This window comes from Leptidea sinapis, chromosome 6 (genome assembly GCF_905404315.1).
Source record: "Leptidea sinapis chromosome 6, ilLepSina1.1, whole genome shotgun sequence".
Lineage (NCBI taxonomy): Eukaryota > Metazoa > Arthropoda > Insecta > Lepidoptera > Pieridae > Leptidea > Leptidea sinapis.
This window is the reverse complement of record NC_066270.1, coordinates 7625800-7914157: the sequence shown is the minus strand read 5'-3', so window position 1 is coordinate 7914157 and position 288358 is coordinate 7625800. Positions and strand designations below refer to the sequence as shown.

General features: G+C 35.1%; 5 protein-coding genes across 7 annotated transcripts in view; 2 read left to right on the top strand and 3 right to left on the bottom strand.

Annotated features, from left to right (window-relative positions):
- Window positions 1–99976: 99976 nt before the first annotated feature.
- Window positions 99977–226931, bottom strand: LOC126965005 (uncharacterized). Of its 2 annotated transcripts, XM_050808402.1 has the most exons (12): window positions 226747–226930; window positions 217311–217523; window positions 179716–179892; window positions 164100–164266; window positions 158489–158629; window positions 153380–153557; window positions 113449–113604; window positions 111215–111361; window positions 106283–106348; window positions 103543–103698; window positions 100873–101047; window positions 99977–100490 (listed from the first exon to the last, which is right to left on the bottom strand). In XM_050808402.1, exons 1-12 carry the CDS (start codon window positions 226837–226839, stop codon window positions 100402–100404), a joined length of 1758 nt encoding a protein of 585 aa, XP_050664359.1. In that variant the 5' UTR covers window positions 226840–226930; the 3' UTR covers window positions 99977–100401. The 2 variants fall into 2 exon arrangements, with proteins under 2 accessions (XP_050664359.1, XP_050664360.1); XM_050808403.1 differs by lacking the exon at window positions 113449–113604 and having other exon boundaries at window positions 226747–226931.
- Window positions 226932–234756: 7825 nt separating this feature from the next.
- On the top strand, window positions 234757–237823 carry LOC126965132 (probable prefoldin subunit 4). Its single transcript, XM_050808600.1, has 3 exons — window positions 234757–234959; window positions 235058–235279; window positions 235916–237823. Exons 1-3 carry the CDS (start codon window positions 234927–234929, stop codon window positions 236066–236068), a joined length of 408 nt encoding a protein of 135 aa, XP_050664557.1. The 5' UTR covers window positions 234757–234926; the 3' UTR covers window positions 236069–237823.
- LOC126964994 (sodium/hydrogen exchanger 8) lies at window positions 237655–266620 on the bottom strand. The gene is made up of 7 exons (XM_050808386.1): window positions 265207–266620; window positions 264321–264477; window positions 263816–263970; window positions 246086–246237; window positions 244143–244271; window positions 241967–242059; window positions 237655–241430 (listed from the first exon to the last, which is right to left on the bottom strand). Exons 1-7 carry the CDS (start codon window positions 266372–266374, stop codon window positions 241278–241280), a joined length of 2007 nt encoding a protein of 668 aa, XP_050664343.1. The 5' UTR covers window positions 266375–266620; the 3' UTR covers window positions 237655–241277.
- A 1302-nt stretch (window positions 266621–267922) lies between these two features.
- On the bottom strand, window positions 267923–276572 carry LOC126965105 (acyl-protein thioesterase 1). Its single transcript, XM_050808568.1, has 5 exons — window positions 276368–276572; window positions 276221–276252; window positions 275930–276143; window positions 273548–273721; window positions 267923–270747 (listed from the first exon to the last, which is right to left on the bottom strand). The coding sequence occupies exons 1-5, from the start codon at window positions 276416–276418 to the stop codon at window positions 270559–270561; spliced, it is 660 nt and encodes a 219-aa protein (XP_050664525.1). The 5' UTR covers window positions 276419–276572; the 3' UTR covers window positions 267923–270558.
- Window positions 276573–286383: 9811 nt separating this feature from the next.
- Window positions 286384–288358, top strand: part of LOC126965111 (uncharacterized) — a 3577-nt gene continuing 1602 nt past the window's right edge. Inside the window, exons 1-2 of one of the 2 annotated variants that reach the window (XM_050808576.1) lie at window positions 286384–286549; window positions 287438–288358. The exon at window positions 287438–288358 is cut by the window's right edge and continues 1602 nt beyond it. In XM_050808576.1, coding sequence (XP_050664533.1) covers window positions 287445–288056 — 612 coding nt within the window. In that variant the 5' untranslated portion in view covers window positions 286384–286549; window positions 287438–287444 and the 3' untranslated portion in view covers window positions 288057–288358. Of the gene's footprint in view, window positions 286550–286657; window positions 286801–287437 lie in introns of those variants that run through there. The other variant, XM_050808577.1, reaches the window with a different exon arrangement.

Below are 288358 nucleotides of genomic sequence, written 5' to 3'. Positions count from 1 at the left end.
GTGTGAACTCATTAAGCAACTTTTCAGTACCCAAAAACACAGCCAGATTTGTTTTCTGTGTCAGAGAAATTTTTTAAAACTTAATAATCTTATTGTTATGTTATAATTAGTAAAATTACTGTCTGTTACTGTGAGAGTTGAACAAAGCATACAAGATTATATCAACGATACGTCACTCAAACGGTTGGCACAGTTGGAAGAGTGCTCGCACGGAATGCTAGCGGGCGCGGGGTCGTGTCCCGCATCAAAGTCAGTCAAAGTCAAAAAAATCTTTATTCACTGTAAAACTTTATAAGTTATTTAGTGCAAGCCAGGATGAAGTATAAAAGTTACAATAGCATTCAAATGAGTATAACAATATTCATTAACAAAATTTAGAACATTAATTCCAAGTATCTTTATCATTCAAATAATCTTTCACGCTATAATAGGCCTTAGATGTTAATTTATTTTTTACGATACATTAAATTTTTTAATAGGTAACATTTTAATTTCATTTGGGAGTTTATTATAAAATACAACACAATCCACTTTAAAAGATTTAGCAATTTTACGGAGCCTAGTAGATGGAATTGCGAGTTTATGTTTGTTTCGAGTATTGACACTGTGTACATCACTATTCTTTTTAAATTGGCTAATATTTTTATGGGCGTATAGGAGGTTCTCGTATATGTACTGGCAGTGTACTGTCATAATATTTATTTCACTAAACTTTTCTCTCAATGAATCCCTTAAACGCATTATATAGACTGCTCGAATTGCTCTTTTCTGCAGCACAAATATTTTTTCAATATCTGCAGCCGTACCCCACGATATAATTCCGTAAAACATGACACTATGAAAGTTGCTGAAATATACAAGTCTAGCAATTCAACATCTGTCAGCTGCCTTATTTTTTTATCGTAAATACTGCAGAGCTAAGTCGATTACATAAGTTTTTATGTGAGCACCTCATTGTAGCTTAAAGTCTAATGTAATGGGAATGTTGTCGTTTCTACTACATCAAGTTTTTCATTATTGATTTTTATAGGTGTTGGTTGGTGCTTTATATTTGGAAGTGTAAACCTTACACATTTTGTTTTCCTTTCGTTTAAAATTAAGTTATTAACATTAAACCAATTTACTACTTCAGCAATGTCGTCGTCAACCTGACAGAAAGTTTTTTGCTGGCGTTTTATTTTAAATAACAAAGATGTATAGTCAGCAAACAGTATAATATCATGTTTATTTTGAATAAGGTAAATCATTGACGTAAACCAGGAACAAAAAAGGACCCAAGATTCAGCCCTGCGGTACACCCATCGATATGATAGATCAAGTTGATCTTTTTCCATTAACGTCTACTCTTTGTATCCTATTACACAAGTATGATTTTATTAAATCTAGTGAAACATCCCTAACACCATAGTGGTGAAATTTTTGAAGTAAGGTTTCATGATGAACGCAGTCGAATGCCTTGGATAAATCACAAAACACTCCTAACGCATCACATGAATTCTCCCAAGCATCCAAGAAAGCAAGCAAGAGTTCGTTGCGCCCATTCTACTCAGGTCTGAGGTATTCATTTTGGAATGGGTGGTACTTTTTGACTTTCAATAAGTGATGTCACATCCCATTTTGGATAAAAATATTTGAATCCAAAATATTTCTTATTAACTCGATACTAGCATCTGTGGTTGAAAGACCTTGAGTAAAACCATATTGTTTATTATGCATGAAGTTATTATTGTAAAAATGGTTAATTAATTGCGTTAACATAATTTTTTCGAAAATCTTGCTAAAGATTCGTAGTACTGATATGGGTCTAAAATTGATGGGGTCAGCTTTATCTCCCGACTTAAATAGAGGAGTGATCTTGCTCTGTTTCATTTGGTTTGGAAATATACCGCAATCTACACACTTATTAAAAATAAAAGCTAAGTCTTTGGCTACAATTTCTATTACAGATTTCACTATGTTAACAGAGATTCCCCAGAGATCTTTAGTTTTCTGAACGCTAATTAGTCTTAACGTTTTAATAATCTCTATGCGATCAACATTAACATCGTTCATAAAATTTTGTTTTCAAATTTTATTTGTGTGATTAATCCCAGAGGTGAGGGTTATCACTTTAAAACACAACAAATTGTTAATCTCAAGTGAATTTCCTAATATTATGCAAATTTTGGGGTTGAGCAGGTTATCAACTGTAAAGTAGATCCTGTAAATGAAGCCACAACCTGAGAGTTGAACAAAGCATACAAGATTTTATCAACGATACGTCACTCAAACGGTTGGCTCGTTGGCGCGGGTTCGTGTCCCGCATCGTTCATAAAATTTTGTTTTAAAATATTATTTGTGTAAAATTACTTTCATCACTTCTTGCATGAGAAAGAAGATGCTCAATATATGTGTTCGTACTGGGAGACTTTCTATCTTCTTACGTGTCTAAAGAAGGGTCACGTATTTTCCGTTGAATGAATGAATGAAAACTTTATTAATCACAAACACAAAGTACACAGTATAATTCAAGTAAAAAACATATAGACGAAAAAAAAAGTATAAATAACATAAAAAAAATACAAAAAGCAAAAAATTTCCTTTGATGTCATAATTTCAATGAGAGAATTTATTAATTTATATTTATAAAAATAAAATAAAAATAAAATAAAAAAGCCTTTTATTTCAATACTAAATTACATAATTAAGTTAAACTATATATAAAAATTAAAACAAACTTATAATTATTGTTATTAAACTTAACTTAACTTAACTTAAGTCTAATATTATAAGAACTTAAAAAGAGAATAGTTTTATGTTAGTAAATTGTTTCTTCTATTTCTTAATAATTAATGTTTAATTAGTAGTATGGGCCCCTCTTTGGGTGAAGGCCTCCTCCATTTTTTTTTAAATATAATAGTTAATATAATTAACTAGAATTGTTAAATAATATTATTTGTTTCATTAAAGGTTCGATTAATATTTTTTTTAAAGATGATAATTTGAAATTTGGTACTACTGATCAGAATATAGGTACATAAATATAGTTGCTTATTGTAATAAAATATCTCTTATCAAATTAAAAATTAGCTAATATGGCAACCGTGCATTTCTCAATAAATCTTTTACCTCACACAGCTACTGTACCTAACCGTTACGACTCAGCGAAATCCTGCAGGGTAACGGCCGTTCCCAATATACTAACTACAGATAGTGATAAATTACTACCTTCTACTGTCAGTAATTCGCTGTCAATAATCTGAAGCTGTCCCAATATACCCAATAAGTCATTCTTATCGCCTTATATTGGGACGCGTGAATTGAAATTTCCATAAAAATTTCTATCGCTGGTAAGCTATACGTCGTCCCATTGACACACAACGTGTACGGATAAGGTGAGTTACCGTTGATAAGTTTATTGGCACAGAAAAGTCAACGATAGTTACGATTTTTTATCTCAAGTAAGAGATATATGCATAGCGGATGTCAATAAGCGGCTCGCTTTTACTTTCCATCAGATAGGTATCGAATATGATAAAATGTTATTATGAAATCACTGATAATTAGATAATAATCCTTATTAAGTCTTTGTTTGTTTACTAAGTCGAAGAGCAAATAAAAAAAAACATGTGAGCAGTTCACACGTGGTAGAAGTGAAACCTTCAAAGATTTTGGCTTCAAGATAATGAGACGAATCTAAAATTTCGGGAAGAGGATAATAAGTGTGATTACAACCATCAACAACAATCATCGCTACCATACTTATATTCTCCTGGTGTAGTAATTGATCGTACGCATGACGTCAGAATATATTAAGGTATAATCGTGTCATACATAAAACAATCTCTTGGGCAACTATGATCGCCTGGTACCAAAACACCGTATAATGTTTTTTATAATAATAATAATACTTTATTTCACACCCTTGATCCATAGTACAGACACAGTATAAAATATGTAATTAAAATAAAGTCAAAAATATAAATTACAAATAGAAACTAGGTTGCAATATCTACCCAGCGTCGATACATTGTTGAAAGCATCAGCCTGTCAGACAGACTTCTGATAATGCCGTTATTAGACGTCTCAACCCTGGACATAAACGATGCAATTCTTTTACGCTGGATAGAATTAAACGAATCAATCCTAGCCTTCGCGTACATTTCTGAAGCGCTACAGCAACGTTTCAGGCCCATAAGGAATCTAAAAACGTTATTGTAGGCGACTCGTATGCCATCATGCAACTTCTTAGAATATTTAGTCCAAAGCTGACAGGTGTAAAACGACTGGCAGAATGACTTAAAGAGAGTAATTCTCACGTCAGGCGCTGAACGGTTAAACTTTATCACAATCATATTGCCCACCACACAAAGAGCCCTACTTTGGCGCTCGATATCTGCGTCATCCTTGAGACAGGACGAAACAATGTGGCCAAGGTACTTGAAGCTGTCCACTATCTTGACAGGTTGTCCGTTAATGCAAACTACGGGGATATTCTGAGGCACCTCTCCCGATCTAAATATTATCATTTCTGTTTTATTTACATTACATAAATATATAAGATTATGCTTTTTCGCATAACCCTCACATATTTGATGAGTATCACATTTTCTCCCAAGAAATCTTATGAATTTATGTGTCTTTCTCTTTTTACTGTCTCGCTTTTTTAATTCATCGACTTTCAAATCACAACGATGCTAAAGAAGATTTCACTTCAAAAATGATCATTGAATTGAATTCAACAAATTATGTTATATTAATTGTTTCTGTAGAAGATTTAATACTAATTCATGTTGCAAAACAATTTCCTGTTATGCTACAGAAACGGAAACTTCCATTTCAGTTTTGAGCTTGTTGGAGCTCCGAATTAAAACGAAGTCCGTTTACAATGTAAATTTAGTTTATTATTGTTGGAAGGTAAAAACTGCAAGCTTCATTTTACAAATATTAATGGATTGTTTGAACATAGGTATTGTTAACGAGACAATTTAAAAACATTAGCGGTGTGAAAGATGAAATCACTGATTAATTGATAATTTATAATTAATTGATGTGTTTATAATTATTAGCAAATATATTTCATGATAACCTTTGATAAAATATTATTTTTAATATTTATATCATTATTGAGATTTGAAAATACTGACGTCACATGTATATATACAGGTTGGACTTTGAGAAGGGCGGTGATGGCCAAGTCCGAAACTACGAGACTTAGAGGAAAGTCGTGATAGGAGTGATAAGAAACCATTAACTGCATATTTAGTTTTTTTTTAATTTCTTGAACTTTTGACGGAAAACAGCCCGAATGATTTAAAAAAAAATACAGCCTGTATTATTGAACTAATGGACTCTGTTGCTGATAAGGATCAATCTTTGTATAGAAATATATTACTAAAAATGAAAGGAAATAATACCATTTTATTATAAGTATGACTCACTGAAAATAACTTAATTTGCTATGTTTATTAAAATACTCGTATGAAGAGTTTGTAAAACGTAAGATATTAAAAAGAAAAGCACACAAAAACAAAAATCCAGACAAATTCAAAATAAGGACCGCCGTTCCTTGCCTAAAACCCTGTTTTTAATGATTTAATTACAATTGTATTTAGTTGTCAGTCTTTTTCCTATACTTATAGTATAAGACGGTATTACTTGCCAATTTCCATAGTTTTAGGTCAACGAAAAATACCTTAAAAGGTTTGATTCCCTTGAGAGTGTCGAAAATAAGGTTTCTTGCGGCATAAACAGCAGTATCTTTTTTTCGTGTTAACTTAAAAGTCTGATTATTTCATAGCTTCAAGAAATTAAATTAAATTTTATCCTCAATACCTCCACGCATTTCCGAGATAAAAGGTCTTGACAGACAGAGTCGTGGTGCCTAGTACCATTTTGTTGTGAATATAAACTCACTGCAAATAACTTAAATTACATAACTTGCTATGTTAATTAAAATAGTACCTACTAGTTAATTATTTACATGGTTTTATTGTTAATTATAATAAAATTCAAAATCGGTTATGCAGCGATATCAAAAGGGGTGTACATCTGACCCCGAATTTAGGTTAATCTGTATCATCAGGGTCAGTGATTCCTCGACAAATAACAATGACAAACGCAACATACTTAAAATAGACGCTATTACATATGTTTGACAGCTAATTTTTTGTGCCTATTTGAAGCGCCACTCGCGAGCGTCCAGAGAACTAATTGTGACGTATAATACAAATGGCTGCGAAAGAACGTACAAAACTCTGAAGTGTTTTTGTATTTTGAATTACTTTCATTCGTTTTCCGTGTTAGTTATACTTCAAGAATCAACGTAATAAAGTACACAATTTTTTTCTTGTAAATAGTTTCCCACCATCTGTCGATGTTTGCTGAGGTTGTCATCACTAGTTTTAGTACCAAAGACTCTCGCTGCATGGCCAACAGTGCCAAAATGGCGAATATCAAACAGGCACAAAAGCACTTTGACAGCCGCCAGTCTTGTGATATAAAGTAAAGGTCAGTGTTATATTAAATAAAAATTAAATGTGTGTTTAATTCTTAGTAAGTAGGTTACATTAGACATTCCGTTTCTGAATATGATAATTAATTAAGATAGGCGGTGGTTTTCTTTTTTACCTCAAAATTGCTTATTATGTAGATAAAAGTCATCTCATGAATCTTATTGTAAAGCTTAGAGAAGAGAGCTGGCAGGAATTAGAAAATATTTTGGTAAAGAGATTGGAGGACAAAAGGGGCATATGAGTAGTGAGTTTCCCACCAAGTAGGTAATTTGAATTTGAATGTAGACGAGACGAGCAGGAAGTTCAGCTGATGGTTATTAATATATCCTGCCCATAACATTGCAGTGCCGCTCAGGATTCTTGGAAAACGCAAAATTCTGAGCGGCACTACAATTGCGGTCGTCACCTTGAGACATAAGATTTTAAGTCTCATTTGCACAGTAATTTCACTAGCTACGACGCCCTTCAGACCGAAACACACCACAGCAAAAGGCGCCGTTGTGGTACCCATAATCTAGACGGCAACCTGTCCAAAGAATCCTCCCACTAGTCGCTCCCCTTAGTCGCCTCTTACAATCACCCTTGGGCCAGGGACTTCCCAATCTTTTTATGTGCCGGGGAAGCACAGGGCAATCGTAATAAGCATACTAAGAAATAATGTAAGCTAAATCGCGACTAGAGCTATTGAAAAACTAAAAAATAAATTGATTTAGAAATAGCCTAATAAACTAGTACTATGCCTATGTTTTAAATTTTGTTGCAATTCACTAATGGGAACCGAACTCTTAACTATGATCACAAATAGAATAATAAACCTTCTTCCTACCAACCACATTTAAAATGTTCCAATTAAAATCTGATTTGATGATGAGATCGAAATATAGGCATAGGCATCGGCTCCTAAATTACATAATTTTGGAAAATCGGTCTTTCTCCTATATTTCTTGGCATTACTCTAGATTCCAAATTGTAATTGGGCCCCCATGTTGTAATATTGGCTAATAGAGTTAGTTAAAAGATGAGGCACTTATCTCGGTTATTTTATAAAAGGTATTTTGTGCTACGGTGTAGTATTATGGGGCACTGTAGCCGATATAAATACCATCTTGGTGCTGCTACAGATTTACGGCATTTATAGCTAAAATTTTAAGGAAATTAACATACTAACAGTTACATCTCAATATATTTATGATAATGTTATTTATGTGCATAGACACTTAGATCATTTTCAAAAATTTGAAAAATTTTAATATGGTTGCCAGCTTTCAATAAGTCGCAACAATAGGGTTGCCACGTGTACATTGTATTGTAAGTATTTACATTCACCTATTTTTTTATTTTAATACAATAATGAAGGTTTGTATTTAACTGGTGAACTTGATGATAGTAGTGTACTCGTATTTATAGTTTATTTTACGAAACAATAACATAAGCCCACGCTTAAAACAGATTCATTATTGAAATAATAAACTATATATATATCCTAGATAACTACAGATTGTTTGGCCAAAATAGAGACTTCTTTTCACAAATGATTTTAATGATAAAATTAGTTTTCATTAAGTTACATTCGTCATAACATCATAATATATATTATATGGACTTGACAATCAAGTCCATATGAGCATCTTAAGTAATTCTTGTATACCTCTGTATAAAGATGTTCATGTTCTTTATGGGACAGCTGAGCAGATACACTGGGCAGCCCTAGGTCGTGAGCCGCTGGAGGGGGGCGTTCCGCCCGGACCTCAGCCAGCCGAAGAGCCGCCAGCCTTCTGTTCTCCTGCCTCCACGACAAGGCCGTGAAACTCTCGAAGTACGAGCCATCCGTATCTTGAACCCTGCGCACAACAATTACATTATATACTTTGCCCCTGGCTTATGCCCGCGAAATCGTCTGCGTGGTATTTTGTACTCGTAAATCGTACTCGTACATACAAAAGTACTGGTAATGCAGAAAAATAAAATTTTCACATTTTAAATTTTTATTATAAATTTATGCTTACATTTGCTATGTAATTCTAACCAAAATTGTAAGGTTAATAACTCAAAATAACCATCACATTTTTTTCGATAGCTTGATTTTAAAAATATAGCCTTTATTGATCCCAATTTAACAGATGTGAAAATTTGACCTGCTAAGCAGTGTTGACGATTACATCAATGTGAAGATTTAAACGTAATTTAAGGTAATATTATCCAAAATAGAGGGTGGACCAAAAGTCCGTTTACATTTGAATCGGTTGCCACGTCTAGCAACGGCGGCGGAGGGGGGTGGAGGGGTTACGCATTGCAAGAGCGGCCAATGGGAATTTAGTACCATGGCGTCGTTTAGCGGTAGTCAACGTGCATTTTGTGTACGCGAGTACTATCGAAACAACGATTCTGCGACCTTAGCTCAACGAAAGTATTGCAATCATTACAAGATACGACACAACAATCAAGCTCCATCAGGTGTGTTAATTAAATAATGGGTGCTCAAGTTTGAGAAGACGGGTTCAACAATGGATTTACCTCGATCTGGCCGGCCTAGAACGTCGAGGGACCCCGAAAACGTGGAGCGAGTAAAATCGTCTGTTCGTGACCAACCTGGACTATCAACTCGAAAGCGGTCTGCTGTCCTTAACGTGCCAAGATAATGATGTATTAAGCCGCATTCTCAAGAAAGATTTAAGTCTACATTCCTATAAAATCCAAATGGTGCAGGAATTAAGGCCTCAGGACCATGCCACTAGGTTGCAGTTTGCGAACGAAATGGTAGAGCGATTCACCAGTTTTACAAACATTTTTTTCTCAACTAGGCACACTTCCACCTAAATGGGCATGTTAATAGACAAAATTGTCGTTATTAGAGTGACACTATGTCATGGTGTTCAAAAACCCCTGCATTCCAGCCAACCAACCCAGTAACTCTTGACGAATTAAAGGATCGTATTCGCACAGAAATCCAAAACATCTTAACAGAAACATGTAAAGCTATCATCGAAAATTTCCGCTCTAGATTGCAGCAATGCCAGAATAATGAAGGATTACATATGGATGATGTAATTTTTAATAAATAAATTCCCCTTTTGTTTACTATCGAAAACAATAAACAGTTTTGATCTACTGTAATTAGTTTTTTTTAATCATCATTCCAATTATAAACGGACTTTTGGTCCACCTTGTATCTTCTAGGTCCCTAACAGATAAGACTAGTAAATAGAAAATTAAAACGAAAGTTGTTCTAATTTATATTATATTTGTTTTTCTAAATGTTGATAAAATTATGTAAGCTTAATTGTAACTAATTATAGCTGCAGTAATCTGATAATCTATTTAAATAGAATCACAATCTGTGTCGTTTGTAATCGACTCAAACATTTTCATGTCATTGGCATATAATAAAATATCCACATGGTGATAACACTGCTTTGCGTCATTAATATACATATTAAACAGAAGAGGTCCGAGTATTGAGCCTTGGGGTACGCCTGAATTTACCTGGAATCTAAATCTTCAACGGAACCCATTAACTACTATTTGAGTTGTTTATGTAATATAAGAACAAAACAAATAACCTCATTTATAACAGAAGAAATTTTATGGTCCACCATGTCGAATGCCTTCATAAAATCTGTGTAAAATATCATGTCTGTTTGAGCGTTATTGTCCATATTATAGAACAGAATAGAAGTAAAATTATTAATGATATTGATTGATGAATGTTCTTGTGAATGTTTCATTAAATGGCAGGATAAAGTTAATTATTAAAAAATCGTTCGAAAACGTTTGCCAGTTGACATAAAATAGAAACGGGACTATAGTTGTCTACAAAATACTTAGAGTTGATCTTATATACTGGTATTATTACATTAACACCATTGAGGATACATTTATTAAAAATTTTAAGTGTATAGGTTTGTAAGTGGCATTAGCCGTTCCAGCATGGAAAAATCAGGCAACCCAGTGGTGAGAGTGACCACGTACCAATAATATCTAGTATCGTAATCTACACAGAGGAAGTCTTGTATACAGAGTGAAAAAAAGGGAACATTCTAGTAAATCCGTCACGCTCAATCGATTGATAAGATATTTCTATTGTAACACTGTTGTATTGTATAGGAAGGAATGCTGCATTTTGCTTTTTTCTTAGATATAAATAACCAAAAGTGTTTAACATTCTTTGTTGTATTGTCTTCAACATAACCATTATACTAACCTACATCTGAACACAGAATATATGAATATCTAGTAAGTGCTTACTAGGCTTCAAAGAGCTATTTGGTTTTCAAATAAAATACTTTTCGTTGGTGCAAAAGTAAATCACTAAGTGTGAGCGTTGTGACGTGTAATTGATCGACCTCCTCCAAAGTTCTCAAGCCCACAGCTGTGTTCTATATTGTACAATTTACTTGTAAGACTGTATAATATTAACATAATGTTTGTTCATTTTTACATAGTTATTGAACAGCAATACCGTTTATCCGATTGCAATTAAAGTTTTTCAAATTATTGTTTGCAATTCAGTACACAGTCATAGAGAAAACACATATTATATTCTTCTTCTTTTCCTTCGTTACACTCTTGGCAGAGCGGTCGTGGTCATCACGAAGTGACATCTTTTGGGGCATTGCTTCGATCTTTTTTTATGAAAATAAAGGACGAGACGAGCAGGACGTTCAGCTGATGGTAATTGATAAGCACAGCCCATTACAATGCAGTGCAGCTCAGGATTCTTAAAAAAAAATGAGTGGCACTACAATAATTGCTCTGCTTCACGGCAGAAATAGGCGCCGTCGTGGTACCCATAATCTAGCTGGCCTCCTGTGCAAAGGAGCCTTCCCCTTCTTTAATCTATTTCAAATGTATACTTTTAAAGCTAAAATGTTGTGTTGTATGTCAAACCTTTGTTATACTAAGCATTTGTATAACGCAGAGTAAAAGGAGAAATTGTGGAGATATCCTCCAACACAGGTTTTCATACGAACTCATAAGAGCGAACATAATGGGGATACGTGCATGACACGAACTTCATAAAATAACGGACATTTTCGAGATTCCTCTTATGTAAGGGAGTCGTTATTATTTTCCAACGTATCCTGCTTGAGGCGTCCGCGTCATATCGTACACCTCATAATATTTGTTTAGCATTTTATTTTCAATTCTGATATTACTTGTCTCAATAGCTCTTGACTAGCATCTTTCATTCGGTTACTTAAAATCTCTTTTGTTTAGATAGAAAATTGTATAACGGTCAACATCGACATTATCTTATATATAAAATTCTCGTGTCCCGGTGTTTGTTACCAAACTCCTCCGAAACGGCCAAACCGATATGTAGGAAATTTTGTGTGCATATCGGGTATATCTGAGTATCGACCAACATCTATTTTTGATACCCTTAATGATAAGGGGTTTTATATTTTTATTTTAGAATGATTCGGCATTAAAAAATATATGCAACTTCAAATTTTCACCCGTCTACGATCAACACCTATTTTTGTATCGCTATTCGAATATTATTCTATTCCATCCATAGATACGCAATAGAGTTGCAAGATGGCAATTGAATATTATGATTATTGTAGTACGATAAATTTCATGTACGATAAATTTGGTAGGTTTGAGAATCGGTCGTCATCTATTTTTTATACCCCAAAAATGTATTTTTTTTTTTATTACTGTAATTTGCAATACAACATTTGCTAGGTCAGCTTGTAACCTTGTATTGAAAGCAAGGGCGAAGCCCTGGCAGTTAGCCTGCATATAGTGAAGGCCTTTGATCGTGTATGGCACAAGGCGCTCCTCTCAAAACTTCCATCATTTGGGGTTCCCGAGAGCTTATGCAAGTGGACCTCCAGCTTCCTCACTAGGCGTAGCATACAAGTCGTTTTCTATGGTTTTTGCTCGAATCCCAAGCCCGTGAACGCTGGAGTGCCACAAAGCTGTGTGCTATCTCTCACGCTGTTTCTTCTCATCAATCAATCATCAATGATATGTTGGACACCTCCAACATACATTGCTATGCAGACGACAGCACTGGTGATGCCGTATACACGGGTCATGCAAGTCTCTCTCGGGGAAACGTCGACCAGTGCCGGGAGAAACTTGTGTCTTCTATCGAGTCCTCTCTCGAGAAGGTCGCGGAATGGGGTAAATTGAACCTTGTCCAATTCAACCCCCAGAAGACTCAAGTTTACGCGTTTACCACTAAAAAATCCCCCTTTTGCCGTATCATCGCTCTTCGACAACACTTTCCTAAAATCCTCGTCTAGTATCGGAATACTGGGTCTCGAAATCTTGAGCGATTGCCAATTCCGTGGCCATCTGGAGGGCAAAGCCAAATTGGCTTCGAAGAAGCTGGGCGTCATCAATAGAGCACGGCAATACTTCAAGCCGGCCCACATTCTAGCGCTCTACAAAGCGAAGGTCCGGCCACACATGGAGTATTGCTGTCATCTCTGGTTTGGCGCACCCCAGTATCAGCTCGATCCATTTGACCGCGTGCAACGCAGAGCAGCTTGAATTGCCTCGCCTAGTATCGGAATACTGGGTCTCGAAATCTCGAGCGATTTCCAATTCCGTGGCCATCTGGAGGGCAAAGCCAAATTGGCTAATAATAATAAAGTATTCCCAATGCAACAAATTCACTCAAACAACTGAGGTGAGACCTTCCGAAAAATAAATGGATAATCACGTTTTCTTTTAAACCGACTTCAAAAAGGAGGAGGTTCTCAATTCAATTGGCAATATAAAACTAGATCTGCCTCGCAGATATTAGCAGTGCCCTGGCTTCACTCAACAGCGTTCAGGGGTAGTATTCGATACAGTGCTACTAAGTGTTGGAACAATTTATCGCCACCAATACGACACTTGAAAAATATTCCAAATTTTACATTAAAATATAAATGTATTTTTTTTTATTTTTTATTATAATGTATATCTCATTTACATACAATAGTACCTAATGCCACCTAAAATGTAGATATTTTATACATTTTGTTCAAATTATGATATAATTTTATATTTATTACAATTATTTATTTAGCATTATATCAACTCATACATTTTCAACATAAGACAAAATTAACATTAATTCATTCCCTTTGACAACAAAAAATTAATTACAATGACTACAGCAACTGTCTACTCCAAACGTCACGAGCGGCTGCTAAAAACCAGTGTTTTGTTGGTGTCTTCTGCACTGACCAACAATGTACTGAGTCAGCTCCATTTACCAGGGCATCACGCGCCGCACAGTTCTTTATAATTTTTTATTTTATTATTGATAATGTTTATTACCTATTTTATTAAATTTAGTATTTTAAGATTGTAATTAATACTGTGACTACATAAAATTAAAACTAACATTACGTGGAAGTGTACCAAGAATACTGGCAGCATTACCGTGTTGGATAGCAAGGCTGATCCGTTGCCAGATACAGCTGCCAGTGCTTTGGTTTCCAGTAGCCTTATTGAAGCGCGAAGATAGTATTTTGAACATTCTCCGCGCCTCTGGGCCCCACGTACCAAGTGTCTCGACACCAAACGGCAAAAATATGTATAACTCACTGAGACCAACATATTTGCAACGCTATTTTATTTTATTTGCTTAGTTTTAATTTTATGTAGTCATAGTATTGTAAATACAGTTATAAGATTTGTTTTGTTTCAAAAAAATACTGTAAATTGTCAAATCTATTCTATTCTAAATATCCTTGGCAGCCATTTTGAAGTTAGTAATACGTACAGGCTGCGAAATTATCAGGAGTCAAACTGTCGCAGTTCACGAGATATAGAAACAGAATCTCATTATATGAACACAGAATAAGTAAATAATGTGTAAAGGGAGGATATACGAGTACAATAGTGAAGGTAGACACAGATCCGGAGAGTGGGGCTCAACAGGTTGTTCCCTGACCTACAAACGGAGACCTCGGGAACCGTCCTATATTGTTACTGTATTCTGCGTTTATTTATTAATGTTTCTCTCGATGATTGCTGATTTTCACGCACAAACTTGCTAATGTTAATCGCTAATCGTTAGTTAATTTATATTAATTTATTTTTGGGTATAGAACCCATGATTTAAATTCTGTATATTACAGAATAGCTGACCCGGCAAACGTTGTTGCAAAGTATAATTCACGCGATAGTTTTATAAGTAATAAAATATTGCCTATATTATAGCCTGTACATCATTTTGTTCTATTGTCAATAGTTTTTGCAGCGCACGCAAAAATAGGTTTTCGATTTTACACCTTGTGTTACAAAATAGCAATTTTATTACGGATCCCTAATTTTGAAAAAAAAAACATAGCCTATAGCCTTTCTCGATAAATGGACTACCCAACACTGAAAGAATCATTCAAATCGGAAAAGTAGTACCAGAGATTAGCGCGTTCAAACAAACAAACAAACAAACACTGCAGCTTTATATATTATATATAAAATTATATATAATATATATAGTATAGGTTAGTATAGATTCTAAAACAGTAAGCTTATTGCCAACATTAAAACACCCAATGTCCTAAAACCATTATACATCATCCAAACGAGTGTTTTGATAAAATTCAGTACAACATTATATCATACGTTTTCATACTAACACTCCTTTATATATAATATCATATAAATAAAGGATTTTTTAATGTTAGCAGTAAGCTAACTGTTTCAGAATCTTTTATAGAGAATTCATATTCTGGGTAAATCAAACACTCATGTGAAACTATTGTCACATTCGTATTTTAATACCCCTTATTACATAACAGCTGTATAAATAACTAATAACCTACGATTAGTTTCGGGCACGCTCCTATTAGTTAATATACTGCTTGTTTAATATAACAAGAGACTGTGAGAAACGCAACTCGCTCAAATACAAGTGGAACACCAAACAGAACCAGTTGCGATTTCTAAAGATTCAGTTTAACAATTTTATTGTATGTTTTTTTTACCTTCCCAAATCGGCAGTTGGGCAAGGGCACTTGATTTTTCAGATACATCAAAACTGAAAGTGCCGTACGGCACCCTACTCTCTCACCAGGGTAAGGATTTTGTTTATATTGCGTAGTCTTATAGCTTGTTTTAATAGCTTTCATATACATTCACTCAAATCATCCTAATTATAAGCAATCTATTGATACACGTAAAGTAATACGTATTGACAGAACGCTACGCGAGGGCCAAAATTGCGCCTATCTGAGGCATTCCGCGAAAGTTGTATACAGAATGTCTCGTCTCCGAAATAAGCCATTTTGATTTTTATCTGACCCATGCAGAGGATTGTACGCACCCAAAAAGTTAAACCTCTTTGGCGTAATAAAACAAAAATCCTTAACGCTGGGGACCGAGCTAACGGCCTTGAGGATTCGAACGGAGCTATGTTACCTCTCTCGCACAAGATCGCCTGAGATACGGCCTGGCCACGGGAATGTGCGGTGTGAAAGACGAAGCAGTAGGATAGGTGAACATCCGCGCGGCATAGTTTAAGGGCCACAGGAGCGTTCGCTGCCATGACCAGATAGGCCGAGAGTTTTGTATGGACACATTATTTTCTATGAGGGAATTTATTGACGCACGGTTAGACAGTTCTGCTGCGAAACAATTTCATTGTAACAACAGGGAGCATACTTTACGAAATAATTCTTATTGTTATGCAAATATTGTTGACAAATTCATAAAAAAACAGTATTTTGTTTTTTATGATAATATTCTTGATAATGTAATGTGTTCATAGGCACATAAGTGAATTTGCTAGAAACTGTTATAACCATAATGTTAACACCAGGATCAGACATAAGTTTATAATACCTAGTACTACTCAGCTAAATCGAGTTAACAAGTCTTTTGTGGGGCGATGTATATGCTTTTACAACAAAATCCCAGAAAATGTTCAAAACAAAAGTATTACGTTATACAAAAGTATTGTTAAAAATCGTTTGTGTGGTAAAGGTTGCTATAACATAAATGACTTTCTTAATGATACCACAGGTTGAGAATGGAGCGACCGCCCTCAGGCTATTAAATAATAAGTTTAATTGTACAATATTACTTTGTAAACATATTTTTTGATGAAACAAAATAACCGCTGAGTTTGTTGCGCCCGTTCTTCTCAGGCCTGAGGTATTTATTCATTTTGGAATGGGTGGTAGTTTTTTTTTACTTTAAATAAGTGATGTCACATCCTATTTTGAATAAAAATATTTGAAATTTGAATTTGGTAAATAATATGTACAGAACAACGTCTGTCGGGTCAGCCAGTTGTTAGTACAAAGAGAGCAATTAATACGTCGACGAGTATACGGCAGCTCATGAGAAATTCAATTACAGCCCTCTTGATACACTTTATCTATTGCCCGAGGTACCCAAGCCAACATTCTATTAGTCAATATGTTGATAATAATAATTACACTGCCTATGAACCTTTATATATACCTATTGTTACAGAGGATGGTCTGTTTGCGCGTTCATTTACGCATGGCTTAACATTGTTAATTAATTTCGTAGCTGCTGTAACAAAACATTTATAAGCGTAATATAGCTATACAAGTATAAAATTGACGTTTTGGAGGACTGACTATTTTGTATTAAATTAGAATCTCCCTTTTCATGTGAATCTTTGAAACATGACAGCTGGGATGTTCAAGATTTAAAAAATTGCATCAGATACAATAAAATAAACATAGGTAAAGATAGGTATGGTAGGTATGCTTATATAAAATAAAGATAGGTATGCTTCAAAGTTAGATAAATATTGTTTAAGTGTCAGTCTTAGTTCTATTTCATTAATTACTAACATTAAATAAAATTACAAAGCAGACGGTAATCACTGGTTGGCTCTGCACAGGGTTTCCTATTGAGCCATCCAGAGGAATTTAATTTAAAGGTGCCTCTTTGTTTCTGTTTTTGAGACTGAGACTGTAAATTTATATTAGGCATGAAGAACAATGTATTTAATTATAATTAATAAATGAAATGAAAATAAAATGAAATAGGTACGTACACGGAAAATTGGAGTGTTTTTTGTATAAAAGTTCTGGTGTGAAAAAATCGCCACAGAAACAGTTTCCAATAGCAATGCTGTGCTTGGAGAGGAAACAGATAATAATCATACCGTGCGTTTTCGTCGTTCGTTATTGTCTAAATCGCTTCCGAAGAGGAAACTACGACTTTAGGAATGAATCTAGACGAAGTCACTAATGAAAATAATGACGAACTGAATGCTATAGTCAAAGCCAATTTGCAACAAATTATCAACGAACTAGCAGCTGGATTTGATATTAGCATAGCCACAATATTGACAGATTTGTATATCAATACGATAAAATAAAAATCTTGAAAAATGTGTGGCCCATGATATAACTGACCTACAGAGAGAAGTACACGTTGAAGATTGTTATGTTGAACTGACACAGAAACGTGGCGACTTCGGGGCGAGCCCAAACGCCACAACAATTCCCTAAAGCGGTGCTTTAAACAATGAAGTCAAAGATTGTGATGGTGAGCAAGCCCCGACGCATCAACAGATTTTCATCACTATTGCTTCATCATAACGTTGCAAGATCTCACACGCCTCCAGAAACCGTTTTAACACTACAGGACCTATATTAAGAAAACCTGCTACAACCGCCCCTTAGCGACTACCCTTTTCTTTTTTATTTGGACATTTTTTTCCGACCCTAGGCTTCTAACGTAGAGGCACAAATAATTTTCCCGTGAGATGACAGAAATGTATAAAAACTTCGATATAGAAATTATCTGGTACAAAACGGCAATTTCATACACCCTTAATAATTGTAATAAGAATAATATACAATCGCTTCTCTTAAGAATGGAAAACACCGAACCTTGTTCAGTATTACTGAGAGAAACAAGTTTACACCTTAACTAAACTTCTTAAATAAAATTTAAATTCAATATTTTGTTCCAAATATATTTTTTAAATCACATATTGAACATCAAAATCTACCTACCCAATGGTTTTCCAATGAAAAGGTATTCTCAGGCTTCAAAAAAATGGTCGTGAGAAACTCAGGGGCCCCTTTCTTTTAGATTGTTTGTCTGTTTGTGGATGTGTCTCTGTATTTGTGCTCGCCCACCTCCGATTTCTAACATTTGGTGATTTTTTCATTCGAATTAAAAGTCCAGCTTGCTACCAGCATTGTCGTGGTGAATGAACCCACGAGGGCGTGTCTGCCGCCCCATCAATGAGCTAAATCTGTGCTGAAATAAATAAAGCTAACCAACAACTCAATTCGAATGATACTAGTGGAAATAAATTCCATTCAGCGACGCCGGGCAAATAAACAGGCGATAGCATTCGGAATTTTAATCAAATATCCCATTGGATTGGCTGAAGCCCCTGTTGATAAATGAAGTCATCTAGCGCTTGGAGACTGTTCAGTATTACTGCTACGTTGTATATTGGAACTCATTAAACAAATTGAGTGAATCGGTACTGGTTATTTTCGAGAAAAGAACCAAAATACCTGTCTGTCTTAATGTTAAATATTTTAAGCAAAAAGGATGTAAATACTACGTAATAAGAGGCGGGACTACATATGTAAAAATTGAAATTTAATTTAGTATGAATTTGACATAAGTTTGAAATACTAGTAATTACAGTATGGCGATTGGCGACCAATTAATAATCCGGCTAAGTTTGAAAGCGAGCAGTTGCTTAAAAAGTAGTGGATTTCGGCTATCTCCGTTTTTTACAAGATTATAGCCGTCATCTGTCAATATATCAATGACTGCAAGTTTCATACAATCGAGTGAATCGGTTTTTTCTTAGAGAGTTTCACTAGGCTGCGTTTAAGTATTTTTTTCATTTTGCTAAGATGTTCTCAACTATTATAACAATAGTTATGAGTATTGTTTTGCTTTGAATGTAACAAGTATACATTGTAAATGTCTTTATATGTAAGTAAGTTGCCGATTTGTACTGAAAAATTGAATTTCCTTTTTTTTTTATTTAATTTATTTATTTAATCTTACTAATTTCCATTATTATCTATACATTGCCGTTCCTGTAGAGTTAAATCTGTTTCACGTGCTGTATGAAGAATCGTGTTATCAATGGAGCAATAATGGTGAAGATCGTTTCATGAGTCGGGACTGCTTTATTGGTAGTTTTGCTATCATTGTTGCACATCCGTAGTAGTAGATATCCGCCGTTATTGCTTGACCAGATCGGAGAAAGCTATAGTGACACCATGCTGAGACCACCAAATTACCATTACCTTATCATTGGTAAGATTTGCTTTAGGATACTGTTGCAGCGTTTGACCTGGGGTCAGCCATTGCATTTTTCGCTTACGGTTATCGTTAAGAATCCACTTTTCATCGCATGTCACAATTCGATCCAATATTCCTTCATTTATGTTTCAATTCAAAAAGGCAACACAAGTTTCAACACGCGCTTCTTTCTGCAGATCAGTGAAATTATGAGACACCCATTTTTCATATGTTTTTATTTGATTAATTTGACGCAAATGAGTCAATATTGTTGGTAAGGTAACGTGAAACCATACCGCTAATTCCTGTAGTTTGGCTCGGATCGGCTTCCACAATCTCTTTCAATTCATTGTTATTCACTTGAGTGGGCGGTCTTCCACGTGGTTCATTCTTCAAATCAAAGTTTCAACCGCAACATTGATATTGCAAGTTGTTTCTGCCTTGTTAGTTCCGCGTCGGAACTCGTATTAAAAATCACAATTTTTTTTAAAGTATCCATCTTTCTAAGCTGAATAAATAAAACTGTAAGGCGATAATCGCATGTTGCACATTTTTTTAAAGTAGAACCACATTAAAAAGATTCGCTGGAAAATCTTAAACCATGAAGGTTTTATGTTAATTCAAGTACCTATAAAGATAAAATGCAAAGTGACGAGGCGAAAGGCGAGAGCGGGGCCGCGGCGGAAGGATACCGATTCTATGAATAACTATAATCGTAACTAGAATTAGACTAATTAATTAGATTATATAAAAATACGCAATGATTTTGATATCTCTTTGTCATATTTTATATATTTTGTTTTGGAATTGTTAAAATTTTTAATTTTCATAAATGGCCAGTACATAAACTTTCATAATGTATCGTCCACGTAAATATTCGGGTACAAAACCCGCGGTTAGCTATTGCGGCTCTACTTGACTAGTTTAATGCAATAATGTGTTTCGTACTCTCAATCATAAAAGGTTTGGAACATCAAAGATTATATTTTCCCTACAAAGTATTTTTCCATTTTTGTACAACACAAAAGCTTTGACGAAAAAAGTTTTTACTCGGATTAAATTAAAATATAATATATGGCTCTAAAGCTTTTTATGTTTAATAGATAGCTATATAAATATAGAAAGGAGATGTTATGAAAAATATGTACAAAGTTACACTTGCTATCTCATACTGCAAATTAACTCTTAAAAAGTAGGGGTTGTTGTACCTAGCATTATTATTCTAAGCTTGGCACTATGTGCACTTGTGCCGTATCGTGCCGTATCGTGCTTAGAACGTGTGCCCTTGAGTTGACATGAGTCAGGGACTACGCCTTTTGTATATGAGGGCTGGAATAATCGCGTTAGCACCGGCGTCAACTCAGGAGCACACGTTCTAAGCACGAATGCAGAAATGCCATCCGGCCCACTCGCCTTGCTGACGTCTAATGAAAACAGAGCTCGTCTAACAGTTTTCTTTCTGAACTGTACTTCAGGCATACATCTCTGACACCGAGGGATGGTTAGCGGTGTTTTTCCGTTGCGTTAAGAGTCGAGTTGGGGGCAAAATGAGTGCACTGGGGATCAGCTTTCTCTTATGCCGTATGGTCCAGGGTGTCATTCCTCATTAAGTTACTAAGAGCAGCTTTCGTCAACGTCCATAACTTACGTGTTCCGGTCGGGTAACTGGAAAGCTGCTCGCCGATTTTGACGACGTGCTTCGATTTCTCACGGGCAATTTGTCGCTTAAAAGATCTGGGGGCACGGTTATATTTCCTCTTTAGAACTTTGCAGTTCAGATCCTTTGAGCCCAGCGCCGCAACCCAAGTTCGATACGCCTGTTTTTTGCGGTCAGATGCTGCTTTAACTGACGCATCGAACCAGGGCTGTGATCTGCAACCGATCGGTACCACAGAACTTGGTATACAAATATCCATGCCCTGTAGTATCACATCAGCTACTGCAACGGTGCAGGCACTAGGATCATCCGAAGGGAAACAAATCTTGCCCCAAGCGTAGGATGCAAAAAGGAACGCATTCTATCCCAATCTGCTGATTTTTAGTGCCATACAAAGCGGTTCGCTGGTGGTCTGTGGCGTCGGATAGGCACTACACTCCTGACCAGGCAATGGTCGGACGTTCCAAGAGGGGCGTCGTCAGAGACCTGGTAACTATCGGGATGTGTCGTCAGCAGAAGATCTAATAAGGACGGCATGTGGCTATCCACATCCGGGAGCCGCGTTGGCGACTCAACCAATTGGGACAGACCATACGCCAATGCAAAATTATACACAGATCTCCCTGCGTAGTATATGGTACGTAATCCAAGCCATTCGGCATTGTACACGTTGAAATCACCCAAGACTACGATTTCAGCGGAGGGGATTTGTGCAAGCACTTCGTCAATTGCCGCTTGAACGCAGCTCATGAGATGATCCGTTTCTAGGTTACCACTATGGGACCTGTGGATACACGCATAGATACGGACGCGGTCCGCAAAATCTATACAGAGCCAGAGAGTAGAGAGGTCCTTACCCTCAAAATTGCCGAGACGGCGTTTTATTTTCGCAAATAGCCGACCTTATCATCTCCTAACGGGAAATCGATCGAAATACAACTTACACAATAATACGAATGCACTCATTTTATCAGACACTTCTGACAATAAGAAATGTAACGATAAATAAAATGAGTGCATTCGTATTATTGTGTAAGTTGTATTTCGATCGAGTGCGTCGCCCGTGGCGCCATAAAATATCGACAGGGTTTGTCCCGACGCGGGTGGCGTATTACTTATTATCGATAAGCGCAGAGTATTTTTCATTCTCCTGATATAAACATGTTGCCCATGATTGAAACTAAAATAATGGCTTTAGGGCACCGCAGGCAGTAAATGTCCACATATCTGGAAGACTGAACTTAATTTTTATCGCGAATATTCTACATAATAAAGATCTGAGTATGAAATCCAATAGCATAAGTTGTTTAATGATTTTAGTTGATGTAATATTTGCTTAAAAAGTATTTAGTAGTGAATTCTTTACTGTGTGTCATGTAATGCTCATTCGGATAAAGTTGATTCTACTGACAAGATTAATTGAGCAAAATTTACTTGAGTAAAATAATATATTTAACAGGAAAAATACATATATTTCGAATAATTTTGCATTGATGCTGTGTTTATTTCTGTAGTGTGGTCAAAAGTACACTGATTGTCAGATAGCTACTTACTCATAAGACATAGACGATTAAAAGATATTAATGTTTTTTTTTGTACATTTCTATCACCAAAATCGACGCATTAGTGGCAATTGTCATCGATATTTCTAGCAGCAGTACGACAAAACTCACCACGTGATGAATATCAGGTGCCGATATGACCGTTGGTAAATACATTTTCTTTTCTTCTTTTGTTATAATATATCACCTCAACTAGCCCTACGATAGGTACAGTTTTTTAGTAACTACAGTTTCTTTTACATTTTCCACCAACCTACGGTAAATTAATAAATTTATGCCTACGATCATTTTAAGAGTGAGTAAAAGAGACCGTACTTTTAGATTTTCCAAGTTTTTTTATTCCATTATGTTTTCAAACACACCAATAAATGTAGATAAATAAATAAAGCAAATAAGCCTACCTATTACTTTTAGATACAAATCTGTGGTGCCCTTTTATACATACATATCTCAATATATAATATCTGGACGACCGAGCCTTGCTCGGTTTTTTGAGAATGTACAAAACTCGAAAAAAAAAATTATCGGACATCTGGATTCGAGCCGGTGTCTTCTGCTTTTCGGATCACCCAATGTCTCTGAGCTGTCATATTCTTGTATATAGTGGCGAATTTTACTTTTGTATTCTAATGTTATCGTAGTTGTTTCTCATTAAAACACGGATAAAACTACATTTAAAAAAAAAAACCTAGCTGGATCGATTTCTCGCCCCCGCAACTACCAATATACTAAATTTTATGAAAATCGTTGGAGCCGTTTCCGAGATTCAGATTATATATATACAAGAATTGCTCGTTTAAAGATATAAGATAAATCTCGTGTCACAATGTTTGTCCTCAATGGACTCCTAAACTAATGAACGGATTTAAATGGGAATTACTTCATGGAGTGCAGTTTGCCCCAACTTGAGAGATAGGATAGTTTTTATTTCGATTTGGGACTCATAATTATTTTTATTTTCAATATTTGTTTTGTATGGACATATTTTCTTTGAGAGAATTTATTGACGCACGGTTTGACAGTTCTGCTGTGAAACAATTTCATTATAACAACAGGCCGGAGCATATTTTACGAAATAATTCTTGATGTTATGAAATATTATTGACAAATTCATAAAAAATAGTAATTTACTTATTATGTACAGAACAACGTCTGTCGGGTCAGCTAGTTAGTATATATACTAGTGGACCCGACAGACGTTATCCTGTACGCACGTCTTAAATTCGAAAAATCCGTCCAGCCGTTAGGAGGAGTTCACTAACATACACATGAGCAGCAGAATTATATTATACGAACGGAATTGAGAATCTAAACCAATCTCAAATTCACTGGAACGCACAAAAAAATCATCAAAATCGGTCCAGCCGTTTAGGAGGTAGTTCAATTGTGAATTTAAACCATTCTCGAATCCACCTGAAGACACAAAGAAAGTTTCATTCAAATCGGTCCAGCCGCTTAGAAGGACTTCAGTTACAACAGACGCACAAAAGAAATATATATATTAAGATATTTATTATGTTTTTTTTTTACAATAATCAAAAAATAATAATGTTAGTTACTTGCGTACATAAAATTATTGAGAATCTTTTAAGAATATCAAAAATATTATTTTAAATGGCATACAAAGACTGTATGAAATGGCAAAAAATGTTTTAAAATAATTTATTCAGTATCACGTATTTCTTGCCCGAACTCTAATGACTGCTTCCATGAGTTTTCTCATGAGTCTGACTCGTCTCTTCAACTCATCCTATAGGTGTTCTACGGACTTTATATCCGGGCTTCTTACGGCCAGCCTATAACCGTAATTCCGCCTTCATTCAGACATTCATTTACAATGCCTGCGGAATGAGTCGTCGCACTGTCGTATTTAAATGTATGTTTCGTGATTTGAACCGTATAATATATTCTTTTAATTTTTATTCATTATCTTTTAAATTTATATTTCTTTGCTTAAATTTCTTCTGTTCTTTTCACAACACAAAACTTCTAAAATTGCGATAGCTTTGCACAGAATTCGGTCGTTAAAATATGACCTGACATGACCATCACACAAAACCACGACTACACAAAACTTACCCCGAGTTTACAGAGTTGTCGACTTCAGGCCAGGAAAGCCGACGTTTGCAGAATACCAAGCTGGGCTTCTCTGGGGGCTGTTGATTCCGTGGCACGCGCAGGGAACCTCCGCGTCTTGCCGGAGCAGTTGGTGCCAGGCAGTCCAACGTCCGTCGCCTGGCATTCAGAGCTGATGCACCTTCCGTTGGCAGTACGCGTGGAAAGCCTAACGGTAAATACGATTTTATTACACACCACTTGAAAATATCTCTTAAATATTTTTAGGCGTTATAAATATCCCGTTTTTTCAATCTCTCTATATTTGGTGGCGCAACCAATTGGACGCCACATGACTCTGGTGTCTGTATGGTGCCTAGTTTGGTAGATTACGGACAACACAACCAGTCACGGTGAAATATAGCCCTAAATGTGTCTTTTTATCAATATTCAAGTAACAGTTTCTAACAATTGTAATTACAGAGAGTGCTGTGGAGTAAACGAAGAGATGGGTAGTTATTGAGAAGAAAATGTCGACCATGTGTAGGGAATGGAAGAGACCAAGTATGAGAGAAAGTGTTGGGTAAGGTCGACCCGGACGTACCTGTGGGAAGCTTACAAGATGGCTTCCGTCTCACTCACATGAGATAAAGAAAAACTTATGCGAGTCTTATGTAAACAAAAGAGATAGAGTGATTAGATTTTTTGTTGCGCCATGCGTGCTGGTTTTTTCAAGGTCAGCACACCCGGCGTGCTAAACAAACTTGACAGCGCTGCACAGAAAACTTGTGAAACGTGTGAAATATCCACTATTTTTCTACATCAGTGACAATTTTAAGTAGAATCGAAGGAAATATGGTGCAATGTTGTGTTTTTCGATGTAAAAGTGATAGTGAAAGAACACTTGTGTTATATTATGTACCTATGTATATATATATATATATATATATATATGTGTGTAGGATATTATCGGTCTCATGTTATATATATGTGTGTCATTATCTGCCACGCCCAACCGATTTCTAGTTACTTTACTTGGTCTATGCTTACAAGCTTCTGCAATACTTTTGGCTGCTGTGAAGTAGTAATGTGCAAACATTGTTGTATTCATTCATTCAAGGTTCAACGAAGAATCCTGAGCAGCCATGCATTACTTTTGTAATAATTGAAAATTTTATTTAAATAAAACGCATAACAAAAGCAATGCTGGGAGCTCTCTCTCAGAGCGCCATTTGTTTCCGAAGCGGTGGTAGTGTTTGAAGTGACATCAAATATAATTCTAAAATAAATGCCTTTTGTGCTTTTTATTATTTACCATTTACTTATCGTCTTACTCTTTACTTCGATTATCGAGCTTTGATTTAAAGTTCCTGGAAACTCCTCGCAAAGTGGTAAATATTGAATTCCAAAGCTTGGCTCTACGTGGTGGCCATACATCACATGGTGATGATAATGAAGTTAGTATTTTCTTTGATTACTGAGTGTTACGAAATTTAAAAGAATTGTTAAAAAACGTTTATGTGGAAAAGGTTATTAAAGCATTAACGATTTTGTTAATGACACCACGGACTGGGAATAAAGCGAACACCCTCAGGCTCTTTAATTGTAAATGTTTATTGTACGATATCACATTGTAATCCATATTTTATATAAAAAAAAAGCCCGCTGAGTTTCTTGCGCCCATTCTTCTGAGGCAGTCTCTTTTGAATGGGTGGTAGTTTTTGACGTTCAATAAGTGATTTTAAATCCTATTTTGAATAAAGATATTTGAATTTGATTAACGCAAGTGTTACACATTTAAATAAAAGACTTTTTAAGGACTAAAACGCGTGTTATTAGAACTGTGTTTTTACATTAGATTTTTGTGTAAAAATTACATTTTTATTTTAGTTAACCTAACGTTTCAAGACCTTCCCCGATCTCGTTTTTGGGGGACTGGACGATCCTTTAAAAGTGTTTAAGTTAATTTTTTTATGAAAATAAGGGAAGGGACGAGCAGGACGTTCAGTTGATGGTAACTGATACGCCTTGCCCATTACAATGCAGTGCCGCACAGGATTCTTGAAAATCACAAATATTATGAGCGGGTTGTCACCTTGAGACAAGATGTTAAGTCTCATTTGCCCAGTAATGAAATTGTTGGCGTGTGATGGAAGGAATCAGGTCAGGCACCTCTGAATAATAAACATATTGATTATAACAAATTTCCAAAAATCTTGTCTGTATGTACCATGGTAAAGACTAACCCCCTTATTCATATTAGTCTGCTAACTTAAAGCATTGCTAATTCTCACTCTGTCTTCTTCTATTGACCTAAGTCAGAATGAGAAAAAACACTCCTTAACGGCTGTTTAAAGTTAGCGGACCATTATGAATAAGGGGGTAAGCTTATGAGTTTTTGAGATAAAGGCGGTCGTGAATGAGTGTGACGTAGGTAAGAGCATTCTTCTTCTGAATTTACTTTGAGTTCGTAGATGCTCAGACTGAAGTTATACTTCTTAAGGCGCGTTATGAAAAAATGATGAGAATGAAATTTAAAGATGCGCGCGCATCACTGTAACACAAAAGTAACAGGTTGAAGATGGTTCCTTAAATTTTCCGATGTTTGCGACTTTCGTTATTATTTTTGGTTTCTTCGTCTATTATTAGGACAGGCAAAGGGTTTCAGCCCATACAGCCGTATTCATTATTTAATAATTTATTGTAAAAGCCATCTTTGCAAGATTTTTACAAAATTGTTCTTTTTAAACGTAGAATAGCACGAGTAATAAATCATTTTAATGATTTTTGCTTCGTTTGGCCAAAGAAGTACAGTGCTCCCAAAATCCAAATTAATAATGCGCATACAGATCTTCGCTAATGGGCGTATTCCCGGAAACACCCGAATCATTCAATCGTAAGAGCCCTAAACAATGCACTTGCATTTTGCACCTTGTACGAAAGAAATAGGAAGTCGGCTGTGGTAGCCGGTCAGTCAGTCGTCTTTAAGTATTGGTGCCGACTGTACGTGTTCAGTCTATGTGGAATTATATAGAGCTCCTATTACACACCCCTCTTGTTATTATTATTGCAATATAATTCTACTAAATTATGCAAAAGTAATGCATTTTACCACTCTATGTAGATATCGTCTCCCGACGGTCGGGAAATACGACCGTTGCCGAAAAGTGGCGAAGATCTGTATGCAAATTATTAATTTGGGAGCACTGTATATTTTCTTGCTTGCATACAGCTTTCTTTGTAGAAACTAATGGAGGATAGAAATTTATATGAAATCTCTTTTTCACAGCAAGGTATTACAAACTAGAGACTTGAAATTTAGGTAGGAATATTCCGTTCGTCGAGTAGAGGACAGCTAAGAACGGATTTTATATAATTTCACCTGAAATGGGTTTGCGGGGGCGTGAATTAAAAAAAAACAATTAAAATTATGTGGGGTCGGGACAACTCAGAGCTTCCACGTGGATGACGTCGCGTGCAGCACCTAGTATTAGCATAATAGATATTGGATTCCATCTAGATACCGCAGGTGAAGTCGCAAAATGCGGCAACTAATACTACGCCCAAGTGAGCGTACTCGAGCCACTCTCGAGCAATGTGTGACGTTGACGTGCCACATGTTCTGTTAAACTTTGTTAGGTAGTACAATACTTAATCTAAGATCACATCTGTAACACCTTCTAAATTCAAAAAAGTTATAAAGAATCGCCTTATTCAAAAAACCGCCTATACGATTAAAGAATATATAGAGGATAAAAAAGTATGGAAAATAGATGCTCCTGGTACGCCTAATAATAAAGAATTATTAAAGAATATAATGATATAATCACGGACGAGAAAAAAAGAAGGACTCCGCGCCGTGATATTAGCAAGTGAAGCACCGTTATGCTAGTGTGTGTGCGGTTACGGGGGATACCAGTTACACAATTTTTTTTGCCTTAATTGATCATATATGGCCACAAATACTTGTAAAGTATCGTTTTTACATGTTTTCACAACGCACAACGTTATTTTTAAAGTATTTCATTGGGACGCAGACTGATCTGTCTCAGACGATGACAATTCACATAATGGCCGCCTATCGGCCTGTAGTAGTGTAAGTGTGTTCGTGGGGCTATCTACTTACACGTTAATCGGCTTGTTTTGTTGCTACACTGTTATGTAAGGTGACACGGAGTCCCTATTTTTTTACTAGTCCGTGGATATAATAAAGATTCTTCATATTATAATTGCATTATATGTAATCAATTGTGGGCTTCGTTTGTGAGCATTCATTTTGTAATTTTGTAGCTATCATGCGAACGTATAATGGATCGTCATGCTCACTGAATGGCATTGCTTGCGGCGGCGTCGTGTGCCGAGGTCGTCTCCTTGTGCGAAGAAAACAATGACTGGTCCATGCGTCAACTCGTGAACGGGTGCTACTTGTGGTGCCAGGTTATAGTTAATAAATAATTGTATTTGTTGGATGCAATTCCTAATTGTGACAGTAATCACGACCATCATGTTCACGAAGCATCCTTACACAAACAATAGATACAAGCTTTAAAGGTTGATGCATTCAATATATGATAATTTATATTTATAAGGTTAACTCTTTATTACTTTTTATGAAATAATTTATATTATTTAAACACGATTCATATATTGGATGCAGCACCTTACAAACTAATTTGTTATGCATAATACAGCCATTGTAAAATACTCTATTTGATTGAAAATAGTGGCCGTTGAGTTTCTTTTATGTTCTTCTCACGAGCTCAACTTTTTAGGAACTGGTAAATTCAGTAATTTAAAAGAAGTATAACTCATAAAGTAAACTATTTACAAAATTCTTATTATGAATAGTTGATTTAATTTTATTTTATTCATGAGAAGCTGTTAAGATGCCCCATGTGCCTGAACTAGATTGTTATCTGACAACCGGTACGTACCTAACCTTGGATCAAATCAAATCGAAATCACTTTATTCATGTAGCTCACGGAAACGAATAAATGTCAAAAAAATATTTTTCTTATTGAATTTACCGCGACTTCGTAAAGGGTTGAGCTAATGAGAAGAAGTAGCAAGAAACTCATTGCCACTCTTTAAATCAACATTTACACTTTCATCGTTTTACCAATCATTTCAATATAATATGTGAAGTGATGTAACAAAAATACTCAAATGTCAAATAGTCAAACAGTCAGATTATCCGTCTAATCTTTAATTTTTATAGCACAAGATTAAGTTGTAAATATCACTAAGAACTTATATTTAATAATTTAAGTAATTATATTTGTGTATATCCATACTAGTCTAACAGCATGTATATTTGTTTCAGGTATAAAATAAGAAAATAAAACTTTTTTCAATCTTTAGCACCGATCACTACCAATAATATTTGAAAACAATTACAACAAGCTTGGTGGTGGTATACTTATGGTATACCTTCCACAGAAGCCACATTAGTAAGAATAAAATGGATTCACTAATAATGACATGCTTCTTATTTATTCAAAAATTATGTGTGTTAAGTTTTTATACGGAAGTCAAACCAAATTAAATTATAGCAACATACAGCAAATTCTTCTTAGTTTTTTTTAAGAGAATAACTAAATTATATTAAGCGTTCAAATAAGAACTAATTAAACTTGTAAAAACGTTTCAACTTGAACTTGAAACTGAGAAAGAAAATAAGTTACGGCTTGCTCTGTCTCGGTCTTTGAAAATGAGGTTTATTATCGGCCGTTCCCAATATACTATCTACAGATAGAGATAAAGTAATACCACGTGAATCTACGTGCTTCTACTGTCTAAATCTAAGCAATTTGTTACGTTTTATATATATATAGTGATAACCCTGACTTCTAGGATTAATACACAAATAAAATTGAAAACAAATTTTTTTATGACGATATCTCACTCGAACGGTTAATCTATTAAGTGATGTTCTCGTATGTCACAAAACACATTTAGTATTTAAATAGTTTATTTGAAAAAAAAAACAAATCTTAAGACTACATTAACAATATTATGATTACATAAAATTAAAACTGTCGTTACGAGGAAGTGTACCAAGAGTACAGGCAGCATTTCCGCGTTGGATAGCTAGGCTGATCCGTTGACCGAAATAGCTGCCAGCGCTTTGGTTTCCAGTAGCCTTATTGAGGCGAGAAGATATAATACTTAATTTAATGCCGACCGATATAGCCGAATGGTTAGTGACCCTCACTACGAAAGTAGAGGTCCCGGGTTCGAATCCCGGTATGTGCAATCATTTATATGATCAATATGGATGTTTGTTTCCGAGTCATGTTTATACGTATCTATGTATGCTTATGTAAGTATCTTGCATTAAATATATCGTTGTCTTGTACCCATAGTACAGGCTATGCCTCGTTTGGGGCAAGATAATTTGTTTAAGAGTTTGTCAATATTATTTTTTCCTAATTTATTAAAAGTTGGCCTTGGGTCACACAACGTAGGTGACACCGGGTAGCATTACCTCCCTAATTTTTTCAATCATGTATTCCACACACGTATAACATACATACAACTGCCGCCCTGTACTGAACAAAGTATTTGATAGTGCGCTAATTTTTGCTAGGACAAATAAGGCAGATTTTTATTCTTAGCGCTTAAGCATTCAAACTGTCGTTGGAAGTAAAATATTTTTACTTTGATTGATAGTTTAAAGACAACCGTGCTATCATTGACATGAATAAAAAAAAACGTGAAATAATCACCTTAGTCTGGCGATAAATACTGTTACAATATTAAAAATAAACAAAATATTACATTTGAATTTGGAATTTGTCATTTTTATATGATTGTTCATTGAGGTTTTATATTTTGGCGCGAATACATTGTCCAATATTTTGCGATATTAAAATATTAAGTATTAAACTAACATACATTAAAAATAATAAATGTGTTTTTTCATTGTTTGAGTATTTGTGGCAAGACTGTGATATTAAAAAATATAAGCTCAAGATTCTATTAAGTTATTGTTTTTACAAAATTAGAAGAATAAGATTTATTTACCAGAAAAACTGAGTAAATATTTGTACAATTTATTTTACAGTTTTTAGCTGATAAGCTGCACGAAAATAATCTTTATATATATATTTCTTGTGTGCGTGTGTATGTCACTGAACTCCTCCTAGACGGCTGGACCGATTTTGATGAAATTTTTTGTGTGAGTTCAAGGGGATTCGAGGATGGTTTAGATTCACAATTGAACTACCTCCTAAGCGGCTGGACCGATTTTGATGATATTTTTGTGTGTTCCAGTGAATTTGAGATTGGTGTGTGTCTTCAGGTGGATTCGAAAATGGTTTAGATTCACAATTAAACTACCTCCTAAACGGCTGGACTGATTTTGACGACTTTTTTGTTTGTTTCAGTGAATTTGAGATTGGTTTAGATTCTCAATTCTGTCCATATAATATAATTCTCCTGCTCATGTGTATTTTAGTGAACTCCTCCTAACGGCTGGGCCGATTTTTCAAATTTAAGACGTGTGTACATGACAACGTCTGTCGGGTCCACTAGTAAAAATATATATATTAAGACTTATAAAATGAGACGAATTGTAAAGAGAATGTGATTATTATTGACTATCAATATGTAGAATATTTTATTTATACATTAGAAGTGATGATTATCACTTTAAAAAATAATAAAAATTGTTTAGATTTGCAAGAGCGACATCTCTAGTCAATTTCCTAATATGCAAATATTGGGGTTGAGCAGGTTATCAACTGTAAAGTATATCCTATAGCGACAACCTGAGAGTTGACCAAGACATACAAGATTTATCACAACACATCATCTCAGTGGAAAGAACGCTCGCACGGAACGCGAGAGGTCGCGGGTTCGAGTCCCGCATCGTTCATAATCGTTTTGTTTTCACATTTATTTTGTGTTTATACATTATAATAATACACTTCCAAAAACATTAACTAACAGGATGCCACTCGAGTCTAACATATTTATATTATACTAGCTGACCCAGCAAACGTTGTATTGCCGATATTAAAATCGCGATACAATAGTAACTGTTGATCGTAGATGGGTGGAAATTTGAAGTTGTATGTATTTTTTAATGCTGACTCATAATCAAACAAATTTTTAAAAAAATGTCAAAAAAATTTAAAAAAAGATCGTGTGGACCATCCTTAACATTTAGGGGGATGAAAAATAGATGTTGTCCGATCAGGAGTTCAATGTTTAACACCATGACACGAGAATTTTATATATTAGATTAATTCATTTATTCATTTACATTTACTACACAAACGGATCATTAATTGAAAGAATGGTGTTCGCTCACTAAATAACAGTTGTTACTTTAGTTACTATGGAATCTGAGAACTGTTTTCAACAACTTTTATAACGAAATATTTCAATTTCAACTTTCCTTAAAATGCGAAATGCCGGGTGCATTGCCGCAACTCACGCGTTCCAATATAACGGCTGTTCCCAATATACTATCTACAGATTCAGATAAATTACTACCTTTAACTGTCAGTAATTAATAATCAATAATCTGACGCTGTCCCAATATACCCGATAAGTCATTCTTATCGCCTTATATTGGGACGCGTGAATTGCAATTTCCATACAAACTTCTTTCGCTGGTATGCTATACGACGTCCCATTGACAGACAGCATGTACGGATAAGGTGAGTTACCGTCGGTAAGTTTATAAAAGTCAATGATAGTTACGATCTTTATCTCAAGTAGGCGATAGACTGAATATTGGGAATGGCCGTAAGGCGATAAGAATGTCTTATAGAGTATTTTGGGACAGCTTCAGATTATTGACAGCTAATTACTAACAGCAGAAGGTAGTTATTTATCTCTATCTGTAGACCGTATATTGGGAACGGCTGTTAGAGAAAAAAGTCCCGCAAAAGTAGTTATTCGATGTTAATTTGTAAATGTCACAATTAATAACTGTTTGCTAGCGCTGACAATAAAGTTAAACCCGGAAACAGTAAAAGCAATACAAGCTATATTTAACGCGAGCAATCAAAGCGTCGTTATCTTTGATGAACAACTTGGTGACCTTATCATTTGCAAATACCAGCTCCTTTCTACACCGGTTTGTAAAACAAATAGCATACAACTTATTATTTTTAAATTTGTATAAATACTAATGCAGGGCGACACTGGGCATCAATAAGTAATTGTTCCTTCAATACGTCAACATGTTCAAGTTAGTCGCTCTGTGTGCTCTCGTGGCTGTGGCTGCGGCGTCTCCGGACACCATCATCAGCTCGCCGTTGGCGTATTCTTACTCAGCTGGTGTCGTTCCTGCAGTGACCTACTCCAGCCCACTGTACCGCTCGGCCACGCCGTTGCTGTACTCATCTCCCGCTATCTACCCCGGCGGCATCGCTCACCTCATCAAGAAGCGCTCTGCTCCTGTCATCACCACGTACGGCGCCCCCTGGTCCTACTCCGCCTCCGTGCCTTTCGGCTACGCTAGCTCCTACTCCGCATACAGCACTCCTTATGCCACCACCTACAGCACACCACTCGTGCACTCCTCTCCTCTCTTCACAGCCGCTCACCTCATCAAGAAACGCTCTGTTGGTCTGGTCGTTCCCTCCACCTATTCCTACAACACCTCCCCATTGACCTACTCGTACGGCGCTCCTGGAGGCTTCATCTCATCCCCCTACTACTCTGCGGGACCTCTCACCTACGCTCAGTGGATCAAAAAGTAACTTGCAACAGAATATGATACCACAGACGTAACGCATCACTGTCACCAACGCAAATAAGATCTCCGGTACTGTGGATATTGTGAATAAAAAGTTTTAACACAACCTTCATTTTATTTTATTTATTAATTAATATTATAAATGTGAATGTAAGTTTATTTGTAACGATTTTACGCTGGAGCTACTGAACCGATTTATTTGGTACAGCGATAGACTAGACCTTGGGAATAGGGTCATAGGCTACATTTTATTCCTAGGATTTGTGGGAAATTGAAATTCACGTCGATGAGCTATAACTTAACCAATAGTAGGTTTAGTTTGCCATAGCAATCTTCCTCGACATAAGATTTTTTTTTTTTTTTTATGGAATAGGAGGACAAACGAGCGTACGGGTCACCTGGTGTTAAGTGATCACCGCCGCCCACATTCTCTTGCAACACCAGAGGAATCACAAGAGCGTTGCCGACCTTTAAGGAAGGTGTACGCGCTTTTTTTGAAGGTACCCATGTCGTATCGTCCCCGAAACACCGCACAAGGAAGCTCATTCCACAGCTTTGTAGTACGAGGGAGAAAGCTTCTTGAAAACCGCACTGTGGAGGACCGCCACACATCCAGATGGTGGGGATGATATCCTAACTTGTGGCGTGTCGTGCGATGGTGAAATTCGGCGGCAGGAATCAGGTTAAACAGCTCTTCGGAACACTCCCCGTGATAAATGCGGTAGAAGACACACAATGAAGCGACGTCTCTACGCAACGCCAAGTGATCCAGCCGTTCACAGAGCACTGAGTCCCCGACAATTCAAGCTGCTCTACGTTGCACGCGGTCAAATGGATCGAGCTGATACTGGGGTGCACCAGACCAGAGATGACAGCAATACTCCATGTGTGGCCGGACCTGCGCCTTGTAGAGCGCTAGAATGTGGGCCGGCTTGAAGTATTGCCGTGCTCTATTGATGACACCCAGCTTCTTCGAAGCCAATTTGGCTTTGCCCTCCAGATGGCCACGGAATTGGCAATCGCTCGAGATTTCGAGACCCAGTATTCCGATACTAGGCGCGGCTTTAAGAGAAGTGTTCTCGAAGAGCGGTGATACGACAAATGGGGTTTTTGTAGTGGTAAACGCGCAAACTTGAGTCTTCTGGGGGTTAAATTGGACAAGGTTCAATTTACCCCATTCCGCGACCTTCTCGAGAGTATCACCAGTGCTGTCATCTGCATAGCAATGCATGTTGGAGGTGTCCAACATATCATTGATATGCAGAAGAAACAGCGTAGGAGATAGCACACAGCCTTGGGGCACTCCAGCATTCACGGGCTTCGGGTTCGAGCAATATCCGTCGACAACGACCTGTATGCTACGCCCAGTGAGGAAGCTGGAGGTCCACTTGCACAAGCTCTCGGGAAGCCCAAATGATGGAAGTTTTGAGAGGAGCGCCTTGTGCCATACACGATCAAAGGCCTTCGCTATATCCAGGCTAACTGCCAGGCCTTCCCCCTTGCTTTCAATAGCCGCCGCCCATCTATGTGTTAGGTATACCAGAAGATCACCTGCCGACCGTCCATGGCGAAACCCGTTCTGTCGGTCGTTGATCAACTGGTGACCCTCTAGGTATACTAAAAGCTGGTGGCTAATTATGCTCTCCATGATTTTGGAGAGCAGGGAGGTGATAGCAATAGGCCTGTAGTTCGCCGGATCCGAACTGTCTCCTTTTTTTTGGATCGGATGGACAAGGGCTGACTTCCATGAGTCAGGGACTACGCCTTTGGAATAAGAGTGCCGGAATAAACGCGTTAGCACCTGCGTCAACTCAGGGGCACACGTTCTAAGCACGATTGGAGAAATGCCATCCGGCCCGCTCGACTTCCTGACGTCCAACGAAAACAGAGCTCGCCTAACAGTTTTCTGTCTGAACTGTACTTCAGGCATAGAGCTCTGACACCGCGGGATGGTCGGCGGTGTTTTTCCGTTGTCGTCAAGAGTCGAGTTGGAGGCGAAAAGAGCGCACAGGAGCTCGGCTTTCTCTTTTGCCGTATGGGCCAGGGTGTCATTCCTCATGTGCAACGGCGGCATGGACGGCTGGTTGAAGTTACCAAGAGCAGCTTTCGACAACGACCAGAACTTGCGTGTTCCGGTCGGGTAACTGGAAAGCTGCTCGCCGATTTTGACGACGTGCTTAGACTTCGCACGGGCGATTTGCCGCTTAAAAAATCTGGAGGCACGGTTATATTTCCTCTTAAGAACTTTGCAGTTCAGATCCTTTGTGCCCAGCGCCGCAACCCAAGTTCGATACGCCTGTTTTTTGCAGTCAGATGCTGCTTTAACTGACGCATCGAACCAGGGCTGTGATCTGCCACCGATCGGTACTACAGAGCTTGGTATAAAAATATCCATGCCCTGCAGTATCACATCGCCTACTGCAATGGCGCAGGCACTAGGATCATCCGAAGAGAAACAAACCTTGCCCCAAGGGTAGGATGCAAAAAAGGAACGCATCCTATCCCAATCTGCTGACTTGTAGTGCCAAACGCGGCGGGTCGCTGGTGGTCTGCGACGTTGGCGTCGGATAGGCACTACACTCCTGACCAGGCAATGGTCGGACGTTCCAAGAGGGGCGTCGACAACGACCTGGTAACCATCGGGATGTGTAGTCAGCAGAAGATCTAATAAGGACGGCATGTGGCTATCCACATCCGGGAGCCGCGTTGGCGACTCAACCAATTGGGACAGACCATACGCCAATGCAAAATTATGCACAGATCGCCCTGCGTAGTCTGTGGTACGTGATCCAAGCCATTCGGCATTGTGCCCGTTGAAATCACCCAAGACCACGATTTCAGCGGAGGGGATCTGTGCAAGCACGACGTCAATTGCAGCTTGAACGCAGCCCATGAGATGATCGGTTTCTGCGTTACCACTATGGGACCTGTAGACACACGCATAGATACGGACGCGGTCGTCTAAATCTACGCGGAGCCAGAGAGTAGACAGGTCCCTACCCTCAAAATTGCCGAGACGGCGACAGCAGATATCCTCCCTAACGTACACACATACCCCGGCATGAGGCAAAAAGTTGTGCTCAATTTTGTACCCGGGGTACGTTAAATATGACGTATCGCTAGGTCGAGATATCTGCGTCTCCGTAAGGAAACACAAGGCCGGCTGCGCCGTCTCAAGGTGGTGGTGGACGGCGATTAAATTGGAGTGAATTCCCCTGATATTGCAAAAGTCCACGTTGAGCGTGGAGCGGGGTGCCGTGGTGTTACTGCCTCGTTTGTCCTCGGTCATGCGCGGTTCTGTGCCCACCTCAGAATACGAAGGGCGGCCCGAGCGAGAGTGCTCGGGGAGGGATTCTCCGGCTCTGGTAGAGCTGGTACCCTCCTGGGGTAATATCTTTTTACGGACCGCTCTCATAATTTGTGTGGGGGGGGGGGGGGAAGGGATGGCCTCCGGTCCTCGACACTAACCTATGCGAAACATAGCGGCACTAGGCCGCTACTTCACGCCGGTATTCTGTGCCAGTGTGGTAATTAACCCGGACGAGTCTGGCCCGATTGTGCTGACGTCATAAGACGGCAGCGTGACTCTCCCACTTCTAAAAAGCCCTTAGTCGCCTCTTACGACACCCATGGGCCTGGGACTCCCCTATTCTTTTTACGCCCCGGAGAAAGTACAGGGCAGATTCATATAATATGTTGGGAACGGGAGCGAAAACGGCAAACCAGCAAAAGCAACGCAACCCAGCCTTAGAGGACGAGCATGTTGTATAACGTTTTGTGATACTTGTAAGCATGCACTTACACTAAAGGCATAAAAGGCATTTATTTTCTCAAAATTTATTCCTTTAGAAATGTTTTTGATGTAATTTCTAATATACTATATACTGCTACCGCTTCGGAAACAAATGGCGCTCTGAGAGACAAGAAATGGCGCAAGAAACTCTCCCAGCATTCTTTTTTTGCGCTCTTTTTAATGAAGTATACAATATTGTACTATCTTGCTATTGCTATAAAATAATCGTAATCTAGTCCCAGGCTATCCGATCACTTAGATATCAGCTGTGGAGTAGTAGGATTTACGACACAGACATTTTTTAATAAAAAATTAAAATTTATTTATTGATAATGCCTGAACAGTGGCTGGGACTTAATAAAAAACTGTACATAATACATAATACCTGTTATGTTGTTACCTTAAGGCTATTTATGTATCTTATGAAGCCTACTAGAATTAGTTACAAGCAATCTCTTATTTCTAGTGTTGTAGTGTGTAGTCAATGACGTTCTATACATATAGACAATGCACCTCATACAAAATCAAAGCCGAAATATGGCACATGCCACAAATGACTCCATAATAATCTTAGACTGCTGTCTATACATTTATGCGTTTACTCCAGTTGTTTAAAATGTTATTAGCCAATAGTATTTTGGATTTAGAACCCGATTTGGACAGTGACATCAGTGAAGTAGCTAATTAGGTATTTTTTTAAGCCCAGACGAAAAATAGGGTTGGTATAAGTTTAACGTTCGTCAGTCTGTCCCTGTTTTCCGATCAAGATCTGTTCAGTTGGAGGGTTTTTACGTTTTTAATCAAAAATTGGTTTCATATTATAAAGGGGAAAGGTTGTATGTTTATTTATTGGTTTGTTTTTATATTTGTTACTTCTTTGCGTTCTAAAGGGATTGGGATTTCATAAGGTAAGGAACCTTTAATGAGAGAAACTAATACTCAAATATAAAAAATATTATTCACATAAAACAGTTCGTTCGAATTAAACTGGTTATTTAAATATTACGTTCCTTGAATTAAATTAAATTTGTCTTTTAGACTTAGATATCTTTTCCAAGGTACTTAAGTTTTTGGGATATGTAGTGTAAGCGGATATCAACATATATTTGTATGACAGGTATTGTCAAATTTTAAATGTGGTCAAATCTAAAGAAAATAAATACTTTAGTGGTTAAATATAAATATGCTTATTTGGTTTGTAAATTTCTTCACATCTCTCTCTTGCAATCAACTGGCGCCAATTCTCTTTCATTATCTCGTGTACGGGAAAGCTGAAAATTATTAGCTTTTTCATAATATTATTAGCGATGTAAATAAGTAACGATTATCACGAGGTAACGATACTTCCGTGGTAACGTGTAAATAGCACTAGTACCTATGTAATTGTCCACGTTCTTGTAAGCCGTTTACACTACACACAATATTGCTAATCATTGTTCACTAGGCCTTTTTAGATTTTTTGTGAATTTGAACTACACTAACTAATAATTTGTCTAAATTTGTGTAGATCTACTAAATTTTCAGCAATGAACGTAAGCGCATTGCAATATTATTAGAGACTGTTAGAAATTCTGCCACAGATCGCACCCTTACTGTAAGTCGTTAAGGAGTTCCATTGATCATTGTCTTCTAGCACAACTGTCGCGAAAAGACCTTTCCGACTAAAGAATGAGGCAATCATCTTTTTTCCTTGAATTCTTCCTTTCTTTACTTTAGTTGGCCGATCCTCGAATGGAAACACCCACTGAGCTGATTGTCTTTTGGTTTCGGGTTTGTAGCAATATATCCAGATTTCATAACCTGTGACGAAGTCTTTGAGTCACCGCTGTTGAACTTATCTAACATTTGGCGACACCAGTCATGCGAAGGTGTTTCTGGTCGTCGGTTAAAGTATGCGGAATCCATCTGGTACAAAGCTTCCTGACGCCTAAATGTTCGTGTTATATTTTTTTAACTTGACTCATACCAATGCCTAGGCATGCCCGTATCTGCTGATAGATGACTCTCTTATCTTCCTCTATCATGCGTCGCACAGGACTGATGTTATCTTCAGTAGTCGCTGTTAAAGGACGTCCTTCAGGCGGATTATCATTGAGATTGCTACGTCCACACTTAAACTCGTTAAACCAATTGTAAATAGTGGCACGAGATGTGGCTTCTTTAAGAAATGGTAATCACACCCTATCATAGCTGTGTTGTTGAGTAAGCCCACAACGAAAGTCATAATAAATCATTGACCGAAATTTTTCTCGCGTTAGGTTCATTTTCACGTGTAACAAGAGTTTTGGATTTGCCGCCAATTCACAAAAACAAATGACAAATGAATGCAACATAAGATTACCAAAGAGTTCTAAAATTGAAATTCAAAAAAAGTTTTCATTAGCAATGTTTCTAACTGGCCAGTTCTAAACATTTTCAGTGTAACCCACGTACCAGTTATGTATACCGTTTTTAAAACTTCGCTTCTTTCGGGCGTCCCGAGGCGGCACTGGAGCCCTATTACCAAAATCAAAATACGAAGTTTCACTTGACATTCACTTTTTCGTTGTTTGAGATTAATAAGCTCGTAACTAAAACCTCACTTTGTATGGTTATGTCAATGGTTCCGAAACGAAACGAAATAAGTCCGCACTATTCGGATCCGAAGTACTTTGGTAATAGGATTTAATTTGAATTTCGTCCTTCTTTCGTTTCCGACGAAACTTCGGCTTTCGATTTTGATAATAGACCTCCTGTTTTTTTACCATATCTAAAATGCTAAGTAAAATCTAGATTATATCTAGATCACCTCTCATAGTCGCCGCTGAAGACTGTGGCTGCCTCTGCGACTCTTCAGCAGACCGGTGACGTGATGGTGGAGCACGTCTCGGCGACAGGGCCAGTCCGGCCACACTGTCCGCCACTCCGGCCACATATTGGCTCAACGAAGAAAGAAAACTCATGTTCGCGCTTACACAAAACTCATGTGTACTTAAAGTTCAACTAATACCCGCGTATCACTGCTGAGCATTGACGAAGCATCTTCCGAGTCCAAAATAACCTGAAACAATATATGGTATCAGTGAAATTAATTCCATCTACGTTAAAGTTTACTTTTTAACACGTTGGCGGTATTTTTAAGCTATTGCATAGCTTCTATCGCGGGCCTTTAGCGTGGGGACCGAATTCAGAAAAAAAAATCAACGAAAATAACCTAACACTTAATTACTAGATGTATATAGATACTAGCTGACCCGGCAAACGTTGTTTTGCCATATAAAGTATAATTCTCGCGATAGTTTTATAAGTAATAAAATATTGCCTATATTATAGCCTGTACATCATTTTGTTCTATTGTCAATAGTTTTTGCAGCGCACGCAAAAATAGGTTTTCGATTTTACAACTTGTGTTACAAAATAGCAATTTTATTACGGATCCCTAATTTTGAAAAAAAAATACATACATACAACATAGCCTATAGCCTTCCTCGATAAATGGTATATAGATATTTCGCCACGCTTCTTACAGTTGCCGTGGAACAGCGGTTATCACATATGCTCGTTGTGAAGAAAACGTGCATTTTCTTAATTTTTCATAATAATATGACAAGCATTTTTATTTAGTTTCACCTGTACCGTTGTGTGTCTGTAATCAAATCTTGCAAGTTAAATTTTACTCAGTTCCCGTTTGCTTTTTTTAAAATTAATTTTATTAAATAAAATACTGCATAAATAAAATAAATAAATAATTATAATTGCATAAGTTGATAAAAAATGCTATGCAATATCTTCACCGCGGCAGTCCCCGAGTGCCACACGTCTTTTTACATATATTTTGACATGACAGTAATTTTTATATGGATATTCCGACACCATCTATACCTACTCAAGTCAGTAATTCAGTAGTAATTCACAATAGGATAATTGTCGTTTTTAATACTAAAATCAGTATGTAAATATCTTTAAAAGATTCGATACCTGCTTGAAATAATAATGAATTGTGAATCCTCAATTATGAGCGGCTGGCCAACCTTCCACACATATAATATACTATCTTTTAGCAGGTACTAATTAGGCGTAGATATAAGATACTAATTATTGATTTAACAATAGATATTGATTAATAATTTAAGGTTATATTTATCTTTTAGGTATATCATTTTTCTCCCACTTTTTTAGACTTACTTACGATATGCTTTTTTCTTAGTTTTGTTACGTTCTACAATTATTAATAAGATTCCATGATGTACGCCATTTCTTTCAGTGGGTACCAAAATACATGCAATCTCGCCCTCCTCCAAATTATTGATTTTTTTTATTACTTTACTAGTTGACCCGACAGACGTTCTGTATATAATAAATAATTTTTTTTTTTTATGAATTTGTCAATAATATATCATAACATCAAGAATTATCTCGTAAAATATGCTCCCTATTGTTGTATTGAAATTGTTTTACAGCAGAACTGTCAAACCGTGCGTCAATAAATTCTTTAATAGAAAATATGTCCATACAAAACAAATATCGGACGACGGGGGACACATCAAAGGAAAAACAAAGCTGTTGTTTTTTTTTTAATTCTGAACACTTTCTTATTTCTTCACCTTTTAAACCTTCCCTGGACTTCCATAAATAATTCAAGACCAATATTAGCCAAATCGGTCCAGCCGTTCTCGAGTTTTAGCGAGACTAACGAACAGAAATTCATTTTTATATATATACTAGTGGACCCAACAGACGTTGTCCTGTATACACGTCTAAAATCGGTCCAGCCGTTAGGAGGAGTTCACTAACATACACATGAGCAGGAGAATAATATTATATGGACGGAATTGAGAATCTAAACCAATCTCAATTCACTGAATCAAACAAAAAAATCATCAAAATCGGTCCAGCCGTTTAGTAGTTTAATTGTGAATCTAAACAATTATTGAATCCACCTGAAGACACACCAATCTCAAATTCACTGGAACACACAAAAATATCATCAAAATCGGTCGAGCCGTCTAGGAGGAGTTCAGTGACATACACACGCACACAAGAAATATATATATGGCAATACAACGTTTGCTGTCAGCTAGTAATATTATAAATATCCTGTTAAAATGTTCATGCCAAAAAATCTTTGAATTTGACATTAAGTCAAAAGCTGTTCCAAAAACGGAGCTGAACTCAACAAAGCATATGAGAACGTTCTCGAATGAATAGAGTTGCAATTCTGTGGGAGCGTGAGATTAACTGACACAAGGCTGGCTCAGGGACTAATGGATTTAGTGCTGGGTATCTGGCGGCAAATTGAAGTGCTTTTGTTTACATATTCAACCCGCATAGATTATAGTGAACTGCGTCTTTATCACGTTCGTTACCGGGGTATAAAATTAGAATTAAGTCCTTTTAGTGCCGAGATAACATTTCAAGGCTTAAGTTTCAAGTTTTCTTCTTCTATTTAATGAATATTTTCTTTATAAAGTGAAACTTTTACATCGTCTCAAACTTTTTCGTCTGTGTGTTGCATGTCGCGTGACGGTCGGGCAGCGCCTATAGTTCGCATATTGGATGCAATTGCGTACGGGTGGAAGAGTAGGTTCGAACCCCACACACTGAATTAAGGTTTTTTTTATATTATGAAAATGTAAAGCATAATATATAAATTTATTTTTTTTCTATGCTGATATGTTATATTGTGAAAAAAAGTTTCACTTGCATCGTGGTTTCATAAAACCACACAATTGCTTTTTTATAAAAAAATTCCGTACTTTAAAGAGAAAAACATGTCTTAATGTTTGTAATCTCTAACCCCTTTACTCTCGCCTAATCTTAGTGGCTTCAACTACCCATTAGACCAGCTATTTGATATGAGAGTCTTCTCTACACCTTGTAGCCTCTAAAAACGACCTAAGTTTTTTTCAATGTGATATTTGGTATTTAGCATTTTGACGTCCGTTGGTGGAATTTGGCTGCTGGTATCAACCCTATCAGCTCCTTTGAGCACTCCCCGTGATAAACGCGGTAGAAAATGCAGAGAGAACCCAGACTTACCTACTCTGGACAATTTTTTTATATTTTAAAAGTGATAACCCTCATGTCTGGGATTAATTACACAAATAAAATTTATGAACGATGCGGGACTCTAACCTGCGACCTCTAGCACGGTTGGCTCAGTGGAAACAGCGCTTACACAGAACGCGAGAGGTCCCAGGTTCGAGTCCCGCAACGTTCATAAATTTTGTTTTAAAATATTACCTATTCTGCTTTTAATTATATTTAAATATTTTTTCTCCCAACTTTTATTATAAATGATGAAATCTGTTTGTTTGTTTGTTACGCTTTTCTACTCAATTTATCATCACGCAATTTTGCAGACACGTTGTCAAGGGCTCCTAACAAGACACAAGCTAGGTATTTTATTCAAATTTTTTTAGTGTCCGAAGGAGCGTTTACACATTTAGGACGGCTTTATTTTTAGTACAAAATTTTTGACAAATATTTATCTACCTTAATTTTCCGTCCAGGGCCGGATTGTGGGGAAGGCTACCGGTGCAACAGCCCCGGGACCCACAATAGAGGCTTCGGAAAAAATTATCAAATACAGACTAGTAAACAACTTTTCTTTGATATTCTGTTTTGTTTGATGAAATATAATTTAAAATAATTCTTGTTTCTGATTATGTTTATTTATTATTATTAGATACTAAAATAAACTATATTTGACTTCAAATTATTTATTGGAAAACTCGTCAAAAAAAAGGTGTTTATTTGGAATTATCTTATCCCAAATTAGGCATATATTATAGCCTGTGTTATGGGTTGCAAGACAACGATATATTTAATACAATATACTTACTTAAACATACATAAATACATACAAAGATACACATAAACATACATAAACACATATAAACATCCATGACTCGGAAACAAACATCCATATTCATCATATAAATGCTTGCACCTACCGGGATTAAATATAAAATAATGTAATAATGTCTTCAAAAGCGTTGCGCTTAGTTTTATTAGAACCAAGATCAATTAATAAATAAACTATATATATGTATATATATATAAAATAAACAAGTCATAAATGTGGCAAACATGTACTTTATAATATTTATGTAACATCAATCTAACATGTTTATGTAAATAAAAACTTTGACTTTGACTTTAATAATACACTCGGTAGAAAAAATTATCTGGTGTTTTTGGCTACGGATAAGTAGATTATGGCAGTTTTTTGACGGCTCTCTTTCTACGTGGACACGGTGGCATAGGAACATAAAAACGCTTGCCGTGTTCACTTGTACACAGGAGCACATGGGAGGGTAATTTGATGTTACTAATAAATGTAATAGACCTTAACTAAGATTTTTGTCCTTTTGCCGTTGGTTGACCACCCCTGCACGTGAAAACATGAGTGACCGTTTGGTCCTCGGCCAAACAGCCTCTGAACGTAGGAGTGTCCGTTACGCCAATTGTGAAAAGGTGATTATTAAGTGATGTGTGACCCGTTATGGTGCCCAACATGATTCTGTCTGTTTAGAGACCCTGCTAACTGCATCAAAAGTCTGCAGTTTGGGGGGTCTCTAAAGGCTGATAAGTCGACGTGTCAGTCAACCAATTACACTACCAGAGGGAGGCTCCTTTGCACAGATGCCGGCTAGATTAGGGGTACCACAACGGCGCTTATTTCTGCCGTGAAGCAGTGTGTAAGCATTACTGTGTTTCGGTCTGAAGGGCGCCGTAGCCAGTAAATTTACTGACCAAATGAGACTTGACATGTATGTACGTATGTCTCAAGGTGACGAGCGCAGTTGTACTGTTGCTCAGAATTTTTGGGTTTTTTCAATAATCTTGATCAGTTTGAATCAGCTGAACGTCGTCGAACGCTCGTCTCGTCCCTTATTTTTATAAAAAAAAATCGTATCTGAGACAGCTTAATGTCAATTATTATAAGATATTCATTCTAATTCCAGTTCAAAGACTATTATGAAAACAGATTGAATTTGCATTGAAATAAATACTTCTCGCGCGACAAAGCAGTCGTAGACGAACTGATTCGAATATCCATGCCGATATCCCGCCACGCCACTTGCAACCTTATTGACCGATTCAAAGAAGGAGTATGATCACAATTTGTTTGTACGTATTGTTGTTTTTGTTTCTTGTCTGCATATTACTGATAACTGCGTCGGTTGTGTACACATTAACGGCCGTTCCCAATATTCAGTCTATCTCTTACTTGAGATAAAAATATTAACTATCGTTGACTTTTCTGTCCCAATAATTTTATCGACGGTAACTCACCTTAGCCGTGCACGCTGTCTGTCAATGGGACGACGTATAAGCTTACCAGCGATATAAAGTTTGTATGGAAATTGCAATTCACGCGTCCCAATATAAGGCGATAAGAATGACTTATCGGGTAGGTATATTGGGATAGCTTCAGATTACTTTCAGATAATTACTGACAGTAGAAGGTAGTAATTTATCTCTATCTGTAGATAGTATTTGGGAACGGCGGTAAATCAGAAAGGAGATCCTTTAGTAAATTTTACATTATAGAATTTATATGACTATGACCCGGCAAACGTTGTTTTGCCATATAAAGTATAATTTACGCGATAGTTTTATAAGTAATAAAATATTGCCTATATTATAGCCTGTACATCATTTTGTTCTGTTGTCAATAGTTTTTGCAGCGCACGCAAAAATAGGTTTTCGATTTTACACCTTGTGTTACAAAATAGCAATTTTATTACGGATCCCTAATTTTGAAAAAAAAACATAGCCTATAGCCTTCCTCGATAAATGGACTACCCGACACTGAAAGAATCATTCAAATCGGACCAGTAGTACCAGAGATTAGCGCGTTCAAACAAACAAACAAACACTGCAGCTTTATATATTATAGTATAGATATCGATATATTTTAAATAAAGTTTTAGAAAAAATAAAGATAACGGTAGATAATAGTTTGTATTAGATTGTTAATGACTTATTAATTCTTACTTTTATTTTTTGTAATTTTACACTTACCATTCTATAATTATTTACATTGTATAGTTTATAGAATTAAGATTTATTACTAAATTACTTAATTTTTTCATAATTAAAATGTAGAATGTACCTAATTAGAATAACCAACCTTGTCAACCATCAATTGTTAATGTTAAGTTGAGTTATTGTTGGTACATCTTAAATAAATAAATAAATAAAAAAATTCCATCTATAGACGCTCCTTAAAATATAACATAACAACCTGATCCGACAGTCGCTTTTCTTTCAATGGAAAAACTGATGTACGTATTCGGAAATCGAAATTTATGATGAGGGTTAATATCGTATTTGTGTAAACAGCTTTTACATAACCGCTTTATAATTGAGAATTTTTTAAAGTATTTAATTGGATATAGTATGTTATCCTTAATAGATAGACATATGCATAGCGGACTTTTCTGTAGAACTATATAAGATACACAATTCCACCGTACATTGTTTTGTTATATCTCAAAGGGTTTCGACAGCGTTTTCGTTGAAAGCTCCCAGACGGCTCATTTTTTTCCGACAACTCCAACAAATATATAAACAAAAGCTTAACAAATTATATACTAAAACCTTCTTGAAAAATCACGCTATCCATTGGTGAAAGTCAGCATGAAATTTTGTGCAGTAGTTTATGAGTTTGGCATGTTAACAACAAACTGATGTACGCAGACATAAAACTGGAAACCATTAGGCAAGAAATAGAAAAGTACAGTAAGAGCTACCAGTTTAGACTTAACATAATATAGTCATAGAAACAAACTTGCTTTTCAACTTCAGGTTCCCGGCAGCCTTAAATTCACAACAAGCAGCAAGATTTGTGGACAAGAATTGAGAGACTTCTCACCGGAAAAGCCTCTCCTAAACACACGCCACAAGTTAGGATATCATCCTCACCATCTGGATGTGGGGCGGTCCTCCACAGTGCGGTTTTCAAGGAGCTTTCTTCCACGTACTACAAAACTGTGGAATGAGCTTCCTTGTGCGGTGTTTCAGGGACGATACGACATGGGTACCTTCAAAAAAAGCGCGTACACCTTCCTTAAAGGCCGGCAACGCAAAGAAAAACACAACTCCAAAATACAATCATTTTCAGACAGCTTAATGGATCATTGTTGAATGACAGATTGAAAAAAAACAGTTTACGAGTTTGTCGCGAACAGACAGGCAGACAGACGCGGAGGACTTTGTTTTATATTTTTTTTTTATCATATTACATATACCGATATAAAACTAGGTCAAATTAGCATCTAAAAAAAACCACAAAGGTTAACAACTAATGCTAATAACACTTAATAATACGTCACAACTCAACAACAACTTATGCTATAAATTAAATGAACAATTAATTAATTAATAATTATGTGGTACATTTAATATTTGAGGCAATGTATTAAGTGTAAGTACACAAATTATCTTGCCCCAAACTATACAATGCCTTGTACTATAGGTACAAGACAACGATATATTATTTAATACTTTACATACTTACTTAAACATACAAAAATACATATTATATAAGCATCTGTGACTCGGAAACAAATATTCACATTCATCATAAAAATGTTCGCAGCTACCGTGATTCGAACCCGGGACCTCTAGCTCAGTAGACAGGGTCACTATTCACTGGGCTATATGGGTTGTAGTATTATGTACTTATTTTTCTAAATAAAGTTATATCGACTGTTGAATTTTTTTTAACGAAAATTAAAATTAAATTCTTCCTCCTTGATAAGCACTGATGTAACTATTCATTTGTTCCTTCTTTCTGTATAGAGAAACCAGGATCTTGCAGAAATGGTGAATACCGGCTATTCCCTTTATTTCAATTATTTCTGTTCTGTTCCCCCAAGTTCCCCCTTTCAAATCAAATCAAATCAAATCAAAATCACTTTGTTCACGTAGGTCACGGAAATGACACTTATGAATGTCATTAAAAATTTTTCTTATTGAATCTACCGCTACTTCGTAGAGGGTTGAGCTAATGAGAAGAAGTAGCAAGAATCTCATTGCCACTCTTTTATATCAAGATTTACATTTCCAATACAATATTTACCAGTGGGAGGCTCCTACCAGTGGGAGGCTCCTTTGCACCGGATGCCGGCTAGATTATGGGTACCACAACGGCGCCTATTTCTGCCGTGAAGCAGTAATGTGTAAGCATTACTGTGTTTCGGTCTGAAGGGCACCGTAGCTAGTGAAATTACTGGGCAAATGAGACTTAACATCTTAGTCTCAAGCTGACGGGCGCAATTGTGATGCCGCTAAGAATTTTTGAGTTTTTCAAGAATCCTGAGCGGCACTGCATTGTAATGGACAGGGCGTACCAATTACCATCAGCTGGACGTCCTGCTCGTGTCGTCCCTTATTAAAATAAAAAAAAAAACAATATAATATAATATGTAAAATGGTGCAACAAACAAACTCAAACGTCAAATAGTCAATGCCTTACACGAGTAAGACAAAAAAGTAAGTGTAAATTAATACAAAAGTTATTGACTACAGTAGCTGCATCATCCACATACACCATAAATAAATAAATTCTCTGGCACAACCAAGCCCCATTTATTTCTGATGCGGTGGTAGTGACACAGAATAAAGAGGCAAATAACAGAAGTTTCACATAGTCAACATCTTTTAAAGAATTAGCTACTTTAACACTCCGCTGATAAGATTCATTATTGGTCGTTGTCAGTTTACAGCTACAGTGGACTCACAATACATTGACAAATTAGTTTACTCACTCTACTCGTACTATTGGACGGATACCTAGTGCCCTATTTTCTAGCTACCTAGTTTTAATGACTTTTTATTTTATTTATTTATTATTGTCAATAATTTACATGTAAATATCAAGATTTTGGTACATACGTAAAGTGATTCGAGTTTTACCGTGTACAAAATTTCGTCGGAATGGATAATATTATTTTAATTTAAAGTAAAATAATAATAATAAATAAAAGAAAAAGGCAACAACTTAAAACTACATACATATATTAATTATTATGTATAAAAAAAACAAAAGCATAGGCATTTAGGTGCTAAAACATAATAGGAAAAACATTACAAACAAAAGAATTTAACAATAAAAGTTTTATTGATTTTTATACAAAATGAATATTTTATTAATAAAAGTGAAAAATAAATATTTTATATCTATATGAATTAATTAAAACATTAATTGAGACAGAAAAACTTTTTAATTTAAATTTCAGATTTTTCACGATCAGGGCCTGTTTTACGAATTTGGGCAGTTCATTTAAAAAGGTAAGTAATATAATTTTCTTATTCTAATTCTACTAATATGATAAATGTGAATATAAGTTTGTTTTGATTTTGATGAAATTTAGTACAGAGATAGACAAGAGCTTAAGCTAACTTTTATCGCGAATTAATAGCTTGGCGGGGTTGAAACAGGGGGAGGAATTTTGTATGAAAGTTGGTCAATATCGAACACCATGAAAATTTGTAATAAGGCACTTGATAAGAAATAGATAAATATTTGATCTAGCGTTTTTATAGTCTAGACCGGTGTGGGGTGAAAAAGGGAGATAAAAGTTCTATAGTTGGAAGCTTATAAAAATTTATTAACCACAGCAGTCTGTTGTATTATTTGCAAAGTGAGTATATTACAAAATGCTGCCCAAAGTAATTATTGGACGCGCAGGAAGTAAAAGTTAGTTAGATTATGAATAACTACAGATGATGACATTCCAATAAGAGATGTTCGCTTCACCACATTTTCCATAATAGTCTAAGATCCCGGTATAGAATGACCTTCACCGAGCTTGTTACTGGATGAAACCTATTTTCTTATGAAATTTAATATGTCAATAAATATTAATAAATAAATAAAATAAGAAATAATTTTAAAATTCTGCAACCGGTATTTGATTTTTCGCAGGCAACCCTATATCACCGTGTTTGTAATGAAATAGACTTTATTTTTATTTAAGTTTCATTCAATAACCAGACCGGTTTAAGAATTTGGTATCGATTAACCTGTTCATACCTGGCAACCCATGAGTTGAGACAGGAAAAAAATAGGCAACCTAACTTTTGTATATACTATACGAGTGGTTAGCGATCCTGTCTACTAAGCTTTCGTTTGTTTCCGAGTCATGGATGTTTATATGTATTTATGTATGTTTATGTGTATGTTTATATGTATTTATATATGTTTCAGTAAATATATTGTATTAAATATATCGTTGTCTTGCAACCCATAACACAGGCTATATATGCCTAATTTGGGGCAAGATAATTTGTGTAAAAAGTGTGTCAATATTATTATTATTGTTATACTATGGACTGCATACTTTCGATTGGTATAGAATTTGTCAGTAAACAAATCGGTGAAATATTTTTTTTTAATTGATAATTAATCATATCCGGGAACCTTTGCTTTTTTTCATCCAATAACCAGCTTGGTGAAGGTGGTGAAGAAAATACCTCACGATCGTTTTGAATCAAATACAACCCACCGGCTATAAAACAAACGAATTACTATCGAAGCCCTTATCCACTACTTTTAAAATGTCCCAAATGAAATATTTATTGTAGTTTAAGTTAGGGGTGCCAACTTTTATTAGAACATTACGAAACTTTATCTGATTTCAAAGGAAATAAAAGAAGAGTACGGACTTCCAAAATACGAATAAAGGCATAAAAGGCATTTATTTTCTCAAAATTCCTTTACAATTATTTTTGATGTCATTTCATTAGAAATCTAGTATATTAATACTAGACACTACTACCGCTTCGGAAACAAATGGCGCTCTGCGAGACAAGAAGCGGCGCAAGAAACTCTCCCAGCATTCTTTTTTTGTGTGCTATTTTTAATGAAATATACAATATTGTACTGTCATTGCTATTGCTATAAAAGAATCATAATAATCTAGTCCCAGACTGTCGGATCACTTAGACATTCTGCTGTGGAGTAATGGGATCTACGACAGAGCCATTTTTTAATAAAACATTTAAATTTATTTATAGATAATGCCTGAACAGTAGCTGGGACTTTATTATAAAAGTGTATACATTTACCCCAAAAGTTTTTATATGCTATAATAAAGCTATTATTATGAAGCCTACTAGAACTAGTTACAAGTTCATCTCGGTTTTTATAAAAATTGTGTTTAAAAGAGTATTTTATCATACTCTATCAGTGTTATAGATTATAGAGTACGCCTACATGATACCTCCTTTGCACAGGTTGCCGGCTAGATTATGGGTACCACAACGGCGCCTATTACTGTCGTGAAGCAGTAATGTGTAAGCATTACTGTGTTTCGGTCTGAAGGGCGCCGTAGCTAGTGAAATTACTGGGCAAATGAGACTTACCACCTTATATCTCAAGGTGACGAACGTAGTTGTAGTGCCATTCAGAATTTTGCACTGCATTGTAATGGGTACGGCGTATCAAGTACCATCAACTGAACGTCCTGCTCGTCTTGTCCCTTATTTTCATTAAAAAAAACTCTATTTTAGAGTACGGTTGGCAACCCTAGCTTCAGTAAACAACTACCTAGCGAGTCAAACGGCAGCCGGGCGCGCGTGGGTGACTGGGCTTCTGATCAGATAAACATGAATGATGATACGGGAAATATCCAAGGCTGAGTCAGCTGGGGTCGCCCTATGTCCAGTACTCACGGCCAAAGACACAACACAATTAAACAGTAGGCTGGGGACCGAGCCAAAGGCCTTCAGCAATCGAGCGAAGCCAGGTTACCTCTCTTACGTACAAGATTGCCATAGTTTTAAATCGGAATTAGAAGCATTTTTAACCGACTTCAAAAAAGGAGGAGGTTCTCATTTCGTCGGTATGCTTTTTTTAAATTCATTACAAACAACCAGTGAAGTGGCAGTGGGCAGGGCACATAGTTCGACGGACAGATGGCCGTTGGGGCAGTTAAGTCCTCAAATGGCGACCACGTACCGGAAGACGCAGTGTTGGTAGGCCAAAAGATGGATCGATAATCTAAGATCGCCGGAATGCGTTGGATGAGGGCAGCGCAGGACCGATTGTCGTGGCAATTTTTGGGGGAGGCCTTTGTCCAGCAGTGGACGTCTTCCGGCTTATGATAATTTAAATTAAATCATTGTTTCGTACATTTACTGGAAGGCATGTTGTAAAAACATCGCCCAACAAATTTAAAAATATGTCAGAGGAAATTCACTAGAATAATTTGTACACAACCATTTTACATATAATATTTATTTAGTTTTCTTTTAGTGAAATGAATTCTCTTATCATTATAAAAATAAACGATCCTTATAAGAGGACTATACATCAACAAGACGTCGTAACCTTCGCTTCTCCCGTATGGCGTCATAATCTTGCATTCGCGGGAATGATAGAGCTTGTCCCGCTAACTCACAGCTATTTCAATTTCTCTTTTGTCACGTCAGCTCTGTCACGCCTTTATTATGATTCCTTCTCTATAACATTTGTAACTATGTAATAATAAATAACATTGTCCCCTTAGATTAAGGATTGGTCTCCGCTGCTCTCTAACTAGATACCGCAGACGTAGTCGCAAAGTGCGGCAACTAATACTACGCCCAACTGGGCTTACTCGAGCCAGACTCGAACAATGTGTGACGTTGACGTGCCACATATTCTGTTATGCATTGCTAATAATTGAATATAAAATACCACTTCAAAGAATATGAAAGACACTGGGATCACATATCATCAGTAAGTATTTTGTATTTTATTAATTTTAATGTAAGGTAACACGAAGCGTATGTTACAAAATGAAAGATGCCATTGAGTGTCAAGATGCCACGCACACAAGCATCTAATAGTTGCCGTAATAAAAATTGTTCGTAGGTAGTGCGATATCTAGTTGTAGCGCAGCGGAGACCAATTCTTAATCTAAGGCATAATCATATGGATTTATTTATCTTGGATGTTATCTATAGTATTATTTACTAGTTGTTTAGATTACTAATATTTTTGATCACCCATTTACATATGATATTCAAATTCGGTAAACGAAGCAGTTTGAATTAATATTATTACTATAATGTTAGTAGGTAGGTAAGTAAGCTTCATGTACCAAATATATCTAGATACAACATTTGTACATATATGAAGACAAGCACAAGTCGCAAACCATTGAAAATTTAGGTAAAGGAACATGCCCATTATTGTATGGAACTCTGTATAATGTTGCTTCAAATTCAAACATTTCTTTTTAGAGACAACATATATTATATAACACCTACAGAAGTTTATTTTGTAAAAAAAACCCGGGCTTCGGAGATATTTTATTAAATCGAACATAACCTCAAAACTAGGCAAGTAGATATATTTTGTTCAATGATACCAATAACGTATTTTTGAAGTGAAACTTTTTTATCGACGCATGAGAGAAATTTTATATCAAATCGTCATCGATTTTCGGTTACGCGCCATTTTGTTTATGTTGTCAATATGACAGTGTTGATAGCTGTCAGGTGAAGTTGGCAGATACAATACCCACGTTTGTCGTATCTTTTCATTTCGTTAATTTAAAAGTACTAAAAATGATTTATTTATTGACACGTAATACAAGAACTAAGATTATTACTCTAAATACGATATCATACCGCTTAAATTGCTAATAATTACGAGACATACTAAGCTTCCGGGAGTTCCCCACATTTAGATACCTACCTATATTGCTAATACTGTGAGCGGATTAAGTAAGGGGTAGGTACATAGTAAGGGTATCTAATATTTGGCGCTACCATGATCATACTACCACACAAATTCAAATTTAAGTATTTTTATTCGAAATAGGATGTGTCGTCACTTATTGAAAGTCAAAAACTACCACCCATTCCAAAACGAATGCCTCAGACCTGAGAAGAATGGGCGCAACAAACTCATTGGGCTTTTTTTTCAACAAAAAAATATGTTTACAAAGTAATATTGTACAATTAATCGTATTATTTGATAGCCTGAGGGCGATCGCTCTATTACTAATCTGTGGCACCATTAAGAAAGTCATTTATGGTATAGAGTAACCTTTACCACACAAACGTTTTTTTAACAATTCTTTTGAATAACGTAATACTTTTGTTTTGAAAATTTTCAGGGATCTTGTTGTAAAAGCATATACATCACCCCTCAAAAGACTTACTAACTCGACCTAGCCGAGTAGTAGGCATTATAAGTTTATATAGTACAGTTATATAGGCTAAAATAAAGGCTCATTTAGTCTAGCTTTAGCATGTTGAACAACAGTAACCCTTTAGTACTTAATCTTATAATAAATAGATATTTACTTTTGAAAACCTTTTACGTACTATAAGACAATAAGACTATCAATCGACTATTAAAAGGTCTTCAAAAATGTCCGAGCGACGTTGTATTTTTTAACTTGTACCGATACCATTAAGTTCATTCAAATTAACACTTTATTTCGTGGCTAATTGATTATGGTGAGAAATAATTTTGTGTTAGCAATTGAAATGAAATGATTTAGCAAAATCAATGAAAACTTCAAGTAAGTTAAATTATTTTGTTAATTAACAGGCTTACCTAAATCTTAAATACGATACTCCGTCATTTTTAAGTGTTTACCAGTGGGAGGTTCCTTTGCACAGGATGCCGGCTAGATTATGGGTACCACAACGGCACCTATTTCTGCCGTGAAGCAGTAATGTGTAAACATTATTGTATTTTGGTCTGAAGAGCGCCGTAGCTAGTGAAATTACTTGGCAAATTAGACTTAATATTTTATGTATCAAGGTGACGAGCGCAATTGTAGAGCTCTCAGAATAATTGGGCTTTTCAAGAATCTTGAACGGCACTGCATTGTAGTGGGCAGGGTGTATCAATTACCATCAGCTGAACGTCCTGCATGTCTGGTCCCGTATTTTCATAAAAGAAGTGTGGATATGCTGTTAATCGGACAGTATTACACTTATAACTTTGTCATTGCGTGGCGTTGTATTCAAAGCGCGGTCTAAACACAACTGGATGAAAACTTTGCCTCATATACACGTAGGCAGAGATTTGCTTCATACAATATTTGGGCGTGATTGTGAGTCTAGCTGTTTATTGTAAGACAATGTTAAGAACTCATTAGAACTTCATCTTCACCCATAATGAAAGTAAAAACAAATAAAACAATAAAACAAACACCTAAGTTGAAGGCACGTATCGCGAAGTTACAACGAAACCTAAATCAATAAGGACCGGCAGAGAGTGTCTACGAAGTACATCCTACACGAGTCCCTTCAGTATTGTGTTGCCAAAGTAAACATCGGCGGGGATTCATTAAGAGTTATCACCTCATAATCGTGTTTACACGCAAATATCGCGACTGTTATCACGAACGGCTCAATAATGAATATTACTTTATTACAACCATATTATATATTGATTTATTGAAGAATTTATTTTGGCGCGTAAGGGAAATATTATCAGGTTGAATTTTAATGATGCACATGCACACCGTCACGCAAATGCGACACCGTCGTTAGCTGGTCAACCATAGGTAGACCATTTGTATCTTTTCTGTTCCGGGAAACGCTGATCGCGCGGTATGCTTCAAATCGGTGCTATTTTGGCGCTCGCGCAGCGTTCTGTCAACGCGTATTATTTTACATGTAGCAATAGATTGCTTAAAATTAGGATGATTTAATTGAATGTATTTAAAAGCTATTGATACAGGCTATGAGACCATCTAAAATAAACCACTCTTGGGAAGCCCAAAGCTTCCCAAGAGCTTATGCAAGTGGACCTCCAGCTTCCTCACTGGGCGCAGCATACAGGTCGTTGTCGACGGTTATTGTTCGAACTCGAAGCCCGTGAACGCTGGAGTGCCCCAAGGCTGTGTGCTATCTTCCACGCTCTTTCTTCTGCATATCAATGATATGTTGGACACCTCCAACATACATTGCTATGCAGACGACAGCACTGGTGATGCCGTATACACGGGTCATGCAGGTCTCTCTCGGGAAATTGTTGACCAGTGCCGGGAGAAACTTGTGTCTTCTATCGAGTCTTTTCTTGAGAAGATCGCGGATTGGGGTAAATTGAGCCTTGTCCAATTTAAACCCCAGAAAACTCAAGTTTGCGCGTTTACCACTAAAAAAGACCCCATTTGTCTTATCAACGCTCTTCGACAACACTTCCCTTAAAGCCTCGCCTAGTACCCTCACTTCTGGGATTAATTACACAAATTAAATTTGAAAACAAAATTTATCAACAATACGGGACTCGAACCCGCGACCTCTAGCGTTCCGTGCAAGCGTTCTTCCACTGAGCCAACCGTTTGAGTATCGACTTGAGATTTATCAACCATAAGTCATGGTTCATAAATCTTATATATTTAATTTAAAAAGATAACAAATTGGTTTGATTTGAAAGAGCGAAATCTCAAGTCCATTTCCTAATAGTCAAATATTGGGGTTGAGCAGGTTATCAACTGTAAAGTAGATCCTGTAGATGAAGCCACATCCTGAGAGTTGAACAAGACAAGATTATTATTGATTATTGAGTTATAAGATTTGTGTGAATATAAGTTTTCCAAAATATTTTTTTAGCTTGAAACTTCTGGAATCCAGGTATTTTTGAACGGGTAATTGAAAATTTAAGCTTTGAAATACACGAAATGTAATAATGAAATACACGGATATTGTATTGTTTGCAAAACAAATGATATATCAAAATAATCTTATTTCTATATTATATGTTTATTTGTAACCATTATATACAGTCATATATAATTTTCATTATCTTTAAAAATATATAAAACCTCTTAAATTATAAGAAAAATTGAAAAATTTGAAGACATTATATTTATGTTACTTAAATAACGCCACAACACATGTCATACTTAATTACACACGAAATTTCATTGTTTCGTTCATATTTTTGACCTCTATCTGCCTAACATTAAGGATTGGTCTCCCCTGTGCTAGATATCGCACTACCTAAGAACAATAGCTTTTTTATTAAGGCAACTATTAGATGCTTGTGTGCGTGGCATCTTGACACTCAATGGCATCTTTCAATTTTTGTAACATACGCTTCGTGTTATTTTACATTGAAATTAATAAACTACAAAATACTTACTGTTGATATGTGATCCCAGTGTCTTTCTTATTTCTTGTAGTATTATTTTTACATAGTTTTACAACGTAACCCGGCATTTGAGTTCAATTATTAGCAATGTTAAACAGAACATATTGTGGCACGTCATCGTCACACATCGTTCGAGACTGGCTCAATTAATTGGGCGTAGTACTAGTTGCCGCACTTTGCGACTACGCCTGCGGTATCTAGTTGGAGCTTAGAGGAGAACAATTCTTAACCTAAGGGGACAATGTTATTTATTATTAAAAGGTTACAAATGTAACAGAGAAAGAATCATAATAAAGGCGTGACAGAGCTGACGTGACAAGAGAGAGATTGAAATAGCTGTGAGTTAGCGGGACAAGCTCTATCATTTCCGAGTAGTCGAGATTATGACGTCACACGGGAGAAGCGAAGGTTACGACTTGTGGATGAATAGTCCTCTTAACAATAAGGATCGTTTATTTTTATAATGATAAGAAAATTCACTTCACTAAAACAAAATTATAAATATAATATTACTATTGGACACGACAGACGTTGTCCTGTACACACGTCTTAAATTTGAAAAATCGGTCCAGCCGTTAGGAGGAGTTCACTAACATACACATGAGCAGGAGAATTATATTATATGGAGGGAATTGAGAATGTAAACCAATCTCAAATTCACTGGAACTCGGTCGTGAAAATCGGTCGGTCCAACCGTTTAGGAGGTAGTTCAATTGTGAATCTAAACCATTCTCGAATCCACCTGAAGACACACAGAAAGTTTCATTAAAATCGGTCCAGCCGTTTAGGAGGAGTTCAGTTACAACCGACGCACAAAAGAAATAAATATTTTAAGGTGTAATATGGTGAGTGTAATTATACATGTTATTGTGTTTAAATTATTCTAGTTGATTTGGTCTGACCTGTTTTTTTTTAATTATTGTTTCAAGTAGCCATTACAAATTTCAAATGTACAATTTGCAAAACTACGTAAGTAGTTTCGGCAGAGCTATCTGCATTAATTTGCAATATTCTTTTTTTTTTAATGAAAATAAGGGATGAGACGAGCAGGACGTTCGACTGATGGTAATTGGGGCGTATCCCTGCCCATTACAATGCAGTGCCGCTCAGGATTCTAGAAAATCCCCAAAAATTCTGAGCGGCACTACAGCTGCGCTCGTCACCTGTCTTAACATAAGATGTTAAGTCTCATTTGCCCAGTAATTTCACTAGCTACGGCGCCCTTCAGACCGAAACACAGTAATTCATACACATTTGACATTACTGCTTCACGGCAGAAATAGGTGCCCTTGTGGTACCCATAATCTAGCCGGCATCCTGTGCGAAGGAGCCTTCCATTGGTATTGGTTGTTTTAAAACTATAGATATATCCAATTCATCAATAAATGTAAACCGCGTTTACAAGTTAATTTCATAGTCAAATATTTCTTAATCCTCAACACTCGAAGCGGCAAAATTGAGAAAATAAAGAAAGCCGTATCGTATTAAAAAATTCCGCTTGAAAAATCACGTACAGATTCATTATATTTTTCCTTATTTTGTGCGTGGGACTTTGTTTTTCTAACCATCCCACGTTTTCTCCTACAAATGCAAAATAAAACGGCAATAATTCCCTACTAATATTATAAATGTGAAAGGTTGTATGTTTGAACTTCTTTAACGCAAAATCTACTGAATAGATTTTGATGAAACTTTACAATAATATAGCTTACACACCAGAATAACAAATAGGCTATAATTTACAAAACTATAGTGTGAATTATACAAAATACAAAAAGAAGTGTGATTGTTACTAATGAATACAACTAGCGCCATCTCTTATCAACTAGCAAGCAAAAGATCAATACAATTTATATGGCAAAACAACGTTTGCCGGGTCAGCTAGTTATGTATATTTACATGCTATTGTCATCCCTATTAATATTATAAATGTGAATACTTACAGTATGTTTGTTACGTTTTCACGCCTAAACCACCAAACCGACTTTGATAAAATTTAGTACAGAGATAGAGCTTGAAAAAGGACATATGCTACCTTTTATCGCAACAAAATTGCTGGAGGGGTTGAAATAGTGGATGGCGGTTTGTATGGAAATTCGTCATAATCTAAGATAAAACCATGGAACTTTGTAAGCACTTGATAAGAAATAATTTATACACATTTGTGAGAGAATTTTTGAATCTTTGACCCACATGGGGATGAAACAGAAGATTAAAGTTCACAGGGAAATACTATTAAAGAGACTGTCCACATTGACAAGGCATATGCGCTGTATTGTAAAAGAGCGCTGCCATCTCCGGAAAGAGCAGTTTGTATGTGTATTATTTGAATAGTATTCTAAAAAATAAATAGAAATTGGCCAAAGTAAAAGCCGCGGGTAAAAGCTAGTAATATATTTATATAATTTCTTCTACCGACTCTATTTGATTGCATTAGGTGTGACGGTAGCAGTAGGTAATGTATGTAGATACCACGCCTTCGCTTTATACCCTTATATGAATGAAGTGAATGAATGAATGAAGTGAACGAATGAATGAAGTGAACGAATGAATGTAGTGAATGAATGAAAGAAGTGAATGAAAGAATGAATGGATGTATGAATGTATGAATGAATGAATGAATGAAACCTTAATTACAAAAACAAACAACACAGAATAATACAAGTAAAATATACTTAAAGTGGTTAGAGAAAAAATAATTGTTTATACCAAGTATTAGCGCGTACTTATTCCATCTGTATATTATTATAATGGAGTGGCAATCTACCAATGAATTCAAATTAAATCAAATTGATTTGATTGATCAATCAAAAAAAACATGTGCGTACCGGACAGAAGTGATAACTTATACAAATCTAAGTTGAACTATTTAATATTGAAATTGTTTAACTTGAGAAAAGCTTATGTTATTTCTTTATGTTATGTATAATATGATGATATGATAATATGATAATTTTAGGAATGGTTATTTATTATTAAAATATCTTGTAAAATATAAAATATTTGATAGCACTCACTTCTATGATTAATACACAAATAAAATTTGAAAAACAAAAACCCAAACGGATAGCTCAGTTGGTTAGAGCACTGACACGGAACGCCAGAGGTCGTGGGTTCAATTCCGCCCATATTTCATAAAATTTTGGAGAAGTCACTATTATCACTTTAAAAACTTAACAAATTGCATAAAATATAATATTATTCTTAGTTACAATTCTTATTTAATCCTAAATCCCGCATCGTTCATAAATATTAAAAATAAAGCCATTAAATTATAACGGTCAAAAATTGTGATTTTTTTTCTGACGGAAGTATAAAAAGTTATTACTTTAAAACCTGTTATTTTGATATAGCAAAGCGTGAAAGTAGTTCAACTTATTTCATGCTAAGAATAAAATTTAGGATTTAATAATACGTTTCACGTGATAAAAGCTACAATTTAACATCTTAAAGGAGAGCTCTTAGATATAGGTTAGATAGTACAAAATAAGAGCCTAATGCATTGGCGGTAACAGCCTTAATTTCACTTTTATTAAAAATAAAACATGTACTAATATATAAATCAAGTGGGAGTCTGGCTAATATCAAAATAACATATTATATTTAACTGAAACATTGGTCAGATTGTTACGAAAGCGAAATCTATGCGGTCAAATTCGCGGGTGGCAGCCATTTTGAATAAAACAAATAACATGTACGTACTACTGTTAGCAATATTCATGATATCTTCAACACGTAGTTCCACATTAATTTCGTAACAAGTTACGTTATTTGCCGCTAGATGGCGCTGTTTCAAGCTGCTGTATAAAATTAGTACGCGCTTTATATATTCATTAATAATTGCTCTAGTGAAAATTTCGTTCTTTATATTAGTGTATTACTTTACGTAAAAGTAGCTATAGATTGCTGTGATCAATCAGGATCACTTACTTTTTGAATGGTGAAACTTCCAGTCATGGAAGAACCTTATTTATATCATAAAATATAAATATAATTTTACAATGTACAATGTAAATTATCTTAATATATTATAATTCGTAAGCTTTGATGTTAAAAGTATGATTAATATTAGAATTTAAAAATAATATAATGTCTTTCGTTTAATGTTTCAAGTTTCAAGTTTCAACACCTAAGGAATAATTATACGCTATTAATTTCGTTGGATAGATACTACATAAGTACATAGATTAGATTCACGTGATATAAAGTGAACGGAATCAAAGTATAACTGTGTATGAAGTGTTATGTTAGTGTTTTGCAAGAGATTATAGTGATCACTTACCATCAAATACTTTATTGCTGGGTGAACTTCTATCATAGTTATGATAGATGTACTCTTATTAAATATTTAAAAGTAAGAGCTGCGGTGGGCGATTAATTGATTATGATTGATTTCTATAATTGAATTATTTTGTATTACTAATATTTAAAATCGATTGTTAAAATAAGTAACAAACTTATTATCATAATCGAATGACGTAACTAATTAGTATTACTAATCCTGTTGCAATAACTTTTTTGACTTAAAAACAGAAACTAGATTTGTGACTTTTAGTAAATACTTGAAATGATAAGTGTTATTAAATATAACCTTTATGGTATTTTGAATAATAAAGACAATTTGTACTTATTAAATTATTTAGTTGTGTACTTGGATTTAGATCATTGACCCGACCAACCACTGTGTTTGCTTGCTTTGATCTGCGTCGACTCCCAGACACAATAATTAATTAATCAGTACCTACTAATTTTTATAATCGAGATATCTCGCGACATTTTTATAATCGAATGATGTCATTAGTATATCCCATAAGCGCCCAACGCTATTTAAAATCGAACTTTAAAGTTTCAGAAGGATAATGGATATCAGGCTAGACTATAGAGTTATAGACACAGTCACAGAGCATGTTTAGATTTTAGACGTACTAGGCAAAATATAATACTAGGTACGTAGATTATTAATACATCTAGATAGAGTCTCTTGCTGTTAGACAACCGATAAAAACAGGCCAGGAATATTAGTTTAGTGTGCGTGACAAGCTACGTCTTAGACTCGCGATTTGTATGACACTTTGTGTCAGTGTGCGTGCATTTCTCAAAATAGAGGTTAGTTCTAAACACAATTTTTTTTGACGTTTTCACAGCTGTCATAGTGTAGGTATCTAGACGTATAAATGATCTTAGACTAGGTAATAGCCCGGTAGTTTTTAGTAGGTGTGGAACAGTGAAGAAATTGTATTGAACATGGCGTATTTTCTGGACTTCTTCGGGCCGTTCAACAACGGATTCAGGTGTCGAGCTAATCAAGAATATTTTTGATGCCTGGGAGTAATCGCAGAATGCACTTGGCATCTTCTGTAATTTATCTAAGGCTTTTGATTGTGTTCAACAGTCAACGCTGGTCAGGAAGCTGTCTCTACGGCATCTAAGGAACAGCTCTTGAACTTGTGATTTCATATCTAGATAGATAAAATTCAGAAGGTTGCCGTGAATGATAGGAGATTCCCCGGGACTGCTCTTAGTATGTGGGTACCACAAGGGTCTATTCTTAGACCGTTCCTCTTCCTTATCTATATAATGTATTGTAGTATTGTTTGCGGACGACACTTCACTGATATTTAAAGTGGAAAGAAACCAAGTTATGGATGAAACGAAGTAAACGATATTCTATCCGACATGGTGTACTGGTTTAGCGCTAATAACCAAATGTTATATATATATTTAGTTATTTCCATAGTATTATGTCCTATGGTGTATTGCTATGGGGCAACGCTGCCGATATCAATACAATATTTGAGCTGTAGAGAGGGCTATTCGCGCTATTTAAAACCTAGGTCCTAAAGAATCCTCAAGAATATATTGATTTTTTAGTTTATTTATTAATTAAGTGAATTTGCTAGAAACTGTCATAACCATAATATTAACACCAGGAACAGACATAAACATATAAGTCGAGTTAGTAAATCTTTTGTGGGGCGATGTATATTCTTTTACAACAAGATACCAGAAAATGTTCAAAACAAATGTATTACGATACTCAAATAAATTGTTAAAAAATGTTTGTGTGGTAAAAGTACTATAACATAAATGACTTTCTTTAATTTTTAATTTCCAATTCCAAAAAGTATGTCTCAGTCCTGAACGAGCGCAACAAACTCAGCCGGTTCCTTTTTTTCATAAAAAATATGATTGCAAAGTAATATCGTAACACCTCCCCCCCCACACCCCACCCCTGAAAACGTGCTCTGAAAAGGTCACAAAACGACCGTTACAATTAAACGTGTTTTAATCCTTTAAAAAGTGTTTTATTTAAATGTGTAACACTCGCGTTAATTAAAGAATATGGATACTATGCTTACGTTTATATTTTAATACACCCACTGTCAAAAGCAGGTGTCTAGCTATTGTGGTTTATGACAGAACGACTGACAGCGGATTCTTAGTATTTCATTTCAATAAAACACTTTTTAAAGGATTAAAATGCGTATAATTGTAACTGCTACGTTAGGTTTTGCGTAAAGGTTACAGCGGGACAGACGGTCAGAAAACGAGATCTAGAAAGTTCTTGAAACTTCGGGTTAACTAAAATATTAATAAAATACAACTTTCACGTAAAATTTAATGTAAAAACAGTTACAATTACACGCGTTTTAATCCTTTAAAGAGTGTTTTATTTAAATGTGTAACACTCACTTTAATCAAAGAAAACACTAATCTTAGTAATTTAGTTACCGTTCGGAACCCAATAAATAATTGTACCTTCGTTAAATTTAAACATGATAACTATAACCTTTCCCGCAGGACACTCCTAAATAACAAACGTAATCATTCGTCGCCTTGAGATCAAGTATACACTCACAACAAAGCTAATTTATCCAATACGAATAACGTATAATGAAACAGACAAGGTAGCAATACTGTGCTTGACAGAAAATAATAATTTACGATGCTATGAGTATTGTCGAGTTTTCTCAGCTTCTAAATATTTAAATTAATAATTATTATTATATTTTAATAATTATCAAATCATAAGGTACTATTCAACAAGACTTAATGTTACAGGTCCAATCTAAGTGATTGCAATACATCACAAATCAAGCTTAAAGGTATAAATTGAACGCAAAACGATAAAAAACAAACTCACCTCGTTAGCGCAAGGCTAGACACACAGATGAACAACAAAACTTAGCTGTGAACTGTAAGTTTGTCAAGTAAAGCCTGTTATTTTAAATTTAATGAATGAATCTCGCTGTCGCGAGCCAGGGCGGGCGCGGGACTCGACTCTAGGGCGGCTAGGCGGCGACTGCCTTCCCCGCAGCCTTCGCACTCCCGCGAGCCTTCCCAGATAAGCTTCCTGTTGATCGTATATGCGACAGGTGATCCTCGACCGATCTCAACCGTGATTGTAATTATTGGCTTCGATATTGTGTGCTGTAACTACATTATAGTTAGGTATATATTGATTCGGATTGTTGATAAATAGAGGGATATACATATATACGTATTTACTGTCACAGTTCGACTATTATTTATATAATTAAGAACAGAATTTCCTCTGTAACGTTTAAGGAAGATGAAAAACACTTATAGCGTGTTTTAGTTATCAAAACGTGAATAGATTCATAATTTCTTCTTCATGAATAGATCCAAAATATTGGAATAGATGAGTCTGAAATTAATTGACATAGAAATGTAATTTTATGTTAAAATTTTGGAGTACGTTTTAAACCGGCTTGATAGCTACTGCTTAATTCGAGTTATAAAGGAATTAGATTTTAAGTAGCGGAGATTTTCAGGCTTAAAGGGAGGGAACGAAATATTTGTTCAAGTTTAAATGGTTTTTGAATTATTGAGGTCATACGTAGAGTAGGTACTTAGATATATAACATACAACGTTGTATAAAGATTGAACGGAGTATATAGGTTTATTGTTATAGAATACAATCGTATTGAATATTGTCAACTGACTTTTACAGTATACTAGCTGACCCGACAGACACTGTTCTGAGAACAGAAAAACAATGTAAGAATTCGGGAATAATGAAGACTAAAGCCATCGAAAATGTGCAATCAAAGTTAATGAGTTAAAAATGAAATAAAAACGTATTTTTTAATGATTTTATAATAATATATAGTTATAAAATGAGAAGGATTAATATCGTACATATTTGTGTAAACAGCTTTTGTATTACCGCTTTATAATTGCCAATTTTTTAAAGTATTAAAATGGATATAGTATGTTATCCTTAAAAGATAGACATATGCCATTGTGGACTTTTCTGTAGAACATTTTAAGATACACAATTCCACCATACATTGTTTTGTTTTATCTCAAAGGGCTTAGACAGTGTATTCGTTGAAAGCTCCCAGACGGCTCTTTTTTTCCGACACATCGTTAATGTACACAAAAATTTATTCCAAACTTGACATATTATATATTAAAACCTTCCTCGAGAACCACTCTATCCATTGGTGGATATATATATATATATATATATATATATATAAACGTAATGAAAATCGGTTTAGTACCTACTTTTTGAGTTTATCGAACAGACAAACAGACGCGGCGGATAACTTTGTTTTATAATATGTAGTTGATACTAGTGAGAAGAATTGATAAATCAAAACTGGGTTGTACCAACTAAATAACATAAACTAAAATAACAAATATGTTAAAGGACCGTGCCGGTTAAGGCGAAGAGTAAGCAGAAAACACGCAAACATAGTGTTTTTAGACAAGATTTGTGGTGAATGTATTTCGAGCTATGAACACTACTTAATCCTGTTACACATATCCTTAAGTCTTATTTGTAGGTTGCTAATGCTTGCTGTTGGTTATAGTTAACACTGCCGAGCCTTTTTGAACTACCTATCATCTAACTATCTTTGAAGTTAAATAAGTTTTTATGGCATGGCGTGACGCATTTTTTTGGTACTTCTCTCAGAAAAGTTATTCTTATAGCTTGTACTTTTTTGTATAGGTTAATTTATTCAGATTAGTAGTGAATAACGAGGATTGTAAGCATATAAACTGTTTTCCACGCAAGAATTTTGAAAATATTGGCTTTGTTACATAGATGGCGGGCCGGCAGCCGTGAACTCATATCGCTCAAGGTCGCTGGCATTTAGTGTCGCCTTAAGCAAAAAATGAGTCACACCATTTGATAATTCTTAGATGACGTCATAACTTTAACTGTTGACCGTAATTGTCCAATCTGTTTTCAATAATGTAACTATATCTAGTTACGGATACCGTGCTGTCACCGTTGAATGACAAGATCTTATCTATCCATAGCTATGTCCAATATAGTTATAGTCCAATGCTTTATGTCGATAGGTTATTGAAACGTAAGTAAGCGTAAAAGGATAGATTTGTCTACGTCTAGTAAGTTAAACTAAGAATAAATAGGTTATTTAAAACGGCCGTTAAGCTAAACATTGCCAAAAAATACGATCCGCAGTCTATGTTAAAGTGAGCGGTACTGTTAACGTTAAATTTGACCTAAACCTTAACTATAACTGATAATATAATTCAACCCAGCCTTAGTTATTTAATTTAGTTTTTTTAAATGTAAATAAGGCATATATATTACTAGCTGACCCAGCAAATTGTATTGCCGATATTAAAATCCCGATACAAAAGTTACTGTTGATCGTAGATGGGTGAAAATTTGAAGTTGTATGTATTTTTTAATGCCGACTCATAATCAAAATACACATTTAAAAACAAACACATTTAAAAAAAATGTCAAAAATATTTAAAAAAAATATCGTGTGACCACCCTTAACATTTAGGGGGATGAAAAATAGATGTTGTCCGATAGGTCTGAGAGACCTACCCAATATGCACTCAAAATTTCATGAGAATCGATCAAGCCGTTTCGGAGGAGTTCAAAGTTTAACACCATGACACGAGAATTTTATATATTAGATGTAATATTATTTCGCACTTATATATAGAAAATAAGAAACTGTAAAAGAAACATGTGACAAAACAAGTCTCAAAAAATATTATAAAATTTCTAATGTTAACAAACAAACATAACTATGACAGATTTTTTCACACCTTGAGTTATATATAAATGACTTTCTTAATGATACCACAGATTGGGAATGGAGCGACCACCCTCAGGCTATTAAATAATAAGTTTAATTGTACAATATTCGTTTGTAAACAGATTTATTCGATGAAAAAAAAAAGCCCGCTGAGTTTGTTGCGCCCATCCTTCTCAGGTCTTAGGCATTAATTTTGGAATGGGTGGTAGTTTTTTTGACTTTCAATAAGTGATGTCACATCCTATTTTGAATAAAAATATTTGAATTTGAATTATTGAATTTTTAGTAGGGATCCCAACTTTTTTTTTTGAAAATGTTATATAGCCTTTGTCAGTGAAAATGCAGCTTTCAAATGGTAAAAGAATTTGTGAAATTTGTCCAGTACTTTTTGTGCGAAAACATTACAAACATACATACAAAAACACAAATCCTCTTTATAATATTACTTTAGATATATATGATATGTTTGTGCCTTAATAAAAGAGAATGTTATGTAAAACAATCATACGAAAGCTTCACTAGCGCTATGAGCAATCAGTTATTGACAAACTTATAATATCATGATGAGAGTGGAGATCAGAGTGGAATCAATATGGCTTAAGCCGTTCAACCGTCGAATCGACGTATTTAATATCGGTTTGTTTGTTGTTTTAATAAACATGAGCTTTATTAATGATATAGACAATCTGTATACACTATATTTTTATTGTATATCTTAATCTATATAAATTACGTGACACGTTGTTTGTCCGCGATGCACTCCTAAACTAATGAACGGATTTAAATGGGGATTACTTTATGCAGTGCAGTTTAGTCCAACAACAGAGAGATAGGATAGTTTTTATTTCGATTTGGGACCCATTATTATTTTTATTTCCAATATTTGTTTTGTATGGACATATTTTCTGTGAGAGAATTTTTGACGCATGGTTTGACAGTTCTGCTGTGAAACAATTTCATTACAACAACAGGGTGCATATTGTACGAAATAATTCTTGACGTTATGAAATATTATTGACAAATTCATAAAAAAAACAGTATTTTATTTATTATATACAGAACAACGTCTGTCGGGTCAGCTAGTCTAAATATAAAAATGAATTGCTGTTCGTTAGTCTCGCTCAAACTCGAGAACAGCTAGACCGATTTGGCTAATTTTGGTCTTGAATTATTTGTGGAAGTCCAGAGAAGGTTTAAAAGGTGAATAAATATGAAAATGCTCGGAATTAAATAAAAAACAACGATTTTTCTTTGATGTGTCCCCCGTCGTTCAGAAATAGTAGGTAGATTAACTACAGTTGTAATTATCTATAAGACTATTTTTATGTAGATTGATAAATCTTAAGTTTTGTCAAAAAAAATCTGAACCTAACCGCACCACAAAACAAAACATAAAATATAATTTATCAGAAAGCTTTAAATTGATTAACAGACTGTATCATAACCATGTGTGTCTGTCAATATCAAATTGAAACCCTAAAAATAGCCAGTATTTCATGTAAACTCTGTTTTGTGCAATTGCATATGCAATTAATCGTTCATCATGTGTAATTAATCGAAAATAATAATAAAATTTCATTCATATCGAGCATTTTTTTTATTTGTTTTAATAAAAAAAGGATTCCTTTTGTTTGTTATAAGTTTATTTTATATAAAAGTTTAGTTCTTATTTATCGATTGAGGCAGTACGAAGTCTACCGGGTCAGCTAGTAATAAATAGATTTCCCGAATTGGCACATAAAAGATTTTAACAAAAGAATAGCTAATGGAACCAAAAAAAAATTATTATGTAACTGAAGATTGCTGACATGACGCATATTTATTTAATACGCAATTTTGTCTGTCAAAGTGCTTTTGTGCCTGTTTGATATTCGCCATTTTGGCGCTGTTGGCCAAAGCGAGAGTCTGCGGTACTAAAACTATTGATAACAACCTCAGCAAATATCGATAGATGGTGGGAAACTATTTACAAAATTAAAATTGTGTACTTAATTACGTTGATTCTTGAAGTATAAATAACACAGAAAACGAATGATATTACTTCAAACTGCAAAAATACTTCAGAGTATTGCAAATTCCTTCGCAGCCATTTGTTATACGTCAAAATAAGTTCTCTGGACGCTCGCGAGTGGTGCTTCAAATAGGCACAAAAAATTTGACGTCAAGCATATGGAACAACCTGTCTAGCGGTAACTATCCAGTGCCAGTAGACCTAATTTTAAACTCCACGCAAACAAATCATAGGCTTGTATTCTGATATAACAAAGGGGTTATAAAAAAAGGATAATTTTGGCAAAGCTCTTATGGTTCCTCTAGTGTAACAAAAGAGTGTGGTCTTCTTTTATGACAAGGCTACGCCCTCGCTAATGGTAATTGATACGCCCTGTCCATTACAGTAAAATTCCGTTCAGAATTCTAGAAAAACCCAAAAATTCTAGGCAGCACCACAATTGCGCTCTTCACCTTGAGACATAAGATGTTAAGTCTCATTTGCCCAGTAAACACAAAATGCTTACACATTACTACTTCACGGCGGGAATAGGAGCCATTGTGGTACCCAGAATCTAGACGGAATCCTGTGCAAAGGAGCCTCCCACTGATGGTGTCTGTGCATGTATATATAATATGTCTGATAGACTCACCAGTTGATCACATACCATCATGTGCCCCGAATGCTCGTTTGCCCTCTTATTCCATATAAAAAATTGTATCACCGTGGATCCCATGTTTTTTTTATGGAATAGGAAGACAAACCAGCATACGGGTCATCTGGTGTTAAGTGATCACTGCCGCCCACATTCTCTTGCAACACCAGAGGAACGAAGGAGCGTTGCCGGCCTTTAAGGAAGGTTTACGCGCTTTTTTTGAAGGTACTCATGTCGTATCGTCCCGGAAACACCGCACAAGGAAGCTCATTCCACAGCTGAGTAGTACGTGGAAGAAAACTCCTTGAAAACCGCACTTTGGAGGACCGCCACACATCCAGATGGTGGGGATGATATCCTAACTTGTTAAACTAATAACTTGTAAAACTAGTCAATTGTAATTTTAAAGTCTATGCAGACAAAGTACGAGTATAAGCTTGTATGTATTTTATTCCAGTTGTCTTGTAACAAGACAACAATGGACGGACAGGTTATTATTATTCAAACCCAGTTCCCATCAGGGGCATCCCCATTTAGTTGTTCTCGGCATGCTTGGGCGAAGCGACGTTTTGACTAAAACCTTAATTACTTCCTCAACTTTGACTGGCAATTTATTCTGAAATTGCCAATCTTGGCAGTGATTTTACAAAATGTTACGGAACTCAACTTTCGCTTGACAGTATCCTTAAAAACTTTCTTTCTTGAGTTATAATCCAGGTAACTTGTAGCATAGTGTTGTATTTTCACGCGGTATTCAGTTAAAAAGCGGCCAAGAGCGAGTCGGACTCGCCCATGAAGGGTTCCGTAGCAGCATGTTAGCTATAAAAGTTATATAGAAAGGAAATATAATTATTTAAATGGAAAGGCAAAATATCTTTGCTCAAAATCATACAGTGCAAATGAGCTCATTTATACGTGGTCAAAAAAAGCTACTTACTTGATCGGTAGAAGTTTGCATAGTAATGTACGTACATCATATATTTTTTTTAGTTTTATCATTCTCCTATTTTAGAAGTTACAGGGGGGGGGGGGGGGGGGACACGTTTTACCACTTTGGAAATGTCTCTCGCGCAAACTATTCAGTTTAAAAAAGGGAAATTATATGCCTCAATATAATTTTTGAAGACCTATCCATAAATACACCACACGTATGGGTTTGATGAAAAGATCGGTCCCAGTAAAGAGCTTGGTAAATCTGTTTTCCACAACTGGCTCCGGAGTATACTTGTCATATGGGTCTTCAAAATACATACGATAGTATCGAAGAGCAAGTTGCTAACGGATAACCCTGTCTACTTGAACGTTTCTGCAAATACTCTTCGGAAACCGGAAATAACCGGACATAATAATATAACCGATGTAACCCGCCAGTAGCCCGGCACGTCCGACATATATCTACTATGCCTTCCTTCATGATGTATTTCCAGTAGTTATTCATCTTGATAACTTCATCAGCAATTGCACAGACAAATTCTTATATTTACAAAAGTGCTTTAATATTGACACACTTTTACACAAATTATCTTGCCCCAAACTTAGGCATAGCCAGTGCTATGGGTACAAGACAACGATACTTTTAATACGGTGTATATATTTATTAATTATCGTCCCCTTATTCATAATAGTCTGCTAACTTAAAGCATTGCTAATTCTCACTCTGTCTTCTTCTATTGAATGAGAAAAAACACTCCTAAGCGGCTGCTTAAAGTTAGCGGAGCATTATGAATATTCCTATACACATCTTTTTACATACAACAAAACAACTAGAAATACATTTTTTAAATATATTTTAATTAAAATATTAAAAGTACCTATAAAAAGTTAGGTGTGAGGACTGCTTATGGTGGTAAAAGCTTCTTCCAAGTTTCACCAATGGTATTTATCCCTGGCTTCTCTATGCCAATGTCTCCCGGCAACGTTTATTACGTCGTTTTTCCATCTCTTAAATGGCCTCCCCTTCCCTTACTTTGTATCTCGAGGAACCCAAATCCGTGAATGCTAGAAACCACCCACTGCTTATGGTAGTAAAAGCTGCCTCCAAGTTTCACCAATGGTATCTATCCCTGGCTTCTCTCTGCCAATGTCTCCCGGCAATGTTTACCACGTCGTTTTCCCATCTCTTAAATGGCCTCGTCTTCCTTTGTTTTGTATCTCGAGGAGCCTAATTTGTGACTGCTAGAGACCACCGATTTATATTAAGTCTTTGCAGGTGGCCAGCCCATCTCCACTTCAGTCTACCTATTCGGTCTATTATCACATCTTTGCCTTTTCTTTTGCTATGAATAGTTCTTCATATATATAGTTATAAACATCCATGACTTCGGAAACAAACATGCGTATTCATCATATAAATATATGCACTATCCAGGATTTGAACCCGGGACCTCTAGCTCAGTAGGCAGGGTCGCTAACCACTGCCCTATATCATTCGTCAGTTTAATATAACATAAATAAATCACCAGCGGAGTGTTATTGGCCTTTTTGTATTCCGTCAGGCACACAGTCGCACCGAATATTCCAATTTCGATAACAACTCGAGTTTTTCATAAGATTTGTACAGACTCTTATATATTTTATGTAATCGTTTATAATATACAGGCCGCACACTCACGATTTTATAACATTTATGACGACCCATATAGGCGAATGGTTAGTGACCCTGACTACTAAGCTAGAGGTCCCGGGTTCGAAGCCCGTAGGTGCAATTATTTATATGATGAATATATGCATGTTTGTTTCCGAGTCATGGATGTTTTTATGTATTTATGTATGTTTAAGTAAGTATATTGTATTAAATATATCGTTATCTTGCACCCATAAAAACCCGTAAAAGTGTGTCAATGTATATAACTGTCAATGGTTTTCCTAAGTCGTTGTTAAGTTAAAAGTCGCTTGGTAAGTTTGAGCAAAGTCACAGTTCGATCTTACCCTTAGAGATGTGTTCAGTGAATTATTACAAATGGCGGAACAATATTTGTTGACGTCATCAGGGCGTCACCTCAAACAATAAACATTGTATTTTATCTCGTTACTGTTTATTACAGTTTGACTGTGAACGGCTCGGGCGTACTCGTTAAACATTAACTTTGATCAGACGCACAGTCGGATACCGCTGTTCCGATAAATATACTCTTTACATTTATCTCACAATGTTATTAATAGCAATACTTGGGTGTATGGGAATCATTTATTCAAACAAAACAAATAACTATTTTACAATATTATAATGACATAAAATAAAAAAGCTATCTATCTATAGCTATGCTAATCCATTGACCGAAACAGCTGCCAGCGCTTTGGTTTTCAGAAGCCTTATTGAGGCGCGAAGACAGTATTTATCCGCGCCTCTGGGCCCCACGGGCCAAGTGTCTAGACACCAAACGGCACAAAGATGTAAGACTCACTGAGACTGATATATTTGCGACGCTTGCTGTCTTCGGCAGTCGAAGCAGCAGCCCCAGTACCTACTGATGTAAATTGGACATGAGAAGGAGCCAGAGTGTCGACGCAAGTCGCTTCCCACACCAGCGCCCTATCCCGTGCCCAAGCAACCAGCGTCATTCCATAAGGACGCTTGCAATCGCGGCTGGTAATACCGTTTGCTTCTAAAACAGCTGGTATATTTGGAGCGGCAAATGCCCTGCGGATGACTTACTTGTATTGTTTTAAAAGGTTCGTACAGTAATATTATACCACTAAAATAGTGTTCATTACCCTAACACTTTGAAATGGTATAAAAAGGTTTCCGTGATTACTGCTAGAAGAAAAAAACACATGTTACGTTACTTACTTGACTTCGCTAAGTTTCTGTCATACTCTTTGTAAACAAATGTTAGTGTCAAAATTATTCCCAATTAGGACACTTTCAGGTCACGCAATATGCAAACTAATGCCATTATTTCTAATCAATCAATCTATCAAATTCTATATTTGCGTATAAACATGGTATGTTACGATGGTACAATTTTACAGTTTCGTTTAGGCATGCAAATTAATTTAACATAATAAATGGTATAAGTTATTATACACATAACAAAGTTAGATGATGAAATATGTCTGCATGTCAGTAGTAATAAAATATTAATTAATACAATAATAATAAAAAAAATAATTACAGACTCACATAATAATAAAATAATTAATAAATTACTTATAAAAATATATTGGGGCTTGAGTCTTTTTTCACGGTCTGTGAGAGTTCTGTACATAAATGTGGTAAAATTTTCTTAAAGGCCGGCAACGATCCTGTAATTCCTCTGGTGATGCAAGAAAATGTGGGCGGCGGTGATCACTTTACATCAGATGTTCCGTACGCTTGTTTGTCCTCCTCTTCCATAAAAAAATAAGCGGCAAGAATATTTTTTATATTAGTTATTATATTGGGTTCATGCAAAAGGAACCGCGACACACGGTCAAGTAAAAAAATAAGGACTACGTGTCACCTTATATAACAGTGTAGCACCAAAACAAGACGCACACACATACACTACTACAGGCCCATAGGCGGCCGGCCATCGTCTGTGACAGATCAGTTTAGTTTCAGTCAATAAAACAATTTAAAAATGCCGTCGTGCCTTGTGAAAAAGTGTAAAAACGATACTATATAAGTATTTGTGGCCATACATGATTATTTAAGGGACAAAAAATTGTGTAACTAGTATCCCCGTAACCGCACACACACTAGCATAACGGTGCTTCACTTGACAGTATCACGGCCCGGAGTCCTTCTTTTTTTACTCGTCCGCGACATACAATTATGACTATTACTCGACAGCTCGTCCTTGTATAGGTAATTATTTATTTCTTAATCTAAAAGCGTTGTATTTTAGTTATTTATGCAACTGTTGTGTAATAAAGGCTGAAGAACAAGTCATATCTTACTAGAATCACCCACTAAACCCACTGGTAACCCACATTCGTGTTTTAATACCTAATTATCAACAGTTGCATACAAGACTTTATCTACACCCAGAATATGAATCCTTTAAAAGATTCTGAAACAGGTTGCTTACTGCTAACATCCAGCCGTCCTAGTAGTAACCTAATATCATCCATTACTGATTATATACAAATAAACTCAAGAATTATTTATTTTAGTAGTAATTTACATTTTGTATAGTGCAATTATTAAAATTCAAAACATGAATCGCTCATTTTTTCAATAAAAATGGCGGGGTTTCGTATAACCTAACTTTTCATACATATACCACGCATCGAGCAAAAAGAATGTGGCTGTATGTTGAAACTCTTTGCCTATGAAGGGATCGAAAAAAAAACAAGGAGTGTTGTTATGAAATTCAGTACAACATTACAACACTCGTTTGGATGATGTAATGGTTATTACGACATTGAGTGTTTTAATGTTGGTAATAAGCTAACTGTTTCAGAATCTTTAATAGAGAATTTAAAGCATATAGATAATAGTTATTTGTACAACTGTAGTGTAATAGGGGCTGAAGACGACTCATATGATACTATTATCACCCACTAAAATTAACCCACATTCGTGTTTTGCATAGGTACAAGATTTATCTACACCCATAATATGAATCCTCTAAAGTCTAAATGATTCTGAAACAGTGCTAACATCAAAACAGCCAGTCCCAGTAGTAACCTAATATTATCCATTACTGATTATATACAAAAAAATAAATATACTTATATAAGTAGTAATTTACATTTTTTATAGTGCAATTATTAAAATACACTTGAATATTATGTTCTTTTGCAGCGCTTAAAATATCTAGCGGTGTGCTATCAACACTTGAATCGCTCATTTTTTGTAAATAAAACAATAAAAATATCGAAAAAAAATGGCCGGGATTCGAATCACCTAATTTATTTTACGGCGCGCAACGTTCTGGTACGAAAATGTTCTTTTTTTGAAATTAATACAGATACCACGCATCGAGTAATAAGGATGTGGCCGTGTGTCAAACTCTTTGCGCATGAAGGGATCGAAAAAAAATTTTTGTTATGAAATTCAGTACAACATTACAACACTCACTTGGATGATGTAATGGTTATTAGAACATTGGGTGTTTTAATGTTGGCAATACACTAACTGCTTCAGAATCTGTAATAGAGGGTTTAATGCGTGGTTGTAGATAAAATATAAGAACATAGTTTATTTTCACATACTCGTTATCCATTACTTTTCAAATAAATCTTCTTTAATCTATATATCCAGTACAATTTGATAGAAATTCAATAGGATCTTGTTAAATCTATTAAAATTTCAATATTGGTTTGGCCAAGTGTGTATTGTTCCCCCTGTCTCGAAAGATTAAACTTTTGATGGTAAAGACGCGAGTCTCAGTAAACTTGACGAGCTCTGCCAAGTGCGGAAACCGAATATTTGAGATAAATAAATTCCCCAATCTCAGGACTTCTTTTCAGTCGATAGATAGATTCATTTCTTACTTCGACTTGCTCTAAGTTTAAAGTATTATTTCTGTCTATAATTATTGCTTGATATAATTGAAAAAGCATTACTTCGTTTCGGTCTAAAGCGGCGCCTCGTGGCTACTGAAATTACTGGGCAAATGAGACTTAACATCTATTCCCAAGCGCAGTTGTAGTGCCGCTCAAAATTATTGTTTTTTTCAAGTGGCACTGCATTGTAATGGGCAGGACGTATCAATTACCATCAGCTGAACGTCCTGCTCGTCTCGTCCCTTATTTTCATTAAAAAAAAATTGAAACTTCGTCACAGAGAGTACTCGTGACCATTTTTGTATTCTCTCCCATGCAACTCACGAGATACATACTATACTAGCTTTTACTCGCGACTTCGTCCGCGTGGAATACTTACTTTAGGCAAAATTATCATTTTTTAGGATACTTTGCAAATATACTCACATACAAACTGCTCTTTCCACTGCTGGAGGCGCTCTTCTACGATACAGTGCATATCCCTTGTCATTGTGGACAGTATCTTTAATAATATTTCCCCGTGAACTTTAATCTCCCTGTTATCCCCTGGGAATGACCCCATGAAGATCAAAGTTTCAAAAATGCTCGAACAAATGTTCATAAATTACTACCAAGTTTCATGGTTTTATCACCGAAAATGACGAATTTCCATACAAAATAAAATTCAAATATTTTTATTCAAAATAGGATTCAAAATCACTTATTGAACGTCAAAATCTACCACCCATTCAAAAAGCCTCAGAATTAAGACGAATAGGCGTAAGAAACTAAGCGACCTTTTTTATATTAAAATATGGATTACAATGTGATATCGTACAATAAGCATTTATAATTAGAGAGCCTGAGGGTGTTCGCTTTATTCCCGGTCTGTGGTGTCATTAAGAAAATCGTTTATGCTATAGTAACCTTTCCCATACAACCCTTTTTTAACAATTCTTTTAAATTTCGTAACACATTTGTTTTGTACATTTTCTGGGTTTTATAATGTGTATATAGGCAATGTATTATAGGCAGTGATCTCTACTATGTACCACTGGACTGGCGGCTGTCAAAGTGCTTTTTGTGCCTGTTTGATATTCGCCATTTTGGCGCTGTTGGCTATGTAGCGAGAGTCTGCGGTACTAAAACTACTGATGACAACCTCAGCAAATATCGATAGATGGTGGGAAACCATTTAAAACAAAAATTGTGTACTTTATAACATTGATTCCTGAATTATAAATAACATGGAAAATGAACGAAATTAATTCAAAATGCATAATTACTTCAAAGTATTGTACGTTCCTTTGCAGCCATTTGCATTATACGTCAAAAATTAGTTCTCTGTACACTCGTGAGGGGCGCTTCAAATAGGCATAAAAAATTTATTCTCAAAGTTTTGGAACAGCCTGTCCAGTGGTATTTATATAGGTCAGTGATTATAGGTAGATCTAGTTTGTAAAAATCTCATTCTTTCCTTCCTTTATTCAATATTTTGTTGACAAAACAACCGTAAACAAAATGGGAATTGAAACGAGAACGGGACTCTAGACTCTAATAGACATAATATTATGTAAATCCTCTGAGGTTCCTGGAGAGACTGAACATCGGTAATTACTTTCCATAAGGTCCAAAGCTCGTTTTAACTACTATGCCATACGATACAGATATCATAGGACTATTTTCTACGCAACAAGGGTTGTATAACCATATTATGTAGTACGACTGAATTTGCTCGAAACTGTCATAACCATAATGTTAACACCAGGAACAGACATAAGCTTATACTGTCTACTACTCGGCTAAGTCGAGTTAGTAAGTCTTTTGTGGAGCTATATGCTTTTACAACAGGATCTCAGAATATGTTCAAAACAAAAGTATTAAGTTATTCAAAAGAATTGTTAAAAAACTTTTGTGTGGAAAATGTTACTATAACATAAATGACTTTCTTAATGATACCACAAATTGGGAATGGAGCGACCGCCCTCAGGCTATTAAATTATAAAGAAAATTGTACAATGTTACTTTGTAAACATATTTTTTTATGAAAAAATAAAAAGCCCGCTGAGTTTGTTGCGCCCGTTCTTCTCAGGTCTGAGGCATTCATTTTGGAATGGGTGGTATTTTTTTTACTTTCAATAAGTGATGTCACATCCTGTTTTGAATAAAAATTAGAGTATAAACAATTTATGCACAATTATTTTCAAGTATAAAATTAACGTTATTAAATATGAATATATTATCAATAATTATTATGAAAATATAATAAATACAATTAAGTACACCTTCCTTAAAGGCCGGCAACGCTCCTGTGATTCCTCTGGTGTTGCAAGAGAATGTGGGCGTCGGTGATCACTTAACAACAGGTACTCTCGTTTGTCCTCCTATTCCATAAAAAAAAATATAATTATTATGAACATTAAAAATATCAATATTACAGTTTCGTCTTGAAAATAGAGTGTAGGTTATATTTTAATTTGTGTGATTGGTTGTTTTTACTCTGTGGCATCGTTTTGAAAATTATCTGCCGGAAGTGCAATGAATTTAACTCGAGAAAATAGTTCTGTCATGATGATTGTTGTTACTTACGCCAACAAGAATATTGCTGGAGACTTTAATCGGCATTTCGTTATGAATCTTCATCTTGTCCGTCATCTACTCGTATCTCTTTTAAAGGTCGCCATACGAAAACTGATTGAAACTGTTACAAAAATACATGTCAGGAGCACGGACTAGAGAAAAAACAAGGACTCCGCGTCGTGATATTAGCAAGTGAAGCATCTTTATGCCAGTGTGTGTGCAGTTACGGGGTATACCAGTTACATATTTTATTTCTCCCTTAAATAATCATATATGGGTAGGTGCAAGCATTTATATGATGAATATGGATGTTTGTTTCCGAGTCATAGATGTTTAAATGTATTTATGTATGTTTATATGAATTTATGTATATTTAAGTAAGTATATTGTATTAAATATATCATTGTCTTGTAACCCATAACACAGGCTATATATGCTTAACTTGGAGCAAGATAATTTGTGTTAAAAGTGTGTCAATATTATATTATTATATTATATATCCACAAATACTTTTATATTATTGTTTTTACACTTTTTCACAACGCACGACGGCATTTTTAAAATATTTTATTGCGACGCAAATTGATCTGTCATAGACGATGGCAAATCTCATAATGGCGGCCGATTGGCTTGTATTAGTCTAAGTGTATGCATGGGGCTATGTATTTACACGTTTACCGGCTTGTTTTGGTACCTCACTGTTATGTAAGGTGACACGAAGTCCTTCTTTTTTTACTCGTCCGTGGTCAGGAGTAGTATTTGTAGTTGCGCCAGGGAATTTTAAGTGGACTGTATTTTATAAAGAACTACTAACTATTATACAGGTTCTGGGATCTTCTATGTTCGCCTGAGGGTGCTGGCAAGCCACATTGTGTAGTCGCGGCTACGATCTCATGAAATGAAATTTTATTTGCAAGAAACATTGTACATAAGATGTTAACATAATATTATTGATAATCCAATATGTTTTGTCAATTGACATGCTTATATGTATAAAATTCTCGTGTCACAATGTTAGTTACCTTACTCCTCCGAAACGGCTTTACTGATTTAGTCTACTCTTTTGTAGGTCTGAGAATCGGTTACTATCTATTTTTCATTCCCTTAATTGTTAAGGGTAGTCCACCCAGTTTTTTTTTTTGACATTTTTTTTTTATTATTATGATTCAGCATTAAAAAATACATACAAGTTTAAATTTTCGCTCTTCTATGATCTACAACTATTTTTGTATTATTCTGTTCCATCCACCAAACCGATATAGGGTTGCAAGATGGCAATCGAATACAATAATTATTGTAGTACGATATATTTGGTAGGTCTGAGAATCGGTTGCCTCAAATTTCTAATATTTGATTTTTTTAAATATGTTATATGGCAATACAAGAGCGCTAAAAATGAATGCTGGGAGAGTTTCTTGTGCCGCTTCCTCTCTCTCAGAGCGCCATTTGTTTCCGAAGCGGTAGTAGTATCTAGTATATTAGAAATGACATCAAAAAGAACTCTAAAGGAATCAATTTTGAGAGAAATAAATGCCTTTTATGCCTTTTACAACGTCTGCTGGGTCAGCTAGTATGTTATAAAATTGTCTAAATACCAACACACTACTGTTATATTGAAACATGTCACAATGCAATCATTTATATTTATAAAATTAAAATTCAAAGATATATTCATATTTTATGACGTAAGTAATTTGATAATCCATTTAGTGCCTATGTATAATGTTAATCATTTCAATGTCATAAAGTTACATAATTTACGTTTATTATTATCAAATATACTAATTCATAATACCAAATAATTCATTTTGTATTGAAAATTTCATTTAAACTATAGTAGCACTTATTTATTAACCTCTGATGCAGTCTTCTTTTAAAAACTTTGAAATAAAAATGGTAAATCAACAGGAATACGAAAATTTCCTAGATTGATGATAAAATGTTGCGGTGCTCAACTTTCGCATAAGGTAACCACGGACGTGTAAAATAAGAAGGACTCCGCGCCGTGATATAAGCAAGTGAAGCACCGTAATGCTAGTGTGTGTGCGGTTACGGGGGATACTAGTTACATAATTTTTTCTCCCTTAAATAATCATTGTATATGGCCACAAATACTTATAAAGTATCGTTATTACACATTTTCACAACGCACGACGGGTTTTTTTTAAATATTTTATTGAAACGCAAACTGATCTGCCACAGACGATGACAACTTATAATGGCCGCCTATCGGCCTGTAGTAGTGTAAGTGTGTGCGTGGGGCTATGTATTTACACGTTTATCAGCTTGTTTTGGTGCTACACTGTTATGTAAGGTGACACGGAGTCCTTATTTTTTTACTAGTCCGTGGAGGTAACTTGACAGAATGTGTTGTGCATCATGAGACCAAGGATGTTGCAGCTCGGGGCTTTTTCTTCCTAAGTTGCTAGAAAAAATGTGTTTTGGGTTAGGGAAAAGGTTGTCTTATTAAAAAAAGGCATAAAAAGGCATTTATTTTCTCAAAATTGATTCCTTTAGAATTCTTTTTGATGTCATTTCTTATACTACTAGATACTACTACCGCTTCGGAAACAAATGGCGCTCTCAGAGAGAAGAAGCGGCGCAAGAAACTCTCCCAGCATTCTTTTTTTTTTGCGCTCTTTTCAATAAAAATATACAATGTTGTACAGTCATTTCATCACAATCTAGTCCCAGGCTGTCCGATCATTTAGATATTCAGCAGTGGAGTAATAGGATTTACGACAGAGCAATTTTTATAAAATATTTACATATCAATTGTACAAGAAATTAATTAATTCAGTAACTGCTAGACAAGCTCCAACCATTTTTTTATAAAACATTTAAATTTATTTATAGACAATGCCTGAACAGTGGCTGGGACTTTATTGTAGAAGTGTATACATTTACCCTTAAAGCTATTATGTATCTTATGAAGCCTACTAGAATGAGTTACAAGCAATCCCTTATTTCTAGTGATATAATAATGAAAATCACTTTGTGGACCTGGCGCTACTAATTAGGTATCAGAAAAAGAAGAAAATTTTCAATGTACATTACTCGAAAACTTTGCACTGACTTATGATTTAACGGATGACGATAAACAAAGATTTGCATAGGAAAGTTTCGAATAATAATACTATCTTTAATTCAATATCTTTCACTATCTGTTTGTCTATTAACAAAGGCCTCTTCCAACTTCTTCCACTCTTTTGTATCTTCAGCTATTCTAGACCATGTCTTGCCTGCTATCGCCTTTAGTTCGTCTGACTTTCTCCTATATTGTAGTCCTCGTTTCCTTTTAAGGTTACAGTTAATTCACTTCTCATTAAGCCTCCCTGAATATTAATTTATACACATTTATTAATCTTCATTGGGTGAAAGAACGCATGAAAGAAGGAATCAATTAGCTAATTGTGTTATTACAGATGAAAAATAGCTCATTACTTACAATAGTAACAACAAGCCGGTCCACAAAATGGCGTCCTCGAACATATTAAATATTCACAAACCACTCCACTCCGCTTCGCAAGTCCTAACGCAATTAAAAAGAAATCTTGCTAATGTATTTAAAAAGTTAAAGTTATAAGCTAAGCTAATCTTGCGATTCATCCATTATATTTTTCTTAACTTATTGTAAAACCTTATAGCATACAGCTACGTGAACGACTTAATATTATTTTTCTAGAATATATACATACTTTAATCACTTAGAAGAGAGCGCCCATAGATCATCAAGTTAGGGGTAAAAGTTCTTCGAATTTTATATTTTTTTTATGACAATAAGGGACAAGACAAGCAAGACGTTCAGTCGATGGTAATTGATACGATCTGCCCATTACAATGCAGTGCCGCTCAGGATTCTTGAAAAAATCTAAAAATTCTGAGTGGCACGACAGTTGAGCTTGTCTCCTTGAGACATAAGATGCTACGTCTCATTTGCATAATAATTTCACTAGCTACGGCGCCCTTCCCAAAACACAGTTATGTTTACACATTAGGTACTCTTTTACGGCGGAAATAGGCACCGTTGTGGTATGCATAATCTAGCCGGCAGTCTGTGCAAAAGAGCCTCCCACTGGTATGAAAAGAAACATAAAAAAGATATGAAAACCCAAGACATTTTCTTTGCATATAATCGCATTATATATGTGCTATCTTGTAAGTAGAGTAAAATGATCGCGTTGCTGTAGAAGTTTTGGAACTTCTGTTAAAAATTCTTTCTTGATTTTAACCTGCCACTACCTGAAGCATTCTGAAGACCGAAACTCGTGGAAATCTGACGGTACATGGTGAGGTCTGTATGAAGGAAGCATTAGCCCTTCCCAGCTGAACTATAATTTTTTGGTGAGTGGCTAAAGATGTGTGTGGTCCAGTGTTATTGTTTTTTCTTATTTAGTCATCAATTCTAGCCTCATTCTTTTATTTTACTTTAAATGCGTCGGTTGTGCACGTCTTAGTTTTATGCACTTCATCTTTATTTAAACTATTATTATTAATAATGTATTCAAAGTTGTCGCATCACGTATTTCTTATACTTTTAATTAGATACCAATATGGTTGTGAATGTTTGGTGGGACTGCATCAGGGAAATTAAGTTGGACTGTAATGAATAAAAGTTACTCAGGTGAACAGAAAAGAAATCGTAGAAATAGAAGGAGAAAGCCGGTACTCACCTCTTCTCCAAGATTCTTGGCTCATCTATATTCGCCTGAGCGTGCTGGCAAACCACATTATATGACTGTGGGACGATTAACGAAGTAGTCACTATTACGGCGTCAGACGAACAGGAATACGATGATTTGCTACAATTATTGTCTAAAATTGTACCGGCTAGGGTACTAGGATATTGGTGTTAGGGGCTAGGGAAAAGAATGTGTCTATGTGCACAGTTAGCATTAAATAATTTAGCATTCTTTTTATTAAATTCATTGACAATCGTATTAGTTAGACCTTTTAAAATATTAATAATTAAGCATTTTAACCGTGACGCTAAGTTACTATAATTTATGTAACTATGTTTGGAAATATAAATATTGTCTATCACAAAACAGTTATACTAGTTGTTCTTGTATACAAAGAAATCAAATTACCAATTCGGTCCCTAAACGACGAAGATGAGGTAACAAAAATTGGAATATAGCCACACAAGACTTGATAATCTAAAATCCTAACCTTCTTTTTTTGAAGACTGGGTATGAGTATTTGTATACCCATAAAAGTAATCGATAACTGTCATTATTGTTGACTTAAACTTATTATGAAGTGTTCCCAAAATTCAGTCTATCTCCTACTTGAGATAAAATCGTAACTATCGTTGGCTTTTCTGTCCCAATAAACTTAACGACGGTAACTCACCTTATCCGTACACGCTGTCTGTCAATGCAACGAGGTAAAGCTGATAGAAGTTTGTATGGAAATTGCAAATGACTTACCGGGTATATTGGGACAGCTTCAGATAATTGACAGCTGACAGTAGAAAGTAGTAATTTATGTCTATCTGTAGATAGTATATTGGGAACGGCCGTGAGTCTTATGAAGTCCACAGTTTCAGTCAAAAGCACTTCTGTATCTAACTAAAGTCTGCCACATGTACATATAAAGCTATCTCAGATAACATAATTAATATTATATGAAGTATCTGCAATTTCAGTCCAAATTACATTTATGTTATTGAGTATGACTCTATACTTAGTAACGTGTTAATTAACGCAAAACCCTTTGAATTAAATTTAATAAGTAAGGCTTTGTAATTTGATTATGTAACTGAATGGCCCGGTAGCTTAAAATAGCTCCTGGCCGGTAATATTATGTAATTACTAGCTGACCCAGCAAACGTTGTATTGCCGATATTAAAATCGCGATAGAAAAGTAACTGTTGACCGTAGATGGGTGAAAATTTGAAGTTGTATGTATTTTTCAATGCTGACTCATAATCAAAGAAATTTAAAAAAATGTCATAAAATTAAAAAAAAATTGTGTGGACCACCCTTAACATTTAGGGGGATGAAAAATAGATGTTGTCCGATTCTCAGACCTACCCAATATGCACTCAAAATTTCATGAGAATCCGTCAAGCCGTTTCGGAGGAGTTCAATGTTTATCACCATGACACGAGAATTTTTTATATTAGATATAAGTTTGATTATAGCTTAGAGATATTAAAACATAATAGACGGAGCACTGACACATGCCTCAGTGACGATTGCCGGCAGTTGGAAGCGAAGGAAAACTTATCCGTCGAAGACATTGTGCTGTTCTAATGTGCCTAATGCCTGGAGCACTATTACCAAAATCAAAATACGGAGTTTCGGTTGACGGATCATACATTTTTTTATTACGAAAGTGTTTCGGATCCGAACATCGATACGAAGTTCGCGATTAGACATTTTGTCTTTCGTTTACCTTTTTCCCAAATTCACTTGACATTTACTTTATCGTTGTTTGACATTATTATTTGTTTCCGAAGCGGTTGTAGTATCTAGTAGTTATTAGAAATGACACCAAAAAGAATTCTAAAGGAATCAATTTTGAGAAAATAAATGCCTTTTTATGCCTTTTTATTATGATCGTAACTACAACTTCACTTTTTATGGTTATGTATATTTAGTTCTAGTCTTTTACTTTGGTAAACGGAAATTCGAATAACGTCGTTCTTTCGTTCCGGACCGAAACTTTGGCTTACGATTTTGGTAAGAGACCTAACTAATAGTAATATTAAGTCGGTGTTGTATTCGCAATGATGATAAGTCTGAGTCTCGCGTGGATACGAAACAGTAATATTTAAGTCATACAAAATACTACACTATTTCTCAAGCAAACAACAAAACCAAGCTATTTATTTCTGCCACTTTGGTCCATCTTCTCTCCGCTCTCACTATCGCCCAGCTGGCGCGAATTTCAAGCCACCAAACTAACCTTCCATCTTATATTAATAATTCTATGCAGCGGGAGGCTCCTTTTCACAGGATGCCGGCTAGATTATAAGTTCCACAACGGCGCTTATTCCTGCCGTAAAGCAGTTATTGTGTTTCGGTCTGAAGGACGCCGTAGCTAGTGAAATTACTGGGCAAATGAGACTTAATATCTTATGTCTCAAACTGACGGCTTGTGTAGTTCATTGAGTTTAAAATTATATTCGTTTCCAATTTCCCACTTGTCCTCCATTTGATTTATTTATAACTAGCTGACCTGACAGACGTTGTTCTGTATATAATAAATAAAATAATGTTTTTATATGAATTTGTCGATAATATATCATAACATCAAAAATTACTTCGTAAAATATGCGCCCTGCTGTCGTAATGAAATTGTTTCACAGCAGAACTGTCAAACCGTGCGTCAATAAATTCTCTCATAGAAATTATGTATGGACACATCAAAGGAAAAACAAATTTGTTGTTTTTATTTAATTTAGCAGCATTTTCTTATTTATTCACCTTTTAAACCCTGGACTTCCACAAATAGCGAGAACTATTTAGCGAGACTAACGAACAGCAATTCATTTTTATGTAGATAATGCAAAATGTTTGGATAATTGGGGAAACTAAGCGACCTACGAAAATATGATTCAAAGTCTTTGAGATTCAAATTGGGTATGATTCAAAGTTATACTTAAACAAATTCTGAGAGATAATCGGAGTATAATTTTTATTATCTATTTTTGAAGTGAAAACTTCTGTAGCGGCGTTTTCTTGGGATGGGTATTAAATGTTATACTAGCGTCAGGACACGTGACCTGATCGAAAATTCGTAAGACTTTAAACGAAATTTGTTTGTATCTATTGTTTATGTTATCTAACAAAGCGCTAGCTTGTTTAATAACAAAAGCATTGACGTTCGTTTTTATAAACAAGCTGAAACACTTCAAAAGCAATAAATTTTATTGTGTAACCCGAGCCCGTTGAACTTGGCGTCGGTAACGCCCGGCGGCTTAAGACTGGCCATGGCGCCATGCGCTTTCTGGGCATAGGCCGCCCAACGGACGGGATAACTATATTTACAATACTATGATAACATTCAATTAAAACTATCATTACGTGGAAGCGTACCAAGAATACTGGCAGCATTTCCACGTTGGATAGCTAGGCTGATCCGTTGACTGAAATAGCTGCCAGCGCTTGGGTTGCCAGTAGCTGCTAGTTACTGAGGCGAGAATATAGTACTTTGTACATTATCTGCACCTCTGGGCCCTACGGGCGTAATGTCTCGAAACCAAATGGCACAAAGATTTACGAGACTTACTGAGATCGACATATTTGCGACGTTTGCTGTCTTCGGTAGTCGAAGCAGCAGTCCCAGCGCCAAGTGACGTAAATTGGACATGAGAAACAGCCAGAGTGTCGACACAAGTCGCGTCCCACACCAGCGCCCTTTCCCGTGCCCAAGCCACCAGCGTCATTCCATGACGCTTGCCATCGCGGCGGGTAATACCATTTGGCTCTAAAACAGCTGGTTTATTAAGAGCGGCAAATGCCCTGCGGATGACTTCATTATTGCTGGCGTGACGACTGATACGGCCTGCCGGTTTTAGACAGGATAGCCCAAGAGCATCTACTAAGTTGGTACGGAACCCTTAGTGCGAGTTTAATTTCGTTATCATCACTAAAAATATTGCTGCCGTCTTTCATATAGACAATAGAGCATAATGCATACTTTGAAAGTTATCTCAATCCGGTGCTGAGTTTCAAAATTTAATTTAGCTCCACACCTCTGTATATAAGTGCTGTCATTGCAATTTACTTCTCTTTATCACCTCGCTCAATTTTAATAGCACAAGAATATTTAACGCACATTGGCGCGAAAATGAGAAAACACAATGAATATTCATGTAACGGTAAGAAACAAGTCCAATGAAAAATTATTTGAATTTCGAATTTAGAACTCTCTTGTAGCCATCATGTATGTTGAACTACGACGATTTATGATGAATTTAACGCGAGGAAATTTTCCCTTTATGATTTGTTACGATCTTCGTTGTAGTCTTAGAGAAGAGAATAGAATAGAAATATATTTATGTACCAAAGGGAGTGACAATAATATAACAAATTTGAATCTAAGTTACAGAAGGGAGAAGAAATGATAAGAAACTCCCAGCCCATCTTATAATCATATTTACAAACTGGTTAAACATGTAACTTAGGCTTAAATAACTTTATTCTCATTACGACCTAAAAGTGTCACTTAAATGACAAATTAACATTTTAACAATAAAAGTAAGTATTTACACACAATGATTTTGGTAGGTATACAATTGAATACATTGCTAGAAAAATTATATATTTATTTTTCAAACAAAACAATTAATCTTATAGCTATATTTACAATAGTGTGACTACATAAAATTAAACTACCATAACTTGGAAGCGTACCAAGAATACTGGCAGCATTACCGCGTTGGATAGCAAGGCTGATCCGTTGACCGAAATAGCTGCCAGCGCTTGGGTTTCCAGTAGCCTTATTGAGGCGCGAAGATAGTATTTTGAACATTCCCCGCGCCTCTGGACCCCACGGGCCAAGTGTCTCGACACCAAATAGATAAGATAAAAGAAAAATAGATAAAACATAAAACAACCCACATATGTTATTGAAACGTTTCATCATTATTACGTAATATGCCTTTGAAGACTCGCCTTAAAAGAATGCTTTGATATTTCTTATTTCTGTAACAGTTCTGGTTAAATCCTTTTTTTAAATAAGCACCCTGTGTTAGTGTGATTTTTTTATTTATTTAAAACCTTGTAAATAAGTAAGCATGTAGTGTGTTTGTATAACTTTATATGCCCTATATTTAACCTTTTATACTAATAAGCCTTATTTGTCAAAGAAATTTTTATAAATTTCTTGAATTTTAGCTCAGTGTTTGAGTCTTAGTATAATATCTGGTATCTATACTAATATTATAAAGCTGCAATGTTTGTTTGTTTGTTTGTTTGTTTGAACGCGCTAATCTCTGGTACTACTGGTCCGATTTGAATGATTCTTTCAGTGTTGGGTAGTCCATTTATCGAGGAAGGCAATAGGCTATGTTTTTTTTTTAATAAAATAAGGGATCCGTAATAAAGTTGCTATTTTGTAACACAAGGTGTAAAATCGAAAACGTATTTTTGCATGCGCTGCAAAAACTATTGACCATAGAACAAAATGATGTACAGGCTATAATATAGGCAATATTTTATTACTTATAAAACTATCGCGTGATTTATATATATATATATATATATTTATTTATATGGGAAAACAACGTTTGCCGGGTCAGCTAGTATTATTATAAAATTGAATACCAAGACCCATGAAGAAGCCCTTGACCGTAGCTAACTAACAGCAGATAAAAATTATTCTTTCTTCATGAATTGAATGAATTCAAATCAAATTTATTTTTTGAATTCAGTAATGTTTTTATAATACATTATCTAATATATCAATTCTCGTGTCGCGGTGTTTGTAGTTAAACTCCTCCGAAACGGCGTGACCGATTCTCATGTAAAAGTTAATTAATAAAAATATAACTTTAACCTTTATTTAATACACGCAGAATTACACAATTTTTTGTGTGTAATCCAGAAGTTGCCCAGTTATTGAATTTTTTGTATTTGGTAAATTTTATTGGTTTTACGGGGAAGGTTCCCTCGTACCGTTTCGAATATCGGATATCTTTCACTGATGATAACAAATCGCGGAACATCTGATTGAGGTCTCCGTTCGGGAAATAAAGCTTGTTAAAACTAAAAGAACACTTTTGATAGAACTTTAATGTTATCTTTGTAATCGGCCTTACTATAGGTAGACAAATCTGTCCTTTTACGCTTACTTACACTTCAATAACCTATTGACAGGTAGCATTGGACCATAACTATATTGGACATAACTATAGATAGATAAGATCTTGCCATTAAACGGTGACAGCAATGCATCCGTAAGTAAAACTAAGGATAGATAGGTTATTGAAAACGGCCGTTAATCGATAAAATGTAGATTTTCAATTGAAATGACTAGTTCTTGTGCACAATGTTTCGATTCTAGACAGTTATTAATTTTCATTGATTTATATCTTTGACTGTAATATTATCTATGCAGATAGCTGTTATTCCAGGGATTCTAGTTGTTTCTATTGAAAACCTGCTCCTTTGCACAGGGTACCGGCTAGATTATGGGTACTACAACGGCGCCTATTTCTGCCGTGAAGCAGTAATGTGTAAACATGTCTGTGTTTCGGTCTGAAGGGCGCCGTAGCTAGTGAAATTATTGGGCAAACGAGACTTAACATCTTATGTCTCAAGGTGACGAGCGCAATTGTAGTGCCGCTCAGATTATTTGGGTTTTTCAAGAATCCTGAGCGGCACTGCATTGTAATGGGTAGGGCGTATCAATTACCATCAGCTGAACGTCCTGCTAATCTCGTCCCTTATTTTCATATTAAAAAAAAAGTACTTGGTATCTCCTCATATGATTATTTGGTTTTTACTATTACATACAAACTTAACAGAATGGAAATTACTGATTCAATAACGGAAAGAGGATCCGATGGTCTATATAATATATCTATCTGCACTTACACTTTATGTTCTTTCTTACCAAAATGATGCTTCCGCCCCTTTGGAACACAGTAACACAAGAATAATACGTGAATTAAAAAAAATGGTGTTAAAGAAAGGATGCCTACTTTATACTTTTCGAAAACCTTTCTGAGAAAATTCTGATGTACCAGTGTGAGGCTCCTTTGCACCGGATGCCTGCTAGATTATGGGTACCACAACGACGCCTATTTCTGCCGTGGAGCAGTTCTGTGGAAACATTATTGTATTACGGTCTGAAGGGCGTCGTAGCTAGTGAAATTTCTAGGCAAATGAGACTTAACATCTTATGTCTCAAGGTGACGAGCGGAACTGTAGTGCCACTGAGAATTATTGGGTTTTTCAGGAATCCAAAGGGGCACTGCATTGTAATCGGCAGGGCGTATTAATTACCATCAGCTGAACGTTCTGTTCGTCTCATCCCTTATTATCATAAAAATAAACAATAACACAAGAATAATACGTTAATTTAAAAACCTGGTGTTAATTTTCCATCCAGTGTTCAATTACAGAAAGGATGTCTACTTTATACTTTCCTAAAAAGTTCTATTGCTAACGTTTTTCTGAGAAAACTCTAAAAATTCTGATGTGCTATTTTCATAGATGTCGGATTTCTGATTGTCTTTCATTTTTGTTCAAATTATGCACATTTTATTTAACAAGAGCTAAAGCGAACGTTTATATAATATAATACATATAAACTTTAATTAGAGTTTCATTACTATTGCTACTTGGCTCTGTAAATTAAACAATTCTTTTTCATGTGATGGTATTAAATTTTACAATGAATTACCAAAAAGTGTATCAGAATTATCAATAAATAAATTTAAATCTTTTATAAAACGCAGACTTATGTCGAAGGCTTTTTACAGTATTGAAGATCACGTGAACGATATTACAATATGGAATTGAATAGTATTATAGTTGTTTTTTTAAGGATTTTATAGTTCAGCCTTGGATTGCATTATTTTAAAAATATGTTTATGTTTAAACTTTTGTGTAATTAATATGTATGTATCTGAATTGTATTTTTTGTGATTGACGTTGACGAGCAATCTTTTGATTTTACGTCAATATAATATTTTTGACTTTGACTTTGACAATATGAAGACCTACCTCGAGCCACTGTTTACAACTAGTTCAATGAGTTTAAACGTGGTATTGTGGCAAGCTGCCCGTAACATGTTTATTGCTTCGTTGATTCCATTCGGTTCAATAACAAAATAGTTAAGTTGGGTAATTTAACGTACGTTCAAAACAATATTTTTATGTAGGTCCTATTTTAAGAAAAAAGTATTATCAAAAACAATATTCGAAAATTCTTATTAAATACTCCAACACATTGTTGCTGCTCACGATAACTTACGTGAAGATTATTCTCACTATTGTTAGTATATACGAAATAAATTATGTATACGAAATATACGAAAATTCTTGTTAAATTCTCAAACACGTAAAAAGTACTATCAATAACAATATATGAAAATTCTCTAAAGCATTTTTTCTGCTCATGATAACTTACGTAAAACGTATTCTGAATTGGAATAACATTATACGAAAATTCTTGTTAAATTCTCAAACACGTAAAAAGAACTGTCAATAACAATATACGAAAATTCTCTAACACACTGTTTCTGCTCAAGATAACTTACGCATAAATTTACTAACTAATCTCATGATGACTAACTGCTTACGTAAAAAGTTTTCTCAATAACATTATACGAAAATTCTTGTTAACTTGTCTCCAACACATTATTTTTGCTCATGATAACTTACGCATACATTTACAAATAGCAATTACCTAAGTAAGTACGTAGATCAAAGGAGCAGGAGGATTCACCTGAGTGCGTCATCCTCAATTGACCTACATTTCATGCTCAACTATCGATCTCTCGCAAACCATGTCATTGGCTAAATTTTATTTTAAAATATTTTATGTATATTATGCCAATAAATTTATTATTAGTTTTCATCCTCAATAAAAAGTTATTGGATTAGGCGTTATTTTGCGTAATATACCTTATTCTTCTAATATATAAAATTCTCGTGTGTTAAACTTTGAACTCCTCCGAAACGGCTTGACCGATTCTCATGAAATTTTGAGTGCATATTGGGTAGGTCTGAGAATCGGACGACACCTATTTTTCATCCCCCTAAATGTTAAGGGTGATACACACGATTTTTTATTATATTTTTTTTTTAAATTTGTTTGATTATGAGTCAGCATTAAAAAATACATACAACTTAAAATTTTCACCCATCTACGATTAACAGTTACTTTTGTATCGCGATTTTAATATCGGCAATACAACGTTTGCAGGGTCAGCTAGTTTATATATATGTATTTACACTCCAGAATACTTATAACATTTCGATGTTCAATCTCAATTTTTTTGTTGGTAATATGTAGCAGAGTTGTTCATACTAAAATCTTCAAAGTTTTGTACCATAAATCTCCCTTTAGTAAAAAACTCTCTAACCGAATAATCTCCCAATATGGTTTTTCACAGATATAAAGTTGAACTTGACATCAACTCTTTTTTACTACTGTTTGATGATGTAAATTTAGAAAAAAACATATCTTATAAGTATATTAACAATACTACGATTATATAAAATTAAGGCTACCATTTCTTGAAAGCGTCCCAAGAATACTGGCAGCATGTCTGCCTTGGATAGCTAAGCTGATCCGTTGGCCGAAATAGCATCCAACGCTTGGTATTCCAGTAGCTTTATTGAGACACGATGATAGTACTTTGTACATTCTCTGCGCCTCTCGGCCCCACGGGCAAAGTGTCTCGACACCAAACGGCACAAAGATGACTCACTGAGTCCGACATAATATTTGCATCGCTTGCTATCTTCGGCACTCGAAGCAGCAGCCCCAGCACCAACTGACGTAACTCGATCATGATCCAATTTTTTACTATATATTTCTAATACTGTTTGTGAAAATATATTTTATCAGGTATTACCTACTCATTTGCTCTTTGGCGTAGGCCTCCGCTAACCCTTTCCGCAATAATCTGTCCATCGTCTTTCTTCTCCAACCTATTTCATTCATAATACATATCACATTATAAAACTGTGAAATAAAAATGTTCTTTGTCTTATCTAATCTAATTTCTATTTTATAATAATTCTTGCATTTAATAAAGTCTGTGGGTATATGTTTAGTTTTGCGTTGGTTGCATTATATATTTGGTTACTGTAAATCTAGAAATGTCGTCTGTCGAAATGTAGGCAGATATGTTTTATGTGGGGGAATTTTACATACTTCACTTTTATTTTGTTTCAGAATAGGTCCAAACGTTAAATGTTTATGCTTCTCTGAGATAGTCGTTTGCAGATAAAGTTGGCGGGCCGTATGTACACCTAATTCTGAATAGTCGCTAGTATATGGTGCTATGGTGATGAAAGATGGTTTTGATCATTTAACATCTGCTGATCGTTACGCTCTTTTTGCCTTCTCATCCATAAAAAATAAGTAAAGACAGTAATGTTAGTGGTGATAATTAAATCACTCTAAAAATGTGAATTTTCTAAATTTTTTAAATTTCACTTTATAATAACAATGAGTAATTTCCTCAGAAACATGATGATAAATGACATTTAATCTTATCATATCCAGGTACCCGATTGAGTCTTCCGTTTACAATTTTAATATGTCATCCAAAAATATAAATTAACTAAAACCGCATTGAGGTTACTACCTTACCTACAAGGAAATCACAAATTCCATTGACAGTAATCATTAAATATTGATGAATAATATATATTAAAACTTCCTGTTTCCTATTATTTCACATTATAATATGCAAAGTCCTGGTAGTGCGAACGTATCGAAACATTCCAGTAAACAGTTCGTGGTAAAGCATGTGTTATTACGTAAATAGTGCATTGAAATAATACTTTAAATAATATATTTAAGTAAACCTAACAAAACTACGATATGGAAGATGTAGCTACAGCTAAAGACATGACTAATGGTGTAAATGAAAGTGAAAATCAACTTGATGGTGCCACATTAACTGAGAAACTAGAGGAAGTTACAGATCACTACAATAACTCTGTAACTATATCTGTTGATACGACACCTACAGAGACAGCTTTTATATTTCCTTCATTCGGAATCACTATCGTCATTCACCTTGTACTGATGATACTTATAGTAATAATCGGCGTCATCGCATCTTTGAAGAAAAAGTGCTGGCGAAGAAACTACAGAAATCAAATGCTAATGCAAATAAGTGGCGCTCAGTTATTAAAAACCACAACTGTTCTGATAGAATTCCTGAACCAAAAAAAATTCGCTTCACTCCCAATACACTCAAATTATGTGATAATCTTTTTCGAAATCTACTTAGACCTTGTTAGTACAACATTGGTATTGTTACTAACAAAACACATGTATGATAGTTTGATTATATTTGTAGTCAAATTCAAGAGAAATAATTTCTACAAAGTTGTATTGATGTCGTGGTTAGTTCCAATACCGATCAGTGTGATATATGTAGCATTGATTATAACTAAACGCGTCGATGATTGGACTGCATATTTAATAATTACCTGCACTTACAGGTGGCCAGCAATATTTCTTGGAACAGGCGTATATTTAACGATTTTGTATCAAGTATTGACAGATAGTATTAGAAGATTCACTAGAACTTTGACAGTGTTAATATTTCTATTGTGTTTAGTGATTAATTTGTATATTTTCTCACGAGATGTCATAAAATTGTGGTGTATAAAATCGTTTATAACTAAGCTTATCCGTGATGTGCTAGGCATTACTGCCAACTTTCTAGTTCTTTGCATGTTTGTGTGTTTAGTGTTACCTCATTTTAAACCGACTGTTGTACCAGAACGAAGTATTGAATTTAAGAATATCTATTACGAATAATTTTATTCCTATTTTAGCATTGTACGAAGTTTTTGTAAAACAATTTTGATTTTCTTTAGTGAGTCTCTTGTAGACATCTGTTCAGAGAACTAATAATCATGCCTCTACCTTGCGAGCTTATTTGTCAAATAGCGCTGTAAATTTTTCACACTTCAAAAAGGCGTTGTTAATACATCCAGATCTCTACGAAGCAACAATCTCGAACTGCAATGCTGCAAAAATCGTAGAGATCAGTTTATATAATGGATCCACCTGTCTAAAACAAGCTACCGGAAAAAAGATGCAATTTCCACAATGGTATTTAAGACAACTTCAAAAGTGGCTTCTCGGGCATACTTTTTACTAAATGGAGGAGTTTTACAAGATGCCAGTTATTTGACTAGATAATACTTATATACGTAACAATACGTAAAATTATAATTTTTTTATAACATAATATATCAATTACATAATATTGTATTGTTGAGAGTTAGGTACTTCCATACCTATTTAAACTGATACCTAATTAGAATTATTAATTTACTTATTTTTTTGACGGTTTTATTAATAAATAATTTTGATTTGAATTATAGTTTTTGGACAAAATAATTTGCTTACATTTTGATTGTTTGTATGTTGATTGCTTAACTCAGTAATTCAAATACAATCCAATGTTAATCTTACTTAAGTCTGTTATATAACGAATGTGAATTAATCAACCTAATAAATATTAACGTTTCTAAGTATCACTTACGACTGAGCATATTGACTGTTGAAATTCCCTTGAGTACCAGGAAAATAAAAAATATACACACATTTTAGCTCTCAGCTTTCGTGTTCTCTTGATTCTGATGTTATGGCTCACGGTGTATAACTTCATATTATAGAACAAAGTCCTCCGCCGTGTCTGCCTGTCTGTTCGTGATATAGTCAAAAACTCTTAGACTGATTTTGATCATGTTTTCACAAGCTAGCGTGATTCTCGAGGAAGGATTTAGTTTATAATTTTGTAAGTTTTTGTATACCTTTTGTATACAATAACGATATTTGTTGGAGGTGTCGGAAAAAAATTTGCCGAATGGAACTTTCAACGAAAACGCGAGATTTGAGATATTACAAAATAATGTAGGGTGGAATTGTGTATCTTACTTAGGTCTACAGGAAAGTCCGTAATGGCATATGTTTATCTCTTAAGGATAACATACTATATCTGTTTTAATATTCTAAAATTGACATTAATTATAAAGCGGTAATGTAGAAGCTGTTAACACAAAAACGATATTAATCCTTATCATTTTATTACTCCATAATTTATTATAAAATCACAAAATACGCTTTTCTTTCATTTTAATCTCACTTCGAGATTTATCGAGGACCGACGACAAAACATTAATTTCATAAAATTAATTAATTTTTCAATTTGCAAAATAAGATTTTTGTTCATATATAAATTTCATCTATCGTTAAACCGATTTAAATAATGTTAATAAATTTTCGAATACCATAAAGAATTTTTAATTAAATAAAATAAGCAAGTATTAAATGTGTTTTTATTTGGTTTTCTTTTTTTTTTTTTACTATAATATCTTGCGATCTGCCTAATCACTTGGCATTTAGCTAGAGGTTACACAGTTCTAATTTGTCTTGAAATGGTAGTAGTCCAGTGACCCATCCATATTTTGTCTTTAAATGCGTGTTTTTTAGTTTTTTAAAGCTAAATCTATTTTTCTAGTAACAGAACAGCGTATGTCGGATCTGAACGCAATAAAATAACACAATAATATATGCACAATTAATAAAAAGCTTGAAGTAAGTAACACGTCACATTCTAATTCTAATTTTTTTTTTTATGATAATAAGGGACGAGACGAGCAGGCCGTTCAGCTGATGGTAATTGATACGCCATGCCTATAACAATGCAATGCCGCTCAGGATTCTTGAAAAACCCAAAAATTTTGAACGGCACCACAATTGCGCTCGTCACCTTGAGACATAAGATGTTAAGTCTCATTTACCCAGTAATTTCTTATAACATAATTTTAGTTACGGCGCCCTTCAGAACGAATCACAGTAATGTTTACACATTACTGCTTCACGGCAGAAATACGAGCCTTATTTTTGTGAACTCTTTGATGATTAATTTCTTTGGAAGCGTTTATTTGATGTTGAGTCTCCAGTTGATGGGAATTTGGTGCATATTTAAATGAAGACATCAACGGTAGAGTTGTACTCTACGTCCTGTTTTTCATGTCCTGTGTTATAATTATATGTATCGGCGCAAATACTACAACACACCTATTATAATAACAAGAATTATTCAGCTTACCCATTTGAGTTATAATTAGTTCATAAATTATCATTTTTGTGATGTGAAATTATTGTTAAAAAACGCTGGTGACACTAGGAATTCGTGCTCGGGCTGTCGTACGGTATGGACCTATTTGGGACGTCATAACGCTGCCCGTGGAATATACGAAGGTGATTAAAAAATATTCGAGCAGTTTTTTTTCGACGATACAATTATGAATGATCACCAGCAAATCAACAATTGCTGACGTCACACATTTTAAAAATGACTCTGATCGGGGAACAGGCGTGAAAGCGCGTGAACACCGTGAAAACCGTCAAAAATCGAACATTCACGTTCACGCCTGTTCACAGATATTCACGGCACTAATGTGGAGTCGCAGTGAAGGATTGTCAAGTTCAGCACAGCACTACACTGCAGGCGCGAGAGGTGAGGCGTGCGGAGGAGGGTGAGGTAAAGCAGGGGGAGATGCTCCTGCTTTACCTCATTAATTAAGTATCTTATTATGACTGATCTTAATGTATATAATATGGGTTATTATTTGGGTACCTATACCTCGACAATTTAAAAATAATATTTTTAGATCTAAACTGTCTGTGTAAGAAGTGTAGCGGTGACGAAGAAGCTGTTAGACTCACTAAAACAAAGTGACTGGCGTATCACGGGTGTAAGATGTAGCTGTCATGCACACTAAAGTAACAAACCTGGCCTGTTTTCATGCGTTGTCTAACAGCAAGAGGCTCTTTCAAGACGTATAAATTATCTAAGGATGTAGGCATCAAAAACTTTGTGGCCGACAGCTCAGGTCCTATGAGATTCCCAGTTTTATTTGCACTAATATTTTTATTATTATACTTAATGATAATTTAAAAAAGGAATTAATTGCGGCTAAACACCAATTGAAACTCAACAATAAAACTTACATAAATTTATTTGAGGATCACAATAATTATTCAAAGTTTTGAATGTAACATACAGATATCCAGACTTGAATGCCGGTGATTTAAATCATAACTCGTTATAACAAACTTTAGACTGTAACATTAATAAAAAATATTTATACAATAACGTTCGATATTTAAAAACTACATCTAAATTCAATTCTAAAAAATACTGGAATCAAAGAATGCACAACGATAACATCTAACGTGACAAATTAAATACCACCGGTCTTATGACAATATATTTATTTACAAACAGTTACCGAAACCATTAAAAAGTATAACAAATGTGTTTGTAAATGTTGGGACGGAAGTGACGTCACTACGGTTAGGTTAGAATGAGTCGCGTGAGGTGATAGCGACGCGTGGCGCGAGCCTTGCGGGGGACGGGGGGCCCTTACTCGCCGCATGCGCAGGAGCAACGTTTGACGCGCTTCTCACGTTGCAGAATGGAGTCCACGCTGCGGACAGACCGTGGCTGCATGTCTGGAAATAATATTCAAATTAATTGACAAGTCACACGTGTAAACTTCGTTACGGACGTTTGACTTTTTTTAGAATTACTGGATGGTAATTTATACGCCTTGCTCATTACAATGCAGTGCCGCTCAGAATGATTGAAAAACCCCAAAAATTCTGAGCGGCACTACAACTGCGCGTCACCTTGAGACATAAGATGTTAAGTCTCATTTTCCAGTAATTTCAGTAGCTACGGCACCCTACAGACCGAAACACAGTAATGCTTACACATAACTGCTTCACGGCAGAAATAGGCGCCGTTGTGGTACCCATAATTTAGCCGCCATCCTGGGCTAAGGAGCTTCCCACTGGTAATTAATGGAACGAATACAAAGTAGAAGCTACTCACAGTGTGGCCTGCCGTCCATGTCCTGAGGCAAGAGCAGGGTGCGAGCGGCGCGCGGTGCTGGGGCGTCGTTCTCCTGGGGTTCTTCTTCGGGCTGGGATTGCTCGTCACCACGTGACTGCTGCTCCTGGGCTTCAGCCTCGGCAGCCGCAGCGAGGGTGTTCATTATCGTTTTAACCTGTATCAAGCGCTACAATATAAATGTTTGAAGCGAGTATTTCTTAAGCTTTATTAAAGACATTTGCGGCAGATGGCCCCGCTACACGCATGACCTCCGGATTAAGAGGATAAACGAAGAAAGCTTATTCTAGAGACTACACAAATGAAGAGAAGGGCAACAATCCTACAAGAGGCCGAAAACGAATAAGGACTGACTGACTGCCAAAGCTAATTGCAAGGACACAACGCAAAAAATATTTAAAAATAACGTTGTCATCCAAAGTATAGCGAAGACTCGTTTTAATTAAAAGACTCTCCCAATGTCTTGGGAGAAGAAGTGCCAGTTATAGGGCTCGGCCCTGACACTCTGCTTCCGCCCCCACACAGGGGATGAAGAGAAAACTAATCGTCGCTTACCTTTTAAGCATTGAAATACAATATTCTGCAATCCAATAATTTCTACCAATTGTTTACTTCACAACGAAAAAATAAAAAAACATGAATAAATTGTAACCGAGATATTGAGCGACATTGAAGGTAAATCTTACCCCTAATACTATTCAACCCTTAACGTCGGGCTAAATATAAATAAATTATTATATCCCGCACGACCCCACTTACGACGGATTTATTTAATGGCATACATGGATCTACTCTGAAGAGGAAAATATGAAATATTACGAATTCTTCAATTGAAGGGTAACGCCATCTTTAAGATTACCGAATAGCCCGACCCTGTACTAATGTTAAGCTAAAACGAGTTCTGCTCAACAAACAAAAGTGCAGTGAAAACTTCTTTTTTCGCGGGTATATGTTACGTAAATACGCTGCGAATACAGAAACCGTAAATATGGAATGGTAATTTATATGGGATTATAGGATACATTCCTAGGTGTCGAAATAAAGAACGAATCTTAATATACATAAATCCAATGTCCTGATGTTTGTTTCCAGTGAACTCCTAAACTAATGAACGGGTTTTAATGAGGCCTACTTCATGGAGCGCAGTTTAGTCCAACTTGAAAGATAGGATAGTTTTTAGTTGTATTGTATGAGATAAATTCTCTCATACAACTTATCCTTGGTGCACGGTTTGACAGTTCTTTTGTAAAACAATTTTATTATAACAATAGGGATCATATTTTACGCAATAATTCTTGATGTTATGAAATTTGACAAATTATGGACAAATTCATCAAAACAGTATTTTAATTATGATCTACAGAACATCTGTCGGGTCAGCTAGTATTGTATTAAAAAAGAACTATTTTATTGAAGTTTTTGACCAAATTGATTAATTATTTTCTTCGGGCTCAGGTAATGGCTTAAAGAATTTAGTATTTTTTTTTTGCTGGGCAGTTTTTAAGGCTCATTCAATTAGTTGTAATAAGGTACTTATACTTTTACTTTTTTAGTAGTGGGTTGGATACCTATTGGAATCCTTTTTATTAATAATTTTGAACCAATGTAAGCACCAATTAGAATTTATTTTTTGAGCGCCTGATAGATGATAACTATTACGGCCGTTCCCAATATACTATCTATAGATAGAGATACATTACTACCTTCTACTGTCAGTAATTAGCTGTCAATAATCTGAAGCTGTCCCAATATAGCCGATAAGTCGTTCTTATCGCCAGTTCACTGTTGTAATTTCCATACAAACTTTTATCCCTGGTAACGGTATACGTCGTCCCATTGACAGACAGCGTATACGGGTAAGATAGGTTATCGTCGATAAGTTTATTGGAACAGAAAAGTTAACGATAGTTACGATTTTTTATCTCAAATAGGCCACAACCGGAGAAGGACTGAATATTGGGAATGGCCGTTAGGTGCTTCAGTATTATCCATTCTTTCTGGAACAAACTGTATATAATATTTACACCTTATGACTCATCACGATGTCTCTGGAACCATACGGCGCGGCGTAGAGACTTGAAATTTGGGAGGAATATTCCTTTCGCCGAGTAGATTTTTTTATGGAATAGGAAGACAAACAAGCGTACGGGTCATCTGGTATTAAGTGATCACCGCCGCCCACAATCTCTTGAAACACCAGAAGAATCACAGGAGCGTTGCCGGCCTTTAAGGAAGGTGTACGCGCTTTTTTGAAGGTACCCATGTCGTATCGTCCCGGAAACACCGCACAAGGAAGGTCATTCCACAGCTTTGTAGTACGTGGAAGAAAGCTCCTTGAAAACCGCACTGTGGAAGACCGCCTCACATCCAAATCGTGAGGATGATATCCTCACTTGAGACGTGTCGTCATCGAAGGTGGAATTCAGCGGCAGGAATCAGGTTAAACAGCTCTTCGGAACACTCCCCGTGATAAATGCGATAAATGCCACACAATGAAGCGACATCTCTACGCAACGCCAAGTGATCCAAGATTTGACGAAATTTCACCCGGTAGAGTTTTTTTTTAAATATGAACAGAACAGCGTCTGAACGGGTCAGCTAGTTTTCTCTTAAAATAATTCGGAAGTATAATGTGGTGAATGAGTAATGTACCTCTTGCATGTCATTGTCAATCTGTTGTTCGCGTCTCTGGTTGGCGATGGCTTCCTGCACGGGCCGGTGTAACATTCTGATCTCCTCTTGAGACAAGCCCCACGGCATGATTTCCATGTTCTGAACCGAAAAAGGACTGCCTTCTTGTGGTACGCGCTGGCAAATAATTCAAAAAATGTTAAACTTACAATATGATAAAAAAAATGTGTGTGTGTACTTATGTATGCACGCAAGAAGTTATACTTCTTTGGCCTAACGAAGCAAAAATCATTAAAATGATTTATTCCTCGTGCAAAGATGGCTTTGACAATTGAAATTATTAAGTAATGAATACGGCAGTATGGGCTTGAACCCTTTGCCTATCCTAATAATGGACGAACTATTATTAAATTATATTATTAAACTATTTTACAACATCGTTGGTGCCACGACAAATGATAAAATTACATCATAAAATACCTATAGAAAGAACAACCCGGTATCATGATTTCTCGTAGCTTTCTTGTTATGATTACTTTGGTTCGATATATTTTCCTCTTTACAAATTCATCTTCGATCGTTTATTCAAAACAGTGGTGATCCTTCATCATCATACTTCCTCAATGACTTTGGCCATCTAAATTAAATGATGATGAAGTTAAATCATTAAATTCAGCTATTTATTTCAAGTCAGGTTATGTCATGAGAGCGTGGATTCGCACCCCTCATCCAACAAAGATTTTTTTTAATATTATACTTTTATTTTATGAACAAGTAAAATTAGTTTTACTTTTCTTCTTTTTCAAAGTCAAATAAACTCTATTAAATTTGACTGAATTAACCATTATATGTTCGTAAATAGTTGAACTCGTGAGAAGAACATTTAAGAAACTCAACGGCCACTCTTTTCAATCAAATAGAGTATTTTACAATGGCTGTAATATACATAACAATTTAGTTGGTAAGGTGCTGCATCCAATATATGAATCGTGTTTAAATAATATAAACGATTTCATAAAAAGTAATAAAGAATTTACTGTATAAATATATAAATATCATTCGATTATTATGCTGAAAATAATATATGATTTTGTGAAGAAAAGTTTAATTTGCATCATCACATCATAAAAACACAAAATTTCTTTTTTACCATCGCGGCACGTTCAGCAAAACTCCTCTCTAAGTACCCTTTTAGATGTAACACAGAACGCCTTTTTGCCAGTCATAATAAGATGTTCGTGAAAGGCGACCATGTCGGAATAAAATATGAGGAGATAAATAATTACTACTACAAACGAATATATTAAATGTTCATAAAATGAACTATTTAAATAAAACACTTTTATAGGATTAAAACGCGTGTAATTGTAAGGGTTTTACATTCGTTTTCTGTAGTCGTTTTCAGGGGGACTGACGAGATCTGGAAAGGTCTTGAAACGTCGGGTTAGCTAAAATAAAAATGTAACTTTTACGCAAAAATTTAATGTAAGACCGTTATAACAACACTCGTTTTAATCATTTTAAAGTGTTTTATTTAAATGTGTAACACTCGCGGTTATCAAAAAAAAAACACTGAACTATGTAAAATTTTTATGGTATCAAATGGCATCTATTCCGTATCGAACTAAAGAAGAATTACGTAAATCGGATCATATATCTCATCGTAAACGGTGTACATACATAAAAAAATACCGATCGAATTGAGACCTCCTTCTTTTGAATTCGGTTAAAAATATAGGTAGGTAGTTGGTGAAGTTAGGTACGGTTTTTGTAACTATTATCTACAATTAGTCCCGCATTGATAAATTTAAACGGCCTTACAATTAATAAACTTGGTATAAAGTTATACCTGAGAATAAATCAAGAATATGTAAAATGCTTACAAATAGACCTTTTACTTATGATTGGTTTATTCGGACGTATAATGTTTCCCGCGTTTATTTGCAAAATTGCCTGACATTCGGTAAACATCAGAACCATCATTGTATTGACAGTGTTGTCAGCGATATAGATAACATTTTGCATATTCTTGGTTTATTCTCAGGTATAACTCTATACCAAGCTTATTTGTAATGCCGAAAATTAGTTAGTTCTGCATATTAAGTTTCAGCCAATACAAAAAAATATAAAAAGTGTTTTAGGTGTATTTAAAAACATAACGGATTCTTTTAAACAACAAACTAGTGTAACATATAGTTAATAAGGAAACTGTTTGTGACTAAAATAACTACAGGCAATTTTTTTTTCATAACAGTTATCGATAGATTTTTTATGATAATAAGGGACGAGACGAGCAGGACGTTCAGCTGATAGTAACTGATGCGCCCTGCCCATTACAATGCAGTGCCGCTCAGGATTCTTCAAAAAATCAAAAATTCTGAGCGGCACTACATCTGAACTCGTCAATTTGAGACATAAGATGTTAAGTCTCATTTGCCAAGTAATTTCACTGGCTACGGCGCCCTTCAGACCGAAACACAGTAATGCATACAGATTACTGCTTCACGGCAGAAATAGGCGCCGTTGTGGTACCCATAATCTAGCCGGCATCCTGTGCAAAGGAGCCTCCAACTGGTTACAGACAGAGGTCCTTACGATGCGATATTATTATAAGAAATTACATGATTTTAATGCGTTTGCTAATTAAATATTCATACCTTTTAAGGATTCAATTTAAAACAAGATTTACTCGCAATATAGCTAAATTTAACTTGAAAATACTTAAATCACTTGAATTATAAATTATGCATTGTAAACTTACCTCGGGCTGTTCTGACTGTTGAGTGGGAGCGGTCTGCGGAACGAACTGGTGTAAAACAGCGGGTTGCTGGAATTTAAACAATTTAAATCAGATTTAAATTCAAATATTAAATGTTAACACTTATTACAATTCATTATTAACCCATATGCAAGAGAAATTCCTCGGGCAAAAAGAACGATTGCCAGATAAACAGCGGGAGCCATTTTATAGCCGAATAAAATGTATTTTATGAAAGAGCCATGCCGTAAAGCCCAAAACTGGAGGTGTCGTATCATTTAAACATTCAAGTAAATATTTATTTCAATAGCTATATTATTATCATGTAGATGCTTTTGTTAAAGCGTATACATAAATCAAGATAATAAATAGCTTCACATACGAGTGAATTCAAATTCTACTCTTTGAATCCCAGATAAGGTGGTGCAGCAGTGGAGCTATATGGTGCGACAGTGTGATGTGAACATCATCATCAGCCGGAAGACGTCCACCACTGGACAAAAGCCTACCCCAAAGATCGCCATGACGATCGGTCTTGCGCTGCCCTCATCCAACGTATTCCGGCGATCTTAACCTCCAGTCTGCTGCCGTTGCCATATGGCAAAGGCATGAGGCCACCGTGTAGTAAGATGTTAAAAAGCTAGCACACAAGACATTAATCTGATCGTCGGCCTGCGTCTTCGTCATTCGAGGACTTTACTGTCCCAACGGCCATCTGTCCGTCGAACTATGTGCTATGTCAGTGACTTTGGTTCTCCTACGGATCTCCTCATATCTAATTCGATCTCGCAGGAAAACTCCGAGCACAGCCCTCTGCATTGCTCTCTGAGTGATCATGAGCTTTCTCATAAAGCCCATAGTTAGCGACCATGTCTGCGTACCGTAAGTCATCACTGGCAACAACAATGGTTGAAAATCTTCGTCTTCAGACACTGCGGTATTTGGGACGAGAAGATGGATTCGACAATTGATGTTTTAATAACTAATTACAATATTTAATTACTGGACGATCCCGATAGGTGAATGGTATAATTAAGCACCTATCGAGGAATGGTGTGGGTTTATGGGAGGGAGGCATCTTAGCACAGGACTCCATTTAGATGCGCAACCCAGCAGCACTTTTTTTTTCGCCAAACAGTATATAGAATAACTGGCGTACTGGTTCGTTACGCCTCAATACGTTCGCCATGTCTCAAGGGGTCGAGTGCAACCAAAATATGTATCTAAACAATTATTTAATTTGTTTATGTCATTCCATATAGCTAGTGTAAGCCAAGGTGTAAAAAAATACCTCAAATATTCTTTATATCGCGTGCGCTGCGAAAAGTATTGATAGAATAATATACTGTACTACGACATTGCAGAACACATCATTATTAACAAAAGTATTGCGACAGCATCTGTTATAAGTGTTATTTAATTTAAAAGTTTAATTGAAATATCGCTACTACGTGCTCAGTCCTGTGTATATGCGGACGAATTCGCGGGGTATCAACTAGTGGTAAATAAATATATATTTCTATTTCATCGATGTCAAAACTAACACTGCCAGTGCCCGATAACATTATCATAAAGATATTTAAAAGGAGCCATTTCCGAGATTCAGATTATATACAAGAATTGCTCGTTTAAAGATATAAGATATCAACTCTGTCGAGTGCTCTCAGTACTAAGAGATATAAGGCCCGGTATCCACCAAAGCGGAGAGGAGATGTGAGCTGTGTTTCTAGCAATGCTTTCGAGTGTGCGAGGTGCGGGGAGAAGACAGCGGGGAAGAGGACACGAAAAGTCGAAGGCCGAAGCCTACACGCATCTCCGCTCCGCCGCGCCGCTTGGTCGCTCCACGCAGCTCAAAATTCTCTAGACAAATGAGACATCTCCTCTCCTCTCCGCTTGATCTATTTCCACTGAAGCTTAGCAGAAAGGAGATATGGAAATAACGAAATCAGATTGGCTATCAAAATCTCCCCTACTCTCCGCTTCGGTGGATACCGAGCCTAACTGATATGTATGTCAAGAGCAGTTTAACAGTTCGTTGTCAGCTGGGGTCTCGAACTATCACTAATAACATATAATTTATACTTAGCACAGCTGCAGAAAAATATTCTATTGAACTCCACACAACATAATTTTTATAAATATTTAATTACAGTTGTAAAGGAAATCACTTGAAAAAATATCAAGTTTCCAAGATCAAATCTACGTCTCAATTAAATTTCCTAATATACAATCATTGTGGTTGAATAGGCTATGTGTTTTATCCCGAAAATTTTAAGATGTTCATTCGATTTAGCTAAATTCCATGCACACAAAGTGTTGGACAGTCACGTTGGTTTTAAGAAAATTTATTGAGGTAGGCGTTACTTTGCGGAATTCCATAATTATCCAAATCTATTGAGTTTTCTTTAGCGTTAATTAACTCTGGCACGAGAGTGCAAAGATTTAGATAACGTTGGTTTTAATAAAAGGATAATTCGATTCTGCGCTAAAGCCGTTAACCAACCTACAAAAAGAGAATAAATAAACACACACATACATACACCGCAAACGTTTCGTTTACGGCTTTAAGAATAAATATTGGCCCGTAGGTGGAGATATGCTAACAAGCTGAGTTCCTTAACCTCGGTGCGAAAACGCTTTGGCGAATCGGAGCGACATCGGCTGTATCGTTGAATATCTTGATCAAACTCACTCGCTGTGTCAATATTACACATCGTATCTTATTGAGCCTGTGTATACGATATAATCCCTTCTAATATTATAAATGTGAATGTAAGTTTGTGCGTTACGCTTTCACGCTTACTCAAATCTACCAATTTTGATGAAATTCAATACAAAGATAGTCTAGAGCTTGGGAAAGGATATGAGCTACGTTTTATCGCGAAAAAGGCTTGGAGGGGTTGAAATATGGGATGGAAGTTCGATATTATTCGATTGTGATCATATTTGGATCAAAAATAGACACATAAGCTACCCTATGTTGTTAAAAAGGGCATGAAGGGGTTGAAATAAGGGATGAAAGATTTCGTCATTTTTGGAGATAAACCATGAAACTTTGCTTAAGGTACTTGATAAGACGCAAACAATCATCTATTTGGAGATGAAATAAGAGATGGAAGTCCACGCGGGCGAAGACGCGGGTACAAGCTTGTATTATAATAAAACACTAGGATTAGGTGTCTGTGTACAACGAAACAAAAGTTATAAATACTAAACAAGTTTTAACTCAATGATTTCAAAAGTGCTTTCTGTCTTTTTTTATTATTATTATTTTTATCAAAATAAAGGACGAGATGAGCAGGACCTTCAGCTGATGGTAATTGATACGCCCTACCCATTACAATGCAGTGCCGCTCAGGATTCTTGAAAAACCCAAAAATTCTGAGCGGCACTACAATTGCGCTCGTCACCTTGAGACATAAGATGTTCAGTCTCATTTGCCCAGTACTATATCGCCCTTTAAACTGAAACACAGTAATGTTTACATATACTGCTTCACGGCAGAAATAGGCGCCGTTGTGGTACCCATAATCTAGCCGGCTTCCTGTGCAAAGGAGCCTCCCATTGGTTTTTTGTTTTTGTTTGTATGTGAGCGCACATCTCCGAATTTAGTGAAAACTTCATATAGGTTCAAAATATAGGCATCATTATACATTATTTACTGCTTAAAATTTGATATCAGAGAAAAACGTAATTGGACCTAATGTAGATTATACCAGTGGATACTCCATAGGGAGTGCCGATTGCGAAACTCTCTCGCCAAGAGAAGGTCGCCTTTGATGAAGACTTAGAGGGCTCTTGCCCAAAGCCAACCTCAGGTGGTGTTTAGTGGGTAGGCACTTAGATTTTACGTGAGTCCCACATAACCAACGCAGACTATCCCGGAGGGTAGCCCTTTCCCATTGTCTGGGCGCAAAAAATACTAATGCGGAATTCCACGTAATAGAAGTTACGTAATACGCACACAAGCTCGTATTTAATACACGAACTGTAGTTTATAGATTTTATATACAACCGTTTAATTAATATACCGTAATAGACCAAGAAACATCATTATAAATGAACATTTGCAATTATTTGTAACATCAATGCATTCGCTTCATTATTTTATAATAATTATGTGTAATTTCTATCGTGCTATTGCGTTTTAAAATTGAATATTCAAATATTTCGATCCATTTGTTCCTCGCACAAATTGACAGAAAATAGATCCGATTTTAAGAGTAGTGGTTTGGTCTGTAGATAACTTGGATGATATGAGATTGTCCGCACATACAGCGCGTGTTTGTAAGGAATTTTGACCATTGATTGTCATATTGCCATTATGGCAGTCAATGGAGGTAACTTTCAATCATATCCTTCGCTTCCTTTCGGGATACAGTCGCGATTTTGTAAATGTAAAGCTGCTTATCCCGATACACTGCGCAGTCTAACAACAGGGGACATAGCTTTATTTTATTATGTAAAATACACTAAAATAAAGGGATCCGGCTCGAAGGACCATTTTGACTATGCACGAGCTATTGCTGCAATACGATAGTCAAATAAAAAATGTTGTTCAGGAATTACGTATAATAAATAAATTAAAAAGATTTTCTTGTTAATGTTAACGAGCACAGGCGATAAGAGTTCGTTGCGAATTCATACTGATGTTAATACCACGCGTGTAGCGAAAAGTGCTAAGTGACGAAGGTGTACGGTTGCACCGTAGAGGAGTAGTAATATCAAACTACTTTGAAGAATATACCTATTTGGATAATTTCTAATGCTAACTTTTATATTTTTTTTACTTTTATTTTCTATTCTCTATGTCTTGTCCCGTAGTCTAATGTGTGTACATAGGAGACGCTTAAACGTTCAGAATGACTATAGCCATTTTAAGTATCAAATATCTGTTTCCAAAGCCCAGTGTGGATGTTTTGTTGATTATTTTACCTCATCTTGGTCCTGTTGCTGTGGAGTATGTTGTGGTGCTGCAAAATGTGCCATGTTCTCTGGTGCTGGTGGCATCTCGTGGGGCGCTGGGACTGCGATCACGCGCATACCGCGGGGGGCACCCATTGGCTCCTCGGCGAACATTCGCTGTGGAAACAAGAAGATTGTAAAGATATCAATAAATACTTAAATAATATGTCTAGATAAAACCTCTTACTGCTAGACAACTGACGAAAACAGGCCAGGTTTATTACTTTAGTGTGCATGACAAGCTACATATCACATTCGCGATTTAAATGTCACTTTGTCTTAGTGTGCGTTGCTCAAATTAGAGATTAACAGTTAAACATAATTTTTTTCGACGTTTTCACAGCTGTCCCATTTCATCTAGAAATTTTATGCTGAACCTTCTCAATAAGTGCCTTCGAGACTACTGGGCCGAAAATGCTTCTTTTATTACGGAACATACAGTCAACAGAAAAGTTGTAAGTAGATTGATTTCGAACGTGTTCGTCTTTTGTTTTGTGATTGGATAATGAATATTTTTACGTGCAACGATACTACTGGCTCCTTACTTACAAATAGCTCTTGGGTATTCTTAAAATTAGTATTTGTAGTTTTTTTCTCGTTTCCTTTCCTCGGATTTCTTGGAGCCACACCCCTTGTAGTAATCACTTTCTAAATTTGGTGAAAATTGGATGCAAGAATCTGCTCAGAGATGTTATCGCCCGCATCATATCACCAACTTCCTAACTGCTTCTTAACATGATTTATAGAGTTATTGCTGTACTTTGTCATGTATATGATGATGATGATGAAGATGAATCCCATGGCGTTAATAATATCATGGTAATTTGCAATCGAAAAAAGAAACCGCTAAGGAGGATGAAATTAGTGATAATGTGAGATCAATTATTTACAAATTGTCATCATAACTTACGGCCGTTCTCAATATTCAGTCTATCTGTTACTTGAGATAAAAATCTTAACTATCGTTGCCTATTCTCTCCCATTACACTTATCGACGGTAACTCACCTTATCCGTGCACGCTTGCTGTCAATGGGAGGACCATACTTACCAGCGATATAAAGTTTATATGGAAATTGCAATTCACGCGTGCCAATATTAGGCGATAAGAATGACTTATCGGGTATATAGGGACAGCTTCAGATTATTGACAGCTAATTACTGACATTAGAAGGTAGTAATTTATCTCTATCTATAGATAGTATATTGGGAACGGCCGTTATAGTGTTATTCACTTAAATTTCCAAAATGGCCGTACTGATTTTGATGAAGTATGAAATTAGAAGAAGGAAGATTGAATATAATAAAGAATGGGTAGGATTTTCTATTGAATTCTAGGAGCGTTTCTTACTTTTTTTATGAAAATAAGGGACGAGACGAGCAGGACGTTCAGCTGATGGTAATTGATACGCCCTGCCCATTACAATGCAGTGCCGCTCAGGATTCTTGAAAAACCCCAATAATTCTGAGCGGCCCTACAACTGCGTTCGTCACCTTGAGACATAAGATGTTAAGTCTAATTTGCCCAGTAGCTTCACGGCAGAAATAGGCGCCGTTGTGGTACCCATAATCTAGCCGGCATCCTGTGCAAAGGAGCCTCCCACTGGTATACTATTTTATTAAAAATTCTAATTGCCTCGAAATCACAAATTAGCGACAGTTTTGTCTTTTAGTTTTATTTAAGCATCCTAACAGGCTAAACATTGTCATAAGATGTATGACGCAGTAGTATGATCTAGTAGCCAGTCAAAGAGTTACAAGTTACAAATAGTTCTAAATTATATTATTAATTATTTACATACAAAGACAGCTAAACTAGTATGAACTGTGTTTCAGCTGTCAGAGACTTCTCGGTACAAGATATCATTACCTATATTGTCAATCAAATTATCAAAATCAGATAAAATAAAAATATAACTTCTAAGAATGTGTGTGTGTGAGTGTGTGTGTGTGTGTATGGATATGTTATTATGATTTGTTTATATTTATTAAGTTGTTTTATTGTGTAAAATTCTCGGTCTCATGGAAATTCAGCCCATGGAGCCAACATTTGGTTGTTTTTTTGCATTGTAATAAAGTCTGTGGATATATGTTTAGTCTTGCGTTGGCTGCATTATATATCTGGTTACTGTAAATATAGAATTGTCCAGCTCGATCGTTAAATGAAATATACATTAATTGATCATAAAACATATCGATCGCTTACGTCTTGCTGTTCCTGTTGTTGTGGTGGCGGCGGTGGTGGGAAGGGGCCCATGGTTTCCTGATGGGGCATGCTGGCGGGGATGGCCATCACACGCTGAACGTGGATCCTCATCTCGCGGGGAGCACCCACCTGCTCCTCAGATGAATCCCATGGCATCTACGATAAACAAATAAGACTTAACGGTAATCTTACGTATTCTGTCTACAATACGCACACAAATGAGGAAGGAGGTTTTATTCACATAGACATTCACCAGTGGGAGGCTCCTTTACACAGGATGCCGGCTAGATTATGGGTACCACAACGGCACCTATTTCTGCCGAGAAGCAGCAATGTGTAAACTTTTATGTTTTTCGGTATGAAGAGTGCTAGCTAATGAAATTACTGGGCAAATGAGATTTAACATATTATGACTCAAGGTAACGAGCGCAATTGTAGTGTCGCTCAGAATATTTGGGTTTTTCAAGAATCCTGATTGGCAGTAATAGGCAGGGCGTATCAATTACCATTAACTGAACTTATTTTCATTAAAAAAAGACATAATACACTACAAATTTAAGTCTCAGGGCTTTTATCTCTAATTAATATTGTACACAAGTAATAGGGGTTTAGATATACCCAAGTACAAAGTAATACTGTTATAATACATTCTCTAAAGAGCGTCTCCTTAAATAAAGGCAAAATACGTAAAGACTCGGATCTTAATTCGTAACGTCACTAATTCCAATACATAATATATAGCCTGGGCGAAGGGGGGGTGTACAATAAAGCAAACCATTATTGTATAGATGTATTAGCTGTTCCCGCCCGCTTCGCTGGGAGAATTTTGAAAGGAAAATAATTAATCAAGGAATTTGAAAAGTAAGCATTAACCATCTTGGATAAATTTCGCATCGAATGGTGATAGTTTCATGTCGATACGATCAGTGGTTTAGGCGTGATTGAGCCTCAAACAAAGACAATTTTCATATATTTTTTGTGGAATAGGAGGACAAATGAGCGTACGGTTCACCTGGTGTTAAGTGATCACCGCCGCCCGCAATCTCTTGCAACACCAGAGGAATCACAGGAGCGTTTAACTTATCAGCATTACGTTATCTCAGTACATTTAAATTACGTGACACGTTGTTTGTCCGCGATGGACTCCTAAACCAATGAACGGATTTTAATGGGGATTACTCCACGGAGTGCAGTTTGGTCCAACTTGAGAGATAGGATAGTTTTTATTTCGATTTGGGACCCATAATTATTTTTATTTTCAATATTTGTTTTGTATGGACATATTTTCTATGAGAGAATTTAGTAACGCACGGTTTGACAGTTCCGCTGTGGAAAAATTTCATTATAACAACAGGGAGCATTTCTTATGAAATAATTGATGTTTTGAAATATTATTGGCCAGTAAAACATATGTGAAGGCGGAATATAGTAATAATAGCAATCCGAACGGTCGTACATTTTCTTCCGAAGTTTTCGATAAGTTTGCCCGCTTCCGGTCTCCGAAGGATCAACGGGACTTTGTTATTAAGCCATCGATTCTCGAGTTTCTGTTCGAGAGTTTCATTTACGTAAGTACAATAGACAATAATATAGTTTTAAAATTCTATTGAGATACAATTTTATACAGAAATTATTTGATATAATTGTTACATTGGCAATAGCATCTGTTCGTTCTAATTAAACAAAAGCCTCTTCCGGCTTTTTCCATTTGGTTCTCTCGTGTTCTCTGGTTTCTTTTTTATTGTTTTCCTAAATTTTTTTTTTCATTATCTTCTTTAAATGTTAAGTTCCTCGCCCACGCGATCACTAACCTGTTTTTTATCTACGACTTTGTGTATCGCAACAAATAAAAGCTTTGATCAACATAAGTTTTCTTCTTAGTGTTATGAGAGACTCGTAAATATTATTGATTTTGTGATTTTCAGTAAAAAAATATATTTTATTTGTGTAATTAATCCCAGAATTGAAGGTTAATAAATAAATCAAAATTTTTAAAGATTTGAATGAGCGACATCTTAAGTCAATTTCCTAATATGTAAAACTTGGGTTTGAGCAGGTTATCAACTGTAAAGTATATCCTGTAGACGAAGCCACAACCTGAGAGTTGAACAAGACATACAAGTTGTATCAACGATACGTCACGCGAACGGTTAGCTCAGTGGAAGAGCGCTCGCACGGAAGGAGATAGTTCATAAATTTAGTTTTGGATTTATTTGAGTACACTTTCTGTTGAATGATGTTTATGAAATATTTTCTATTTCCATTAAATATTTGCCTGAATAGAGACCTTTTCAAAAAACACGAAAGTATGCAAATGGTTGAAGCAGGAAGGGAAAATTAACAGGTTTAAATGTATGTTTTAATAAAAATGTAGTACGTCTACTTACTTAATGCCTATATAAAGATTACTTTAGTCTTTTTCTTTTTATATTTTTTATACATCAGTGGTTATGGCTGCTTTAACATTTATAAAATATTATATTTCATTATGACAGGATCATGGGTGAATTGTTAAATATATATTAGGGAAAATAATGATTTCTTTACGATACTCACGCATAACGTCACTTTTTTCTCTAGTATTGTGTGAACATATAGATGTTCATCAAGGGATAGGGATAGCCCTATCCCTACTTAACATTATAAATGTGAATGTAAGTTTGTTTGTTAAGCTTTTATGCTGGAGCTACTGAACCGATTAGTGAAGAAATCTGGTACAGCGATAGACTACAGTTTAGGAAAGGACATAGGCTACATTTCATGCAAGAAAAATCCATGGTAACCGCGGGATTTATGAAAAATATATATTATAACTATACCAATAGTAGGTTTAGTTTGTCATAGCAATCTTCCTCGAAATAAGATTCATATTATGATATGTTGGGAACGGGAGCGAAAACGGGAACCGGAACTGTAATAGGACATGAGATAATCTTCAATTCTAAACTTACTTATTATTTTTAAAAACCCTTTATCTACGTGGACGAAGTCGCGGGCATCAGCTAGTAATATAATATTTTGGGTTATTTGACAGGGGTTTAAGTATGTAATTGCCGTTTTGGCGTAATTTGGGATAAAACTTTGTTATGAAATTTTTTAGTGAAACTTCATTGATATGGCAGCTAGAATATTCTAGACTAGCTGACCTGGCAAACATTGTTTTGCCATATAAATTATATATGTAAACCTTCCTTGAGCTTCAACGAATCTATTACAAAAGATTTCATTGTGATCGGTCGAATAGCTTAGGAGTTATTAGGGAACATACAAACATACATTCTCTTTTATATATATAGATTTAATAACATTTCAACATTGGATTGTTTTTTTTTTATGGAATAGGAGGACAACCGAGCGTACGGGTCACCTGGTGTTAAGTGATCACCGCCGCCCACATTCTCTTGGAACACCAGAGAAATCTCAAGAGCGTTGCCGGCCTTTAAGGAAGGTGTACGCGCTTTTTTTGAAGGTACCCGTGTCGTATCGTCCCGGAAACACCGCACAAGGAAGCTCATTCCACAGCGTTGTAGTACGAGGAAGAAAGCTCGTTGAAAACCGCACTGTGGAGGACCGCCACACATCCAGATGGTGTTTGTTGGGATGATATTGTATGACTTTCAATCGTTTTTAAATTTGGCTTTGTATGTAAAGATAGGTAGATACATTGAAAAATTAAACTACTTTATACAATGAGTTCCGGTGCGGAACTAACACAGTAGAAATAGCTTGCTATCGATGCTGTGTTTGAAGAGGTAACCGTAATGATCGCACTGTGTGTTTTTGATTTAAACGCATCCGTAGAGGAACCTTCGACTTGAAGTAACAACCCAACGAGATCAGCAACTAAAGTAATTAAAGTAAAGCTTATTAATATAAAAGTACTGAGTAATTAGCGATATGGTATGATGTGAGCATACCCACAATATTGACGCATTTGCCTCAAATCGGTAAAATAAATGTGTTTGAATGGGCAACTCCCATAATGGTAACTGATAAACCAGTTTTTTGATGTAAAATAGCTTTTTATGTGGCCTACGTATTCATCTCCCAAGAACAACCCGAGCTCAACTTTTTCGGGATATTAAAAACAATTACCAATTCATATATTTCTCAAAAATACATAAATTTTATAGCTCTTCCAGTGAAAACGACGAAAGCCATCATAAGACTAATTCAAACTCCGTATATGAAAAGGTACAAGAGAATTATTCCAAAAAGATTCAATTAATTGATAAAAAATATTGCGAGGCGACAATCATACCCAATTATTATTCAGGTGTGAGATATTTTCTTGGCTTGAGTTACCATTTTAATACACATTCGACTGAGAATAAGTTAATGTGAATTGAGGCACACAGTGATTGATAGTGTGGGTACTCGCCCACGTCAAGCTATAACGGGAAACTGTTTCTCGCAAATATAAAGCAACACCACTCACATCTTGGAATATTTAACTAATAGAAGACGGCATCTGTAGCTAACCTGATTTTCATAGTGGATGCTCCGCAATTTTATATTCTCTTTGTATTTTTTTGTTATGGCAAACGATAGTGCAGATTCTTATTGTGGAAACAGATAGATACCCATAGACAACAGATGCATTGGTATCTGAGTGGCAATTCTAAGGCTTTGACTCTTGACCAGTAACCAAAATTGTCACAAATTAATTAATAATTCATCAGTGGTCAATGACTCAATCGCATCGCATCAAAATTCTCGGTGTTCTAACTTAAATCACATTTAACTCTACAACGCTGAGAGGACAGTAACACGAACTTTAGCATGAAGAGTTCCTAGAGGATAAGCAGGGGTCCCCAGCTGCTGAACATATCTCCTCCGAATCTCAGGAATGTCTGTCTATTGTTTAGCCATAACTGATTTTCATTTTTAATAAATAATACAGATAGTAAGCGATAAGTTAGCGGCGGTATCGTCTAGGATTCAAGGAGAATATATCAAAACATTGTACAATGCATAGCTATTAACTAAGTTACAATTCACTTTAGTAACCTTTAATTAATGCAAGAATTAATTATATTAAACAAATATTAAATAGGAAAAGCACAGATGTGTGCATTCATCTAAACAATAATTTTGAAGTCGAACTTTATCGTATATTTCGACATATTAAGTCGTTACTTCGATTTCCACATTATACTTCAAGTACCATTTTTTTATTGTCTTTCGCAAAAGTACCTAATTTCAGTCGTGAAGTCCGAATTGCACGTTTCCATCTATATTTGTAAACCTTCCTTCATGAAGATTAATATACTCATCCAGTATTCCCGACAGAACTGATATGTTTAAGTAGCCCCTTCCCGAATATTGCAAATAATTGTAAATAAAGAAAAATCTAATGATGATGGGATGTTATTTTTACAAACAAAGGTTAGAGAAAAAGTCTTTATATATATTTTGTTTACGTTTGGAATAAAATCTTTTTAGCTGTACTATTTGTCTGGCTGGTTTTGATGAAATTGAAAAGGTTGCATTTAAAAAAAATACGTGCGTACAAAGTACACGTGCCAGAAGTGAAACCTGCGTTGTGCATGAACCTCTAAGCTGCATATGAAGTCCTAGTACATGCTGCTAAAATGACACATAATTTCAACCGTTATAAAAGACATGCTATCACCGCTACCGTATTTATGTTCTCCTGGTGACCATGTAGAAATACGTGGTGCACATGACGACAGAATATATTAATGAAGAATACTCGTTTCATACATAGGACAATCTCTCTTCAACTATGATCGCCTGGTACCAAACCATTGTATAATGTTTCCTATCTCACTTTATGTGTCTGTCTTTTATTACTGTCGCTTTTGCATTTAATCTAACGATCCTAAAGAAGTTATAAATTCAAAAAGAAACAAATTACTTAATGTTACATCAGGTAGATTCATTTGTTTTTCTTTTATTGACGCTGTAGAAAGATCACCAATGTCATCTCCATTTGGTTAAACACTGTAAGATTCAAATGGATCGACACAAAATAATAACAACAAAGAGTAATAAAGTTGCGAGTAGTTAGTTAGTCATGAATAAAACATTATTGAGTTACGAACGCAGTGTTATGAGATACAGCTGTTGGTGCGTACATTCAACAAACGCTGCAATACGGCACCGAACAAAATCAACACTCAGGGTATGTTCCGATATGCACTGCGAGCACTGCACAGTGCTATCACTGTAGAAAAATTCGTTCCGCTATGGACTGCCAGTATACTGCCGCAGGGAAATATATGACGTCATAAACCGCCGCCATATTCTACTGTGATCACTGGCGTTTTCGAGGTAAGGTACTCGCAGTACTTTGATCACGTGATCAGTCAAAACCACTCGAGTGCCTAAAATATGAATTAAAATATTTTTAATTTGACAATACTCCAACAAAAGTCTTTTTAATTAACTAGAAAACTTTAATACACTCATTTGAATGCTGCGTCAAAAAATACGGCTGACAGTATACGGGATTGCGTTCCATTTAAAATAGTAACCAGTAAAACTGGCTATAAAGGAACGGCTTCACAGTATACTAAATTGACGTCACACTGTACAGTGGACGCAGTGCATATCGGAACATACCCTCAATCACCCTACTGCGGAAAACAAATGAACAGCTATCTACGATAATTATTACTAGCGGTTTTTATATTTCAACCGATTGAAATAAAATAAAAATTGTTGTAAGAACGCTTCTTGTTTGTATAATGAGTTAAAAAAAATACATAATAAAATATTAATGAGCTTGTCTAGCAGTTACTGAATTAATTAATTTCTTGTACAATTGATATGTAAATATTTTATGGAAAAAAAAGAGGCTTCTTTGTACATCATATCGGCTCGGTGGGTATCGCAGCGGCGCCTTTTGTGTCGTGAAGTAAATTTAAGCAATCATTTGTTGTGTTTCACTTTGAAGGGCGCGGTATCTAGTGAAATGATTGGCTCGGGAGACTTATTAAAATATATATATATATAGGGGCAAACCTTCACTTTAAAGTAAGTGATATTGGTACGATTACAATATGGTATCGCTTAATTATAATAAATAACAGCTGTTTTGGTAATGAAACGAGAAGAAGGGACTCATATACTCTGTGGCATTGCATTATTGTACTTTTATATACTGTCTCGAATAACCTTAATTGGCAACAACTTCGAATATTTTTTAGGAATATGTTTAATTTGCATTTTGTTTTCCTTAATGTTTTTTTTCGTTAAAAGAACATTAATATATTCGGACATCATACGCACAACCTATTACTACATAGACACCGGGAGAACATAAAATATGATAGCGGTGACAGTAATGTCTTTTATAGCGGTTGAAACCACGTGTCATTCTAGCAACGTGTACCAGGACTTCATATGCAGTTTAGAGGTTTAATATGAATTTTGCATCCGATACAGCGATTCCGTTGATTGAGTTTTTGAGCGCCAAATTTAATTTGTGCAGCAGTCGCACGGTATCTACAACGAGATCAAAAACAGTAATTGACGCAGTTTTTCAAAGATATATTGAGCATATCAAGACTAAAGTATTTATTTCATACTGTAGTTACCATAAGCCTCTCGTATTATTTATCGAAAATGTAATCTCCGAGTCTGAATAAATCTATGTAATATATACGCACGGACGAGTAAAATAAGAACTCCGTGTCACCTTACATAACAGTGAGGCACCAAAACAAGCCGGTAAACGTGTAAATACATAGCCCCACGCATACACTTACACTAATACAAGCCGATCGGCCGCCATTATGAGATTTGCCATCGTCTGTGACAGATCAGTTTGCGTCGCAATAAAATATTTTAAAAATGCCGTCGTGCGTTGTGAAAAAGTGTAAAAACAATACTATAAAAGTATTTGTGGATATATGATTACACATGGGAGAAAAAATTGTGCATATGGTATACCCCGTAAACGCACACACACTAGCATAAAGGTGCTTCACTTGCTAATATCACGGCGCGGAGTCCTTCTTTTTTTACTAGTCCGTGTATATACGAATAAAATGTAAAATAATTAACAAACTTTGTATTACTATTATCATTACTAAAGGGTAAATGTATACACTTCTATAATAAAGTCCCAGCCACTGTTCAGGTATTATCTATAAATAAATTTAAATGTTTTATAAAAATTGCTCTGTCGTAAATCCTATTACTCCACTGCTGAATATCTAAATGATCGGACAGTCTGAGACTAGATTGTGATTATTTTATAGCGATAGAAATGAATGTACAGTATTGTGTATTTTTATTGCTAAAAGCGCAAAAAAAGAATGCTGGGAGAGTTTCTTGCGCCGCTGATCCTCTCTCAGAGCGCCATTTGTTTCCGAAGCGGTAGTAGTATCTAGTAGTTATTAGAAATGACATCAAAAAGAATTCTAAAGGAATCAATTTTGAGAAAATAAATGCCTTTTATGCCTTTTTATGCCTTTTAAAACCTGCAATCTACCCGAAATTTAACATTCGTCTTGAAGCCAAAAATTTTTGAAGTTTTCATTTCTACCACGTGCGAGATGCACACATGCTTTTTTATATGTATGAAACAGTAAGGTGTATGATAAAACTTAATGTATTCATAGATATGTATACCTAGTGTTATGTTAAAAGTTATTAATATTCAAGAGACATCTCCATGATACATGCGGAACCAAATAGCAACACGGAAGAGGTGTCTGTCCATTGTCCACGTAACCTTTTGGATTATGTTTGGTATGCTTGGCAGTTAACATTGTAATTATTATAGTTACTCTAAATAATGTTTAACTACATGATTTGATTTCTTAAACATTATTCACGAGTTATATATATTTCAATCATTTATTGATATAAAAATGTAAAAATGTATAAAGGATTAAGTTAAAAGACGTTTGGATAATCCATTAACTTATTTTATTTGCATTAAGCAATCTTAATACTTGATTTGCAGAATCTGTTTGTCATCTGTTTCGCTCTTTACGATATAAGGCATTGACTATTTGACATTTGAGTATTTTTGTTGCATCGCTTCACATATATTTAATTGTAATAATGAAATAATTTGTAAAACGATGAAAATGTAAATGTTGATTTAAAAGAGTGGCAATGAGTTTCTTGCTACTTCATCTCATTAGCTCAACCCTCAACACTTCTTAAAAATTGGCGGTAAATTCAATAAAAATTTTTTTTTTCGACATTCATAAGTGCCATTACCGTGACCTAATAAAGTGATTTTGATTTGATTTGATATTTATGAATCCTGCGTCATTCGGAGATTTAGCGGTTGAAGCATTTGGGGCGTAATTTCGCATCGCATTTGAAACAGATTCAATTTGTAATTATTTTAAATTGCATCGAAATATTAATTTCAACGGAAATAAAGTTTATTTATACAGCAAAAAAGTATGCACGTAAAGTTTTAATAGTACTCTTAGACCTTCATGCCGAAACTAAATATCGTTATTTAATTACAAAATGGTATCTTTAATAATAATTTCCGTTTACTTATCAACTTGTTTCCGGAACTACATCCGGGCACTAAACGCCGACAAAATAATAAATACAATGTCATTTAGATAGGTATGTACTATGAGGGGTAGAGGTCACGGACTAGTAAAAAAAATAAGGACTCCGTGTCACCTTACATAACAGTGTAGCAACAAAACAAGCCGATTTACGTGTAAATACATAGCCCCACGCACACACTTACACTACTACAGGCCGATAGGCGGCCATTATGAGAATTGTCACCGTCTGTGACAGATCAGTTTGCATCTCAATAAAATATTTTAAAAAGCCGTCGTGCGTTGCGTAATAGTGTAAAAACGATACTATATAAGTATTTGTGGACATATATGATTATTTAAGGGAGAAAAAATTGTGTAACTTGTATCCCCCGTAACCGCACACACACTAGTTATGATAGGTGCTTCACTTGCTAATATAACGGCGCGGAGTCCTTCTTTTTTTACTCGTTCGTGGGTAGAGGTAAGGAGAATCATCTGTGTGTATGAAAAAGTGTCCGTAACAATCCGTTAAATTAGGGTGGCGCTACAGTCACATCAGGGTAAATCTTAATAGAAGCGCCAAATATAAAATAATTCTAATCACTCTAGGTATATTTACTACATTATTTTGTACAACGTAAGTTGTTGAAATTTTCAATAATTAACTACTTTAGTCGACAGTAATATTAAATTTTTTAACAATTCAATTCACGCCGATATCCCCGAACTGCAATTACTCCGGTCGCGCCTCCACGCACTAGAACAGTCTTTGGCGCCAACTGCACTATCCCTCGCTTGTGTAAAGTATACAATAAATTTAGTTCGATAATTGATATTAATATTGATTCCCCTAACACAATTCGTAAATTATTTATCAGCAATCTAGTCAGCCAGCCATGAGTGTGATAGATTACTTTGCTCTGTTAGTTATAACATAGGTAATATATTTTAATGTTAGATTAGTTTATTTTATTTTGTTATATAATTACTTTACTTAGATTTAGATTTTTGTTATAAGTATAAGTAATTACCTACACCTAAGTAGGTGTAGGTAATTAAAACACTTATTATTTGTTTCCCTAACCTATCCTTTAAACAATAATTCTCAATTGATTATTGCAGACTTACAAAATATTTTTTATAAATTTTTTTCACTGGTTTTAGTTTTAACTCACTTTTAGATTTGTAATAATGTATTGATAAGCGAAATTAGCATGTAGCGTTTACCTTTAAATGATTTTGCATACCCTGCACATGTAATTAAAATTGTTAATTGTATAAGAAATATTTTTATGCAAAATCGCTGATAGACCAATAAATAAATAAATAAATTTACAACTGCTACATTCACCATACTTCATACCATACGCTGTGCTTACACCAGCGCCATTGTGGAAGATTTTTGAACTATTTACAGCATAAGCGGGACACTTTTTCAACTTTTCTCCTATATGAGATGATTCTTCTTGCCTCTACCCTCCATAGTATGTATACACAGCCACCATACTTGAATCTACAGATACTACCAACAACATATCGCCAAACGCCATATTTAAATTTCAAAGTTTATCGATCAACTTTCATTGATTTCTATTTGCGTAGCCTCTTATATTTTGAAATAAAAACTTTTCACTTTCTCTGTAACAGAATGCGTAGCTCCAAAAACTTGACTTTTACTATTTAAGTCTTTACGTAACATCAAATCTTCTATTGGAAGGTTAAATAGATGATTCGCTTCCTGTTTTATACGATTTCTATGTACAGTTTGAAGACGACCTCGAGTTTTCAATTCCGTAATATAAGGTGATTTAAGTGAATTTCTTAACACTATTTGTACATTTAAAAATTACCATTTCATGATTTCGAAAATGATTTTCGACAAACGGCTTAAAAATAATCGCTTTGTAATTTAAGATTACTTTAAATACCTATTTTGTCAATTTTGATTCGATTCTGAATCTGCATTTTATGTCAATCTTAAGTTCCAAATACATTTTTTTTACGAAAATAAGGGACGAGACGAGCAGGACGTTCATCTGATGGTAATTGATACGCCCCGCCCATTTCAATGCAGTGTCGCTCAGGATTCTTGAAAAATCAAAAACTCTGAGCGGCACTACAATTGCACTGGTCTACTTGAGACTTAACTCTCATTTACCCAGTAATTTCACTAGCTACGGTTCCCTTCAGATCGAAACACAATAATGCTTACACATAACTGCGTCACGGGAGAAAAAGGCGCCGTTTTGGTACCCATCGTCTAGCCGGCATCTGGTACTGGATAGAGAAAAGAGATAACCAAATACCACCTTCGCACGACACGCTACAAGTTAGGATATCATCCTCACCATCTAGATGTGTGGCGGTCCTCCACAGTGCGGTTTTCAAGGAGCTTTCTTCCACGTACTACAAAGCTGTGGAATGAGTTTCCTTGTGCGGTGTTTCCGGGACGATACGGCATGGGTACCTTCAAAAAAAGCGCGTACACCTTCCTTAAAGGCCGGCAACGCTCCTGTGATTCCTCTGGTGTTGCAAGAGATTGTGGGCGGGGGTGATCACTTAACAACAGGTGACCCGTACGCTCGTTTTTCCTCCTATTGCATAAAAAAAATGTTCCAACAAGAGTATGATTTAACTGAACAATATAAGACGGCTTAATTGAGTTGTCCTAACGACGAAACATTATCCTGTGAGCATTACATTAACATTCACGTTATAGCCAATCTTAATGTTATCCTTGAGTTAGTCGTGTGCCAAGTAATAAGCATGCAATTTACACTATAGTGGTCATGCACCTTAGAAATCATAAAATGCCTGATCTGAGATTAAATATATTTTCTCATTGCTATTTCTATACCCAAACTAAAATGCTAGCTCCAGTGGGAAGCTCCTTTGCAAAGGGTGCCGGCTAGATTATGGGTACCACAACGGTGCATATTTCAGATCGAAACACAGTAATGTGTAAACATTACTGTGTTTCGATCTGAAGGGCGCCGTAGCTAGTAAAATTACTGGGCAAATGAGACTTAACATCTTATGTCTCCAGGTGACGAGCACAATTTTAGTGCCGTTCAGAGTGTTTGGGTTTTTCGAGAATCCTGAGTGCCACTGTATTGTAATGGGCAGGTATCAATTACCATCTGCTGAACCTCCTGCTAGTCTCGTCCCTTATTTTAACAAAAAAAATTAAATAAAAAGCATTTTAATATAATGTTGGAGGTTGGGGTAGTAATAGTGCGATTGTAAGTCCTTTTTAATGTAAGTAACAAGTATTTATATACTAGTTTGAGATATGATTGTGTGAAGTGTATAAACGTTACACACACACTACACCTCCCCCTAAAAAGAAAAAACAATAAGTACTCTACTGTATCTATGGTTACTAAAAGTAGGTTGAACGTAAGTATGTTACTAAGTGAAACTAATAAGTATGAATATAGTATAATAATATATAGTATAAATTGAATATAATATACCTAAGGAGCTAACTCGTTGATTATTTATTCATGTAGCCTAATACATCATCCTCAATATAAAGATATTCACATCTGCTTACTTAAAAACATACTATTTCATTTAAAACCACAGTCACAACAAGTTTTAATAAGGTACTAAAATAAAAGTTTACATTAATATAACAATACATTTGTTATTAAATCTACGAAGTGCAAATTGTTTATGGTTACTACTAGCTGAGCCGACAGACCTTGTTCTGTACATAATATTAAAAAAAAATGTCTTTTATGAATTTTTCAATATTATTTCATAACATCAAGAATTATCTGTTGTTATAATGTAATTGTTTTACAGCAGTGTGGTTAAACCGTGCGTCAATAAATTCTCTCATAGAAAATATATCCATAAAAAACAAATATTGAATATAAAAATAATTATGGGATTATCGAAATAAATATTATCCTATCTCTCAAGTACATTAAAATCCGTTCAATAGAAGTTCACTGGAAACAAACATCAACAACAAAACAGAAATAAGTCTAAAATTAATATGAGAGTAATCTTTTAATTAACTAAGCGATAACGATCTAGTGATTATTATGATAATTAGTAACTTTAATATCGTGACAGCCTACACCGAGCCCAACAGCAATGGCCGCATTGTCATCATCATAAGATAGTTAAAAAGTAGAACAAGATACAAGTCCGTGCGACAAAGACAACCTGACGAATCATGTTATTTAATATAGATAACAGTCGCTACGAATTAAGAGCCAGAATTTGTTGAACACCGGCGCGAGAAGTCCAAACGCGTCGGATCACGGTTATAATAAACAAAAAAATGTTCTCAAATTAGGAGCGTGTGCCATCGATCGGTGGTTATATAAAAAGTGTGGGGAGGTCGCGCGCCTCAAACAGTCAATGCACGTCGCATCATGTACGCGTCTTTCGTTGTCATTATTCTCGCGCTTTCGGCAGCCGCGAGCACATCTCCCGCGCGTCTCGGATATGAAAGAGAAATAGACTCGAACAGATACCGACAGATCTCCAAAATACACGACTACATCCTCAACGAAGACTACATCAACAACCAGAAAGTGAAAGCGAAACTGATTACCAAACTCAGAGCAGAAGATGCCGTAGCAGCTGATAATGTTATCCTGGAATCTAACGTCGTGAAAATAGTGCGACCGCTTCGGAAAGTGGAAGGTGGTGAGCTGGTGAGGCAGAGAAGGGGCTACAATCTAGAGCACGTTAATGTGCCGGCTAGATACCCGTACTTAGCCGTGCCGAGATACAACCGATTCCGCAGATGGGGCTAGTGGCATTAAAAGCCTCGGTTAATGTCAAGGCTGCAATGAAGCTAAACAAAAATAGTACCTGTCCTGTGCCAGGCGCATCTTTCGTGTTCCAGATACACGGGTACATATGTAGAGACAGTTAATAAAGTGGCTGTGATCGATCGTTTTAAGTTAATAGTTTTTAGCGATTGATGGACCGAGAATTTAGTGTTTAAACTATATTATGTAAATTATGACATTATAAAACTTAATAACCTAGACGTTACTTTTGTTGTTTTCTTTACAAACGTGATTTATAGTCGCAGTGATAAATTACAATTGAAATCCAATTCGTTGTAGCATTTAAAGATTCGAAAATAAATTATTAGATGAAGACCCAATACAAATACTAAATCTGAATTTATGGTATACCCATTATCTTTGCAGAATAGTTATTTGAATTTTGTATATTGAAAAATGCTATCCGACTTAATGCAACGAAAGCAAGAATTATTTTGAAAGCTGGTAAAACGACTTTTTAATATATGTACGTGTCCTAATTCCGTAAGAAATGCAAGTAATACTGTACATGCGCTCTAAATTCGTATAATCAATAATTCATATAATATATTTACGCAACATAACAACGTTGCATTGTTAATATTACGAACCTCTGAACGGGTTCTTTTCATGGCTAACCAGTGGCGCATGTAAATAGTATCTCGAGCCTGAGGTATTTAAAATGTTAGCATTTAGCTACGAATGAAAATAAAAATAAACATTCGTAAGTACTAAAATTCTTCTAGCGTCTTACGGCCGTTTTCAATAACCTATCCATCCTTAGTTTAACTTAATAGAGATAGACAAATCTATCCTTTTACGCTTACTTACATTTCAATAACCTATCGACATTAAGCATTGGACTATAACTATATTGGACTTTACTATGGATAGATAAAATCTTGTCATTAAACGGTGACAGCACAGTATCCGCAACTAGAGATACGTTATTGAACATGGCCGTTAATTAAATATTATTTGGCATAAGACGTAGCTTAATTTAAATCTAATAATTTACAGATTTACGAGAAAACTAGTCCCGAATCGATGCTTTCTAACGCTTTGTACATATTGACAGTTCCTTGATTTCTTCTATATTAGTTACATCTATTCTTTCATCTAAACTTATGAGTATCATTTGTAAAGTATTTATATTGATAGTTCCTTGATTTCTTTGACATTAGATACATCTATTCTTTCAACAAAACATATGAGTATCATTTGTAAAGTATTTATATTAACAGTGCCTTGATTTCTTCTACATAAGTTACATCTATTCTTTCATGAAAACTTATGAGTATCACTTGTAAAGTATTTATATTGATAGTTCCTTCATTTCTTCTACATTAGTAACATCTATTCTTTCATCAAAACTTATGAATATCATTTGTAAAGTATTTATCTCTTAATCCTAATTTAAATATATCTCATTCTCCCTTTGATTTTCATTAAATTTGCCAATAATAAACTTTCTGGAGTGCTTATATTTATACCAAGTCAATATTTAAATTTACATTTAACATCGCATTAATAGTTTAGGTATTTTAAGATCTCGCATCATTTTTTGCAGACAAAACAAATCTTCGCAAAAACTACAAACGAGATTTTAATTTTTTGCCGCCATAGTTTGATCATCAACAGCAGTTCTGTGCTGTCAATAATTATTTAACAATCATAACATGATTGTTATAACAATAGCTTTTGAAATTACGTTAGCATTCTAAAAAATAACATAATCACCAGGCACATACAAATATTTCACGGAATATTAACTAACTTATTTATTTAATTGTGTTTACAGAATTCAAGACATTAACAGGCATAAAAAGCATTTATTATCTGATAATTAATTCCTTTACAATTCTTTTTGATGTCGTTTCTATTACAATAGATACTACTACCGCTTCGGGAACAAATGGCGCTCTGAGAGAGATTCCTATAATATTGAGAGATTGCTATAATAATATAATCATAATCTAGTCCCAGGCTGTCCGATCACTTAGATATTCAGCTGTGGAATAGCAGGATTTACGACGGAGCCTTTTTTTAATAAAACATTTAAATTTATTTATAGATAATGCCTGAATTTGGATTTGTTCAACAAAGACTACTTCTATTATTAAATATTTAGACATTCGAAATTATTACTGAATTTTCATCGAACCCAAAAGTTATTTGATTTTGTAGAACTTAATATAAAGGGCTTTAGATGATTAAGTCTGAATAAACGAACAAAATCAATAGCAAGAAATACATTTGATAGCAATATTTGATATTCACAGAAGTTAGAAATGCAATGTAAAGTTTGAGAAAGTATATTTACAGATATTGTGCAAGTTATGATGATGTTTGTTTTCTGGAAATCACATTTTAAGCAAAACATTGCTTAGCGAATATATGGATGATAGTTTTAGTTATATAACTAAAACTGGGGATCACGTATAAAGAATAGATGGGAGATTGAAAGAAAAGACCGATTCAAAAAGAGATTCACAATCCCACTCCACTGGGAGATGGACATTTGCTTAGATAAATAATACGCCTCTTGCTGTTAGACAACCGATAAAAACAGGCCAGAAAATATTAGATTAGTGTGAGGACCAGCTATGCCTTATACTCGCTATTCGTTTGACACTTTGTGTTAGTGTGCGTGAATTGCTCAAAATAGAGGTAAGTTCTAAAGTCTATTTTTTTCGAAGTTTTCACAGCTGTCATTGTCTATCTAGACGTATAACGGCCGTTCCCAATATAATATCTAGAGATAGAGATTAATTACTACCTTCTACTGTCAGTAATTAGCAGTCAATAATCTGAAGCTGTCCCAATATAACCGATAAGTCATTCTTATCGCCTTATATTGGGACGCGTGAATGGAAATTTCCATATAAACTTCTATCGCTGGTAAGCTATACGACGTCCCATTGACAGTCAGCGTGTACGGATAAGGTGAGTTACCGTCGATAAGTTTATTAGGTCAGGAAAGTCAACGATACTTACGATTTTTATCTCAAGTAAGAGATAGACTGAATATTGGGAACGGCCGTAAAAGATCTGAGGACATTTGTAATGATTTTCGTATTGATATGACAACTGCTTGGTAACTGTGAGATTTATTTCTACCAGTTTTACGGGGTGTTACTTTTTGGATATCTTAGCGGCCAGTTACAATTGATACACAAATTTCTTACAGACGAAAAAACAGATTTGAAATTACAAATATTCAGAGTCAGCTATGAAGCTCCATGACCTGTCGGCGCGTCGTTTTTACGTCCAAGAAATCGTAATTAAATTTAAGTCAAGTGAGTGACCGAGAGTGCATTCACACTACACTGTTAGTGCTTGAAAATATTATAGAGTCTATTGGTGTTCATTAGTAAATAATTATTACAATTGTTTAAATAGCAATGATATTCAGATACAAATTTTTTATTAAAAATAAGATGTGACATTACTTGAAAGTGAAAAACTACCACCCATTCCAAAACGAATGCCTCAGACCTGAGGAGAATGGGCGCAACAAACTCAACGGGCTTTTTTTTCATCAAAAAATATGTTTACAAAGTAATATTGCACAATTCAAATTTTTATTTAATAGCCTGAGGGCGGTCGCTCCATTCCCAATCTGTGGTATCATTAAGAAAGTCATTTATGTTATAGTAACCTTTACCACAAACGTTTTTTAACAATTCTTTTGAATAACGTAATATTTTTGTTTTGAACATTTTCTGGGATCTTGTTGTAAAAGCATTTACATCGCCCCACAAAAGACTTACTAACTCGAATTAGCAGAGTAGTAGGCATTAAGTTTATGCTGTTCCTGGTGTTAACATTATGGTTATGACAGTTTCCAGCAAATTCACATATGTGCCTATGAACATACATTACATTATCTAGATTTTTTTTTATGTAATAAAATATGGAGGACAAACGAGCGTACGGGTCACCTGTTGTTAAGTGATCACCGCCGCCCACAATCTCTTGCAACACCAGAGGAATCACAGGAGCGTTGCCGGCCTTTAAGGAAGGTGTACGCGCTTTTTTTGAAGGTACCCATGTCGTATCGTCCCGGAAACACCGCACAAAGAAGTTCATTCCACAGCTTTGTAGTACGTGGAAGAAAGCTCCTTGTAAACCGCACTGTGGAGGACCGCCACACATCCAGATGGTGGGGATGTTATCCTAACTTGTGGCGTGTCCTGCGAAGGTGGAACATATTGAGAAGCAACAGTCAAGATGTTAATTTCTTTGAATTTTCAATGATTCTTTAGAACCTAGGTTATAAATAGCGCGAATAGCCCCCTTCTGCAGCACAAATATTGAATTAATATCGGCAGCGATAACAATTGTTTAAATATTGTGTTTAAATTTTTCGCCAAATTGAAATGAGCCTCGCGATATAATACGAACCTTTGTCTTGAAGTGTGTGAGTTGTATTGCTGGTTTAAATAATAAAAAACGAGTTGGACTTGCATACAAAGAGTAGCATACCATCGTACAAGATATATCAATAAAAACCTTTGTATGAGACACACTTCTTGAATTTGTATGGCAGCCATTTTGTAAAACGTCATTCTTGTTTTTATTAAGTGCTGCTTCAGTATGATGCTAGCAAAGACTCTATCCTCCGTCGTGCCAAGGTCATGTTCAACCCAGATGGTTTGGTGCGCTAAGATTATATCTAAATGCATGGTTTGATTGTTCCCGACTCAGCAACAGACCGGCATTTGTAAATATCTCCGGCCCAAACATCTCCAGTATACTAATCTATTTAATCATTCGGATCCGCATTTAAAAGTGTGTGCAATTATTTGATTATTTATATTTTAAAACATTCCACAGATGAAAATTCAACATTTAGTCATAGTTAAAATAAGAAGTATTTAATCATACAACAATGAGTATTGAATATTATTTAAACACTGTATAGTATTACAACACTTTGTCAAAACTTCATTTGTCTGTCTTGTGTGGGTTATTAAATACAGAGGGACAGATGGGCGCACTGACAGCGAAGAGTCTAAGAATTAATGTTATTACCATTTAGGATTTCAACTTCACCCGCGAAGCTTTCACTTCCTTAGCAATCACAACATTCTTTTTCCCCACTTTTAGGCGTATTTAATATTGACAACACTGTTATTATTTTCTAATACTACTAAAGCAAGTGCATGAGCCATTAAAAGCCATCGAAGAAATTGAAAAATGCCGCAGTAAATAGATAAATAGGCAACTAACTTAAGGAACGGTTTTCAGGAATAAGAAGGTTTGTAAGAATTCATGTGCTTTCATTAATTTTAAAATATATTTCAAAATGTAGTTGTTAACAGTACGTACAGTAACTCTAGTAACGGATACATTGCTGTCACCGTTTAATGACAAGATCTTATCTATCCATAATATAGTCATAGTCCAATGCTTAATGTCGATAGGTTATTGAAATGTAAGTAAGCGTAAAAGGCTATCCTTTTACGCTTACTTACTTTACTTGTCAACCTCTAGTAAGTCAAACTAAGGTTTTTTTTTATTATAATAAGGGACGAGACGAGCAGGACGTTCATCTGATGGTAATTGATACGCCCTGCCCATTACAAAGCAGTGCAGCTCAGGATTCTTGAAAAACTCAAAAATTCTGAGCGGCACTACAATTGCGCTCATCACCTTGAGACATAAGATGTTAAGTCTCATTTGCCCACTAATTTCACTAGCTACGGCGCCCTTCAGACCGAAACACAGTAATGCTTACACATTACTGCTTCACGGCAGAAATAGGCCCCGTTGTGGTACCCATAATCTAGCCGGCATCCTGTGCAAAGGAGCCTCCCACTATAGATAGGTTATTGAAAACGGCCGTAAATGATGAAACCTATACTGCTACGGCCTGTACCGCTCCAATAAGCAGCTTCTATTAGTATCGTTTAAATTACAAGTCGGCCGCTGTTTAATACATTTTGTAAGTTTCAAGAAATACACAATATGTTCTAATTATATAGCCTTAGTCCGTTTAGTACCGGGATGTAACTAATTATGTACATATATAATTATTGAGTACAATTGAATGTCGGTATTTTTTTATGAAGATAAGGGACGAGACGAGCCGGACATTCAGCTGATGGTAATTGATACGCCCTGCCCATTACAATGCAGTGCTGCTTTAATATTTCGTCTAAATACAAAGAGCCGTTCACTGGTCACCATTCACCGCTTTTTAATGAACCGTCTCGCCTTAAGTAAAATTGAACAGAAATGAAAATGTCAGTTTGACAGTTCCGGCTAAAGCCGTGAAAGTGTTACGGTAGTGTACTACCCAACCGAGTAGATTTCTTATCTATTTCTATCTTTCGCACACGTTGTCAGAGGTACAGAGAAGAAATATACTGAGTTTCCAAGGGAGCAGTGAATAGTTATATATAGAACAGCAGAACGACAGCAAAGCTTTGCAACCAAACAGAAACGTCAACAAATTTAAATCTCATAGAATATCACTCATGGATGTAAAATCTCATAAAAATATAATTAAAATAGATTCTATATCCGAACCAACCGGTTCCTCCCCAGCCTGGAGGTTATAAATAACACTTCTTTTATTGTAACTTCGGTGAATGTGATTATGTTCATATAAACTCTGAGTACATGTTTATATTGTATCGAAATAACAATATGTAAATATTCTGTCCGAAATAACGACCCAGTTCAATGCACATGGTCACGGCAGAAGTACGGTGGCGAGAGAAATATCTAGATCAGTGTTTCCAAATGTTCCACGCCCACGGGGGGGCAATTTCATAGTTAAAAGGGGGCAATTTTATAGTTAAAGGGGGGCAATTTAAAATGGACTCGACACGTCTTTAACCCTTTTGTTTTGAGTTATTTAAATGAAAAAAAATACAAATTCCAAGAATGTGCAAGAAAACTTTTACTACTGTTTTCATCTTCATATTTAGCTGAATGTAGAATAATTTATGTAAATGATTTAATGATAAAAAAAAATCAACTTTATATAACACAACGCGGAGAATTGAGATTAAAGCTAAGTAAATTGGAACCTAATATAAAATCTCTGTGCAGCAAGCACAAGAATCGCACTAAATTAATATAGAAAAGTCAATATTAAAATAATTTTGAATTTCAGTTTTTCATTATATGTTTTGAAATTTTACTTACGATGGTTTGATAACAATTTTATAGTGATTTCTTTCTAAAACTTATCATTTACATTTATTAAGGGAACAAAACAATTTTTAAGGGTTAAAAATTATGTATGGGGGGCATAAAAGTTTTAGAAATGTTAAATTGGGACATAGCCTAAAAATGGTTGGGAAATACTGATGGTTAACATCCAATAAATTACTTTTTATTTTCAATACTTAACATGAGTGCATTTATTTTTAACTTTTTTACGCGTGTGTATTTTACACTAGCTGACCTGGCAAACGTTGTTTTTCCATATAAATTATATACGTAAACCTTCCTTGAGCTTCAACGAATCTATTACAAAAGATTTCATTGAGATCGATAGTTTAGGAGTTATTAGGGAACATACAAACATACATTCTTTTATATATATAGATAAGGTTTTTGCGTAAAAGCTACATGTTGATAATTATTTATTTAACCCAACGTTTCGTGACCTTTGCAGGCTCAAGTTTTTAGGGGGACTGTGGAGATAGTAGTAGCACATGAGTAAATAAAACAGTACAGAGACTATTGTTACCTATTTTGGTAGAGTTTTCACACAAAGTTAAGATTAAGTAAACAAAACAGTTTGATTAACTTTTTATTGGATTTGATCATCGATATTTAAAATCCCTAGACACAAGATTTTATACAAAAGTTATAGTTAAAGGTATTCGTATTAATATTGTAAACATCTATAATAAGTTGAATTACCTTACCAGATCTGTTACCACACTAATAAAAGGCATTTATTTTCTCTAAATTGATTCCTTTGCAATTCTTTTTGATATCATTTCTAATACTACCACCGCATCGGAAACAAATGTCGCTCTGAGAGAGAAGAAGCGGCGCAAGAAACACTCCTAGCATTCTTTAATAATTATGTTTAATAAGGTTACTCAGCTGTGGAACATATAAAGGAAACGCTTAAACGTCTGGTTGTATTTCGTGATAATTAACCCACATAAGAAGAATATTTAAATGGAGACTGCCCCCCCCCCCTTGCCCACCACACCCAGGACCCAGCAGTAAACAGGGCATTTACCCAACGCCCTTCATTTACCGCCGACATAATTACGCAGCTGAGAAATGTTTAGCATTCAATGAAAACTCTCAAACACTGATTAAAAATTCCTGTGATTAACAAAATTCGCTAGCTGTTTTGTGAGTTTTACACGTGTATCTCTAAGTTTTAGATTATTCATATTATTATGAGGAAACTCCAGAAAATTTTGAAAACTTAAAAAAGATTGCTGAAATCCGCATTTTTGTTGCCTTCCCCGTACTGATAGTTTTCATTTTATGTAATCATAGCATTGTCAATATTGTTATAAGATTTGTTTTGTTTTAATAAAGGATAGAACAACCACAACAAATTATAGGTCCCATTTACATCCTGTATAAATACTTCTAATATAAAAAATCTTTAATAAGATGACAATACAGAACAATATATAAATTATCGTAAAAATTTGTCTTATTAGTTGATACATAATATGCAATATGATCATAACTGTTAGTCTCTGCTACGATTAACCTCAGGGAGTAACGTTACATAAAAAGGCTGCGTTAATGATACTAATGCAGGGGGTCATATACAATAAATATATGAATGAAACCCATATTACTTCCTAGCATGTAGAAATATATTGAAAAAAATGCTTGCGTACAAAGTAACCATGTCAGAAGTGAAACCTGCATAGTGTATGAACCTCTTAACTGCATATGAAGTCCTGGTACATGTTGCTAGGATGGCACATGATTTCAACCCCTATAAAAGACATTACTATCACCGCTACCATATTCATGTTCTCCTGGTGTCTATGTCGCTACGTAGCGTCATACTCACGTCATACATATGATAATCTCTTCTTCAACTATGATCGCCTGGTACCAATACACTGTATAATGCTTCCTATCTCATTTTCTCCCACGTTAAATCCTATGAATTCATGTATCTGTCTCTTTTTATTGTCGCGCTTTTTCGTTTCATCGACTTTCAAATCACAACGATGCTAATGAAGTTTTTACTTCAAAAATGTTTCTGTAATAAATACAACAGCCTAGCTTCTGAATGGAAATATCTTCAGAGAGCACATTTGATCTATTTTTAGGAAGAAATCATGTAATGTATATACTTAAAGCAGTAAGTTTTATCATTTAAGTCCTAGTTCAGTTGTCAAACTTAAACAGTGGCAAAAAGAGAAAATATTTGATTTTAGAACGAAACGAACGATTTGGGTTTACAATGTTTATTCTCTATGGTATAATACCTATATAAACAGTAAATTGTTAATAAACGTGATAAAACCAAACATATATTTAGATAAGAATATCATCCATTGATATTGATTGCAAACAATATTCGATATCCTACTATAAATCATTTACGAATAAATCTATTAATCAAACAACACAGGGGACATCACAGACAACATAATTATATAAATATATGTGATACGAAAACAAATCAGTCATAATTACTGATAATTACTTATAGAAATTGTACATATTAATTGCACATTGAAAAATTAGCTGTCTTGTCTCAAGTGGCATAATAACCTCAATTTAATGACTTCTTCTATGAGCTCGTATGACACTAACTGGCAAAAAGTCTAACAATATAACAAATTAATGGAATTCAGATGAACTTGTTAGTGTTTTGTTAAGGAAGGAGGTGTTCCGAGGAGCTGACGGGCCTGATACCAGCCTTTCAAATCCCCCTTCGCAATACACGCCACAAAATAAATTATCATCCCCACCAGCCCGACGACCCAGCGGTTACTGAACCTGTCTACTGAGCTAGAGGTCCCGGGTTCGAACCGGGTTGAATATGGATGTTTGTTTCCGAGTCATGGATGTTTATATGTATTTATGTATGTTCAAGTAAGTATATTGTGTTAATATATCATTATCTTGCAACCCATGGCACAGGCTTATGCATAGTTTTTTTTACGAAAATAAGGGACAAGACGAGCAGGATGTTTACCTAATGGTAATTGATACGCCCTGCCCATTACAACGCAGTGCCGCTCAGGATTATTGAATAACTCAAAAATTCTGAGCGGCACTACAACTGCGCTCGTCACCTTGATACATATGTTGTCAAGTCTCATTTGCCCACTAAATTTACTAGCTACGGCGCCCTTCGGACCGAAACACAGTAATGCTTGCACATTACTGCTTCACGGCAGAAAAAGGTGCCGTTGTGGTACCCATAATTATGGCACGTATATGTACGTAGTAAGATTAAAAGAGCCTCCCACTGGTACATGTGTCAATATTTAAAAAAAAAAAGCGCGGTTGTCAAAGAACTTCCCAACACACACTACACACACTTCTTTCCGCGGTGTTCCCAAGACGATAAGATATCGGTACATTTAAACAAATAGCTCGACTACTCTAACGTATCACTTTTCATCAAGTGACATATACGCTTTTGCCCTCCTCTTCATTAAAAAAAAACATTCATTGCGAAGAAAACATTCAAGTAAGCCTACTTAAACAAACCTCACAAAGTTAAATAAAAAGAACGATGGGAGAACTATTTAACTGCTCTTGTTAAGCCAAAAAGTTACCAACACTAACAGAAGTCACAACTTAAACGAACTTTAATTTCATAATTAATTGAACGCTAATGTTTGTTTAGGTCGTAATGGTAATATTATCCAATCAAACAGGCAAAATACTACATATTAGAACACAAATAAAATTTGAAAAACAAAATTTTATGAACGATGCGGGATCTAACCAACTGAGCTAACCGTGTGAGTACCGCCTCGCTATAAAATTCTGTTTGCTTTGTTCAACTCTCAGGTTGTGGCTTCATCTACAGGATCTACTTTACAGATGATAACCTGCTCAACCCCAATATTTGCATATTAGGAAATTGACTTGAGATGTAGCTCTTGTAAATCTAAACAATATGTTATGTTTTTAAAGTGATAACCCTCACTTCTAGGATTAATACACAAATAAAATTTGAAAAACAACATTTTATGAACGATGCGGGATTCGAACCCACTACCTCCGGCGTTCCGTGCCGGTGCTCTAACCAACTGAGCTAACCGTTCGATTACCGCCTCGCTATAAAATTCTTTCTTTATTTGTGTATTAATCCTAGAAGTGAGGGTTATCACTTTAAAAACATACCATATTGTTTACATATTATAAAACAAACTCTCCGCCGCGTCTGTCTGTGCGCGATAAACTCAAAAACTACCGCATCGATTGTCGTGTTGTTTTCACCAATGGATAGCGTGATTCTCGAGGAAGGTTTAAGTATATAATTGGATGAGTTTTTGTATACATTAACGATATTTGTTAGAGATTTCGGAAAAAAATAAGCCTTCTGGGAGGTATCAACGAAAACGCTGTCTAAAACCTTTGAGACATAAAAAAATTATGTATGGTGGAATTCACGGACAAGTAAAAAAAGAGAGACTCGGTGTCACCTTACATAACAGTGAGGCACCAAAACAAGCCCGTAAACGTGTAAAAACATAGCCCCACGCACACACTTACACTAATACAAGCCGATCGGCCGCCATTATGAGATTTGCCATCGTCTGTGACAGATCAGTTGGCGTCGCAATAAAATATTTTAAATATGCCGTCGTGCGTTGTGAATAAGTTTAAAAACAATACTATAAAAGTATTTGTTTTTTATATATTATTATTTAAGGGAGAAAAAATTGTGTAACTGGTATCTCCCGTAACCACACACACACTAGCATAACGGTGCTTCACTTGCTAATATCACGGCGCGGAGTCCTTCTTTTTTTACTCGTCCGTGGGTGGAATTGTGTATTTTATATAGGTCTACAGAAAAGTTCAATGAAATGTAATGTAATGTAATGTAAAAGCTGTTTTCACAATGTAATATATTAATCATTATCATTTTATTGCTACATATTATAAAATCATTCAGAAATACGTTTTTGTTACATTTTTAACTCATTAACTTTGATTGCATATTTCTGATGGCTTTACGGCCATTTTCAATAATCTATCTATCCTTATTTTAACTTACTAGAGGTAAGACAAATCTATCCTTTTACGCTTACTAACATTTCAATAACCTATCGACATAAAGCATTGGACTATAACTATATTGGACATAACTATGGATAGATAAGATCTTGTCATTAAACGGTGATAGCAATGTATCCGTAACTAGAGATACGTTATTAAAAACAGCCGTTAGACTGCATCATTCCCAGATGCCTAAATCATTTTTTTCTATTGACAGAACAGCGTCTTTCAGGTCAGCTAGTTATATTTAAAAAAAAGTGATTTTGAAAGAAGTCAATAAATATTGTAGTAAGTTAAAATATCAAAAAACTTACAAAGTAATTTAGCTGTCAAACCATACTTAGAACTGTTATATATTTTGTAAGAACATTATTTTTGTCATTGATTTAACCAGAGTATTGCTTGATAAGGTGCTGTAGAGTGATTTTTATTTACGCAAAAATATAATATAATAAAATTATATAAATTGGCAAAAATCTTATTTTGCATATTGTATAATGGAATAATCTTGTCAAATTAGTGTAATGTCATCGGTCCTCGATAAATCTACAAAGTTTGAACGAAATCTAGCCGTTTAAAGTGGGTCAAAATCGCGCTCAAAGAGGTCGGTTACAAACATACAAACATACAGGTGAAGCTTATAAAAAGCGTGTAAAAACACAGTGTTTTATTTAAATTTGTAACAATTGCGTTTATCAAAGTAAATACTGTATTTACCAAATTTCTCAATAAATTACCAGCTACCGATACCAACGTAATCAAATCAAATCAAAATCAGTTTGTTCACGTAGGTCAAGGAAATGACACATACATGTCAAAAAAAAAATCTTATTGAATCTACCGCTACTTCGTAAAGGGTTGAGATAATGTGAAGAAGTAGCAAGAGACTCCTTGCCACTCTTTTATATCAAGATTTACATTTACATCGATTTACAAATCATTTCAATTACAATATAATATGTAAAATGATGCAACAAACTAAAATACATAAAATACTATCCGAACCCCAATACATACAAAGGCAAATTCACAATGTAGAACAGCTACATAACACCTCGTTTGTACGTTCTCTTACGAGATGAATAATCGTTATTGAAAGGAGATAAGCCATCAGTTACAGTTAGCTTGGTTATTGGAAATGAGATAGCAATTGTGTGGCCCACTTGCATTGTGTCTTATACATACTTTATATTGGCATTGCCCACTTGCATTGTGTCTTATACATACTTTATATTGGCATTACATGTACCGTTACAGAACCCGAACGTGCGAGTGTAGAGCTGATCAATCCTTTGTAAGCCAACAAAGTAATTTCACGCCGGAATACATTCACTTAACAATAAGTATTTTTTTTTTATGGAATAGGAGGACAAACGAGCGTACGGGTCACCTGTTGTTAAGTGATCACCGCCGCCTACAATCTCCCGCAACACTAGCGGAATCACAGGAGCGTTGCCGGCCTTTAAGGAAGGTGTACGCGCTTTTTTTGAAGGTACCCATGTCGTATCGTCCCGGAAACACCGCACAAGGAAGCTCATTTCACAGCTTTGTAGTACGTGGAAGAAAGCTCCTTGAAAACCCCACTGTGGAGGACCGCCACACATCCAGATGGTGAGGATGATATCCTAACTTGTGGCGTGTCGTGCGAAGGTGGAATTCGGTGGAAGGAACCAGGTGAAACAGCTCTTCGGAACACTTCCCGTGATAAATGCGATAGAAGACACACAATGAAGCGACTTATTATTATTATTATTATTATTATTATTATTATTATTATTATTATTATTATTATTATTATTATTATTATTATTATTATTATTATTATTATTATTATTATTATTATTATTATTATTATTATTATTATTATTATTATTATTATTATTATTATTATTATTATTATTATTATTATTATTATTATTATTATTATTATTATTATTATTATTATTATTATTATTATTATTATTATTATTATTATTATTATTATTATTATTATTATTATTATTATTATTATTATTATTATTATTATTATTATTATTATTATTATTATTATTATTATTATTATTATTATTATTATTATTATTATTATTATTATTATTATTATTATTATTATTATTATTATTATTATTATTATTATTATTATTATTATTATTATTATTATTATTATTATTATTATTATTATTATTATTATTATTATTATTATTATTATTATTATTATTATTATTATTATTATTATTATTATTATTATTATTATTATTATTATTATTATTATTATTATTATTATTATTATTATTATTATTATTATTATTATTATTATTATTATTATTATTATTATTATTATTATTATTATTATTATTATTATTATTATTATTATTATTATTATTATTATTATTATTATTATTATTATTATTATTATTATTATTATTATTATTATTATTATTATTATTATTATTATTATTATTATTATTATTATTATTATTATTATTATTATTATTATTATTATTATTATTATTATTATTATTATTATTATTATTATTATTATTATTATTATTATTATTATTATTATTATTATTATTATTATTATTATTATTATTATTATTATTATTATTATTATTATTATTATTATTATTATTATTATTATTATTATTATTATTATTATTATTATTATTATTATTATTATTATTATTATTATTATTATTATTATTATTATTATTATTATTATTATTATTATTATTATTATTATTATTATTATTATTATTATTATTATTATTATTATTATTATTATTATTATTATTATTATTATTATTATTATTATTATTATTATTATTATTATTATTATTATTATTATTATTATTATTATTATTATTATTATTATTATTATTATTATTATTATTATTATTATTATTATTATTATTATTATTATTATTATTATTATTATTATTATTATTATTATTATTATTATTATTATTATTATTATTATTATTATTATTATTATTATTATTATTATTATTATTATTATTATTATTATTATTATTATTATTATTATTATTATTATTATTATTATTATTATTATTATTATTATTATTATTATTATTATTATTATTATTATTATTATTATTATTATTATTATTATTATATTATTCAGGTTTTATGAAAATAAGGGACGAGACGAGCAGGACGATCAGTTGATGGTAATTGAAACGCCCTGCCCATTACAATGCGATGCCACTCATAATTCTTCAAAAACCTAAAAATCTGTTTAGCCGTATAGAGTTTAGGTGACAGAAAAAGACACAAAAATATAAATTTTTAAAAACTGTGTAATCTTTCATATGGCTATAAAAAACTGTTATATTGATAATAAAAACAGGCACTTAAAATTTATTTATGTACGTATAAATAATTATTAATTATAATTCAGTATTCTGCCACTGTTCAATTTACTTTCCTCGACACAACATGCGGTCATTACGGAAAGTGACATGTTATGAAACTCTGCTCGTTAGAGGGAACAATTAATAGAATAATATACATTATAGCTAAGCTTAATCTTTACATGTAGACCTACACATAGTCACTTGGGTGTATTATAACAATAGATTTTAAATAAAATAGTAAAAGTTTTCGTTAAAAGAAGTCCTACCTGAAGACGAGATGTGGCCTTTCCACTCTTGAAACGTCGAGTTAGCTAAAATAAAAATAAAAATGTAACGTTTACGCAAAAATGTAATGTAAGAATACAGTTACAATTACACGCGTTTTAATCCTTTAAAAGTGTTTTATTTAAATGTGTAACACTCGCGTTAATCAAACAAAATAGTAAATCAAGACAAACACTTTAATTAATTTTCGAACATTCATTTTTAAAACTCAAAGTCATATGTTAAGACGTAGTTACTAAAGTACATAAAAATAAAACAGAAAATATTTGTTGTTCTTCATCAAACCGGATTGATATTGCATAAGTTCTGCTTGGATGCATTTCGACGACGAAAACTGGTGCCCCGAGTACAACGACCCAACTCGAACGTCCCTGATTTTGCAAATCATTGGCACTCATTGGCGCGCCATCAAAATAAACAGTCCTTAATTACTTCGGCCTGTCTACTTCGGGGTCTCCATCAAACAAAGGGTTTCGGGGCTCGTTCGTTGTTGACAACATTTTATTCTTACTAAACGTTGAAACGCATCTTTTTTAACGTTATATGAATTTTAACATTGGTGAATTGCTAAAAAATTAGCATTACATATTTATTTCAATCTTTAGAGAATAATTACTGTAATATAGGTAATACAGGATATATTATGATGCTATTGTTGACAAAATAATCAAATCAAATTTTGCTGTGTTAATCTAAATTTGAATAAAAAGTATTTTACTTAAATATCTAATTGCACTTGTCAAATTTTCAACACTGCATTGTTTTATACGTCAGTTTGAGATGTGTCACTTTTCGAGTATATTTCGTGTAGAAGGTATGTTTAATCGTAATATAAATAATAATAAACATAAGCATTATTTGATCATTTCTACTAATTCCAATAGCGGAAGTTTAATCCAGCCCATGGAAGTTTAAAAAGCCCACTTGTGTCTGTTATCACGGGTCTAAATTGCTAGGATATGATACTAAATATTTTGTTTTAGCTAAATAACTCTACTGCAGTCTTCAATAAACCACGACTTAATAAGCATACAAAACATTAAGATTAAATTTAATTCAAAATCTAGACCGTGTCTAATCAAATTCAATACAAGGTCGTAGACTGTTAAGGCTGCTTTTCCTTTGTGTACGGTTATAATTTACTAATTTGGCACCGCAGTTTCACCTGCGAATATGTCTTAATGTACCTATTCTGCCGATACTATTTCGATCAGATCACACTTCACCCGTTGGCATAGAATAACATGTCCCATACTTAGGGTAAATTATATGCTATATTTAGGATTTTTTTTTTGAAAATAAGGGACGAGACGAGTAAGACGTTCAGCTGATGGTAATTGATGCACGCTGCCCATTACAATGCAGTGCCGCTCAGGATTTATGTATAAATTTTGACATAAAACAGGTGCGTTATTTAATTTTTTTAATCTATACTAATATTATAAAGCTGCAGTGTTTGTTTGTTTGTTTGTTTGAACGCGCTAATCTCTGGTACTACTGGTCCGATTTGAATGATTCTTTCAGTGTTGGGTAGTCCATTTATCGAGGAAGGCTATAGGCTATGTTTTTTTTTTTTCAAAATTAGGGATCCGTAATAAAATTGTTATTTTGTAACACAAGGTGTAAAATCGAAAACCTATTTTTGCGTGCGCTGCAAAAACTATTGACAATAGAACAAAATGATGTACAGGCTATAATATAGGCAATATTTTATTACTTATAAAACTATCGCGTGACTTATACTTTATATGGCAAAACAACATTTTCCGGGTCAGCTAGTAAATAATAAAATCTAAGGGTGAAAACCACATTGCAACGGAGTCGTAACGAGGTTTATGTCATTTTGTGATACTTTATAACTCAGATCAGCATTATTAACGCCATATAATTATTTGATCCTTCCATCTATTGTAAAATGTATAAAATTGTTTTAGTTTGTTTGTTAGTAATTTATTAAAAACATGAAAAATTAAAACGATTCCCATTTATTCATGGACTTTAAATTTAAATATATTTTAAAAAATCCGCATCCGTATCCGCGGATGTCAAAATATCTGCAGCCGCAACAACCCTGTTACATACACTGGCAATTCCTAGGATTAATATTATAATAAACTGCAACTGCGGAAAAAGTTGGCGATTTGAGAGAAGAACGTCACAAAAACTCTCTAAATACTATCTATTTATGTAAAATTAATAACAACTCACTCGTGTGACAAGTAAGTAGCGTATCAACAACAAAAACAAAATATGTCTGTTCATAATAATACAGCTAAAACAATTTATTATCTTGATTAATTACCGGTCATCACATTAGGTGACAGTGACATATTGTGACGTTGAGCAACATACCTACTTGAACTTGACATTTGCAAGAACTACAATATAAAGCTACAAACACGATGTCTTATTTTCTGTTGTGACATTATTGTCGTAAAAATATGTTAATTTATATTCAAATTATTATTCTCTTAAAACTATCATTACGTGGAAGCGTACCAAGAATACTGGCAGCATTACCCCGTTGGATAGCAAGGCTGATCCGTTGACCGAAATAGCTGCCAGCGCTTGGGTTTCCAGTAGCCTTATTGAGGCGCGAAGATAGTATTTTGAACATTCTCCGCGCCTCTGGGCCCCACGGGCCAAGTGTCTCGACACCATACGGCACAAAGATGTATGACTCACTGAGACCAACATATTTGCGACGCTTGCTGTCTTCGGCAGTCGAAGCAGCAGCCCCAGCACCAACTGACGTAACATGGACATGAGAAGGAGCCAGAGTGTCGACGCAAGTAGCGTCCCACACCAGCGCCCTTCCTCGTGCCCAAGCCACCAGCGTCATTCCATCAGGACGCTTGCCATCGCGGCGGGTAATACCATTTGGCTCTAAAACAGCTGGTATATTAAGAGCGGCAAATGCAGTAATTAATTTTATGTAGTCGTAGTATTGTAAATATAGTTATAAGATTTGTTTTGATTAAATAAACATTTATTCTCTTATAATCCTTTATATTAGAATAACAGTTAGAGTTACCGTATTACTAAAGTAATCAATTAAAATAAATAACAATTAAAGGTACCTATACTCATAATTATTTGTTTAAAAATAATGCATTTTCAAGTGACTCAACGAGAAAATTATTTTCTGAATCTACGCTTAGATATTAAAAATGCCTAATCTGAATCATAAACTACATATTTATCATCCTCAGTCTTAAATAAAGCACTTTTTAAGGGATTAAAACGCGTGTAATTGTAACTGTGTTATTACATACGTTTTTGCGTATAAGTTACATTTTTATCATTATTTAGATTTTGTTAGTTTCTTGCTACTTCTTCTTATTAGCTCAACCCTTTACGAAGTAGCAGTAGATTCAATAAGAAACATTTTTTTTGACATTCTTATGTGTCATTTCGTAATTTTGATTTTTTTTTTTTTTTGTTTCCTTGGTAAAAACCAATTATTATTGATTCGATAACTAATAATTATTTACTTTATAATATAGCAACCTAGAAGGAAAAATTAATAATAATAATAATAATAATAATAATATATTTATTTGCAAAAAACATAGTATACAATGGTGTTTAAATTTAAATAAATAATAAGAGCTTACATGTTTTGCCAGCACTATTCCTAGCATGCAAATATTTAAACACAATGAATATAATCAGAATTTCATTTCCATAAAGTCCTTAATACTATAAAAATTATAATCATTTAGCCAACTATATAGCTTATTCTTGAATAATCTAGAATTTAAATTTTTTATGCTACTCGGTAACTTATTATAAATACGAACACAATTACATACAAAACTTTTATTATATTTGGTAATTTTTGGAACATCATGAAGAACGAGTCTTTGTGGATCACGTCGTTTCCGCGGATTTAGATCATTAGCTGATTTAAACAATTCTTTATTTTTTTTTACAAACATACATATCTCGAAGATGTAATGCGACGGCAAAGGTAACAATCCTAGTTTTTTAAATATGGGTTGACACGATTGCTCAGGATGCATCCCGTACATTGCCCTAATACACTTTTTTTGAGCAATAAATGCTCTCTTGATATCTGTGCTGTGTCCCCATAATATAAGCCCGTAGCGCAGTACCGATTCTACATGTGCGTGATAAGTCATTATAGCAGTTTTTAAGCTTGTTACTCTTTTGACTTGCTTAAGCGCATATACGAACTTATTTATTCTCTTACATATATTATCTACTTGTTCTTTCCAATTGAAGTTCTCATCTATTATTACTCCTAGAAACTTTGTATGTGCTTCTTCTTTAATTGTCGTTATTTTTAGTTGTATATTGTATTTAGGATTATAACATTTATTGAAATTGATATATACGGATTTATTAAGATGTATTTTCAAATTATTTATATCAAGCCATTGTATTAATTTATTTATAGTGTTATTAATTTCAATCTCATGATTATTGATACAGTTATTATTTTTTTCAGACGCTACAACGATTGTGATATCATCAGCAAATAACACACATTGATGTTTGGTTATGTTAATAATATCATTTATATATAATAAGAATAGGATAGGGCCCAGCACACTTCCTTGTGGAACGCCACATTTATTGTGCTTGTATTCGGACAAGAAAGGGACCATATCTCCATTGTCATCTATCTTATCAATAACGACACATTGTTGCCTCTTGCTAAGATATGATGCTATCCACTGAATTGTAGGACCCCTGATACCGATTAATTCAAGCTTATCTAGTAGCAGATTGTGGGAGACTAAGTCGAAGGCTTTCGAGATATCAAAAAATAGTGCAGTAGTTAGATTGCTATTGTTGATACTTGTAACTATAGACTTTACAAGAGTGAACACCGCTAATGAAGTGGACTTATTTTTTTGAAAGCCAAACTGTTCGTTGCTAATTATATGAAATTTTTCGCAATATTCGCTTAATCTTCTGTACATGCACTTTTCATATATCTTAGACAATATGGGTATCAAAGTTATTGGACGATAGTTATTAATATTACATTTTTCACCTTTTTTAAATAATGGCTTAACCAATGAATATTTCAGGGCGTCAGGAAAAGTGCCCGTCTCAAACGATGTATTTATTAAATGTGTTAAAATGGCAGTTAATTGATTAGCACACTCTTTAATAATTTTGGTGTTGATTTCATCATAACCTACAGAATTGGAGTTAGTTAAAGACATTATTTCTCGTCTAACCTCATTTTCTGTCATGGGTTTTAGGAACATTGAGTTTACATGGGCACTAATATTATATGATTTTTTAATACTTTTTTGTGTTGTTTTATGTGTTAAGTTAATGTAGTGATTGTTGAAGGCAGTAGCAATATCAACGGGTTTTGTTATTGTCGTGTTGTTAACTATAATTTTTTCTATGTTTCCTTTGCAGTTTGTGTCTCGTATTTCATTTTTAATTACTGCCCATGTGGCTCTACATTTATTATCATGTTTGTTTATATACTTAATGTTTTCATTTTTTTTTGAATTCACAATACATTTTTTTAGAATATTAGAATATGTCTTATATCTATTTTTATTACTAGTATTTTTATTTTTATAGTATTTACATCTTAGTTTACGTTTATTCAAACAACTTTTTTTTAAGCCTTGACTTATCCAGTTTTGTTTATATTTATTTTTGTTATTTATTTTTACTTTCACTTTTGGGAAGCAAAGATTGTAAAATAGACATAATAGTTCATGAAATTCACTGAATGCATTTGCGTCATTTTGCATATATATATGCGCCCAGGATAAATTGTTTAAGCATTCCCTGAACTTGCGAATATTGTCCAAATTATAATCTCTTTTATAAATAAAATATGTAGTACTTCTTTGCGGCTTTTCATTAACAGAAAAACTTAACATTTGGCCTGTGTCATGGTCAGAGAGATAAAGCGGCATGACTGTTGCGTTAGCATTTGGAATATTGCTAAGAATATGATCTATGCAAGATGACTTGCGAGTAGGTACGTCTATGTGAATTTTCATGTTAAAATTGTAGGTTATGTCTCGTAAATGATTAGTAATATTGCCTTTTTTTAACGTGTTTATATTAAGGTCCCCTGCTATAACTATACGCATTTTAAATTTATATTTATTATTTGAGTAGCTCAAAAGGTCGTTTAATTTACATAAGAATTGGGTGGGATCTGAGTTAGGTGTTCTGTATAGGCAAATAACTAGCAGTTTATAACATTCAATCTCTATGCCACAGGCTTCAAATGTGTTTTGGGTAGCATATTTTTTTATGTATGGTAAATCTTTGAAAGGAATGTCGTTTTTTACTAAGATACAAGTACCTCCTCTTTGCTGTTCTCTGCTGAAGTTGGCAGCAATTTGATAATTATATATTTTGATAAAATGCTCATATCCTTTTTTTATAAAAGTTTCTGACAGGCATATTACATCTGGATCTTTCTGTGACGCTTTTAACTGCTGGACTGTTATTTCTAATAGTTCCCGTTTTGATAAAATACTAGCAATATTTTGGTGCATAATATGAAATGTACGGGTGTTAGGCTCGAAAAAGATTTTTTTTATTTTTTTGTACAGGGAAGTAGTAAGGTATCGTACCTTTGCTTACATTTTCGATAGATGCCGTGGGCTTAACATTTTGTTTATTTTTATCACAGTTTTGTACATCGAAATAGAAAGGAATTGTGCCTTTTTTAGGCTCCTTTCTACACGTAGTCGTGTTGCCGCTAGTTGCATTACGCATAACAAATTCCCTAATATTCTTAGGGTACAAGTAGGTCTCATCATAGTCGTTACAGTCTATTACATAATTTATAGAGTTACAGATCTCTGAAAACTTAAAATAACGACTGTTAATAAAGTAGCTTTTTTTAAACTTTTTACATAAATTTTCTATACTGTAATTCAATTTTGAAGTGTTAAAGGAGTGACTTTTATAAGCATTTAATACAATTATTCTATTGTTATAAAAGGACTGTAGTATTAATTCTAATTGTGATAAGACTTGCTTTAAATTGTTATCATTTTCCCCTATACATATCACTAGTTTATCGTCCGGATTTAAGGCTGTTCTAATGCAGTTCTTCACTATGTCATAACATTTCGCGTTAGGCTTCGTTTCCGCAAAAACTCTGTATTTTTCATACTTAGTATTGCTTCTCGACTGCAATAAGGCTGAGGCCAAGCCGACACATTGTTGGGTTCCGAATATAAGTATTCTTCGTTTAGGTTCGTGCTCGAATTTTCTTGTTGTGATCGAAAGGGTGCATGTATCGGGTGGAGGAGACGTTGTCAATTTGAGGTCCCCACTTTTATTGTGCAAGTATTGTGTTAGTGTCTCTATTTGTTTTATTAGAGTTGAAATTTCAATTTTAGCGCTATCCAACTGCTGCTGTAGATCTGTAATTTGTTTTTTCAGGGACAGTGTTCTATCTTCGTAAATAGGGTTGCCGTTTGAATAATTTTTGGGCGAAAAAGGGGTTGATGTTGTGCATTGTGCATTTTTAATACTGCTACTAGACATATTTTCCACTGACGAAGAAGTTTGTTGTGATGATTTTAATTTATTGTTTTCATCAGTCAACCTCTGTACTAGACTTCGAAGATCGGTATTTTCCAATATTCTGTTATCAAGTTCATTTTGCCTGATCTCAAGCTTAACGGTTAATTGAGAAATGGTATCTTTCATCTCCGACCAAGATACTAAGTCTGAGATTGGAACTGACAATGTGCCATCCAAACTACTTGATAGTTTCGCTGATGTATTAAGTCATGAATTACCATTCGATGACCTTTTAGGAGTTTGATTATTAATATAAAAAAAAAAAAAAACGATTTAAATGTTATCATGCACTTTAAATACACCCATTTTTACTCATCACTATATCTTTGGAACCATAAGGCCCAGAGACTCTAAAATTCGGTATGCATGTTCTTTTCGTCAAGTAGACGTCAGCTACGAAGACGGATTTTACGAAATTCACCCGAGAGGTTAAACATCTTGGATATACTTTCCAAAGAGGATGTAAATACTACGTAATAAGAGGCGCGACTTCCTAAGTAAAAATTGAAATTTAGTTTAGTATGAAACGTGCAGTCATTTGACATAAGTTTGAAATAGCAGTAATTAAAGAATCGCGAATGGCCACGAAGTATAATCCGGCTAAGTTTGAAAGCGAACAGTTGCATATAACGCAGTGGATTTCGGCCATCTCCGTTTTTTTACAAGATTATAGCCGTCATCTGTCAATCTATCATTGACAGCACGTTTCATACAATCGAGTGAATAGCTTTTTTCTTAGAGAATTTCGCTAGACTGCTACTTTCAAATTAAAATAGTGGTGCTACTGGAACTGAATAACCGACAAACAGAAGTGGAAAAACAGGCTATTTGAATAACATTTAACAAAGGGATAATGGACTAGCTGACAGATATGGTATTGGTCCTTATTTGGTTTCGACTGCAGGTGACGATATTACTACTTGGGAACATTACAATAAAAGGCATTTATTTTCTCAAAATTGACTCCTTTAGAATTAATTTTGATTTCATTTCTAATACACTGGATACCACTACTGCTTCGGAAACAAATGGCGCTCTGAGAGTAAAAAAGCGGCTCAAGAAACTCTCCCAGCATTCTTTTTTTGCGCTCTTGTTAAGGCAATATACAATATTGTCATTGCTATTGCTATAAAATAATCATAATCTAGTCCCAGGCTGTCCGATCACTTAGATGTTCAACTGTGGAGTAGTAAGATTGACGACAAACGACAACAATATTATATATCTACAATATCGTTGAACCTTCCAAACGTATTAATTTATTAATTTATGCCGTAAAATTCTTTTAATTACACAAAACTGTTAGTATAATTAAAATTCTAGTTATATTTCGTCCTGCTGGGCGAAGGCCTCCACCTTTTTCTTCCTCAATATTTTGTCGTCTATTTATTGTATTAATACTTAGTTTTAATCCAATAATTTATTCTGAAATGTGAAATTTTGAATCCAAGAGACTGATTAAGAAATTTACCTTAGTTCGCGTCATGATGAAAGTCAACTACAAGCATCTCACACATATTTTGTATTCGTTGCAGGTGGCCTATTTGAAACTCAACTTTTTTTATGATAATAAGGGACGAGACGAGCAGGACGTTCAGCTGATAGTAACAAATACGTTACAAATCGAGTGTGTAAGACGTAGCTTGTCACGCACACTAAACTAATATACCACTCCTGTTTTTATCGGTTGTCTAACAGCAAGAGACTATCTAGACGTTTAAATTATCTAAGCCTGTGCAATACACTCTTAGAGGCTTAGAGGCATATCCAGTGGTATTATTTATAGGTATTTGCAAAATTGTTTTTTTAAACACGACACATTAATTGCTTCAAATAAATGAATATTGCGAACGAAAATATCTTATTATCAACTAGGCACTAGTACTTGCTAGTAAGTGTTACTAGTGGGAGGCTCCTTTGCACGGTATGCTGGCTAGATTATCTGTACCTCAACGACACCTATTTCTGCCTTGAAGCAGTAATGTGTAAGCATTATTGTGTTTCGGTCTGCGGCGCTGTTGTTAGTGAAATTACTGGGCAAATGGGACTTAATATCTTATGTCTCAAGGTGATGAGCGCAATTGTATTGCCGCTTAGAATTTTTGTGTTTTTCAAGAATCCTAAGCGGCACTGCGTTGTAATGGGCAGGGCGTATCAATTACAGCTAAACGTCCCCTCGATAAGAATCCCTATTTAAAATTAGCCTATTACTTACAGGAAGCGGGAAGGGTCCGGGACGGTTCTGCATTAAAGGTGCGAAGGGTCCTCTCTGCTCTGGAGCGGAGGCTGGCATCGGCATACGTTCTGGCTGAGGTCTGATCGGGAGACGAACTGGTCCAGACAGTGGGAATGCGAATACTTGTGATTGTGGGTCGGGGAACACTGGCATTGGTCTGAAACAAAAAAGAAGTTATACTTATTAGTTATTATTTATTCCTCGTGCTATTCTACGTTTGTAGAAAGAGCAATATTTTAAACATCTTGCAATGATGGCTTTGACAATTAATTATTAAAAAAACGAATACGGCTGTACGGGCTTGAACCCTTTGCCTATCCTAATAATGGACGAAGAAACCAAAAAATAATAATGAATGTCACAAACGTCAGAAAATTTTAGGAACCAACTTCACCCTGTAGCTTTTGTGTTACAGTGATGCGCGCGCATCTTAAAATTTCACTCTCATCATTTTATCATAACGCACCTAAAGAAGTAAAACTTCAAAAACAAAATAGATTTATAATTATTTGAAACAATTGAGTCTACACGGGACGCTAGGCAGATGTGAAACATTGGAACTATTTTGTGCATAGATTAATTGAAAGCATTATGTTATCGATTATAAGATATTGTATATCTTAATAAAACACCAATTAATATATGTGTAACGACAGATCATCATAAATCACCAATAGAACATTAGTAGGTAGTTGTTACAGCTATCGAACTGAATGTTTACTTTATTGCTTACTGAATGACCCAATTAACGAAATGTACCCGAAGGATTAATCTCCAATGATATTAAATAGTGTAGGTAGTAAGAAGAAAGCATAAACAACTTGATTAATAAACAACATGTTTACAAAATAGCTAGGTATGTCAAGGTAGAGATTACTTTAGGTACATATAAAACATATCAACAGATGGCGCTGATCCATATATAACTGAACCTTAAAAAATCATAACATAAGTAGGGATTAGGGATGGATGCTTACGTATTTCATTAGTTACCTACACATATATATTAAAAAAGAATCAATTATTATACAGTAACATTGCCAAGGATTAAGGAACTAATAAGCCCCAAATCATATGTCAGTGGTATAGAGACCTTAGCTGAGCTTAGGATCATTTTACAAAAAGTAATACAAGGATTAGGTAACTGCTCAACTGCCTAAAACTGGGCACCCATTTTGATTTCGACTCTCTAGTGCAGCCTAGCGAAACTCTAAGAAAAAAGCGAATCAATCGATTGTAATATGAAACGTGCAGTCATTGATAGATTGACAGATGACGGCTATAATCTTGTAAAAAACGGAGATAGCCGAAACCCACTACGTTTTAAGCAACTGTTTACTTTCAAAATTAGCCGGATTATACTTCGTGGCCAATCGCGGTACTGTAATTACTTCTATTTCAAAGTTATGTCAAATCACTGCACGTTTCATACTAAACTAAATTTCAATTTTTACTTAGGCAGTTCCGCCTCTTATTACGTAGTATTTACATCATCTTTACTCTCAATCATACATATATATCAAGGGCGGTGATCATGGTTACTGTCCTCTGTATGAAACTACATTAAAAGAAAATAAACTGCAAATATAAAACAGGGTTAAAACGAAAGCAAATGTGGCATAAATGGCATAATACTCTAAGTAACGACATTGTCTAGACTGTCTTCGAAGTACTTTATAAGAAATTTGTTAGAAACAAAACTGTTGTAAGTATGCCCTCTGGGTATTTGTCTTATATACTTGTGACTCGAGAGCTTTTTCTTCAATTTGTGAGCAAATTTAGCTCGCGGCGCCTACAATATGTGAGAACGTCTTAAAATTTTATTATACTTGTTTTATTTTGTAATAAAGTGAAACATACACAATTTCCTTCAAGCTATTTTATTCATTCGTGAGATGAAAATTTTGCGAGATACTTATTATGGAATATTAAATATTAATTGTTTTCATCATAACTCTGCGACAAAATAAAATATTTCACAATTACTTTGGATATACTAATGCATATACAATACTTACTCATCGCATTAACCATGCATTTCAGCCGGAATACGTCCACTACTGGACAAAGGTCTCCCCCAAAGATCGCCATGACGATCGGTCCTGTTCTGCCATCATCCAACCTACTCCAGCGATCTTGACCAGATCGTCGGCCATCTTGTGGGGGGCCTACACTACGTCTTCCGGTACGTCGCCATTTGAGGACTTTACTGCCCCAACGGCCATTTATCCGTCCAGCTATGTACCCGCCCACTGCCGCTTCAGTTTCGCAACCACTGGGCTATGTCAGTGACTTTGATTCTCCTACGGATCTCCTCATAACAATCGCATTAACAATTAAGGTAATACCTATATAATAGATTGTAGCAAAAGGAAGTATGCAAAGGCGTCATGCGTAAACTACGTGGGTGCTGTAGAAAATTTTTTATTTCTACTAAACTGCAAATAAAATAAATATTTAATTGTACCGGCTAGCGGATATCCTGCCCTGTACTTCCCCGGGGCATAAAATAATAGGGCAGTTCCAGGTACAGTGGTCTCATGAAAGGTGACTAAGAGCATTCACCAGTAGGAGGCTTCTTTGCATAGGATGCCGGCTAGATTATGGGTACCACAACGGAGCCTATTTCTGCCGTGAAGCAGTAATGTTTAAACATAATTGTTTCTGTCTGAAGGGCGCCGTAGCTAGTGAAATTACTATGCAAATGAGACTGATCTTAGTCGTAGTGCCGCGCAGAATTTTTGGGTTTTTCAAGATTATTTATTTATGGCAAGACTTGGTATTTATTAATAAACAACATGGAAGTTCTTATGTTAATTGGTTTATACCGTAATATAGTTTATAACTATATTTATTAATGATTTACGTTAGATTATTTAACTGCTCCTTTTACAACTGTTGCATATGTTATCAATACTGACATGATCATAATAATTATAATGACCGATTTGATACTGGCTGATGCCCGCGACTTCATCCGCATAGAAAAAGGGTCTTTTAAAATAACAAGCAAGTTTGGAATTGAAGATTACTTCATGTCCTATTCCAGTTCCTGTTCCCGTTTTCGCTACCGTTTCCAACATATTTTATGTATCTTATCTCGAGGAAGATTGTTATGGCAAACTAAACCTACTATTGGGTATACTTATAGGTCATCGACGTAAATTTCAGTGTTTCACAAATCCCGCGGGAACCATGGCTTTTTCCGGGATAAAATGTAGCACGTGTCCTTTCCCAAGCTCTAGTCTGTCGCTGTACCGAATTTCATCAAAATCGGTTCAGTAGCTCCGGCTTAAAAGCGTAACAAACAAACTTACATTCACATTTATGATATTAGTAGGGATTAAAAGTGCAAAACTTTTCCTTTAATTTAGTTAACAGCACGTATTTTGAAAAACGCAAAAAGCTAAAGTTAAAATATAATAACAATTACACGCGTTTTAATCCTTTAAAAAATATTTAGAAGACCCCCAGTATTCTGTCCACAGGGATCGCATTGAACCAATTAATCACTCATTTACCAAGCACATATGTTTTATCAATAGAAATATAAGCAACAGAAGCAACTATGAAAAAAGATTAAAGATTCTTAAAATGAATAAGCTGTCTGATAGACGTCGTATGCTTGACCACTCGTTTTTATATAAATACACCCAATAGCAAAATAACATTAAACATACCGAGATAAGGAGCAAGAAGCAAACACAATCTTTTCTATCTACCCACCGTAAGAACTAATGTTGGCGGCAACACGTCACTATATCGTGTCTGTCATTCATTAAATAATATTTTGGAGACATCCAGGGCTGATCCATTTTGTAATAGCCTCAAAGCATTTAAACGTAAGGTATTGCAACTATAGTAAATATAATGATGTAATATAATAGTGTCTCAGCCATGCCCGCGTCGAACGTATATCTAACGCTATAGATAAATACGTTCGAGTGATTTTTGCCTAAAGTGTTGGGAAAACCTCGCCTTAACTCGCTTACATCATATTTTTTAATTACCATATTTTTTTATATACAGTATAAGTCTTTGTGTTCAATATATAAGTGCCTAATAGAAATGATTCTCATTCATGTTGTGTGCACCTGTAATTGACTCATACACCTGAACTATTTTTATGCAATATTTAAGTTAATGCAATGTTTTAGTGCAATATTTAAATATTTAGTTATAGTAAATTAATAAATAAAAACTTAAATCCTCTCATCTAGCTCGAACCTTTTGAACTTCAAATTATTGTCAGTTCAGTCACCGAGTCTTTGAAATGTCTCTCGAGAAAATGGCTAACTTTCGAATTACTGTCTCCAGTAATCGTAAATCTATAGATTCCTTTCAGACCTGTTACAAACAGATGCAATGGTGGTCAAATATGACCGTTAAAAAAAATTTACATTTTACTTTTAGTAATATGTATATCCTAACTGTAGGTGCATATTTTCATATTTAAAACTTAAACTCCAAACAACAACAGTGAATAACTGAAATTTTGCATTCATATCGAAAAAAAAGAAGCCCACTGAGTTTCTTGCACACGTTCTTCTCAGGTCTGAGGCATACTTTTTGGAATGGGTAGTAGTTTTTATCTTTCAAACAAGTGATATCATATCCTATTTTATTTCTGTATGTTCATAAGCACATTGAGGAATTTTCTAGAAACTGTGACATTCATAATGTTAATACCAGGAACAAACATAAACTTGTTATGCGCTCGGTTGGGTCGAGTTAGTAAGTCTTTTGTTGGGCGATGTATATGCTTCTACAATATGATCCCAGAAAATGTACAAAACAAATGTGTTACGAAATTTAAAAGAATTGTTAAAAAAAGTTTGTGTGGGAAAGGTTACTATAGCATAAACGATTTTCTTAATGACACCACGGACTGGGAATAAAGCGAACACCCTCAGGCTCTCTAATTATAAATGTTAATTGTACGATATCACATTTCCATATTTTATATTAAAAAAAGACCCGCTGAGTTTCTTGCGCCCATTCTTCTCAGGTCTGAGGTAGTCTCTTTTGGATGGGTGGTAGTTTTTGACGTTCAATTTGTGATTTTGGATAAAAATATTGAGTCTGTACCTGTCGTCGCCTCCATGACAGATGATAGCAATACGTTCAGCCTGAGCTGCCCGTGGCGCAAAAGCTCCGAGAATGTTGAACGGGAATCGTCGCTCCATCGGATCCTCGCGGCGTCTCTCCACAACGCAGTTCATACGATCCCTGCAATTTTATGTTTTCATTAATTCCATGTTTCATTCTAGTGAAATGGAATCATAACACTTGTGTAAATAAAAGTAAGAATAACACAATTATTGAAAATGAAACGTAAACTTTTCTGTGTAATGAAATCTAAATTGCAGTTTTCAAAATAAATTTCAAATACAAACGTCTGGAAAGAAGTTTAGAGCGAATAAGCTAAAAATATCGAAGTACTGTTATTTAGTGAGATGTACGATGTAAGTATTTTAGTAAGTACCAGATTATAAAGTAGGTAGCTGAACGTCCTGTTACAGTAATAAAGAATAATAAAAAAAATATTCTTTATTTATTAATGTGAAAGTTTTTATATAATACTAGCTGACCCGGCAAACGTTGTTTTGCCATATAAAGTATAATTCACGCGATAGTTTTATAAGTAATAAAATATTGCCTATATTATAGTCATCATTTTAGCGCACGCAAAAATAGGTTTTCGATTTTACACCTTGTGTTACAAAATAGCAATTTTATTACGGATCCCTAATTTTGAAAAAAAAAACATAGCCTATAGCCTTCCTCGATAAATGGACTACCCAACACTGAAAGAATCATTCAAATCAGACCAGTAGTACCAGAGATTAGCGCGTTCAAACAAACAAACAAACACTGCAGCTTTATAATATTAGTATAGACTAGTGGAACCGACAGACGTTGTCCTGTACACACGTCTTAAATTTGAAAAATCGGTCCAGACGTCAGGAGTTCATTAACATATACATGAGCAGGCTAATTTTCATAAAATAATTCAAATTATTTTCATAAAAAATAATAATAATAAAAGCTTTTGCTGCTTGCCAAAAAAAGGGGCAAGGAGAGTGTTTGTTTAACTTGAATTGTTTGTAAGAATATTGGAAAAGCGATAAGACACAGATAGATAATCATGATGAATAAAAATTTCTTTTAAATTTATGCAAACATTTTTTTTTGTGAGAAATCTGTACCCTTTATAAGGGCCCCAAGCAAATTTTTATACAGCGCCCCACCAAGGCACGCTACACCACTGGTTATTCTTTATGAAAATAAGGGACGAGGCGAGCAGGACGTTCAGCTGATGGTAATTGATACGCCCTACCCATTACAGTGCCGCTAAGGATTCTTGAAAAACCCAAAAAATTCTGAGCAAGACCACAATTGCGCTCGTCACCTTGAGACATAAGTTGTCAAGTCTCATTTGCCCAGTAATTTCACTAGCTAGGGCGCCCTCCAGACCGAAACACAGTAATGTTTACACATTACTGCTTCACGGCAGAAACAGGCGCTGTGTGGTACCCATAATCTAGCCGGCTTCCAGTGCAAAGGAGCCTCCCACTGGTAAACTAATTAACTTGGTTATTATCATATTATTCCAAAACTTATGTATCCTATAAGGCTTATGGTTACTAAATTAAGAACAACCGAACAATTTTAATTTATTTTTAAAATTCCTATACACGCAAATTCAGTGCTTCTTCCAAAAATGGACGAAATTGGTTCAGATGTAAAAGCTTATATAATACACTCATTGAATTTGATAATTCCAGAAAACGTAATTCCAGAAAACCGTTCCAAACCACAATCATGTCGAAATTGAGTTAAGAACACAAAACTGGTCACGTGATTCATATTAACGGACTGACAAAAAATGGCAGCCCTACTGTCACTCTTTAAATGACATCATGACTTAGTAGACCAACCCACATATATGGAATACACTAATATTTTATTAAACTTTAAACACGAATTCCCTAAAATGTGATGCTTGTGGCTTGGAACGTTTTTCAGGGACTACGTCCAAATCAGAAAAGTGTTTTATCATAACCAACCTATTAAGGTGAGGAAAAGTAAGCTATACAATCTTATAAAATCTTGGTTCATAATTTATCTTTTGATTCACAGGTATTAGTAATTCAATCCTTGTTGAAGAATCTATAACATTTTATTCGGCCCAGTCCTGGAATGAAATATAGGTCAAACACGAAATTTCGTTTTACTATCGCAAACAAGACCCACATTCTGTAGGCTACTATGATTGCTTATAAGATTTTTTAAATAATGAAATATGATTTTATGTTAAGACGTCGAAAAAAATTGAGGTTAGAACTTAGATCTTTTTGCTCTTAATAGTGATTTTCATTATTATAACACTAGAAATAAGGGATTGCTTGTAACTAAATCTAGTAGGCTTCATAAGATACATAATAGCTTTAAGGGTAAATGTATACACTTTTATAATAAAGTCCCAGCCACTGTTCAGGCATTACCTATAAATAAATTTAAATGTTTTACAAAAAAATGGCTCTGTCGTAAATCCTATTACTCCACAGCTGAATATCTAAGTGATCGGACAGCCTGGGACTAGATTATGATTTTTTTATAGCGATAGAAATGACTGTACAATATTGTATATTTTTATTGAAAAGAGTGCAAAAAAGGAATGTTGAGAGAGTTTCTTGCGCCGCTTCTTCTCTCTCAGAGCGCCATTTGTTTCCGAAGTGGTAGTAGTATCTAGTATATTAGAAATGACATAAAAAATAATTCTAAAGGAATCAATTTTGAGGAAATAAATGCCTTTTTATGCCCATTTTTTTTAGAACTAACCTTTATTTTGAGGATTTCACGTACACTAACACAAAGTGTCATACAAATCGCGAGTGTAAGACGTAGCTTGTCACGCACACTAAACTAATATTCCTGGCCTGTTTTTATGGGTTTTTTAACAGCCTAGAGACTATCTAGATGTACAAATAATCTAAGGTCATTTATTCTAAACAAGTGTAACTTTACAAGTATATAAATATAGGTACTTGATCTTACAATACTATTATGAATGTGTAATCTGTTTGTAAACATGTTTTATATTTAAAAAATAATCCTATTATATATCGTACCGCTGGAGGTTTTCCAAAATAAAATAAAATATCATAGAACTCTTGTATTTTCCTCTCATTGATAAACAAGATATTTTTATATTTATATCACAAATCTACAAAATAGAATATCACCTTCAATATAATTCAAGCCTTGCGAGGCTGTAGAAAGGCCATTGTAAGGCCTCGCTTCACAAGTTTTTATTAGTAAGCAATATCAGACATCTATCAACATGGATAGAACTTTATTCAATAAAATCTTTTAGTTTTTCACGCTTCACGTAAAAAGAACCGCTGCTGTGAAACCTAAATTAGCCATCATAATATTAATTACACGCTTTTTTATTAGGTTCAGCTGTATGTGTGTTTGTTTATAACTACTTGAATGACATGATAATAAAATGTCAGTCGAGGAAAATTCCAAGGAAATGAAAGCCATAATATTTCGGTCACATTATGAGAAAAAAAAATAGTTATTTGTTCAACAAGTGAGCAAAGTTACTTTTTTGCTGCGAGTGCTGACTTTAAATCACGAATTGTCGAAGTAGTCTAGAATTAAATTGGAGGGTAGCAAGTGATTCTAATTCGTGTAAATCATACAACTTTTCACCTCGTCTAGCGAGAAAAGTGTTATAGGTTATAGTAAGAGAAATACATTTTTGTGACAATGAGATAATACGCTAGGCTAATATGAGTTTCGGAACGCACCGGATTATTTATTTTTTTAACGCGGAGTAATTTCCGGATGTATGGTCACGTGGGGTTCGAAATTTAAATCACTTTGCCTCACGCTTGTTTTATCTCGTAGCAATAGCGCCCTTTTCGTGCTGGAGAGGTGTAAATGTAATTTACTTCGAGTCTGTGTGTATCTACTGTGTACATACAATACAGTGAGACCTGGGAAAAGCGAATTTCGGGCTTATCCAGGAGGAAATTTTGCTCAAACACCTACACAAGTGGCTTAGAAATATGCAGTGTATAAGTCCCGTGCTATCAAATCTAAGTTATCTTAATTATCGGCATACTTAAGGCCAAAGCCGCTCCTGTGCAACTATCAACGTAAGCAAGCCAAGCAATAATAATTTTTGGACAGGAGACAACTGAAAGCACGCATGTTCCTCTCTGGCCATTGTAAGCAGAATTGGCACTTGGCCAAAATGGGTCTCAGTAATATAATAATATAATATTGACACATTCTTACACAAATTATCTAGCCCCAAACTACGCATAGTACACCCTGTACTTATGGGTGCAAAACAACGATATATTTAATACAATATATTTACATAAACATACATAAATACAAATAAACATCCATGACTCGAAAACAAACATTCACATTCATCATATATATATCAGCACCTACCGGGATTGGAACCCGGGACCTCTGGCTCAGTAGGCAGGGTCACTAACCACTGGGCTTATAAACCATAGGGTCACTAACCATAGGGTCGTCAGTGAATCAAATCTGTACAGATTCTGCTGTGAAGACACTGAAGACCCCAAAAACATCCTACTGGAATGTGAGGCCATTGCCAGAATCAGGCTGGGGTGTTTTAAAGTACTTTTACTCAAAGCGGAGGACGAGCCCTGAGTATACCCTCTGAGGATCCTACGCCTCTTAAAAGTAAAGTCTTGAGGATATAATTTAAACTTCGACTCAGTAAGGGCACACGTTCCCTTGCTAGCAGCCACGATTTCTACATATCATCTTTTAGACATAGAGAATTGAGGGCAAGTTTTTTAGCGCAAGCACGATAGATCCTAGGATTTTGAGAATCATAAAATTAACACGAGGAACATACATAAACTTGTTATGCCTTACTCGGTTAGGTTGACTTAGTAAGTCTTTCATTGGGCGATGTATATGCTTTTACAACATGATCCCAGAACATGTACAAAACAAAATATTGTTAAAAACCGTTTGTGTGGGAAAGGTTACTATAGCATAAACGATTTTTTTAGTGACACCACAGACTAGGAATGAAGCGAACATCCTCAGGCTATTTAATTATAAATATTTATTCTACGATATTACATTGTAATCTATATTTTTATTTAAAAAAAAAGCCTGCTGAGTTTCTTGCGCCCGTTCTTGTCAGATCTGAGACAGTCTATTTTGAATGGGTGGTAGTTTTTAACGTTAAGTGATTTTGAATTCTATATTGAATATATATATATTTGAATTTGAATTTAAGTGTATTTCAAACCCTCAAATCTTAATAATCTCAACCCGAAGAGATCTATAAATCTACTCCACAATAGTTTTTCCTTTATTCTTTATTGATCTAATATAAGATAAGATCAAACAGACTTATGGCATCCTTAGATGCAGGGCGGGCAAGTATATTTACAAACATGCCCGTATCAAATCTGTTCAAACCCATAAGTCTTACAATTTTGTCTCTACTAGACTGAAATCGGACACATTCCTTTAACAAGTGCTCAACATCCTCAATTATTCCACATAACTCACATAAAGGTGACTCCGCAATTTTCATCAATAATTTAAACTTATTCAAAGGCATGTGTCCGGATCTCAGTCTGTGAGCAATAACAATCAACCTCCACTCCACAATACTTACTTTTGATTGTTAGCAAGGAAAGCGCCGGCGAGCTCGTCCAGATCGAACTGGATGGGAAGCTTCAGCATGGGTCTGAGGATGTCATCGTCTTCGTCCTCACTCGAGCTGTCTGATTCCGAGCTCTCATCATCCTCTGTGTGTCCCTTCGCGTTGTCTTCGTCAATTTTCTGAAATTAAACAGAAAATCTTCATTTCATTTGTTGTGTAGTGTAGTTTTGCCGTTCCACTATCACATAGGTTCTCAACGTGGGCGATAACGCCCCCTTGTGGGCGTTTGAGACTTTCGGGGGGGCAGTAGAAGACCCAGAGAAAATTAGGGGGCATTGAGATGGCGCAGATGGGGCGTGGGTAGATTAAAAATATAGTCTAAAAAGGAAAAAAAAATACAAGAAAATACTCTAGAAAAAAACATATTCTCAAAGTGGGCGGTGAGCAAAATAAGGTTGAGAAACTATGCACTATCAGACTCTGAAATACATGTCCTTGTATGGAACGTCATTTGTTGTGTAGAAAATCTTTTAAATCGCCGATACTTACTGCCTTATTCATAATAAAACGCTTTTCGAAGGTATAAAGCTATTTAGTTAAAACGTGTTTTAACCCTATCGAACGTTCGATAAAATTCCTTATTCATATTCGTTAGATAAAACACCCATAACTAATACGTCTCTATTGTACGCAATGTTGCCATTTCGTACAAAAAAAACAAGATTTTAACTAATTTAATGAGGAACTGTCAATGTAAACAGACATCTTTTAATGTCAATAGTTAGTCAGTTGTCAAAAGTCGATGTCAAAATAGTTACAAACTTCAAAAATCAAAGTTTTGAAGACTGTCGGCTGTCAATCTATGACGGATATCCAACAACTTTGAGCGGGAAGCTACCTATTTATCACATTATTTCACGAACAGCTGATCGATGTCCGCCATGTTTTTTTGTGTTCGAGTGCTTAAATTAGGTTCATAGAATGGTCCTAGCTACTATAAGTCACGTCAGCTTTATCGAAGAGATAATGAGCGTTTTACCTCTAATATGCGATTATGAATACCATTTCTTAACAAGCGTATATTAGCGATGTTTTAAATCTCCGCTAAGTCATTATGAATAAAACAGTTAATCTTTTCGATCAACATTAAAATAGGCTCCCGCTGACCTAACCTTCTTTTGGGATTTAGTGGCTTCAACTGACCGTTACACAGACTATATGATATGACAGTCGTCTTTACAACTTGTAACCTCATAAAACGACCTAAGACGTAGCGTATTATGCACAATAATTTGTCACACACAGTCGTATTAGAAACGGCACACATAAGTGCAGAACTAATTTGACCACGCGATTTACGCGACCGCCTTCAGGCTATTAAATAATAAATTTTATTGCACGATATAACATTCTAACCATATTTTGATGTAAAAAAAAATAAGCACGCTGAGTATCTTGCGCCCGTTCTTCTCCGATCTGGAGCATACTTTTTCGAATAGTTTCATCTTTTTCGGTTGACGTTCAATGAGTGACATGTCCCATTTTGAACAAAAATATTTGAATTTGAATACGCCATGTTTGTTTTTAATGATGAGTCACGATCCTCAGCATCCTTACCGCCGTTCCCAATATTCAGTCTATCTCTTACTTGAGATAAAAATAATAATAATATAAACCGAATAAACTTATCGACATTAACTCACCCTATCCGTACACGCTGTCTGTTAATGGGACGACGTATAGCTTACCAGCGATAGAAGTTTGTATGGAAATTTCAATTCACGTCCCAATATAAGGCGATAAGAATGACTTATCGGGTATATTGAGACAACTTCAGATTATTGACAGCTAAATATTGAGAGCAGAAGGTAGTAATTTATCTCTATTTGCAGATAGTATATTGGGAACGTTAAACGTCCGTCTAAGAAGAGGGTTAAAGCAGCGACACACGCTGATAAATGTCAGCTATTGAACTACTGCGGTTTATGACGTGCATACACCTTGACAGACTGACAGTGGAGTGTTTGTAATAGAGTTACTGTTTATACAAAATATCATGTGATACAGAACAGAATAGTAATCAGATATGAGATATACAGGGTGCATATAATCATCAGATATGAGATGTAATCGTTAAGTGTGAGGAGGTGATTATTCCGTAACTATTACAGATATTAAAAAAACTTTAAACTTTTTTATATGAACATAAGGGACGAAACGATCAAGACGTTCAGCTGATGGTACCCATTACAATGCAGTGCCGCTCAGGATTTTTGAAAAACCCAAAAATTCTGAGCGGCACTACCGGCGCTCGTTAACCTGCGACATAAGATGTTAAGTCTCATTTGCCCAGTAATTTCACTAGCTACTTCCCTTCAAACCGAAACACAGTAATGTTTACACATTACTGCTTCCCGACAGAAATAGGCGCCATTGTGGTACCTATAATCTAGCCGGCATGCTGTGCAAAGGAGCCTCCCACTGGTAAAAACTGATATCGAAAGTACGTTACCTAATCAGTAAAATAACATCAATAACTTTTTAAATATAAAATGAGAAGTATCCAAAATTTTGATATAAAACACTCCCATACAGACGACCTCTATAGCCGAGTGGCTAGCGATCCTACCTACTAAGCTAGAGGTCCCGGGTTCGGATCCCGGTAGGTGCAAGCATTTATATGATGAATATGGATTTTTTTCCGAGTCATGGACGTTTGTATATATTTATGTATGTTTATATGTATTTTTAAGTAAGTATATTGTGTTAAATATATCGTGGTCTTGCAACCCATAACACAGGCTATGCCTAATTTGGGGCAAGATAATTTGTGTAAAAGTGTGTCAATATAATTATTATTATTATACATTAGTAGAAAGGTTTTAGTTAACACTTAAAGATTTTATCGTGTATATTCCGTTCAGCGATATTAAGTTAAAATTCATGTTAGAATTAGATGTTACTCTCTCATTTCTAAATTTCTCTACCGAATGTAAATGACGTGTGGCGGTCCTCCACACATCCAGATGCGTGCGATTTTCAAGGAGCTTTCTTCCTTGTACTACGAAGCTGTGGAATGAGCTTCCTTGTGCGGTGTTTCCGGGACGATACGACATGGGTACCTTCAAAAAAAGCGCGTACACCTTAAAGGCTGGCAACGCTTTTGGGATTCCTCTGTTGTTGCAAGAGAATGTGGGCGGCGGTGATCACTTAATACCAGGTGACCCATACGCTATTTGTTTGTCCTCCTATTCCATAAAAAATGGCAGATCTCGATAAAACGACTGTTTATTTACACTTTATTGTACACATTATCGTTTAACGTGGACAATATTAAATTTCCTCCAGACAAACAGATCATTTTCGGGTTATTGACTCTCATCTTGTTAGTCAGCTGTAGGCAAATACATCTGAGAGCTCCGCTTACATCTTAGTTGATATTTATTTATATTTGAAGTTTTAAGTGCTTTATCTTATGGCTTATTTGGAAATAAATATATATATAGGACGACCAATATAGCCGAATGGTTAGTGACCCTGACAACTAAGCTCCCGGGTTCGAATCCCGGTAGGTGCAATCATTTATATGATGAATATTGATGTTTGTTTCCGAGTCATGGATGTTTATATATTATAAGATACATAATAGCTTTAAGGGTAAATGTATACACTTCTACAATAAAGTCCCAGCCACTGTTCAGGCATTATCTATAAATAAATTTAAATGTTTTATAAAAAATGGCTCTGTCGTAAATCCTATTACTCCACTGCTGAATATCTAAATGATCGGACAGCCGGGGACTAGATTGTGATTATTTTATAGGGACTGTACAATATTGTATATTTTTATTGAAAAGAGCGCAAAAAAAAGAATGCTGGGAGAGTTTCTTGCGCCGCTTCTTCTCTCTCAGAGCGCCATTTGTTTCCGAAGCGGTGGTAGTATCTAGTAGTATAAGAAATTACATCAAAAAGAATTCTAAAGGAATCAATTTTGAGAAAACAAATGCCTTTTATGCCTTTTTATATGTATTTATGTATTTTTAAGTAAGTATATTGTATTAACTTGACGTTTTTAATCATTTTGCTAAAAAAATTACATTTCAATTACTAAAACAAAATACATCGCCGACGAAAGAGACGTACTTTGAATTTTACGGCCACAAAATAAGGTGTAAATTTAAGTAAGTAAGTATATCTTTATTTGTAACAAACACTCCAAATACAGGCAAACATTTACAATATATAATAACAAATAATATGAAAAACTTATCAAAATAATTACGAATATAATATACATATATCTAATGTACTTAAAACTAACATACATTAAGAACCAAAAAAAACTAAAGTAAGGTTGGCAAAGTAAAAGATTTTTCAACGTACATGAAGAAATACTGGCCCAAACATGAAATATTCATTTTTTTTTTTTATGGAATAGGAGGACAAACGAGCGTACGGGTCACCTGGTGTTAAGTGATCACCGCCGCCCACACTCTCCTGCAACACCAGAGGAATCACAAGAGCGTTGCCGGCCTTTAAGGAAGGTGTACGCGCTTTTCTTGAAGGTACCCATGTCGTATCGTCCCGGAAACATCGCACAAGGAAGCTCATTCCACAGCTTCGTGGTACGAGGAAGAAAGCTCCTTGAAAACCGCACTGTGGAGGACCGCCACACATCCAGATGGTGGGGATGATATCGTAACTTGTGGCGTGTCGTGCGAAGGTGAAATTCGGCGGCAGGAATCAGGTTGAACAGCTCTTCGGAACACTCCCCGTGATAAATGCGGTAGAAGACACACAATGAAGCGACGTCTCTACGCAACGCCAAGTGATCCAGCCGTTCACAGAGTACTGGGTCCCCGACAATTCGAGCTGCTCTGCGTTGCACGCGGTCAAATGGATCGAGCTGATACTGGGGTGCGCCAGACCAGAGATGACAGCAATACTCCATGTGAGGCCGGACCTGCGCTTTGTAGAGCGCTAGAATGTAGGCCGGCTTGAAGTATTGCCGTGCTCTATTTATGACACCCAGTTTCTTTGAAGCCAGTTTGGCTTTGCCCTCCAGACGGAGGGCAAAGCCAAACAAATTCATTGCAGGCACTCCCCACTAAACAATATAATTAACAAAAATTGTCTGATAATTAAAAATCTATTAACTGTCCTTAAAGAGGACGTGGAAATTGACACTGAAAAAAAGCCAAGGAAATAGAGAAATTTTAAAACGATAAATTGATTATTAATACGCAAACGAAACTTATTAATAATTATATATCTTTAGGCCATTTTACGGAAATACTACTTTAATTAAGGTGCAGTAAAACCCGTGGTGTGAAGACGAGGAAAAAAACATTTTCCATCCATAGTCATTCGTTATCTAAACTATCGAGAATGTCGAGATCACGAGAATAGAAATTGACACATCACTTATAATATCAATTACCAACAGGGTGTAGTAAAACCCTTGGTGTGACGACGAGGAAAAAAAATTCTCGTAGTCACACTGGTGTGAACTGTGTGTGTGTGTGTGTCGGGAATCGGATTATTCTATATCAACTGGTTTTTGCAGTATTTTGTCCCAAATAGGTTTGCTACTCATTTGAATGAATGTTTTATTTTTTTTTTTATTTTTTATTAAGAAAACCAACAGCATATTACAGATTAGATAAATAACTAATAATATTTTACAATAATAATGCCAATAACAGGTTTCCCTTATATTATATTATATTAAATTACGGTTTCCTAAACAAAAATGAGATTTATTTTTCTTGAGATTATATGGGTCGTTTCATTACATAAAAAAAACTGTTACTAAATATATACATAAAAGGTAATACATAAATATGTATACTGTATGTGGTAAAATAAATAAACATATTAATATATTATGTTAGTGCATCAGTTACTTAGATGTATCATTGAAAGTAGCTATGAGTTCTGATTTGAATTTAGATTTATTTATGCTGAAAAGATCTACGTGACTGAAGGTTGTGTTGTAAGTATGTATTGCCCGGGATATGAAAGTGTTTTTAATGTTATCAGTATAAGTTGATGTTAACGTATATGCAACCGGATATTTTTGATGACCTTATAATAGGTGATCTTAAGTCTAGTTCTTTATAGTATGTCAATGATGTGTGTGTTATGTGGCAGGAGACGTAAGAAAAAACATTTTCACCACTAGATTATAGATTATAGACTTTATATTAGAATACTAGCCGTTCCCGCCCGCTTCGCTGGGCGAATTTTATAAGGAAATAAATTAAATTTTATTCATCTTATTAGAAATACAATAAAACAATAATAACCCATAAACCATCTTGGATAAATTTCGCATCGAATGGTGGTAGTTTTATGTCGATACGATTAGTGGTTTAGGCTTGAAAGAGCTTCAAACAATGACCATTTTCAATATATATACATAGACTAGCCGTTCCCGCCCGCTACGATGGGCGAATTTTAAAGGGAAATAAAGTAAATAATAAAAAAAAGTAGCCATAAACCATCTAGGATAAATTTCGCATCGAACTGTGGTAGTTTCATGTTGATACGATTAGTGGTTTAATCGTGAAATAGCCTCAAACAAAGACTATTTTCATCATAGTATATATATATTTTTAAAAATACGTTGAAATACGAGTCGGACTTTACTTGGTTAACTGTTGCGGGTATTAAAATTCATTTAGAGCTGATTTCACCATTGAAGAAGAACGCAATTAGAACACTGTGAACTAAGCTTACGTCTGTAAATGAGTTAACAGAATCAATTCGGATTTCACCAACAGTAACTTAACTCAGTTATTTAATAGCCTAAACGCGTTTAAATGCTGACTGCCGAATTTTGGTACGTTCAACATATTTGATCGCGTTCAAGAGCTGTCACTGTCATAATTGTAATAGAAACATTGATATTTAACTATTTTAATTTTATTCATACTTATCGATGACAGTTTTGACAGATATTTGACACATTCTATTGTTTATAACATGTAAAGTCATTTACGTAAAATCGAGATCAATACATACATTTGAGCTCGTTTACGTAAAAAAAAAATATTCAAGTAGGTAGGAAATCCATAATTATCCAAATGTTTGGCGAGTCAACATCTTCTGTGCCTCGGGTAGAGGTGAAACTCGTGTCGAATTGGCGGAATTAACACTAAAGAAAACACAAAACAATTGGATCGTTTACGTAAAACTGAGTTTTATTAAACTGACTTTCATTAAACTCAGTTTGAAGTGTCATCGGTGAAATCGGGTCTTAGAGGTATGGAACTGTAAAAACGTTGAACCACAGTTAATAAATAAGTAGTTGGTTATCGCCTGAATCTGTATACTGTGGTATAATATCGATAATGATTTTGATGTTGATTGGCGAACGCGCGTGTCTCGTTCTGTGCTGTTTACTTGACACAATGCGTTCGGACATCCTGCTATAGACAATGCGTTTGGCTCATTGTTCCACTATCACTTACAACTGTACCCCCCACTGCTCCCCCTCGGGTCATATTCCGGTAATATTCGCTACACTGTCCATAATTTTTAATACAGGTGGACACGATAGGTTATTTTACTCGAATATTTCTAAACTAGATACGATGTTATCAGAGGTTGTTATTTAACGCTACGCCACAGGTCTTATTGCGATGCGTTACGGCTCAGATCATATCACTATTAAATCAAATGATAGATCGTCATTTCAAAATTAGTAACAATATTGATTTAGCAGTCATTACAAATGGAATTTACGATAGATAACTAATATCTCATAAACTAAATATGTAAAATGTTAAGTTGACAAGAAAAACAAAATTAATATGATATCTTATTTTATAAGGTATAATGAGAAAATTTTGAAGATTATATTTCCCTCCTACACAGATATTACCTTCGTTTTCTTTGATCAATAAGAACCTTAACAGTAAGCTCTGACGAAATATAATTTTATTTTTTGCACATTTAAACGAACTTCTTACGATGAAAAGGAATTACGTAAGAAATTATTTGTATTTTTTTAATGACTGTCTTGTTGGCCGTTGCAGGTTTCCTAGTTAGGAGATAACCTTGGATGCAGTAGCCATACCAAAGATATAAATTAAACCGGTTTTCATAATTAATTGCGAACAAATCATTTCTGTAGTGTTGATAAATGAAGAGTTCTTTTATGAGGAGCTGAACTGTCAGTGTCAAAACAGCAAAAATTACACGTCTTAGGAACTGGTCCAATCGAAATGATTTTCGAGCAGGTTCACGTAGGTATGAATTATTGAAGACATTTAAAATATGAATAGATTATTAAAAACCAATACTTTCTTAAATTTGCTGAGTAATTAAATCACTCTTTATTAGCGCCATTCGGGTCCGAGACTTCTTTGAGTTAAAATTTGTAAAACGAGGAATCTGTGAATGTTTATTTATAAATTACCTTCTCAATAAAACTTAACATTTTCCGAATGGTGATAAATGCTTAAAAGTATAATTTTTGACATTCATATGTGTTTTTTCTTTGACCTAATGAAAAATTTGATTGATTTATTTATATTTCGCCATTCCTGATAGTTTCGGATGTGGCCACCCACACCCACTTGATACAATTCAAATGTATATGTTGAAAAGGTTAAACTGACCGATTTTGATATGAGAGTCTTTCAAATAGTTGTTTATCCCATTGGCAACATTGCAAATTTTTTTCACACCTGTAGATGCGTGCTAACAGTTTCTGGTATAGTGGTAAATGGTAAACTTTATAATTTTGTACATTTAAGTGTCATTTCTTTGACCTAACTGAATAAATCTGATCCAATTTATCCGATGGACCAACAAACTAGTATTAGCACTGGAAATTCTTTAATGTATAAGTCATAAAACCAGCACATTTTTACAATTTTTTTTTAGTATGAAGAACAGGGCGCTCCACAAATCGTAGCCTATAATAATATGTTACTAAGATAAGATTATTAAGATAGCCCTAAGATCATGGATCCATCTACATCATCATTTCAGCCGGAAGACGTCCACTGCTGAAGAAAGGCCACAAGATCCACAACGTTCAGTACTGCGCTGCCCTCATCCAAAGTATACCGGCGATCCTGACCAGATCAACGGTCCATCTTGTGGGAGGCCTACCAACACTGCATCTTCCGGTAGAACTTGGTCGCCATTTAAGGACTTTGCCGCCCCAACGGCCTTCTGTCCTTCAAGCTGCCCACTGCCACTAAGGATCTCGTAATTTCTGATTCGATCTCGCAGGGAAACTCACAGCATAGCCCTCTTCATTGCCATCTGAGCGACCGTGAGCTAACCGGATTACTATGAAATATGTATAACAACTAAAATCACGTTTTCAAATCTCGCAAAAACTGTCAAGTGCTCTTAAAATGTCCACCATTTTGTTATTTGATTTGTGTTGTAATGTTGGTAATCTTGATCTTAGCTAAGTCATTGTTTAGTAACGGCTGTGAAAATGGCGCGTAATCGTAAACCTACCAAATCAATACTTACTATTCAATAAATGCAAGATTGTGGTTGCATTCTAGTTTAGTAATTTATGGTATAAAACCACTACATCCTTAAAATGGAGATCTTTAGAATAAAAATGTGATGCAGTCCGTTTTTCAGTCATAGCTACTTAATTAACTTAGATAATTTATACATCTAGATAGAGTCTCTTGCTGTTAGACAACCGATAAAAAACAGGCCAGGAATACTAGTTTAGTGTGCGTGACAAGATACGTCTTACACTCGCGATTTGTATGACACTTTGTGTTAGTGTGCGCGAATTGCTCACAATAGAGGTTAGTTCTAAACTCAATTTGTTTCGACTTTTTCACAGCTGTATTAAAGGTTTTATAGTCAAAAGATTGATCCACTTTTGCAACTAGAAAGCTAACAAGTTGTTTTCCGTTTATACTTTGATATGGAAGACATTAAATTTAAAAGAAATGAAAAAACTTAATTTAAATTATTAATTAACTATAATTAACTTTATTAATTAATCATAATAAAGTTATAAGAAACCAAATAGCAGAAATGAAGGTATATTTCAACGAAACCGCCGTGATACATCATACAAGTGACTATGACACTTATTACGGAGATATTGTATGTACATTGCATTAAAATGCTGCAAAGCTTAAAAGTCTACAAAAAACTTTGACCACAAAATTTTTTTTCTGCAAATTCAGAATTTTCTCTCTCTAAGATACCAATAGCTATCATTGATTCAATTAAAGGGAGCTTCAGAAACCCATGCTCAATCCCAGGCTGTCTGGTACACCCTGTATAATTAACCGCAATAAGATCAATAAAATATTAGGTAATCGTTCATAATAAGAATAATAATGACACACTGTTTAAACAAATTATCTTGCCCCAAACTAGGCTATAGCCTGTACTATGGGTACAAGACAACAATATATTTCATAAAGTATACTAACTTAAACATACATAAATACTTATTATTATTAACATTGGGAGGTTCCTTTGCACAGGAAGCCGGCTAGATTATGGCTACGACCACGGCGCCTATTTCTGCCGTGAAGCAGTAATGTGTAAACGTAACTGTGTTTCAGTCTGAAGGGCGCCATAGCTAGTGAAATTACTGGTTAAATGAGACTTAACATCTTATGTCTCAAGGTGACGAGCGCAATTGTAGTACCGCTCAGAATTTTTGTGTTTTTAAAAAATCCTGAGCGGCGCTGCATTTTAATGGGTTCGGCGTATCAATTACCATCAGCTGAAAGGTCGCCTCGTCCCTTATTTTCATTAAAAAAAAACATCCATGACTCGGAAACAACCATTCATATTCATCATATAAATGATTGCACCTACCGGGATTCAAGCCCGGGACCTCTAGCTTACTAGTCAGGGTTACTAACCATTCGGCTGTATGGGTCGTCAAGTATAGTGGATATGAAAAATGTATCTCATTCACCCTGTTTCTAAAATCACCGTACAAGAGCTTAATAGTACTTTCACAATTTTGTTATAACATACACAAATATCGGAAGGCACAAACAAAACTTTCTCGGGCACTCTGGCGCCGCGCCGGTCACAGTGCATCACTACTTCAAAGTGAAAGCCTTATGACGTCACCAGTTGCACTCAACCATTGCGTGACGTGCGGTACACCGGACACTATTGAAATAAAAGGTACCAATTTACATAATATTTTCACGTAACAAAACTCTCAGTTCCGCGCTCTGAAAACTCAATGGCAGTACTTCCTGGTATCAACGTAACAGATTCACCGCAAGTCCTTAAGAAAGATTTGCTCACAATCGATTACTGAATCGATTGCTTTGGTTTTTAAGTGATTTTATAGTGAAATTACTAAAGACGTTACCTTTTATTTGTGAATAGGTCGTAGGCGTCTGACATAAAGTTTAGTTTTGCTTAAACCTTTATCTACTTCGTGAAGCTTACATTTTATACAAACTACTTTCAGAATGAGAAAAAGGAAAAATATGAGGAACAATTCAGCACCAAATTTCCGAGACAGAATAAAACTGTTTTGGAAACTCGTGAAAGACGCGCAGGGCAAAATATGAATAAATCGATGAAAGTTATTCGGAATGAACGAGATGAGGTCATGAATGAAGAAAGTATGATACTAGAGTGCTCGAATTATTTTAAGAGCTTAGTTGAGAAAGGTGTAAGTGAAATAGAGCAAGAAGAGATGATAGATATGTTTGTGGTCCCGATTGGAATGGATAAAATTATGAAAACATTAAGAGATATGAGGTCAGGAAAGTCTGCTGGGTGTGATCGAGCAACGACTGAAATGTTGAAGGCTGGGATGGACTAATAGTAAGCCTACTGCATCGCCTTTTTAATCTATGTTGGATACACGGCCAAGTACCAGACGATTGAATGAATTGGAAGAAATGATAGTAGAAATGATGATAGGTAGTGATGGTCCCAAGTTATAAAGGCTTAAAGTTCTTAGCAGAAATGCCAAAATGATTGCGGGATCTTATCTTCTTAGTGTTGTTGAAAAAGTATATGCCAGAGTATTGATTGAATTAGTAGTTAATGTGACTAATGACAAGGTATGGGATGTGCAAGCGGGATTTCAGAAGGGAGTGGGATGTACGGATCATGTGTTTTCCTTTCGCTGCATAACTGAAAAAGGTTCGACAAAAAACCAAAAGGTGTATTGAGCGTTCATAGACTTGGAAAAGGCTTATGATAGGGTGAATAGAAAGGAATTATGGAAGGTGTTGTGTATGTATGGGGTGGACAATCTTCTGATGAGGGCTCTGAAATCTCTGGCTCTGGATTATCAAGCCTGTGTTTGGATTAAAGTTGCTTATAAGGGCTGGTTTGATATCTCCAAAGGTGTCAGACAGGTTGTGCAGACTCGCCTTGGTTTTTCACCTTATTCATGGATAAAATGAGAGAAATCGAATGCGCGATCGACGTGGAAGGGTTGTTTGTTAATTAATAATTCTGCCTATTGTGCGCCGATGATCAAGTCATTTTTGCATCATCGGCGAATGAGTTGTAACAAATGATGAACTGCTTGAATAAGAGCTTTAAAGCGAGAGGTTTGAAAGTGAATGCAAGAAAGATGAAAGTGATGGTATTCGAGAAGGATGAAAGTTTGACTGAGTGTAATATTTTGATTGAAAATGACAGGGTAGAACAAGTTACAGAATTTTTATATTTGGGTAGCATGTCTGCAAGAGACGGAAGATGTGAAGGAGATATTGAAAGGAGAGTGACGGCGGGAAACTGTGTAAATGGAGTGCTGCATGCCTTTATGAACTGCCAGACTCTGAAAAAAGAGGCGCGAATGGCGGTTCATAATGGAGTGCTTTTCGCCGCAGTTGAGATGCGATCACTGCGTGGTATGTGTGGCACACAGAAGTATTACAGACTGATTGACAGAATTCCGAATGCGGTAATATGAGCGCACTATGGTCTGAAAGATGATGTCGCGACAAGGATTGAGAAAGGAATGCTGAAATGGTTTGGCCACGTGAAGCGAATAAGTGAAGAAAGAATGACTTATTGAATATATATAGCAAGGGTGTGTGGGCAAGTTGGTTGTGGGAGACCCCGCAGAACTTTCGTCGACCACATTGGAGAAGTATTGAAAAAAGCAAAGCATGTATGAAATGAGTAATGAATGGAGAGGAAGCTCGTGAGGATTATAAAGATAGAAGCAATTTGCCTCGGCTTGCCACAAGGCAAGTGTGTGTGACACACACACAAGTGTGTGTATGTGTACTTCCAGAAGTTTTACTTGTACTTTTTAATGGAATATAGAACTATAATGATCGAGTGTAAATGGCCGAGAGAATATTGACTTATGCACGAAAGAAGATTACTATAAGATAAATCTTTTCCCCAGATTGGGCCCTCAGGCTAATTATTTGAATTGAATAAGTAAATTAACATTAAAGAAGAAAGCTAAACAGACATTAACTAACTAGTTTATACCGGTAATAGCTTGATAATATGATATATGAAGCCTTAAGAAATGAGACTTTTCGGGCTATCACAGCTATTAACAAGAGTGATGCTTTAATGTGGGGACATTTGACACGTAATGGGTAATGAAGGGGACACTGGTCGTCGTAAACCTGGCCGCATTCATAACATTATCTTACTTTTATGTTACACGAGTGTTATCATTCTATTACTTTTTAACCGACTTAAAAAAAGGAGGAGGTTCTCAATTCGTCGGTATGTTTTTTTTTATGTTTGTTAGCTCAAAACTTTCGACTGGGTGAACCGACTTTGATGATTCTTTTTTTATTGGAAAGCTGGTGCTTTCCGTGTGGTCCTATTGTAATTTGGTCCAGATCTGACAATGGCATAAAAGTCTAAAATTTGCTATACGTCTGTGGATGATAAATTTACAAATAACTCAATGTCACGCAAACCGATTTCGATGATTCTTTATTGGAAAGGATGTACTTCAAAGGTAGGTTGGTGAGATTTTAGTTAAGTTCTGATTACGGAATCAATGAGAAAGTACTCACGTACGGCACTCTTCAATTATTAGAAGCAAATTAACGATACTCGGCCGAAACTTTTTTATGCTATAAGGATATTTAAGTCACCTGCCATAACATAGTTATTGTCAAGTAATTGTCGTAGTCGAATATGATGATCAATGGGACTCCTTAACGACTTACAGTAAGGGTGCGATCTGTGGCAGAATGTCTAACTATCTGTAATGAAATTGCAAAGCGCTTACGTTCAGTGCCGCATTGAAAAATTTTGTATATTACACATAATTAGACAAATCGTAAGTAAGTGTACTTCAAATTTGCTAAAAATCAAAAAATATAAAATATTAACAAAAAAAACAACCGACTTCAAATATACTATTCCAAAACAATAGATATAATATGCACTAAAAATTATAAAAATAATTGCGAATTTTTAAACAATCTAATTAATTAATCTAATTCTAGTTACGATTATTGTTAGTTTTGGAATCGGTGTCCTTCCGCCACGCCTCTCGCCTCCACTCGCCTCCTCACGACTCAAGCACATCTCACCTATAACTATATATGTAATTACAATCCTATCATGGATGACACCTACTCCAAAAATTACAATAATCTTTTTTATACTATAAAACGAGAACACCAAAGTCAATCAAATTATTACGGCAATTTAATGTAGTTATGTACCGTTATTATTGGAATTGGAATTACCTACTGTTATTATTGAAATAGCACCACACGGAAAGCACCAGCTTTCAAAAAAAACATTAAAATCGGTTCACCGAGTCGAAAGTTCTGAGGTAACAAACTTAAAAAAATACGGGTTGCAATCCGAAGTGAAAACTTGATCATTACCGTTGTGCATTTTTAAATATTTTGGAATGGTTAGGGAATAATTTCGCACGAATTGCTTTATTATCAATAGAAAAGTACTTTTTGCATTTATCTGGTTAAATACAATATTGAAATAATGCGCTATCGTACACAAAAACGACAATATGTAATACATAAAAAAATTTAAATTTCAGAACTATTAAAATTGTTTTACATTAAAAAGTTTATCTCTAAGAAAAATCAACGTTCGTCCATAATAAACTGTAAAAATATTTCACGGCTGAGATTCGATCCATAGACTTCGCGGTGCTTCGGCTTCTCAACCACTGGTTCAATATGATCATAAAAAAGCCGTAATATAATTAGTTAGAAGTATTTATTAGAAGAAGGGGCAGATGGCGGCAAATAATACGCAAAAAAGTACTCTGTCGAGATGATCACGACCCTCAGCACTGAGGAAACCGACGCGAGGAGGGAGAAGTATAAATCTGTCATCCATAATTTCAACGACTGTCTTACGAACTTTCGATCAGGCCACGTGTCCTGACGCGAGTTTAATGTTTTATACGCATCCCAAGAATAGTGCTCAACGCCGCTAAGGAAGATTTCACTTCAAAAATATATCATTGAATGGTATCCTTCTTAAGTCGATTAAAAATTAATAGTGCTCACTAAACTGCACGATGACAAAACAACACTTATGACAAGATTTTTAAGTCATTCAAAATAATTGTAAACATTTAATTCGTTTCGTGCCGTTTCGACCTTCACGGTCTCGTAATCACGGTGATCACTATCAACTAGGTAAAGAAATATCTTGGGTAATCTACCTGTAGCTTGTCTTCGTCAAACTTTGACTCTGCTTGATTGAGAGGGTCCTCCTTCAGAAGACTGTCAGGCGATGGTGCACCAGTGCTTTGTGATACTGGTGGTACTGTTGATGACAGATGGAGAGTTGGAGGATCAGCGTGAAGTGCGTGTGCGTTACCAATAGGCAGTGGTTCATCCTAGAACAAAATAGAATTTATTACATTTATTTGTTGAATGCAATTACTAATTATGACAGTAATCACAACCGCCATGTTCACGAAGCATCCTTACACAAACAAATCAAATTCAAATATTTTTATTCAAAATAGGATTCAAATTGAACGTCAAAAACTACCACCCATTCAAGATAGTCTGCCTCAGACCTGAGTTTTTTTATATATAAAAATAATAATATGGATTATAATGTGATATCGTACAATAAACATTTATAATTTAAGAGCCTGAGGGTGTTCGCTTCTTTCCCAGTCTGTTGTATCATTAAGAAAATCGTTTATGCTATAGTAACCTTTCCCACACAAACGTTTTTTAGCAATTCTTTTAAATTTCGTAACACATTTGTTTTGTACATTTTCTGGGATCTTATTGTAGAAGCATATACATCGCCCAATAAAAGACTTACTAACTCGACTTACCCGAGTGTAGTAGGCACAAGAAGTGTATGTTTGTTCCTAAAGATTGATGCATCCAATATACGATAATTTAACAGTTTATCCTTCATTACTTTTTATGAGATATTTGATATGTAAAACGCTTTTAACTAACATGATCCATATACTGGTTGCAGCACCTTGCAAATTAATTTGTTTTGTTACATTATTAATTACTACATTATTAATTACAGCCATTGTAGAACACTCAATAGATAGAAAAGAGTGGCCGTTGAGTTTCTTGTACGTTCTTCTTACGAGCTCTAATTTTTCCGAACATATGGTAAATTCAGGGATTTAAAAATAATATTTGTAGTGATGATTCAAAAGCGCTTAGTTTAAGCCTAATTGAATAAAGTTTAATTGACTTTGACTTCGTTGCGTAGAGATGCAGCCAAATTCGACCTGCACCATGTTGATGTCTGGCTTTGCACAAGCGCTCGTTCCACAAGGTAAAAGTTGTATGGCACAGTAACTTTGTGGAATCAACTGCCGACTGCAGTATTCCCGAGCTGATATGACATAAGGACCTGAATGGTTATGCTTAAAGCGACACTAAATGCCAGCGACCTTGAGCAATATAAGTTCACGGCTGCCGGCCCGCCATCTATGTAACAAAGCCAATATTTTCAAAATTCTTGCGTGGAAAACAGTTTATATGCTTACAATCCTCGTTATTCACTACTAATCTGTATAAATGAAACTACACAAAAAAGTACAAGCTATAAGAATAACTTTTCTGAGAGAAGTACCAAAAAAATGCGTCACGCCATGCCAAAAAACTTGTTTAACTTCAAAGAAATGTGGTAGTTCAAAAAGGCTCGGCAGTGTTAACTATAACCAACAGCAAGCATTAGCAACCTACAAATAAGACTCAAGGATATGTGTAACAGGATTAAGTAGTGTTCATAGCTCGGAATGCTATACTTTCACCACAAAACTTGTCTAAAAACACCATGTTTGCGTGTTTTCTGCTTACTCTTCGCCTTAAGCCACTGAAGACCCCAAACACATCCTACTGGATTGTGAGGCCACTGCCAGAATGATGCTAGGGTATCTTGAAGTACCACTAATCAAAGCAGAAGACGTGCCCTGCCTAAAACCACTAAGGATCCTACGCCTCTTAAAAGTAATAATAGGTCTTGAGGATATACTTTAAACTTTAATCAGTACATCACACGTTTCCTATCTAGCAACCTCGATTTCCACATCAATTTTTTTAGATTTAGGGTGTTCGCACAAGCACAATAGATCCTAGGATTTAAGTGTATTTTAATTTAATAAAATGGATATGCTTAAGGCGACACTAAATGCCGGCGACCTTGAGCGATATGAGTTCACGGCTCCTATGTAACAAAGCCAATATTTTCAAAATTCTTGCGTGGAAAATTTAACATTTTAACAGGCACAAACAGTTTAATTGCTTACAATCCTCATTATTGATTACTAATCTTAATAAATGTACCAACACAAAAAAGTAAAAGCTATAAGAACAACTTTTATGAGAGCAGTATACGAAACAAATACATCATGCCGAGAAAAAACTTGTTTAACTGCAAATAAAACTGGTAGTTCATAATAGCTCTGGAGTGTTAAGTTTAACTAACAGCAAGCATTAGCAACCTACAAGTAAGACTTAAGGGTATATGTAACAGGATAAAGTAGTGTTTATAGCTCCAAATGTTATATTTTCACCACAAAACTTGTCTAAAAACATCTTGTTTGCGTGTTTTCTGCTTACTCTTCGCCTTAAAGCATGCTCCCATCTTAAAGGCCGGCAACGTACCTATATCTGTTGAGCTTTAGTATTGTGGATGTATATAAGCGGCTGGTCTTTCCTTCTCCATTATGTGAACCTCTTCTCTTTTTACCCTATATTTAGTTTAAAAACCTCACAGTACCACTCATCATTAATTTTTCTTTTAAGAATTCTGAGCGACACTGCTTGGCGGAAGCGACAGGTATCTCTAACCATCAAGTTGTAAAAAAAAAATATTTTGCTATTGCTGCAAAAATTAAGAACTATCTTGTCACCTGACCAATATCAAGGTCTATTAGAATCTTTTCCAATTACAATTATTGCCTTTGCTATTGTCATCATTAATTGAAATAAATTTAAATATTGTTGTGATTATATTATGACCTTAACAGAGAAGTGACTGTTAATTTCATTGCCAACATTTCCAGTTGAAAAACTAACAATTGGAGGTCATAATTAGATGAAAATATGCTTGAATAATGAATGAGGAGATCCACAGGAGAACTAAAGTTATCGGCATAGTCCAAATGATAGCGAAACTGAAGTGGCAGTAGGCAAGGCACATAGTTCGACGGACAGATTGCCGGTGGGACAGGAAAGTCCTCGCATGGCGACCACGTACTGGAAGACGCAGTGTTGGTAGGCCCCCCACAAGATGGACTGATGATCTGGTCAAGATCGTCGAAATAGGTTGGATGAGGGCAGCGTAGGAGCGACCTGGAAATATTTGGGGGAGGCCTTTGTCCAGCAGTGGACGTCTTCCGGTTGATTATGATGATGGTGATGATGCTTGATATAAATTTTCTTTGGTCCTTAAATAAGACGTTTCAAACGGATTACCTAAAGTTACCTACAACTAATATACATTAGGTCTATTTGGTACTTTCGTCAATCAAATAAAATATGCATTACGTTTCGGTACTTTCTTGGTGAAAGTCCTTATAAAAGATTAGTATGTAGTCAAGTATTATATATTTTTAATGACAGTAAGGGCCGAGATGAGCAGAACGTTCAGCTGATGATACTTGATACACCCTGCCCATTACAATGTATTGCCGCTCAAAATTCTGATCGGCACTACTTTTGCGCCCGTCTCCTTGAGACAGAGGATGTTAAGTCTTGTTTGCCCAGTAATTTTGCTAGCCACGGCGCCCTTCAGACCGAAACACAATAATGCTTACACATTACTGTTTCACGGCAGAAATAGGCACCGTTGTGGTACCCATAATCTAGCCGGTATCCTGGGCAAAACTGTCTCCCATTGGGAATTATAATAACAAATTTAAAACAACCTATGGAGAAACTAGCTAAGTATTAGACAAGGATTATTTCTGTAATATAATAAAAGTCAAAAGCTCCAATATAACCAACAAAACGAGAACGTAGATACAACAAGAATCAGAAGGAGACAACGATGACGTGGTCAACAGTCAGCCATTTGTGTTTGGTGGATGATAAACTATGACTTTTAGTTCACAATAATCAGTTTACGGCCGCTTTCAATAACGTATCTCTATACGGATACATTGCTTTCACCGTTTAATGACAAGATCTTATCTGTCCATAGTTATGTCCAAAATAGATATAGTCCAACGGCCATACAAATAAAATTGGTATAAAGTTATAACTAAGCATAAACCAAGAATATGTAAAATGTTTACAAATAGACATTTTGCTTACGAATGGTTTGTTCGGACGTATGACGTTTCCCGCGTTTATTTGCAAAGGCAGCTTGTCATTCGGAAAACTTCAGAATTATCATTGTATTGACAGTGTTGTCAACGATATTGTAAACATTTTGCATTTTCGTTGTTTATCATCAGTTATAAGTTTATACCAAGTTTATTTGTAAGGCCCGCAATGCTTTATGTCGATAGGTTATTGAAATGTAAGTAAGCGTAAAAGGATAGATTTGTCTACCACTAGTAAGTTAAGCTAAGGATAGATACGTTTTTGAAAACGGCCGTTAAACAGTTATTCTTACTTAAACAATTATAAACGCGAATGTGAGTTCCTTTGTTACAATTTCACATTTTCATTTTACCAATCGATAATCGTATTTGCACCTTCTTTGTCAGCGGTACATTTTATCAGAAAATAAAGAAAAAGAGTTCCCAGGGATCGTCGTATGAAATTAAGGACGACTCCACATAAACCGAATGGCGGTGAAAGAAAACTACCTATCTGTCAAGAAACATCAAATTTGAAGCCAAGCATACCAATGAAGTACAGATATTTTACTTTAGATTGTACATTGGTTTTTAATCTATATTTATAGCAATTTGAATATTCACATTTAATGGGGTCGCGACCACGAACTTTTTTACTTAGATCTACGTCTAGATAGACTATGACAGGTGTGAAAACGTCAAAAAAATAGACTTACGAAATAACCTGTAATTTGAGCAATTCGCGCAGAAATCACGAGTGTAACACGTAGCTTGTCACGCACACTAAACTAATGTTCCTGGCCTGTTTTTATTTGTTCACTAACGGCAAGAGACTCTATCTAGAATTATCTAAGCTTTTTTATTTAAAGTTCCCGATGGCACGCCATAGCTACGAGTCTTACACAGCGAAATTCTCTGCCAAAATCAAGAATCACATTATAATTGCGGAAGTATTGTTTATTTAAGTAATCATATACCTACCGTGTGGTGGCTTAACTTAAAGTTACATAAGTCAAACAAAGATGCAAATGGGCTTGCAGTATCAGTAAACAACTAGTTGTTAATTTACAACTCATATATTTATAGATCACGTTCTTATAGCGTCATCGTAACCACAAATAGAATCAGATCTGATGTGATAATATTATTTCTTAGAACTGATTCCTGTTCCTCAACGTAGTACATAAAGAATAATTATCATACTCTGACAACGACATGCATTAAGTGAACATAAAAACACGTTGTGTCATGTTTGACAAGATGGCGACCATATCATTAAAGTGTCAAACACTAGCGGGCTGCGGTATCGCATAGCATAGCTGACGAAAGTCGAAACCCGGGATCATTTCGAATGACCACGTTTGTTGTCTCTTTTAAACATAGGTATGAAGAGAGAGAAACAAGATACACTTGATCATGCATTTGATTTGATTTGGCCAGTCGAGCTATGAAATCGTAACGCTAGGTCATACTAGTAATGGCCAATTTGTTTGCCGTTTGGTGTACTATCGCACGTAAGACAGTCAGGTAGCCCGCAAGCAGCTGGTAACTGCCGTTGATATGACAGTCAATCTTATGGATGAACGCTTTTAAAGAAAATAGGTCTTGTAGGCGGCTTGTATTCCTTCATCGCAGATCGTCCACCACCTGATAACTGCAAGATACGTCCAATCTCATTGTGGCAAGGTAAAAGGCAAACGGGCTGATCTATAGCCTTCATCACACTCAAAGTTTTTTTATTTAAATTTCGTTTCGATAGGTATCTTAACCTATACTTAAGTTCTTCGGACACGTCTCTTATCGCGATAGTGAGCCCATCGAGCGCATTCTCGTGCAAGGCACAGTGGAGGGAACCAGAGGGCGAGGAAGGTCACCCATGCGATGGACCGACCAAATTAAGTCTGCTGCTGCTGCTGCTGTGGGCGGTCTATTGAACGAGTGTACCAAGCCGTCGGCCATCGGGGAAGAGTGGCAAATGCTCGTGAGGCGATTCACATCTGCCCCAAAATGATGTCATTGCGTGAACAAGACCACTCTGCCAAGAGTGTCACGAAGCAGAAAAAGAGACTGAGCTTGAATGTCCTTTGGACGTCTCAGTTCCAGAATACTGTCAGTAACAGATGATTCCAAAAAGTGCCGCTGCGAGGCAGAAGTTTCTGGCTGACATCAGAACATGTCCAGGCATCATTTTGATGACAAGTCCGCCGATGACGACGTCCTACTAGATACGAAAACGTATTATTAGGTGCGAAGTACAGTCACACGTGATTGCCTTAATTTTGTCACTAATCAATCAAAATATTTAATAGTTTCGCATATAATTGTCACGGCTAGTGGGCAAGCTATATCGCGCATGTTCGGACCGCAAATTAAAACGTGTTTTTTTGCTTGATTACTTCTGTTCACGTGAGTTGGGAATTAAACTGGTACATTAATAAGGGGACTATGAACAGACCGTGAAGCTTCGTGAAAAGTGGCCTTCGTCGTTTATGATCATCAAGAGCAATCATCACAACTTTCAAGCTATGAAATGGATTATCTGATTTGGTTGTTGAAAAGGCACTAGCCAAAGACATATTCATGTTCCTGTTTTTTTTTTTTTTATGAAAAAAGGGACGAGAGGAGCATGACGTTCAGCTGATGGAAATTGATGCGCCCTGCCCATTACAATGTAGTGCCACTCAGGATTCTGGAAAAACCCAAAGATTCTGAGCGGCACAACAATTGCGCTCGTCACCTTGAGAGATAAGATGTTAATTCTCATTTGCCCAGTTATTTCACTAGCTACGGCGCCCTTCAGACCGAAACACAGTAATGTTTACACATTACTGCTTCACGGCAGAAATAGGCGCCGTTGTGGTACCCATAACCTAGCCGGCATCCTGTGCAAAGGAGCCTCCCAATGGTAAAGTAACTGTATGAACAAGCCAGGACGTCGCAGTCGTTAGTTAGTTGGTCGTTATATTTATATATCGTATACAACTCCAAATTTTAAACCTTGTGTGAATCACAGTAATAGTTGGAAGTATATAGAATACATTAAGTGACAATTATAAGTTTCCATGGATAGGTACAGCTTATACAAAGTGACGATACAAAACAGAAGAAGAGCATATAAATAAAACATTATTCTAGGTTTAAGATAGAGTAATTAGAATTTGTTTTCTAGAGTAGGTAACTAACATTTAACTATTAATGATGCAGTTTTTAAGGAATTCATTATTGATTGATGACTAAGGCTTAGGAGTTAATGAACAGATTCCGACACAAAGGAATCCTACATTATGAGAAATTGTTACTTCGGAGTGATATTTATTAGACATCGATGTATTTGCCTGTCGCTCTTCAAATTTCTCAACTGTAACTGAAGATGTGTTGCCGACCAAATAAATACACGTTTGCCTTTCTTATTTTCCAAAACACTTACTGAACTTTCGTTTCGTACAAAATATCGAAAGAAAATATTACGATAACATCGGACTGTGAATTAATCAATTAATGTTTATGGAATGCTTATATATAAATGCATTAAAGAAATACAAATTAATTGAGTTTTTTTCTCATTATTTACATTCTTATTGACGTTTAAATAGTAGAACTTAATATGTACGTATCTATCCCTAGGCTATGGTAAGAAGTATTGTCGCTAAAGAATATTTAAATGTTAAGGCTGGGGACCGAGCCGATGGCCTTGAGGAATCGAGCGGAGCTAGGATACCTCTTCCCATAGTCTTAATTCAGAGTTAGAACCGTTTTTTATATATTACAAACATAATACAGTTTTCTTTAAAAAGCTAACAAAACTGTGTCATGTTTAATAGTATTGGTGTACAATTAATAAGTTTTCGTACAATTTTTATCTAGATTGTATGATAATCATGGCTCCAACTGTAAAAGTTAGAGGTATTTTGGTGATTTTTTCCGCACTGTCAATAAAAAATAGAAAAGTGGATAAAAAATGGATATATATAATTATTTTTTGTAAAAATATAAGCTTTATATAGACCGTCAGGAAATAGTTTCAATTAAGTGCTATTTTGGCTATTTCTTGGGATAGCGGCCTTAAAGAAATATAATATAACTACTAGGTTTGCAACGCTTATAAGAGGCTTTTTATGTATTCTGAAATCACGGTTGAATAATGAAAGCAAAAAGCAATAACTTGCACAATTGTTTAGTTTCGTAAAGCCAGTAATAGTGTTGTGGGCACGTTACGATAAAATTGTTCGTAATCATAGTTTTCTATCTGCGGCGGTTGTGACAATCGCGTGCATGGATGGTTTCTACTACTAGGATTAGCATTATATCAACAACTCACTCACAGAAATTATTATAATTAAATACTTTTACGAACCACTTGAATAGCATATATTCAATAAATTAACTATAATCACATCTATATACGAGTAACACTAACGGCCGTTCCCAATATATTATCCACACATAGAGATAAATTTCTACCTTCTACTGTCAGTAATTAGCTGTCAATAATCTGAAGCTGTCCCAATTTACCCGATAAGTCATTCTTATCGCCTTATAATTGAGACGCCGGAATTGCAATTTCCATACAAACTTCTATTCCTGGTAGACAGACAGCGTGAACGGATAAGGTGAGTTACCGTCGATAAGTTTATTGGGACAGAAAAGTTAGCGATAGTTACGATTTTTATCTCAAGTAAGAGATAGACTGAATATTGGGAACGGCCGTATAGCGTATAATGTAGTTAAAAACACACATGAACAAGCATACTTACCTCATAAAATTCAAAGAAATAGCTACATGCATATGTAGAATCTCCTTTTAATATCGCACACATGTATGACGTTAAGATTTTGGTATGAGACCTTCTATACACACACACTCACACCTTTTTCTCGCCGGGGTAGTCAGAGACAACAGAATGCCACTTGCTTCTATCCTTACAAACCACATCCTCTACATTCATTACTCTTTTCATACATGCGCGCCAGTTCCGGGTGTTTCGGACCTTTTCTTTTTTTAAAACGTTGGGGACATTTGGTCGACGAAAGTTCTATGAGGTCTCTCGCGACCGACTTGCCCACACACACTTGCCTTATATATTTGATGATAAGTCATTCTTTCTTCACTCATTCGCTCCATTAAAATTGTCATCATATGTATGTATGTATGTATGTATGTTTTACATGACAACATAACCTTTAAACTCTAACCAGAAATATCGATTAAGGTAATAACATTTACATAATATAATGACAATTGTGTATACATTACTCTGGTAAATTATATTGTGCTTGATCACACTGTCTTAGTCGAGTCGATCCGACTTTACTGGAACAAGAGTCACAAATCCGACCATGACGACACAATTTCATTCAATAACCTCAAAACGAAGTGCTCAGCGTCACTTCAACAATTTGTTTTCTATACAGAGATACACAGATACCATGATAATGACAATAGCCCTATCAATATAACTACTTATATCCGGTGTGTACACACAGGTCTTTGAATAACGCAACAGTTATTAGTACAAGTGGTCGCTCACAGATGTAATTCAACGGATTTTAGAAGGACATAAACTGTAATTCGCGTGTCATTTTAAAATCTTTTGGCGATATTATAATCTATGTTCTCAAGTTTGACTGTGTCAGTACGAACGTAAATTAAATCTTATATATAAAATTCTCGTGTCACAATGCTAGTTACCTTACTCCTCTGAAACGGCTTTACTGATTTTTACCAATTTTTATATGCATATTCAGTAGGTCTGAGAATCGGGTACTATCTATTTTTCATACCCCTAAGTGATAAGAATTGTTCACCCTTAACATTTTTTTTCTATTTTTCATTCACAAAATTTTTTACTTTAATTTTATTATGATTCAGCATTAAAAAATACATACAACTTCAAATTTTCACCCGTCTACGATCAACACCTATTTTTGTATCGTGATTTTTTTATTATTCTGTTCCATCCACAGATCAGCAATAGGCTTAGACAATACAACGTTTGCTGGGCCAGCTAATAACATTTATATGTTACTAGCGAATAAAATTAATTACTTAATGAAATACATACTATAATAATAACATTAATTTTTACACACTTTTACACAAATTATCTTGCCCCCAACTAGGTTTAGCCTGTACTATGGGTACAATATATTTAATACAATACAAACCTACTTAAACATACATAAATACATATAAACATCCATGGCTCGGAAACAAACATCCATATTCATAATATAAATGATTACACCTACCGGGATTCGAACTCGAGACCTATATCTTAGTATTCAGGGTCGCTAACCATTCGGCTATATGAGTCGTATTATCTTTCGTAACTAAAATGAAAAAGAGTGAAATTCTTAGCCTCACGTATAAGTCGTTTCTGCAAAATATTAAAAATAAATGACTTGAATAACGCGAGCTAAAAAGTAATGTTTTAAAATCAAATAATATTAATACCCTTTCTATTCCTTTTCGCTCAAATACTTATTTTTCTAGCCTTAATGCAATTGCACCGTGCCCTTTATACTTATTCCAGAACTTTCGAAAGAAAACTCAATACAACACTAACAATCTAGAAGCTACGCTGAATATATAATAAAGTTTAATTTTCCTTTTGTTAAAGGAAAATGTTTCTTTGAAAAGCAGACGTCATCTAATTGAGTTAAAAACCCATAGAAGAAGCGAAAAGTTTGTAATGCCTTTTTTATTACATTCTAATACCTTTTCAAGTAATTCGTGTATTGATTATCATTACAATGACTGATGTCTATCCGGATACAAACCATCACGTCATAATATACCCAAAAGGAGCAGATATCTATGCAGATTATTATGTTATTGAGCCAAAACTGTACCAGAGGCCCATTCTGTCTGTGTTAGATGATAAAATGTTATATAATAACATTAGATATCTGAATAACTTCTACCCAATTTCATTTCGTTGTTTGTACATAGTAATAAACTATTCCAACTCAAATATGTATTCGAAACAATGATTAGTCAGAAAATTAATCCGTTGCTGTATTTCACATTTAGTTCCAGTTACCTCTGTTTCAATACATGTTGCGAAAATATGTTAGTGTTATGGGATTGTGAAACATTAGAGAAAATATACCAGTGGGAGGCTTCTTTACACAGAATGCCAGCCAGTTTATAGGTACCACAACGGTGCCTATTTCTGCCGTGAAGCAGTCATGTGTAAAGATTACTGTGCTTTGGTCTGAAAGTATTTCGCGCCGTAGCTAGCGAAATTGACTTAACATTTTATGTCTCAAGGTGGTGAGCTCAATTGTAGTGCAACTCAGAATTTTTGGGTTTTTCAAGCCTGAGCGGCACTGTATTGTAATGGGCACGGCGTATCAATTACCATCAGCTGAACATCCTGCTCGTCTCGTCCCTTATTCTCATAAAAGAATATGTCCCAATAGGGACGCATTTTGAGAGTAATTATTTTTTTTCACAAAGATGACACTGAACAATACTAGAAACATTAAACACTATCATCTTCTTTCGTTTTAAACGAAAATAATAAGAAAACCTTTTAATCACGCCATTTATTTTACGTTATTTCAATGTGTTATCGTGTACCGCGGAGCACTATTTTTTGTTAAATTGTGAGCATGTACCTTCGTATCTATATAATATTGAGTACAGTGAGTTTTCATTTGTGCTATTTATTGGATAGGAATACATGTTACATGCACAGACTAGTAAAAAAATTAAGGACTCCGTGTCACCTTACATAACAGTGTAGCACTAAAACAAGCCGATTAACGTGTAAATACATAGCCCCACGCACACACACTACTACAGGCTGATGGCGGCCATTATGAGAATTGTCATCGTCTGTGACAGATCAGTTTGCGTCTCAATAAAATATTTTAAAAATGCCGTCGTGCGTTGTGAAAAGGTGTAAAAACGATACTATATATGTATTTATGGCCATATATGATTATTTAAGGGAGAAAAAATTGTGTAACTAGTATCTCCCGTAACCACACACACACTAGCATAACGGTGCTTCACTTGCTAATATCACGGCGCGGAGTTCTTCTTTTTTTACTCGTCCGTGGCTACTTGTCGTCCTTCATAATGCAATACAGCTTAGGCATCACAATAATTGCACTCATTACTTTGAGACTATAGATTGTTGCGTCTCATCACTAACCCAGTAATATCACTTGACTATGGCGCTTCTTCATATTATAAATTATTCTATTATTAATTTGTTATTTTTAACTTCCAGCTTGAAAATTTTCAAACACCGGGATTTTGGTTTGACCACGTTCTTCGAAAATCGAGTTTTCATCAGATCTCCACGTTTTAAGGAACCTAGGAAGCTTCCCTGATTATTCCAGCGATGTCTGTCACAGGCATGCGTACATCTATGTTTATGTATGTGTGTGTTGTGTGTGTGTGTTTGTATGGATGAATATAAACCTCTTATAACTTTTGAACGGCTCGACCGATTTCATCGCGGTTGGCGCCATTCGAAAGAGCTTGACCAAATTAAGATTCGGAATATTTATATATTAAATAAAAATACAATTTGGACCGATTCGGACCGGTAGATTTTAAGAGATCTCAAAAAACACTACGTAATTTTTTTCATATGCGTTTTTTTAGAATAACTTTTAAACGGCTTTACCGATCGACTGAAATTTATGTCAAACTGTTATTAATCTTAACCCATCACGAAAATTGAAACCCTAACATTAATATTAGAATCATAAAATGTCACGAAAATGTTAGAGCCGTAATTGAAACAATTATGTAGGCGGGTCGCGCAGTTGTTAGAACGGAACGCAGCTGTAATAAGCGAACAGAAAATCGTTTGTTTCCGCCTGCCAATGGATGTAAATTGATCAAAATACACATCATGGTGTTTTAAATATAATCACTGTATGTAAACACTCTATGGCTACCGACTTCTTATAATAATAATAACTGGATAAAGGGTCAGTTACAGAAAGTAGCTGTTTTGGGAACGGCACGCATCGTGCGGAAGTACCTCAGTCTGTCGCCCTAACCACCGGCGGAATTGTCGTGAACTAACGCCGGCGGGACTATTTTTTATATTTATATTTGTAATATTGGTTTTTATAAATATGTTATATATATAAATGTAGAAAATAAGATAAGAAGAAGAATAATAATAATAATATTGACACACTTTTTACACAAATTATCTAGCCCCAAGTTAAGCATATATAGCCTGTGTTATGGGTTACAAGACAAAGATATATTTTATACAATATACTTACTTAGACATACGTAAATTCATATAAACATACATAAATACATTTAAACATCCATGATCCATGGTTCGAACCCGGGACCTCTAGCTTAGTAGGTAGGATCGCTAACCACTCGGCTATACAGGTCGTCTTATATCATAGCTCATCTTTTGGTAATTTTTCTGAGTATATTAAAGTGAAACTTTTATTACATCGTCTCACACTTTTTCGTCTGTGTGTTGCATGTCGCGTGACGGTCGCGCGGCGCCTATAGTTCGCAGCAGCTGACCGTGTAGTGTATAGACTATTTCTCACTTATGCCAGTGCTCCACGCTATTTTGTTTGTTTTTGTCAGTGTTTAATGTAAATGTTGTTTGTCAGTGTTTTATGTCATCCTTTCCAAACAATATTTTTAACCAGGGCTAAGACACAGAGTTCAATAAAAATATTAGTTGGAGATTATGCCGGCTAGATTATGAGTACCACATCGGCGCCTATTTCTGCCGTAAAGCAGTAATGTGTAAGCATTACTGTGTTTCGGTCTGAAGGGCGCCGTAGCTAGTGATATTACTGGGCAAATGAGTGCCTCTCAGAATTTTTGGGATTTTTCAAGATTCCTGAGTGGCATTGCATTGTAATGAGCAGGGCGTATAAATTACCATCAGCTGAATGTCCTGCTCGTCTCGTCCCATATTTTCATTAAAAAAAGCACAGTTGGTGATGATGGTACCTAATATGTAAGTTTGCAGGAATCGGATCAAATCCGTCTTCAAAACACGTCCTGTTGCGTCTTTTCCCTAAATTACCTTACCCTAAGAATACCAAAAATGTGAGAGAAACTGCTTTTATGCGTGAAACTCTAGCAAATTAATAATGTAAAGAGCAAGCTTACTTAAGCTATACTAAAATTTGGATAAGAGCCAACATATAGCATGGCTGCTTTTGTAGATTTCTTATTAAGACTAAGAATAAATTATTTATGCCAACATTTTCGTTAATTAAATAGTAAAAATACATTGGGAATTAACAGGATCGATATTTAAATTTAAAACATTCCATAGAACAATATACACAGCATAAAACCTATAAAAATGATTCAAGTTCATGTTTTGTTTAACAATCTAAATACAAATCATGTAGATCGTACATTAGTATACAACAAAAAACAAAACAAGCATTTATAAGTGTGTAGATGTTTTAAAATATAAAAAAAATTGCGTGTGTACAAAGTACTAATGGCAGAAGTGAAACCTGCATTGTGCATGAACCTCTAGACTGCATATGAAGTCCTGGTACATGTTGCTAGTATAACACATGATTTCAACCGATATGAGAGACATTACTATCACTGCTACCATATTTATGTTATCCTGGTGTATATATAGTAATACGTCGTGCCATTGACGTCAGAATATATTACGGTATGCTCGCATCATACATAAGACAATCTTTTCTTCAACTATGATCGCCTGGTACCAAAACTCTGTATAATACTTCCTAACTCATTTTCCCCCACGTTATTATTAATTTATGTGTCTGTCTCGCTTTTTCGCTTCATCCACTTTCAAATCACAACGATGTTAAAGAAGTTTTCACTTCAGTAACGATTACAATAGTGGGCTAAGGTTTCCAATTGTTTTTAATATGACGTAATCCGAAGTCACCTTATTCTGAAATCGAAAGTGAATCGGCCATGTTTCACGCGTAATAAATTTAACACTCAAACAGCGTTAACAAAGCAAGTAAGAATTATTGAAATTAAAACTCGCGCACGTTTTGTTATTTCATCACCTACTATTAACATAAATTCTTTTTTATTTGCTTCTTCTGTTTTAGGCACGTTGGGCAATTTTTGAGATGGAAAAAACCATTGAAATTGCGAAACTGTGAAGAAATGCCTCAGACCTGAGAAGAATGGGCGCAACAAACCCAGCGGGCTTTTTTTTTCATCAAAAAAATATGTTTACAAAGTAATGTTGTCCAATTAAACTTATTATTTAATAGCCTGAGGGCGATCGCTCCATTTCCAATCTGTGGTATCATTAAGAAAGTCATTTATGTTATAGTAATCTTTACCACACAAACGTTTTTTAACAATTCTTTTGAAGAACGTAATACTTTTGTTTTGAACATTTTCTGGGATCTTGTTGTAAAAGCATATACATCGCCCAACAAAAGACTTACTAGCTGGACTTAATACATGATCGAATTTACGGCATAACCATCGGACGCGATCCATCGCACAAATTATGATTATTACCGGATTTTGTGCGATGAACGATGCCACATACCATCGAAAATGGACCGACACCGGAGCGCGTCCGAAGGTTCGGTCGGACCAAATCCGACCATGTGTTCAGGCTATTACCGCTACCAAACACACTTAATTTAAATGTATTTCGTGCACAATAAAATATTTCTTGGCAATTCCATAAATACACACGTAACTGTTCAAGTTTTCACTTCTGTAGGGACTTCCGGAGTGCCACTATTTTTTTTTTTGAAGTGAATACTTTTTTAGCAGCGTTAAGCACTTTTCTTCCGATGGGTATAAAATGTTAAACTCGCGTCAGGACACATGCCCTGATAGAAAATTCGTAAGACAATCGTTGATATTCTGGAGTGTATCAGGGAGTTTTATGGTCACACAAAGATTTATTGATCATGCGTCATCCGGATGACTGTCCTAGCTGTTGGCATCCGAGTTGTTAGAACGCTAGGGCGTATCCCTAGCGGGTTCGAATCCTATGTGGTCCTTAAGTTTCAGTATATAAATTAGGTTTGTATACAAAAAATTATTTAGTGGTACCGAAATAAGTTGTGCAGTTTTTAATAATAGAAAGCTTGAAGCGAGCGCGCGTCGTGAGTTGAGACGTTATCTTATTCACACGAATACATTTATTATTGTTTCACCTCACCTATATTTTCTGTTATTTACCAGAAAACTAAACAAAGAAACCAAAGTTATGGACGCAATGTTTTATACACAGCATTTGATTATGTTCTGGGCTACAAACATTAAATTTCGCGAAAATGCACGAAATTTTCATTTACTTCCTTCTGGTTATGCATACTAAAATAGGTGTTTTCAAAATTCAAAATCGAATAAGTAAAACACCACAGGAAAGCATGACTATAGACTCGAAAACAAATACGTTCAGTAATAATATTGAAAGACATATCGTCTTGTCGTAACCTCGGGTCTTTTCTGGATTGGAGTTTCAAAGGACAATGGAGAGAGTTCGAGAATGTCTATGCCAAATGGCACGTTGAACTTCTTAGGTATTATTATTAAATTAAAAGAAGTACTTTTTTATTACCATAAGGGTAAAGAGCAGGATGTTAATGCAGCTGATGGTAAATGATATGCCCTGCCCCCATTACAATGCAACGCTCAGGATTCTTGAAAGACCGGAAAATTCTGAGCGGCACTACAACTGCACTCGTCGCCTTCAGACGTGAGATGTTAAGTCTCATTTGCCCAGGAATTTCACTAGCAACGGCGCCCTTCAGACCGAAACGCAATAATGCTTACACATTACTGCTTCACGGCAGAAATAGACGCCGTTGTGGTACCCATAATGTAGCCGGCATCCTGTGCAAAGGAACCTCCACGTATAACACAGATAAAAACATATAATTAACTAAATACTTGTAATATTATAAGCGTAAAACTAACTCCGTCCGTCGCGTAAAATTCACAGCCAAAACACACTATCAACTTTGATAAATGTTTGTATGGAATCTGTAGAATAGTGCTCGCGGTTGCGTGTGGGCTAAGTTTCAATTGTTGTACGAACAAGAACACAGTACCAGTTATCAGATGGTATTAATAGCACCTACACAGTATGACATAAGCCGAACCACACAAAATAACTACGGAAAGTACAAGTTTGCAAAACTTATAAATACAAAATGATCTCAGGATACCGAATAATAAATGGAGTTAAATGAAATTACTACATAAATAATGCATATTTGCAGGATATAAAGACATTCCTTTAGAAAACGGCTAACATTGACTATTGGCCGGTAATGCAGTTGTTATCCAGCATTAGCCTTCAGATGAGCCATAGCGTGCGTTGTGTGAGCGTTTGGTCTTTAAGGGGACGTGAGTCCCAAAAACTACGACTGTACGAAAGATCAATTTTTAAGGCGAAAAAACATGGAATTTCAAATACTTTTTTATGGCAATCATAAGTTTCGGATTCTAGTTAGTAATTTTAGAGAGTCGAAACACAATTGACTAAACTTCACTCGATAAGGTATTCAGAGCCTTTCTAGACCTATGCCAAACGCCACACCGAGCTTATCAAAGAAGATGAGATTTTTGATCAAAAGATAAAATTTTTCATCAGTTCGTTGAAATTTTGTTTATTTTTAATGTTGTTACATGTATATATACAAAACACTTCGACTTACTATGCAAATCAGACTACCACGAAAAAGTATTTTCGGATTAATATACAGTCTATGACGCTCGCAAACGATGTGGCTTTGTATTTTTAGCAGAATTTTCAAAATTAGTTCTTTAAATCCAGAGACTACCTCATAAACTCACAAACTTTACCACTATAATATCAGTTTAGATGAATTATTGATCGTATCGCAAATAAAAGGTTTTATGAATAGAAATAAGTAAATAAACTAGCTTTATTACGCTTACGGTTTCTTTTTGCAATCCTTTCATACTAGCTATTTTAGTATTTTCTTTAATTACCGCGAGTGTTACACATATAAATAAAACACTTTTAAAAGGATTAAAACGCGTGTAATTGTATCGGGGCTTTTTACACCAGATTCTTGCGTAAAAGTTATATTTTTACATACACGAAACGACCGTCAAGAATCATTGAAAAGTCCAAAAATTCTGAGAGGCACTACAACTGCACTCGTCACCTTGAGACAACATGTCAAGTCTCATTTAATCCCAGTAATTTCACTAGCTACGGCGCAGAATAGGCGCCGTTGTGGCACTCATAATATAGCCAGCATCCGGCGCAAAGGAGCCGCCTACTGGTAATGTGTAATGGAGTTTCATGCGTTCATACTATATTTGTGCAGTAAATAAATCTACTTGTAAATCCTCAACTAAGGTCCGATCTACATCCTGTAGAGATATCCACGAGATGCCAAAGAGTTGCACAACATTTCCACGGAACCACACCTTAAACACACTTGGAAATACAAAAGGAAGTTATTAATGATGATCTGCTATTCATTACTAAGAGGCATTGTGTGATCTCTATTATGTGTTAATAATGACGTACACATGCCATCAATGAACAACACAAAGAACTATTACTAATTGGAAAAATTGTGACAACAAATAGGTTTTGAACGATTGTAAAATTAAATTGTTACGTTTCATTTCGGTTACAAATTAATATCCTTATCATCGAGAAATTAAAAAATATGTTTTTAGGTATATTGAAAATTATGATGTACTAATAAAATAAAATGTTTTAGCAACAGAAACTCTTTCGACTTACTCGTGTAGTGCATTGACTATTTGAAGTTTGAGTATGTTTTGTTGTATCACTATTCAATTTACATATTATATTGTCACTGATATTATTTGTAAAACAATAATAAAAAAAAGACGTGTGGCACTCGGGGACTGCCGCGGTAAAGCTTGCATAGCATTTTTTATCAACTTATGCAATTATAATTATTTATTTATTTTACTTATGCAGTATTTATTTTGATAAAATTAATTTAAGAAAAAGCAAACGGGAAGTGAGTAAAATTTAGCTTGCAAGATTTGATTACAGACAGACAACGGGACAGGTGAAATTAAATAAAAATCAAGACGTACCCCAGGCTCGAACCTGAGACCTTCTGCACAAAAAGACATAGAAATATCCATATAGATCTAGTAAGTAAGTGTTAGGTTATTTTCGTTACGGAATTTCTGGATTCGGTCTCCACGCTCAAGGCCCGCGATAGAAGCTATGCAATAGCTTAAAAATTAATAAACAAAAACAACCGACTTCAAAAACACTATTCCGAAACAATAGATATAATATGCACTAAGTAAATATTTTTGTAATGTACCAACCCTAGCGCTTCGCCTAGACGCAGCCATAAATTTCAAGGAGACCACTGCGTTTCGCTACTGGAGGTCTACTCGCAAAATCGACAACGATACATTCGGTACGATACGACAATACTCGGAATATATCGCAACTACCCTACTCTGACAAATGTTCGAATTCCTTATCGTTTATCGTAACCATAGATTAATATTTTGATTTTTTTACGGTGTTAGAGTGAATGAATTATGCGCAAACCTTGAAAAACTACATATTATCTGTGCTATGTCGCTGATAAGTGTCAAAAGTCAAAACACAGTTTAGGCGCTAAGGCCATGCCAGATTCTGCACCACCAATTTGATATCATTTACACAAAATATAAATATTAAAAAATTATGTAATACAAAAATTGCAGATAATTAAATGTAAATAAAGTAACAACCCTTCTCGTCGATTTCCTATTTCTCCGGCGGCCATTTGCATTACTTTCTACGCACGATCAACAAAATGACTTAAATTACTCGGTAGTAAAAAAATCTGTTGTATTCAAGTGTTGTACTATTGTAAATCACATTTAATTATTTAATAATATTTTTAAGGCAATATATCTATACAACTTGAAACGATAATAGCAACGAGAGCCTAAGAGGTGTCGTTGAGATTATCGTAAAAGTGACGTTTGACTATTTTGTCAAATTCGAATATTCGTCTCTGACATTTTCATCTAAGAGTAGGGTTAGAAACGATAATACCGAATAATGTTTCGTTCGTTCAATCATCGTTTCGACGTTGAATACGATGTAACTAAGAGTAGGATTTGACACGACTAATGCCACGATATATCGAATATCGATTTAAGGAGTAGGCCTTCTGTTCTTTGCTACTTACTTTCTTGAGTCAATGTTTATTGATCATTGTTAGCGGTTTGCACACAAAAGATAAAATCCGTGTTAGATTAGTACTGTGTGTTTGTAAATTTATTGAAATCTTATGAAATAAATCTTAGCACACACAGAAATTCTCTATTCAGTTTAAATATGAACATTAATTAATGCATCAGTTATTTGTTAGTAATAAGTTTTAAAACAAAACAGAGAAAAAATATTATTATTAAGACTTTATTTTAGACGTTGAAAATTTGTGGAATTTCCGCAGTATGTTAAGTTATTATTATTAAAACTGTATGTTTTTGAAACATGTCGGGTTTCTTATAAACATTGTATGCTTGAAATCAGTGCACATTTAGACACGGTATTGATAATGCGGTTTTCTATATTGTATAACATAAAAATTCTACTTTCAACATTAAATAAATTGGGAAGCTTGGACACTAATACACGGGGCTACAGGGGGGGAAAGGACAAGTGCATAAAATGTCCAAAACACATTACGAAATTCAAAAGAATTGTAAAAAAAAAAGTTTCTTACTGATATCACAGATTGGGATTGGAGCGACCGCCCTCAGGCTATTAAATAACAAATTTTATTGTTCGATATTACATTGTAATCCATATTTTTATTTAAAATAAAGTTATACTACGCTACTACGCAAGAAGTTATACTTCTTTGGCGCAACAAAGCAAAAATCCTCAAACTTATTTATTCCTCCTGCTATTCTACGTTTGTAGAAAGAACAATATTGTAAATATCTTGCAAAGATGGCTTTGACAATTGATTATTAAATAACGAATACGGCTGTATGGGCTTGTACCCTTTGTCTGTCCTAATAATGGACGAAGAAACCAAAAAAAAAACCGAATGTCGCAAACGTCAGAAAATTTTAGGAACCAACCTCACCCTGTTACTTTTGTATTACAGTGATGCGCACGCATCTTAAAATTTCACTTTAATATTTTTTTCATAAAGCGACTAAAGAAGTATAAATTCAAAAAGAAGTTGAGTTTCTTGCGCCCGTTCTTCTTAGGTCAGAGGCATACTTTTTCGAATATGTGGTAGTTTTTGACTGTCAATAAGTGCCATTATACCTATTTTGAACAAAAATATTTGGATTTGAATAACATAAGAAGTTAATGTTATATTTACAGGAAGAGTTGCATGTACAATAGAAAGGTGTGGAGGTAAACATTGCATGTGTGGGTAGACCGAGTGATCCGCGGGGCCGGTGACCGCGTGCAACTTTCTCTGTGACGCAATACGACAACATCCAAGCCATCCTTTGCAACTTATAATGAGTTTAAATGTCAAAGGTTTCATTTAATATACTCTATGGTCGGATGTGTACTCTTTGTTGTATCTGTCAAGTAGTGGTTTTGTGGCAATATAACGACCTAGTACTTCACAATAATTAATTAAAATTGTTATAGCTTGGATTAAGGATTGGTCTCCGCTACGCTAACTAATACTACGCTCAAGTGGGCGTACTCAAGCCAGTCTCGAACAATGTATGACGTTGACGTGCCACATGTTCTGTTAAACTTTGCTAATAATTGAAACTAAAATGGCGGGTTGCGTGGTAAAACTTTGTAAAAATAATACTACAAGAAATACGAAAGACTCTGGGATCACATATCATTAGTAAGTATTTTGTATTTTATTAATTTCAATGTAAAATAACACAAAGCGTATGTTACAAAATTTGAAAGATGCCATTGAGTGTCAAGATGCCACGCACACAAGTATCTAATAGTTGCCGTAATAAAAAAAGCTATTGTTCTTAGGTAGTTCGGTATTTAGTTAATCTAAGGGTAATGTAATATGATTGTTATGTAATTCTAAATTTGATTTTCAATAGTTATATCTACATAATAATTTACATATTTTTTGAGAAATGACTAGTCTTTTTGACAACTGATGAATGTATTCAAAGTTTTTCACAGAATATTATATCCAATTATCAATCACTCACCAAACAAATGATTATTGATTTTGTAGTTAAGCTCAACGTCATATAAATATGATCGGTTTTAAATTGCACACCCATCAACGAATATGATAATCAATACTATAGCAACACGGACCTGTAAGACCTGTTAATTGTACTTTGGCCACAAATTATTCGAATACTTCTTCGTCTGCCATTTAATTGCGACATGACCTCTACTATATACCACTGGACGGGCGGCTGTCAAAGTGCTTTTGTGCCTGTTTGATATTGGCCATTTTGTCGCTGTAAGCAATTTTGCGAGAGTCTGCGCTACTAAAACTAGTGATGACAACCTCAGCAAACATTGACAGATGGTTGGAAACTATTTAGCATAAAAGAGTACTTTATTACGTTGATTCTTGAAATATAAACAACGCGGAAAATGAAAGAAATTAATTCTAAATGCAAAAATACTTCAGAGTATTGTACGTTCCTTCGCAGCCATTTGTATGATTGTAATGTATTCCTAAATTTGATTTTCAATAGTTATATCTACATAATAATTTACATATTTATTTTAGGATATGACAACTCATGTATTAATGACAACGTCAAAATTAGTTCTCTGGACGCACGCGAGTGGCGCTTCAAATAGGCACAAAAACTTGCTGTCAAACATATCAAAACAGCCTGTCCAGTGGTATTTATACAGGGCAGTGATTGACGGTCTCTTTACATTTCTTTTAGTAATACGAGGTCTCCCCTCTAGCAGATACCTACTCAAACTGGCACATATGACCACTTCACCTTTACGATCCCATATCGGATATCTACCATTCACTCTCTCCAATATCGTATTTACTTTTATAGCCGCGTTTCAAATTGTGTCCTGCAGGCTAATTCTGACTCCATACTCGTTATAAGTATTTAAATATAATTGAATATTAATACAAGTTATAGCTCGTTAACCAATTAGTTGACCACATCCATTAGAGACTAAAATTACGATTATTATTATACCAAGAAATGTGTATACGAGTCAGGAACGTGTAGAGTTTTATTATACACATCGTCAATATTATTAAATTAATGTATTATTAGAACAATACATTACTGTAAAACTATACTATAAATGTAAACCGGCGACGTATTGTTATAAATGTTTATGAGGTAAAGACTATTAGAACATAATGACTTTCAAATTCAAATATTTCTATTCAAAATAGGCTATAGTTGGTAGTTTTTGACGATAAATAAGTGATTTGAAATCGTATTTTGAATAAAAACATTTAAATTTGAATTAATAATACTATGGCACACAGTTGTTGGTAGCATCTTTCAATATAAAAAATATAGCTTATAAGAATTTATGAATTGAATTCATTCTTATTTGTTTTAAATATAAATTTAACGCCGCCATGATGTTGATCAACGTACAAAGTAAATAAAAAAATGTGCACTTCTGATACGTGTAACTGTTTTTAAAATACCAAAAATTCCATTGACAATTAAATTATAAATTAACTTGATAAATCTATATGAACAGATAATTCATAATTATTTTAAGATTTTTAGGTGTGTGTTAGATGATTCAAATAAGTTTAAATGGGTTAAATATCAAAATTAAGATGGATGACAAAAGAGGGAAAGTTTGACCATTTTGAATATGAACCTGCGTGTAAATTTTAGCATTAGGGTTAACGAACCACCGTCTACAAACTCAATGGCCGCGATTAGGATGTTTTCTTGTTTCTTAGTTTTCGATGATATCCAGTGGGTGGCTCCTTTGCACAGGATGCCGGGTAGATTATGGGTACCACAACGGCGCCTATTTCTGCCGTGAAGCAGTAATGTGTAAGCATTACTGTGTTACAGTCTGAAGGGCGCCGTAGCTAGTGAAATTACTGGGCAAATGAGACTTAACAACCTATGTCTCAAGGTGACGAGCACATTTGTAGTGCCACTCAGAATTTTTGGGTCTTTCAAGAATCCTGAGCGGCAGTGCATTGTAATGGGCAGGGCGTATCAATTACCATCAGCTGAACGTCCGGCTCGTCTCGTCCCTTATTTTCATAAAAAAAAATCAAAACTCGATGTTAAAATTAAAAGTCTGTTTGAAAGATGACTTAAAAACCAGATGAGCCTACTAATATTCGAAGTTCCATAACATCCTATAAATAACACGATATGTACTTTTATAATAATAGTAAAACATAATCTGTCAATGTTTCATGTGTCTAACAATTACGGTGTATAAGATTTGGCCTAGCTGAATGCGCATACTGAGCAGTGCCAAAGAAAAAAAAGTGTGTGTGTAGTTATGTATGCACGTAAGAAGTTATACTTCTTTGGCCTAACGAAGCAAAAATCATTAAAATGTTTTATTCCTCGTTCTATTCTTCGTTTTTAGAGAGAACAATTTTGTTAAAATCTCGCATAAATGGCCTAGACAATTAATTATTAGATAATGAATACGGCTGTATGGGCTTGAACCCTTTGCCTGTCCTAATAATGGACGAAGAAACCAAAAAAAAATAACGAATGAGACAAACGTCACTACAATTTCACTCTCATAATTTTTTCATAACGCTCCTAAAGAAGTATAATTTCAAAAAAGATACGGCTGCTGACAGACGCAGAGATGAGCAGAATGACAGCGAGGTCTTAGCCTGAGATCTACAGAGCGTACTTAAACATTGCTCAGACTTTACTTACGTAAAACTTAGCTGAGTGTGATGAAACTCAAACTTGCCTTTTGTATTGGCCTGTCTTGGTTTAAGCTAAGCATCTATCAAATGACTACAAAAAAGAAATCGAAGTTTATGCTAAGCTTATATTCAGCTGAGTTTCGCGTAAGTAAAGACTGAGCAAAGTATAAGTATAAATATCGGCCTTAGTAAGAGATTAGGTAGACGGACGACGCTCCAGAGGTCGCAGCCCTATAAGATGGTCTGACCAAATCAGCACGTCTCTGAACACCGGACTACATGACGCTCTTGCACGTTGCCAAAGACACTCAGATGGCGAACTACTGTCAAAAAAGTTGAATCAGTTGAAAAAGTTGAACCTCAGAAATGAGGAATATGACGCGAGCAGGAGGAAGAGATTTCCAGTTGGTTTCCCTTTGAGAGTTCCATATCTCATATCTCAGACAATATTGTAAGTTATGTTACAGACGAAAGTATGTATACCAAATAGAGTTCACCGTCGAAGCAGTGCAGATCATAATTGAGATACAAAGAGAGCCATTATCACGTACAGAGGGCACAAGAGTTCATTCTTTGATTTCTCAATAGGCAGTTAGTGCATTATTAGGATGAGTTAGTGCTTGCGTAAGGTTTGAAGTTCCAAGGTGAACGGGTTCTGAACACGTCGTAACGTGCCATCGCTGTTTACTGCTAACTCTTAAATAACAAGTTATTTATTTCATCACAAACGTTAAAACTATTATTAAATTATTCTATTAAGCTTCTTTATCCATTTCTTTACAGCGATAAGAGATGTCGTTAATATTTCGGAGATTAAGGAGGTTCTGTTGTTTTTTTTTAATGTTTGTTACCTAAAAACTTTTGACTGGGTGAACCGATTGTGAAAATTCTTATTTTATTTGAAAACTGGTGCTTTCCGTGTGGTCCCATTGTATTTAGTCCGGTACTGACAATGGCATCCATGAGAAAACCATGATAGGTTTGTAACTACATACTTATGTATCTATCTTGGACACATCTATGTAGTTATAGGTGAGATGTGCTTGAGTCGTGAGGAGGCGAGAGGAGAGAGCGGGTCGCGACGGAAGGACACCGATAATCCAAATATAACAATAATCGTTACTAGAATTAGATTAATTAATTAGATTGTATAAAAATACGCAATTATTTTTATACTTTTTAGTGCATATTATATCTATTTTTTTGGAATAGTGTTTTTGAAGTCGGTTGTTTTTTTGTTTAAATATTTTTTGAATTATTAATAGACTTAATGAGACTTCGTCCCCATACACACACATAAAATCGTTATTTCTCCTTACTTTAATAACTTTATATTAAATGCAATCGAATATTTTTTAGATTAGGGCCAAGTCTTTAAGGAATAAGACTAAGATATAAAGAATTAAACATAAATTTGAATATACAAATTATTTAAATTTTCTTTAGTGTTAATTCCGCCAGTAAAAATCTGGCGAGACAACACGTCCTGAGGATGCCTCGTGTAGAGGCGAAACACGTGTCGAATTGTTTTAAAAACAAATATTGGCGGAATTAACACTAAAGAAAACTTAAATAATTTGTATAATTATGGATTTCCGCAAAGTAACGCCTAATTCAATAAATTTGTCAATTTGTTTGCAACACTTTCACGCTTTAACTGTTCACAAGTCACAATATAAAATATATAATATAAAATAATTAGAATAAAAGGATATAGGATACATTTTATTTTGTTGTAATAAATAAAAAAGGATTGTGTGTTTTTATGAAACCACGGTAAAAGTGAAACTTTTTTTCATATTATAGACATTTAACTAAAAATTTTTGTAATAATATTCCATTAAGGGTATAAAAATCGCTTTATCAATCTTAATTTTATACTTGGAAAATTGGAATGATAATGGGAAATAACAAAAGTAGACTAAGTCGCCAACTAATATTTTAATTGAACTCTGTGTCTCAGAGAGTACGACGGTCGACCGTCACGCGACATGCAACACAGACGAAAAAGTTTGAGACGATGTAATGAAAGTTTCACTTTAATATTTGTATTTGTAAGTATTTGTAATTTAATCATGACATTTTTAGGAATTCCCGCGGAAGCGCGGTATAATCTTGGATAGAATGGCGATCAGCTTGTATGTTATAATAATATTGCTTGTTCAAGTTTTGGCGTTTCTTTTCGGCACTTCAGGTGTTATTAATAAACGCGAAGTAAAGTTGTAATTATTATGTCAAGTACTCACGATATATATTTTATTAATTTGATGCCGATATTTCGATCCTATTGTTGTGGCGGGAATAAAGGGTCAAGTAAAGTTATTCCAACCTTAAAACTTTTTGTCTTTATCTTACCTTTTTTTTTAATGATAATAAGAGACGTGACGAGCAGGACGTTCAGCTCATGGGAATTGATACGCCCTGCCCATTGCAATGAAGTGCCGCTCAGGATTCTTGAAAAACCCGAAAATTCTGAGCGGCTCTACAATTGCGCTCGTCACCTTGAGACATAAAATGTTAAGTCTCATTTGCCCAGTAATTTCACTCGCTACGGCGCCCTTCAGACCGAAACACAATAACACTTACACATTAAGTGTTACACTTAACACTTACAAGTACACATTTCTCAATACATTTTTGATAATGTTTTGTATGTTCATAAGCACATTGAGGAATTTTCTAGAAACTGTGACATTCATAATGTTAACACGAGGAACAAACATAAACTTGTTGTGCCTACTACTCGGTTGGGTCGAGTTAGTAAGTCTTTTGTTGGGCGATGTATATGCTTCTACAATATGATCCCAGAAAATGTACAAAACAAATGTGTTACGAAATTTAAAAGAATTGTTAAAAAACGTTTGTGTGGGAAAGGTTATTATAGCATAAACGATTTTCTTAATGACACCACGGACTGGGAATAAAGCGAACACCCTCAGGCTCTTTAATTATAAATGTTTATTGTACGATATTACATTGTAATCCATATTTTATATTAAAAAAAAAAAGCCCGCTGAGTTTCTTGCGCCCATTCTTCTCAGGTCTGAGGCAGTCTCTTTTGAATGATTGATTGATGATTGATTTTGACGTTCAATAAGTGATTTTAAATCCTATTTTGAATAAAAATATTTGAATTTGAATTTGAATTACTGCTTCACGGAAGGAATAGCCGCCGTTGTGATACCCATAATATTACCTGGTATCCTGTACAAAACAGCCTCCCACTGGTGTTTTGTCCCACCTTTATCGCTTACTGAATAACGTGACAGGGAGAAGTAATTTTAAACTTGGAGTAACTTTACATTGCGTTTAATAATTAGACAGTTTGTGATTATGAAAGGTTCTCTTCGTTAAAGTATTCACCTTGACATCCTAAATAACTGTGAGTTTTTCTGTATATATAATAACTATAGGTATTCTAATATAGTAAATCTATTCATCATTTTTTTATCATTTCTGCATTGGCGTTAGTCAGTTGAGAGAGTTATATTATGTAAATTTAAACAGAATGGTCAAATTGTAAGTAGAGGCATTTAGTGTTGCTTAATATGTAGATTAACACGTTTTATGTTATTTAGTTGAGTTCTTGTGACAGGCTTCGTCGTGCTCGCTTAAACGCGACTGCTTGTGGCAGCGTCGTGAAGCGGGTCGTTCCCTTCCCGCATATATGGTCGAGGGATACAACGGTAGCACTATGCGTAATGCTCGCGAACGGGTTAACACTCGTGGTGGCTCGATGATCCTGTTACCAAGAAGTTTGCTTCATATTTTTTTTTTAATTAAAGTGATTATTTTTGTAATTGCAAATAAAATGCTTTATACTCTATAATTTATTTACGGTGTGTGTGTGTTTATGTATATACTATACTCAATAACTTTGCTTATTAATAAACATTAATTTTTTTTGACTTACTCGTCTAAGGCATTAAGTATTCGACGTTTGAGTATATTGGTTACATCACTTTGCATATATTGTAATTTAAATGATTTGTAAAACGATAAACTTGTAAATGTTGACTTAAAAGAGAGGCTATGAGTTTCTTGCCACTTATTCTCTGTACCGTAGCGGTGGTAGATGTAAAAAAATAAAAATTTTAACATTCATAAGTTTTATAAATAACTACACTACTTCTTCTTCCGTAACCTCCTAATAAAGTGATTTTGATTTGATTTATTCCTACAATTATATTACAGTCAAGAGTCTAGAGAAGCCTACACAGTAGGTAGGTACGTTTACAACAACAATATCAACAAAAATCATTTCCCACGACTTGAGGCACGTTTTGAATCTCAAACAAGTCCTGAAGGTCACCGGATCGTGCCTGCTGTGACATAGACGAAGAGTTTGCCTCATTACTCGTATTTACACGTTTACTTTGTAAATAATGTAATGCAGCTCTTAGACTAACATCCTTCACAAACATGATAAACCCAAATTCGTAGGGAAAACTAAAGTTAAACGCAATTATTATCTAAGTCTCGAATGTTAAGTTGAGAATTGGAGAGAGAATTTTTCTGGGAAAATAATCGTGAAAATTTGTGTCGTGTTGCTGATTATTATTATTATAATGATGAAAAATTTATGAAATAATCTGGGCAATAAGTGAAAATAGAATTTATTTTTCTGGCAGTACTATTACAGTGACACAGAACAACAGAAACTGTTAAAACAACAAATGTCAAAACGTAACAACTGTGAAAAAGGTAGGTACCACAACGGCGCCTATTTCTGCCGTGAAGTTGTAATGTATAAGCATTACTGTATTTCGGTCTGAAGGGTGCCGGAGCTAGTGAAATAACTGGGCAAATGACACTTAACATCTTATGTCTCAAAGGTGACGAGCGCATTTGTAGCGCCGATCAAACTTTTTGGATTTTTCAAGAATCCTGAGCGGCACTGCATTGCAATGGGCAGGGCGTATCAATTACCATCAGCTGAATGTCCTGCACGTCCCTTACTGTCATAAGGAAAGAAACAATGAAACCTGCAAAAACAAAAACATCACGACATGTACCTAACGGTAATGAAACCTCAAACCGTACTGACGCAACAAGACGACTGCCGGGGGGTGAAAGGGAAACGGGAGGGGGCCTCACGTTTCAGCGAGTTCCAGACATAATGTGGCCGTGTTGTAGTGCTCAATTCTCAAAAATACTCCCCAAGATTCATTTAATACTTAAATCGAAATATCCACGACGTAAAATAAATACGTTGTCCAAACTTACGTAGAAAACAAGCAAGGTTAATATTCGTGCTTTATTAAGTCACCGATAGATGTCGCTCATCCAATCTATGAATGAATGTTTGTGTATCCCTTTGAATTCCGATAATAAAGAGACTAAGAGAGTAAATAGCAAATAGCCAGGTTTTCCCAGTTTCCTGGATTCACCCCCCCTCCCACAAACCTCATGTATTAGTTTTTAACTTTTTAAGCATAATAAAGTTTTATCCCTCAATACGTAGATAGGATTGTAGAAATAAGTTTTCTGATACCTACATATAATTTTAAATTGGTTAATTGTAAATTGCTTGAATAAGTAGATTTAAGTAATTTTGTATATATACTTTAATATCAAATATAGAAGTTTGGAATTTGATTTTTTTTTTTTTTTTTTAATAAAGAGTTATACTAGTTATAGATACAGTACGTGTTTTTATTGTGAGTAGTGGTGTGATTTCTAAGATACGTAGATAGTGACATGAAGCTATAACTCAATTTACTCTACAATAGTAACTCGTTCAACACAACTGAGACACGAAAAAACCCTCAAGCAGTTGAAGTAAATCATTGTTAAAAGCAATGAAAGGACCGTAATTGTTCAGAATCCTTCATGCACAAATAAATCACAGTGCAGTTGGTCTTGCTGTGAACTCTGGTCACGAACATCCAACACAATAAAAGTTAGATATTTTATATATTTAAGTTACCTTGATGTATCTCGGTGACAGAACTGTATGACGACTTTTGATGTATAAGTATGGAAGTAGAAAGTAATTGTAATGAGTTTCTTACCACTTCTAAATGGAACCTTTGATCTAATTCTTATTGTTAATCTTTGATTTTTGATTTCATTTGATGGTTATAGACAGAAAAGAGGATGTAAATACTATGTACTAAAAGGCGGCACTGGTAAACGTGCAGTCATTTGACATTTTGAAATAGTAGTAATTACAGTATCGCGATTGGCGACGAAGTATAATCCAGCTAAGTTTGAAAGCGAACAGTTGCTTAAAACGTTGTGGATTTCGGCTATCTGTCAATGACTACACGTTTCATACAATCGAGTGAATAGCTTTTTTCTTATAGAGTTGCGCTAGGCCTATGGACAGTATCAAAATCATTTAAAATTGCATCACTGGTATGCTAGTATAATAAATGTATATCTGTGGCAAAATAATTCACTCTCAGAAGCCTTGTTTATTTGTTTATAAATAATGTTGCAGTACCGATTATGGCTTTATAGGTGCCTATTACTGCCGTGAAGCAGTAATGTGTAAGCATTACTGTGTTTCGGTCTGAAGGGCGCCGTAGCTAGTGAAATAACTGGGCAAATGAGACTTAACATCTTATGTCTCAAGGTGACGAGCGCAGTTGAAGTGCCGCTCAGAATTTTTGGGGTTTTCCAAGAATCCTGAGCGGCACTCTAATGGGCAGTGCGTATCAATTGCCATCAGCTGAACGTACTGCTCGTCTCGTCCCCTATTTTCATAAATAAAATTATAGGTTTGAAATTTCAAATCTATGTATTGCGTTGAGTACAGCATACATTATAGATCTTGATTATTGTAGTGTCTTTTATTCGGCAAATTTAAATTAGCATGCAAATCAAGTTTACTTTAAATTGAAAAAATCCTTTAAACTATAAAAAATTTCTCCACTAACCATTTAAACAGGAGTCCAGTAAATCGTTTTAGTGGTAAATTTATTTATTTCTAGAGATAGCTACTATTTAGGTATAATGCACTTCTGGACAGTGGCCATAAACCAGTCTATCCGGTAATCGGGTGGAACGAGGATTCAATTTAATGACTGTATTAAATAAATGATTATTTTGTTTTACAAATTTACATGCATCAAATATATACATACGAGGGGAGGTCAAAAAGTTCGCGGAATGACTGGGAAAAAAGATGAAATGATACATTATGTTATTTTTCCTTTTCAATATATTCCCCCTTAACACGAATACATTTTTGGGATCTGGCATATAACTTATTAATACCGTCGAAAAAATAGGTTTTGTCTTGGGCGTCAAAATACGCCGAAATCGCCGACTTGACTTCATCATCGTCTCTAAATTTTTTTCCACGCAGCTCTTTCTTCATCTTTGGGAATAAATAAAAATCGCTAGGGGCCAGGTCTGGACTGTAGGGTGGATGGCGTAGTTGTTCAAAACCGCATCGATGAATGGCAGCCGTCGCAACATGACTCGTGTGAACGGGCGCGTTGTCGTGCAAAAGGAGTACACCTTTTGTCAGTTTTCCTCTTCTTTTTTCTTTAATAGCTTCTTTTAATCGGTCCAATAGGGAAGCGTAGTACTCTCCCGTTATAGAAACACCACGTTCTTTATAATCGATCAAAAGAATACCTTCAGTATCCCAAAAAATAGTCGCCATGATCTTTCCGGCCGATTGCGACACTTTAAATTTTTTTGGGGGTGGTGTGCCTTTTTTGTGCCACTGCATCGACTCCTGCTTTGACTCAGGCTCATAGTGGTGAACCCAAGTTTCATCACCGGTTACAATTCGGGCCATAATTTCTTCCCTAACTTCTCCACAGCGGTCCAAATACTCGCGGGAACAGTTGACGCGCTCACGTTTTTGCAGCGGCGTGAGCATTCTCGGGACCCACCTTGAACACACTTTACTCATGCCAAGATGTTGATGAAGAATATTTAAAATTGTGGTTTCTGATACTCCAACTGATGCTGCAAGTTGTTTCTTCTTCAACCTTCCGTCTTCCAATACAAGTTTTTCAACTTTTTCAATGATTTCCGGCGTAGTGGCCTCAATGGGCCGTCCAGGTCGAGGATCATCTTCAATTGACTCCCTTCCTTGCTTGAAAAGGCCGTGCCATTTGTAAATCATGGTTTTACCAGGAGCAGAGTCTCCGTAAACAGCTAACATCTCTTGCAAAATAGTTTGAGGCGTTTTTCCTTGTTTGGTGAGGAACTTTACGACGGCGCGATGTTCAATTTTCTCCATAGTGGCTAGTTTGTTCCCGATTTACTTGTTCACTCGTTTGTAACTCGAAAGCTAATGACCCAATTAGGCTAGAAATTGGCATATATAGTAATTATGAGTTACTCAAGTAGCGGCTACCTGGAGGAGCGACCTCACCCCCGCCAACCCCGCCATTCCGCGAACTTTTTGACCGCCCCTCGTATTAGGCAATGTCAAAATATTAAACATTTTAGATAACTCTTCACATGAAAAGGTTGGACCAACTCCAGATGTAGAACCTGTACATTTTATTTGAGCAACAAATGCTTGATGTACCCCTGTGCCATTTCCCCAGATGATAAGACGCGACATATTCAATATACGCCAATAAAGATAACTTTTAGGAGTCCTTTCTTTCCTTCGAAATATAGGTATTCACTAGCCCGACAAATTTCCAACGATCATCTTTGGCAACGCTGTCATGAAGACCAACAGATAAAACGCTGCAAATGGAGCTGGATAGGCCACACACTCCAGAGGAATCCCAACCATATACCGAGGCAAGCCCTAGACTGGAACCCTCATGAAAAACGTAAACGTGGCCGTCCAAAGCAAACCTGGCGACGGACTGTCATTGAGGAAGCAAAAGACATCGGAAAGACCTGGATTGAAATTAAGAGAGATGCTCAGGGCCGATTGCAATGGAGATGCACTGTGGTTTCCCTCTGCCCCAGCTAGGGGTTTCAAGAACTTTAGTGTATAAGAATTCATTCGCCTCATTGGGTTGGGATGTACTACAAAGAATAGACTTGTCCAAACTCTATTTGGCTAATAGAAAGAAGGCATTGTACCATCGGTACCAATTCTATGTAATCCAAAAATGGCTGGGAAAACACATCTTCAATAGAATGGCTAAATTGTCGCCACAAATACATCTGAACAGTAAACGCGTATTATCTATACACAAAACAAAACAATTGCTTCTGAATGCATTGTTCAATGTACATATTTGTATGGGCGTCACGAAAAGGCATCGAACGGGGCTGTGTGAAAAATATTAAACAAATGAATCAGGAACCGTAAGTCACTGCCGTCAACCGGCCTGTTAGACTAACGGTGTAATGTTTACTCTGTGTGACGGATTCGAACCCCGAGATGCATCTTAGAGCTCAGAACACACAAACTTATATACATACATGTCAGCAATATACTAGCTTTTAACCGCGACTTTGTTCGCGTTGAATCGTTATTACGTCCAATGCTATATGTCAATGGGTTATTGAAATATAAGTAAGCGTAAAAGGAAAGATTTGTCTACCTTTAGTAAGTTAAACTAAAAACCATCTGTCTACAGCAAATACCACCTCCAAGGCAATGAATGATGCTAAACTTCATTGAAGTAGGCGTTACTTTGCGGAAATCCGTAATTATCCAAATGTTTTGAGTTTTCTTTAGTGTTAATTCCGCCAATATTTGTCTTATAAACAATTCGATACGTGTTTCGCCTCTACACGAGGCATCCTCAGGACATGTTGACTCGCCAAAATCTGGCATGAGACTGGACCTACCTGTCCGCCCAGTGCTAAACTTAAAAACTATGACATATACTATCTTGACTCATTTCGGTCGGTTTAACTAAAATAATAATAAAAAGTTTAACTTTTATGCAAAAATCGAATGTTAAAACAGATTTTTTTTATGAAAATCAAGGACGAGACGAACAGGACGTTCAGCTGATGGGAATTGATACGTCCTAGCCATTACAATGCAGTGCCACTCAGGATTCTTGAAAAAACCCAAAAATTCTAAGCGGCACTACAATTGCGCTCGTCACCTTGAGACATAAGGTGTTAAGTCTCATTTGCTCAGTAATTTCACTAGCTACGGAGCCCTTCAGACCAAAACACAAACGTAATGTTTACACATTACTGCTTCAGGGCAGGGCTTCCTGTGCAAAAGATCCTCCCACTGGTGTTTCAATTACACGCCTTTTAATCCGTTAAAAGTGTTCTATTTTTAAATTAAAACTCAATGAAATATAAACTTAAACATATTTGTCAGTGAACTAACTTTTGAGTGGACGTTCTACGGCCATGACCTTAATGCCATACAAGGATGGAAACACGTATAAACTTAACTCGAGACATTACCCATCTTAATATCAATTACGAATTCTTTGTGTTGATATTTGAGATGTACCTACAATAAGCTATTAAGCTCACTAAGCAACTTTCCTTCCAATTAATATTAATATCATGTTTAGTTCACGTGTTACTGGGCTATTAGGTAAAATGTTATAGCTAAAGACGCCATAATATATTGCCTCCTCAATATATAAGAACAAAAAAATATTAATTAGTAGCCACACTTGGCACATGTTTCTCGTAAGCTTCACACATATTTACAAACACACATACATGTATCACCGCACTCGCCGGCGAGTGCGAAGTCTCTTCAAACCTAGAGTCCGTTGGACTAACAGATATATTAGATCGTTAGTGATCTTCTCTCCTTCCAGCCTAGTGAGCAGGCGAGGTTAAAGCCTCCGAGACGCCCCGCGCCTGTGAGCTACATTTTCGGCCTCCAAGACCCCCGCCCGGCTTCGCTGTAAAAGCCTTTAGGGCTATCAGCACAGAGGAGGTTTTTAGTCGGTAGTGGGTATTTACACCCGAGCCCGACGTTCTTCAATACGTAAATGTATTTTCCTCCTCTCGAAAAAAAAAACATGATGCCGTTTACGACTTGTGATTAGTTGACACGCGGTCCAAACACACAGCGCATAACATTGTAACTAATGATAAGTTTGCGCGGGACTGTTTTCATGATACGACTATCGGCGTTTCTATAAAATCGAAAAAACTTATTTTGTTTTATTTTTCAGGAATGCCTTCATTCATTTAAAAAGATTCTTTTACTGTAGTTTTCTAATTTTATTCAAAAAACGCGTTAAGACGATATGCGTCGGGAGTATCTTCATTTAAGAACCTATTGTTTCTTTAATGTTTCTAGAAATATATCAATTATTCGTTTTATACGTTAGTATGACCTAAGAGTAAGTTCTAATTATATAATTTCAGGATTTTTTTTATTATTTATTTATATACTTTGATTAAAACGGTTACAACACCAATTACAATAATCAAGTGAAATGAAATAACATGAACTCATGATTTATCAGGCAATGTTCAATGTAGATTTATTTATTTATTTATAGGACAACCAGTAGTTGTAATACGCTTAAAATATATCAAATATTAACAAATAATGAGTTGAATGTACAACAAACTAAGGTGTCACAACATGCACAGTCTTTGCTTCCATGACACCAAGAGAACAATAATATAAAAATAAAATAAAAATTATAAAATCAAGATACATGCGAATTTGAAAAGAAAAAAAAGGAGAGCATCAATCATTTGGCGCCTAACAATCTCGTAATATTTTTTTAAACGCAGGTAAAGAATCTTAAAATATATCTACTTCACCACAGATGGAGTTATAAGTTCTTGATAGATATTTACTATTTAGATTGAACTTTGCGTAAAACACGAGTTAAAAGAAGTTTGCATTGATGTTAGATTAGTAGTAGAGTTTAGAAATAACCTCTACTTTGAGCAATTCACGCACACTATACAATACTATATAAAACGCGAGTGTAAGACGTAGCTTGTCACACACACTAAAAACTAATATTTCTACACAAATAAAATTTGAAAAACGAAATTTTATGAACGATGCGGTACTCAAACCCACGATCTCTGGCGTTCCGTGCCAGTGCTGAAACAATTGGTTTGTGGAGCTACTATATAAGCAATTTTTACTAGGGTACATTTTCAATTTAGATGAGAAATTCCTATTTGACGATACCTTACTTATAGATATCTTACTATCTTCGGGATGTGATTATAGATTTTTATGCACATACAAGAACAGTTTCTCTGAAATAATCTAGTTCTACAGCAAGGTAAAACTTGTAGTTTTGTGGGGTCCCTGGATGGGAAAAGAGAAGTGTTTTCATGTTTACAAAATTCGCTAAAATTTTTTCGAACAAACATACAGCACTCAAATATGTATAATTCAACAACTGTTAATAGGTTATATTTTTTAAATACGGGTCACCATCTGCATGTGTGGCGGTCCTCCACAATGCGGTTTTCAAGGAGCTTTCTTCCACGTACTACTAAGCTGTGGAATGAACTTCCTTGTGCGGTGTTTCCAGGACGATACGACATGGGTACCTTCAAAAAAAGCGCGTACACCATCCTTAAAGGCCGGCAACGCTCCTGTGATTCCTCTGGTGTTGCAAGAGATTGTGGGCGGCGGTGATCACTTAACAACAGGTGACCCGTACGCTCGTTTGTCCTCCTATTCCATAAAAAACAAATACAGGTCTGCCGCTTTCCAGGGCTCCTTTTGCCCGCTGCAGCCCTCAAACATTGTTACGAAACATTGTCATTAAAATTTTGCAAGCAATTCATAATCATTTGTACTCCAAGTATCCTGAAATATAACAAACTTGCAAAGAGAACTGAATAATTGAAACAGTACTTACAGCTAAGAGGCCGTCGTTGCCATATGCCCTTCCTTCCAACGCCAGTTCCTTGTCTAGCATCGCATCCAGCTGCTCGAGCTGGTGGCAGGAGGCGCGGGCAGATACCCAGCTTGAGGCCAGAATGAAGGAACCCAGGATGAAGGACGAGGCGACTACAGTCAAGGCTGCAATCCTCGCGATTTGAACCGACGAAGATACTCTTTGACGGTACGCCTGAGAACAAATAATTAATTTAATTTATTTGTTGAAGTGAAATCTTCTATAGCCGCGTTGGGCACTGACACTGGTCACCGACATGCACTTTTACCAGTTGGAGGCTCCTTTGCACAGGATGCCGACTAGTATATGGGTATCATAACGGCGCCTATTTCTGCCGTGAATCAGTAATGTGTAAGCATTACTGTGTTTCGGTCTGAAGGGCGCCGTAGCTAGTGAAATTACTGGAGCAATTGAGACTTAACATCTTATGTCTCAAGGTGACGAGCGCAATTGAAGTGCCGCTCAGAATTTTTGGGTTTTCCAAGAATCCTAAGCGGCACTGCATTGTAATGGGCAAGGCGTATCAATTAACATAAGATGAACATCCTGCTCGTCTCGTCCCTTATTGTCGTCAAAGAAAGACAAAAGGTTTTAAAGATGGAATAACTTTACTTCGCGTTTACTAACATTTTAATTTCAATATTGTTTTTTTTTTAGTTTAAATTTATGTTTAATGTTCATTTTAACATTACATTTTGATTTCAACTTCATTTTGATGTTGATTTTGATTTTGGATTGTGATTTGTGATTTATAGGAGCAAATGTCTGAAATAAAATTTTATTATTATTAATAACACAGTTTGTCTATGGATATTTACACAACAAAGATACACGCAATCAAGCAATAAACTAAATAATTTAATAGATACAAATTTATTTCGATTTGGTTATTGTTACGATATGATATGAAAGTGTTTTAACATTGTATTGGAAACGATTTCATTTGCAATATTGAACGAGCTCAATTTGTGTTGCCGACATTACTATCACCGCCAGATGCCCTCACCGCACCGACCGGAGCTAACCGAGATTTTCACGACAATCGAAATAAATCTCATGTCGAATTGCACGCTGAGACACTTTCTTGAAATTTACTTTCGTGAAATCGTTGAGACAATTCAATTATTATTAAAATTAGGTTTGCAGTTATATAACAATATTGATTATGTATTACTTATGGTTGTCTTTGTAGTAAAAAATATATTATATTTTTTGATGAAAATAAGGGACGAGACGAGAAGGATGTTCGCCTGATGGTAATTGATTCGCCCAGCTCATTACAATGTTATGCCGCTCAGGATTCTTGAACAACCCCAAAACTTCTGAGCGGCACTACAATTGCGCTCGTCACCTTGAGACTTAAAATGTTAAGTCTCATTTGCCCAGTAATTGCACTAGCTACAGCACCCTTCAGACCGAAACACAATAATGTTTACACATTACTGCTTCACTGAGCTTTCTTTTACGAACTACAAAGCAATGGAATGAGCTTCCTTGTCCGGTGTTTCCTAGACGATACGACAGGGGTACCTTCAAGAAAAGCGCGTACACATTCCTTAAAAGCCGGCAACGCTCCTGTGATTCCTCTGGTATGCAAGAGAATGTGGGCAGCGGTGATTACTTAACACCAGGTGACTCGTACGTTCGTTTGTCCTCCTTTTCCATAAAAAAAGTCTTCGCTCGCTTAAGTCTCAATAAAAATGAAAATAAAAATGACACCTCATTAAAGCTACCCTACACATTCAAGTATAATATTTAAATTAAAAATAATAATAATAAACTCTCCATAAGTCTCTGATTTTTCTCTCTCTCCATAAGTCTTTAGTTAGTCTGTAAATTAATAAGTCCTACCTTCACCATATTTACTTTTATACAGTAGCTTTCCCTATAACGTGGAGTGCTTATAACGCGTTTTCCTATTACGCAATTTCAATTTTATTATTCCCTGTATAATATGGGCATTCCACCATATACCGCGGGGATCCTCCACCTACATATTTCTGTACTGTGAAATTTATAATGATTTGTACAGTTCATAATGAGCTTCGCGTACATTTGCACGTGTGTAAAACTTAAATTATTTTATTAAATTTGTGTACAAAAAACGTTAATATAATAGTAAAACTAAAACTAAAATAATTTGAAACGTGGTCGTAAAAACGCGTTATAGGGAGCTCAGGTGTACATAGAAGCAAGAATATTATAGTATTTTACTCCAACGCTCCTTACGACGTTGAATGTGTCAAAACAGATATTTGACAGTAATGGCCGGATAACAAATGTAGAAAATACTGTTATGAAAATAGTTTACAACAGCAAGAACTATAAAATTGAATTGAAGTTGCGGTTATATTAATATAAAATATAATGACTATTACAGAAACTTTCCAACAATATCGACTCTCTAAAACAAATAGTTAGTTATAAACGCTGTGCGTAACACACGGCAGTTGTCATCCAACGATGAAACTTTCTATTTCATAATTGGCAACATTGATTATCCGCTGGTTGTTACGTCTTTAAACACCCATAACAAAGATATTTACAACAATAATAATTGTAAATATAATTTCCACAGCGCCCTTTCACATCGAAAAGCCTTAAAGCGCCGGATGTTTAATTTAAATGAGTATCAGACATTCCAGACCCAGTGGGAGGCTCCTTTGCACAGGATACGATAGCCAGTGAAATTACTGAGCAAATGAGACTTAACATCTTATGTCTCAAGGTGACGAGCGCAATTATTGTAGTGCCGCTCAGAATTTTTGTGTTTTTCAAGCAACCTGAGAGGCACTGGATTGTAATGGGCAGCTAAACGTCCTGCTCGGCTCGTCTCAAATGCTTACACATTACTGCTTCAAAGCAGAAAAAGATGCCGTTGTGGTACCCATAATCTAGTCGGCATCCAGTGCAAAAGAGCCTCTTACTCGTATATTTTCTCTAATGTTTCACTATCCCATAACTTACAATAGCCCATACTCAACATATTTATTAAAATATCTTTAAAAAAAACATATTTTCGCATCATGTATTAATACAGAGGTTACTGGAACTAAATGTGAAATACAGCAACGGATTAATTTTCTGACTAATCATTGTTTCGTGTCAAATCATGTACAAAAACAGAAATGAAATTGAGTAGAACTTATTCAGATATCTTATGTTATTATTTAACATTTTATCATCTAACACAGAAGAAAAGGGCCTCTAGAAATATAATAATCAGCCTAGCGAAACTCTAAGAAAAAAGCGGTTCACTCGATTGTATCAAACGTGCAGTCATTGATAGATTGACAGATGACGACTTTATTCTTGTAAAACCGCAGGTAGCCGAAATCAACTACGTTTTCAGCAACTGTTCACTTTCAAACTTAGCCGGATTATACTTCGTCACCAATCGCTATACTGTAATTAGTACTATTTAAAACTTATGTCAAAGCACTGCACGTTTCATTACCAACTAAATTTCAATTTTTACTTAGGTAGTCTCGCCTCTTATTACGTAGTATTTACATCCTCTTTGATAATAATAACCTTACAGTCGAGCGTTTCAAATATATGTTGACATACCACGACGTAACAGTATATGGTCGGAATAGATGCTGTATGTATGTTATAGACAAACATATTAGATAGTAGTTACGCAATACGTTTTACTTATAACCTGATATACTGATACCACAGGACGCTAATTACAAGTGCCTACTTATAATGAAGTTGTTCTCAACTTACAACCGATGTTTGACGCGTCTTATATCAATTATGTTTACAGGAGTTCTATTAAGACAGGGGTGTTCAAACGGTCGATCGCGTGTGCTTTTTGAGTCGGTCTCAACAAGCACTCGATCCGATATAGAACTATTCACAAATTTTGTTTTAGGTAACTAAAATCGGTACTCAAATACTTTGGGCACGTTACATGAAACCAAAACTCCATGGAACGACTCGTCGTCCAAGGACGAATGGAAGGCAAGCGGTCACTAGGTCGGTCATTCATCATTGAACAGATCTGATAAAAGCTGCGACACAAACCACCGTAGTCCAATGTTCCCGTAACGCTGAAGATTGTGGCAAGTGGAGGAGCATTGCGAGGGCTGCATCATCCACCACAGATAAGTCTTGTGTGTATCTACACGACCACTCTGTCAAGAGTGAACGACTAAGGAGGAACTAAAATCGGAAATTACGTACTATTTTATGAAATGTATGCTCAGGACATGCAGTGTCATGCTGATTCAACATCCAAAGTTACTCTTTAGTTAAGTTTAGAACTTTAGACACTAGAACGCGGTTGTTTTGCAAGAACCAATAAACTCGCAATTATGAATAATTATGACTTTTTTCATTGACATTTTAGAGCAGACCTACACTTACCTTGACTAAAAAAATGCATATTATTGTACACAAAGCTAATATTTATGTCATCGTGACACTACCTAGACGACAATCTTTCATCACACATACTTGAAGCCTGTCAGAGTCGATCGATCGTAGTCTAACAATTTTGAGGTAGGTCGCCAGCAGTTCAAGCTTGTAGTAACCACACCAAGGCAGCGCATTATCAAATAAAAAGTTATTATTGAGACTCTGGTGATGTCATTTATATTATAAACTTATAAAGGATTGGCTTTATACTTAGATCATTCTGTTCGGAATCATGATTTTTTAGGAAGCAAAGAGAAACGAGCGTATAAGTCAGCTATTGTTAACTAATCACTGCCGCTAAAATTCTGGTGCAACACCAGAGCAATCCCAAGTGCGTCGCCGGCCCTTTAAAAAAGAATACGCACTTATTTTGAAGGTACCCATGTCGTATCGTCCTGGAAACAACGCCAAGTTATCTAGCCGTTCATAGAAAACTGTGTCCCCGACAATTCGAGCAGCTCTGCGTTGCACGCGGTCAAACCATTCGAGCAGTATTAATAATTAGTTGTATTTTCCTAGATAGAAAAACACTCCGTTGTTGTAATACTTCACGATCTATCATCAGATTTAAATAATAAACTACATAATATTTTCGATAACGTATACTCTTTACATTTAAGTAGTAATACGTTTCGACCATCCTGATCAAAGCCGCCATTTTTACCCCCCTGCTCATCCCCCAACTACCTGCCAATTAATATACTGTATAATACAAGCCGTCGCGAGCGACTTCCCACTTAGGCTTCTCCATATTATTTCAATTTATGTATTTTTTTTGTTTTTGAACCGATGGAAATTAAACATACATTAAGTTTTACGGAGTTATATAGATACCATCAGTGAACCGCATTTACTAAATGCGGTTCATTGTATTCTGATAAGACAAGGAGACAAATATTCTAAAAAAACTACTAATATATTATAAACCGACACGGCAGGCTTCAATATATTAATTAATGTATTAAATTCAGCAATATTGATTGTTTGGGGATGAACATCGCTCACGACTTAGCCTACGTATATTTAAAAATATATTGGATTTTGTTCGGGTCTTATTTCAACGCGCGGAACGTATTAGGAACTGTTTACATCACTACAATAAATAAGATTGTTACTCCTTATAACAAGAGCTATCAGCCAGTGAAAGTTTATTTTAAACCAGACCAGCTGTTTCGTTGATTATCTTGAACAAAGCAGGCGGTCAAAAATTAAAAAAAAAAAATATTTTTAAGTTTATCTGAAGTCATCCATATGCAATTAGACACTTTAAAAACGGCGTGTACCACAGAAATGAAAATCAATTTAAAAACTTTCATTCAGAATTTTAAAATCACTGAACGTTGCAACCTGCCTTAGCAAGAGTTTTAAGCAGTTTTTACTTTTTGACAGCTTACTCAGCAGTCAGCACTCTCAATCAATACTAATAAAATAAAGTACCTACTCAGCGCATAATAATTTTACACTTTAAAAGATATTATTTTAATTTTATGAAGAGGTACTTCCATTATGTTTTTATATTTAGATTATTAATTATTGATGATCTATGCATCTATCTGAATGCGCCATTATTTACCTATTTGTAAAATCAAAATGGCGGCTGTATGTAAACATAGACAATAGATTTTTATTTGTTGCTAAATGTGGCAGGCACTGACGCAATAGTCATTGTTCGCTGTGACTCCGTCAACTGGCCAATAACGATTTCACTGAGCGGTACACAGCCGAGCGCGACCAACTTGTTTTTATTCTAGACACTCTCGGGTTTTTCCACGACAACACAACCATTACAAAAAGGTACAATATACGAATATTTAGGTATTTATAACGCCAGTGGATCAACTGTGATATCTTTCTCATTATGCAGCACTGCTAATGGATTTTCACGCGGCTTAATGGATTGTGTGCATCATCGTAACATGTTTTGTTACTAAATTATATTAGTAATACCTACCTAAAACACAATATTGTGACTGTAATCAATGTAGCCTTGATTTATTAGTCTAGTTTAGTCGTGCCTTGGGCGTCTATCAAGGCATAAAAGTCATTTATTTTCTCAAAATTGATTCCTTTAGAATTCTTTTTGATGTCATTTCTAATAACTACTAGATACTACTACCGCTTCGGAAACAAATGGCGCTCCAAGTACGCCCAAATCCATCCACAAATCCACTATAGGGTTGGAAGAACACAACCGAATAATAATTATTATTGTAGTAGGTACGCTATATTTGGTAGGTCTGAGAATCGGTTGCATCTATTCTTTATACCCCAAAAATGTTTATTATTGAATTTTTTTATTACTTTATATGGCAATACAACGTTTGTTGGGTCAGCTAGTTATATACTTACATAAATACGGTGATAAAATTCTATATCTATTACAATACAGCCGCGACACTCAAATAACAGTCTTTTGTATTACAATAATATTTGGACACGCCAAAGCCACTGTTTGATTTGCTACGTTACATTAGTTCGTCGATATACTTCAATATTATTGTAAACTGGATATTTTAAATCATTATCACCGTCCTTGGCCTATTTATTAAATTTGTAATATTTTGATTTACTATCAGTGCAGGGGCGTGTATTGGTTTTCTAGCAAGGTAGGCACTGTAGACCTAACAATCCATAGTTACGTATTAATCGGACAGTACGATAAAAGTGGAAACGCTGCTTGCTTCGTATATGCAATATGTATATATAGTAAATTAACTTTAACACTAGTGTATAAAGAATGCTTCAGAAACATTTGTTTATGGTACCTATGTTCTATACTGACTTGGAGTTATCTATGGTTTCTCTTGTTGGTCTTTTTTATGAAGAATACACGTTTAAAATGTAAGTGCTTTTTATTTAATTTAAGTCCAAATAAATAAACAACTAGTAGGTACTATATTTATTTAGATTCATAACGAGGTAAACACTGCCTAATTGCCTATATGATATGGACGCCTTTGCATCGGCTTAACAAATGCTAACAATATTTATAAATTAAATACAATATACTTACTCTACATTGTTATATATTATTGTAAAACAGAAATGGGAGAATATAATGCACTATAATGCATCTATGACTTGTGGTCGCCCAGTGCTTGAAATTCGACCACTAAGTTTGAACTTAATTGATTGAATGTATGTATATGTTGTGTGTCATTCAAGTAGTAGTGTGTGTAATATTTACGTTAAATAATTAAATGTATTTATAGGGTATTTTGTATAAAAATAGTTCGCTTAATACACTTCGTCTCCATATAAACTTTAACTTAACTGTTCATCATTTCCGGCGTTTTATAAAAAAGGGGTACAAAGTTTTCGCTTTACGTATTATAAATATATAGATCAAAGAGGATGTAAATACTACGTAATATGATTAAGTATTGGAAATATATGTAGTTATAGTTTTAGGCATAGTAAATTTTCGATTATAAATTTGTATTATTTTTATTTGCGCTTATCTATGTTCAGTTATTTCAACTAAGTGTCAATGAAAACTCGTAACTGCAAAATATCTTGGCATGTTAGATAGCAATTACTAAGGGTAATGACGGCCAGGAACAATGGAACAATGAATTTCCCACATTTAAAGGCACATATTGCGGATTCATTAAACATAGTTTTATATGTACATATAGGTACTATACAAGTGCAGATACATATCGAAAGTAGGTACATCTTTATTTAATGTGTTTTTGCTCGTTCCAGCTATTATCCGCAACTTTGCGTGAATTATTTGAAACCAGATAGAAAGTGAGTAAATAAAAAATATGGGTTTTGAACTATTGAATGAATTCATCGAAATATAGAACACGTTACCCTGTCACCTAGCTGTCAGAAACTTAAGTGTCACTACACTACGCTCTGTCAATATATTCCCGCTAAACAATCCCGCTCTGACTGTCTCTGTAGTAATTTAATAAAACAAGTACCTATTGAGTCTTTTCAAGTTTTTTTATTTATTTAATCCTTCATGAACTATCCTATAATCACTGTAATATTCTCTTTGTAAATGCACTAGGTATATTTAAACCATCGTAAAAAATACATTCAGTGTTGACTAAACATAAAACATATCATACAGACTCTATTTTAGGTACATATAAGATGGCATAAATAAAAGAAGCATAATATGTTTCAACCGAATACACGAAGCATGAGTAATTACGTATTTCCCTAGAAAAAAAAAACAAAAACAAGAATACGTAAATATTTCATCTCGTCGTTAATGGATACACTATATTCGACTGTATTATAATAATCTAGGTAATTGTTAAGTATTAAATTAACAATCCAATTCATTCATTGAATATCCTATTGTTGTCATAGAATAAGACAACAAATTCCACACAGAAATATTTATCGACCAACGTCAATAGCCGCCTATAGCGACGACGAGTTTTAAATATCTCATCTGTATTCATAACTGACGTCTAACTTCTAAGTAACAGCAAACTGGCTGGTATCTATCACACTCTATTACAATATTGTACAGTCAACTTACATCAAAATTATACAGACAATTAACTTTACAACAGTTTACTTAATAAAATATACCACAAATATTAGTATACATAAATTGTTAAGATGATTATTTATATAGATAAGCAAATGGACACGCCAGCACGAGCGAATTAACAATCACAGCATGAGAGAAAGGCACTTTCCCAACGTTAAGATATGCTGTTAACTTAAATTATAGAAAATTCATCGTTTCCATTCTACGACAAATGTTAACGAGCCTTTAAGGCTTATGTTCCGATATCGGCACTTTAATTACACATATTATTAACATTGTAAAGTCGACGGTGTTTGAAATTTAAGTTGGATAATATACATTATTACTTCAAACAATGTTTTGTACAATTTAAATCATGGTAAATAATTTAATTTAGTATACAAATGTTATTTTAATGTAAGCTTTGCTAATTTATTATAATGTTTAAGTTGGAATGTTAAGTGAGGAACTTACCGGCGGGGGTTCAGAAGCGCTGTACTCAGATGGGGGGTATTCTGGTTTCATTGTGATGGTTGCCATGGAGTCTGGTTGATGCTCCTTCTCCATAACGACAAAAATCTTCACTTGAATTGCTTAACTTGTGTATGCGCGCGAGTTGCTTAACGTTCTATCGAGCAGTGAGGCTTGAGTCTCGAGTGAACGGAGAACGGACAGGCACATGAAAGCGCAACGGTGGTGGGGCAGCTACGATTATTGTTGACAAACGTTCATTCGAACCTGACAATCTTTATATATAAAAATACCCTTGTGATGTTTAATCTCAGGCAATTGTTGATAGTTTGTTTTTTAATTTGCATTTCTCAGCTTTTTACCATGGTGATGGTTTCAATACTGTCCACTTTATCGTAATCCACTACTAGATGGCGTTATAACAGATCAACTTTTAAAACTTTTACAAGTGCCAAAATATTGTATGCAGCACATTACAAACTAATTTTTTTGTACATTTCAGCAATTGTAAAATACTCTATGGATTGAAAAGAGTGGCCGTTGAGTTTCTTGTATGTTCTTCTCACATGCTCTACTCCTGTGCGTGATGTTTTTTATGAAAATAAGGGACGAGACGAGCAGGACTTTCAGCTGCCCTGCCCATTACAATGCTGTGCCGCTCGGGATTATTGAAAAACCCAAAAATTCTGAGCGGCACTACAACTACGCTCGTCACCTTGAGACATAAGATGTCATGTCTCATTTGCCCAGTATTTTCACTAGCTACGGCGCCCTTCAGACCGAAACAAAGTAATACTTCACGGCACAAACAGGCGCCGTTGTGGTACCTACCGATAATCTAGCCTGCATAAATTGCATAAGTGTGTCCAATAATCTAAGAGAATCCACGAGTATAGGTTTCGGCTTCTTTTTGTGAACCTACCATGAATAAAATTAGAAATCTATGTTTGGGGGTGATTTAGTGAAGTTAAATACGGTTGTGAGGCATGAACCTTAGTGGAAGACTTACGTAAAAAGATTGAAGCATTCGAGATGTGAACGTATCGTAAGATGCTCCGCATAGGTTGTTTTGGAATATTTTTTTTTAAGTCGGTTGTATTTTGTTATTATTTTTTTTTAATTTTTAGTGAATGTGAAGTACACTAACTAATGATTTTTCTAAAAACCTACTTAATTTTGTATTGCAGCAATGAACGTAAGCGCATTGCAATTTGATTACAGGAAGTTTGAAATTTTGTCACAGATCGCACCCTTACTGTAAGTCGTTAAGGAGTTCCATTGACGATACGGTAGGTGACTCAAATATCCGGTTCGCATCAAAAAAGATTCGGCCGAGTATCGTTAATTTGCTCCTAAGAATTGAAGAGTTCCATTACTTTGTCATGAATCCCATAATCAACACCTAACCAAACTCTCACCAAACCACCTTTGAAGTATATCCTTTCCAATAAAAAAAGAATCATTGAAACCGGTTGGCGAGATATTGAGTTATTCGTAAATTTGCCACGCACATACTTATAGCAAATTTAAGAGTTTTATGGTTTTCTCATGGATGCCACTGTCAGATCTAGACCAAATTGCAATGGGACCATACCGGAAGCAGGAGCTTTCAAACCAGTAAAGAATTATCAAAATCAGTTCACCCAGTCGTAACAAACATAAAAAAAACATACCGACAAACTAAGAACCTCCTCCTTTTTTGGTGTCGTTAATATTAATTGTAGCGAACTACATAGCCTTGTCATTAAGGTAACTGCATGTTAAGGCATTTGAGAACATCCAAGTTGACAAACTTACGTAACAACTTCCTAGTACATCAGTTGTACCTAATTTTAGTGCTCGGCGGATTAAGTGGGCGGCGGTAATGACTAACCACCAAGCGAGTAATATCATAATATGGATATGTCCTACTCCAAAGTGGTTATACAGAAAAAATCCAACTCATCATACGATGGTTGTACAAAAAATGTGATAGTGAAATGCAAACTCTTTGGCAACAAAAAAAGTAAAAAGGCATAAAATGCATTTATTTTCTCAAAATTGATTCCTTTAGAATTCTTTTTGATGTCACTTCTAATAACTACTAGATACTACTACCGCTTCGGAAACAAATGGCGCTCTGAGAGAGAAGAAGCGGCGCAATAAACTCTCCCAGGATTGTTTTTTTGCGCTCTTTTCAATAAAAATATACAATATTGTACAGTCATTTCTATCGCTATAAGATAATCACAATCTAGTCCTAGGCTGTCCGATAATTTAGATATTCAGCAGTGGAATAATAGGATGTACGACAGAGCCATTTTTTTATAAAACATTTAAATTTATTTATAGATAATGCCTGAATGTAAATTACTGCTGTGAAGTACTGGCAAAGCTGTAATGTTGCATAGACTTACTATATACTAGCGCATAGACAAACTAAGCGTGCGAGAGAGAGATCTTCTCTAACGGGGAAACAACTTGCTGAATTTTTTTGAAAGTCAAATTCAAAAAAACTTTATTCAATTAGGTATAAATTTTTTAAAAGCGATTTTGAATAGTCGCTACAAATATTTCTTTTAAATTACTGAATCTTCCATATGTTCGGAAAAAGAAGAGCTCTTGGGAAGAACATACAAGAAACTCAACGGCCACTCTTTTCAATGAAATAGAGTATTTTACAATTGCTGTAATATACAAAAGAAATTAGTTTGTAAGGTGCTGCATCCAATATGTGAATCGTGTTTAAATAATATAAATTATTTCAGTAAACGTAATGAAGACTAAACTGTATAAATATAAATTATCGTATATTGGATGCATCAACCTTTACAGCTTGAATTCGTTGTTTGTGTGAGGATGCTTAGTGAACTTGATGATCGTTATTACCGTCATAATTAGTAATTGCAAAAGAAACACAATGATTTATTAACTTTATCAGGTCGACTTGGCACCAGAAGCAGCATCCGTTCACGAGTTGATGCATGGAGTAGCCATCGTTCCCTTCGCACATATTTGAGGGAAGGAGATGACCTGGCACACGATGACGCCGCAAACAATGTCATTTCAGTGAGCATGACGAACCTTGTTATAACTAGCTATATATAGCATGATAACTACAAAATTAATGATATTTTATTATAATTAATGTTATAGATAATGATTCTATACTATTTTACTAATACTAAATAATACTATTTTATATACTAGGTATATACCTAGTCTTGCCATAAATACTGAAATAAAGAAAAAAAAACAATTTTGTATTGAAAATAACATTTCTTACTTTTACAGTGTGTTACTTTAATACATAAATGTAAGACAATTTAAAATATAAACAGCTTATTCGAAGTGGTCTCCATTGGCTCCAATACAGTCCTTTAAACGTTGAGGCCAGAAATCAATAGAAGATTGTAAATCGATGAAAATGTAAATCTTGATATAAAAGAGTGGCTATGAGTTTCTCAACAGTTTACGAAGTAGCGGTAGATTCAATAAGAAAAAAATTTTTTTGACATTCATAAGTGTCATTTTATTGACCTACATGAATAAAGTGATTTTGATTTGATTTGATTTGAAGCACGAATTTTCCCATGGAAAGAGTCCATTGGAAAATTCTTCACTGCCAATCGTATGGATTGTTTTAGGAACTCCTAATTATCATGGCGTTTAGAGCAAGCCGTAACTAAAACTGGCCATAAATGATAATCAGTTAAGAAGTTACTAGTAGATACATGTCTTATAGGCTGCAAGTCCTAAGTCACCTTTTAAAATACGCAACAAGGTTCTAGGTGCTATTTTCATCTCCCGAGATAAAATATTTTGTACAATGTATTGGCGCCACGATGAACAATCATAAAAAATGACACATTCCAAATTCAAATGTATATATTTTTTTAATTGTAACAGTATTTATTGCCAGACTAAACAACATGCAATTACTATATAAACCAATTATCACTGTTCAGAAACAATCTACTGGCACTGATATTCAGTTGATACCTTAGGTTGATACGCATTGTCCAATAGCCCACATTTCTGACCGGGATTGCGCTCGACGTTGAGACATAAGAAGTCTTAGCAGACCCGAAATTAACTAAGTTTTCGGTCTAAGTCAATTCAAATTTAAATATATTATTCAAAATAGGATTAAAATCATTTATTAAACGTCAAAAACTACCACCTATTCGAAATAGCGGGTTTTTTTTTTATTTTGCCACAATATAATATGTAATATCGTACAATAAAATTTATAATTAAATAGCCTGATGGCGTTCACTCCATTCCCATTGTGTGATATCATTATCAAAACCATTAACGTTTTTTAATAATTCTTTTGTATTTCGTAACACATTTGTTTTGTACATTTTCTGGGATCTTATTGTAAAAGCATATACATCGCCCAATAAAAGACTTACTAACTTGACTTAACCGAGAAGTAGGCGTAACAAGTTTATGTTTGTACCTCGTGTTAACATTTGACTCTTGTAATTTGTAGCAAATTCGTTAACGTGCTTATGAGTAAACAAAACATTATCAAGAATATAATATATAATTATATAATTACGACTTAGATCACCGCTCTTCGACTATACTCGTTTTAATGCCTCAGTTACAGAATAATTGTATTCGATCTTGACAAATCGAATCGAACGTATCCCAGTTCCGCAGTTATCAAATTCAACTATTTTTATTCAAAATAGGATTAAAAAATTCCTTATGAACGTCAAAAACTGCCATTCACACATTCAAAATAGACTGCCTCAGACCTGAGAAAAACGGACGCAAGAAACTCAGCGGGCTTTATTTATAAAAATATGGATTATCAATGTAATATCGTATAATAAACATTTATAATTAAGAGGGTGTTCGCTTCATTCCCATTCTATGGTATTATTAAGAAAATCCTTATGTTATAGTAACCTTTCCCACACAAACTTTTTTAACAATTCTTTTAAATTTCGTAACACATTTGATTTGTACATTTTCTGGGATCATATCGTAAAAGCATATGCATTGCCCAATAAAAGACTTACTAACTCGACTTAAACGAGTAGTAGGCATAACAAGCTTATGTTTGTTCCTGGATGAAAAGTCTAATTGGTTTCGAAAAAACTGGGCGTAATAATTCAAGCTGCTCCACATTTTAACTCGTGCAACGCAGAGCTATTGGGGATACAGTAAAGCTCCTTTACTTGTGCTGATAGGTCTTGTTAATCGCCAAATTTTATGAGACTAGGTCCTTGATAAGTATCCCTAAAGGATTTGTTCTTTTTGCGACATCTCTACGTATCGCTCAGCGATACAGCAATTCTTGGAGGAGGAGGACACACAGGAGCGTTGCCGGCCTTTAAGGAAGGTGTACGCGCTTTTTTTGAAGGTAGGTACCCATGTCATATCGTCCCGGAAACACCGCACAAGGAACTTTATTCCACAGCTTTGTAGTATATGGAAGAAAGTTCCTTGAAAACCGCACTGTGGAGGACCGCCACACATCCAGATGGGGATGGTATCTTAACTTGTGGCGTGTCACAAGTACCGGATCTCTAGACTCCAACCCCTTATTCATAATGGTTTGCTAACTTTAAACAGCCTCTTAGGAATGTTTTTTCTCATTCTGGCTTAGGTAAATAGAAGAAACAGAGTGAGAATTAGCAATGCTTTCAGTTAGCAGACTATTATGAATAAGGGGGCAAATGTTCACTCTCAGCTCTGCGTTGCCCGTGTTTAAATTGTAGCAACGTACCTGAAATGAGAACAATTCTCAATATGTGGATGGGACCATATAAAACGCTAGAATTCGGGCCGGATCGAACTATTGTCTCGCTAATTGAAGACCTTATTATGTTACATTGGGCTAAATTTGGCTTTTCTTTGAAGACGACTACGGACTCGGCAATCGCTCCAACATTTCGAGATCCAGTATTCCGATAATGGCCAAGGCAATACGAGAAGTGTTGGCGAGGTTTCCTTAGTGGTTAACGCGCAAACTTGGGATTTCTGGGGATTAATGGGACATTTTATCCCATGCTGCGACTTGTAAGGAAGTGGTTTTCATACAAATATATTAGTTTCATCAGGCATCGTCGACGATTTTCGAGAGAGGTCTGCGTAGCCTCTATATGTATATACCTATACGTACGACATCTACTAGAGACATATATTACTATATTTACAAGTCCATCATCACTAAATAGGAATTTCTTTAATTGTGGCCGAGTGTTAGTGAGTATGTTTCCTGCAAAGCGAGAAAGATTGTAGGTGGGAGGCGAAGTCACGTTCACAAAAGTTATCATTACAAGACAAAGCATATTACGAGACTTGTTCCGCATTTAAATATCACTATTTTATCTTGTGTATGCCGTTAAATTATTAAAACTTTCGTATTTATTAAATAAACGAGCCTTACTCATGATTCATCGCTATTGGTACCGACTAGTTTTGGAACATTCGGCGCGAAACGGGACGCTACACTCACCCTGATGAAAAACCGCCGAATGATCTGAAACTAGTCGGCACCACCACCCATGAATCATGATTAGAGCCGATTTAATTAAATGAGTCGTTTACGCCTGTCCTGCTACCACAGGACCGTACATTCCATTCAACTCAAATCAAAATCACTTTATTCATGTATGTCACGGAAATGACACTTATGCAAGAAACTCATTGACACTCTTTTAAATCAACATTTACATTTTCATCGTTACAAATCATTTCAATTACAATATATGTAAAGTGAAGCAACAAAAATACTTAAACATCAAATAGTCAATACCGTTAAAACGTGTTTTAAGCCTATCGAGCGTTCGATAAAATTTCTTATTCATATTCGTTAGATAAATCTCTCATAACTAAGACGTCTCTATAGCACGCAATGTTGCCATTTCGTACAAAAAAAATAGGAATATAACTAATTTAATGGGGAAGTGTCAATGGAAACAGACGTCTTTTGTCAATGTCAATGGTTTGTCAGTTGTCAAAAGTCGATGTCAAAATAATTTTAAACTTCAAAAATCAATGTTTTGAAGTCTGTCGGTTGTCAATCTATGACGGAGATTCAACTACTTTGAGCTATTTATTTATCACATTATTTAACGAACAGCTGATCGATGTCGGCCATGTTTTTTTGCGTTCGAGTGCTGAAAATAGGTTTATAGAAGGGTCCTAGTCACGTCAGCTTTATCGAAGATATAATGAGCGTTTTAGCTCTAATATGCGATTATGAATTACCAATATACCATTTTTTAACAAGCGTATATTAGCGATGATTTAAATCTCCGCTAAGTTATTATGAATAAGACAGTAAAAAGTTTCTTGGAATGGCATAAAATAATTTAGGATCATTAACATTTGCATAAACGAAGATGGCCGCCGCATGAGATGATTTTGCATCATTTTAATGTCAAATGTCAATGTTATTTTTCTGAAATCTTGTCTATAGATTTTGGACAATGGCTTCGTACCTACTGCAAATGAATACAATATGTAAAAACCTTTACATAATTACTGAAATCATTGCTCCTGAGCATATTCCCATAATTTTACCTGTATTTTGGCAAATATACAAAGATTACGAATGCCAGAGTAAGGTAACTCTTCTGTTTCTCTCGCCTTCGGTGAATCGTCGTCTATTTTTTTTTATTTCAAGTTTATATTTCTCGTTTTTTTCATTCTTAATATTTTTTAAATCTTATTTTATTCTATTAAAAAAAACGTTTGTTTATATCTAAACATTTTAAGTTATCTTCGGTAAATAGTTAATATATTGCGCCACTTCTTCTCTCTCAGAGCACCATTTGTTTCTGATGTGGTAGTAGTATATAGTATGTTAGAAATGACATCAAAAAGAATTCTAAAGGAATCAATTTTAAGAAAATGAAAGCCTTAATATGTAGTAATAGTCAGTATAATAATATTCTTCTATTGTATTTTGGTGGTAGCTGATAGTCTCGTCGCCAATGCTCAAAACAATAGAAATTCAAAGAAAAACTTAGTAGTGACTTCTGTCACTTGTGAATTATGAAGTAGGTAGTGGTATTTTCAAAATACTAAGTTTCAGGTTTGAGGTTACAAATAAGTAACTTTCTAATTACTATTTGCTACATAATTGAATAGTGAATTGTTATTTAAATTTTATTTTCAACAGATTAACAAATTAAAATTAACGTAAAAAAGTAAAATTCGACTATTTAAACAATAATATGACTTCATCAGGAAAAGGAACATTTCGACCAGTATGGTTTCAAAAAATTATTATTTTATAAGTTTGTTGATAATTCCACCTATCAAATATACTAATTAAATAGTAATTAAACTCAAATATATTTTTTAGGATTCAGATGTCCACATCTCGTATGAAGATCAACAAAACATTAACAAATTCGCTCGTCTCAATGCAAAAGCAGACGATATTAAAGATGAATTAAAAATAAAAGTTAATGATGTAAAAAACTTGGAAGAGGCTGTCGAAGAACTTGCCCTTGCTGATGAATCTGATAAAATTCCGTTCCTTGTCGGAGAAGTTTTTATTTGCCAAAACCTAGAAAATACAATGGTATGTAAGCAAAAAAATATTTACTCTTGCTGGTTAGTGGTTACCATTCATATTTCATTCACATTACATCAATTTTATTTGTTTGCAAATACATTTTTTATATGGCTGTGAGTCAAATCACAAAAGCCATCAAGGAGGCAAAAACAAATCTGAACAGATCCTCCTCCTCCCGCTCCTTAGTTCATTAACAATCCTATGGATGCTACATATTAATATTATTATCTATGCTATGGATCCTTTTCGAATTCTTATACTGTTATCTGTTTCGTAAACTAAATTGTTTATTATTATCTTGCGCAAGCTCGATGTACAAAATATTCTGTGCATCAGTAGGTATCTAATTATGTTCACTAACTATAACAGTTTTAGTTTGCATCTGGGGATGTTGACTGTAGTTCACAGTACTTTAGTAAACTCCGAATTGGGCCAAATGATCAGTGTCGGATTCGAGAAAGGAACTAACGAATACCAAGTTAATTTGTTAAGGAGTTGAGAACTATATTGACCGCTCATGAACTAAGCACGCACAAGCCTAGTCAACACCACCATATTCTCCTTCTACACCAGTGTAATCATAGATGATTTATCATCAATTTGTAGTCTATTACAAAAAAAAAGTAGTATAATTTTTTTTAGGAATCATTGGAAAAAATGAAGGTCAAAAAACAAGAAGAAATAAGTGAACTAGAGGCAAAATGTGAGGAGCTGAAATCACAGATGAATGACCTGAAAGCTCATTTATATGGAAAATTCGGAAGTCATATCAATTTGGAAAATGAAGAGGAGTAAAATATTTATATTAAACATCTAAATACATTAGATTGCTAATGATGAACATGCAATTTATATAATACCTTTGTTTTTAACTTTTTGTGTTTACATTGTACTAATTAAATAAAGAAACCTTAATAAAGTGAGGTATGAGAGATTTCAAAAATAATATGTACAGGAAGATGAGTATAATCATATTATAATGATTATCCAGAGATTTAAAAAGAATATTATTAACTATATTTATTTAAAATGGCTTTACTTGTGTTCTATTGGTATATAAAAATAAGAACATACTAAGGTTGGACCAATGTTCTCACAAACTCATCAAGGACCTCAAATTGTTGTTACTGACACCTGTATATAGGAGCTAAGTCATTTTAAATTCATATAATAAAATAAACTAATCTTGTTTATTTACACAATAAAGAGGTGTGTCGGTATGGGTTTTTCAACATCTTCCTTTTCATGTACATCATTCATACAGTCGTGCTTTTCATGTAGGCCTTTGCTGCATTATCAATAAGTTGCCTCCACATCATTTAGTCCTCAGCCTGTCACAGGGCATTTTGCTTCTCTGGTCAGTGATAAAGGCTATCTTTTGCATTAATTTTCTCCCATGCAACTATATTTGACTTTATACTTCTTTTGGCACATTAGGGAAAAATAATCAGAGTGAATTTTCATGATTATGACATTAGTTGTTCCACTTCACCATTTGTATACTTCAAACATATGCCTGCATTCATGTCTACTAAACCACAACAAATCAACCATGGATGCGAGTTAAATAAATTCAATATGTGTAAAATGTAAAAAAACAATTTAATCGTATTTAAATAAATGTTAGTTAATGTTAACAAAATTATTATAATATTTTCATTGATTGTGATTAATACCTTCTTTATTACAATATTGTTCTATCAACAAACGGAAAATAGCATGAGGAATACTTTTTGTTTTGATACACCATAGACATAAAGCTTCTTGTGTGCATGCAAAGTCCACACTTTTTTAGAGTATACAGTTGTCCATAGGCAATGTGACCAAAATAGCTTGGGACTCATTGATAACAGATGATGGATACACTGGTATACAAATAATATGTAATAATATCAAGGAGTTTATGTATATACTAGTGGACCCGACAGACGTTGTCCTGTACACACGTCTTAAATTTGAAAAATCGGTCCAGCCGTTAGGAGGAGTTCACTAACATACACATGAGCAGGAGAATTATGTAATATGGACGGAATTGAGAATCTAAACCAATCTCAAATTCATTGAAACAAACAAAAAAATCATCAAAATCGTTCCAGTCGTTTTGGAGGTAGTTTAATTGTGAATCTAAACCATTCTCGAATCCACCTGAACACACACAACAATCTCAAATTCACTGGAACACACAAAAATATCATCAAAATCGGTCCAGCCGTTTAGGAGGTAGTTCAATTGCGAATCTAAACCATCCTCGAATCCACCTGAAGACACACAGAAAGTTTCATCAAAATCGGTCCAGCCGTCTAGGAGGAGTTCAGTGACATACACACGCACAGAAGAAATATATATTAAGATAATACAAGGATGATAATCAAAAGCTGATAATTGAGGAATATTCATTTATTCATTACATTTATTTTAAAAACAAATCACAAAATATGTAATACACATTGGCTAACACAACTTGTTTCAGTTTTGGTGTCACATAATTTACTAAGTTATGCTTGTTTGATAAAATTATTATAAAAAATAAAATAAAAATTAATAAACATATTCACTGGTTTTTTTTCAAGTAAGCACATAATAAAAGCTAATAAATAATACGCCAATGACAACATGATGTTATTATTCTAAAAGTAAACAGTGGTATCCTTGAATAAAACAAGTGATAATGGGTATGTTCCGATATGCACTGCACAGTGCTATCACTAGAAAAATTCGTTCCGTTATGGACTACCAGTATACTGCCGCAGTACCCTAGGGAAATATATGACGTCATAAATCGCCGCCATATTCTACTGAGCACTGGCGTTTTCGAGGTAAGGTACTTGCAGCACTTTGATCATGTGATCAGTCAAAACCACTTGGGTGCCTTTTTTCGATAAAAAAACTTATAATTTAAAATACTCCATAATTGTACCCTACTTTATTCATCTTACATCATCGATTTAATGAAAAACTACTTACTTTTATTATATTATAAATTCAATTTACAATTAATAATATTAAGATATTTAAAATTTGACAGTACTCCTACAACAAGTTTTTTATTCAGCTAGAAAACTTTAATACACTCATTTGGATGCTGCATCAAAAAAAGCGGCTGGCAGTATAGGGGATTGTGTTCGAAGGAACGGCTTCACAGTAAGTATACTAAATTGATGTCACACTGTACAGTGGTCACAGTAGGTACATATCGGAACATACCAAATATGAACAGACAATTACAACAGACTTTTATATTCAATCACAATTCGATATTGATATTTTAATAAATTTCCTGATTTTGACATTTTGATGATCTCTTTTTTTAATCCTATGGGATGTCATAATGTTATTTGTATGATTGTGAAAAATACTCTATCAGAATTTGGAAACATAATCTTTTCTAATTGAAGTGCAGATTCAGTACCGACATATCACATAAAATCTGGTTAGTGACAAAGACTTATAGTCAAAAATTATGAATAAATAAAAAAATATAACTATTATATTTTTTGTACAATTATTGCACAAAATATCACCAATAATAATTAATAAATAGAATACACAATTTCAACACAACCAAAATATAAAAAACGTGTAATCATCTATAAGGGACTAGTAAAAAAAATAAGGACTCTGTCACCTTACATAACAGTGTAGCACCAAAACAAGCCGATTAACGTGTAAATACATAGTCCCATACACACACTTACACTACTACAGGCCGATAGGCGGCCATTATAAGAATTGTCATCGTCTGTGACAGATCAGTTTGCGTCTCAGTAAAATATTTTAAAAATGCCGTCGTGCGTTGTGAAAAAGTGAAAAAACGATACTATATAAGTATTTGTGGCCATATATGATTATTTAAGGGAGAAAAAATTGTGCAACTAGTATTCCCCATAACCACACACACACTAGCATAACGGTGCTTCACTTGCTAATATCACGGCGCGGAGTCCTTCTTTTTTTACTCGTCCGTGTCATCTTTAAATATATTTGTGCAAAAACTAATACTTGTTTATAATACAATATATTTTATCACAATAAAGTAGACCATGTTTAAGTTATTAACTTAACAATGCTTAGCCATTTAATAATATTTGTAATACTATACAAAGCTTTATAAAGCATAATACTACTATGGACTTTCTATATACAATGATATATCACTTTTGTACACACTCACAGACTTGCTAGCAACAAGTTATGGAAGGAGATTGACCATACATAGGCCATAGTTGTGTCAGACAACAATATATTTGATTATTTAAATTACATTTTCTTTATTATTTATTTTATTTTTTAATTATTATTTTTTATTTTAAAAGTACTTTATTAAAATAATAGAATCGATCGCTATTAATCGAATCATAATCGATTAAGAGTGGCATTTTCATAGAACGTTAATTAAAAAGATCGATTTTTTTAGGAATATAGTATCTCGTTAATCAATTAAAATCGAATCGAAAAAACTCGTCGTGTGGTGAGTCTATGGTTTCATCGATATTCAGTGTCATTTTTTGCGTACTAAATACAACAGAGTTGGATATAAACTAATTACCTACACGTTATTCGCAACAGAAAAGGATATTTGAATTTTATTACAATCCCATGCCATTGTTTTGTGTTTTTTTTACGTCGAGTTGAGATACAAATTATATTTCCTCCTTAAATGCTAAAACTATTACAGTGAGTGTTATAGATTATTAATTAAACTATGTAGTATGAAGTATTGTACCCACTTACTTTATTATGTGATACCTATTTATAGGTATATGTGACTTTTACACCATTCTTTAAATCATGATTAGTTAATGGATCAGAATAACTGTGTAGGTACCTAGGTACCCACCATAGACAGAAAATTGTTTTTCTGTGAATCTGGGATTCTAACCAAAAAATATTTTATGTGAAATATCTACTCAGGCCTTACTTTATGCTAACATTTATCGAAACACAAAAATATTTGCATTTGGCCTAAGCTCCATACAATGCTGGTCTTTCTCTTTTAGGAGCAAACATGGTTAAACAACATAATATGTCGGGTATAATAATTTTAAAGTGTGTTGCCACTTGCTTTCAAAGCAATTGCAAATTTATTTGTACCACAACAGGCACTGTACCTTGATATATGCATTATTATATAATGCTGTCACTAGCAAGTGTAAGACATACATAGCTCTGGATAGATGTCGTGACAACCTACACATACCTGTGAGTAAATTCAAAGAATGTGTGTGAAGTTGACCGACTTGCACTCGGATCGAACCCGGGGTCTAGTGAATTAATTACCTTTACCTTTTAACAATAATACACATTGACTTAAAACATTAAAGTGATTTTTTATATATACTCCAAAACTCTACTTCTTTGCATTAATTGATCACAAATATGTTTATCAATTGATAAAGAAAAATTACATTAAATGCAAGAATTCAACTACGATAAATAACTCTATGATGACTTATTTAAACAATATTTACTCTTGGTTTTATTAACACACAAGCACTTATGTGGCTAAATTCATAAGATATATAAAGTGAAAGTAACATTATACGGCTTTTTCTTATAAAAGAGGAGTCTGCTCTCCTCTTTTTCACGCGAGGTGACAAGCAAGTTGTTCACTGAATGGAATGTAATTCACCCTACCTACACAATTAGGGGATCAGGACATTTAGTTTGATAGTGATTGATACACCCTGCCCATTACAATGCAGTAACACTCAGGATTCCTGAAAAACGATAAAATTTAGAGTGACACTACAATTGCTCTCGTCACGTTGAGACATAAGTTGTTAAGCCTCATTTGCCCAGTTATTTCACTAGCTATGGCGCCCTTCAGACCGAAACACAATAATGCTTACACATGAATATACCACAACAAATGCACTTGTTATCTTGAGACAAGGTGCTGATAAGATAAGAAATTTTCTAGCTAATGCTCAAATGGTCTTCAAACCTACCCAAACACAAAAGCGATACTATGTCTAAACATGTTCAACCCGTACCAACGAAACTCTCACACATTTCGTTGAAGGCTTGCGAGTGAGTTTGAATTTGAGGAGTTCTGCAAGATTTCATCCTCATCAGTGTCGTGGTCGTTTGATATTCGGATAGCCTGGTACCACTGATTTGTCAAATCTGTCATTTGACTCTTGCAATCCTTTAATTCCTGAAAAAAATCGTATGAAATGTACAATTATCAAAACTAATTAAAATAAAAAATTATTTTATTGAATTATTTCTTAAAAGGTTGAACCTGCTGTAGAAAAGATTAAAATAATAATTACGTTAGAAACAAACTCCTTAAAAGAGAAATAATATCAGACATAATTAATAAGACTGATATTGTCCTATACCAGAATAGCTAAATTCTTAAAATATTTAATCAGACATCAGCTAATTCAGGTCAAACATATTTTTTTAACTTTAAATCACTTAATAAACATTATAAAAGCCACCATTCGAAAATATATGCCTCACACCTGAGAATGGGCGCTACAAACTCAGTGGACTTCTTTTATTACATAATAAGAAACCTAAGCAACAACGTGTTTCCAATTATTTTGAAATTCATATCACGTTTACATCTAACAAATATAAATTCCTGATATCAACAATACTAAGTACATATCACAGTTTCTAGAAAGTTCGCCAATGTGCCCTCTGAACATACGAGTACATAACATTATCAAAATGAACACTTACTTGATGTGTAAACCTTCTGGTGAAGAATGGAATTAAATACTTCAAATCAAATCGAACAAATCCTTTCAATCTTGCAGTATTTGAATAATTAACCTGAAATCAAATAAAACTCTATAAGTTTCCAAATTATGCACTTCACACTTTATTTAAAGTAGGCTAAAACTGTGTTGTAAGCCAGAACCACTTCCTTTTATCCTATCGAATTTAAACGTAATTTGTTGGCTCAAGTCTAATTTCAAAACAATTTTATGATAAGTATGACCTTATTTTGCACCCAGAATCGGCTCCAGACAAGGAAACTCCTCAACTGTCAATTACACACTCACAATCAACCATTAATTTAAAAAGTAAGCTGTGAGGCCTATAAGTATATACCTAAATTCTAAACATTAACGGCCTTACAAATAAAATTAGCATAAAGTTATAACTAGGCATAAACCAAGAAAATGCAAAATGTTTACAAATACACATTTTGCTTACGATTGATTAATTCGGGCACATAACATTTCCCGCGTTTATTTGCAATGCAGCTTGTCAGAAAACTTCAGAATTATCATGTTTTTTTTAATTTATTTAGTGGCACGGGAAGAATTATAATTGTATTGACAGTGTTGTCAACGATATTGTTAACATTTTGCATATTCTTTGTTTATGCTTAGATAGAACTTTATACCAAGTTTATTTGTAAGGCCGTAATAGTAAGGATATACTGTGGTAATAATATAGGATTTTTTGAAGTTGGTAGTCAATTAAATTAATTGGACAAAAACTGAAAAACTGTATGATTCATATTTTAAAAAAAATATTATATTTGTAAAATATATTTCTGTGGTTATCAATTGTGGGTGAAAAGTGCTGCCATGCGAAACTCTCTAACAAAAAAGCGATTCACTCGATTGTGTGAAACGTGCAGTCATTGATAGATTGACAGATGACGGCTAATATTAAAAAAAAACGGAGATAGCCGAAATCTACGTTCTAAGCAACTGTTCGCTTTCAAACTTAGCCGGATTATACTTATTAATTAAATTTACAAAATCCTCAGCACAATAATTAGTTTCGAACAAAGATATTTTGTGCTCAGGGTCAACTGATTTGCCAGAAGATTGCCAAATTCAAATATTTTTATTCAAAATAGGATGTGACATCACTTATTGAAAGTCAAAAACTACCACCCATTCCAAAACGAATGCCTCAGACCTGAGAAGAATGGGCTCAACAAACTCAGCGGGCTTTTTTTTTCATCGAAAAAATATGTTTACAAAATAATATTATACAATTAAACTTATTATTTAACAGCCATTTATATTATATTCTATTTCTTGTTGTACAAGCATATACACCTCAAAAGACTTACTAACTGCCGTTCCTAATATTCAGTCTATCTCTTACTTGAGATAAAAATCGTAACTATGGTTGACTTTTCTGTCCCAATAAACTTATCGACGGTAACTCATCTTATACGTACACGCTGTCTGTGAATGGGACGACGTGTAGTTTATAGACGATAGAAGTTTGTATGGACATTGCAATTCACGCGTCCCAAAATAAGACGATAAGAATGACTTATCGTTATTGGGACAGCTTCAGATTACTGATAGTAGAAGGTAGTAATTTATCTCTATCTGTAGATAGTATATTGGGAACGGCAGTAACGCGACTTAGCCGGCAATTATAAGTTTATGTCTGTTCCTGGTATTAACATTATGGTTATGACAGTTTCTAGCAAATTCCCATAAGTGCCTATGACCATAAATTACATTATCAAGAATATATTGAGAAGCAACAGTCAAGATGTTAATCTCTTTGAATTGTGCTCTCAATGATTCTTTAGGACCTAGGCTATAAATAGCGCGAAGAGCCCTCTTCTGCAGCACAAATATTGTATTAATATCGACAGTGTTGCCCCATAACAATAATCCATAGGACATAATACTATGGAAATAACTAAAGTATACTAGTCGCGCCGTATCCATGTCAGTTAATTGTCTAATCTTTTTAACCGCGTATGCTGCAGAACTAAGTCTGCTCGCCAATCCTTCAATATGGGGGCCCCATTGTAATTTGGATCTCTCTATGATTCAAATTGGAAGCCCTAATCCCATGTTAATATCGTAAAAATACATAATACGACTTCTACCAAACATAAAGTGGTGTAACATGCATTATATTTTACCTCTAGCTCTTCTTCGGTTATTTCTGATAAATGTTCCGAGTCTATTGTTTGTCCCCACTCCTTCGTTTTGGATAAGCTTACTTCCTTCTGCTTGCGCAAAGATCTCGGCCGCTTGGTCTTTTTGTTTGCCTAAAAACAAAATTTTTAATTTTTAAATTACAAATTTCGTTTTATGTAACATTTAACAAAGAACAATAATACTGCATCCAATTATGAATATAGATATTGAAAATAATTTGTTTTTTCTTTCAATATTGGTTTCCCACTTTTGCAGGAAGCTAGACATATTACAATTGGTTGAGATAAGTTTACTTCAGAGATAATATATATTATATAGGTAAGTATGTTTTTGAAGTAAAAACTTATTACTACATACATAGACACCAGGAGAACATAAATAAGGTAGCGGTGATATTAATGTCTTTCATAGCGGCTCAAATCATGTGTCATCTTAGCAACATTTCCTAACAACAACCAGAAGTTCATATGCAGTTTAGAGGGTAATGCACAATGCAGGTTTCTCTCCTGACATGTGTACTCACGCATTTTTTTCATTTTTAACCGACTTCCAAAAGGAGGAGGTTATCAATTCAATGGCTTGGGACTGACTTAAAACCTATCAATAGGTAGCACATATAAATAATAGTATTTTATTAATATTAAAGGTAAAGGTTTGCATAAGAGGTGTATTATATTAAATTTTTAGTTATTTGATACTTTTCAGTTTTTGAAGTCGGTTTTTTTAAACGTAGTTTACTTTTTTATTGTAGCGTTAATGTGGTGGCATGACCACACTGTGATCAGACCATTTATAAAAATATTGCTACTCATAAAAATTGTTTAAAATAATAACAATATTAAAGTTTAATATGATCTGTTTTTAAAATTGAATACAAAAAGTATAAATCTTTATTTTATGATATCAGAAAACTTCAATCAGCCAAATCTCTATGAGCAGCTGTTACGAGCATTGATATTAACTCAAATCAGATTTATTCAATTAGGTCTAAAAATGACACTTATGCATATCTATAGTTTAATATTCTACTATTTAACACCACTTCGGAATTTATTGCCACTATTATTAGATCAAACTTTATGAAGAAATTGAAATTAATTTAAAACTCCACAAGAGTTATTGTGTCAGTAGATGGATCAATCCACACACATATTGTAAATAAATGAAGGTACAAATGTTGTAAGTTTTATTGAGTTTAACTTCCGCTAAAATTTGTCTTTAATCAATTCGACACGACGTGTTTCACCTCTACACGACGCATCCTCAGGAGATGTTGACTCGCCAAATTCTAACACAAATCTTATCAGAATTTACACTCAATAAAATTAACAATAATTGTATAATAATAGCTTTAAGGGTAAATGTATAATAAAGTCCCATCCACTGTTCAGGTATTATCTATAAATAAATTTAAATGTTTTATAAAAAAATTGCTCTGTCGTAAATCCTATTACTCCACTGCTGAATATCTAAATGATCCAGCCAGGGACTAGATTGTGATTATTTCATAGCGATAGAAATGATTGTACAATATTGTATATTTTTATTGAAAAAAGCACAAAAAAGCATGCTGGGAGAGATTCTTGCGCCGCTTCTTCTCTCTCAGAGCGCCATTTGTTTCCGAAGCGGTAGTAGTATCAAGTAGTTATTAGAAATGACACCAAAAATAATTCTAAAGGAATAAATTTGGAGAAAATAAATGCCTTTTATGCCTTTTTATAGATTTCGGCAAAAGAACGCCTTCTCCGATAAGTAATTTTAATAAATAAAGGTATAATGCAAGCATATATACATATAAACATTATGAAAATATATATAAATATATAAGGTAACCTAAGATTACATTAATAGCCTAATTAAATTTTATAAATGTATGCAAGAACTAAATCCTTGAACGCATTTAAAAGTAAAAGGTATTACTTACTCGTAAAAACTTGAGTAACGGCATGGTAGAACCGCCAAAGAATAGAGTTGTAAATAGCACGATGATAAGTGTTGTCGTTATAATCACGTGTCTGGTTTCATCAGAGAAATCAAGATGAAGCGACAGAGCATATGAAATTGCACCTCTTAATCCTGCAACAATTTCAAAATAACATGTATTTTTGTGTTTATGATGGCAAAATGAGATTATGGATTTTTATTTATAGCCAATTACATACATGCTCTGTATAGGGAACAGTGAGTGGCATGTATAGCACAGGTGTCTATCTAGAAAGCAGTGCCCATTCACAGTGCCTAAAATAGAGAGAAAATTGGTCCTTTTCAAGCCAACCAGTATCTTAACTTGTTTTGACTTGGCAGTAATTTATTACTTTGACATAATTTTTCAATTACAGATATGCTCTGTATAGGGGACAGTCAGTGGCATGTATAGCACAGGTGTCTATCTAGAAAGCAGTGCCCAGTGACAGTGGCTAAAATAGAGAGAAAATTGGTCCTTTTCAAGCCAACCAGTATCTTAACTTGTTTTGACTTGGCAGTAATTTATTACTTTGACATAATTTTTCAATTACAGATATGCTCTGTATAGGGAACAGTCAGTGGCATGTATAGCACAGATGTCTATCCCGAAAGCAGTGCCCAGTCAGTGGCTAAAATAGAGAGAAAATTGGTCCTTTTCAAGCCAACCAGTATCTTAACTTGTTTTGACTTGGCAGTAATTTATTACTTTGACATAATTTTTCAATTACAGATATGCTCTGTATAGGGGACAGTCAGTGGCATGTATAGCACAGGTGTCTATCTAGAAAGCAGTGCCCAGTGACAGTGGCTAAAATAGAGAGAAAATTGGTCCTTTTCAAGCCAACCAGTATCTTAACTTGTTTTGACTTGGCAGTAATTTATTACTTTGACATAATTTTTCAATTACAGATATGCTCTGTATAGGGAACAGTCAGTGGCATGTATAGCACAGATGTCTATCCCGAAAGCAGTGCCCAGTCAGTGGCTAAAATAGAGAGAAAATTGGTCCTTTTCAAGCCAACCAGTATCTTAACTTGTTTTGACTTGGCAGTAATTTATTACTTTGACATAATTTTTCAATAACAGATATGCTCTGTATAGGGGACAGTCAGTGGCATGTATAGCACAGGTGTCTATCTAGAAAGCAGTGCCCAGTGACAGTGGCTAAAATAGAGAGAAAATTGGTCCTTTTCAAGCCAACCAGTATCTTAACTTGTTTTGACTTGGCAGTAATTTATTACTTTGCCATAATTTTTCAATTACAGATATGCTCTGTATAGGGGACAGTCAGTGGCATGTATAGTACAGGTGTCTATCTAGAAAGCAGTGCCCAGTGACAGTGGCTAAAATAGAGAGAAAATTGGTCCTTTTCAAGCCAACCAGTATCTTAACTTGTTTTGACTGGGCAGTAATTTATTACTTTGACATAATTTTTCAATTACAGATATGCTCTGTATAGGGGACAGTCAGTGGCATGTATAGTACAGGTGTCTATCTAGAAAGCAGTGCCCAGTGACAGTGGCTAAAATAGAGAGAAAATTGGTCCTTTTCAAGCCAACCAGTATCTAAACTTGTTTTGACTTGGCAGTAATTTATTACTTTGACATAATTTTTCAATTACAGATATGCTCTGTATAGGGGACAGTCAGTGGCATGTATAGTACAGGTGTCTATCTAGAAAGCAGTGCCCAGTGACAGTGGCTAAAATAGAGAGAAAATTGGTCCTTTTCAAGCCAACCAGTATCTTAACTTGTTTTGACTGGGCAGTAATTTATTACTTTGACATAATTTTTCAATTACAGATATGCTCTGTATAGGGGACAGTCAGTGGCATGTATAGTACAGGTGTCTATCTAGAAAGCAGTGCCCAGTGACAGTGGCTAAAATAGAGAGAAAATTGGTCCTTTTCAAGCCAACCAGTATCTTAACTTGTTTTGACTTGGCAGTAATTTATTACTTTGACATAATTTTTCAATTACAGATATGCTCTGTATAGGGAACAGTCAGTGGCATGTATAGCACAGGTGTCTATCTAGAAAGCAGTGCCCAGTGACAGTGGCTAAAATAGAGAGAAAATTGGTCCTTTTCAAGCCAACCAGTATCTTAACTTGTTTTGACTTGGCAGTAATTTATTACTTTGCCATAATTTTCAATTACAGATATGCTCTGTATAGGGGACAGTCAGTGGCATGTATAGCAAAGGTGTCTATCCAGAAATCAGGACCCAGTTACAGTGGCTACAATAGAGAGAAAATTGGTCCTTTTCAAGCCAACCAGTATCCTAACTTGTTTTGACTTGACTGACATAAGCTTAAAGTAATTTATTACGTTGACATAATTTTTCAATTACAGATATGCTCTGTATAGGGGACAGTCAGTGGCATGTATAGTACAGGTGTCTATCTAGAAAGCAGTGCCCAGTGACAGTGGCTAAAATAGAGAGAAAATTTGTCCTTTTCAAGCCAACCAGTATCTTAACTTGTTTTGACTTGGCAGTAATTTATTACTTTGACATAATTTTTCAATTACAGATATGCTCTGTATAGGGAACAGTCAGTGGCATGTATAGCACAGGTGTCTATCTAGAAAGCAGTGCCCAGTGACAGTGGCTAAAATAGAGAGAAAATTGGTCCTTTTCAAGCCAACCAGTATCTTAACTTGTTTTGACTTGGCAGTAATTTATTACTTTGCCATAATTTTTCAATTACAGATATGCTCTGTATAGGGGACAGTCAGTGGCATGTATAGCAAAGGTGTCTATCCAGAAATCAGGACCCAGTTACAGTGGCTACAATAGAGAGAAAATTGGTCCTTTTCAAGCCAACCAGTATCCTAACTTGTTTTGACTTGGCTGACATAAGCTTAAAGTAATTTATTACTTTAACATAATTTTTCAATTACAGAAATCCTGTGCATAGGGGAGTTAGTGGCAAGTATAGTACAGGTATCTATCCAGAAAGTAGTACCCAGTTACAGTGGCTGCAAGAGAAAACTGATCCGTTTCAAGCCAACCAGTATCTTAACTTGTTTTGACTTGGCAGTAATTTATTACTTTGACATAATTTTTCAATTACAGATATGCTCTGTATAGGGGACAGTCAGTGGCATGTATAGTACAGGTGTCTATCTAGAAAGCAGTGCCCAGTGACAGTGGCTAAAATAGAGAGAAAATTTGTCCTTTTCAAGCCAACCAGTATCTTAACTTGTTTTGACTTGGCAGTAATTTATTACTTTGACATAATTTTTCAATTACAGATATGCTCTGTATAGGGAACAGTCAGTGGCATGTATAGCACAGGTGTCTATCCCGAAAGCAGTGCCCAGTCAGTGGCTAAAATAGAGAGAAAATTGGTCCTTTTCAAGCCAACCAGTATCTTAACTTGTTTTGACTGGGCAGTAATTTATTACTTTGACATAATTTTTCAATTACAGATATGCTCTGTATAGGGAACAGTCAGTGGCATGTATAGCACAGATGTCTATCCCGAAAGCAGTGCCCAGTCAGTGGCTAAAATAGAGAGAAAATTGGTCCTTTTCAAGCCAACCAGTATCTTAACTTGTTTTGACTTGGCAGTAATTTATTACTTTGACATAATTTTTCAATAACAGATATGCTCTGTATAGGGGACAGTCAGTGGCATGTATAGCACAGGTGTCTATCTAGAAAGCAGTGCCCAGTGACAGTGGCTACAATAGAGAGAAAATTGGTCCTTTTCAAGCCAACCAGTATCTTAACTTGTTTTGACTTGGCAGTAATTTATTACTTTGCCATAATTTTTCAATTACAGATATGCTCTGTATAGGGGACAGTCAGTGGCATGTATAGTACAGGTGTCTATCTAGAAAGCAGTGCCCAGTGACAGTGGCTAAAATAGAGAGAAAATTGGTCCTTTTCAAGCCAACCAGTATCTTAACTTGTTTTGACTGGGCAGTAATTTATTACTTTGACATAATTTTTCAATTACAGATATGCTCTGTATAGGGGACAGTCAGTGGCATGTATAGTACAGGTGTCTATCTAGAAAGCAGTGCCCAGTGACAGTGGCTAAAATAGAGAGAAAATTGGTCCTTTTCAAGCCAACCAGTATCTTAACTTGTTTTGACTTGGCAGTAATTTATTACTTTGACATAATTTTTCAATTACAGATATGCTCTGTATAGGGGACAGTCAGTGGCATGTATAGTACAGGTGTCTATCTAGAAAGCAGTGCCCAGTGACAGTGGCTAAAATAGAGAGAAAATTGGTCCTTTTCAAGCCAACCAGTATCTTAACTTGTTTTGACTGGGCAGTAATTTATTACTTTGACATAATTTTTCAATTACAGATATGCTCTGTATAGGGGACAGTCAGTGGCATGTATAGTACAGGTGTCTATCTAGAAAGCAGTGCCCAGTGACAGTGGCTAAAATAGAGAGAAAATTTGTCCTTTTCAAGCCAACCAGTATCTTAACTTGTTTTGACTTGGCAGTAATTTATTACTTTGACATAATTTTTCAATTACAGATATGCTCTGTATAGGGAACAGTCAGTGGCATGTATAGCACAGGTGTCTATCTAGAAAGCAGTGCCCAGTGACAGTGGCTAAAATAGAGAGAAAATTGGTCCTTTTCAAGCCAACCAGTATCTTAACTTGTTTTGACTTGGCAGTAATTTATTACTTTGCCATAATTTTCAATTACAGATATGCTCTGTATAGGGGACAGTCAGTGGCATGTATAGCAAAGGTGTCTATCCAGAAATCAGGACCCAGTTACAGTGGCTACAATAGAGAGAAAATTGGTCCTTTTCAAGCCAACCAGTATCCTAACTTGTTTTGACTTGGCTGACATAAGCTTAAAGTAATTTATTACGTTGACATAATTTTTCAATTACAGATATGCTCTGTATAGGGGACAGTCAGTGGCATGTATAGTACAGGTGTCTATCTAGAAAGCAGTGCCCAGTGACAGTGGCTAAAATAGAGAGAAAATTTGTCCTTTTCAAGCCAACCAGTATCTTAACTTGTTTTGACTTGGCAGTAATTTATTACTTTGACATAATTTTTCAATTACAGATATGCTCTGTATAGGGAACAGTCAGTGGCATGTATAGCACAGGTGTCTATCTAGAAAGCAGTGCCCAGTGACAGTGGCTAAAATAGAGAGAAAATTGGTCCTTTTCAAGCCAACCAGTATCTTAACTTGTTTTGACTTGGCAGTAATTTATTACTTTGACATAATTTTTCAATTACAGATATGCTCTGTATAGGGGACAGTCAGTGGCATGTATAGCAAAGGTGTCTATCCAGAAATCAGGACCCAGTTACAGTGGCTACAATAGAGAGAAAATTGGTCCTTTTCAAGCCAACCAGTATCCTAACTTGTTTTGACTTGGCTGACATAAGCTTAAAGTAATTTATTACTTTAACATAATTTTTCAATTACAGAAATCCTGTGCATAGGGGAGTTAGTGGCAAGTATAGTACAGGTATCTATCCAGAAAGTAGTACCCAGTTACAGTGGCTGCAAGAGAAAACTGATCCGTTTCAAGCCAACCAGTATCTTAACTTGTTTTGACTTGGCAGTAATTTATTACTTTGACATAATTTTTCAATTACAGATATGCTCTGTATAGGGAACAGTCAGTGGCATGTATAGCACAGGTGTCTATCCCGAAAGCAGTGCCCAGTCAGTGGCTAAAATAGAGAGAAAATTGGTCCTTTTCAAGCCAACCAGTATCTTAACTTGTTTTGACTGGGCAGTAATTTATTACTTTGACATAATTTTTCAATTACAGATATGCTCTGTATAGGGAACAGTCAGTGGCATGTATAGCACAGATGTCTATCCCGAAAGCAGTGCCCAGTCAGTGGCTAAAATAGAGAGAAAATTGGTCCTTTTCAAGCCAACCAGTATCTTAACTTGTTTTGACTGGGCAGTAATTTATTACTTTGACATAATTTTTCAATTACAGATATGCTCTGTATAGGGGACAGTCAGTGGCATGTATAGCACAGGTGTCTATCTAGAAAGCAGTGCCCAGTGACAGTGGCTACAATAGAGAGAAAATTGGTCCTTTTCAAGCCAACCAGTATCTTAACTTGTTTTGACTTGGCAGTAATTTATTACTTTGCCATAATTTTTCAATTACAGATATGCTCTGTATAGGGGACAGTCAGTGGCATGTATAGTACAGGTGTCTATCTAGAAAGCAGTGCCCAGTGACAGTGGCTAAAATAGAGAGAAAATTGGTCCTTTTCAAGCCAACCAGTATCTTAACTTGTTTTGACTGGGCAGTAATTTATTACTTTGACATAATTTTTCAATTACAGATATGCTCTGTATAGGGGACAGTCAGTGGCATGTATAGTACAGGTGTCTATCTAGAAAGCAGTGCCCAGTGACAGTGGCTAAAATAGAGAGAAAATTGGTCCTTTTCAAGCCAACCAGTATCTTAACTTGTTTTGACTTGGCAGTAATTTATTACTTTGACATAATTTTTCAATTACAGATATGCTCTGTATAGGGGACAGTCAGTGGCATGTATAGTACAGGTGTCTATCTAGAAAGCAGTGCCCAGTGACAGTGGCTAAAATAGAGAGAAAATTGGTCCTTTTCAAGCCAACCAGTATCTTAACTTGTTTTGACTGGGCAGTAATTTATTACTTTGACATAATTTTTCAATTACAGATATGCTCTGTATAGGGGACAGTCAGTGGCATGTATAGTACAGGTGTCTATCTGGAAAGCAGTGCCCAGTGACAGTGGCTAAAATAGAGAGAAAATTGGTCCTTTTCAAGCCAACCAGTATCTTAACTTGTTTTGACTTGGCAGTAATTTATTACTTTGACATAATTTTTCAATTACAGATATGCTCTGTATAGGGAACAGTCAGTGGCATGTATAGCACAGGTGTCTATCTAGAAAGCAGTGCCCAGTGACAGTGGCTAAAATAGAGAGAAAATTGGTCCTTTTCAAGCCAACCAGTATCTTAACTTGTTTTGACTTGGCAGTAATTTATTACTTTGCCATAATTTTCAATTACAGATATGCTCTGTATAGGGGACAGTCAGTGGCATGTATAGCAAAGGTGTCTATCCAGAAATCAGGACCCAGTTACAGTGGCTACAATAGAGAGAAAATTGGTCCTTTTCAAGCCAACCAGTATCCTAACTTGTTTTGACTTGGCTGACATAAGCTTAAAGTAATTTATTACTTTGACATAATTTTTCAATTACAGATATGCTCTGTATAGGGGACAGTCAGTGGCATGTATAGTACAGGTGTCTATCTAGAAAGCAGTGCCCAGTGACAGTGGCTAAAATAGAGAGAAAATTTGTTCTTTTCAAGCCAACCAGTATCTTAACTTGTTTTGACTTGGCAGTAATTTATTACTTTGACATAATTTTTCAATTACAGATATGCTCTGTATAGGGAACAGTCAGTGGCATGTATAGCACAGGTGTCTATCTAGAAAGCAGTCCCCAGTGACAGTGGCTAAAATAGATAGAAAATTGGTCCTTTTCAAGCCAACCAGTATCTTAACTTGTTTTGACTAGGCAGTAATTTATTACTTTGCCATAATTTTTCAATTACAGATATGCTCTGTATAGGGGACAGTCAGTGGCATGTATAGCAAAGGTGTCTATCCAGAAATCAGGACCCAGTTACAGTGGCTACAATAGAGAGAAAATTGGTCCTTTTCAAGCCAACCAGTATCCTAACTTGTTTTGACTTGGCTGACATAAGCTTAAAGTAATTTATTACTTTAACATAATTTTTCAATTACAGAAATCCTGTGCATAGGGGAGTTAGTGGCAAGTATAGTACAGGTATCTATCCAGAAAGTAGTACCCAGTTACAGTGGCTGCAAGAGAAAACTGATCCGTTTCAAGCCAACCAGTATCTTAACTTGTTTTGACTTGGCAGTAATTTATTACTTTAACATAATTTTTCAATTACAGATATGCTCTGTATAGGGGACAGTCAGTGGCATGTATAGTACAGGTGTCGATCTAGAAAGCAGTGCCCAGTGACAGTGGCTAAAATAGAGAGAAAATTGGTCCTTTTCAAGCCAACCAGTATCTTAACTTGTTTTGACTTGGCAGTAATTTATTACTTTGACATAATTTTTCAATTACAGATATGCTCTGTATAGGGAACAGTCAGTGGCATGTATAGCACAGGTGTCTATCCCGAAAGCAGTGCCCAGTCAGTGGCTAAAATAGAGAGAAAATTGGTCCATTTCAAGCCAACCAGTATCTTAACTTGTTTTGACTGGGCAGTAATTTATTACTTTGACATAATTTTTCAATTACAGATATGCTCTGTATAGGGGACAGTCAGTGGCATGTATAGCACAGGTGTCTATCTAGAAAGAAGTGCCCAATGACAGTGGCTAAAATAGAGAGAAAATTGGTCCTTTTCAAGCCAACCAGTATCTTAACTTGTTTTGACTTGGCAGTAATTTATTACTTTGACATAATTTTTCAATTACAGATATGCTCTGTATAGGGGACAGTCAGTGGCATGTATAGTACAGGTGTCTATCTAGAAAGCAGTGCCCAGTGACAGTGGCTAAAATAGAGAGAAAATTGGTCCTTTTCAAGCCAACCAGTATCTTAACTTGTTTTGACTTGGCAGTAATTTATTACTTTGCCATAATTTTCAATTACAGATATGCTCTGTATAGGGGACAGTCAGTGGCATGTATAGCAAAGGTGTCTATCCAGAAATCAGGACCCAGTTACAGTGGCTACAATAGAGAGAAAATTGGTCCTTTTCAAGCCAACCAGTATCCTAACTTGTTTTGACTTGGCTGACATAAGCTTAAAGTAATTTATTACGTTGACATAATTTTTCAATTACAGATATGCTCTGTATAGGGGACAGTCAGTGGCATGTATAGTACAGGTGTCTATCTAGAAAGCAGTGCCCAGTGACAGTGGCTAAAATAGAGAGAAAATTTGTCCTTTTCAAGCCAACCAGTATCTTAACTTGTTTTGACTTGGCAGTAATTTATTACTTTGACATAATTTTTCAATTACAGATATGCTCTGTATAGGGAACAGTCAGTGGCATGTATAGCACAGGTGTCTATCTAGAAAGCAGTGCCCAGTGACAGTGGCTAAAATAGAGAGAAAATTGGTCCTTTTCAAGCCAACCAGTATCTTAACTTGTTTTGACTTGGCAGTAATTTATTACTTTGCCATAATTTTTCAATTACAGATATGCTCTGTATAGGGGACAGTCAGTGGCATGTATAGCAAAGGTGTCTATCCAGAAATCAGGACCCAGTTACAGTGGCTACAATAGAGAGAAAATTGGTCCTTTTCAAGCCAACCAGTATCCTAACTTGTTTTGACTTGGCTGACATAAGCTTAAAGTAATTTATTACTTTAACATAATTTTTCAATTACAGAAATCCTGTGCATAGGGGAGTTAGTGGCAAGTATAGTACATGTATCTATCCAGAAAGTAGTACCCAGTTACAGTGGCTGCAAGAGAAAACTGATCCGTTTCAAGCCAACCAGTATCTTAACTTGTTTTGACTTGGCAGTAATTTATTACTTTGACATAATTTTTCAATTACAGATATGCTCTGTATAGGGGACAGTCAGTGGCATGTATAGTACAGGTGTCGATCTAGAAAGCAGTGCCCAGTGACAGTGGCTAAAATAGAGAGAAAATTGGTCCTTTTCAAGCCAACCAGTATCTTAACTTGTTTTGACTTGGCAGTAATTTATTACTTTGACATAATTTTTCAATTACAGATATGCTCTGTATAGGGAACAGTCAGTGGCATGTATAGCACAGGTGTCTATCCCGAAAGAAGTGCCCAGTCAGTGGCTAAAATAGAGAGAAAATTGGTCCTTTTCAAGCCAACCAGTATCTTAACTTGTTTTGACTGGGCAGTAATTTATTACTTTGACATAATTTTTCAATTACAGATATGCTCTGTATAGGGAACAGTCAGTGGCATGTATAGCACAGATGTCTATCCCGAAAGCAGTGCCCAGTCAGTGGCTAAAATAGAGAGAAAATTGGTCCTTTTCAAGCCAACCAGTATCTTAACTTGTTTTGACTTGGCAGTAATTTATTACTTTGACATAATTTTTCAATAACAGATATGCTCTGTATAGGGGACAGTCAGTGGCATGTATAGCACAGGTGTCTATCTAGAAAGCAGTGCCCAGTGACAGTGGCTACAATAGAGAGAAAATTGGTCCTTTTCAAGCCAACCAGTATCTTAACTTGTTTTGACTTGGCAGTAATTTATTACTTTGCCATAATTTTTCAATTACAGATATGCTCTGTATAGGGGACAGTCAGTGGCATGTATAGTACAGGTGTCTATCTAGAAAGCAGTGCCCAGTGACAGTGGCTAAAATAGAGAGAAAATTGGTCCTTTTCAAGCCAACCAGTATCTTAACTTGTTTTGACTGGGCAGTAATTTATTACTTTGACATAATTTTTCAATTACAGATATGCTCTGTATAGGGGACAGTCAGTGGCATGTATAGTACAGGTGTCTATCTAGAAAGCAGTGCCCGGTGACAGTGGCTAAAATAGAGAGAAAATTGGTCCTTTTCAAGCCAACCAGTATCTTAACTTGTTTTGACTTGGCAGTAATTTATTACTTTGACATAATTTTTCAATTACAGATATGCTCTGTATAGGGGACAGTCAGTGGCATGTATAGTACAGGTGTCTATCTAGAAAGCAGTGCCCAGTGACAGTGGCTAAAATAGAGAGAAAATTGGTCCTTTTCAAGCCAACCAGTATCTTAACTTGTTTTGACTGGGCAGTAATTTATTACTTTGACATAATTTTTCAATTACAGATATGCTCTGTATAGGGGACAGTCAGTGGCATGTATAGTACAGGTGTCGATCTAGAAAGCAGTGCCCAGTGACAGTGGCTAAAATAGAGAGAAAATTGGTCCTTTTCAAGCCAACCAGTATCTTAACTTGTTTTGACTTGGCAGTAATTTATTACTTTGACATAATTTTTCAATTACAGATATGCTCTGTATAGGGAACAGTCAGTGGCATGTATAGCACAGGTGTCTATCTAGAAAGCAGTGCCCAGTGACAGTGGCTAAAATAGAGAGAAAATTGGTCCTTTTCAAGCCAACCAGTATCTTAACTTGTTTTGACTTGGCAGTAATTTATTACTTTGCCATAATTTTCAATTACAGATATGCTCTGTATAGGGGACAGTCAGTGGCATGTATAGCAAAGGTGTCTATCCAGAAATCAGGACCCAGTTACAGTGGCTACAATAGAGAGAAAATTGGTCCTTTTCAAGCCAACCAGTATCCTAACTTGTTTTGACTTGGCTGACATAAGCTTAAAGTAATTTATTACTTTGACATAATTTTTCAATTACAGATATGCTCTGTATAGGGGACAGTCAGTGGCATGTATAGTACAGGTGTCTATCTAGAAAGCAGTGCCCAGTGACAGTGGCTAAAATAGAGAGAAAATTTGTCCTTTTCAAGCCAACCAGTATCTTAACTTGTTTTGACTTGGCAGTAATTTATTACTTTGACATAATTTTTCAATTACAGATATGCTCTGTATAGGGAACAGTCAGTGGCATGTATAGCACAGGTGTCTATCTAGAAAGCAGTGCCCAGTGACAGTGGCTAAAATAGAGAGAAAATTGGTCCTTTTCAAGCCAACCAGTATCTTAACTTGTTTTGACTTGGCAGTAATTTATTACTTTGCCATAATTTTTCAATTACAGATATGCTCTGTATAGGGGACAGTCAGTGGCATGTATAGCAAAGGTGTCTATCCAGAAATCAGGACCCAGTTACAGTGGCTACAATAGAGAGAAAATTGGTCCTTTTCAAGCCAACCAGTATCCTAACTTGTTTTGACTTGGCTGACATAAGCTTAAAGTAATTTATTACTTTAACATAATTTTTCAATTACAGAAATCCTGTGCATAGGGGAGTTAGTGGCAAGTATAGTACAGGTATCTATCCAGAAAGTAGTACCCAGTTACAGTGGCTGCAAGAGAAAACTGATCCGTTTCAAGCCAACCAGTATCTTAACTTGTTTTGACTTGGCAGTAATTTATTACTTTGACATAATTTTTCAATTACAGATATGCTCTGTATAGGGGACAGTCAGTGGCATGTATAGTACAGGTGTCGATCTAGAAAGCAGTGCCCAGTGACAGTGGCTAAAATAGAGAGAAAATTGGTCCTTTTCAAGCCAACCAGTATCTTAACTTGTTTTGACTTGGCAGTAATTTATTACTTTGACATAATTTTTCAATTACAGATATGCTCTGTATAGGGAACAGTCAGTGGCATGTATAGCACAGGTGTCTATCCCGAAAGCAGTGCCCAGTCAGTGGCTAAAATAGAGAGAAAATTGGTCCATTTCAAGCCAACCAGTATCTTAACTTGTTTTGACTGGGCAGTAATTTATTACTTTGACATAATTTTTCAATTACAGATATGCTCTGTATAGGGGACAGTCAGTGGCATGTATAGCACAGGTGTCTATCTAGAAAGAAGTGCCCAATGACAGTGGCTAAAATAGAGAGAAAATTGGTCCTTTTCAAGCCAACCAGTATCTTAACTTGTTTTGACTTGGCAGTAATTTATTACTTTGACATAATTTTTCAATTACAGATATGCTCTGTATAGGGGACAGTCAGTGGCATGTATAGTACAGGTGTCTATCTAGAAAGCAGTGCCCAGTGACAGTGGCTAAAATAGAGAGAAAATTGGTCCTTTTCAAGCCAACCAGTATCTTAACTTGTTTTGACTTGGCAGTAATTTATTACTTTGCCATAATTTTCAATTACAGATATGCTCTGTATAGGGGACAGTCAGTGGCATGTATAGCAAAGGTGTCTATCCAGAAATCAGGACCCAGTTACAGTGGCTACAATAGAGAGAAAATTGGTCCTTTTCAAGCCAACCAGTATCCTAACTTGTTTTGACTTGGCTGACATAAGCTTAAAGTAATTTATTACGTTGACATAATTTTTCAATTACAGATATGCTCTGTATAGGGGACAGTCAGTGGCATGTATAGTACAGGTGTCTATCTAGAAAGCAGTGCCCAGTGACAGTGGCTAAAATAGAGAGAAAATTTGTCCTTTTCAAGCCAACCAGTATCTTAACTTGTTTTGACTTGGCAGTAATTTATTACTTTGACATAATTTTTCAATTACAGATATGCTCTGTATAGGGAACAGTCAGTGGCATGTATAGCACAGGTGTCTATCTAGAAAGCAGTGCCCAGTGACAGTGGCTAAAATAGAGAGAAAATTGGTCCTTTTCAAGCCAACCAGTATCTTAACTTGTTTTGACTTGGCAGTAATTTATTACTTTGCCATAATTTTTCAATTACAGATATGCTTTGTATAGGGGACAGTCAGTGGCATGTATAGCAAAGGTGTCTATCCAGAAATCAGGACCCAGTTACAGTGGCTACAATAGAGAGAAAATTGGTCCTTTTCAAGCCAACCAGTATCCTAACTTGTTTTGACTTGGCTGACATAAGCTTAAAGTAATTTATTACTTTAACATAATTTTTCAATTACAGAAATCCTGTGCATAGGGGAGTTAGTGGCAAGTATAGTACATGTATCTATCCAGAAAGTAGTACCCAGTTACAGTGGCTGCAAGAGAAAACTGATCCGTTTCAAGCCAACCAGTATCTTAACTTGTTTTGACTTGGCAGTAATTTATTACTTTGACATAATTTTTCAATTACAGATATGCTCTGTATAGGGGACAGTCAGTGGCATGTATAGTACAGGTGTCGATCTAGAAAGCAGTGCCCAGTGACAGTGGCTAAAATAGAGAGAAAATTGGTCCTTTTCAAGCCAACCAGTATCTTAACTTGTTTTGACTTGGCAGTAATTTATTACTTTGACATAATTTTTCAATTACAGATATGCTCTGTATAGGGAACAGTCAGTGGCATGTATAGCACAGGTGTCTATCCCGAAAGAAGTGCCCAGTCAGTGGCTAAAATAGAGAGAAAATTGGTCCTTTTCAAGCCAACCAGTATCTTAACTTGTTTTGACTGGGCAGTAATTTATTACTTTGACATAATTTTTCAATTACAGATATGCTCTGTATAGGGAACAGTCAGTGGCATGTATAGCACAGATGTCTATCCCGAAAGCAGTGCCCAGTCAGTGGCTAAAATAGAGAGAAAATTGGTCCTTTTCAAGCCAACCAGTATCTTAACTTGTTTTGACTTGGCAGTAATTTATTACTTTGACATAATTTTTCAATAACAGATATGCTCTGTATAGGGGACAGTCAGTGGCATGTATAGCACAGGTGTCTATCTAGAAAGCAGTGCCCAGTGACAGTGGCTACAATAGAGAGAAAATTGGTCCTTTTCAAGCCAACCAGTATCTTAACTTGTTTTGACTTGGCAGTAATTTATTACTTTGCCATAATTTTTCAATTACAGATATGCTCTGTATAGGGGACAGTCAGTGGCATGTATAGTACAGGTGTCTATCTAGAAAGCAGTGCCCAGTGACAGTGGCTAAAATAGAGAGAAAATTGGTCCTTTTCAAGCCAACCAGTATCTTAACTTGTTTTGACTGGGCAGTAATTTATTACTTTGACATAATTTTTCAATTACAGATATGCTCTGTATAGGGGACAGTCAGTGGCATGTATAGTACAGGTGTCTATCTAGAAAGCAGTGCCCGGTGACAGTGGCTAAAATAGAGAGAAAATTGGTCCTTTTCAAGCCAACCAGTATCTTAACTTGTTTTGACTTGGCAGTAATTTATTACTTTGACATAATTTTTCAATTACAGATATGCTCTGTATAGGGGACAGTCAGTGGCATGTATAGTACAGGTGTCTATCTAGAAAGCAGTGCCCGGTGACAGTGGCTAAAATAGAGAGAAAATTGGTCCTTTTCAAGCCAACCAGTATCTTAACTTGTTTTGACTGGGCAGTAATTTATTACTTTGACATAATTTTTCAATTACAGATATGCTCTGTATAGGGGACAGTCAGTGGCATGTATAGTACAGGTGTCTATCTAGAAAGCAGTGCCCAGTGACAGTGGCTAAAATAGAGAGAAAATTGGTCCTTTTCAAGCCAACCAGTATCTTAACTTGTTTTGACTTGGCAGTAATTTATTACTTTGACATAATTTTTCAATTACAGATATGCTCTGTATAGGGAACAGTCAGTGGCATGTATAGCACAGGTGTCTATCTAGAAAGCAGTGCCCAGTGACAGTGGCTAAAATAGAGAGAAAATTGGTCCTTTTCAAGCCAACCAGTATCTTAACTTGTTTTGACTTGGCAGTAATTTATTACTTTGCCATAATTTTCAATTACAGATATGCTCTGTATAGGGGACAGTCAGTGGCATGTATAGCAAAGGTGTCTATCCAGAAATCAGGACCCAGTTACAGTGGCTACAATAGAGAGAAAATTGGTCCTTTTCAAGCCAACCAGTATCCTAACTTGTTTTGACTTGGCTGACATAAGCTTAAAGTAATTTATTACTTTGACATAATTTTTCAATTACAGATATGCTCTGTATAGGGGACAGTCAGTGGCATGTATAGTACAGGTGTCTATCTAGAAAGCAGTGCCCAGTGACAGTGGCTAAAATAGAGAGAAAATTTGTCCTTTTCAAGCCAACCAGTATCTTAACTTGTTTTGACTTGGCAGTAATTTATTACTTTGACATAATTTTTCAATTACAGATATGCTCTGTATAGGGAACAGTCAGTGGCATGTATAGCACAGGTGTCTATCTAGAAAGCAGTGCCCAGTGACAGTGGCTAAAATAGAGAGAAAATTGGTCCTTTTCAAGCCAACCAGTATCTTAACTTGTTTTGACTTGGCAGTAATTTATTACTTTGCCATAATTTTTCAATTACAGATATGCTCTGTATAGGGGACAGTCAGTGGCATGTATAGCAAAGGTGTCTATCCAGAAATCAGGACCCAGTTACAGTGGCTACAATAGAGAGAAAATTGGTCCTTTTCAAGCCAACCAGTATCCTAACTTGTTTTGACTTGGCTGACATAAGCTTAAAGTAATTTATTACTTTAACATAATTTTTCAATTACAGAAATCCTGTGCATAGGGGAGTTAGTGGCAAGTATAGTACAGGTATCTATCCAGAAAGTAGTACCCAGTTACAGTGGCTGCAAGAGAAAACTGATCCGTTTCAAGCCAACCAGTATCTTAACTTGTTTTGACTTGGCAGTAATTTATTACTTTGACATAATTTTTCAATTACAGATATGCTCTGTATAGGGGACAGTCAGTGGCATGTATAGTACAGGTGTCGATCTAGAAAGCAGTGCCCAGTGACAGTGGCTAAAATAGAGAGAAAATTGGTCCTTTTCAAGCCAACCAGTATCTTAACTTGTTTTGACTTGGCAGTAATTTATTACTTTGACATAATTTTTCAATTACAGATATGCTCTGTATAGGGAACAGTCAGTGGCATGTATAGCACAGGTGTCTATCCCGAAAGCAGTGCCCAGTCAGTGGCTAAAATAGAGAGAAAATTGGTCCTTTTCAAGCCAACCAGTATCTTAACTTGTTTTGACTGGGCAGTAATTTATTACTTTGACATAATTTTTCAATTACAGATATGCTCTGTATAGGGGACAGTCAGTGGCATGTATAGCACAGGTGTCTATCTAGAAAGAAGTGCCCAATGACAGTGGCTAAAATAGAGAGAAAATTGGTCCTTTTCAAGCCAACCAGTATCTTAACTTGTTTTGACTTGGCAGTAATTTATTACTTTGACATAATTTTTCAATTACAGATATGCTCTGTATAGGGGACAGTCAGTGGCATGTATAGTACAGGTGTCTATCTAGAAAGCAGTGCCCAGTGACAGTGGCTAAAATAGAGAGAAAATTGGTCCTTTTCAAGCCAACCAGTATCTTAACTTGTTTTGACTTGGCAGTAATTTATTACTTTGCCATAATTTTTCAATTACAGATATGCTCTGTATAGGGGACAGTCAGTGGCATGTATAGCAAAGGTGTCTATCCAGAAATCAGTACCCAGTTACAGTGGCTACAATAGAGAGAAAATTGGTCCTTTTCAAGCCAACCAGTATCCTAACTTGTTTTGACTTGGCTGACATAAGCTTAAAGTAATTTATTACTTTAACATAATTTTTCAATTACAGAAATCCTGTGCATAGGGGAGTTAGTGGCAAGTATAGCACAGGTGTCTATCCAGAAAGTAGTACCCAGTTACAGTGGCTGCAAGAGAAAACTGATCCGTTTCAAGCCAACCAGTATCTTAAATTGTTTTGACTTGGCAGTAATTTATTACTTTGACATAATTTTTCAATTACAGATATGCTCTGTATAGGGGACAGTCAGTGGAATGTATAGCACAGCTGTCTATCCACAAAACAGTGTCCAGTTACAGTGGCCACAATAGAGAGCAGATTCATCCTTTTCAAGCCAACCAGTATCTTAACTTTATTGTCTTGACTGACATAAGCATAAAGTAATTTATTACTTTGACATAAATTTTCAATTACAGACATGCTCTGCAAACTCCAGCATGCCAACATCCGATTGCTTCTTAGGACACATAAAATTCAATTGACCAATGGGCTCGATTACAAAATTGGTTGATTGAATCAATTACAAAATAGATATGGTTGATTGAATCAATTAATAGATTTATTAGACAAAACAAATATCTTACCACTGAACCACATAATAAACATCATCTTCTTAGTTATTTTGTGCTCCCGAAATTTGTTACAAAGTAATGCAAGAGGAAATATGTTAGCAGCTCTACCAATCAAGCAGAGAACTATACTCCAAACTACTAGTGCCGGCTCAACACGATGACGGAAACTGGAAAAAGTTGAAATATTATAACGGAATTGGTAAAGTAATTAAATTTATTTGCAATTGGTGTGATAACACTTCATTGCTTTGTAATGTTATATTATATTGTCAATGTTTCAAGTTGATAGAAAAATTGATATGTATTACAATTAAAAATTTGTAATAGTTTACTTATTCCAGCAGTAAAACATAAAAATTTATATAAACCTCGGCATCAGCAGCTACCTTGGTCCAGTTATTTAAAAGGAGAACAATAGAGTTATATATACAACAGATTTTGTTAATTTAACATGCACGTAGTACCACCTACTGGAACAAAACAGATCAGACATAAACTAAATAAAATTGTTATTTACCTGAATATTGCTAAACCTAAATATGCAAAAACACATGTTTCCGCTATGAATGCAAGAGTTCTCATCGTCTGCTGCATTGTCACTTGTGTCACAGTTGAAAGGTTAAAATGTGTATAGTGCGACATAACTATACCACAGAACAATATTGCCATGATTCCTAAAACCACATACAAAATTTAAAACATATTTTAATACATTTATACAAATATCAACCACAATTTTTTTTATCCCGGGAGTTGTGTGTCAGAGACTGGAGGATATCAATTCACATTGGCAACCTCAGTGTTAATGCTCATGACTTATTATGATGGATATGCACTGTGGACGCCCTATGCTCCAGCTAGGGGATACAGGAACTTAAATAATACTAATATATATAAATTATGTGACACATTGTTTGTCCGCGATGGACTCCTAAACTAATGGGGATTACTTCATGGAGTGCAGTTTAGTCCAACTTGAGAGATAGGATAGTTTTAATTTCGATTTGGCACCCATAATTATTTTTATTTTCAATATTTGTTTTGTATGGACATATTTTCTATGAGAAAATTTATTGACACACGGTTTGATAGTTCTGCCGTGAAACAATTTAATTATAACAACAGAGAGCATATTTTATAAAATAATTCTTGATGTTGTGAAATATTATTGACAATTCATAAAAAAAACAGTATTTATTTTTATTATCTACAGAACAATGTCTGTCGGGGCAGCTAGTAAAATATAAAGTAGTTCTATATTTCTCTAATTTTACATTAAAACCTCTATTGCATCATAGAATAGATGATGTAATATAGGGTAAATACTTGATCGTGCAAAATATTACTAATAAATTACTGCCATAGAAAATATTACTTATAAATTACTAAAAAAAATATCTTACCTGATAAATGTATACCCTCAGCAAGTACATAAGGGGCATATGTAAAGACCAACATCATTCCAAGTTCCAGAGAAGGATTCTTACGCAGATCCACATGCTTCAATAATAATGCGCTAATCAATGCAAATAAAACACCAATACCAGCCGATGCAAAGAACATTAGCCAAAACCGATTAATGGCTGATAAAATAGCTTCAGTGGTGGACATCAAGGGATCATTGGAATCCAACACTGCAGTGGTGAGGACAATAGCAACAGCATCATTCAGGATGCTCTCACCAAATACCAACATATTCAACACTGGATCCACATCCAGGGCATGAAAAATAGCAACAGTTGCTACTGGATCCACAGCAGATATCAAAGAACCAAATGCAAACGACTCAACGAAGCTCAATTTATATACAACTTGGGCAAGACCTAGCAGGTATATACCAGCGCCAATAACAAATGCTGATATAGCAGTACCAACGATAGCAAATAGCAAAATAGATCCTATATTTTGAAAGAAGTTTCCCTTGTGGAGGTTATATCCAGACTCAAATATAATGGGTGGTAAGAGTACTAAGAAAAATGCAGTAGGTGAAAATGCTTCCTCTTTCCTCCAATTTGCAATATTTCTTATAGACATAAGATTTATAATCATGCCTATCAAAGCACCAAGAAAAACAATAACTACACTTTCAGGTAAGTAGGAAAAACCAGTTTGTAACATTAGATGTATGAGAAGTATACCCAAAGCCAATACACATAGTACAAAGAATATTGCCATAGAGCTATTATGTTCATCTTCAGCTGAACTCTTTCCAGGAAGGGGTGCTGAATCAGCGCGAATTACATCAGAGGTGTTAGGAGTTGTTGCGGTAGATGCATTTAACTGCACCACTGTCAGTATTGATAAATTAGAGGATCCAACCTCATATACAACAGGGTTTTCAGTCGAAACATTACTTTGCGATGAGTTATTTACAGCTGGTGAAATCAGAGTAGATTCACTTGAACTCGAAATGTTTTGCACAATATCTCGCTTTGACCTTGAGAAATCGGTCTTATCATCTCGAAACTCGTAGAAGCTTTCACTGTGTAATTCTGTTTCTAGAATATCATGAGCAGCTGTTTTATTTATCACACATAATAAAGTCAACAAAACTGTAATCGCTGTATTCATTTTGTATGTAGGCTTTTACACTCATCACCAAATAAACATGCGCGGTTCAAACTGTTTCAAAAGTGCATAAATTATTTAAGTTAACACTATTTCCTTAGTGAAAACAAACATTATCAAGACAAATACTAAATGAACGAGTTTACTGTATTGTAGTAAGATAATTTGTAACACAGAACACTTTAACCAGATTTGTAATCAATTGAACGATTTATGATTATGAATATTGAATGAAAACCACAGAACACTTTTACTCCGAGGAAACAATCTTAGAAATAGTTATCAGCTGTCAGCGCTATTGGGGTTGTCACTTGTCAGTTTGCTGACATGAAATATTTTTTTCTTTGGCACTGGACAATAGAAGCAAAGGAGCACGCAGTCTCTAATTTTAACATTATTCTATACTAGCGGCAGGCTATGATGGCCGTTTTGACATATTAATAGTGATGTGAAATGTTAATTTATTCTCGAAAATTGAAAATAAAGAACAGTAATTTGCTCCTTCAATGTAATTATTAAACGAAACTTCATGAGTGGACAAGCGTCAAAACGGCTATCATAGCGAGCCGTACGTATAATAATAAGTATAAAAGAATTATCATTACCATTGTAAGTATCATGAGGGTAGCTGTATTAGTCGGGAACCGTAGGTGCATCATTTTAGCACAAGCATTTTCTTGGCTTCTGCTGCGTTTTAAATACCTACGTGTGCAATTTGTATCTTTAACATTTTTACCGAAGGAATAAAGTCAGGTATCATTCCATCCTATCGTTCCACCTGATCCATTATCATTTTATACTAATTGTATTGCACGTTCAAGCAATTCTCACTACAGTAGTAGAACGTCCTATCTTAAAACAAGTAATTCATTATAAATAGAAGGAAATCAAATAACGTTATTTTATTTCTAGCGCAATCTCTTTTAGTCTCCTATTTCGTAAAAAGGTTGTATGATTTATTTAATTATTGGTCTGATCAAGTATTAAGTCCCTATTTCATTCCAGATACCCGCGCCCTGTTTAATAGTTTATGTTTATATTAGTTTACTACCGTCGTAAATTAACAATCTTCACTATATACGTTTACGTCACTAGTAATTTAACACTACATATTTAAACATTATAATTTACCACTACATATTTGTAAATTACAATTTTCATAAGACCCTGAAGGCGTTTTTGACATAATATTATGTAAGCATTTATAAGTATGGTAATTGTGAGTTATTTATTTGTAACTTTCTTACATATTTGCATCGTTAATTAAACAGTTTACTAACTTTTTTACAAATATGTAGGATTGTAACGTTTATTAAATAAGGCCCTTTGTGAATACATTATTCCTCCAGTTTCTGCCACTATTTTGAGCATACCACGGGATATGTATGTACAATAAATTCTTACGTTGCGGACATTAATCGTTTGCGAATAAATTTGGTTTCAGTATGTCAACTGCACTCGATGTTAAAAATGTTTTCGTGAGTTGGATAGTTAATAAAATCCAGCATGTTCTTATAACATTAAAATAACTAATTAATAAAAATACATCTCTTGCTATAATAACTTTATTGTGTATATTTTACTTACATTACTGTTATTTATAAAATTAAATAATATTAAATAAATATTTGGTATCTACTTGACCCAAGTGACTATAATATATTGAATTTCATTTACGGAGTTTCCCAATACTTGCTTAAAATTAAGGAATTAATATAATTTCAATAGAACTTTTTTACCATCGTAGTAATTTACAATAGACAAGCATATTATCTTAAATAATATTATTAGATTTATTTAATGCGAGTAGTCATATTATGAAATTAAAATTCCACCGCACTTTAATTGCTTTTATGAGTATTGAGGCTCGGTTCAGGTGGAAAAAAAATTCCGTACCTATCTGGTGAGTGGGGGACGCGGTCATGTTTTATTGATAAGATAAGTACTATTATTTTAACCTAAAAAGTAAATTTGTTGTAAATTTAGACTATTAAATAAAAAATCATATAAAATAATAATTTCATGAGAATAAAACAAGGGCACGATAAAAAAGATATCAAGGTAAGAGCGATATAATTTGAAAGTTCTTTTAAATGTATAACTTAGATTTACACAAATAAAATTTGAAAACAAAATTTATGAATGAATCTCACTCGAATCCGTGACCTCTCGCGTTCTGTGCGCGATCTTCCGCTGCGCCAAACGCCAACGCCGATTCATCACGGATACCTCACTCGAGGAGTTTCCATAAAATTAATAACGCAGAAGTTTATATATTTTTCGCACAAGTACGGATTTAGAACATTAGGAAATGAATGACTTGGTTACCCTAATGAAAGGGTAGTTAGCACAGTGTTGATAGCCCTGCGAAAAATCGCCTAGATCTGGCGTTACGAAGGATTTTTTTCTTACGTTACGTTTTCTATCTTACCCCCATTAACCTTAATACATTTTCATACAATACCATAATTTTTGCAATTATCCACAGTAAAGAGAGCCAATAAAAGATGTCAGACAAAAAGACTTTGTAATGGAATGCTCTACTGGATTTAATTGTTTTAAGTACATTCTCTACAAACCCGTTAAGTTTCCACATAATGCAGCAATATTCGTTTAATTCTCCAATATTGTAATAGCGGAAAACCCAAGGAGGTCGTTTGGTACGAATTACAAGACAGTGAACATAGACAAAAAAGACCACACATCAGTTATAGTCATGAGTATGGGGACGGAAAAACTGATCGGATTTCAGGTATTTATACTTATCGAGTTGATTGGCCAAAAAATAATTTCACACTGCATTAGCGGAACAGAGACAAAGATACCAGACTATTTTGTAGTTGTGTTTCGTTACTGATAAACTCAAGAGACGAAGAGTGCCCCTGCTCTACACGCGAGTGTACAAAGGGCACAAATATTCTGGAGCTGCCCCAATGATAAATAAAATTTATTCAAGCATTGCGGCAGGGTATCTGTGCTTCGTGTTCGCAACACCCAAAAAATGTATGAAGCTATTCTATTGAAGGACTAGCGTGTAATGCCACGTAATAAATAAAAAAAAACTTATCGATTAAAAGCATCGAAAAAAGACCGCCGAAAGACAATATAGCTCCATCTTGATTAAGGGTGAGTTCTATAGAGCGAACTGAAAACTTTGCTTAGACTTTACTTTCGTAAAGCATAGCATATTTGATTTCGTTTTTATAGTCATTTCACATCTGAAATTATGCAGAGCTTAAGCTAAGACAGCAAAATACTCAGCGAAGAGTCAGTTGAGTGAGCAAATTCTAAGTACGTTCTATAGATCTCATCCTAAATGCTAAATTCGGCGCTACAACAAGCAACTTAGCGAAGGTTTTTTTTACAACTCCCAGGAGCATCGATCTTATAGAACATAGACGCCTAAAAAAGGCGTTCGATTTCAGGTACCGTTATGGTGCGTATTGATTTGTGAAACGTAAGATAATATGTATCATGCAATGAAAGAATTCGTCGTAGGTACACATTACTACAATGTATCATGAAAGGTAATAAGGGGAGACTTTGCAACAATTTCTCATAGTTTGGGTGTCTTGTGCGCGCTAAACTATCATATTTTTTTTTGACATTCACAAGTGTCATTTCCGTGACCTACATGAATAAAGTGATTTTGAATTTTAATTTGAATTACAAGCGGCGCGCGGAGCGACCCGTGATTTGTCGGTTTTGCGAACGAACACGAAAGGGCGCGTTCGCGGCTTGAATGGCAAAACAGACTTTCGCGGGAGGTTTGTAGTGAATGCGCGGTATGAGTGCGCTATGCGTCCAAGGTTCCAGCGAACATGCAGTGAAAAGTAGAATGATACATTTCATGTTACGTTTCACCAGTCTGTACGTATCTTTAAGAGAATTTATCTTACATAAATTCAAAGTACCAATTGTTGACGATATTTGTCGATTAACTCCTGACCAATTAGGTACGATACGTTGTGATCTTTGAAATAATAATATGAGCGCCCATTTCCTGCGACCGCACCACCATAGTTTGTAGACTGATTTTTGCATTGCGAACATAAAAGTATTACAATATTAGAAGTCGAGCGGGTTATAATGTCGTTGCTATATTTAGGCTAAACGATTTGTTTTGGCTTTCTTAGATTCATGGCAAAAAGACAGTGGAAGTTTAACATTATAATGACGACGGCTTATTAAATTGACGGCAATCTCTTTTCTATAAACGCCTTCATATCCTTAAGCTCGGCCTCCGATGAGCTGTGCGACAACCCTTGGTAGGTATTGAACTCCATATTGGTCATAAATGTTTTCAAGAACGACGCTGTCATTTGACCCCACTTGTATGGTACGACTGGATCGCAGTCACCGTGCGCCTGGAAGATCTGAAAAAAAAATTAAAAAATTCATAAACTAAAATCTTATTAGTATACAGCAAGCCTGTTGAAAGATATCGCTTACGAGGATTTATAAAATAATTATGAATAGGTATATTTACTACTTAATAAGATGAAATTATAAACATTATACATTGTTTAATTATTAACGTAAACATAAATTACTTTTATACTAAGCCAGTTTGGCTAAAAGCTGCCCCAAATAATAATCAATAAATAAATTCCTTAACTTTTTATAAAAATTACAAATAAAGGAAAAAAAAACATGAACAAAGTCAGTGAAAACAAAACACTAAATTTTTATTTCGTCTCTCAATAACGTATATGCCTTCCTCTTGTAGCTTAACATTTTCAGCTGGAATCCCGGCTTGAAAAACCCCTACATTTTCAGCTGGAATCCCGTTCATGGCACATTTCTACTATAGTTAGCTATTGATTGACGCCGGTATACCTCTTGCTCCCTCTCTTACCAGGTTATCCTTCGTGCCAAGTGTTCCCATATGTTCTCGATTAGGGATGCAATACTTGCTGGCCACGGTATTACTTTAATGTGCGTGTCTTCCATAACAGAATAAGTTGCTTGACATAGCTCAACTACACGGGCAAAGATGAAGTGAAAACCTTTTAGCTGTGCGCGTGTGTGAGGTCCTCTCCCTCACACTCCTATGAGGTCCAACGCTTCGATATAGCGCTAAGTACTTGACTCTGCCATATAAGTTAATGGTAATAATTGAGTCTGGAGATATTTGTGAAGATCACATAACGTTGAGACCATCCAATTGGCTAGCTTATTGTATGCGGGCTTCAGGAAAATGCTCGCCATCACATCGCTAGCGTCTGCGCCACCGCCATTACGCCATTTGCACTTCTGGGTGAAAATCACCATACCCTGCCGATTTATGTCCCATTTACACCATATTGACGGTAGAACCTTAAACAATCTGCACGTTGAGCACTTGCCAGTTGATACCGATTAACTCGTACTTGCTGTAGCATATGGACCGGAACCACTGCTGCCTCTACCTGAGGCCCAAATTAAAAAGTGTCTGCGATAAAAAATTAAACAATCCTATCTAACACAATGGAATGCGGTTCCGGTGCCCTCAAAGAGGTTCGCCCGCAACCTGATAAAATTGTAGGTGTTGTCACCGGTCACTGTTCCTTGAACAACAAACATCTATCTATCATAGATGTAACAGACAGCCCTTTATAAAGAAGATACATGGATGCAGAAGAGACGCCAGAACAGCTTATGGAGCGCTCGTCACCTCGAGATTTCACTAGCTACGGCCCCCTTCAGACCGAAACACAATAAATCTTACACATAACTGCTTCACGGCAGAAATAGGCGCCGTTGTGGTACCCATAATCTAGCCGGCATCCAGTGCAAAGGAGCCTCTCACTGGCAAATACAATTATAACTTCTGTGGCGTTTCTTCTGTTAGAATGTGTTTTTTCGAGAAAAGCTTTATTTTTCCGAAATCACCCACTTACTATTAACAAAAACACCTTCCAATAGAAAATTTAGTTGCCTACAAGACCTAATATGACCACACAAACAATTATTATACAGCTTTGCCGTTGTAATATTTCTAGTGTGTCGACCCTAATGAATTTATATGAAAAATATTATTATAGGGCATAAAATCTAGGTCTATTCATTAGAATTTCAAAATATGACTGAGTTGCCCTTTGCTTTGATCTCTAATGCAAATATTACTCAATTCCAAGTTGAATGCACTTGGAATTGCGTAATACTTCTAATATGCTAAGTAATCGATAAAATTATAAATATATAGATCGCATTATTCTGGAAGATTTTATCATGGTAAATTGCACTAAATATTTGCTTTATTTTTAAAAACAAGCAAAACTCCAATTGAAATTATATAATAAGTGAAAATTCTGTTTGGAATTTTGACTGACAAATAGCGAGTAGCAAATCTCTATAAAAACATCGTTTTAAATGAACATAACCTTGACATCTGATAATAAGTCCGGAAGTAATTACTAGCTATTGTTGTGATACCTACATGCCGTATTATTCGACACCAGTATATCATAAAACTAAAAATTAAATTTATCTAATTAAAGTTTTGTTTTATGAATGGAATTTAAGTTCTAATTTTGGCAGTATATTGAAATATTGCTTCGACAATATTCCTAAGACACACATATAAATATGGGCAAGTTGGATCGGCGATTAATTCATGATATTGGAAGAGGAACCAAGCGACACAAATCGGAAGATTTTAATATATCTTTATAATCGTTTATATAATCATCATCAGCCGGAAGGAGTCCACTGCTGGACAAAGGCCTCCCCCAAATATCTCCACGATGATTGGTCCTGCGCTGCCCTCATCCAACGTATTCCGGCGATCTTGACCAGATCGTCGGTCCATCTTATAGGGGGCCTACTAACACTGTGTCTTCGGGTACGTGGTCGCCATTCGAGGAGGTTTCTGCCCCACTGGCCATCTGTCCGGATAATATAGTGCTCGCATAATAACTTTATATTTTATTTACAGTGTGTGAATTAATGCATTTACTCTTGTGGTTTATTATTGATTTGAATGTGCTCAATGTTCAGCATAGTCTTCGTTGGGAGCAGGCTGCAGCCTCCACTTTACTAACTTCGTGCAGGGGGTGTCTGTATTCGACCTCCTTCATCATCACCATCCATTGGGAATTATTTCAAGAAGTGTGCCAGGGTCAACAGATCTAGACGCTGAACCTCGATGAATTTGAAGTACTTGAGCTATTTGTAACTAAAAAGGTAACTTACTGGCAAATCTTTTGGAGCCTTAACTGCGTTGGGGAAATGAGCGTGTCTTGGCAACCAACACGAGAGCGCCATAACGCCGGCGACACTTTCGGGATACGTGAGAGCAGAGTGAAGCGCCAATGCACCTCCTTGAGAGAATCCACCAAGCACGATTCTATTTGCAGGTATACCAGCCTAGAAATGGAAACACGTTAATGAAATATACTAAAAATGCCAAATTGGGAAGTACTCTGTAAAGGCATATTGTACTGTCGAAATTTACTTATTTCGGGTAAATTTGGTGAAGTATAATTACGGGAAATGTCTTATTTTGGCCAAATTACGAAAAATGCCCTAATTTAAGATCGGCCTTATCTAGACTGCATGACTAGCATGACGAAAACAGCTTAATAGGGTTTACGTCATTAACATAAATGATAAAATTATTACACAGTTTTACTATTGATTTATTTATCATTATTTAGATCATTCGTTAATTAATATTATGGAAGAGAAGGATAAACGAGAGCCGGGGTCACCTGATGTTAAGCGACCACCACTCTCCAGATTGTCCTGCAACACCAAAGGAATCACAAGAGTGTTGTCGGTGTTTTAGGAACGTGTAAACGCTGTTTTTGAAGGTATCCATGTCATATCGTCCTGAAAACACAACGTAACGAAGCTCATTTCAGTTTGGTTGTCCGTGGCAGAAAATTCCAAAAATTGAAATTTTGGAGGCAAACATCCATAAGGATGAAGTTTGTAGAGTGTCGAGTAAAGGTGGTATACGACAGCAATCAGGTCAAACGGCTCTTTGAGACATTCCCTGAGATAAATGCGGTAGTAGGCACTCCATGAAGCGACAATCTGTGCAATAGCAGGTGATCGAGAGCTCTTCACAAAGCACCAGACTGTCGGTTGACAATACGACTGTGGCTAAACCTGCGCTTTGTAGAACACTAGAATGGAGACCAGCTTGAGGTCTTTCCGTGCTCTATTTATGACCTAGTTTCTTTGAAGCCAATTCGGCTTTGCTTTCTAGGTGCACGTGGAATTGGCAGTCACTCAATATTTCGAGACCCAGTATTCCATCCGGCATTGCGTACTATTGCCACCCGCCCATTATTGTCTTAGGTATACGAAAAGATGGCCAGCCAATCGACCATGGCGAAAGCCAAACTTGCAGTCGTTTATCAACTAGTGACTTTCTAAGTATACCAAGATGTTGCCGCTAATTAAGCTTCACATTATTTTGGAAAGCAGGTTACCAGATCTGACACCTTATTTGGAATCGGATAGCTTCCATGAGTTCGGGACTACGCCGCTAAGTATGAGTGTGTAAATAAACGCGTTAGCCCTGGAGTTAGCTAAAGTGCACAATCTGATCACGAGAGAGGCCATCCAGCCCGCTCGATTTTTTTAAGGCCAAGGAAAACAGACAGTGTAACTTCTTTACTAAGTAATATGAATATTACGAATCCCTTTTTTTTTAAATAAATAATAACAATCATTTATGAGTTAGCATTCATTAACTGTTAGCCATGCTTAATCCAGTTATTATGCTAGAGGCATATTATCTTTTTAATATGCTTGCATCTTTGGTGGCACAAAGTCTGAGACCATTTCTTAGCTGGAAGGTGCGGACCCTCTCTACATATGTGATTATTAGATTCATAGCCTGCCAGATATAGCAAAAGGTGGTCATTTTGAAAAGTTTAAGTTTATTTTGCTCTGACTTTAATAAATACAAATATTTTTAATATAAATATTGTGTCACAAAAATATGCATTTTTATTTATAGCAGAGCTTATGCCCTTAAGAATTAATTTCCACCAAATAATCACAATAATCTTTACAAAACAATTCATAATTTGGTTTCTGTATTGATTCAACAGTGTGTTAAAATTAAGATATTTCAATGAATACTTTTAAAGATACATTCAATTTAAAACAAGAAGTACACCAATTTGCATAATATTATGTTCAAGAAACTTAAATAATTCATCAATAATTGGACGTAGTTAAGCAAAAAGGACTCAAACCACACAAAGGCAATTTTGAGTAATATATTTGAAGTTTCAGCTCTAAATATTGTCCATATAAATATCCAAAAAACAGTTACCGTGTACATTTTAAAAATAGGCTCTCCACTACATTGCAGATACGACCTTCAGGAGTACAATGGCATCCTTAACTCTATTTCTTACCAAAGTGTGGTTTGAGTCTTTCTGCTTAACTACGTCCAATTAGACAGAAAATAATTAGAGTCGAAAAATGTGTCAACTTAGCGTTATCCACAGAATTTAATACCACCTTTGAGACACCATTCAATAATGTATGTAACTAGTTAGGTAAACATTAAAATATTCAGAATGATCTATTTCTAAATCGTGGTACCCTTACCTTCACTTCATCAGAAATAAGCCCATGCACAAGGCTTGTTGCACGTAATATACCTTCTTCGTCTTCAGGAGCTGTAGCATCTAAAGTTCTTAAATCGAACCAGGATGGCATACGGAAACCAGCATTCAATGTAACAGGAATAGGAGAAGCAGTTGGACATAAAACTTTAATATGAGGCCCTCGTAAGGCAGCTATTGTGCTAGCCCATCCATGTCTAAGGAAAATAATTATGATTATTATTCAGGTAGTGCAATAATTAAAAACAAAAAGAATAAAACATTTTAAACTTACCCAGTATCACCAAGACCATGAAAAAAGATAAGCTGAAAAATATTAAATCATATTTTTAAGAGCTCAATACTCAATACCCTTATCTATGTAACAAATTATATTAAGATAAAAATTAATAAAAAATATAGGCAGATTAATAAAACTTACTGTGGCCGTCTGTTTTGCTGTAGAAGCAATAATTACAGGATTGGGCTCCATAGTTTTTACTTAACTTCACAGAGCACAATTACTACTAATACTTGTTAATTGTAAATAAAACACAAAATGGTTAAACGCCTAGCGAAAGTCGAAACAATATTATAAATTTTAATTAAATCGATACACTGCTTCAAGAGACAGAAAGACCATCTGACAGACTGACAATGCACAAATTGTCAAAGTCAAGTCAACAAGTGACACTGAATTTACAGGGTACCTATGTTCCGATATGCACTGCGAGCACTGCACAGTACTGTAGAAAAATTCGTTCCGTTATGGACTGCCAGTATATTGCCGCAGTACCCTAGGGATATACATGACGTCATAAATCGCTGCCATATTCTACTGTGAGCACTGGCGTTTTCGAGGTAAGTTACTCGCAGTACTTTGATCACGTGATCAGTCAAAACCACTCAAGTGCCTAATGTTTTATAAACAATACCTACAGTTTTTAATCCCAAATATTTTTTATGTGACAGTACTCCCACAACAGTTTTTTAATGAATTGGAAAACTTTTTTGAATGCTGCGGCTGACAGTATACGGGATTGCGTTCCGTTTTAAATAGTAACCAGTAAAACTGGCTATAAAGGAACGGCTTCACAGTATACTAAATTGACGTCACACTGTACAGTGGTCGGAGTGCATATCGGAACATACCCACAATACGTAAATCCACTTGCTCACACACCTCAAGACTCTGTGACACCTATTTCATAAAGCCGTATAACAGGCTAACTGACGGCTCTTTCATACGATCGCTGCGTACTTCAGCTAGGTAGTTGAACCCTGAAAGATATTTCTTCGGCAGCTCAATGCCACGTTCTAGAAAGTTGCCCGGCCCGGCCTTTGATCATGTATGGCACAAGGAACCTTCCTCGAAACTTTCATCATATGGGCTCTCCAAGAGCTTGTAGCTGTACTTACAACCAATAACATCAATTAATATAAATGTCTAATATCTAACTTTTAACGTAATACCTTCGTAGCATTATAGATCGTAGAAATATAAATCGTGCATATTAACTGTAATAAGCGTATGCCGAAAGATTCGTTCTTCTAAGAACATATTATTATATATACCGTAATATTAGCTCTAATAAGAACCATTTCATAATGCTGTACATCAAGTCATAGAATCATGCAGATCACCAGTAGTCAGCTCATCGAAGTACAACTATCGTCACGTTCTCTCGAAGGTATACTCACGTGACCAGTCATATGCTCCGCGTTACACAACCTCACAGCAAAGCCGAGCGTAATCTACTAAAGCGTGTTGATAACTATTCATTCAATTATAATCAATGAGCAACAGGAGTGAGAGTTCATTCACATCCGCTGATCGAGCATCGACGCGAGTTTACACAAGCGCTCGCTGGCCGGCTTACTGCGATAACATTCGTTTTAGAGCGAGACAGAACACATTATATTATTCTCAATACTTATTGAATTAAACGTTTAACTATTGGTCAAAATGTCAGCTTTCGTATTGGTCTGTAATTTCTAAACTTGTAAATATTTATTAAGTAACAATTGTAATTGGTTAACTAGTTTTAAGAATTTTATATATATATATCGTGTAACTGAAATAAATTATATATTCCACATATTCTTCACATTCTTCATACTACTCAAGCAGTTGTTTTATTCAATCTCTAAACGCTCAGTCTCTAAAAGCTTTTGCAAGTGGATCACCAGCTTCCACATGGGCCGCAGCAAACAGATCATCGTCGACGGTTGCTGCTCAGACCGTTTGTCCGTGAATGCTAGTGTTCCCCATCGATATGTGCAATCACTTATACTGTTTTTTCTGCATATGCATACGTGAATTGTTATGCAAACGAGAGTAGTAGATTTAAATAAAACTTGTTAAATTTCAGAAGAACTTTCCTCGTTAACTACAAAAAATATTTTATTGAAACCCCTCTTCGTCAACACTCCCGTTAGTGCCTCGCGAATTCCGCCGTCATATAAAGTTGCCAAACTGTATTCGAAGAAACTGGGGGTCATGAACTGAGCGAGGCTATACTTCAAGCCAGCCTTTCTACATTCTAGCGCTTTATAAATGGCAAGTTATACCCTTTTAAATTTACATCAGGCTACAGCACCGTTAAGTAATTATGGTCTACTGCAGTCAATAATATATTATATGAAGTCAATGACGTTCTATAAATATAGACATTGCACCTCGTACAAAATGAAAGCCGAAATATGGCACATGCCAGCAATGACACCATAATAATCTTCGACTGCTTTACTCTATACATTTCTGCGTTTACTCCAGTTTTTTTTAATATTAGTGGTCAATAGGCAGCAATGTAAACATTATTTAAATTTTAGGTCCGTATTTTGAATTTAGAACCCGATTTGGACAGTTACATCAGTGGAGTAGCAGTTAGGTATTTTTTAAACCCAGACGAAAAAGAGGATTGCTATAACTTTTACGTTCGTCAGTCTGTCCCTATTTTCCGATCAAGACTGTCAGACGGAGGTATTTTACGTTTTTAATCAAAAATTAGCCTCATATTATAAAGGGTAAAGTTTGTATGTTTATTTATTAGCTTGTGTTTATATTTGTTAATTGTTTACGTTCTGGAGGGATTTGGATTATAGGATTTTTTTTATTTAATTTAAGTTAAGGTAACCTTTAATGAGAGAAACTAATACTCAAATATAACATTTTTATTTAGATAAGATAATTTGTTAAACTGGTTATTTAAATGTCAAGTTCCTTGAATTATATAAAATTTGTCTTTTAAACTTAGATCTTTCCGAGGGTATGTTTTTGGTATACGTAGTGTTAGCGGACATCAACTTAATATATTTGTATGACAGCTTTTGTCAAATTTAAAATGTGGTTAAATACAAAAAACTTAAATCCTTTAGTGGTGAAATATAAATATCAATATGCTTATTTGGTTTGTGTGTTTTTTTTGAAGGCTTTTTTTTTTTCGGTAGCTAACACGCGTGAGTCGAGTGTTATTACAGTTTATAATTACATTTTCTCACAGTGCCTATTAATAACTTGTGTATAGCAGTTTTTATTATCTTATTGGTGGTGGAGTATTTTTACTAGTAAGTATTTATTAACAATTTAACATAGATATCTAATTGCGTGCTTACTAACTTAGACTTACTACCAACTTCTCCATTATGGATATAACCCCCCCAGAACCTCCGGATCCTCCGGATATTCCATTACCTGGATCGAAACGTCGCTTACAGGACAGCGCAACACATAACGCAAATGCAGTCTCTAAAAAGACAATTATTGATACCGATATGGCTTCTGCATCCATACAGAATATATATAATCACCCAACTTTAGTTGTGGGGATTAAAGAATATACTTCATTAGATAAAGGTCCATTTATTATTCATGTTTCCCGCACTGAAGAAGATCCCTCTTCAGGTTTAACAATAAGACCTATAAAATTTGGTCAACTTTTACACAGACATAAAGTTGCCAATATATGCCCGGATGGTATTCAAAAAGTTGGTAGGAATAAAATAGCAGTAACCTTCAAATCAGCATCAGATGCCAACAAATTTTTAGATAACCCACTTTTAACTGCAAACAAATATGAAGCAAATATACCTAATTATAATATTACAAAGATGGGTATTGTCCGCCAGGTTCCGGTGGACTTATCCATGAATGAGTTTGTCGAGTCAGTTGATCTTCCCACAGGTTGTGGAAAGATTTTAAAAGCTCGCAGACTCAATAGAAAAGTTATTGAGGATAATAAAGTTTCCTGGATCCCAACCCAAACTATAGTTATTACTTTCCAAGGACAATCACTCCCTACCAGAATATTCCTATTCCATAACTCCCTTCCAGTAGAAACTTACCTCTTCCCCACCATTCAATGTCAGAACTGCAGCAGATTTGGACACATTAAAACTACATGCAGATCCAACTCAAGGTGTTATAAATGTGCCCAATCCCACTCTGGTGACTCATGTAATATACTAGAAATAGATGCAAATTGTATTAATTGTTCTGGACAACATTTTTCCACCAACAAAGGTTGTCCTGAACATGGTAGGCAAAGAACAATTAAAATAATAATGTCACAAGAGAACATCTCTTATGTAGAGGCAGCAAAGCGTTGCCCAAAATCTACAAGGCCATTTACAGAAATTCTAAGTAATCCTTCCTCATCTCATAATGCCCCTACAACCCACACGAGCCAGACTAGTATTCCTTCTGCTCCAACTACCTCATATAGGAAAACTGTTACTTCTCTTCCACACTCTAGAGCCCCATTAAGCAAGTCCTATGATAAAGCTGCTCATCAGGCCATTATTGCTGAGGTACCTTCAGTGTTCCCCAATGGCTCAGCATTAATGCATCAGTCTATTCCCTCCTCTACAGTACAGAATGAAAACCTCCTGGAGGTTCATCTTTCACTCATTCTAAGCCTCATATCAAGTAACACTCTTAACATACCGTCCAACGTTGCCCATAAACTATCTCACATCTTATCCCTTTGTAACAATCATGGCCCCAGTGACCATCCTTCAATGGAACACCAGAAGCCTACGTCCTAGGAAACCAAGCCTTATTCATCTTATAAATAAATACCTTCCCTCTGCCATCGCCATATCTGAGACATGGCTGGCCCCTGGATCACACTTCAGGGTTCCGGGCTATGCATGCCTCAGGGATGATCGAGCAGATGGTGTTGGTGCAGGCTGTGCCTTATTTATAAGACGCACCCTTCCCTTTTCCCCAATAATCCTTCCAAACCAACATCCTGGTATAAATATTGTTGCTGCAAAAGTTTTGAACATCTCCATGGTCTCTATATACATCCCTCAACCTCATTCAACTATGATTGCAGACATCCTCCATTTAATCTCGTCTATTCCCTCTCCTATGATTCTAATGGGAGATTTTAATGCACATCACATGTCTTGGGGCTCTAGCACTACTGATTATTTTTCTCTTTCCCTTCTTGATATTTTTGATGAATGTAATCTCTGCATAATAAATGATGGCTCTCCAACCCGCAGGGTTGCTCCTTCTCAAAATCCAAAAAGTGCAGTTGACCTGACCCTATGTTCTCCTTGTCTTGCTTCTCTTATTTCTTGGAACATCCTTCAAAATTCCAATGGCAGTGATCACTATCCTATTATCATTTCATTACCTGATAAAGTAATCCCTGCTCAAAATTTTTCCCCTTCTCTCAAATACAGATTAACAAATGCTAATTGGCAGCAATTTTCCACTTGCCTTGATGAAAAAATTTTAAGCTTTCCCAATCCTAACCATTCAAATGCTGTTGAAAATTATAATAAATTAGCAGAGGCCATGATATTTAGTGCTGACCAAAATTTTCCCATAAAAAAACCAGCCAATAGTAAAATTTCAACTCCTTGGTGGGATTCAGATTGCACCAAGGCTGCTAAGGATAGAAAATTAGCCGTATAATAGGAGGATAAAAACATATAATAGGAGCATGACTTTGACCAACTTCATTAATTATAAAAAAGCTGCTGCCAAGGCCACTAATTTATTTGCCAAAAAGAAAAAACAAGGTTGGATCAATTTTTGCCAGAGCTTATCTCCCTGTACTCCATCTACAATTGTATGGAAACAAGTTAAAAAATTTAGGGGTTCTTACAATCCTTCGGAGCATGACTCAAGTGTAGATCCATCTATATGGCTTGAATCCTTTGCAGATAGGTTGTCACCCCCTTCAGTTCCTAATGAAGACTATCTCCCTTCACCTCCAATCCCTCTCTCATCAACTCATAGTTTAGACTCCCCTTTCTCTTTTTCAGAACTCCTTCTGGCATTGGATGGCTTAGTTGACACTTCTCCCGGGGCCGATGGCATCCCCTATTCTTTCCTTAAACAATCTTCAATCAGATCCCAAGAATATTATCTCAAAATTATCAATAACCTATTTGATGTCGGTGCCATACCTCCATCTTGGAAAAATCAAGTGATCATTCCTATACTCAAACCAGGTCAGAGTCCATCTAAAGCCACCAGTTATAGACCTATTGCCCTATCATCTGCTCTTGCAAAAATATGTGAACATATGATCAAACATCGACTTGAGTGGTTTGTTGAATACAATAACCTCATTTCCGATTCCCAGTTTGGATTCAGAAAGGGGAAGAGCTCATTAGATAGCTTGGGTATCCTTACCACTGATATAAGATTAGCCCTTTTCCAAAAAGAACCTCTTTTGGCAGTTTTTCTAGATATAGAATCCGCATACGATAACGTGTCTCTTCCTCTGCTCAGGAGCAAACTCATTCAGCTGAGTATTCCAGCGAAGTTAACTCGATTCATATGCAATATGCTAATGGAGCGAACAATTACCATTAAAGGCCCATCCTCATACCTACCTCCTAAAACAGTTTGGAAAGGTTTACCTCAAGGTTCTGTTCTCAGTCCTTTACTATACAACCTGTATACCTCTGATATTTCTAGCACAGTTACCCCCTTTTGCCAAATCTTGCAATATGCAGATGATATTGTTCTATATACTTCTGATAAGTCTATACAGGCTTCTTCTATTCGTTTGAGTCATGCTCTAGAATATCTCTCATCATACCTCTTGCAACATGGGCTAACACTATCACCTTCTAAAAGTAGGGTAGTTTTATTCACCAACAAAAGATGTCTCCCTGTAATCAAAGTCAAAATTTACAATATTGAAGTTCCTTTTGTCGATAATGTTAAGTTCTTGGGTGTATGGTTGGATCAAAAATTGACAGGTGTAAAGCACTTTAACTACATCTCCCAAAAGTGTGAAAAAAATATTAATATCCTTCGCTCATTATCTGGCGTTTGGTGGGGGGCTCACCCCTTCACCCAAAGATTGCTATACAATACCATAATTCGTAGCCACATGGATTATGGCACGTTACTTTTGGTTCCAGGCAATAAGGCAGGTTTAGATAAGTTAGACAAATTACAGGCAAAATGTTTGCGCATTATATTAGGAGCTATGAAATCTAGTCCTATTAATGCTATGCAGGTCGAGTGTGTAGAACCTCCCCTCTCGCTTCGTCGACAGTTCCTCGCTAATAAACTGTTTTTTAAATTTGCGGAATTCCGGGATCACCCTTTGCTGCATAAATTAGATCAATTAGTTGGCCTATACAACAATAACCAAATTTCTCAAGATAAGAGATCATGTCTTGCCCATAGTTACCTATTGTACTCTCAACTCCCTAACCCCTTTTTTCAACTTTCGAAATTACCGCTATTCTCAATGCCTTTCAATGCACTCACCTTCCAACCCTTAATAATTTTAGATCTGGGCATTAATAAGTTCATCATAGAAGCTAACAAAACATTTTCTCATGTTATGCATTCAGATTTCCAAAATTGGCATAAGATTTTCACTGATGCTTCTAAAATACACATGAGCCCAGTTGGTGTTGCAGTATGGATCCCCTCCACAAGAATTGTATTAAGTTATAGCTGCCCAACTGTCACTTCGGTATTCACAGGGGAAGCAATTGCTATACTTGAAGCTATTTTATTTATTAAGTCCCATGGCCTAAACAATTCTATTATATTATCAGACTCCAAAAGCTGCCTTCAATCCATCCTCTCAAATCCATTTCGCTCAAAAAGTAGGTTTCCAATTATACTTAAGATAAGAAAAAACTTGAAAGAGTGCTATGATCTCAACATCAACATAGTTCTAGCATGGATACCAGGCCATGCAGGTATAATCGGCAATGAAAATGCTGATGCTTGTGCCAGGTCAGCTGCTCATACAGGTTCCCAACAACATTCTCAAATCTTCTCTCATGACTTGTGCTCCACTTTGAAAATAAATATGTTTGAGAGGTGGTCAAACATCTGGCAGGTTTCCAAAACTGCTAAAGGCGTCTTTTATGGTGATATACAACCTGGAATCCCTTTAAAACCGTGGTTCTCGAAATTTAGATTCCCCAATAAATCAATAATATCAACAGTTTGCCGGTTACGCTTAAACCACTCTTGCACTCCAGTATTCCTAGCCAAATTAAGAATTAGAGACCATTCTCTATGTGAATGTGGACTTGATGAGGGAAATGTAGACCATTTATTCTTTAATTGCCCTTTAATGAAGTCTTCCTTGTACAACTTTATACCTCCTGAAATCCCCCGCCCCACCTCCATGAAATGCCTCCTCACCTTTGTTTTCACTCCTTTTGTAAATACTTTATGTAAATATATTAAACAGAATAATATTAAGTTATAACTAACACAATAAATGTTTTATATAAGTAATATTATCAGTGTTTGTCCATTATAATCTAACAGCATGTATATTTGTTTCAGGTATAATAAGAAAATAAATCTGTTTTGATTCTGGGCACCGGTCATTACTATAATCACTTATAAATTCGTTTACACCGATCAAATTACACACTCTAAGCTTGTTGGTCTACTGAAACGTGACATTGGCGAGTTGTGGTGCCCCTTCCACAGAAGCCACTAGAAAGAATAGAATAGAATAGAATTTGGTATGTGAATTTCTTCACATCTCTCTCTTGCTACCAACTGGCGCCAATTCTCTTTCATTATCTCGGCTATGGGAAAGCTGAAAAATATTAGCTTTTACATATTTGCGATGAAAATAAGTATCAATTATCACTAGATAACGATATTTCCGTGATAACTTGTAAATAGCACTAATATATAAGTGTATGCCGTTCACATTACACAAAATACTATATTGCTAATTATTGTTCACTAGGCCTTAAAATAAACAACCAATTTCAAAACAATAGATATAATATGCACTAAAAAGTATAAAAATAATAACTGTGTATTTTATACAATCTAATAAATGAATCTAATTCTAGTAACGAGTATTGTTATTATTTTTAGATTTTTAGTGAATCTGAACTACAACTAACTAATAATTTGTCTAAATTTGTGCAGACCTACTAAATTTTGCAATGCAGCAATGAAGGAAAGTGAATTTCAATTTTATTACAGACAGTTCTTCCACTGGAAGAAGGAGTGCCATTGATCATCATATTTTACTACGACAATTACTTGACCATAACGACGTTTTCGGATAGCATAAAAAGATTCAGACTAGTATCGTTAATTTACTCCTAAGAATTTAAGAGTTCCTTTACTTTGTCATGGATCCCACAAGCATAACCTCACCAAACTATCACCAAACTACCTTTGAAGTATATCCTTTCCAATAAAAAAAGAATTATTGAAATCGGTTGGCACGATATTCACATATTCGTAAGTTTGTTGCGCACATTAATGTAAGCTTATTGTAAATTAATGACTTTTATGGTTTTCTCATGGTTGCCATTGTCAGATTGGACAAAAAAATAAGAATTATCAAAATCGATTCATCCAGTCGAAAGATCTGAGGTAACAAAAATAAAAACATACCGACGAATTGAGAACCTCCTCCTTTTTTGAAATCGGTTAAAAGAGCGTCTCTATTGTTTTCATTTCTGTCTGTGTCCTTTGACCTTTCATCTGCCCATCTGACAAGCGGGTCTTGTCTGTGGACTTATCAATAATTGTACCATATTTAATGAAAAAATATTCGTTTTATTAAAATACTTACGCTTTTGCATATCAATCTTATGTAAATAAAATAACCTTACCTATGATAAGTCACACCATCTTGTTTAAGTCCGTAATGTCCGTAATATAAGCACTTTTTATAGCACAATTAGGCTTGTTAATTGACACACAGTTGACACACGACTAAGGAGAAAAGTGTGCTTACATTGCCTTTAAGAACACTTTTGTGGTTCAATTATCAGACTGCGAATGATTTGTCCATATGTATAGAACGTCATTGTATGAAATAATAAACAAACTAAGTTTCTAAGTGGTTTCTAAAGACCTTTGGTCAAAAATAATAATTGACAGTACATGTTTGTTACTACGCTGTTTCTAAGACGTAGTGATTATATTATTCTCTTTGCAACTAATTACCATTTCGTACTCTGTGAACGCCATCCATTACCAATTTTTCATGAGCCATCGAAATTTGAGTTTTGAGCAAGTTTTGAGCCCAAAATAATTTGTTTGGATACTGATTTTTGTTATATTCATTACGCTAATAGTGATAACAGTGTTTATGTGAACTGTGAAGTAATTGCTACATCCGTAATCGCCAAGCAGGTAAATGATCATGATTAATACAGCTTTGTTTATTTGCTTTTGGCCAGAAGTAAAATGATTGTTGAATGTGTTGAATAACATGACACACTAGTAGAAGGTTCTCCGTTTAGCTCGTCACACAAATAAAAAGATAAGATGAGCCAAGATAGTATTATTAAAGTAAACAAAAATTGTTTTCCATGCAGAACGTAGTACTGTATTTGTAAATATGTGACCTAACTGCTTAAATTATTGTATTTTACTATTAAGAAGTACGTAAAGACAAACGACTTGTTTTTAACATACAATGTTATGAATGAAATTTGTAAATGTTTGTTTTTATTAAACAGTATATTACATTAAAAATATATTTTTGTATATTAAAAGTCCAGACATGTCCCTATTTACCTGTAAAATACATTTATATTGTTATATTGGGTTATTTATATTTGATATAATTGCCAAATAGGTAATAATAGTATAGGATATAATAGGTTAGTATAAGTTATATGATCAAATAACACACTCTAATCTTGAGCTAATGGTAAGTGATCACTACCACAATTGCTCTCTGGTAATAGTGAAACAAGAGGCAGCAATAAATGCCATTAAGAAGATATGCTTAGACATTTAAGGATAGAGGACCATAATGTATACTTTATAATGGGAGAGGAGGACAACCATATGGGTCACCTGATGTTAAGTGACCTCCACCTATAATCAGTCTTGCAACACCAGAGGAATCACAGGAGTGTTGAAGGCCTGTTGAAAGCATGTGCAGATAGCACAAAACCCTGGAGTGCCTCAAGGCTGTGTACTAAATTGGCTCTAGCTACTTAGTGTGAAAGTGTATCAACCATTATAAATTATTATTTATCAGATTATAACATGTTTTTGATTTCATTCCAGTCTGAAGATGTCAACAGAAGATATTTCACTCAGAGTCGAAAGATTGGAGATAGAATCTTCGAAGATTAACAAGACCGCCAAAGCGAACCCGTTTATGGTTCTTATGCAGAAGAGAAACTTGACATTTAAAGTATATTCACAAAACAGTAAATGTTCATGTCACAATAAAAAAAGTTATGTAACTATTTTCAAAAAAAAACAGAGCAAATTTCTTAGAGAGCCAGTCTTAAAACTGTCACAGTGTAATTTCAAAAATAAAAACGGCCACTGCCCAGATTATGGTAGGTATTCGGTTTGTTCAAGAAGAAGCCCAAAAAATGACAACTTGAATTTACATTCGTTAGTAGACACTTGTAACCAACTGCACATATCAAATAGTAATAATGGAATTAAGTATAAGTCAAGTAATAGGAAAGCGTATAAAGTGAGAACGAATGATGCAACACACGAAAAAGTAACTAGGGATACTCCACCTGAAAGAAATACTTCTAGTTCGTGTTCTCAGCAAGCTCTTAATCCACCTTGTGATGTAACCATTGATGAACTTGCTAGTTACTTTGAAACACTTGTCCATATACCAAAAAAGATGTCTTCAATGGCTGAAATGATGTATATTTAATGGCCTTTCGTTGTGTATCGTTGTTGTAGATCACAATTCTAAAGATTTTAATATAAATATTTTATATTATTATTAAGTATTCCCTTAAATATTTACCCCCTTATTCATAATGGTCCGCTAACTTAAAACAGCTGCTAAGGAGTGTTTTTTCTCATTCTGACTTAGGTCAATAGCCGTCCGTAATTGGAGGGTCCGTAGCTACTACGTAAGTCGGTACTGGCAAGGAGCCGATCTAATTCCTAGCCAACAGATATGTTTGAAGCGTTTAAGCAAAAAGCAATCATATATCGTGAACTATACTG

Coding starts and splice junctions, on each gene's coding strand:
- LOC126965005 (XM_050808402.1), bottom strand. CDS start 226,839: ATGGAGAAGGAGCATCAACCAGACTCCATGGCAACCATCACAATGAAA. Junction 158,630..164,099: donor TTCCTTGCTAACAATCAAAA/GTAAGTATTGTG, acceptor ATAAAATTGCAG/GGATCGTATGAACTGCGTTG. Junction 106,349..111,214: donor AGCAACAGGACCAAGATGAG/GTAAAATAATCA, acceptor TTTAAATTCCAG/CAACCCGCTGTTTTACACCA.
- LOC126965132 (XM_050808600.1), top strand. CDS start 234,927: ATGACTTCATCAGGAAAAGGAACATTTCGACCA. Junction 234,960..235,057: donor GAAAAGGAACATTTCGACCA/GTATGGTTTCAA, acceptor TATATTTTTTAG/GATTCAGATGTCCACATCTC. Junction 235,280..235,915: donor AAAACCTAGAAAATACAATG/GTATGTAAGCAA, acceptor AATTTTTTTTAG/GAATCATTGGAAAAAATGAA.
- LOC126964994 (XM_050808386.1), bottom strand. CDS start 266,374: ATGAATACAGCGATTACAGTTTTGTTGACTTTATTATGTGTGATAAAT. Junction 263,971..264,320: donor TTAGGTTTAGCAATATTCAG/GTAAATAACAAT, acceptor AACTTTTTCCAG/TTTCCGTCATCGTGTTGAGC. Junction 241,431..241,966: donor CCAGAAGGTTTACACATCAA/GTAAGTGTTCAT, acceptor GATTTTTTTCAG/GAATTAAAGGATTGCAAGAG.
- LOC126965105 (XM_050808568.1), bottom strand. CDS start 276,418: ATGGAGCCCAATCCTGTAATTATTGCTTCTACAGCAAAACAGACGGCC. Junction 276,253..276,367: donor CAGCAAAACAGACGGCCACA/GTAAGTTTTATT, acceptor AATATTTTTCAG/CTTATCTTTTTTCATGGTCT. Junction 270,748..273,547: donor AGGCTCCAAAAGATTTGCCA/GTAAGTTACCTT, acceptor TTTTTTTTTCAG/ATCTTCCAGGCGCACGGTGA.